General features: G+C 45.5%; 2 protein-coding genes across 5 annotated transcripts; one reads left to right on the top strand and one right to left on the bottom strand.

Moving 5' to 3' along the window:
- Positions 1-5,138: 5,138 nt before the first annotated feature.
- On the bottom strand, positions 5,139-147,399 carry dnai3 (dynein axonemal intermediate chain 3). 2 transcript variants are annotated; one of them, XM_063065070.1, is made up of 22 exons: positions 147,333-147,399; positions 120,260-120,392; positions 106,509-106,693; positions 103,228-103,332; positions 97,673-97,801; positions 96,072-96,271; positions 89,038-89,154; positions 77,694-77,884; positions 73,421-73,545; positions 66,497-66,586; positions 64,932-65,021; positions 59,937-60,059; positions 54,345-54,418; positions 47,164-47,311; positions 44,055-44,139; positions 41,856-41,983; positions 26,208-26,271; positions 22,822-22,952; positions 17,236-17,440; positions 13,080-13,171; positions 11,781-11,891; positions 5,139-5,269 (listed from the first exon to the last, which is right to left on the bottom strand). In XM_063065070.1, exons 2-22 carry the CDS (start codon positions 120,336-120,338, stop codon positions 5,150-5,152), a joined length of 2,592 nt encoding a protein of 863 aa, XP_062921140.1. In that variant the 5' UTR covers positions 120,339-120,392; positions 147,333-147,399; the 3' UTR covers positions 5,139-5,149. The 2 variants fall into 2 exon arrangements, with proteins under 2 accessions (XP_062921140.1, XP_062921139.1); XM_063065069.1 differs by lacking the exon at positions 147,333-147,399 and adding an exon at positions 133,429-133,475.
- A 19,988-nt stretch (positions 147,400-167,387) lies between these two features.
- LOC134355271 (mucolipin-3-like) lies at positions 167,388-219,834 on the top strand. Of its 3 annotated transcripts, XM_063065066.1 has the most exons (14): positions 167,388-167,491; positions 168,154-168,380; positions 172,783-172,950; positions 181,903-182,056; positions 187,620-187,704; positions 187,784-187,880; positions 190,940-191,039; positions 194,186-194,295; positions 198,982-199,131; positions 208,678-208,779; positions 212,583-212,705; positions 215,349-215,555; positions 216,318-216,448; positions 219,007-219,834. In XM_063065066.1, the coding sequence occupies exons 1-14, from the start codon at positions 167,455-167,457 to the stop codon at positions 219,023-219,025; spliced, it is 1,710 nt and encodes a 569-aa protein (XP_062921136.1). In that variant the 5' UTR covers positions 167,388-167,454; the 3' UTR covers positions 219,026-219,834. The 3 variants fall into 3 exon arrangements, with proteins under 3 accessions (XP_062921136.1, XP_062921137.1, XP_062921138.1); XM_063065067.1 differs by lacking the exon at positions 219,007-219,834 and having other exon boundaries at positions 216,318-216,452; XM_063065068.1 differs by lacking the exons at positions 190,940-191,039; positions 194,186-194,295; positions 198,982-199,131.
- The last annotated feature ends 13,479 nt before the right edge of the window (positions 219,835-233,313 follow it).

Below are 233,313 nucleotides of genomic sequence, written 5' to 3'. Positions count from 1 at the left end.
GATAGAAAGGTTTGAGAGTTAATACCCCCAAGCTGAAGGATGAAACGATTTGTATAGATGGCACATCAAGGGCTCCCAGCCTGGGACACATGGACCTCTCAGTTCATGGTAAAAGAAAAGGTCCGGAACCCTTGTGGTCCATGGATGAAATAAAAATGGAGGGTTAAGAGTGAAGGGTTAGGTTGACAATGGAGTAGGTTTATATAGGTCAGCACAATATTGTGGGCTGAAGGGCCTGTACAGTGTTGTACTGTTCTATGTTCTACTAAACAAAAGATTCACAGAATTTCAGCCCGAACTCTGTACTCTTCTCCATAGATGCTGCCTGGCCTCCAGCGTTTTGTGTGCGTTGCTGGGATTTCCAGCATCTGCAGATTTTCTCGTTTGTGAAAAGATTTTTCACTGCAGCTTGATAAATATCTGATCCACTGGTGAGAAGTCTGCCATGCATCCCGCTTCCTCACACGGTTTGAAAGGGTGGAGAGGGTGCAGATAATGCCGCTTGGATTAGATGCTATCTACCGTAAGGAGAGTTCAGACAAACAAAATATCATAAACACAGGAAAATCTGCAGATGCTGGAAATCCAGAGCAACACACACAAAATGCTGGAGGAACTCAGCAGGTCAAGCAGCATCCACGGACAATAATAAACAGTCTATGTTTCGGGCCGAGATCCTTCTTGAACAAAGTTGGGTTGCTTTCTCTGGAGCATCAGAGGCTGACGGGAGACTTGTTAGCAGTTTATAAGATTATTAAGATCCAGAAATACAATAGACGGAGTTTTTAGCTCAGGTTGGAATGTCTAATACCAGAGGGTATGCAGTTATGGCGAGAGAGGGTAATTTCAAGGGGGATGTGAGGGGGCAAGTTTATTTTACATGGAGAGTGATGGGTCTCTGGAATGCACTGCATGGAGTGATGGTAAAGACAGAAAAGATACAGGTGTTCAGGACAGGTACATGGAATACAGAGAATGGAGGGATAGGGATATTGTGTAGGCAGAGCAATTAGTTTACTTATTTGTTTAATTAGTTTGGTACAACTCTGTGGGCCTTGGAGAGGGACAGGAGCCGACGACATGGAAAATGATTCAATTTGGGGGAGGGTGAATCCTGATGCTATTAGGCAGGAATTTGGAAGCATAAATGTATTCAGGGAAATGCACAGTGGAAATGTGGAGGTTGTTCATGGGGGTTCTGGAAAGGCTTTTCCCCATTGAGGCAGGGAAAGGATGGTAGGGTGAAGGAACCATGGTTGACAACAGACGTGGAACATCTAGTCAAGAGGAAGAAAGAAGGTTACTTAAGGTTTACTTTATACTTTATTGTCGCCAGATAATTGATACTAGAACGTACAATCATCACAGCGATATTTGATTCTGCGCTTCCTGCTCCCTGGATTACAAATATTAAATATTAAAGATATTAAAAATAGTAAAAATTAGTAAATAGAAAAATTTTAATTATACATCATAAATAGAAAATAGAAAAATGGAAAGCAAGGCAGTGCAAAAAAACTGAGAGTCAAGTCCAGATATATGGAGGGTACGGCCCAGATCCGGGTCAGGATCCGTTCAGTAGTCTTATCACAGTTGGAAAGAAGCTGTTCCCAAATCTGGTCGTACAAGTCTTCAAGCTCCTGAGCCTTCTCTCGGAGAGAAGAGGGACAAAAAGTGTGTTGGCTGGGTGGGTCGTGTCCTTGATTATCCTGGCAGCACTGCTCCGACAGAGTGTGGTGTAAAGTGAGTCCAAGGATGGAAGATTGGTTTGTGTGATGTGCTGGGCTGTGTTCACAATCTTCTGCAGTTTCTTTCGGTCTTGGACAGGACAACTTCCATACCAGGTTGTGATGCACTCTAGAAGAAGGCTTTCTACGGTGCATCTATAAAAATTAGTGAGGGTTTTAGGAGACAGGCCAAATTTCTTTAGTTTTCTCTGGAAGTAAAGGTGCTGGTGGGCCTTCTTGGCAGTGAACTCTGCTTGGTTGGACCAAGTCAGGTCATTTGTGATATTGACCCCGAGGAACTTAAAGCTTTTGACCTGTTCCACTTGCACACCACCGATATAAATTGGGTCGTGCGGTCCGCTACTCCTTCTGAAGTCAACAACCAATTCCTTCATCTTGCTGACGTTGAGGGATAGGTTATTGTCTTCGCACCATGCCACCAGGTTCTTAATTTCCTCTCTGTACTCAAACTCATCATTACCCGAGATACGGCCTACAATTGTTGTGTCAGCAAACTTATATATAGAGTTCGATGGAAACTTGGCTACACAATCATGGGTGTACAGTGAGTACAGCGGGGGCTGAGTACACAGCCTTGTGGGGCACCGGTACTCAGAGTGATTGTAGAGGAGAGCTTGTCCCCTATTTTTACAGCCTGGGTCCTGTCTGTGAGGAAGTTGAAGATCCAGCTGCAGATCTGAGTGCTAAGGCCCAGGTTCCAGAGCTTAGGAATCAGTTTATTTGGAATGATGGTATTAAAGGCAGAGCTGTAGTCAATGAAAAGGAGGCTTACGTATGCGTCTTTATTCTCCAGGTGTTCTAAGGAGGAACGTAGGGCCAGAGAGATGGCATCTGCCGTTGACCTGTTGCTCCGGTAGGCGAATTGCAAAGCGTCGAGGTTGACCGGTAGGCTGTGGTTGATGTGTGCCATAGCCAATCTCTCGAAGCACTTCATAGCAATTGATGTCAGAGCCACAGGTCGATAGTCATTCAGGCATGCCACCTGGCTCTTCTTCGGCACCTGGATTATCATTGCCTTCTTAAAACACGAGGGGATCTTAGACTGAAGCAAGGAGCAGTTGAAGATGTCAGCAAACACTCCAGCTAGCTCGCTTGCACAGGCCCGGAGAACCCGTCCCGGGACACCATCTTTAGGAAGCAAGGATCAGACGGGGTCTAGAGTGTTACAAGGAAGCCAGGAAGGAGCTTAAGAAAGAATTTAGGAGAGTTTGAAGGGGGCATAAGAAGGCCTTGGCAAGTGGGATTAAGGAAAACCCCAAGGTGCTGTACACATACATGAGGAACAGGAGGAGAAATAGAGTCAGGGTGGGACCCGGGGTGGTGGTAGAAGCAGATACTGTACATCAGAGACATCTAAGAAACTCTTAGACAAATGAATGAAAAAAAAGGAAGGCTATGTGGGAGGGATGGGTCAGATCGATCTTGGAGCAGGTTAAAAGGCTGGCACAACATTGTGAGCTGAAAAGCCTGTACTGTGCTGTATTGTCCTGTCTTCTGTGAAAGTCCCGTCAGTGAAACACTGAACTTGAGAAAGGTAGTTTGTCTTTAACATACCACTCCCTCCTCCTTCACTCACGGATTTCCTCTGAGCAGATAAGCACCTGGATGGGAGGGGGACGGAGGGCCACGATCCAGGTGCGGTTTGATGGGATTGAGCAATTTGGCTTGGACTAGATGGGCCAAGGGGGTGGTTTCTATGCTGTAGTGGTTGATGACTCTATGGACACTTTCAAGATCTTTTCCCCTCGTGTTCTTAATATTTATTGCTTATCCAATATTCAAAGTATATTTATTATCAAAGTATGCATGCAGTATACAACCCTGAGATTCCCTTTTCCCACAGACAGCCATGAAACAAAGAAAACTATGAAATCTGCTCAAAGAAAATCACAACCACTCCCCCATGTGCAAAAAAAAAGCAAACTACATCAACAGCAACAAAAATTGAGCAAAAAATACAGGATATAAAAACACAAGATAGAAAGAGTTCAGCTCAGTGTTCATTATAGCGAACTGCCCCAATTCAAAATCACCCAAAACAGCAACAAAAAAAGGAGTAACCAGAAACCAGGAACATATTATAACATGAACGACAGAGTCCAGTCCACAAACCGCGTCAATTAAACCTTGCCCAAGACCCAGTACTCTGGCATCATCCTCTGACTCGGGGGGGGGGGGGCAGAGATAGAGAGAGAGGGGGAGGGGGAGGGGAGAGAGAGAGAGCGAGAGAGAGAGAAAGTGACCATTTGAACACGCAGGGACAGTCTGTTGGGAGTAGTGAGCGAGAGGAGAGAGAGAGACACCATCACATCAGACACCTTCCCCTGGCAGCAGCAAGTGGGAGACTGGTAGATGGTGCTGAACACCCACTCACTGTCCACAGTAGGCTTGATGATTTCAATCTTCCTTGGCACTCTAACAGATGAGATTGGTGAGAAGTGTAGTCAATCTTTGGCTGGTGCCCATTTTCAGGTTTCTTGGCCTCGAGGTTGCACACTTTGCTCGAAGCCGAACGGAAGACCCTCAGAGACAGCAGAGCCCCAGATTGCTCAATCAGCCCAAAAACACACTAGCAAAATGCACATGATCCAACAGTAACAGAACCGTATTTGAAAGGGAAAGACATAAAAGAAGTGAAAAGTAATTTCATGAAACATCTGGAGGATGTTGCCCTTGGTTCTGTTGTTCACTGTGCCATCTTCTTAATATTTTTTCTCTTTTTGTATTTAGAGTTTGTTGTCTTTTGCACATTGGTTGTCTGTCCATCCCGTTGGGTGTGATCTTCCATTGATTCTATTGTTTCTTTGTATTTGCTGTGAATGTCCATATTAAGATGAATCTCAGGGCTGTGTATGGTGACTCATTTGCTGAGGTTTCTTACATACCTAGAACCAACAGTCTTTTATCTTACCAAGTTGTATTTTTCAATAATAAATTTGCTTTGAACTTTGTCTATGAGTCTGCGGAGACGAGGAGGTATTTCTTTAGCCAGAGAGTGGTGAATCTATGGAATTCATTGCCACAGGTGGCTGTGGAGGCCAAGTCTTTGGAGTATATTTAAGGCAAAGGTTGAAACATTCTTGACTGGTCAGGGTGTGAAGAGATACAGGGAGAAGGCAGGAGATTGGGGCTGGGAGGGAAAATGGATCGGGCGTGATGAAATGGTGGAAATGATGGACTAAATGGTCTAATTTTGCTCCTGCATCTTATGGTCTACTCGTGTACACGCGGTCTCTCTAAGGGCTCTATGGGAAGTCAAATATAGGTCTATGAGTCTATAAATGCACAGGTCTGTCGATGCTGATAACAGGTGGACTCAGTTGCTGAGGTTTCTTAAGTACCTAGATCCAACATTACCAAATTTTATTTTTTAATCACAAAATATAGAGGTTCAAAGATTATCAGGTCTTTCCAAGTTGGGCAAAGATGGCTTTCTTCTCCTCAATTAGATACATGGAATATTCCTTCTTCATTTCTTCCTCAATTTGTTCTTTTGTCTTTGCCTCGACAACCGGGGAAGCCTAAAATACAACAGAGTGTTGTTAAAGCCTTTTATATTCCATTTCAATGACAAAACATTCAAAAACTTGATGCCAACTCAAAGGTTTCTTCCCCCAGGCAGTTAATCTGATCAGCGTAGGGCGCCACGGTGGCGTAGCAGTTAGCACGCTGCTGTTACAGCTCAGGGCGTCGGTGTTCGGAGTTCAATTCCAGTGTCCTTGGTAAGAAGGTTTCTATGCATCTTCCTGTGTACACGTGGGTTTCCTCTGGGTGCACCGGTTTCCATAAGACAGAGGAATGGTTTTGTGTTATTCGGTCTGCTCCACCATTTCATCATGGCCGATCCATTTCTCTCTCAACTCCAATCTCTGCCATCTCCCCGTAACTTTTCATGCCCTGACTGATCAAAAACCTGTCAACCTCCACCTTAACAACATCTAATGACCTTGCATCTACAGCCGTCTGTGGCAACAAATTCCACAGATTAACCACCCTCTGGCTAAAGAAATTCCTCCACATCTCTATTATAAATTGGCATCCCTCTATTTCGGAGGCTGTGCCCTCTGGTCCTAGACTCCCCCAGCACAGGAAATATCCTCTCCACATGTACTCTATCTAGGCCTTTCAGCATTTGACAGATTTCAATGAGATCCCCCTTCATTCTTCCAAATTCCAGTGTGTAAAGGCCACAGTCATCAATCATTCCTCATACAATAAGCCTTTCATTCCTGGAATCAATCTTGTGAACTTCTTCTGAAGACTTTCCATGTCCTTTCTTAAATAAGGGGCCCAGAACTGCTCACAATACTCCAAGTGAGGTCTCACCAGTGCCTTATAAAGCCTCAGCATTATATCTTTGCTTTTACATTCTAGTGCACTTGAAATTAATGTTAATATTGTATTTGCCTTCTTCAGCGACTCAACCTGCATGAGGACTCCCAAGTCCCTTTTCAACACAGTTTTTTGAGTTTTAGAAATATAGAAAACCTACAGCACAATACAGGCCCTTCGGCCCACAAGCTGTGCTGAACATGTCACTACCTTAGAACTACCTAGGCTTTACCCATGGCCCTCTATTTTTCTAAGCTCCATGTCGCCATCCAGTAGTCTCTTAAAAGACCCTATCGTATCCGCCTCCACCACCACCATCAACAGCCCATTCCACACACTCACCACTCTCCGTGTAAAAACTTACCCCTGCCATCTCCTCTGTACCTACTTCCAAGACCCTTAAAACTATGCCTTCTCGTGCTAGCCATTTCAGCCCTGGGGAAAAGCCTCTGACTGTCCACACGATCAATGCCTCTCATTATCTTATACACCTCTATCAGGTCACCTCTCATCCTCCGTCTCTCCAAGGAGAAAAGGCTGAGTTCACTCAACCTATTCTCATAAGGCATGTTCCCTAATCCAGGCAACATCCTTGTAAATCTCCTCTGCACCCTTTCTATGGTTTCCACGTCCTTCCTGTAGTGAGGCAATCAGAACTGATCACAGTACTCCAAGTGGGGTCTGACCAGGATCCTATTTAGCTGCAACATTACCTCTCAGCTCTTAAACTCAATCCCACAATTGATGAAGGCCAATGCACCGTATGCTTTCTTAACCACAGAGTCAACCTGCGCAGCAGCTTTGAGTGTCCTGTGCATCTCTCTGATCCTCCACACTGCCAAGAGTCTATATTCTGCCATCATATTTGACCTACCAAAATAAATCACCTCACACTTATCTGGGTTGAACTCCATCTGCCACTTCTCAGCCCAGTTTTGCATCCTATCAATGTCCCACTGTAACCTCTTCCCGTTTTCTTCCCATTTAGAAAATAGCCTGTGCTTCCTTTGGGGCTACCAAACTGCACGGCCATTCACTTCATGACACAGTATTTCATTTTCCACTTCTTTGCCCATTCTCCTAATCCAGCGGTCCCCAACAACCGGGCCGCGGAGTATGCGCTACCGGGCCGCGAGGAAACGATATGATTGGTCAGCTGCACCTTTCCTTCATTCTCTGTCACGCCCACTGATCAGCCATTACGCATGCGAGGTCATGACCCGCGCGTCATCCGTGTCAGGGCGGGAAGATCAACTCCTCGAGCTTGCAAATGTCGACGGGCTGAAAAGTATGTTTGACATAACATCTCTGTCGGCATTTTGGATCAAAGTCAAGGCTAAATATCCTGAGATAGCCACGAAAGCACTCAAAGCGTTGCTTTCATTCCCAACATTTTTCTGCAATGAATGCAACGGAAACTAAACTGCGGAATAGACTGGACGTCAGGAACCCCTTCGAGTATCGCTGTCTCCCGTCACCCCTCGATGGGACCGTCTTGTTGCAGGGAAACAAGCCCAGGGCTCCCACTGATTCAGCGATATTGGTGTGTTGCAATGATTTTATATATTCATACGGGGAAAATATGTGCTGTGTGTTTAATATCCAAACGTTACTTAAAATGTTATGATGCTATTGACTTATAAGTGACCTATATAACCATATAACAATTACAGCACGGAAACAGCCATCTCGGCCCTTCTAGTCCGTGCCGAACGCTACTCTCACCTAGTCCCACCGACCTGCACTCAGCCCATACCCCTCCATTCCTTTCCTGCCCAGATACCTGTCCAATATTTCTTTAAATGATCATATCGAACCTGCTTCTGCCACTTCTACTGGAAGTTCGTTCAACACTTCACGCTCCCCTGATAATTGACTTACCATTATATCCATGCGAGGAAAAGATGCGCTGTGTGTTTAATATTAAATTCGTTAGATAAACCCGTTTAGAAACAAAATTGAGTGTATTACCCACTTATCGCCTATATTCCGGTAGTGATTAACACCAACCCCACGAACAGAATAAGCGGCAGGTCACAACACGCTTGCGCATTGGTGCCCACGCAAGGCCTCATGGTCATTGTAGTCTTTAGGGTAAAAAACGCATTTGACTGCTACTCCTGTTCGTTGGCAACCCGACCTCCCCCCCCCCCCGTCGGCCGGTCCGCAGTGCAAAAAAGGTTGGGGACCCCTGTCCTAATCTGTCCAAGTTCTTCTGCAGCCTCCCTGCTTCCACAACACTACCTGCCCTTCCCCCAATTTTTGTATTGTCCGCAAACTTTGTTACAGATGCTTGAATTCCACCATCAAAATAATTGATGTATAAAGTAAGAAGAAGCAGTCCCAACTCTAACGTCTGTAGAACATCAGTCACTGTCAGCCAATCAAAAATGGCTCCTTTTATTCCCACTCTTTGCCTCCCGCCAATCAGCAAATGCTCTATCCTTGTTAGCATCTTTCCTGTAATATCACGGGCAGCCATGTGTGGCATCTTGTCAAAGACCTTCTGAAAATCCAAGCACCAAACATCCACCAACCCTCCTTTGTCTATCCTGCTGGTTATTTCTTCAGAAAATTCCAAGAGATTTGTTAGGGAAGGATTTCCCATGAGGAAACCATGCTGACTACAGCCTTTTTTATCAAGTACCTCCAAGTACCCAGAAACCTCATCCTTAATAATTGACTGCAATACCTTCCCAACCACCGAAGTCGGTTAACTGGCCTTTGATTTTCTTTCTTCTGCCTCCCTCCCTTCCTTAAGAGTGGAGAAGCATTTGCAATTTTCCTGTCCTCCAGAACCATTCCAAGATCTAGCGATTCCTGAATGATTATTACTAATCCCTCCATGACCTCTTCAGCTACCTCTTTTAGAACACTGGGGTACAGTCCATCTGGTTCAAGTGACTTATCTACCTTCAGGACTGTCAGCTTCTCAAGCACCTTTTCCCAAGTAATAGCAACTACACTCATTTCTGCCCTCTGACACTGTTGAAATTCTAGCATACTGCTAGTGTCTTCCATAGTGAAGATCGATGCAAAATACTTATTTAGCGAATTAGCGATTTCCTTGTTCCCCATTTCTGCCTCTCCAGTGTCATTTTCCAACAGTCCAATATCTACTCTCGCTTTGACTTCCCTTGTCAGCCACAGTGTGTCATCTTGCCTTTAAAATTCAATTTCTTTGTTGGAATGAATCTATCCTGCCCCTTCTGAATTGCTCCCAGAAACTCCAGCCATTGCTGCTCTGCTGTCACCTCTGCTAGTATCCCCTTTCAATCAACCTTGGCCAGCTCCTTCCTGATGCCTCTATAATTCTCTTTACTCCTGTGTCCTGATCATTTGACTGTAGCTTCTCTTTCTCAAAGGGTATGTGAATTCTGTCATATTCCTTTAACTTAAGCTTTCTAATCAATTCTGTTTTATTGCACAAGACCTAATCCAGAATGGTTTATCCTCTAGAATACTCAACCACAAACTGCTCTCAAAAGCCACCTCACAGGCATTCTATAAAATCTCTGGCTTGGGATCTAGCTGCAATCTGATTTTCTCAATCTACCTGCATGTTGAAATTCCCATGACTATCACAACATTGCCCTTTTTACGTGCCTTTTTATATCCTTTTGTAATATGCAGCCCACATCCTGGCTACTGTTTGTAGTCCTGTATATAACTCCCATAACGCCAGTCAGGGTATTTTTACCCTGCTGTTTCTTAAACTCTACCCACGAGGATTCTACATCTTCCAATCCTATGTCACCTCTTTTTAAAGATCTGCTTTCCTCCCACAGTTCAAAGACGTATTGGTTGGTAGGTCATTGTAAATTGCCCTGTGATGAAGTAGGTGGGTGTTGGAAGCACATGATAAAATAGGCCAAAGTCAGCACTGTGTTCTTAATGGGAAACCTTGCCTGACAAACATGTTGGAATTCTTTAAGAACGTAACAGACCGGATAGACTAAGGGGAGTCAGTGGATGTTGTGTGCTTGGGTTTTCAGAAGGCCTTTGACAAGGTGACACACGTGCTTAACAAGATAAGATCCCATGGTATTACAGGACCATACTAGCATGGATAGAAGATCACTGACTGGCAGGAGCCAAAGAATGAAAATAAAGCCTTCCCCACCATTGAGCATATCTCTACCAAGCCCTATCATGGGACATCCATCATCAGGGACCTCCACCATCTCGGTCATGCTCTCTTCTCTTGTATATGATGACATATATCTACTTCAATAATACATTTAGTTTGAACTATACTGGCCATTGAAAACAACACACATCAAAGTTGCTGGTGAACGCAGCAGGCCAGGCAGCATCTCTAGGAAGAGGTACAGTTGACGTTTCGGGCTGAGACCCTTCGTCAGGACAAGGTCATTGAAGAGTAGGGTTCCTCGGGTATCAGAATTGGGACTGCTTCTTTCCATGTTACACGTGGATGACGGAATTGATGCTTTGTGGCCAGGTTTGCGAATGATACAAAGATAGATGGAGGGGCAGGTAGTGTTGAGAAAACAGGGAGTCTGCAGAATGACTTAGAGATGGGAGAGTGGACAAAATATATCAAATGGAATACAATGTTACAATGTAGAGAAGTGTATGGTCATGTACTTTAGTAGAAGGAATAAAGACATGGATTGTTTTCTGAGCAGGAAGCAAATTCAAAAATCAAAGCGACTTGGGAGTCCTCATGAAGAATTTCCTAAAGGTTAATTTGCAGGTTGAGTCAGTGGTGAGGAAGGCAAATGCAATGTTAGAATTCATTTCAAGAGGACTAGAATATTAGAGCAAGGATGTAATGTTGAGGCATTATAAGGTATTGGGCAGACTGCACTTAGAGTATTGTGGGCAGTTTTGGGCCTCTTATCTAAGAAAGGATGTGCTGGCATTGGAGTGAGTTCAGAGGAGTTCACGAGAATGATCCCGGGAATGTCTGGTTTCATGTATGAGGAGCGTTTAATGACTTCGGCCCTGTAATCACTGGAGTTTACAAAAATGATGTTATTGAAACATATTGAATATTGAAAGGCCTAAATAGAGAGGACACGAACAGGATGTTTCCTACAGTGGGTGGGTTTAGCACCAGAGGGCACAGCATCAAAATAGAGTGACATCCCTTCAGAACAGGGTTAAGGAGGAATTTCTTTAGCCAGGGGGTAGTGAATCTGTGGAATTCATTGTCACAGACACCTGTGGAGGCCAAGTCATTGAGTATATTTAAAGCAGAGATTGACAGAATGTCAAAGGTTACAGCGAGAAGGCAGCAGAACGCGGCTGAGAGGGATAATAAACCAGCTGTGATATCCTCACTCTCCCCTCCTCCACCTGACTATCACCCTCCTCACCTCCCAGCCTCTGTCACTATCCCCGCTCTCCTTTCCTCCATCTGTCCATCACCCTCCTCACCTGGAGCCACCCATCACCTCCCAGTCTCTGTCATTATCCCCACTCCCCCTCCTCCATCTGACTATCACCCCTCCTCACCTGATCCACCCATCACTTGGCAGCTTTTTCCACCCTTTCTCCTAAACTCTTAAAAATGGCTATTTCCGCTCTATATTTCAGTCCTGATGAAAGGTCTCAACTCAAAACGTTAAGTGTCCTGCCCTCGCCCACAGCTGCCGAGACACCCCAGTGTTGTTGATGCAGACCCCAGCACCTCTGCTCTCTTGTGTCTCCAGAGGAACAAGTCTCCTCACTCACCTGCTTCTTTTCATCTTCCTTTTCAATTTTTTCTGTTCTTTGTAGTTTTCTTGTCCCAAAGTAACTGAGTCGCTTCACCTCTTTCTCAAAGTAACCTTCCACAATGGACTTCTGCAAAAGGCAGTGAGCATCAGTCTGAGCGACTGTCATTCTTGTTAATTCACCGCTGCAAACACCATCGTTTATCAGGTGGCGTTTAGTGCAACATTTAATAGCACCAATTCCCACTGCTGTCCGTAAGGAGTTAGTGCATCCTCGCCTGTGACCGTGTGACTTCCCTCCCACATTCCAACGGCATATGGGTTAGGGTGAGTAAGTTGTGCATGGACACTGGCAGGCTTCCCCAGCACTTCCTCGGACTGAGCTGGTCATTGTGCAAACAATGCATGTTTCGACGTATATGTGACAAATACAGGTAATCTTACTTCTCTATCTTTAGTCATGCTCCTGACCATAGAACAGAGAACAGTACAGCACACTACCGGCCCTTCAGCCCACTATGTTGTGCCGACCTTAAGATCAATCTAACCCTTCCCTCCCAATTACTTACTGCCCATTACGCCGCTGGTCTTGAGGGCAGCTACGAAGGTCCTCCATCCCTGGCAGAGTTCCAGGCTTCCTTCATCATGTCGGTAGCTTCCCCTCAGTTTTCACCACTGTCACTCATGCAAGTCTGGGTGGAGGTTCAGGAACATCATCACACTCAGACGTAGAAGGATTCTTCATTGCTGTTTCTGTAACTATTTTGTTTGACCAGTTAGGGTTGTTATCTCTCCTGAACCTGGAGGACCAGCGGACCACTCTTAGTCTGCCCTCTACCCTTTGATCTTTTTGGCATGAGTGCCCCTACCAAGCGCCAGTGCATCAAGCCCTGACTCCAGCCAGCAAAGTTCTCTGGGTCATTGAAGCACGCAAGCCTCCAAACCCAATGACAAGCTTGCGGTCACCTTGGAGGTTCCTTCCCAAATAACGCTCCATTTCTCTTACCTCCAGGTGCCTTAAATGTCCCTAACATATCTGCCTCTACCACCACACCTGGGTACTTCCTAAGTACTTTTTCTCTGTGAATAGAAACAGACAATGTGAGGCGATGAATTTGGTGTAAAGTGGAGCTACAATGGTGGATTGCACAGAATGATGGAGGAGTATTGACACGTCAGATGGTCCACTCCTTGCCGGACTGTTCAGCATATGGGGTGCTTCTCTCCACTGAATTTGTCTGCCAAACATAAGTTCTGATGGGACAGAGTTGGGGAAGATCTGCCGGAGATGAGGCGGAGAAACGATCCCATTCCTCACCTCCTGGTTAAGTGGATGTTTCAGAGACCAGGGCACCTCCAGAATGTGCAGGGTTCCAAAGTCATCAGACACTGCCAGGAGATGCTGCTTCTCTGTTGAGATAAACACAGAACAGGGACACTGGAGATACTGGAAATCCGGAGCAACACACTCAAAATACTGGAGGAACCCAACAGCTCAGGCAGAATTAATGGAAATGAATAAACAGTCAACGCTTCGGGCTGAGACCTATCTTCAGGATTGGAAAGGAAGAGGGCAGGAAGCAGAGTAAGAAGGCGGGAGGAGGAGAAGTAGGACAAGCTAGAAATTGATGGGTGAAGCCAGATAGGTGGGAAAGGCGGATGAAGCTGAGAGGTGGTGGGTGGAAAGGGTAAAGGAATTCATAACCAATCAGAAACTGAGCTCTTAACAAGAGATTCTGGGACGGTCCAATGGTTGTGAGTTGTCGTTGGCGTTTTCTTACAAGCGATTCTGCAGATGCTGGAAATCCAGAGCAACACACATAAAATAATGGAGAAACTCAGCAGGTCAGACAGCATCTATGGAAATTAGTAAAAAGTCGACATTTCATATCGAGACCCTTCATCAGGATGGGGAAGGAAGAGGGAAGAAGTCAGAATAAGAAGGTCGAGGGAGAGGGAGGAGTACAAGCTGGTAGGAGGTGATAGCAGAGAGGTTGAGGGGGAAGGTAGGTAGGTGGGAGAGGGGTGGATGAAGTGAAAAGCTGGGTGGTGATAGGTGGAAGAGATAAAGAGGGAATCTGATAGAAGAGGAGAGTGGAACATGGGAGAAAGGGAAGGAGGAGGGACACCAGAAGGAGATAAGACTCTCCTTCTGTGGGAAGGGAAGGGATAATGTTGCTTCATTTAGCTGCATTCAGGTATGGTTGAACGACAATTAAATTTGAACTTGAACTTGAGGGGAGCCAGAATGGAGAATGGGAAAAAAGAGAAGGGGGAGGGAGAAGAAATTACCAGAAGATGGAGAAATTGATGTCCCAGATGAAATATGAGAATTTGCTCCTCCAACCTGAACGTGGCCTCATTGTGGCAGTAGAGGAGGCCGTGGAACATGAACAAGAGAGCACAGGTCGAGGCTCTTCGGTCCACCCTGTCTGTGCTGACCATGATGCCTCATCCCTTCTGACTATACACAGTTCACGCCCCTCCATTCTCTGTCTGTTCGTGTACCTGTCTAAACGCCTGTTAGACATTCCCATCAGACGTGTCTCCACCACCTCTGGCAACCTGTTCCAGGCATCCATCACCTTCTGTGTAAAAAACACTTCCCTCATAAATCCCCTTTAAATTTTCCCCTCTCACCTTAGACCCCTGCCCTTTAGTCTTTGACATTTGTTCCTTGGGAAAAAGGCTCTGACCCTATGCCTCTCATAATGGTATGCTGGTATTTATAGCGAGAGGATTCGAGTACAGGAGCAGGGAGGTACTACTGCAGTTGTACAAGGCCTTGGTGAGACCACACCTGGAGTATTGTGTGCAGTTTTGGTCCCCTAATCTGAGGAAAGACATCTTTGCCATAGAGGGAGTACAAAGAAGGTTCACCAGATTGATTCCTGGGATGGCAGGACTTTCATATGAAGAAAGACTGGATGAACTGGGCTTGTACTCGTTGGAATTTAGAAGATTGAGGGGGGATCTGATTGAAACGTATAAGATCCTAAAGGGATTGGACAGGCTAGATGCAGGAAGATTGTTCCCGATGTTGGGGAAGTCCAGAACGAGGGGTCACAGTTTGAGGATAGAGGGGAAGCCTTTTCGGACCGAGATTAGGAAAAACTTCTTCACACAGAGAGTGGTGAATCTGTGGAATTCTCTGCCACAGCAAACTGTTGAGGCCAGTTCATTGGCTATGTTTAAGAGGGAGTTAGATATGGCCCTTGTGGCTACGGGGGTCAGGGGGTATGGAGGGAAGGCTGGGGCGGGGTTCTGAGTTGGATGATCAGCCATGATCATAATAAATGGCGGTGCAGGCTCGAAGGGCCGAATGGCCTACTCCTGCACCTATTTTCTATGTTTCTATGTTTCTATAATCTATAAACCTGGATCAGATCTGCTGGCAGCCTCCGGCACTCCAGGGGTAATAAATCAGACAGGACAGTGGAGCAGACTCGATGAGCCAAATGCCTCTGCTCCTACGTTTTATGGTCTTAAGACAAGCCTTTCACTGTACCTTTCAATTTATCTCGGTACCTGTGACGATAATAAACCAATGCCAATACGTACTCTCGGTCATTGGTCACAGAGGAGGCCGTTCAGTCCCTCTCATGTCTGAGGCAGAATCTTGATAAAGCAAAAGAATGGTCAATGGAAATGGGAGAGGAGGAGGCCAATTGGCCCCTTCAGTCTGTTCTCTCTACCAATGAAATTGTACCATCAGTAGAACTAGAATGTCCTCTCCAGTCGATGGACATTCTCTACAAGGACAGAAGACCCTTTCCCCTGCAGTCCCAGTCACTTCAAAGAAGGCCCCTTGGCCCATCAAGTCCATGCCAACAAACACCCACCCATTGACCCCAATCCCATTCCTCCCCACCCCTCACCCACATGCCAGGGCAATTGACAGTGGCTGATTAACCCACCAACCTTTTTGGGCTGTGGAAGGAAATCAGAGCACCTGAGGGAAAACCCACGCTGTCTCAGATAGAACATGCAAACTCCACACAGAGAGGGCCGAAGGAAAGTGTATGGAGCAGCATATCACAAACATGGGAGATTCTGCAGATGCTGGAAATCCTGAGCAACACACACAAAATGCTGGAGTGACTCAGCGAGTCAGGCAGCATCTATGAAGGGGGATAAACAATTGATGTTACAGGCTGAGACCCTTCATCAGAACGGGAAAGGACGGGGGAAGATGCCAGAAAAAAGGTGGGGGGGGGCGGGGAAGGAGGATAGCTAGAAGGTGACAGGTGAAGCCAGGTGGGTGGGGAAGGTAAAGGAAGGTAGACCATAGGAGAAAAGGAAAGAAGAGGGGATCAGGAGGAAGTGATAGGCAGGTGAGGAGAGTTGAGAGGCCAAAGCAGAAGGAAGGGGGAGGGAAAATTTATTTAACTAGAAGCAGAAATTGATATTCATGCTATCAGGTTGGAGTCTACCCAGACGGAATGACAGGTGTTGCTCCTCCACCCTCAGCATAGCCACAAGAGGAGATCATGGATCAACATGTCGGAATGGGGGGGGGGGGTTGAGAGGAGGAGGAGGAGGAAGAAGAAGAGGAGGAAGGCGGCCCTTAACTCCGAGTGGAGTCATTGGGATGCTGTCATGACGGCGTTTTTTTTTAGCAGGCTTTAATTTTACGAAGTCGAGTTGCTAGCTCGATGCTCAATCCAGCGCGGATGGAAAGCGTGCAAGGGAGCCGGCTGGATTCAAACTCGGGATCCTTCGCTCCGAAGTCCGGCACTGATGCCTCTACGCCACCAGTTGACTATGGGAATGGGAATTGGAATTAAAATGTTTGGCCATGGGGAAGTCACGTTTGTGGCGGATGGTGCATAGGTACTGGATGAAGAGATTCCCCAATTTACAATGGGTCTCACCAATGTAGATGAGGCCACATTGGGAGCACTGGGGACCAGACACAATAGATGACCCCAGCAGATTCACAGGTGAAGTGCTGCCTCACCTGGAAGGACTGTATGGGGCCTTGAATGCAGGTGGAGTACTTGGAGTAAGAGTTAGTGTGACAAGGTTGAAATCTGTTCAATTTAGTTATAAATAATAGTTCAAAATATATTTTTAAAAAGAATTAAAATAATTTATTTAATGTGAATATCATTTCAAGGTGAGGATAAAAACTTTGAAAACGTGCAACCGTATTTAGTTAGAATTCTGAGAATCTGTGGGCAGGGTATTCTGTAATACTGTAGTATTGAGCACAGACTCCACCACTGACCTGTAAGGGCTGGCATTCAACCTTCAGCATGTGATTGCCTGCCAGAGTGCCTGGGGAGGGGCAGTGCACACGGTACTCATTCACCATAAAATGACTGATGCATGAACATTACAGAGTGTATGTTTCATTTGTCTCCCCTTTTCAGGGGCACCACATTAGCACCGAATTGGTGGGCTAAAGCACCCATTTCCATACCTTGTCTCTGTGACAGTGTACCGGCCAGTTTTCCACCCCACATACTCACGTGACACAATGCAAGGCTTCATACAACTGATTGGGACAGATGAAATGTTCTGTGTCTGCAAAGGCTCATGTGTCTTTTCCAGTAAATCCCAGATATCGATGTTGCCGTCTTCTTTCCCAATGACAAAGACGCCAGGTCTGGAGAGGGACCAGTGCCCCGTGGTGCAGCGTCTGTCCCTGCAGGCTGAGTGCAGGAGAGGTCCGACCTGTGATGCGTAAGAGGTGAGTCTGATTTATTGTCGGGATCTGAGATCATGTATCTCCCGTCAGCATCTGACGCTCCAGAGAAAACGATCCATGTTTGTCCAACCTCGCCTTACCGCTCATGCTCTCAAGTCCAGGTGGCACCCTGGTGAAACTTCTTGTACCCTCACCAAATCCTTCCCATAATGGGGTGACCAAAAATAAATTCAATCCCCCAAGTGTGACCTAATCGAGATTTACACAGTTGAATTCCTGAGTCTAATACTCAGTGCCCTGACCAATAAAAGCAAACACACCACATGCCTTCTTCATTACACAACCTGGATGCTGCCTGGATTAGAGAGCATGGCTTATGAGGATAGGTTGAGTGAGCTTGGGCTTTTCTCTTTGGAGGGAAGGAGGATGAGAGATGGCTTGATAGAGGTGTACAAGATGAGATGAGACATAGATCGACTGGACAGCAAGAGACTTTTTTCCCCAGGGTGGAAATGGCTAATGTGAGGGGGTTGTAATTTTAAGGTGATCTCACTTCTCGGGGTCTCCCTCCCCCCATTTGTGACATTTAATGAGAATGCTGTATACAAAGGACCTGAAGCATTGTTGAGGATCCCTACCACACATCACACAATCTCTCTGACCCACGACCATCAGGAAGGAGGTACAGGAGCATCAGGACTAGGACTGTCAGACTGGGTAACAGCTTCTTTCCTCAGGCTGTGAGACTAATGGATACCCTGCGCACTACATGAGTTTTAATTATATTTTATTGATGGTAACATTTTGGTTTATGTGCTGTGTGTGATATATGTTTCATGGGTGCACCATTGTCTGGAGGAACGTTGTTTTGTTTAGTTGTTTATGTGTACAGTCAGATGACAATGAATTTAGTCATAGTCATACTTTATTGATCCCGAGGGAAATTGTTTTTTGTTACAGTTGCACCATAAATAATTAAATAGTAATAAAACCATAAATAATTAAATAGTAATATGTAAATTATGCCAGGAAATAAGTCCAGGACCAGTCTCTTAGCTCAGGGTGTCTGACCCTCCAAGGGAGGAGTTGTAAAGTTTAATGGCCACAGGCAGGAATGACTTGATTTTGAATGAAAGGAATTTGAACTTGATTTGAGGAAAGTACAGGGGGAGTTCAGAGGTAATTTTTTTTACACAGAGATAGAGAGGTGCATGAAACACAGTGCCAGGGGTGGTGGTAGAAGCAGATACATTAGAGCAATTTAAGAACAAAGAGACTCTGCAGATGCTGGAAATCCAGAGCAACACACACATAATGGCAGGTAAGGCAGTGTCTATGGAGGGGAACAAACAGTCGAAGTTTTTGGCTGAGACCCTTCATAAGGACACAAGAGACTCTCAGATAGGCGCACGGATGATAGAAAAATGGAGGGCTATGTGGGAGGGAAGGGAAGGTGGGCATAGCATTGTGGGCTGAAGGGCCTGTACTTTACTATACACTGTGTGGTCACTTTCAGCAAACAGTGAACTTGGACCTGGAGTTCCCTCTGTGCGTCAGTGCTGTTAAGGGTCCATAAGACCATAAAACATAGCAGCAGAATTAGGCCATTCAGCCCATCGAGTCTGCTCTGCCATTCCATGATGGTTGATCCCAGATCCCACTCAACCCCATACACCTGCCTTCTCACCATATCCTTTGATGCCCTGACCAATCAGGAAACTATCAACTTCTGCTTAAGTATACCCATGGACTTCACCTTCACCAGAGTCTGTGGCAGAGCATTCCACAGATTCACAACTCTCTGGTTAAAAAAAAGTCCTCCTTACCTCTGTTCTAAAAAGTCACCCATAAGTTTTGAGGCTGTGCACTCTAGTTTTGTATATCTCCACTCCGGGAAACATCCTCTCCACATCCACCCTATCTAGTCATTTCAACATTTGGTAGGTTTCAATGAGATCCCCCGCATTCTTCTAAATTCCAGTGAGTACAGGCCCAAAGCTGCCAAACACTCCTCATATGTTAACTCCTTCATTCCCGGAATCATCCTTGTGAACCTCCTGTGGACTCTCTCCATTGAAAACAAAGTATTTTTGAGATATGGGGCCAAAACTGTTGACTCCAAGTATGGCCTAATTAGTGTCTTATAAAGCCTCAGCATTATCTCCTTGCTTTTATATTCTATTCTCCTTGAAATAAATGCCAACATTCCATTTGCCTTCTTTACCACAGATTCAACCTGTAAGTTAACCTTCTGGGAGTCTTGCATGAGGACTCCTAAAGGCTGATTTATACTTGTGCATACTAGCTTGCGCTGTAGCCTACGCAAGTGGGCAACGCTGTTGTGAGCATTTATACTTGTGCATTGGTGTATCTGCATCGCTCTGCAATTCACGCACGTAACACATGTGCACACACCTGCCCGTGCAAGGCTTCATGGTCATGGTAGTCTTTCTCGGGGTAAACAAGCTTAAAGTGAGCATCTTTTTTTTGTAAAAGTGAAATGTGTCCTCCATAATTTCGGAGGTCTGTAAAGCTTTATGGAAAACATTGCAGTCAGAGTTCCTTCCCTGCCCTTCAGTCGCCCAATGGGAAGCTATTGCAACGTAGGAGGAAATGCGATGCTACCAAGCAGACCAATCACAGCTGTTGCGGTCTGCGTTGCCGCAATGCGTAGTTACATTTTGGGAGAGGTGCGCGTCAGGCTACGGTGTAGGGATTCGCGTAGGCACTGCATAGGGTTCGCGGCTGCGCAGTACCTACGGCGTCGATTTGACGCACAAGTATAAATCAGCCTTGAGTCTCTCTACACCTCTGATTTTTGAACATTCTCCCCATTTAGATAATAGTCCGCACTACTGTTCCTTTTACCAAAATACATTTCCCAACAATGTATTCCATCTGCCACTTCTTTGTCCATTCTTCCAATTTGTCGAAGTCCTGCTGCAAACATAGAAACATAGAAAATAGGTGCAGGAGTAGGCCATTCGGCCCTTCGAGCCTGCACCGCCATTTATTATGATCATGGCTGATCATCCAACTCAGAACCCCGCCCCAGCCTTCCCTCCATACCCCCTGACCCCCGTAGCCACAAGGGCCATATCTAACTCCCTCTTAAATATAGCCAATGAACTGGCCTCAACAGTTTCCTGTGGCAGAGAATTCCACAGATTCACCACTCTCTGTGTGAAGAAGTTTTTCCTCATCTCGGTCCGAAAAGGCTTCCCCTCTATCCTCAAACTGTGACCCCTCGTTCTGGACTTCCCCAACATCGGGAACAATCTTCCTGCATCCAGCCTGTCCAATCCCTTTAGGATCTTATACGTTTCAATCAGATCCCCCCTCAATCTTCTAAATTCCAACGAGTACAAGCCCAATTCATCCAGTCTTTCTTCATATGAAAGTCCCGCCATCCCAGGAATCAATCTGGTGAACCTTCTTTGTACTCCCTCTATGGCAAAGATGTCTTTCCTCAGATTAGGGGACCAAAACTGCACACAATACTCCAGGTGTGGTCTCATCAAGGCCTTGTACAACTGCAGTAGTACCTCCCTGCTCCTGTACTCGAATCCTCTCGCTATAAATGCCAGCATACCATTCGCCTTTTTCACCGCCTGCTGTACTTGCATGCCCACTTTCAATGACTGGTGTATAATGACACCCAGGTCTCGTTGCACCTCCCCTTTTCCTAATCGGCCACCATTCAGATAATAATCTGTTTTCCTATTTTTGCCACCAAAGTGGATAACTTCACATTTATCCACATTAAATTGCATCTGCCATGAATTTGCCCACTCACCCAACCTATCCAAGTCACCCTGCATCCTCTTAGCATCCTCCTCACTGCTAACACTGCCACCCAGCTTCGTGTCATCCGCAAACTTGGAGATGCTGCATTTAATTCCCTCATCCAAGTCATTAATATATATTGTAAACAACTGGGGTCCCAGCACTGAGCCTTGCGGTACCCCACTAGTCACCGCCTGCCATTCTGAAAAGGTCCTGTTTATTCCTCAGCACTACCTACCCCTCCACCTATCTTCGTATCGTCCACAAACTTTGCCACAAAGCCATCAATTCCATTTTCTAAATCATTGACAAACAATATGAAAAGTAGCGGTTCCAATACTGACCCTTGAAGAACATCACTAGTCACTGGCAGTAAACCAGAAAAGGCCCCTTTTATTCCCACTGACAACCTCCTGCCTGTCAGCCATCGTTTTATCCATGTCAGTATCTGCCAATAATGGTATGCATTCCCCTTACACTTGACCTCGTGTAAAGACCCTACAGAGACACTGATACATGACACGTGTACAGGAATAGAATCATAAAGTACTGCAGCACAGTAACATACCAAACTATTTTTCCGCTTAGTCCTATTGAACTGCAACTGGACCAGAGCTGCCCATTTCCCTCCCATCCATGTACCTGTCCCAACTGCTCTTAAATGCTAAAATCAAACCTGCATTCACCACCTCCATTGGCAGCTTGTTCCACACTCAAACCACCCTCAGAGTGAAGAAATTCCCCCTTAAGTTCCTCTTCAAGTATTTCACCTCTCACCTTTGACCTATGATCTCTAGTTCTGGCCTCACCCAACCTCACTGGAAAAAGATTTTCTGCATTTACCCTATCAAATATATACTGTATAAGCTCAGAACACCATAACCCACAGGAGCAGAATTAGGCCAATCAGCCTATTGAACCTGATCCACCATTCCATCATGGCTGAGTTGTAATCCCTTTCAACCCCATTGTTCTGCCATCTCCCTGTAACCATTGACGTCCTGACTAATCAAAAACCTATTAACCTCCGCTTTAAATACTCAGTGAGATGGACTTCACAGCCATCTGTGGCAATGGCTTTCATGGATTCACCGCCCTCTGGCTAAAGAAATTCCTCCTTATCTCTGTTCTGAAGGGACGCTCTCCAGAACTATTCCATAATCTAGTGTATACACTTCTATCAGATCTTCCCTCATTCTCCTACACTCTAGGGAATAAATGTCCTAACCTATTCAACCTTTTCCTACAACTGAGGTTCTTAAGTTCTGGCAACATCCTTGTAAATTTTCTCTGCTGTCTTACATCTTTCCTGTCGACCAGAACTGTACACAATTCTCACCAATGTCTTATACAACTTTATCATAACATCCCAACTCCTGTACTCATTACATTGATTTACGAAGGCCAACATGCCAAAAGCTCTCTTTATGGCCCTATCTACCTGTGATGCCACTTCAAAGAATTATGGATCTGCGTTCACAGAAAAAAAATCTTAATACATACTGGCTGAGCCTTGAAAGGAAGTCACAATGGTGAGGAGTTGTGGCGTTGAGAAGTGAGAAGCATTTGGATGTGCAGAAAACATTTGCGATTGACTTTGAGTCAGCCAGCAGATACTCACGGTGGCCCCTTCCTTCCAAACTGCAACTGTCCATCCTCCGACAGTTAGGATGATATCCCTGAAGAAGGGCGATCTTTGCACGGTGTTCACAGGCCCGTCGTGAACAGCGTAGCAGTGGGTGGGTTTTGGGGCTGTCATGGGAACATATACCAGAAGCTATGTCAGACACCAAGAAACCGGAACAGGAGCAGTCTGTCACACCGGTCAATATATACATGGAAAGGTTTACATTAATTCTTCAGCTGCCCAGAGAGATGTGGACACAGCCCGGTCCAGCACATAAACCAGCTCCTCTCCCATTGATTGTCTTCATATCCTGCTGCCTCAGAAATGCAGGACTCCCTCCCAGGCTGATCATTTTCCACTCTCACCTTTCCTTTCAGTCTATGTACTCCCACTGAGTACAGAAGTTCGAAGGTTGTGGTGTGGTTGTACAGGACACCTGTGGGCTGCACTTGGAGTATTATGTTCAGTTTTGGTCACCCTACTATAGGGAAGATGTGATTAACTGGAAAGAATGCAGAAAAGAACTTGCTGGTACCCGTGTTGAAGCTGGCTGAGTTTACAATCCTCTGCAGCTTTTTCTGATCCAGGCAGTGACACAAACAGTTAGAATTCAGCACCGCCAAGTTCATGCAGCAAGCCTGCATCAGACATCTCAGAGTTGGTACAGGTCCGACCCTGTACGTTGGACACTTGTGAAAGCAACTAGGGTCAGAATTAGATAAAAATCTCCAAATTCCAGCCTGAACTGAATTGCCATCCCTTTACTGTGGAGGGGGATATTGTCAAATGGAATTTCAACACTTCCAGACAAGGAGAATTGCAGCACAATTTTGTTTTCAGGTGAGAATTTTCTGGAATTGGGGCTCCAATGCACAGGATCACAAGAAGTTGCAGAGAGTTGCAAACTCAGCCAACTTCTTGTGAGAGGCATTGATCGCGTGGATAGTCAGAGGCTTCTCCCCAGGGCTGGAATGGCTAGCACGAGAGGGCACAGTTTTAAGGTGCTTGGAAGTAGGTACAGAAAAGAAGTCAGGGGTAAGTTTTTTTACACAGAGAGTGGTGAGTGCATGGAATGGGTTGCCGGCGACAGTGGTGGAGGCAGGTACGATAGGGTATTTTAAGAGACTCCTGGACAGGTACATGGAGCTCAGAAAAATAGAGGGCTATGGGTAACCCTAGGTAATTTCTAAGGTAAGGACATGTTCGGCACAGCTTTGTGGGCCGAAGGGCCTGTACTGTGCTGTAGGTTTTCAGTGTTACTATGTTAACTCCATCACAGTCACAACTCTCCCCCAGCACTGAGGACACCTTCAGAAGGCAAGGCCCCAAGAGGGTGGCATCTATCATCCAAGACCCCCAACACCCAGGACATGCCCTCTTCTCATTGCTACCATCAGGGAGGAGGTCCAGGAAACTGAAGACACACACTCAATATTTCAGAAACAGCTTCTTCCCCTCTGCCATCTGATTTCTGAACAATGAACCCATGTACACAACCTCACAACATCTTTTTGTCAACATTATTCATTTAGATTGTGAATTGTAGTAATTTTTACGTATTGCAGTAGACTGCTGCCGCAATACACCAAGTTTTATGACATATGGCAGTGATAATCAACCTCATTCTGATTTAGATTACAATTCTGATTCTACCTCTGATATTTTGGGTCAACATCCACGGTCCATATTAAACATCTAATAAATAAAATGAAAAAATGTGGATTTCAGTTGCATCTTTCACAGCCTCAGGCCGTCTTTCAGGTGCTTCAGAGCAGCCAAAGTCCTTTCCAGGACACAGTTGTTACCTTGTGTGGATCTGCAGAGGACTTTTGACCTCAGCTGATGTTAAATACAAGAGATTCTGCAGATGCTGGAAATCCAGAACAACACACACAAAATGCTGAAGGAACTCAGCAGGACAGGCACCGTCAACAAATCAGGCATCATACCCTTCGTCAGGACTGGAAAAGAAGGGTGAATAAGGCAGAATAAAAAGGTGGGGGAGGGGAAGGAGGACAACTAGAAGGTGATAGGAGAAGCCAGATGGATGAGAAAGGTTAAGGGCTGGAGAAGAAGGAATCTGGTAGGGGAGGAGAGTTGACCGGGGAGAAAGGCAAGGAGGAGTGACATCAGGGGAGAGGGAACGGACAGATGAGGAGGAAAGGTAAGAGGCCAGAGTGGGAATAGAAGAAAAGAGAAGGGGGAGAGAAAAAATTACTGGAAAAAATTGATGTTCATGCCATCAGATTGGAGGATACCCAGATGGAATATGAGGTGTTGCTCCTCCACCCTGAGAGTGGCCTCATCTTGGCAGAAGAAGCCATGAACCGACATGTTGGAAGGGGAATGGGGAGAGGAATTAAAATGGTTGGCTACCGGGAAATACTGCTTTTGACAGATCGAGTGCAGGTGCCCCAAGTTACGTCAGGTTTCACCAATGTAGTGGAGGCCGCATTGGGAACATCGGGTACAATAGATGACACCATCAGATTCACAGGTGAAGTGCTGCCTCACCTGGAAGAACTGTTTGGGGCTCTGAATGGAGGTGATGGAAGAGGTAAATGGGCAGATGTCACTTGCAGGGATATATGCCAGGAAGGAAATTAGCGGGGAGGGACAAGCGGATTATGGAGGGAGCAATCCTGTGGAAAACAGAGAGTGAGGAGGGCTGGAGATAAAGATGTGTTTGGCAGTAGGATCCCACTGAAGGTGGTAGAAGTAGCACAGAATGATGTGTGGATGTGTTAAGACGGCAGGAAGACTCCTCCAGCTTTTTGTGTGTGTTGCTCTGGATTTCCGGCATCTGTAGAATCCCTTATGTTTATTGCGTTACCAACATTATTCACTGGACAACCACTGTGCAGGACACAAAAAAATCACTTCCCATTATCCTGCTTCTAGAGGTACAACTCATCTTGTATAAACATCACTTCCTATACACAAGCTGTTTTTTTATATCATTTCCTGCATGGGTTAGATTTATTTAATTTGCAGTGAACAGTGGAAAGACACGTCTTGAAATAGCAATATCTGTGAGTCTAAAGTTACTGGCAAACATTGAATTGATATGTTACATTGCACCACAAGTTTACTCAGCATAGTTATGGAGTGTTGCGTATGTGTGAGAATGGTTGTATCAACAGCAGTTGTGAGAATTATCAATAGTATTAGTGTATTGAGGTGTGCAATAATTCTGTATTGAATTTAATATATATTTTACTTAACTGTCTGCAGTTTAACAGAAAAGAGAACTCATAAAAACCCTGAAGAAAGCTTCCATCTCAGGTGATTTTTCAGTTGTTTAGCTCACTGCATAGCTGTGTACATATGCATAGTGAGAGCATTAGACCAGTGATTTCACGAGAAAGTGGTTCACTTACTGGTCATTTTTCCAGTGTCCATGTCCCTCTCCACTTGCCAGTCTACATAAGTAACTTCTCCATCCTGGAGAAAAAGCACAAAACAATGCCATCAAGGACATATATCTATGTATACGTAATGTGCTGTAAGGTTTCACTGCTAATGTAATGGTTTCTCTGTAGCAGCAATGTTTGGGTTATGACAAGAGATAACAGGGCTTTGGAATGTGGAGCTATCCAATGAGAGAGATGTTGTTCTCTCTTGTGGGTCTGGGAGCAGGGATTTCGTGGTCTTTTGCCGGGGAGAGATGAGGAGAGAAGACGGGAATGGAGAGAGTTGGGAGACCACCAGACGGGATGGACTTGGAGCGAGGGTCCGAGGTCAGCGACGATCGGAGGAGGTCAATGGTGGACGAACGGCTTATCAGCGAGCTCCAACTTTGTGCAACAGACTGTTTCATGAGAATGGGCCCTTTTCTTTCTTTTCTGTTTCTTTACTAACGATATAGTCAAATTAAGAATTATGAAGCTCAATCATTTAATTGTATATTGAGTACTGTTTGTTATTTCACGGTACTGATTTATAACAGAGGACACATCGCACAGCATCCACCTAAACAAGATTTCTTAAGTTTGGCCGGGCCAGGGGCTATCATCCCTTAGATTAAGCCGCTAGCTGAACCGAGGGTTACATATATATAAACTGCCAGCAAAGAGCCAGTAACATCATGAGCGACCTCACTCACCTCACTCCCGGACTGTTTGTCCCACTCCCATCGGGGAGGAGGCTACGTGGCATCCATACCAGGAACACCAGACTCAAACACAGTTACTCTCCCCAAGCAGTGAGGCTGATCAACACCCCCACCCACTAACCCACCCCTCCACACCCCCAACCACCACTACTTTATCATTTCCTGTCAGAGTCACCTTATGTATAGACACTCATGTGCCTAACGTCACCTTACGGACAGACAATGAATTTATGTATATAAGCTATCATATGTACACCCACATTCAACAGTCACTAGTACATTGTGTTTAATAGGATTGCTTTTGAATTTATATTTGTGGTGTTTTTATGCTTACTGTGTTTTTTACGTTCTGTTGGATCCAAAGTAACAAGCATTTTGTTCTCAGCTCAAATGCCATCTATAAATTTGCTGACAACTCAAGTATCATTGGCAGAAGTTCAGATGCTGATGAGAGGGCATACAGGAGTGAGATAGATCTGCTAGTGGAGTGGTGTTGCAAAACCAACCTTGCACTCAACATCAGTAAGACTAAAGAATTGATTGCAGACTTTAGGAAGGGCAAGACGAGCGAACACACACCAGGAGAATCAGAATCAGGTTTATTGTCACCGGCATGTGATGTGAAATTTGTTAACTTAGCAGCTGCAGTTCAATGCAATACATAATATAAAAGAAAAATATAAATAAGTAAATCAATTACAGTATATGTATATTGAATAGATTAAAAATCATGCAAAAACAGAAATTATATATATTTAAAAAGTGAGGTAGTGTTCACAGGTTCAATGTCCATTTAGAAATCGGATGGCAGAGGGGAAGAAACTGTTCCTGAATCGCTGTGTGTGTGCCTTCTGGCTTCTGTATCTCCTGCCTGATGGTAACAGTGAGAAAAGGGCATGCCCTGGGTGCTGGAGGTCCTTAATAATGGATGCTGCCTTTCTGAGACACCGCTCCTTGAAGATGTCCTGGGTACTTTGTAGGCTTGTAGGCAAGAATTTACAACCCTCTGCAGCTTCTTTCAGTCCTGTGCAGTAGCCCCTCCATACCAGCCAGTGATGCAGCCTGTCAGAATGCTCTCCACGGTACATCTATAGAAATTTTTAAGTGTTTTTGTTGACATACCAAATCTCAAACTTTTAATGTAGTTGCTATCTTGTCTTTTTAGTTGCATCGATATGTTGGGACTAGGTTAGGTCCTCAGAGATCTTGACACCCAGGAGCTTGAAGCTGCTCACTCTCTCCACTTCTGATCCCTCTATGAGGATTGGTATGTGTTCCTTCGTCTTATCCTTCCTGAATCCACAATCAGCTCTTTCGTCTTACTGACGTTGAGTGCCAGGTTGTTGCTGCAGCACCACTCCACTAGTTGGCATATCTCACTCCTGTACGCCCACTCGTCACCACCTGAGATTCTATGAACAATGGTTGTATCGTCAGCAAATTTGTAGATGGTATTTGAGCTATGCCTAGTCACACAGTCATGGGTATATAGAGAGAGTAGAGCAGTAGGCTAAGCACACACCCCTGAGGTGTGCCAGTGTTGATTGTCAGTGAGGAGGAGATATTATCACCAATCTGCACAGATTGTGGTCTTCCGGTTAGGAAGTTGAGGATCCAATTGCAGAGGGAGGTACAGAGGCCCGGGTTCTGTAACTTCTCAATCAGGATTGTGGGACTGATGGTGTTAAATGCTGAGCTATAGTCGATGAACAGCATCCTGACATAGGTGTTTGTATTGTCCAGGTGGTCTAAGGCCGTGTGAAGAACCATTGAGATTGCATCTGCCGTTGATCTATTGTGATGATAGGCAAATTGCAATGGGTCCAGGTCCTTGCTGAGGCAGGAGTTCAGTCTAGTCATGACCAACCTCTCAAAGCACTTCATCACTGGCGATTGTCACTAAGGCAGTTCACATTATTCTTCTTAAGCCCTGGTATAATTGTTGCCTTTTTGAAGGAAGTGGGAACTTGCGCCCGTAGCAGTGAGAGGTTGAAAATGTCTCTGAATACTCCCGCTAGTTGGTTGGCACCAGTTTTCAGAACCTTACCAGGTACTCCATCGGGACCTTCCGCCTTGCTAGGGTTCAATCTCTTTAAAGACAGCCAAACATTGACCTCCGAGACAGAGATCACAGGGTTACTGGGTGCAGCAGGGATCTTCACAGCTGTAGTTATATTTTCCCTTTCAAAGTGGGCATAGAAGGCGTTGAGTTCATCTGGTAGTGAAACATCACCACTGCCATTCATGCTATTGGGTTTTGGTTTGTAGGAAGTAATCTCTTGCAAACCCTGCCAGAGTTGCCGTGCATCCGATGTCACCTCCAACTTCATTCGAAATTGTCTCTTCACCCTTGAAATAGCCCTCCGCAAGTCATACCTGGTTTTCTAGTGCAGCCCTGGGTTGCCAGACTTGAGTGCTACCAGTCCTCAAAGGTGGATCAGAAGTGAAAAGGGTGAGCATTTTCAAATCCCTGTGTGTCAATATCTCTGAGAACGTAATGTGGGCCCAACATATTGATGCAGTTACAAAGAAGGCACACAGTGGCTATATTTCGTAACTGACCTCATTAGCTCCGGTGAACTCCCAATCACTGCTGCCAAACTCATAGTTCCCTTACCCTTACCCCATACTGCTCGCTTCTCCCTCCTACACAGAATCCACAAATCAGACTGTCCGGGAAGGCCTGTTGCTTTTGCAAACTCCTGCCTGACTGAACTCGTGTCCTCATATTTTGATTCCATTCCATTCCATCCCCCTTGGTTCAGTCCCTTCCCACCAGGGCCCGAACTTTAGGCAGGGCTAGGCTGGGCTGCAGCCCAGGGGCCAGAGATGCAGAGGGGCCCAAAATAGGTAGCTATCAGCATGGCAGACAAAAAAAAACCGAGAATGAATCAGAAAAGAAAAAAGAAACAAGAAAAAGAGGACTGTGAAAAAGAAGTATTAAAAAAGATGTTGAAGTTGACAGCAACACACACAAAAACTGCTGGTGAACGCAGCAGGCCAAACAGCATCTAAAGGAAGAGGTACAGTCGACGTTTCGGGCCGGGACCCTTTGTCAGGACCAACTGAAAGAAGAGATAGTAAGAGATTTGAAAGTCGGAAGGGGAGGGGGAAATTGACAGAACTTTTTAAACCTTTTCTTGATAATGGAGCAGTACCATTGCTCTTGTCACAGTCTGAGACCGGTGGACAAATGGAGACTTGTTCAACAGCTAGCGCTAGCACCAACGTTAGCACGGGACCACCGTCCTTGCCACAGTCAGCAGCTAACGTTGAAGAGGCAGAGGGCATGACTTTGGGATTCCCGACTACAGAAGCCTCACAACCACCGGGCCGCCATTAATGCTAATGTTACCGCTACTGAGGATCCTTACGGCACTGATCCTGCTCGCAGGGGAAACGTTAGATGATTCATTCCCAGCATACTGGGCTAAGAAAGGGCCAGAGTCCTGCCAGAATAAGAATGTGGATATCAAAGCTTCGGAACGAGTATACAAACAGCAGAGATGTTTTTTTTCTCCAAATTTCACTTCAAATGCAAGCTCGTAAATGGTGAGTACATATCAAGGCAATGGCTCTTTATACTCCCCTTCCACCGGCTGTGTGTTTTGTTTTGCATGCTGCATCTTCAGTGATGGTAACTGTCAGTCCATCTTCGAAACTGGCTTTAGCGACTGGAAACATGCCGCTGAGCGCATAGGAGAGCATGAAAATAGCGAACACCACAGGAAAACGATACTGACCTACGTTACACTAGCGTCTGACAGCAGAAGAATAGATACAGAACTGCAAAAACAGCTCAAGTCAGAGTGTGTTTTCTAATAAGTGGTCTTTACTCTGCATGCCACACAGCACAGCAATAGGTTAGTATGTGCTAGATCTCATTTTTCAAGAAGATTGTTGGAGTATTGTCAAGTTTCCTAATTTGCCATAGTGCCATCTCTCTTGGTCTTTTTGTCTCTCATTTCCATTTTACTTCCTCAGAACACACGGTTGAGAAAAGTACCTAGATAAAAATGCTTTGGCATTGTTTGAGAATTAAGGCCTATGGTATGTGCAGCAATAGCTAACTAAAGATTTAAGATTGGGTACAATCATACTTCGTCTCCCTTATAACTTTACTGAGCCAACTAAGCCCACGTCAATTTTTGAGTGCTTTAGATGCTTTCCTTCAAACTAAGAATCTGCATTACTTTCTGTCCTCCCTCTTAAGGCCTGTAAGTTTATAGCCTATTGTACTAAACCAATGTCTTGGTCCACAGCTTTGATATTTAGACCAGTACAACCTTTGCTCTTGCTCTTGCCTTTTTTTGCTTGGTGCCGCAGCATTACGGTGTCGGCAGGGGCCCATCAGGGCCTCCAGCCCCACTAAATCGGCCCTGCTTCCCACCTATACGCATAACACTTCTCATGGCCTCGATCTCCTCAGTAACTTTTAATTCCCTGGCCCTGGCCCTGACCACCTCACCTTCACCATGGATATTCAGTCCCTATACACTTCAATCACTCATCTGGAAGGACTCAAACCCCTCCTCTTCTTTCTTAGTAAGAGAACCAACCAATCCCCCTTCACCACCACCCTCCTCCATCTGGCAGAGCTGGTCCTCACCCTGAACCATTTTTCCTTCTGCTCTTCCCATTTTCTCCAAACTCGAGGGGTAGCCGTGGGCACTCGCATGGGCCCTAGCTATGCCTGCCTCTTCACTGGCAATGTAGAACAGTGTATGTTTGAAGCCTACCCCAGTTACACTCTCCAACTCTTCCTCCGTGCCACTGATGACTGTATTGGTGCTGCTTCATGCATCCATGCTGAGTTCACCAATTTTATCAACCTTGCCTCTGACTTCCAGCCTGCCCTTAAATTCACTTCGTCCATCACTAACAAGTTCTAAATCTCTCTGTCTCCGTCTCTGGAGACAAACTGTCAACTGACATTATTTATAAACCTACAGATTGCCACAGTTTCCTCAACTAAAAACCCTCACTAGTAGAGAGCACACTTCTAGGGTGCATCACAACCTGGTACGGAAGTTGTCCTGTCCAAGACCGGAAGAAGCTGCAGAAGATCGTGAACATGACGCAGCACATCACACAAACCAATCTTCCATCCTTGGACTCACTTCACACCGCACGCTGTCGGAGGAGTGCTGCCAGGATAATCAAGGACACGACCCACCCAGCCAACACACTTTTTGTCCCTCTTCCCTCTGGGTGAAGGTTCAGGAGCTTGAAGACTCATACGGTCAGGTTTGGGAACAGCTTCTTTCCAACTGTGATAAGACTGCTGAACGGATCCTGACCTGGATCTGGGCTGTACCCTCCAAATATCCGGACCTGCCTCTCGGTCATTTTGCACTACCTTACTTTCCATTTTCTATTTTCTATTTACGATTTATAATTTAAATTTTTAGTATTTACTATCGATTTGTACTCCAGGGAGTGGGAAGCACAGAATCAAGCATGGCTGTGATGATTGTACGTTCTTGTATCAATTGTTTAGCGACAATAAAGTATAAAGTATTAACTATACCTCTTCCCACACCTTCTCCTGTAAAAATGCTATTCCCTTTTCTCAGCTTCTTCGCCTCCACCATATCTGTTCTCAGGATGCGGTTTCCATTGCAGGACATCAGAGATGTTCCCCTTCTTTAGAGAGTGGGGTTTCCCTCCCTCTACTACAGACACCACCCTCACCTGCACCTCTTCCATTTCACATCCACTCATGCTCACTTCATCATCCTGCCGCCTTAATAGTCATAGAGTACTTCTTGTCCTTACCTACCACGCCCCCATCAGCCTCCACATCCAACACGTTATCCTCCGCAACTTCCACCATCTCCAAAGGGATCCCACCACTAAACATATCCTTACCTCTCTCCCTCCGCTTTCCACATCCGCAGGGATCGCTCCCTCCGTGATTCCCTAGTCCATTCATTCCTCCCCACTAATCTCTCTCCTGGCACTTATCCATGCAAGCAGCCCAAGTGCTCCACCTGCCCACTCACCTCCTCCCTCACCTCCATTCCGGAGCCCAAATAGTCCCTCCAGGTGAGACAACACTTCACCTGCAAACCTGCTGGGGTTGTCTATCACATCCAGTGCTCCTGATGCTGCCTCCTCTACATTGGTGAGATCCATCGTAAATTGAGGGACGGTTTTGTCCAGCACCTCTGCACTCTCCGCCAGAGGCAGCACTTCCCGGCAGCCAAGCACTTTAATTCCAATTCCTATTCCCATTCCAATGTGTTGATACATGGCCTCCTCATGTGTCACAAAGAGGCCACCCTCAGGGTGGAGAAACAACACCTTATATTCCATCTGGGTAGCTCCCAACCTGATAGCATGAATATCGATTTCTACCTCCGTAAGCAACCCCCTCCTCGATTCCGCCCTCTGACCTTTTACTTCTCACCTGACCATTACTTTCTCCTTTCTCCCATGGGCCCTTCTCCTCTCCTATCAGGTTCTTTCTTCTCCGGCCCTTGACCTTTTCCAGCAACCTATCACCTCCTTCCCTCCCTCCCACACCTTTTTATTCTGGCAACTTCCCCCTTCCTTTCCAGTCCTGAAAGATGGAATGTTTATTCATTTCTATAGATGCTATCTGACCAGCTGAGTTCCTCCAGTGTTTTGTGTGTGTTGCTTCTGATATTTCATTAGGAGTTTGAGGAGATTTGGTATGTCACCAAAGACTGTAGCAAATTTCTACAGATGTCCCATGGAGTGCATCACCATCTGGTATGGGGTGGGGGCACTGCGTAGGATTGAAATAAGCTGCAGAGAGATGCAAACTCAGTCGGCATCTAGGACAGCTTCAAGGAGCGATGCCTCAAAAGGGCTGTGTCAGTCAATAAGGACCCCCATCACCCAGATCACGCCTTGTTCTCAGGAGGTGGCATCATTGGAGAGAGTCCACAGGAGGTTCACGAGGATGATTCTGGGAATGAAGGGGTTAACATATGAGGAGTATCCAGCAGCTTTGGGCCTGTACTCACCAGAATTTAGAAGAATTGGCGTGGGGGGGGGGGGGAAATCTCATTGAAACCTAAGGAATGTAGAAAGGACTAGATAGGGTGGATGTGGAGAGGATGTTCCCTCTCGTGGGGGTATCCAGAACTAAAGGGCACAGCCTCAAACCTGAGGGGTGACCCATTTAGAACAGAGGTAAGGAGGAATTTTTTTTAGCCAGGGAGTAGTAAATCTGTGGAATGCTCTGCCACAGACTGTAGTGGAGGCCAAGTCTGTGTGTATATTTAAGACGGAACCTGATCATTGCCTGATCGGTCTGGGCTTCAAAGGATATGGCGGGAAGGCAGGTGTATGGGGTTGAGTGAGATCCAGGATCAGCCATGATGGAATGGCAGAGTAGACTTGATGGGCTGAATGGCCTAATTCTGCTCCTATGTCATATGGTCTTGTGGAGGTACAGAAGTGTGAAGGCACACACTCAGTGATTCAGGAACAGCTTCTTCCCCTCTGCCATCAGATTTTGGAATGGACATTGAACATTTCTCTCTTTGTGAATTACTTATTAACACTGAGCTCCACAGTTTCAGACAACCACTGCAGACATTGTATGATCCTTCACCTGATGATTGTATTACCCTACTGCCATCCTGAACCAATGTGGATAACTTCCCTCACCCCAACACTGACCTGATTCAACAAGCAACAGACTCACTTTCAAGGACCCTACAACTCATGTTCTCAGCATTATTTATTTATTTGCAATTTGTCTTTTGTACATTGGTTGTTTGTCAGTCTTTATTTATGTATAGTTTTTCATAAATTTTACTGTATTACTTTACTTTCCTGTGAATACCTGCAAAAACAAACAAATCTTTAGGAAATATATGGTGACAAATACGTACTGCGCTCTTCAGTCTCCGAGAGGATTCTGAGTGGCAGAGGCAGCGTGCACGCACCTCGTAGTGGGCAGGCTGAGGATGGGGCACAAACAATGTTTGGCTCCATTTCACCAGTTAAAGCTCCATTGATCGTCGATTAAAGCGATGAGGGAGACTGAAACATCAGAGCAAGTGCAGAGGGTAAGCGCTGGCTGCCTATCTTTTGATCATTTACTCTGTACGTACCGGAGAGGGGAGAGCCTGCCACTTCACCCAGAGAGTGCTGCCCAGGTTTCTTCTGCATTTTAGACGTGAACTTTGGACTGTAGACTCTTTTGTTCAGTCTTATAGTTTTTATATTTTGTGTTTTTTTAACCCATACCCAATCTCTTTTTTTTTTGCGTAGGGTGGGTGATATCGGGGTTAATGTGCCGTTTTGTTCGATCTTCTGTGTGAGAAGAGGGATTTGGGGGCTGATGTGCCTGTTCTGTTCTTATTAATTATTTTTTGCAGGGAGGTGTGATTTAGGGGTTGATGATCATGCTGCCTTTCTTTTCTTTCTTGGTTTCATGGCTACCCAGAGAACTGAAGAATTTCAGAGTTGTGTACTTTGATAATAAATGAACTTTTGAAACTTTGATAATAGATTTAATTTGAAGTAGGGATTGCTGCTGCATCCGTTGTTTTTGTCATCTATATCAATTATCTGGATGAGAATGTGGTTAACTGGATCACCAAATTTGCAGATGACACCAAGATTGGGGGTGTAGTGGGCAGTGAGGAAGGCTATCATGGGCTGAAAAATGGCTGATGGAATTTAATGCAGACAAGTGTAAAGTGTTGCACTTCAGTAAAACCAACAAGGTTAGGACTTACACAGTGAATGGTAGGGCATTGAGAAGTGTGGTAGAACAAAGGGTTCTGGGAATACAGGTCTGATAACTTGTTGAAAAGGGTGTCACAGGTAGATAGGGCTGTCACAGGTAAAGGGAGCTTTTGGCACACTGGCCTTCATAAATCAAATTATTGAGTACAGGAGATGGATGTTATGTTAAAGTTGTATAAGATGTTAGTGAGGCCTAAATTAGAGTATTGTGTGTAGTTTTGGTCACCTACCTACAGGAAAGATGTAAATAAGGTTGAGAGAGTACAGAGAAAATTTACAAGGATGTTGCCAGGTCTTGAGGACCTGAATTATAAGGAAAGATTGAATGGATTAGAACTTTATTCCCTTGAACGTAGAAGATTGAGAGGAGATTTGACAGAGATATACAAAATTATGAGGGGTGTAGTTACGGAAAATGCAAGCTTTTTCCACTGAGTTCGGGTGGGACAACAACGAGAGGTCATGGGTTAAGGGTAAAGGTAGAAAGTTTAAGTGGAACATGAGGGGAAACTTTTTTCACTCAGAGGGTTGTTAGGGTGTGGAGCAAGCTGCCAGCACGAGTGGTCCATGCGAGCTTGGTTTCTACATTGAAGAGAAGTTTGGATGGTAGGGGTGAGGAGGGCTACGGTCCCGGTGCAGGTCAGTGGGAGCTGGCAGTTTAAATAGTTTGGCACAGAATAGATTGGCCTGTTACTGTGCTGTAATATTCTATGAGTCTCTGACAGATTTTGAGAGGTCCCTCTTATCAGCCACCATCATCCCTTTTGTCATTCATCTGTCAAAGTTCAAAGTAAACCAGTGAGGTTAGGAATAGGATGATCTGGCAGATGAATTGGAAGTGAATAAATGGCTGGGATTTGTAGTTAAGTGTCTTTTCAATTCTGCTGGAGCCATTGCTGCATATGTAAGTTATTTGCCACAGACTAGGCACGATGGAATAGGGGGTAATATAATATAAAAAAGAACGGCGTAGTAAATAACTAAACAAGAAAACTGCAAAAAATATAAACACTTCACAATACTATTCACTTCTAACCTACACAATCCACCTTTTACAACATTTACAACCGCCAGCAGCAGGCCAGCAGCTGAGTCACAGCATGTAAAAATTCCTTCTTTAGAATGAAATTGTTGAGTATAAGAGCTGGAATTATGGAGTATAAGAGCTGGAATGTTATGATGAGGTTGTATAAGGCATTGGTGAGGCCAAATCTGGAGTATTGTGTTCAGTTTTGGTCACCAAATTACAGGAAGGATATAAATAAGCTTGAAAGAGTGCAGAGAAGGTTTACAAGGATGTTGCCGGGACTTGAGAAACTCAGTTACAGAGAAAGGTTGAATAGGTTGGGACTTTATTCCCTGGAGCGTAGAAGAATGAGGGGAGATTTGATAGAGGTATATAAAATTATGATGGGTATAGATAGAGTGAATGCAAGCAGGCTTTTTCCACTGAGGCAAGGGGAGAAAAAAACCAGAGGACATGGGTTAAGGGTGAGGGGGGAAAAGTTTAAAGGGAACATTAGGGGGGGCTTCTTCACACAGAGAGTGGTGGGAGTATGGAATGAACTGCCAGACGAGGTGGTAAATGCGGGTTCTTTTTTAACATTTAAGAATAAATTGGACAGATACATGGATGGGAGGTGTATGGAGGGATATGGTCCGTGTGCAGGTCAGTGGGACTAGGCAGAAAATGGTTCGGCACAGCCAAGAAGGGCCAAAGGGCCTGTTTCTGTGCTGTAGTTTTTCTATGGTTTCTATGGGTTTGTATGGAAAATTTCCCTCCAATTTTCTACTACACTAGTAGAGTTTCTTCGCTCCCATAAGTCAGTCGGCAGAGATTAAGGGGAAGTTGGGAGAGGTAATTCATGAGGGAGACACTGATGTCACAGCCCAAGTTGGGCAAGCCTATTCAATGCTCAGAAAACGCACTTCACGTTCCTCATCAGCCTACCATCCTCCCCTCCTCCCCTCCGTGCAATACAACACTCACCAATGATCAGCCTGCTGTGTTCCCCTCCATGCAATACAACGCTCACCAATTATCAACAGCCTTCCCTATCTCGTGTCAAAAACTGTGAGAATAAGCACGGTCCTACTGCACACTGCCACACTAATCTGAGAGAGACTGCTGATGGGGCGGCTCAGTCACTGCGAGCACTAGCACCCTGCGTTGCACAAAGTTCAAAAAACTATGCTAATTTTTTTTTCAATCACGATCTCTCACAGAAACCCGACTGACCTCTCACGGTGCCCTGGTTTAAATTAATTTGGCAGGGGAATGAGAACCAGAATGATGGGGCAGAGGATGGAGCAGTTTGTATACAAGTCGAATCAGTGTGTAGTGAGACTGTGAGGAAGACAGACAGCTGATGGGGCAAAGTTGCAGTCAGTGGGATGCATTGCAGTGTAACAGAGACAAAATCAAAAAGGCTGATGAATACAGGGCTGAAGGCGTTATACTTGAATGCACACTGTGTATGGAATAAGGTAGATGATCTTGTAGGGTAGGTAGAGATTGTCAGGTATGAGGTTGTGGGCATCACTGAATCATGGCTGAAAGAAGATCATAGTTGGGAGCTTAACATCCAAGGATACATTATATTGAAAGGACAGGCAGGTAGGCATGGCTCTATTGGTAAAAAATAAAATCAAATCCTTAGAAAGAAGTGACTTAGGACTGGAAGATGTAGAATTGTTGTGGGTAGAGTTAAAGAACTGCAAGGGTAAAAAGACCCCGATGGGAGTTATATACAGGCCTTCAAACATTATCCAGGATGTGGGCTGCAAATTACAACACAAGATAGAAAATGCACTTCAAAAGAGTGATGTTACAATATTCATGGGGGATTTCAATATGCAGGTAGATTGGGAAAATCAGGTCAGTGCTAATTTTGGATCACAAGAAAGAGAATTTGTAGAAAGCCTATGAGATGGCTTTTTAGAACAGCTTATGGTTGAGACCACTAGGGGATCAGCTATTCTGGATTGGGTGTTGTGTAATGAACCGGGTTTGATTAGGGAGCTTAAGGTAAAGGAACCTTAAGGAAACAGTGATCATAATATGATAGAATTCACCCTGAAATTTGAGAGGGAGAAGTTAAAGTCAAATGTGGAGTAATGGAAATTACAGAAGCATGAGAAAGGAGCTAGCCAAAATTGATTGGAAGGGAACGCTAGCAGGGATTACACAGAGCAGCAAAGACAGGAGTTTCTGGGAGGAATTTCGAAGGCACAGGATAGATATGTCCCAAAGAAGAAGATTTTGAAAGGAAGGAATGTGTAACTGTGGCTGACAAGGGAAATCAACATAAAAACATAAGTGAGGGCATATAATAGAGCAAAAATCAGTGGGAAGTTAAAGAGGTTTGGGAAGTTTATAAAAACCAACACAAGGCAACTAAAAAAGCCATAAGGAGGGGCAAAATGAAATATGAAGGTAAGCTAGCCAATAATATCAAAGAGGATACCTAAGGTTTTTTCAGACATATGAAAAGTAAAAGAGAGGTGAAAGTAGATATTAGACCACTGGAAAATGACACTGAAGAGGCAGTAATCGGGGACAAGGAAATGGCAGATGAAGAGAACAGGTATTTTGTGTCAGTCTTCACTGCGGAAGACATGAGCAGTATGCTGAAAGTTCAAGAGTGACAAGGGGCAGAAGTGAGGGCAGTTGCTATTTCTAGGGAAAGGTGCTCGGGAAGCTGAAAGGTCTGAAGGTGGACTGGAAGGACTACACCCTGGGGCTCTGAAGGAGGTAGCTGAAGAGAGTGTGGAGGTATTAATACTGATCTTTCAACAATTACTGGATTCTGGCGTGATTCTGGAGGGCTGGAATATTGCAAATGACACTCTGCACTTCAAGAACAGTAGGAGGCAGAAAGGAGGCAGACCGCACTTGGAACAGTAGAAAGGAAATTGCAGGGCAGTTAGCCTGACCAGTGTTTGGGAAGATGTAGGAGTTCACTGTTAAGGATGTGGTTTCAGGGTACTCGAGGCACATGGTAAAATAGGCTGAAGGCCCTGTGATTTCCTCAAGGGGAAATCTTGTCTGACAAATTTGTTGGAATTCTTTGAGGAAATAACAAGCAAGATAGGCAAAGGAGAATCAGTGGATGTTGTGTACTTTGACAAGGTGCCTCACATGAGGCTGCTTAGCAAGGTAAGAGCCCATGGAATTATAGGAAAAATACTAGTATGGATAGAGCATTTGCTGATTGCCAGGAGGCAAAGAGTGGGAAGAATTTTCTGATTGGCTGCCAGTGACGAACGGCGTCCCGCAGGACTCGATATTGGGACCACTTCTTTGTCAATGATTTGTATGATGGAATTGGTGGCTTTGTGAGCAAGTTTGAGGATACAGTAATATGAAGGTAGGTGGAAGGGCAGGTAGCATTGTGGAAGCAGGGAGGCTGCTGAAGGACTTACGCAGATTTGGCAAAGAGGTAACAGCTGGAATACAGTGTCAGGAAATGTAAGGTCATGCACTTTGGTAGAATGAATAAAAGTGTAGACTATTTCCTAAATGGAGGGAAAATTCAAAAATCTGCAGTGCAAAGGGACTTGGGAGTCCTTGTGTAGGATTCCCCAAAGGTTAACTTGCAGGTTGAGTCTGTGGGGAGGAAGGGAAGACAAATCCAATGTTAGCATTCATTTCAAGAGGACTAGAATATAAAAGCTAGGATGTAATGCTGAGGCTTCATAAGGCATTGGGCAGACCGCACTTGGAACATTGTCAGCAGTTTTGGACCACTCACCTAAGAAACGATGTACTGACATTGGACAAGGTTCAAAAGAATGATTCCTTGAATGAAAAGAGTGTTTGACTGCTCTGGGCCTCTATTCACTGGAATTTAGAAAAAAGTGAGTTGGAGATCTCATTGAAACCTATCAAATGTTGAAAGGCCTCCATAAAGGGGATTTGGAGAGGATGTTTCCTATACTGGGGAGTCTAGACCAGGGCAACAATCTCAAAACAGAGGGGCATCCATTTAGAATGGAGATGAGGGGGAATTTCTTTAGCCATAGGCAGCTGTGGAGGCAAGGTCATTGGGTGTATTTAAGGTGGAGGTTGATAGATTCGTGATAAGTCAGGGCATGAAAGGATACGGGGAGAAGGGAGGAGAATGGGGTTGGGAGGGGCATGGATCAGCAATGATCAAATGGTGGAGCAGACTTGATGGGCCAAATGGCCTAATTCTGCTTGCATGTCTTATGGTCTTATGAAATGTCAGGGACTGACAAACACCAATGTGCAATGTGCAGAAAGCAGGACGTACAAAGTTCTTACAAACAATATTGGAGTTGAACTTAGAACTCTGACACCCTGAGCTGTAATAGCATCACGTTAACTAGTACAATATCGTGGTGCCGACGGTAGCATAGCAGTTATACCATTATTAATACAGATATTACTAATAGTGGGGAGGTACGTGCCCGTGATGTATTGGGCTGAGTACACATTCCATGTTTTTTGTGACGTCTCTCTTCTTTCTTCTCCAGGTTACACTACAGGCAGTGGGGAATACAGCCCGATACGAGTAAGCATGAGAGAGAAATGCACTGACAGGATAAACGGTATGGTTTTGTCTCCACCATTCTGATGGGGAATCTTGGCCTGAAACGTTGACTGTCTGTACATGCTTGCCGACCTGCTGAGTTCCTTCAGCATTTTGTGTTTGTTGCCTGACGAAACATATCTGTCCTGTACTAACTACTCTGCATTGGCTTTCAGAATTGATTTTAAAGTTATCTTACTTATTTTTGAACTTTTTAATTGTTTGGGACTGGGATCGTTTTTGTTTTATAATCCTGCTCGAGCTCTCAGGTCTTCTTCCACCAGCCTCTTAAGTTTAAACTACCTCCCTCAGGAGGTAATTGGCAGGTCAGCTATTTTGGACTACACTTTTAAACAGTGGAGCTCAATACCTAAAATATAAGGAATGCAGGTTCACATGACACTTTTAAATGCCAGCTTAAAACCTATTTATTTAACCTTGCTGTTAACTAACATCATTTTGTCTTTTATTTTCTTGTTTATCCTTCACCCCATTGTAAAGCACCTTGAATTACAGTGTCTAAATGAAAAGTGCTCCATAAACAAGTTATGATGATTATTATTATTACAAAAATGATTACTTGGCCCAACTTGTGTCCAATAGCAACAAAGATCAGATTGACTTACCTCGGTACCGATGAAGAGGAAGGTGTTGATGTCTGTCAGGGTGGTCAGATCTCTGGCTGAAGGAACGTCCTTGCTGCTGTACTCTTCGTTTTCCCCTTTGTCTTTTAGGAGGTGTAGTTGGGACTGCTCTATAGGGAGGACAACCATCCATCACTGTCGACATCACAGAATTTTCATTGAAAACACAAGTGATTAAAATGTGGTTTTTAGAATGAGAAATGCTAAAACCCAAAATTCCAAATTCTACACAATCCGACTTGCCACCACTGTGACAACAGGAGTTATTCGGTCTTGCAGCTGGCTGTGGATTGATTGTGCAGTGGTTTGGGACAAGTCCTGATCTGTAGACATTTCAGAACGTCTCCTGGATACAGTCAGTAAATATATTTACATGGAATCGCTCAGTACCACAGATAGTTTTGGAATTGGAAATGGTTTATTATTGTCACCTGTACCGAGGTAGAGTGAAAAGCCCGTCTTGCATACTGTTGATACAGAGTGCACTGAGGCACAACAAGGGAAAACAATAGCAGAATGCAGAACAAAGTGCAGCAGTTACTGGGAAAGAGCAATGCAGACAGACAATAAGATGCAAGATCATATCTAGATAGATTCTGAGGTCAAGAGTGCATCATACTAGAGTTCATACTAAAGGTCCATTCAAGAGTCCTTCAGCCTGGTGGTATGTGCTTTCAGGCTTTTGTATCTTCTGCCTGATGGGAGAGGGGAGAAGAGAGAATGTCCGGGGTGGGTGCGATCTTTGATTATCCTGTGTGCTTTACTGAGGCAGCGAGAAGTCCATGGAGGGGAGGCTGGTTTCTGTGATATGCTGAGCTGTGTCCACAATTCTCCGCAGTTTCTTGCAATCACGTATTGACAGAGCGCAAATGAAGCTCTTCAGTGCATCTTTGGCTAGAAACTGAGGAGTATTGTGGACTATGGCCATGGACCAAACATGACAGATGGGATTAGCTTGCTGAGCAACAGAGTCAGTATGGATCAGTTGGGCTGAAGGGCCTTTTTCTGTGCTGTATGACTCTATGATTGTAACATTACAGCACAGGAACAGACTCGTCAGCCCACAATGTCTGTACCGAACACGATGCCACAGAAAAACTAAATCTCTTATGACTCATATAATCCATATCCCTCCATTTCCTGAATACTCTGCTTCTACCACCATCCCGTGTGGTCTCTCCCAGGCAATCACCTCTCTGTGTTTGAGAAAAACATGGTCAATGCTCTTACTTGGACTATTGAGTTCGGATCTAGTCGCCTCATCATAGGAAGGATGTGGAAGCTTTAGAGAGGGTGCAGAGGAGATTTACCAGGATGCTGCCTGGATTGGAGAGCGTGTCTTATGAGGAGAGGTTGAGCGAGCTAGGGCTTTTTTCTCTGGAGCGAAGAAGAATGAGAGATGACTTGATAGAGGTGTACAAGATGATCAGAGGCATAGTTCGAGTGGACAGCCAGAGACTCTTCCCCCAGGAAATGGCTAATAAAAGGGGACATAATTTTAAGGTAATTAGGAGACAGTATGGGGAGGATGCCAGAGGCACACAGAGTGGTGGGTGTGTGGGGCACGCTACCAGGGGTGGTGGTAGATTAGGGAGATTTAAGAGTTTCTTAGACTGGCACATGGATGAAAGAAGATGGGCTACTTGGAAGGGAAGGGTTAGAACTGTGCTGTAAAGTTCTATGATGTGTATATGGAGTCTTTACCCCTCAGGCTGGGTGAGACTAGAACTGGAGCTCACAGGTTTAGGTGAGAGGTGAAGTATTTAAGGGGAATCTGACGGGGATCTTCTTCGGGGTTTGGTTCCTGAGCTTTGTATGTTATCTCCGTGACATGGTGGGTTTTCTCCGGATGCTCCGGATTCCTCCCACAATACCAAAGAAGTCCCGGTCAGTCGGTTAATTGGTGACATGGGTGTGATTGGGCGGTGGGGGCTCCAAGGGCCAGAAGGGCCTGTATCTCTAAATTCAATAAAAGTAGAAGAAAACATAAGATAAGTAGCATGCTAGGATAATAATTGGTTGAGATGGTTTGTACAGAGAGGATTTACATTCCAGAAACAATTTCTTCCCCTCCACCATTTCTGAATGGTCATGAACCCACGAACACATTCCTTTAGATAAAATACCCTTGTCACACACAGACCTTATTTTGAACTCGCGAGGTGGGAGACAAAACCATACCATTTATCCTGTCAGTGCATTTCTCTCTCATGCTTATTCGTACCGGGCTGTATTCCCCATTGCCTTCGATCCGAGGTAGTGTCACCTGTGGAGAGGCAGGAAGAGAGAGATGTCAGACAATCATGGAATGTGTACTCAGCCCAAAACATCACGGGCACGTACTCTCCAACATTGGTAATATCTGTATTGGTATTAATTAATATTGGTATAACCGTGGACGCCACGATACCGCAGTGATTAGTGCGATGTTTTTACAGATCAGGGCAGCAGAGTTCAGAGTTCAATTCCAACACTGTAAGTAGTTTGTATGTCCTCTCCATAAACCCATGCTCCTCCCGGGGCTTGAGTTTCCTCCCACATTCCAAAGACGTACCGGTTAGTAGACTAATTGTAACTTTCCTGTGATTAGACTAGGGTTAAATAGCTGGTTTGCTGGGTGGTAAGGCTTATGGTTCTGAAGCGCTTGTTCCCTGCTGTACCTCTAAATAAACAAATAACTAAATAAATAATAAAAAATAAACATCGCAGGCACATCCCTCCCCACCGTCGGTTGTATCTACAGAGGCACTGCCTCAAGAAGGCAACATTCATCATCAAAGATCCACACGATCTGCTCCACGCCATCCAACATTGGGCAGGAGGTACAGAGGCCTGAAATCCCACAGCACCATGTTCAGGAACAGCTACTTCCATTCAACCATTTGGTTTTTGAACCTGCCAGCACAACTCTAATCGCTAGAGTTTAGCGACACCATGCACATGGTAGTGTAGCACTGAGCGTAACACTATTACAGCACCAACCCATGTTCAGTTCATTCTGCTGTCTCTAGGAAAATTGCACATTCTCCATAATCAATCTTAGAATTTTTCAAGGAATTTACCAGGAAAGTTGGTAAGGACAAGCCAGTGGATGTTACCTACATGGATCTTAGCAAAGCCGTTGAAAAGGTCCTGAATCAGAGGCTGGTCAAGAATATAGAACAGTACAGCGCAGGAACAGGCCATTCGGCCCACAATAATGTGCTGAACCAGCTAAAGAGCAAATCAAAAACACCCAAACACTAATCCCTCCTGCCTATGCCATGTCCATATCCCTCCATCTTCCTTACATCCATGAGCCTATCCAAACAGCTCTTAAAAGTTACTAGTGTATTTGCCTGTACCACCACACCAGGCAGTGTATTCCAGGCATCCACCACTCTCTGAGTAAAAAAACTTGCCCCTCTCATCTCCTTGGAACCTACCCCTTCGCACCTTCAATGCATGCCCTCTGGTATTAGACATTTCAGCCCTGGGAAACGGATACTCTCTGTCCACTCTATGATCTAGTAAACCTCCATCAGATTTCTCCTCAGCATCCGATGCTCCAGAGAAGACAAACCAAGTTTATCTAACCTCTCATGATACCACATTTCCTCTAAACCAGGCAGCATCCTGGTAAATTTCTTCTGCATCCTCTCCAAAGCCTCAAATTCCTTCCTATAGTGGGGTGACCAGAACTGTATACAATACTCCAGATGTGGCCTTAAGCAGAGTTTTATAAAGTTGGATCATAACCTCATGGGTTTTGAACTCAATGCCTCGACTAGTTTAAAAAAGAAAATTCCATAAGCCTTCTTAACCACCTTATCGACCTATGTAGCCACATTCACGGACCTATCAATTTGGATCCCATGATCTCTCTGCTCAGCAAAGCTGGTAAGAATCTACCATCTCTCTGCTCATATCTGCAACTTGTCTACATCGTGCTATGTTCTTTGCCAGTCTTCTGCACTAACCACAACTCCACCAATCTTGGTATCATCTGCAAACTTACTGACCCACCCATCTATGTTTTAATTTACATCATTTATTTGCATCACAAACAGCAGACGTTCCAGCACAGATTCCTGAAGAACTCCACTAGTTACAGACATCCAGCTCGAATAAGTCCCTTCAACCACGACCCTCTGTATTCGATGCGCAAGTCAGTTCTGAATCCAAACAGCCAATTTGCCCTCGATCCCATGCATCCTAATATTCTGGATTACTCTCCCATGAAGGACTCTGTCAAATGCCTTACTAAAGTCCACAAATACACCATCCACGGTCCTATCCTCATCAAGAAGTTTCAGCCACTCGGCACTCAAGACGAGATAGTAAATTGGATTGGACACTGGCTTTGTAAAAGTAGCCAGAGTGTGGCGGTAGATTGACTGGAGGTCTACGACTAGTGGTGTGCCATATGGATCAGTGTTGGGCCTGTGCTGTTTGTCGTCTCTATTTCCTGAGGAGACTGAGGTCCTTTAACATCTGCCGGACGATGCTGAGGATGTTCTACGAGTCTGTGGTGGCCAGTGCTATCATGTTTGCTGTTGTGTGCTGGGGCAGCAGGCTGAGGGTGGCAGACACCAACAGAATCAACAAACTCATTCGTAAGGCTAGTGATGTTGTGGGGATGGAACTGGACTCTCTGACGGTGGTGTCTGAAAAGAGGATGCTGTCTAAGTTGCATGCCATCTTGGACAATGTCTCCCATCCACTACATAATGTACTGGTTGGGCACAGGAGTACATTCAGCCAGAGACTCATTCCACCGAGATGCAACACAGAGCGTCATAGGAAGTCATTCCTGCCTGTGGCCATCAAACTTTACAACTCCTCCCTTGGAGGGTCAGACACCCTGAGCCAATAGGGTGGTCCTGGACTTATTTCATAATTTACTGGCATAATTTACATATTACTATTTAACTATTTATGGTTCTATTACTATTTATTATTTATGGTGCAACTGTAACGAAAACCAATTTCTCCCGGGATCAATAAAGTATGACTATGACTATGACTATGAGTGTGGTAGAACAGAGGGATCTGGGAATACAGATCTATAATTCCTTGAAAATAGCACCAGAAGTAGATCGCATGGTAGAGAAAACTTCTGACACCTTGGCCTTCATAATTCAATGTACTGAGTACAGGAGTTAGGATGTAATGTTGGTGAGGCCTACTCTGGAGCATTGTGTGCAGTTTTGGTTACCTACCTACAGGAAATGTCAATTGCCTACAGTAAAAACCAGAGCTACCTCCAGAGATCTTGCCCTTCCCTCCAGATGGGACATGTTGACCTTACCTTATGCATCGGCTTCCAGTGGAGATCCAGATGTTTGAAGGTGTTGGGAACTCCCTTGGGATTCTGGAGTTCCTTCCCGATTTTCCGTTTCTCTTTCATTGACTGGACAGTAGATTTTGTATGTCGTATATCCCAGAACAGGATGGCGCTGCAGAGAGGGAATAGGGATTCCAACTATACAGTCAGGCTGCTTCTCAGAGAGGTCATGATAGTGATAGATTAGAATTCCCACTGGTGGAATTCTGGGAATGGCAGAGAGAGAGAGTTTATCTTTTGATCCAACCAGCAGATTCCTGACATTTACAGAAAGGTCTTTCAACTCATTCTGAAGTGAGTAAGATCCAACACGGTCATACAGTGAGAAAGAATAGAAACAGGCCATTCAGTCCAACTGGTCCATGCTGATTGTGCTGCCCAGCAAGCGAGTCCCATCTTCCCACGCTTGACCCATAGCCCTCCAAACTTATCCTAGCTCTGTGATTCTCTAAATGGCTTTTAAGTGGTGTTAATGTGTCCAGTATTCCTGGCAGCTCATTCTAAATATGTGCCACCCCTTGTGTGAAGAAGCTGCCCCTGATGTCCTCATCTTAAACCTCTGCCCTCTTGTTGTTAGTACCCCCTCCTTGGGGAGAAAGGACTACATGCTTTCATGCTCTCTAAGCCTCTCATAGTCTGATATACTGTATCTCCATCGAGACACTCCTTAATCCACATTCCACGGAATAAAGTCCTAGCCTACACAATCACTCCTTGTAGCTCAGGCCCCCAATTCTAGGGAACATCCTGCTTAATCTTTTCTGCACAATTTCTAGTGTATAAATATCTTTTCTGCAACTGGCTGCCTGGGGAGATGGCAGAGGCAGATATATTAGAGATTTTTAGAGACAGACGCACGAATGTGAGGAAAATGGAAGGATATGGACAGTGTGTAGGCAGAAGTGATTAATTTAGTTGGCCATTTGAGTACTAATTTAGCTGGTTCAGCACAACATTGTGGGACAAAAGGCTTGTTCCTGTACTGTATTGTTCCAATCAGGATGGTGGAATTAGGAGAAGGTCCTAGAGAAAGCTAGGCAGAGAGGTTTTTGGGATGGACACTGAGGTGGGGGTCAAGGCACTTTTGGTGGTGGCTGGGAGAAAACAAGAGGGAAGATGGCTGAGGATGCCGTCCCTGTTGCACAAGGTGCTTTGTGCAGGTGAATGGCTTCAAGGAGGAAGGACCAATAACCCCACTGGGGAGCCCATTTGTTCGAGATGAATTTCGAATGACATTCAGAAGGTGGGTCCAGCGCGTGAGTTAAAGACAACTTCAAGATGAGCGACTTATGTGCACATTTGGACTGGGTTAACTGTAATGGGCCCTTTTTAATTTTTTTCTTTTCTTTTTTCTTACTAACTGTTCGATAAAGCTGAAATTTTTAAACATACTTTCTTTAAAATTGTATGCAGTGTACGATCCGTTATTTCTTGCCGATGGGTAATTGCAAGTGGACAGCGTTTACACAGTATTCACTCAGATTGTGGTGTGGGTGGTCAAAACATCCCAGCTCTCCCGGTCTGATGGGACCCAAGTCATATCCACCCTAGACGTATGGAGCTCGAGAAAGGTGGTTTTCCATGGACTTGCTAGTGAGGGCTAACCAGCCACGTTTCCAGAGGCATGGTTCACTGTGGGAACTCGTCTTCGATCTGATTCACTAATATTGTGTATTTGCTGAGGAAACGATGAAGTGGTTGGTGTGCTTAAGCCTGTGTTTAAATTAGTGCCGGGAAAGTGATTAAGATACTTGATTACGGACACCGCAGAGATTAAGCTTTGGTGCTATTCAAAGAGATTACCCGCAAGAAATCACAAACAAGACAAAATCTGCAGATGTTGGAAATCCGAGCAACGCCCACAAGAATTGAATAGGGTGGATATCCGCAGCCCAGATGAATTGTTGATTAGCGTTTTAAGTACAGTTAAAGTATTAGGGAAATTTGCGATCATAGAACAGCAGTTTGACTAAACAGCGGGCAAAGATGTCCCTTTAGTTCAGACTTGCAAGGACATGACTGGAGTGGGTCTGCCTGGTACGATTGGGGTGCCTGGACAAGGAGGGCTATCGTTTTAGAGAAGGGGGAAGTGCAGGAGAGGGGGAAGAACTGGGAGACGAGTTTCCCATAGCTGCGAGCGGAGACATTAAAGACAATTTACTCTCGTTTGTGCGGAGTGAGGGTAAGGAGCTGTCTGTCTAATGAGTCCTTCAGTGGTTGATTTAAATTCTGAGCTCGTTGACCTCGGTGACATTATACACCAGTCATTGAAAGTGGGCATGCAGGTACAGCAGGCGGTGAAAAAGGCGAATGGTATGCTGGCATTCATAGCAAGAGGATTCAAGTACAGGAGCAGGGAGGTACTACTGCAGTTGTACAAGGCCTTGGTGAGACCACACCTGGAGTATTGTGTGCAGTTTTGGTCCCCTAATCTGAGGAAAGACATTCTTGCCATTGAGGGAGTACAAAGAAGGTTCACCAGATTGATTCCTGGGATGGCAGGACTTTCATATGATGAAAGACTGGATCGACTAGGCTTATATTCATTGGAATTTAGAAGATTGAGGGGGGATCTTATTGAAATGTATAAAATTCTAAAGGGTTTGGACAGGCTAGATGCAGGAAGATTGTTCCCGATGTTGGGGAAGTCCAGAACGAGGGGTCACAGTTTGAGGATAAAGGGGAAGCCATTTAGGACCGAGATGAAGAAAAACTTCTTCACACAGAGAGTGGTGAATCTGTGGAATTCTCTGCCACAGGAACCAGTTGAGGCCAGTTCACTGGCTATATTTAAGAGGGAGTTAGATATGGCCCTTCTGGCTAAAGGGATCAGGGGGTATGGAGGGAAGGCTGGTACAGGGTTCTGAGTTGGATGATCAGCCATGATCATACTGAATGGCGGTGCAGGCTCGAAGGGCCGAATGACCTACTCCTGCACCTATTTTCTATGTTTCTATATTACATCACTGGTTGATAAATTCAGATGTATATCTGCAGAGAGCCAAAGTTACTGTAGGGTGGGAGTGTTCTCTGGGGTCAAGCCCACACCTGATGGGGAAGACGAATGTGAGGTTTGGCCTGAGCAGACATCTCAGTCACTGGATGAATGGCAGGGCTCAGATAACATGTGGAGAGTTTAAAGGGGCCGACAGCTGGCATAGTGAGGTTCCTAAAAGCAGAAAATCTATTAGCCACGTCAGCTAATTACCTACAAGCTCTGGAAGATATTTTTGGCACTGCTAGAAGTGCAGCCGATCTTAGGAAGAAGTTTAGGCACTCATTCCAGGAGGAAGGAGAGAAGTTGTCTGCCGACATCTTCAGGTTGCAGAAACTGCTACTGTTTGTGCCACAAAGGGGGCATTCAACCGTCTGAGAGAAATTGCTTGAGGACGGAGCAAGTTGTGAAGGGCACGTTGTCACATGATGTGATGGCTCTACGTATTCCAATGACCCACAAGATGCATCGGCTTCCACCTTTTACTGCGTTACTCAGAGAAGTTAGAGAGGAGGAAAACGCGATGGAGGAGTGGGAGGCCTCCGTCAGCAGGGTACAGTCCTTGGTAGCAGCCTCTATTGCTAAAGCGACCCCTGATGTCACACAAGCAGTTTTGCAGGATGTTGTGAAAGATCTGAGGGCCAAGGTATTTTGGATGATATCGGTTGGTGCTGCCACCAGGCATGGCAAGGCCGATAGGAAGCTGGACCCACTGGTGGGACGTACCAAGGTGAGATCTGCTACTGAGCGGGGTCCCTTGACCAGGGTAGTGACCGGTATTTTCTGTTACAACTGTGGAGAAGATGGACATTTCAAACAGGAGTGTGAAGGACAGGAAAATCTTCGGAAAGTAAATCGGCGGTTTATCAAACAGAGAAGAAAATTGGTAAAACTACCGAGGATCCAGTAAATCCAGAGAGGCATTCCAGAGAGGATACAATTCCTATTAGTGTACCAAGGGAAATACGCAACACTATTCCTGAAGGTTTAGTGGGACCAAGCTAAGATGTATCCATACGGACTGGAGGTGTTCATGCTGGATCCGTACTTGACACAGGTTCTCAAGTTACTTTACTTTGTCGATCCATTTGCAACTGGTATTTAACGCATTTACCATTGATGCCACTCGGTGCCCTTGAGATTCAGGAGCTTAGTACTGATGGATATCCACACAAAGGTTACTTGTCATTGAAGCTGGAGTTTTCAGAAGCAGATGTTGGAGTAACTGAGACTATTGACACACCAGTGCTGGTCTGCCCAGATCCAGCTGTAAAGGGCGAAGCTTCCATTACAGTATTATGAGAACAAATACTGCCATTGTGAGAAGGCTCCTGGAAGCATGCAAGGAGAGGAATGGAAAGAACTTTTTGAAAACCTTCTCCATTCACCGTGTTCAAAGCTGCTTTTGAGAAGGTGCAAGTTCCTCCTAAGCAGGATGATCAGCAGAAACGAGGAACTGTGTGGTACACACAGTCTAAACCTGTCGTGTTACATCCTGGAGGAGTAACTAGAGTGACAGGAACACTCAAATTTACCGGAATGTCTGAGGAATGGAAAAGGAGATTAACTGAGAATATGTTGGGATGTGAAGATGAGTTTCCTACTGATGAGTTTGATGTTGGTTACTCCAGGAGTACTTGCCACACTATTAGAGTGACTGAGGATACCTTTTCCAAGAGAGGTCTCACCAGTTAGCACCAGCTGAGGTTGAAGATATATGGCAACTCTTGCTTAAACTGAAGGAAGTTAAATTCAGTCATGGAGCAGGGGTACCTGAGCCACCAAAGACTCAAGTGATAGATGGGGGAGCCACCCTCTAGTAGACAGGAAGGGTCACAAGAGGTGGTTGAAGCTGGAAGGGTTAAAGATGGGATAAGCACGTCTCAAAGAGTCAGGAAACCCCAGATAGGCCGGCCTGTGACACACCAGGAGAACGGAGTGTTGTGTCTATCCCCCTAGTGAGATATTCAGATTCACATTCACAAATGCATTGGAGATCCTGACATCACATTTGAAAACTGTGTTATTAATAATGGGTTGATAAAGTTCAAAGTCATGAGGACATGACTATTTTTGGTGGGGCAAGGATGTAATGCCCTGGCTAAGATTTTTACTGCTATGCTGCAGACATTTCATTTTAACAGCTCTGTAAGAGCAGTCTGTTCTGCTTTTAGCATGTTTGGATTTGAGCTAAAGATAAGGGGCTATGTTGTTCAACTTAGGAATGTTGTGTCAGTGAATCAGGATGGTGGAATTGGGAGAAGATTCTAGAAGAAACTGGCGGAGAGGTTTTTGATAATGGACACTGGTGTGGGTCGAGGACTTTTTGGTGGAGGCTAGGAGAAGACAGGAGGGAAGATGGCTGAGGATGCATAGCTTGTTACACAAGGTGTTGGTGCAGGTGAATAGCTGCAAGGAAGAAGGACCAATACTCCCGTGGGGGAGCCCGATCGTTCGAGATGGATTTCGAGTGACATTCAGAAGGTGGTGTGTGCTTTCACACAGACCGGGGTCCAGCGCGTGAGTTAAAGACAACTTCAACATGAGCTCCAGCTTATGTACACATTTGGACTGGTTTAACTGTGATAGGCCCTTTTTATTTTTTCTTTTCTTTTTCCTACTAACTGTTCGATAAAGCTGAAATTTGTAAATATACTTCCCTTATAATTGTATGCAGTGTACGATCGCAAGCAAAGGAAAATCTGCAGATGCTGGAAATCCAAGCAACACACACAAAATGCTGGAGGAACTCAGTAGGCCAGGCAGCATCTATGGAAAAGAGTACAATCGGCATTTTGGGCTGAGACCCTTCATCAGGACTGGAAAAAAGAGGTGAGGAGTCACTGTTAGAAGGTGGGGGTAGGGGAGGAAGACAAGGTGATAGGTGAAACCAGGAGGGGGAGGGGTGAAGTAAAGAGCTGGGAATTTGATTGCTGAAAGAGATACAGGGCTGGAGAAGTGGGAGTCTGATAGGAGAGGACAGAAGGCCATGAAGGAAAGAAAAGGGAGGTAGATAAATTCTTGATTGGTCAGGGTTATGGAGAGAAGGCAGGATATTAAAGCAGAGAGGAAAATTGGATCAGCCATGATGAAATGACGGAGCAGAGTCAATGGGCCAGCTGGCCTAATTCTGCTCCTATATATTATGGTCTTATGGTATCCCTTCATGTCCTGACCAATCAAGAATCTATCAACCTCTGCCTTAAATATATATAAAGGCTTGGCCTCCACAGCTGAATTCCACAGATTCACCACTCTCTGGCTAAAGAAATGGCCCACTTCCTGTTCTTCCATGATCTTCTGTCCTCTCCTATAAGATTTCCCCTTCTCCAGCCCTGTATCTTTTTTACCAATCAACTTCCCAGCTCTGTACTTCACTCATTCCCCTCTCCCGGTTTCACCTATCACCTACCACCTTGTACTTCTTCCTCCCCTCCCCCCACCTTCTTATTCTGACTTCTCTTCCTCTCCAGTCCTTTCTCAGCCCAACCATCAACTGTTTACTCTTTCTGATAGATGCTGTCTGGCCCAATGAGTTCCTCCAGCACTTTGTGTGTGTTGCTTCGGATTTCCAGCAAATGTAGATTTTCTCTTGTTTGGGGTCCTGGACTTCACATGTGCTTTGCCACTAAGCCCAGTGGAACCGTTTCTACTGGCAGGAGAAGGGGCAAAGGTGGGTTACTGGTGCCCTAAAACCAGTCGCTCTGGGCAGATGGGGCTCGTCAGCCGTGGTTGCAACTCATCAAGGAGAAAGAAAACTCAGATCTCAAACCTCCGCTGCCTTGTAGCTATACCAGTGCGGGGGGGAAAGCTCCAGAGCTGGAGTCCCTAAGGCAGTCTTACGTTGAGTTCAATATTGACTGGCATCTCCTGTAACACCACCGGTGCCAAACTGTATCAGTCTCTGCCATTCCTTTGGATCGATCAGCTGCGTGGAGAGGGGGCAGCCTGTCACATGGGCAACAGCTTGCCCTCCATATTGTACTGCACTAGCCTGTGTATTGACCAACAGTGCTCCACCGACAACATAGTCAGGTAGGACGCATCTTCCATGGTTGACCGCGATCCAGAGAGGATCTCTATACTACTCAAGATGAATGGTTGATGGATATCTGTGTGTGATAAATAAGAACACACAGTATATACCTACCAGTCTGGAGAGCAGGTGATAAGTTGGACACACAGCCCATCTGTGTTCTCATATGGGACCCCATGCTTTGTTAGCTGGAAATAAACATAAATTTAATTTAAGTAATGCCAGATAAAACATAGAAATATAGAAAATGGGAGCAGAATGAAGGCATTTGGTCCTTCCATTTCAAATTCAAGAGAATCGTGTCTGATCATCCAACTCGCCTGTTCCCACTGTGACGAAAGTACACATAGACTAAGATATTGACTGTCCTGTGCTATCACCAATGGGATCAACAATTGATCTGCCACCTGTCTTCAGGAGAGAGAGATAAGTAAAGACAATGGAGCAGCATTTGGAAATGTTGATGAAGAGACGAGAGAGCTTAACGGAAGGAGACAGCAGTCTGGGAATTGTCAAGACTGGCTCCTCTTTGAACCCTGAACTGTTTGAAGTGATGGACAGGCGATACCCCAGCAGGGGGATAAAAAGGGACAGGTTCGCTAAGGCAAGACACACACGACACCCCGAGGTAACGAGACCCTGGAAGCAGTGCGTCTCCCACAAGTCGGTGGGAGTTTTTGGAGGGCTGGTCGCGAGACCAAGCCGTAGACGCACAGGGTGGAAAGGAACGATCGGCGGGAACCTGGTGTGTGTCCGCCCTTGCCTGGGTGCCAGGTTCGCTGTAGAGGAACGGAGGGGTCACAGTCGGTGACCTCAGAAGACATTACAAAGGGCTCGCCCAAAAGCTAACTGCGAGGAATATCGAAGGTCTGTGTGGAAGCCGTTTTTGAATATTCATTTGCTTTCTCTCTCTCTCCCCCACGGCAGTGATTACTGTGAACTGAACTGAACTCAATTGAACTGAACTTTGCATCACTTTGAAACTGGTCATTTACCCCTAGACGACGATAGAGCTTGATTGATCCTATTATCCTAGTTTCTGTGTACATGTGTGTTTATCATTGCTGAACTGTTGTATTCATTATCCTTTTGATTAGAGTACTGTGTTGCTTGTTTCTTTAATAAAACTTTCTTAGTTCCAGTAATCCAGACTCCAACTGAGTGATCCATTTCTGCTGGTTTGGCAACCCAGTTACGGGGTAAGTAACACCACTTTCTCCCCATATCGCTTCATCCCTTTGGCATCAAATAATGTATCCTGTTCATTCCTGAATATACCCATGATTCCGGTTAATTGGCATAGCCTTTTATTTGGGACAACTCTTAAAGAACAAAAACTAATCGAGGAAAATAGCTTGGAGTCCCCTCATTTATTTGGGACATTTTGCCACTTAATTGGGGCAGGAGCCTGTTGCCGAACAATTTCTAACTAGTGTCTGTCACTTGCGCTTGTGTTGCAGTTGGACACTACGCTGTGCACAGAGGGAACAGTTTTTAAATAGCATCAATTACGTGTGCTTGTGTTATTCATTTGGGCCGATGGATGCCGGTTCTAAAAGCAGTGATTTTTGATAATGTGCCAGGAAACTTATTGTTGGATTGCAACACCACTTCATGCAGGAAAGCAACAAAGGCATTCTGTTATCTGCACTAAGTGTCTGCACTGATTTTGTTTATTTACAGTCAACCAAAAGAACTCGGTATGAATTCCCCTGTTAATAACTATAAGGAACTCATGCACGGTTTTATAGTACTGTAGTCATATTGTTAGTATTCTAATTTGTTCTATATTTCATACACACACACACATATATATATATATAAATAATATGTTACTCAGTTGAACAGTAACAGTCTTTTTAACTATTTCCATTAAACTTGGGCTAATTGAGGCAGCCACTTAATTGGCCCTAAATGTACTGGCCCCGATGTGTCCCAGTTAACCAGAATCCATTATATATGCAAACAAGAGGAATTTTGCAGATGCTGGAAATTCAAGCAACACACATCAAAGTTGCTGGTGAACGCAGCAGGCCAGGCAACATCTCTAAGAAGAGTCCTGATGAAGGGTCTCGGCCTGAAACGTCGACTGTACCTCTTCCTAGAGATGCTGCCTGGCCTGCTGTGTTCCCCAGCAACTTTGATGTGTGTTGCATCCATTGCATATAATGACTTGGTCTCCACTGCTTTCTGTGGGAGAGAATTCCATACAGTCACCACCCTCTGAGATATTTTCAAGAGGTGATGTCTCAAGAAGAGGGCCCTTACCATCTGGGACATGCCTGCTTTTCATTATCACCATCAGGGAAGAGGTACATAAGTCTGAAGACCCACATTCAATGATTCAAGAAGAATTCCTTCCCTCCTGCCACAAGATTTCTGAGCATTCTGTGTATAAACCTTGTTATTTCTCTCTGTCTTTGCGGAGTACTGTTGCCACAAAAGAACAAATTTCACAACAACACGCGCAAAATGCTGGAGGACCTCAGCAGGTTAGGCAGCATCTGTGGAAATGAATAAACTGTCAACGTTTCAGGCTGAGACCCTTCATCAAGTCTGGGAAGAAAAGGGGAGAATGCCAGAATAAGGTTGGTGGGGGGGAGAGGACAAGCTCGAAGGTGGAAGGTCAAGCCGGGTGGGTGGGAGAGAAGTTGAAGGAAGAAGCTGGGAGGTGATAGGTGGAAAAGATAAAGGGCTGGAGAAGGAGGAATCTGATAGGAGAGGAGAGTGAACCAGGTGAGAAAAGGGGAAGAGGAAGAGCACCGGGGAGAGGTGATAGGTGAAGAGAAGAGGTAAGAGACCAGGGAGGGAAATTGAAGAAAAGAGAAGAGGGAGGGGAAAGAAATGACGGAGAGAAATCGAAGTTCGTGCTATCAGGTTGGAGGCTAACCAGACGGAATATAAAGTGTTGCTCCTCCAACCTGAGAGTGGCCTCATTGTAGCAGAAGAGGAGGCCATGAACTGACATGTCGAAACAGACTGGAGATAATTTCACAACATCTATGACAGGGTTAATAAACCTGATTGAGATTCAATCATTTCTCCTGATTTTGGTTCTGCATCCGGTTACCTGAACCATTGAATGGTAGGTCAAAACTCCTCAGCGCAGGAACAGCTTTCCCATATCTGGTCTGTCCAGTCCTTAAAAACGCTGCTTTGAGATCCCCCTCCCCCTCTTTCTTTGAAACTCCAGTGAACACAAGCCCAACAGACCCAGTCTCTCCTGCTACATCATGAGGTGTTTATAGATCAAGTGGGCAACCAGAGACATTTTACGAGACTGAAAATGGCTCACCCCACCTTCACAGTGACAAGGAGAGCAGGGCATAAATCTAAGGAGATTGGAGAAAGGTATAGGGGGCGATATCAGAGGTAAGTTTTTATTTTGACACAGAAAGTGGTAGATGCCTGGGTGGGTGGTGGAGGTTGATACATCAGGGATATTTGGGCGCCACATTAGCGTAGTGCTTAGCACATTACAGCTTAGGGCATCAGAGTTCAGAGTTCAATCCTGGTGTCCTCTGTGAGGAGTTTGTACACACTCCTCGAGGAATATGCGGGTTTTCTCTCAGTGCTTCGGTTTCCTCCCACAGTCCAAAGATGGACCGGCTAGGCCAGTAAATGGCCCCATGATTGAGCTAGGGTTAAATAGGTGGGCTGCTGGTGGCCCAGCTTGTTGGGCCGGAAGGTTCTGGTCTGTGCTGCATCTTTGAATAAAATAAAAATAAAAGTTTAAGGGGTTCTTTGGTAGGCACATAGATGATAGAAAAATGGAGGTTATGTGGGAGTAAAGGATTTGATTAACCGTAGGGTAGGTTAGAAGTTTCGTACAACATTGTGGACTGAAGAGCCTGTACTGAACTGTGCTGTAATGTTCTATGTGTTAAGTTTATTGGTATGGGGGTACAGACCAAGATTTCTTGAAAGGTAACACACACAAAATGTTGGATGAACTCAGCAAGTCAGGCAGTATCTATGGAAATGAATGAACAGTTGACTTTTTATGCCGAGATCCTTCATCAGGATTGGAAAGGAATGCAGAAGATATCAGAATAAGTCAGTGGGAGGGAAAAGAAGGAGGAAGAGCTAGAAGGTGAAGCCAGATGGGTGGGGGAGTTGGGGGGGGGGGTGAAGTAAGAAGCTGGGAGGTGATAGGTGAAAAAGGTAAAGGGTTTTAGAAGAAGAAATCTGACAGGAGAAGGATGTATAGGAGAAAGTGAAGGAGGAGGAACTCCCAAGGGAGGTAGTGGATTTGGCCCAGTACATAACAAGTAAAGCCAGCCAAACCACTCCGCACATCTATATGAAACACGGCTGTAGAAAAGCAGCATCCATCATCAAAAATCCTTACTATTCAGGCCATGCTTCTTTCTCGCTGCTGCTTTCAGTTAGAAGGTACGGGAGCCCCAGGACTCACACCACCAGGTTCAAGAACAGTTACTACCCCTCAACCATCAGACTCTTGAACAACAGGGGATAATTACACTCATCCATTGAGATGTTCCCACAATCAATGATCTCACTTTAAGGACTCTTTATCTTGTTATTTCATGCTCTTGTTATTTAATCCTATTTATTTATATTTGCATTTACACAGTTTGTTTTCTATGCTCTTGCTCTTTCTCTGATCCTGCTTACAGTTACTATTCTATAAACTTGCAGGAGAAAGAATGTCTGGGTTGTAAGTACTCTGACAATAAATTTTACTTTGAACTTTAAGGTGATAGGCATGGGAGGAGAAGAGATAAGAGGCCAGAGTGTGGAATTGAAGAAGGGGGGAGGAGGAGAGGGAAAACTTACTGGAAGTTGGAGAAACCAATGTTCATGTTCTTGAAAATAACCTTTTTGCAACAACAGCAGCACAATACATTGTTGACTAGACAAACATGAATTACATCAACTAAAATCAACATGACAGTCCTATCGGAATGAGGCATAATGCATTAGTGTAAGTCGAGGGAAATAACAACGAGTCAGAATGAAGGATTTTCAGATTGGTTCAAGAACCTGATGACAGTGGGGACGAAGCTGTTGTCGAACTTTGAGGTGTGAGTCTTCAGGCCCCTGTACCTCCTGATTCCTTCTCAGAACCATGACCTTGAGCATCAAGGAGGGCAGAGGTTCCTGCGGGTTCCCCACTGAATTGTAATCCCATGTAACATGGAAGTTTATATCTAAATGCTGGAACTCCCTCCCTGACAGCGGTAAGGGAGCTCCTTCACCCCAAGGACTGCAGTGGATCGAGAAGGCGGCTCTCCCCCAACTGAAGAAAAAGAATTTCCGGATGTATATTGTGTACATTTCTCTGACATTATATGTACCTATTGAACTTCTCAGAGACCAGGAGGCCAGGGGTGATAAATGGTGACCTTCCCAGTTGATGACCACAACCAATAGAACACCACAGAACAGAAGCAAGCCCTTTGGCCGACTTAGTCCATGCGGAACTGTTAGTATGTCTAGTACCGTTGACCTGCACCCAGACCATATCCCTCCATATCCCTCTGATCCATGTATCCGAACTTCTCTTAAATGTTGAGATCAAGCCCAGCACCACCACATCTTCTGACAGCTCGTTCCACACTCTGACCATTCTGTGATTGAAGAAGTACCCCTCAGGTTCCACTTAAACATTTCACCTTTCATCTTTAACCCATGACCTCCAGTTCTCATCTCACTAAACATTTGGACGAGAATTTTTCTTACCTGAAAGTGATCGGGCAGCCAGCACAGGTCAGTGATGAGGGACTTGTGGCCATTGTCTATGGATGACACTGCACAGTGACGAGCAATAGGGACTTCACAAGGAGATGCCGGATCCAACTCAGGCTGGGAATTGAAACATCAGGAACAACTTTACCTTAACATATCTCGTAAGCAGCATTCCAAACAAACACAGAAATCACTGAAGGAACTCAGCAGGGCAGGCAGGATCCGTGGAGAGGAATAGGCAGCTGACGTTTTGGGCTGAGATCCTTCATCAGGATTGCAAAGGAAGGGCGGAGATGCTAAAATAAGAAGGTGGGTGGGGGAGGGGAGATGAAGTAAGAGGCTGGGAGGTGATGGGTGGAAAAGGTAAACCGCTGGAGGGAAAGGAATCTGATAGGAGAGGAGAGTGGACCATGGGAGAAAAGGAAGGTGGAGGGGCACCAGGAGGAGGTGATAGGCTGGTGAGGAGAAGAGGTAAGGGGTGATGGGGAAGGGAAAAAAATTAAAGGAAGTTAAAGAATTCAGTGTACATGCCATCAGGTTTGTTGGAAGCCACTGTTTTTTTTAAATAATATCTTTTATAACATTTGTACTTTTAACAAATTTTTCACAGTCAGTGGTGGTTCATCCCCACTCACTGGCAGAAAGTTGTATAGTAGCTAAACTAACAGTTTATCACCTTAATAATCAGAAATAAAAGAAGCAGATGCTAGAAATCCAAAGCAACACACGTAAAATGCAGCGGGCCAGGCAACAACCATGGAAAAGAGGAAACAGTCAACATTTTGGGCTAAGAACCTTCATTAAGACGGGAAAAAAGAGATGAGAAGTGGAGTGAGAAAGTGGGGGGGGGAGGAAGAAGTACAAGGTAGTAGGTGATAGGTGAAACTGGGAGAGAGAGAGAGGTGAAGTAAAGATCTGGGAAGTTGTTTGGTGAAAGAGATAAAGGGCTGGAGAAGGGGGAATGTTATAGGAGAGGATAGAGGTCCTGGAAGGAAGGGAAGGGCAAAGAGCGCCGGAGGGAGGTGATGGGCAGGTAAGGACGTGAGGGAAAAGGGGGTGGGGAAACAATTACCAGATGTTTCAGAAATTAAAGCTCACGCCATCGGGTTGGAGGCTACCCAGACAGAATATAAGTGCTGCTTTTCCAACCCCTTAGCATTGTTTCTCAGCTCTTTATTTAGTTTGCTTAGCATTTGTTTGTACTCTAAGATAAACTGAAATATTGGAATTAAGACAGATCGTCTTTCCTGACTCCTGGAAGAACTGTAAGGATCAGAAAATAAACAGAGATCCATCAGGTTGCAGGCTACTAGATGAAATATTAGGGATTGCTCTCCCAACCTCATCATGGCAGAGAGGAGATCATGGGTCGACATGTCATAATGGGAATGGGAATTAGAATTGAAATGGTTGTCCACTGGGAAATCCTGCTTTTTTTCAGATGGAGGGGAGGTGCTCGACTGCTTTGCTCAATCCTTAGGGTTGAAGATGATCATCCGGACTTAAGGGGGTTAGAATATAGAACCTTACAGCATTGTACAAGGAAGTCCATGGGTTGTGGGATCTGCTCAGTGCTGGGGCAGATGAAATTGAGTGAAGTTATCCCACTGGTCAGGGTGTGATGCAAATGACACATTTCTCTCTATGTTATGATGTATGTGAGATAAATAGTTCTGAATCTGAATCTGAAGAAAGGGTTAGATTGATCGTAGAGTAGGTTATAAGGTTGGCACCACATTGTGGGTCAAAGGGCCTGTACTGTTCTATGTTCTAACCAACACTGGTAGACACGTCAACTCCTGAAGTATTTCTGAAGTTTGGCTGCTGCTTTGGCTGTGCAGTGATTCCAGCCCAGAATCCTCATTCCATTTACTGTCCATGGCTTTTGGGGAATCAGTGGGATCTGCTGGGGACTTCACTATTGTCTGCCTTTACTAACATCTGCCCAGCTCATTTCTTGAAGAGAAACAGCCCAAGGTTTACGAGAAAGTCCCTGAAGCACATTTGGAATTTGGGCCAACATACTCTGGGAAAGCGAAGGGAGAATCTAGTCTGGTTAACTGGATGGAGAAGAGCTTGGTAGAGACAGGATGAGAGTCCTGACAGGTTACATCACGACCTGGTATGGAAACACCCATGCCCAGGAATGGAAAAATCTACAGAAAGTAGTGGAAAAGGCCCAGTACATCACAGGAACTTACCAACCTCCGTTTTAATTATAGAACATAGAACACAGAATAGTACAGCATAGTACAGGCCCTTCGGCCCACAATGTTGTGCCGACCCTCAAACCCTGCCTCCCATATAACCCCCCCCACCTTAAATTCCTCTATATACCATACCTGTCTAGTAGTCTCTTAAATTTCACTAGTGTATCTGCCTCCACCACTGTCTCAGGCAGTGCATTCCACGCACCAACCACTCTCTGAGTAAAAAACCTTCCTCTAATATCCCCCTTGAACTTTCCACCCCTTACCTTAAAGCCATGTCCTCTTGTATTGAGCAGTGGTGCCCTGGGGAAGAGGCGCTGGCTATCCACTCTGTCTGTTCCTCTTATTATCTTGTACACCTCTATCATGTCTCCTCTCATCCTCCTTCTCTCCAAAGAGTAAAGCCCTAGCTCCCCTAATCCCTGATCATAATGCATACTCTCTAAACTAGGCAGCATCCCGGTAAATCTCCTCTGTACCCTTTCCAATGCTTCCACATCCTTCCTATAATGAGGCAACCAGAACTGGACACAGTACTCCAAGTGTGGCCTAATCAGAGTTTTATGGAGCTGCATCATTACATCGCGACTCTTAAACTCTATCCCTCGACTTATGAAAGCTAACACCCCATAAGCTTTCTGAACTACCCTATCCACCTGTGAGGCAACTTTCAGGGATCTGTGGACATGTACCCCGAGATCCCTCTGCTCCTCCACACTACCAAGCACCCTGACATTTACTTTGTACTCTGCCTTGGAGTTTGTCCTTCCAACGTGTACCACCTCACACTTCTCCGGGTTGAACTCCATCTGCCACTTCTCAGCCCACTTCTGCATCCTATCAATGTCTCTCTGCAATCTTTGACAATCCTCTACGCTATCTACACCACCACCAACCTTTGTGTCATCTGCAAACTTGCTAACCCACCCTTCTACCCCCACATCCAGGTCATTAATAAAAATCACGAAAAGTAGAGGTCCCAGAACAGATCCTTGTGGGACACCACGAGTCACAATCCTCCAATCTGAATGTACTCCCTCCACCACGACCCTCTGCCTTCTGCAGGCAAGCCAATTCTAAATCCACCTGGCCAAACTTCCCTGGATCCCATGCCTTCTGACTTTCTGAATAAGCCTACCGTGTGGAACCTTGTCAAATGCCTTAATAAAATCCATATAGATCACATCCACTGCACTACCCTCATCTCTATGCTTGGTCACCTCCACAAAGAACTCTATCAGGCTTGTTAGACATGATCTGCCCTTCACAAAGCCATGCTGACTGTCCCTGATCAGACCATGATTCTCTAAATGCCCATAGATCGTATCTCTAAGAATCTTTTCCAACAGCTTTCCCACCACAGACGTAAGGCTTACTGGTCTATAATTACCCGGACTATCCCTACTACCTTTTTTGAACAAGGGGACAACATTCGCCTCCCTCCAATCCTCCGGTACCATTCCCGTGGACAACGAGGACATAAAGATCCTAGCCAGAGGCTCAGCAATCTCTTCCCTCGCCTCGTGGAGCAGCCTGGGGAATATTCCGTCAGGCCCCGGGGACTTATCCGTCCTAATGTATTTTAACAACTCCAACACCTCCTCTCCCTTAATATCAACATGCTCCAGAACATCAACCTCACTCATATTGTCCTCACCATCATCAAGTTCCCTCTCATTGGTGAATACCAAAGAGAAGTATTCATTGAGGACCTCGCTCACTTCCACAGCCTCCAGGCACATCTTCCCACCTTTATCTCTAATCGGTCCTACCTTCACTCCTGTCATCCTTTTTTTCTTCACATAATTGAAGAATGCCGTGGGGTTTTCCTTTACCTTGGTTTTCCTCACCAAGGCCTTCTCATGTCCCCTTCTTGCTCTTCTCAGCCCCTTCTTAAGCTCCTTTCTTGCTTCCCTATATTCCTCAATAGACCCATCTGATCCTTGCTTCCTAAACCTCATGTATGCTGCCTTCTTCCACCTGACTAGATTTTCCACCTCACTTGTCACCCATGGTTCCTTCACCCTACCATTCTTTATCTTCCTCACCGGGACAAATTTATCCCTAACATCCTGCAAGAGATCTCTAAACATCGACCACATGTCCATAGTACATTTCCCTGCAAAAACATCATCCCAATTTACACCCGCAAGTTCTAGCCTTATAGCCTCATAATTTGCCCTTCTCCAATTAAAAATTTTCTTGTCCTCTCTGATTCTGTCCTTTTCCATGATAATGCTAAAGGCCAGGGAGCGGTGGTCACTGTCCCCCAGATGCTCACCCACTGAGAGATCTGTGTATACTTAATGACTTGGCCTCCACAGCTGTCTGCGGTGAGGAATTCCACAGATTCACTACTCCTGGCTAAAGAAATCCCTCCTTATCTCTGTTCTAAATGGACATCCCTCTAATATAAACTGTGCCCTGTGGTCCTATCTTCCCCCACTATAGGAAAGATCCTCTCCACGTCCATTCTGTCGAGGTCTTTCAATATACGATAGATTTTTGTGAACCTCCTCTGGGCCCTCAATAGTGTTTACTGAAGCCATCAACAAACATTTCAGTTGTTTTAAATTATATTTTAATTTAAGAACAACTTTATTAAACCCTCGTTGTGATCCTGCACTTCTTCGTTTACCTGCACTGTATAATGATTTGATCTGTATGAACAGTATGACAAGACAAGCTTTTCATTGTATCTCAGTACATGTTACAATGATAATCTAATTCCAATTCCCTCCCTCTCACAAAATTTCATTTTGTGTCTTCCTGTACTCACCAGCAGGTTTGATTTGTGGGTTTCGGGCTTTGCGTTTGGAAGGTAGCCCTGCAATCTCTCTGCAAACTCACTGATGTCCCACAGCACAACCTGCTCAGGGGTTAGAGAGCAAACATCATTAACTGTGACAACCTTCTTTTATATACACCCTCTCCACTTGTGTACGACGACCCAGGGCAGTTCACAGGAGTATCACAAAACCAAATGCGACACCCCACCACAAGCATTACAGCCGCACAGTAGGGTAGTGGTCAAGGGATTGTGCTGGGCAGCTCGCAAGCGTTGCCATGCTTCTGATGCCAACCAGCACGCCCACGACTTCCTAACCTAACCCGTACGTCCTTGCAACGTGGCAGGAAAACAAAGCACCTAGAGTGAGTTTGCTGATGATACGAAGGTTGGGGGTGTTGTGGATAGTGTGGAGGGCTGTCAAAGGTTACAGCGGGACAGTGATAGGATGCAAAAATGGGCTGAGAAGTGGCAGATGGAGTTCAACCCAGATAACTGTGAGGTGGTTCATTTTGGTAGGTCAAATATGATGGCAGAATATAGCATTAATGGTAAGACTCTTGGCAGTGTGGAGGATCAGAGGGATCTTGGGGTCTGAGTCCATAGGACACTCAAAGCTGCTACACAGGTTGACTCTGTGGTTAAGAAGGCATACGGTGCATTGGCCTTCATCAATCATGAGACTGAGTTCAAGAGCTGAAAGGTAATATTGCAGCTATATAGGACCCTGGTCAGACCCCACTTGGAGTACTGTGCTCAGTTCTGGTCACCTCACTACAGGAAGGATGTGGAAACTATAGAAAGGGTGCAGAGGAGATTTACAAGGATGTTGCCTGGATTGGGGAGCATGCCTTATGAGAATAGGTTGAATGAACTCGGCCTTTTCTCCTTAGAGTGACGGAGGATGAGAGGTGACCTGATAGAGGTGTATAAGATGATGAGCAGCATTGATCATGTGGATAGTCAGAGGCTTTTTCCCAGGGCTGAAATGGCTAGCACAAGAGGGCACAGTTTTAAGTGCTTGGAAGTAGGTACATAGGAGATGTCAGGGGTAAGCTTTTTTACGCAGAGAGTGGTGAGTGCGTGGAATTAGCTGCCGGCGGCGGTGGAGGCGGAAACGATAGGGTCTTTTAAGAGACTCCTGGACAGGTACATGGAGCTTAGAAAAGTAGAGGGCTATAGACAACCCGAGGTAATTTTTAAAGTATGTACATGTTCAGCACAGCATTGTGGGCTGAATGGCCTGTATTGTGCTGCAGGTTTTCTATGTTTCTAACTTGTTTTTATTTAGAGATATGGCACAGTACCCGGCCCAGCGAGCTCACGCCCCCCAATAACTCGCATGTGATCAGTTAACCTACTAACCCATAAGTTTTGGAATGTGGGAGGAAAGAGCACTCGGAGGAAAGCTATATGGTCACAGAGAGAACGTGCGAACTCCTTACAGACAGCGGTGGGAATTGAACCCTGATCACTGGCACTGTGAAGCGTTACGCTACCGTGCTGCCGCTAACTACCGATGAGCTCCTGTAACTCACTCACGGGTCAGTCCATACCTGGCCATTCGTGCAGCCGCCCGCCACAATGTTGGTGTCTGTGGGACAAAACTGGAAACAGTAAATTTCATCTGGAGCCTCCAGCATGATCTGGAAAACAGTGGGAGGTGAGCGTTAGAGAGAGGGTAGGGGTCCATCCAGTCACACTGCCTGCACACATTCAGAGTGGGGTAGGGGCTAGCGCTGGGGTTGAACTGCAGTCATGATCTGCGATGGGGGGTGGGTCCTGAGTTGGGGCTTCAGACTGGGATGAACGATGCTGTTGGGAAGGAATAAGGGTTTGGGATCGGATTGAGGGATTGGAATGTGGGTTGGGTCTCCGGACGTTCTTTAAGGTTGTTATAGCCGGGAGAGGCAATAGGGACAAGCTCCCACTGCCTTTTAAGTGCTCCCAATGGTGTGCACATCAAATAGACTCTGACAACCAAGTCCACCTCCTGAACTTCACGTGTGGCTTAGATACTAAGACTGGTGGAACCATTTCTTCTGACAGGAGAAGGGGCAAAGTTGGGTTACTGGTGCTTTAAAACTAGTTGTGTCAGGCCGATGGAGCTTGTCAGCCGTAGTTGGCAGCTCATTTTGGAGAAGGAAAACTCTGATCCCAAACCTCCACTGCTTTGCGGCTATGGGGAAGGCTTCGAGAGTAAACTGCGAGGGAAAATCTGGAGCTGGGGTCCCTAAGGCAGTCCTACATTGAGTTTAACGCTGACTGGCAACTCCTGCAATACCATGATTCCAAATTGTATCAGTCTCTGCCGTTCCTTTGGATTCATCAGGTGCTTGGAGAAGGGGAGCCTGCTGTATGTGCAACAGCTCGCTCTCCATATTGAACGGCCCTGGCTTCTACACTGACTTGTGTATTGACAGGAGGCAGCTAGAATGTAACATCCTTGGTAGATCTCGACCAATGGAAAGCCTCTCTCTAGGGTCAGGCTTGTGATGGGGCCAGGGTTGCGATTGCGGTTGGGGTTGTGATAGGGGGTGGGTTTGCGGTTCGGGTAAGGGATTGAATTGCGGTTGTAATAGGGTCAGGGTTGTGATGGAGGTCAGGGCTAGTTTTCCCCTTATTCTCAGAGTCTCAGAGCACTACAGCACAGAAACAGGCCCTACGGCCCATCTACTTCATGTCGGCCTGCTCCTCAGCCTCGTCCCCATCGACCTGCACCTGGACCATGGTCCTCCATTGGTCTCTCATTGAGTAAGTTTATAATCCCAGGCGTTGTCTGGATTTGACAATGGGATGCATATTAGTTCTGTTCTTTGCGTACCCGTGTTTGGACAGTAGGTTAATTGCCCCTTTTACACTCCAGAATCACTTACTTGGGTTAATTATTTACCAGTGATCTTTCAGTGAGAGCCTTCGAGTTAGGATGAACTAGGTCAAGGGAGTTGAATGTCTTTCAGATACAGGCCCCATGCTGTGTTCTAAACAGCAGGCGGCGCTGGAGCCAGCAGACACAGTTCTGATGTCATCACGTCCCTCCCTCGAGGCGCGGCAGACGGGAGCTGCACTGAGCAATGGAGAATGAGGGGCTATGAAACCTGATTTCAGTGGCAGGGTAAAGTTGGTAAGTTGGTTTATTATCGTCACATGTCCTGAGATACAGTAAAAAATTTTGTTTTACATGCCATCCATACAGATATTTTCATTACACAGTGCATTGAGGTAGAACAATGTACGAAAATAACAAACACAGAATAAAGTGTCACAGTTACGGAGAAAGTGCAGTGCAGGCAGGCAATAAGTCACGGCAAGACGGACTGTAAAGTTAAGTGTCCTTTTATTGTAGGAGGGGACTGCTCAATAATCTTATAACGGTGGGGTAGAAGCTGTGCTGGAGTCTGGTGGTACGTGCTTTTAGGTTTTTGTATCTTCTGCCCGATGGGGAGAAGAGAGAATGTCCGGGTTGAGTTGGGTATTTCATAAAGCTGGCTGCTTTCCTCAGGCAATGAGAAGTGTAAACAGAGTCCGTGGAGAGGAGGCTAGTTTCCGTAATGTGTTCACAATTCTCTGGGGCCACGGCCAGAGCAGCTGCCGTACCAAGCTGAGATGTATCCAGCAAGGATGCATCGGTAATGAGTGGTGAGGGTCAACAAGGAAATGCTGGAAGTGAAGTCGTCACTGTCACTGCTGGTTTGCACATGAAACTGAGCCACTGGGCTTGGCCCTGGACTTCCCCTGTAAGAATATATTGAAATACATTGGGAGGGAAGGGTTAGATTGATCATGCTGCACAACACTGTGTACAGAGCGGCCTGTACTGTGTCATATTGTTCTATGTACTGCACTCATGGTCTATGTATTCTGCTTTGCAAATGCTTTGAACCCCATCTAGTGGCGCAACATATAATCTGCGGGAGGAATTAACAGGCTGAGCAGCAACCTTGGGGGAGGGGGGCAGAGAAAGAAATAATTGACACTTTGGGTTGAAACCTTGAATCAGGTCACTTGTGTCCCCGTCTGGTGGTTTAACTGGGAAAGATCAACAAACCTAAAACGTAAAAAAAAAGTCCCGATGAAGGGTCTCAACCCGAAACGTTGGCTGCTTACTTCCCTCCCTAGACGCTGCCCGACCTGCTCAGTTCCTCTGGCATCTTGTGGATGCTGCTCTGGATTTCCAGCATCAATTCCAAAGAAGTAGCATACAAATTAGCCAGAAAAAGTGGCTCACCTGAGGACTGGGAGAAATTCAGAGTTCAGCAGAGGAGGACAAAGGGCTTAATTAGGAAGGGGAAAAAGATTATGAGAGAAAACTGGCAGGGAACATAAAAACTGACTGTAAAAGCTTTTATAGATATGTAAAAAGGAAAAGACTGGTAAAGACAAATGTAGGTCCCCTACAAACAGAAACAGGTGAATTGATTATGGGGATCAAGGACATGGCAGACCAACTGAATAACTACTTTTGTTCTGTCTTCACTAAGGAGGACATAAATAATCTTCCAGAAATAGTAGGGGACAGAGGGTCCAGTGAGATGGAGGAACTGAGCGAAATACATGTTAGTAGGGAAGTGGTGTTAGGTAAATTGAAGGGATTAAAGGCAGATAAATCCCCAGGGCCAGATGGTCTGCATCCCAGAGTGCTTAAGGAAGTAGCCCAAGAAATAGTGGATGCATTAGTGATAATTTTTCAAAACTCGTTAGATTCTGGACTAGTTCCTGAGGATTGGAGGGTGGCTAATGTAACCCCACTTTTTAAAAAAGGAGGGAGAGAAACCGGGGAATTATAGACCGGTTAGCCTAACGTCGGTGGTGGGGAAACTGCTGGAGTCAGTTATCAAAGATGTGATAACAGCACATTTGGAAAGCAGTGAAATCATCGGACAAAGTCAGCATGGATTTGTGAAAGGAAAATCATGTCTGACGAATCTCATAGAATTTTTTGAGGATGTAACTAGTAGAGTGGATAGAGGAGAACCAGTGGATGTGGTATATTTGGATTTTCAAAAGGCTTTTGACAAGGTCCCACACAGGAGATTAGTGTGCAAACTTAAAGCACACGGTATTGGGGGTAAAGTATTGATGTGGATAGAGAATTGGTTGGCAGACAGGAAGCAAAGAGTGGGAATAAACGGGACCTTTTCAGAATGGCAGGCAGTGACTAGTGGGGTACCGCAAGGCTCAGTGCTGGGACCCCAGTTGTTTACAATATATATTAATGACTTGGATGAGGGAATTAAATGCAGCATCTCCAAGTTTGCGGATGACACGAAGCTGGGCGGCAGTGTTAGCTGTGAGGAGGATGCTAAGAGGATGCAGGGTGACTTGGATAGGTTGGGTGAGTGGGCAAACTCATGGCAGATGCAATTTAATGTGGATAAATGTGAAGTTATCCACTTTGGTGGCAAAAATAGGAAAACAGATTATTATCTGAATGGTGGCCAATTAGGAAAAGGGGAGATGCAATGAGACCTGGGTGTCATTATACACCAGTCATTGAAAGTGGGCATGCAGGTACAGCAGGCAGTGAAAAAGGCGAATGGTATGCTGGCATTTATAGCGAGAGGTTTCGAGTACAGGAGCAGGGAGGTACTACTGCAGTTGTACAAGGCCTTGGTGAGACCACACCTGGAGTATTGTGTGCAGTTTTGGTCCCCTAATCTGAGGAAAGACATCCTTGCCATAGAGGGAGTACAAAGAAGGTTCACCAGATTGATTCCTGGGATGGCAGGACTTTCATATGAAGAAAGTCTGGATGAACTAGGCTTGTACTCGTTGGAATTTAGAAGATTGAGGGGGGATCTGATTGAAACGTATAAAATCTTAAAGGGATTGGACAGGCTAGATGCAGGAAAATTGTTCCCGATGTTGGGGAAGTCCAGAACGAGGGGTCACAGTTTGAGGATAAAGGGGAAGCCTTTTAGGACCGAGATTAGGAAAAACTTCTTCACACAGAGAGTGGTGAATCTGTGGAATTCTCTTTCACAGGAAACAGTTGAGGCCAGTTCACTGGCTATATTTAAGAGGGAGTTAGATATGGCCCTCGTGGCTAAAGGGATCGGGGGTATGGAGGGAAGGCTGGTACAGGGTTCTGAGTTGGATGATCAGCCATGATCATAATAAATGGCGGTGCAGGCTTGAAGGGCTGAATGGCCTACTCCTGCACCTATTTTCTATGTTTCTATGCAGAATCTCTTGTGTTTAAAAAAATTGCTGGTGGGAATCTGAAACAAGACCAGCAGGTTAAGTGGAGAAACAGAGATAATGATTCTGGTCACTCACCTGCAGGAAAGATGTAAACAAGATTGAAAGAGGACAGAGAAAATTGACAAGGACATTGCCAGGACTTGAGGACCTGAGTTATAGGGAAAGGTTGAGTAGGTTAGGACTTCTTTTTCCCTGAAGCGTAGGAGAACAAGGGGAAATTTAATAGAGGTTTACAAAATTATGAGGGGTATAGACAGGGTAAATGCAAGCAGGCTTTTTCCACTGAGGTTGGGTGAGACTAGAACTAGAGGTCATGGGTTAAGGGTGAAAGGTGAAATATTTACAGGAAACCTGAAGGGGACACGGGCACATGGTGGCAGGAAATTCAGAGGATTACAGACTGCTAGTCTACCCTGTGTATCAGTGACCAGGATGCTTCACTCCCTGAGAGGCTGAGTGTCTTCGATACCCGGTTTGATGCACAGAACAAAGAGCTGGTGAGGAAGGCACCCCTCCGCCCAGGGGAGCAGACACTTCAGAAAGCTGGTCAGGTTCTGAAAGACCGCTCAGCCCAGCCGACGATGGTGCTGACCGATTCATTCAAAATCTCTCTGGAACAATCTATTGTCCACTCAGTCTTCATGGTGGCAACAATTATTCCACTGCCAAAGAAGGCAACAGTAACCTGCTTGATTGAGTATTGCTGGTGGCATTAGCGTCAACCATTATGAAATGCTTTCAGCGACTGACCATGGAGCACATTAAAGCCTTTCTCCTGGGATTGGACCCTTTCCAGTTCACTTATCACTCAAGTCAATCCACTGATGATACAACAGCCTCTGCCCTCCACTCTCTCCTGTCCAACCTTGAAAGTGAGGTCTCATGTCCCAGACTGCTGATTATAGGCTTCAGTTTGGTGTTCACCACATCTCAGAAACTGGTGGGGAAACTGTCCTCGGTGCAATTGGATACGGGCCACAGTCAGTCAGTGTGGGCAGCAATGTCTCTAGTCCCATTACGCTGAGCACTGTGCTGTGTGCTCAGTCCGTTGTAGTTCACACTGCTGACATGTGACTGTGTTCAGGACTCAGCTCAAACCCTGTCATCTCCTTAGTGGATGACCCAACAGCAGCTGGTCTTATCAGGAACGACGACACGACAGAGTGTAGAGAGGAAGTGGAGTGGCTGGCGGATGGGTGTGAGAAGAGCAACCTAAGCCTGAACATGGAGAAAACAAAGGAAATCATTGTGGACGTCAGCAAGATGCAGACAAACCAACCCCCTCTGCGAATACATGGCTCCTGAGTTAAATGCACTAAGTTCCTGGGAGTTCAAATCATGGACGACCTCACCTGGTCTCTTAGCATCACCTCCCTGAACAATCACAGCAATGCCTCCACTGCCAAAGACTGAGGCAGGCATGGTCCCCCCAGCCCATCCTGCATTTTACAGCAGCACCACTGAGAGCACCCTGACAAGTTACATCCCCATCTGGTCTGGGAGCAGTCGGCCATCGGACCGGAAGTCCCTACGGAAGACTGTGAGAACAGCTGAGAGGATCACAGGAGTCTCCCTACCATCCACCGGGGACATTTATCAGGAGTGCTACATACGCAGAGCCCTTAATAGTATTAAGGATCCCACCCATCCATCCAGCATCCTCTTTGACTTTCTACCATCAGGCGGGAGACTATGAAGCATAAAGACAAGAACAGTCGGGATGGGAAACAGTTTTGTCCCCCAGGCCGTTAGGATTCTGAACTCCCTGCCGCATCATATTCGAAGTGTCACTGGTTAATCTGTTCCACACCTTACAATATTTAATTTTAATACACTTTAGTTTGTTATTTATGTGCAATTAATCTGTAGATTTTATCCTTACCTTCATAAATTATCATGTTGTGTGTTCTGTGCAACCTGGTTTGTAGAAATGTCTCATTTCTATGTACATTATATGGTTATATATGTTGTATATATGTACATAGTTAAATGACAATAAACTTGACTGGACTTAAACTTCTTCACTCAGGCTGGTGAGTGTGTGCCAGTGGAAGTGGTGGATATGGGTTTGATTTTGTTTAAGAGAAATTTGGACAGTTACATGGATGGGAGAGGTATGGAGGGCTATGGTCCAGGTTCAGGTCGATGGGACTAGACAGAATAATAGTTTGGCAAGGACTAGATGGGCCGAAGGGCTGCTCCTGTGCTGCAGTGCTTTATGACCATTGGCTCTGGACTGGTGTTTGACGGGTGTTGTACTGAAGACCTTCGGGTACCTGTGGGTGAATTGGGTCGCTGAAGTTCCAGAAGAGGATGTACGAGTGACTACGGACTGTTCTGTTGATCGACTTTATTCTGTCCTCCAATGTTATGATATCCACCACGGACACAGCCACCAACCCTGGAAAACAAAGGTGGGGTTTTCCAAATTTAGCTGAAAAGTCACCGACAAAAACATTGAAAATATCTCCATAAAAATGATTTCACTGTTTCAAAATGAGAAACCCTTGGTCTGTCTTAATTTAATCCCTGGACCTGGCTTGGTTTTGTACAGACATTCCAGCTCGTGCGACCACACGGGTTCCCACCGGGTGCTGCGGTCTCCTCCCACAGCACAAAGACGTACCGGTTGGTAGGTTAATTGGTCATTGTAAATTGTCCTGAGATTAGGCCAGGGTTAAATTGGGGGACTGCTGGCCAGCGTGGCTTGAAGAGCCAAAAGGGCCTGTTCTCTGTTGTGTCTATAATTAAATAAATGAATAAGGTAGGAGAAACGTTCAGTCCTGTCCCGGACCTGGCTCATTGCAATGGCACGAGAGAGGTCAATATGGCACTACTAAAGATGAGCAACAGCTTACTGGTGGTTCAAAAGGCAATAAATTCGACTGAAAACATTATTAATAACACCTTCTCTTAATTAAGTTGTGGTAACCTAGAACTGTAAACCATGAAGAGGCAAGTGAATACGAAGTGAATTCAAGGGATGAGCCATGTTGTAAATGGAATTGGAGTAAGCGATTCAGAGAGGAGGCGTTTCAATTTCCATCCAACTAACCCCGGTGTGAGGTTGGATTGCTCTCAGTGCCAAGCTGATTTGGAGAGATCAAGATGCTTATACTTTATACTTTATTGTCGCCAAACAATTGATACTAGAACATACAGGCATCACAGCGATATTTGATTCTGCGCTTCGCGCTCCCTGGAGTACAAAATCGATAGTAAATATTAGAAATTTAAATTATTAATCATAAATAGAAAAGGGAAAGTAAGGTAGCGCAAAAAAAAAACCAAGAGGCAGGTCCGGATATTTGGAGGGTACGGCCCAGATCTGGGTCAGGATCCGTTCAGCAGTCTTATCACAGTCGGAAAGAAGCTGTTCCCAAATCTGGCCGTACGAGTCTTCAAGCTCCTGAGCCTTCTCCCAGGGGGAAGAGGGACGAAAAATGTGTTGGCTGGGTGGGTTGTGTCCTTGATTATCCTGGCAGCACTGCTCCGACAGCGTGCGGTGTAAAGTGAGTCCAAGGACGGAAGATTGGCTTGTGTGATGTGCTGGGCCGTGTTCACGATCTTCTGCAGCTTCTTCCGGTCTTGGACAGGACAACTTCTGTACCAGGTTGTGATGCATCTTAGAAGAATGCTTTCTACGGTGCATTTATAAAAATTAGTGAGGGTTTTAGGGGACAGACCAAATTTCTTTAGCTTTCTCGGGAAGTAAAGGCACTGGTGGGCCTTCTTGGCAGTGGACTCTGCTTGGTGGGACCAAGTCAGGTCATTTGTGATATTGACCCCAAGGAACTTAGCTTTTGACCTGTTCCACTTGCGCACCACCGATGCAAATGGGGTTGTGCGGTCCGCTACTCCTTCTGAAGTCAACAACCAATTCCTTCGTCTTGCTGACGTTGAGGGATAGGTTATTGTCTTCGCACCATGCCACCAGGTTCTTAATTTCTTCTCTGTACACAAACTTATCATTACCCGAGATACGGCCTACAATTGTGTCATCAGCAAACTTATATATAGAGTTCGATGGAAACTTGGCTACACAATCATGAATGTACAGTGAGTACAGCAGGGGGCTGAGTACACAGCCTTGTGGGGCACCAGTGCTCAGAGTGATTGTAGAGGAGAGCTTGTCCCCTATTTTTACAGCCTGGGTCCTGTCTGTGAGGAAGTTGAAAATCCAGCTGCAGATTTGAGTGTTAAGGCCCAGGTTCTGGAGCTTAGGAATCAGTTTATTTGGAATGATTGTATTGAAGGCAGTAGTCAATTATTGTAGTCAATGAAAAGGAGCCTTACGTATGCGTCTTTACTCTCCAGGTGTTCTAAGGAGGAATGTAGGGCCAGAGAGATGGCATCTGCCGTTGACCTGTTGCTCCGGTAGGCGAATTGCAAAGCATCGAGGTTGACTGGTAGGCTGTGGTTGATGTGTGCCATAACCAATCTCTCGAAGCACTTCATAGCAATTGATGTCAGAGCCACAGGTCGATAGTCATTCAGGCATGCCACCTTGCTCTTCTTCGGCACTGGGATTATCGTTGCCTTCTTAAAACACGAGGGGATCTTAGGCTGAAGCAAGGAGCAGTTGGAGATGTCAGCAAACACTCCAGCTAGCTCACTTGCACAAGCCCGGAGAACCCGTCCTGGGACGCCATCTGGGCCCGTCGCCTTCCTTGGGTTTATGTTCAGGAAGGCCCTTCTAATGTCCTCCTCGGTGACGATGAATCTCAATGCCACCAGGTCCGGTTCATCCGGAGGGAGCGGGAATACGTTAAGTTCGTCAGGAAGAGAAGTGCCACAGTTACTGATATTCCCAGCCTTTTCTTTGTGCCCAGTGATCTCATTTAGACCCTGCCGTAGTCTACTGGCATCCCTTTGGTTAGCCTGGGCTTCCAACTTGGCTCGATATTGCCTCTTGTCGCCCTTAATGGCTTTCCGGAGTTCACGCCTGGATTCCGTGTAGCGACTGGTATCCCCGGACCTAAAAGCCGCAGCTCTAGCCTTTAAAAGGGACTTGACCTCATAATTCATCCAAGGTTTCCGGTTAGGGAATACCCGGATCGTCTTGCGAGACACACAGTCCTCTGTGCATTTCCAAATGAAGTCCGTGACAGCTGAGGCATACTCAGAGGTTAGCTGCCCAGTCCTTGAATACTAACCAGTCCACCGATTCAAAGCAGTCACGGAGGACCTCATCCGTTTCCTCCGTCCAACGTGACACCACTTTTGACACCGTGACCTCCCGCTTCAGTTTCTGTTTGTAAGCCGGGAGGAGGAGTACGGCCTGATGGTCCGATTTTCCGAAGTGAGGTCGTGGGACGGAACGGTAGGCATCCTTGACTGCTGTGTAGCAGTGGTCAAGTATATTCGGGCCTCTAGTGGGGCACGAGACACGTTGGTATAACTTTGGCAGTGCCTTTCTGAGGTTGGCCTGGTTAAAGTCCCCGGCTATAATGAGCAAAGCATCTGGATATCTGGTCTCAAGTTCACTGATGTTGGCATACAGTATGTTCAGAGCACACTCCACGTTCACCTGGGGGGGGATGTAGACCGCTGTCAGTATGACCGAGGTGAATTCCCGTGGCAGATAGTAGGGACGACACTTCACTGACAGGTGTCCCAGGTCTGAGCTTGTCAGTGCCACTGTGTCCGAGCACCACGCAGTGTTGATCAGTAGGCAGACACCACCTGCCCTCGTCTTGCCCGATTACATCGCCTCTGATCTGGGCCGACATTTACATGCTGGGCGGCACCTAATTAATTAGCTTGTTTATTTTCGCTTTTTTCATAAAGATGTGCTGGGTGCGTCCAGGCTACTGCTGCACCCCGCATGCTTCGTGGATCGGTATTGGTCCACGGCCCGGAGGTTGGGGACCACTGGTTTGGGGGATGGGGTGAGGGTTTAGAAGGGATCTGGGGAAAAGTTTTCCACACAAAGGGAGCCTGGAACCTGGAACTCGCTGCCTGAAGGAGTGGTAGGGGCAGAGACCCTCACAACATTGAACAAGTATGTGGATGAGCAGTTGAATCACCAAGGCAGAGAGGGTGCTGGGGAGTGGGTCTCTTTAGGACAGAGATCAGGAGGAATCTCTTTGGCAAGAGAGTGGTGAACCTGTGGAATTCACTGCCATGGACTGCTCAGGAGACTCAGCCGTTGGGTATGTTTAAAATGGAGGCTGGTAGGTTCTTGATTAGTCAGATTACTGGGAGAAGGCAGGAGAATGGGGTTAAGAGGGATAATAAATCAGCCATGATGAAATGGTAGAGCAGAGCTGATGGGCTGAATGGCCTAATTCTCCTCCAATGTTTTATGGTCTTATCTACCTTGTTAAGATCTTGTGTTTTATTGTTTACCTGAGCTGCACTTTCCCTGTAGCTGTTACACTTTATCCTGCACTGTTACTGTTTTACCCTGTTCTACCTCAATGCACTGTGTGATGATCTGAACTGTATGAACAGTGTGTGAGACAGGTTTTCACTATCTCCGTACATGTGACAGGAATAAACCAGTCACTCCCTTGTGTACGCTACATCCCGTGGGGCTGACCTCACCGAGGATCGCGGGGTGCCATTCGATGTTGCTGATTCTTCTGCCCTGGCTCTTCTGCAGGTCTGTGAACGACTGGTACTCCTTCAAGTGGCCGTCGGCCTTCCCTCCAAAGGTGCTGTCCTCCTCCGAGAGCCCATTCCAGTCATCGTAGAACACGTCCATGATCTCATTTTGCTGGAGTGCCAACTCAAACCTGTTACCAACACACAGCAAAACATTCATTAATAACCTATACTGGAATTGCAGGACCCTCAGTAATACACCCAACTCAAACCTGACACCAACACACAGCACAGCTCACATCAATAACCTGTCTCGGGATCTCAGGACTCTATAATAGACCCAACTCAAACCTGACACCAACACACAGCACAGCTCGCATCAATAACCTGTCTCGGGATCTCAGGACTCTATAATAAACCCAACTCAAACCTGACACCAACACACAGCACAGCTCGCATCAATAACCTGTCTCGGGATCTCAGGACTCTATAATAGACCCAACTCAAACCTGACACCAACACACAGCACAGCTCGCATCAATAACCTGTCTCGGGATCTCAGGACTCTATAATAGACCCAACTCAAACCTGACACCAACACACAGCACAGCTCGCATCAATAACCTGTCTCGGGATCTCAGGACTCTATAATACACCCAACTCAAACCTGACACCAACACACAGCACAGCTCACATCAATAACCTGTCTCGGGATCTCAGGACTCTATAATACACCCAACTCAAACCTGACACCAACACACAGCACAGCTCGCATCAATAACCTGTCTCGGGATCTCAGGACTCTATAATACACCCAACTCAAACCTGACACCAACACACAGCACAGCTCGCATCAATAACCTGTCTCGGGATCTCAGGACTCTATAATACACCCAACTCAAACCTGACACCAACACACAGCACAGCTCACATCAATAACCTGTCTCGGGATCTCAGGACTCTATAATACACCCAACTCAAACCTGACACCAACACACAACGAACTGCGTATCAATAATCCATACTTCTCAGATTCCCTTTACATCTTCCCCCTCTCACCCTAAACCCATGTCTTCCAAAAATAGTGTAGAGCTTTCTAAAGCTATGGACTCGGAGCACTACAAGCTTAAACAGATCCTTCAGCCCAACTAGTCTGTGCTAATCCATTATTCTGGCAAATCCAATCATAAAAACTTAGAAAACCTACAGCACAATACAGGCCCTTCGTCCCACAATGCTGTGCCGAACATGTACTTTCTTTAGAGATTACCTAGGGTTACCCATAGCCCTCTATTTTTCTAAGCTCCACGTACCTATCCAGGAGTCGCTTAAAAGACCCTGTCATACCCACCTCCACCACCATCGCCGGCAGCCCATTCCACGCACTCACCACTCTCTGCATAAAAAACTTACCCCTGACATCTCCTCTCTACCTACTTCCAAGCACCTTAAACCTGTGCCCTCCCTTGTTAGCCATTTCAGCCCTGGGAAAAAGCCTCTGACTATCCACACGATCAATGCCTCTCATCATCTTATACACCTCTATCAGGTCACCTCTCATCCTCCACCACTCCAAGGAGAAAAGGCCAAGTTCACTCAACCTATTCTCGTAAGGCATGCTCCCCAATCCAGGCAACATCCTTGTAAATCTCCTCTGCACCCTTTCTATGGTTTCCACATCCTTCCTGTAGTGAAGTGACCAGAACTGAGCACAGTACTCCATGTGGGGTCTGACCAGGATCCTATACAGCTGCAACATTACCTCTCGGCTCTTAAACTCAATCCCACGGTTGATGAAGGCCAATGCACCATATGCCTTCTTAATCACACAGTTAATCTGCACTCGGACCCCAAGATCCCTCTGATCCTCCACACTGCCAAGAGTCTTACCATTAATACTATATTCTGCCATCATATTTGACCTACCGAAATGAACTACCTCACAGTTATCTGGGTTGAACTCCATCTGTCACTTCTCAGCCCAGTTTTGCATCCTATCAATGTCCCGCTGTAACCTCTGACAGCCCTCCACACTATCCACAATACCCCCAACCTTTGTGTCATCAGCAAACTTACTAACCCATCCCTGCTTATCCAGGTCATTTATAAAAATCACGAAGAGAAGGGGTCCCAGAACAGATCCCTGATGCACACCACTGGTCACTAACCTCCATGCAGAATATGACCCATCTACATTCTTTGCCTTCTGTGGGCAAACCAGTTCTGGATCCCCAAAGCAAGGTCACCTTGGATCCCTAAAGCAAGGTCACCTTGGATCCCATGCCTCCTCACTTTCTCAATAAGCCTCGCATGGGGTACCTTATCAAATGCCTTGCTGAAATCCATGTACACTACATCTACTGCTCTACCTTCATCAATCCACCCGCACCTGTGCCATAGCCCTCCATGCCCCTTCCATCCCAATACCTATCACTCCTGTCACTCTACCTTTCCTATGCCCCTCATGACTTTATAAATCTTTAATCTCCTTTACTCCAGGATTCTATCAAATCCCCCCTCATCACGCAAACCCTCCAGTCGAGGAGACATTCCTGTGAATCTCCTCTGCACACTCTGTAGCTTAATCACATCCTTCCTACAGCCTGGAGACAGAACTGTTCACAATGGACTGCATGTGACAAGCAGAACTATGCTCCACCACCCTGGGCTACCCCTCCAGTCAGAATCAGAATCAGATTTTCTGTCACTGACACAGATCATGAAATTTGTCATTTCATAGCAGCAGTACAGTACCACACAAAAAATAATATAAATTACAGTACAATACATCAAGAATTAAAAATAGTGTAGAAAGTGAGGTGGTGTTCATGGACTATCCAGAAAGAGAACCAAGAACATAGAACAGCACAGCACAGCACAGGAACAGGCCCTCAGCCCACAACAGTGAGAAAGTCTGCAGATGCTGGAAATCCACAGCAACATACACAAAACTGTGAGAAATAGTGAGAAACAGTGAAAAACAGTGAGAAAATCTGCAGATGCTAGCAATCCAAAGCAACACACACTAAATGCTGGAGGAACTCAGCAGGTTGGGCAGCATGTACGGACAGGAATAAACAGTCGATGTTTTGGACTGAGACCCTTCATCGGGACTGGGTAATTAGTAATCAAATGGCCAACTGAACTGATCCATTATTCTTACACAATGTCCCATGTCCCTCGATTTTCTTCATATTCATGTGCCTATCTACAAACCCCACTTCCAGAAAAGGTGGGATATTTTCCAAAATGCAATAAAAACAAAAATCTGTGATATGTTAATTCACGTGAACCTTTATTTAACTGACAAAAGTACAAAGAAAAGATTTTCAATAGTTTTACTGACCAATTTAATTGTATTTTGTAAATATACACAAATTTAGAATTTGATGGCTGCAACACACTCAATAAAAGTTGGGACAGAGTTAAAATAAGATTGAAAAGTGCACAGAATATTCAAGTAACACCAGTTTGGAAGACTCCATATTAAGCAGGCTAATTGGTAGTAGGTGAGCTATCATGACTGGGTATAAAAGTAGCGTCCATCAAAGGCTCAGTCTTTGCAAGCAAGGATGGGTCGTGGCTCACCCCTTTGTGCCAAAATTTGTGAGAGAATTGTTAGTCAGTTTAAAAGGAACATTTCTCAACGCAAGATTGCGGAGAATTTACGTTTTTCAACATCTACAGTACATAATATTGTGAAAAGATTCAGAGACATCTCAGTGCGTAAAGGGCAAGGTCGGAAACCACAGTTGAATGCGCGTGATCTTCGAGCCCTCAGGTGGCACTGCCTAAGAAACCATCATACTACTGTGACAATTATAGCCACCTGGGCTCCGGGGTACTTCAGAAAACCATTGCCACTCAACACAGTCTGTCGCTGCATCCAGAAATGCAACTTGAAACTGTATTATGCAAGGAGGAAGCCATACATCAACTCTATGCAGAAACGCCAGTGAGTTCTCTGGGCCCGAGCTCATCTCAGATGGACCGAAAGACTGTGGAACTGTGTGCTATGGTCAGATGAGTCCACATTTCAGCTAGCTTTTGGAAAAAACGGGCGTTGAGTTCTCCGTGCCAAAGATGAAAACGACCATCCAGATTGTTATCAGCGAAAGGTGCAAAAGCCAGCATCTGTGATGGTATGGGGGTGCATCAGTGCCCACGGCATGGGTGAGTTGCATGTATGTGAAGGTACCGTTGACTCTGAGGTGTATATTAGGATTTTAGAGAGACATATGTTGCCATCAAGGCGACGTCTCTTCCTGGGACGTCCATGCTTATTTCAGCAGGACAATGCCAGACCACATTCTGCACGGGCTACAACAGTGTGGCTTTGTAGGCACAGTGTGTGTGTGCTTGACTGGCCTGCTGCCAGTCCAGATCTATCTCCTATTGAAAATGTATGGCGCATCATGAAGAGGAGAATCAGACAACGGAGACCACGGACTGTTGAGCAGCTGAAGTCTTATATCAAGCAAGAATGGACAAAATTTCCAATTGCAAATCTACTACAATTAGTATCCTCAGTTCCAAAACGATTAAAAAGTATTATAAGGAAAGGTGACGTAACACAATGGTAAACATGCCTCTGTCCCAACTTTTGTTGACTATGTTGCAGCCATCAAATTCTAAATTTGTGTATATTTACAAAATACAATTAAGTTGGTCAGTACAACTACTGCAAATCTTTTCTTTGTACTTTTGTCAGTTAAATAAAGGTTCACGTGAATTAACATATCACAGATTTTTGTTTTTATTGCATTTTGGAAAATATCCCAAATTTTCTGGAAATGGGGTTTGTAAATGTATCTAATGTATCTGCCTCTACCACCACCCTCTGTGTAAGTAACTTACCCCTCACATTGAATGCGTACCCTCTGAATGGTGGGGTTTGTTCCTGGTGTGTCTTTAAGTTCTTGTATCTCCTCCTTGATGGCAGCAATGACAGTGGAACAATCACCTCTCTATACACTTTAAGAATTCTTGAAATTCTCAACATCTTAATCAAACTTTCCTGGTTACCCTAATGAACACAAGTCTGGCTTCAGAGTCTAACCGAGTGTCCCCAACCTTTTTTCAGCCCAAAGCCTCCCTAAAGCACTCTCGTACTTGCCAATGCCCCTTTTGGGCACAATATACTTTACAGTGTAAAAACATGTCTACCATATGATAACATGAGGAAAATGATTATGCCTTAAATATTTATTTGTCTTCAAACCTAGCTTACATAGTACCTGTGCACTATACAGCTGTTTCAATATCAATGTGAGCCTTGAGCTTGATGGTTTTTAGCAAGAGTTGAAATATCTGGTTCAAGTTGTGACAGCAAAAGCCTTAATTCCCCACACATAACAATGTCCAGGCAGTTTCTGTTTTTGTGAGTATGTGATTCACTGCAGTGAAGCCTGTTTCAGCAAAGTAGGAAGACGGAAATGCAATGAAGAGCAGTTTGGCTCGTCTCCAAAGATGGGGAAACTTTGTATGACAGTGTAGCCAAACCACAAAAGCCAACATTTTTGAAAAGCATTTTTGCTTCATCATTCTGAATTTTGATAATTTCTTCCTGCAAGCTCTCTTCCTGTTTTTCCACCTTGCAAAGAAATGGTTCAATTACACAGTCCAGAATTTCCAGATTGTTCAAATCATTGAATCGATTCTGAAAATCCTTCTTCAGTGACTGCAGGTGTAAGCAGTACTCCTGAAAATCACTGTTTGTGAAAGAGAGTGCTGTACTTCCCATGCAGAAAAACTGTGAGAACATTCGTCTCCCAATGTTTTGCTTATGGTATATATTTACAATCTTCCGATAAAAGGGGACACTACACTTTTTGCCTGGATTAAATTGAAATTCTCACCATGCAGTTTCATATTTAGAATGATCATTTTGTCATACAGACTGGCTAAGCATGCCACATCTCCACATAGAAATTCAATCTTGCTTCCTAAGCTCTTGTCAACTTTGAGCAAAAAAAATCAACCACAGCATCAAAAAGATCAATGAAATTTTTTAAGCAGCAGCCTTTTGACAGCCAACGCACTTCAGTGTGAAGTAAGCAAGCGTAAAAAATTATCACAACCTGGGAATGCCTATCAGATGCTGATGACGGCAGCGAGCTGACACGGATGAAACGATGGTAGTGGCACGGAAATAGAACAGTGAGGCGAAGATGAAGACGATCACAACAGCAAAACTTATGTTGACAAACATTCAGATTAGTCGGGATAGAGCAGGTGTTCAGCAAGCCACCTTTATTCCAGTAACAACAATTGATCAATCACATCAGGTCTTATAATCCCAAAGATAGTTCTTGATCACACATATGAAGCCAAGGTCACTATTTCACTGTTTAGTTCTGGCCAAGGCTGTATCATTGCATGACATGTCTGTAGGTCTGTAGAGAAAGTTGAGAGGATATACTTGACTTACCAACTGTTAAATTGCATGAACTCGTTCTATGCCACAAGTCAAGGGGAAATGTTGGACACCCTGTTTGCTAATTTATGCATCACCAATAATGTCTGTCTGGTTGGTAAGGTGGGATGAGATTGCCGAGTTTCAGACACATTGTGATGATAAGTGCTCACCACCTGCAGAGCTATGGTTCTTCCTGGGTTCCAGTGCCTCACCCTTTTTTTGGAAGTACCTGCTCCAGTACCGGTTGGTCAGGTATCGTGCCTCAAATCAGGGTGCTCCTCACTGCGTTCCCCCCCCCCAAGAATCTTGTATGCCCCTTGATGACTTTTATTTCCCCTCATGCCCCCTTAGGACACATTCCCCCTTAGGACACATTCCCCCTTAGGACACATTCCCATTCCCCATTGAGAATCACTGGTCTAACCGTTGGAATTGTGGTTAAGCTCGGGGTTGTTTTTTGCTGATCACGGAATTTACTCAGTGGCTGCCATTCATCACTCCTGGATCATGTTGGGGACTCTACGGTTCGATGTTTAATACTCTGAGTTATTTGCTTGCTCTTTGCTGTTTGCGTAATTTGTTCTTCTTTTTGCGCTTTGGGTGTTCTATGATTTCTTTGAGCGGGCTCCGTGGTGTTTCTTCGTCTGTGGAAAGACGAATCCCAGGGTGTATACTGCATACATACTTTGATAATAAATGTACCTTGAAACTTAGAAGTCAAATTTACCCTCTACATTCTACCAAGAGGATGCCAAATATCCGGTGATCTCTAGGATGAAATATTATTGCTCCAGGGACAATTGAAATAAACAATCAAGAGATAACCACAGAAATTTGTATTTGCTTGTTTTCTCATCTCTCCACTCCCACAGGCAGAAGACACAAAAGCCTGAAAGCACGTACCACCAGGCTCGAAGACAGCTTCCATCCCGCTGTATTAAGACTATTGAACAGTCCCCTTGTACAATAAGGACTCCTGGCCTCATAATCTACTTTGTTGTGACCTTGTACCTTATTGTGTGACTGCATTGTCCTATCTCTGTAACCGTTACACTTTATTCTGCACTCTGTTATTGTTTTATCTTGTTCTACCTGAGCACTGTGTAATAATTTGCTTTGTATGAACAGTATGCCAGGCAAGCTTTTCACTCTACATCATCATCATGTGCCATGCCATGACATGGATGATCTTGGTCTCCTGACCAAGACTGTTTCTTGACAAATGTTTCTACAGAAGTGATTTGCCATTGCCTTCTTCTGCGCAGTGTCTTTACAAGACAGGTGACCACACCCATTATGAATACTCTTCAGAGATGGTCTGCCTGGTGTCAGTGGTCGCATAACTGGGACTTGTGATATGCACCAACTGCTCATACGACCATCCACCACCTGCTCTCATGGCTTCACATGACCCTGATCGGGGGGCTAAGCAGGTGCTACACCTTGCCCAAGGCTAGCAGAGGGAGGGAGAGCCTTATACCTCCTTTCGTAGAGATATATCTCCACCTTACCCACCACATGTGACAATAAACCAATTCCTATAGGACAGGTCGTGTGGAAGACAGAGAGACAGCTGCTGTTAGTAGTGACTGGAGGTGGAATCTCCAACAAGACACCTGACCTAATTCTGAGCCGAATACAAAACGTCTATCAATGGGAAACAGCAATGCAGTAGTTATTACTGCACTAGTACCTTGAGCAAATAGCAGATCACTTCCAATCTCAGCAACAGGGGAATTTATGTTAATTTAATTAAATCCTCGCGTGGCCCTCCATTGTTCGAGGTCGACCATGGATATTGTGTCCTTAGCTATCTACAATACGTTACTGATGCAGATCAGTCTGTGGCTGACGAGACCAATGTGAGAGGGGCAGTGTCTGTTACAAATGTCACATCTACAAGTAGTCTCAGCTGGAGATGCATCTTTCCTTTCTATTGGCCCATTTGTTTTTCTTTGTCTGATTTAAGGTGTTGTTTCAAGATACTTCTCCATCTGGTGTGGTCGACTGCAAGCTCCTCCCAGGACTCAACGCTGATTTCCAGCTTGCAGACGTCCTTGTAGTGTGTGGGCAGCCAGTGGTTCTCTAACCTGAAGGTCACTGTACAGGATGCGACCATCCTGCATGCGGCAGACATGGTCCAGCCTACACTACCTGAGCAGGGTGTAGACACAGGGCAGACGTGGTCCAGCCTACACTGCCTGAGCAGGGTGTGGACACACGGCAGACATGGTCCAGCCTACACTACCTGAGCAGGGTGTAGACACAGGGCAGACGTGGTCCAGCCTACACTACCTGAGCAGGGTGTGGACACTGGGGAGACCGACTCCAGAGAGAACCTCAGCACTGGGTTCCCTGACTCTGCAGGAGATGTCCCAGGGGTGACAAAGCCTCCTTAATTGGAAGGTTTGGGCCTTCTCTGCTGTTTAGTGCATGTTGTCCAGGTCTCGCTGTTGATCAGCAGCATGCAGGTGACACAAGTGTTGTACACTGCCATCTTTGTTTTGACTGGGAGTTTGCAGTTCTCCCAGACTCCTGTGGTGAGGCAGGCAAGAGCTGTTGCAGCCTTGTCGATTTCTGCATCTGAGGAGAGTTTGTCACTGACGTTGGACCCCAGGTATGAGAACTGATGAACAACATCCAGTTTGTAGTTATCAGTGGTAATAACTGGGGGTGCCTCCACGGCTTGTCCCAAGACGTTCGTCTTTTTCTGGCTGATAGTCTGACCAAATTCCTTGCAGACCTTGGAGAGGCGATACATCAAGCTCTGGAAGTGCTGCGGAGCGTGGGTTGATCACAGCCTCGCGCACTTTCGTTTTGGCTCTTAGGTGGCAAGGGTAAAAAGCCTGCCATCTGATCTAGTGTGGAGGCCGATCCCCTCTGTCACCGTGTCAAATGCTGCCTCGGGAGAAAGGCAAAGAGGATCCTGAACAGCGCTGGGGTGAGAACGGCCTCGCTTAGCACCACTACTCATGGTAAAGAGCTCCGAAGAGCTGCTGCGGGACTGCACTGACCCCTTCATGTTGTTGTGGGAGGATTTGATCGTGCTCTATAGTCTCAGCAGGCAGCCCACTTTACAGAGGATCTGAAAAGCCCATCTCTGCTGACCAAGTCAAATGCCTCGGTGAGATCAATAAATGCAACATAGAGAGGGTTTTTATGTTCCCCGCACTTCTCCGGGAGTTGGCAGAGAGAGAAGATCATGTTGACAGTTGACCTTCCGGCACAGAAGCCTCTCTGTGACTCCAGGTAGACACGGTCATCAACTTCTGTAGACTTGGAAGACTCGAGAAAAGAGCTTGTGAATTTAATTAATTAATTTAACTTAACACAACTCTAATTAAAAAATAGTTTGTAATGTCAACTATGATTGTCATTAAAACCCCCCACTCTTCGCCAATGTCATTACTTGGTCTGGTTTATCCGGTTTATACTCTGTCTGCACTTTACGGTGCCTCAGTGAAGCAGCCAACATAATCAAGGCCAGCACTCACCCCAGACATTCTCCCTTCTCCCCTCTCCCCTCTCCCCTCTCCCACCGGGCAGAAGATACAAAAGCCTGAAAGCACGCATCACCAGGCGTTATAAAACTATTGAATTTTTCTCCAGTACAATAAGACGTAGGATGGTGGGGTCAAGATACTCCCAAAGGAGGTATGAGGTGCCTGGTTATGTGACCACTGATGCCAGACAGACAATCTCTGAAGAGTATTGATAATGGCTGGGGTCACCCGTCTTGTAAAGACACTGTCCAGAAGACAACAGCAAACCACTTCTGGCAAAAAATTTGCCAAGAACGACCATGATCATGGAAAGACCATAATCACCCATGCCATGGCATGGCCCATAATGGCGATGACATTAAGATGAGCTCTTGACCTCACAATCTACCTCGTTATGATCTTGCTCCTATTGTCTATCTGCACTGCATTTTCTCTGTACAGTAACACTTTATTCTGCATTCTCTGTTGTTTAACCCACCTCGTGTACGGATGTGATGAAATGATTTGTGTGGATGACATGGCAAAAGAAAGCTTTTACACTCTACCTCGGTACACATGATAATAATAAACTGATCTTATATGTGATTTCAAACCCTGTGGTCAGCATTAAACTACCCCCTGACAGGCCCCAGTCGGTCTTCCATGAGCAGAGGAATCTTGGGCTCCAAGTTCACAGCTTCCTGACAGGAGCTACACAGGTTGATCGGGTGGTTAAGAAGGACTATGGCTTGCTTGTCTTTATCAGTCGAGGCACTGAGTTCCAAAGTAGTATTGCAAACAGTTCTGGTTGCCCATTATAGGAAGGAGGTCGAGGCTTTGGACAGGGTGCAGAAGAGGTGTACTAGGATGCTGCCTGGAGGGTATGTGTTATAAGAAGAGGAGAAGTTGGATAAACCTGCGTTCTTTTCTCTGGAGCGGTGGGGAGGCTGAGGGGAGATCTGATAGAGGTTTATAAAGCTATGAGAGCCATAGATAGAGTAGACAGTGAGTATTTTTCCCAGGGTTGAAATGTCTGATACCAGAGGGCATGCATTAAAGGTAAGAGAGGTGATTTCAAAGGAGATATGAAGGGCAAGTTGTTGTTATTGTTGTCTTACGCAGTTAAATGAAAAGAGTTGTGGGTGCTTGGAACGCGCTGCCTGGGATGGTGGTGGAGGCCGATACATCAGAGGCTTTTCAGGGATATTTAGATAGGCTCATGAATGTGAGGAAGATGATGGAACATGGACATTGTGAAGGCAGAAGGGATTAGTTTAGCTGGCCATTTGATTACTAATTTAATTGGTTCAGCACAGCACTGTAGGCTGAAGGGCCTTTCCTGTGCTGTGCTGTTCTATGTCCGAAGTCAGGTTTGGGGCTGTTAGGGGTGGCAATGAATGCTGGTGATTTCTATGTCCTATGAACAAAGATAAAAGAAAGGAACCTCGAGGCCACGGAGTTGATGAAGTTGGTGAGGGCTTCGGATTTCAGGAGCTGCTCCTTCTCCTCTGCGGTGAATTCTCTGGGTGTGTACTGGGTACAGGCATTCCTTGGGTAGGTCCTGGAAAAGTAATGGATAATAGTTTGTACGAGAAGAAAACACAAATACAATCCTTTGCATCACCTACTGCTCTGTCTCAGAGTCATAGAGACATAGAATACTGCTGCACAAAGGCCCTTTGGCCCATCTAGTCCATGCCAAACTATTAATCTAATCCCATTGACCTACACCCGGACCATACCATCCATACCCCTCTCATCTTTGTACGGACCTATCCAAATTTCTATTAAATGTTGAGAGAGAAATGTCTTGTGGAATGATTGAACAGGAGAAGGTTTCAGCTCATCGTGCCTGAGCTACCTTTATCAAACGGTGAACAATGAGTCACCTTCTGAAAGGAGCTGGAACTGAAACCCCGAGAGGTGAGGCTTTTAGTGAGGTGGTCACACCCCGAGTGCAGGTTTCAGATGGTAGATGGGTAACTCTGCTCCTGCGTCTAACGCTGCATCCTCTCCACCGTCTGGAATGCATTTTTATCCATTTTCCAGCGAGTCCGATGGATCGTGCAGCAGCTTCCTGGGTTAAACCTCCTACCTACTAGTTCCTGTATCTGTTATCCTCTAGCTGCTTCAGGTTGCCTTGGCTAGACATTAAAACGTAGTAGAATTAGGCCATTCAGCCCATCGAGTCTGCTCTGTCATTCCATCATGTCTGATTTACCATCACTCTCGACCCCATTCTCCTGCCTTCTCCCTGTAACTTTTGACACCCTGACCAATCAAGAACCTATCAACATCCACTTTAAATGCACCCAATATCTTAGTCTCCACAACTGTCTGTGGCAATGAATTCACCCAATGAATTCCTCCTCATCTCCACTCTAAAGGGATGTTCTTCTATTCTGAGGCTGTGCCCTCTGGTCCGAGGCTGTGCCCTCTGGTCCTAGGCTGCCCCACCATATCCAGTCTACCATGGCCTTTCAATATTCAAAGTAAGTTTATTCTCAATCTTCATATACATCCCTGAGATTCATTTCCTTGTGGCCATTCACAGTAAATACAAGAAACACAGTAGAATTAATGAAAGATTGCACCCCATAGGACAAGTAAACATGTATGTACAAATACAAAATGAGAAAATAAAACAAAAAATAAGCAATAAATATCAAATACATGAGATACAGTCCTTGAAAACGAATCCCTAGGTTGTGGGAACAGTTCAGTGATGGGGTGAGTGAAGTTATCACCTCTGGTTTAAGAGCCTGGTGGTTGAATGGTGATAACTATTCCTGAATCTGGTGGTTAGGGTCCTGACAAACCTCTGCCTGTCCTGACAAACCCATTGTTTGTGCTTGTCGCTGCCCCACCAAACTTATGTCTGTATGACTCAACTCTGTTTTACCTCCCCAGTGACACCTCACATGCTCCTGATTTTTTCTATGGCAGTGTTCCCTGGCCCCGATTGTCTCATTTTCACTGAGGATGTCCAGACTCTATAAACATCCAGCCTCCATCAGTAGGGCCTTAAAGCTCTCCACTCCTTTGGACAACAGACCCAGCCTTTTCCCCTCCACCACCTCTCTCCTCTGTCTGGCGGAACTAGTCCTCACGCTCAATAACTTCTCCTTTGGCTCCTCCCAGTTCCTTCAAACCAAAGGTGTAGCCACGGGCACCTGCATGGGTGCCAGCTATTACTGCCTTTTTGCAGGCGACATGGAACTGTCTACATTCCAAGCCTACACCGGCATCGCTCCCCAACTCTTCCTATGCTACATCGACAACTGTATTGGTGTTGCTTCCTGTATCTATGCTGAGCCCATCCACTTCATCAATTTTGCTTCCAAATTCCACCCTGCCCTCAAATTTACTTGATCCATTTTCAGCACCTCCCTCCCATTTCTTAATCTCTCTGTCTCCATCTCTGAAGACAATCTATCTACTGATATATTTTTTTTTATAAACCCACTGTCTCTCACAGCTATCTGGACTATACCTCTTCACACCTTGTCGCTTGTAAAAATGGCATCCTCTTCGTTCAGTTCCTCCATCTCCGTTGCATCTACTCTCAGGATGAGGCTTTCAATTCCAGAACTACTGAGATGTCCTTCTTCAAAGAAAGGGGCTTCCTTTCCTCCACCATCAACGCTGCCCTCACCCCGGGGATAGGGTTCATCTTGTCCTCACCTATCACCCACTAGCCTCCATTCCCAGCACATAATTCTCTGCAACTTCCACCATATCCATTGAATGAATGGACACCCTTGTCCATTCACCCTTCCCACTGGTCTCCCTCCTGGCACTTACCACTGCAAGCGAAACAAGTGCTACACCTGCTCCTAAACCTCCTCCCTCATTCAGGACCCCAAGCAGTCCTTCCAGGTGAGGTGATACTTCACCTGTGAGTCCGATGGGGTCATCTACTGTGTCTGTTGTTCCTGGTGTGGCCTCCTCTATATCGGTGAGAACCGACGTGGGCTGGGAGACTGCATTGCTGAGCAGTCCGCCAGAAAAAGCAGGATCTCTGTGTGGCCACTCATTTCAATTCTACTTCCCATTCCTGTTCTGGCATGTCAGTCCACGCCCTCCTCTACTGCTGCAATGAGGCTGCACTCAGGTTGGAGGAACAACACTTGTATTCAGTCTGGGTAGCCTCCAACCTGATGGCATGAACTTCTCCAACTTCCAGTAACAAGGATGTTGCCGGGTCTTGAGAAACTCAGTTACAGAGAAAAGTTGAATAGGTTAGGACTTTATTCCCTGGAGCGTAGAAGAATGAGGGGAGATTTGATAGAGGTATATAAAATTATGATGGGTATAGACAGAGTGAATGCAAGCAGGCTTCTTCCACTGAGGCAAGGGGAGAAAAAAACCAGAGGACATGGGTTTAGGGTGAAGGGGGGAAGAGTTTAAAGGGAACATTGGGGGGGGCTTCTTCACACCGATAGTGGTGGGAGTGTGGAATGAGCTGCCAGACGAGGTGGTAAATGCGCAACCACCAACTGCGACTCCAGCCTTGAACTCCGGGCCAGGTCTTTATGTGCTGCTGTTGTGACTCCCGTCTCCCCTTCCCCCACCACCACTCCGCAGCCCCGTCTTCCTCAGATCCCACCGTCAACCCTGGGCCCTCAGAGGCTCCATCTTCCTCTCACCCCAACCCTCCCCTCTCCATTGACACCCCCAGCCTCCCCCCTCCCCCCTCCCCCCTCTGATCCCAGCTCACATCCGTGCCGGGTCTTTACCATCCCCTCCGACCTTCAACTGTCAGAGGCAGAGCGCTCTGTCCTCAGTAAGGGCCTCACGTTTGTTCCCCTTCGCCCACACCTCAGTGAATTCCGTGTTCGCCACGATGTGGAACTTTTCTTCCGCCGTCTCCATCTCCGAGCCTTCTTCTTCGGCAAGGACTCTTCCACCCCCACCGATGACCCCTTCTCCCGTCTTCAACCCTCCTCTTCTTCATGGACACCCCGCTCTGGTCTTCTGCCTGCTCTGGATCTCTTTATCGCTAATTGCCGACGGGACATCAACCGTCTCGACTTCACCGCACCTTATCCCCATTCCAACCTCACTCCTTCGGAACGCTCTGCTCTCCACTCCCTCCGCACTAATCCTAACCGTATTATTAAACCCGCCGATAAGGGGGGTGCTGTTGTAGTCTGGCGTACTGACCTCTACCTTGCCGAGGCACAGCGACAACTCGCGGATACCTCTTCTTATTTACCCCTCGATCATGACCCCACTAAGGAGCACCAGGCCATTGTCTCCCACACCATCACCGACTTTATCCGCGCAGGGGATCTCCCATCCACTGCTACCAACCTTATAGTTCCCACACCTCGCACTTCCCGTTTCTACCTCCTACCCAAGATCCACAAACCTACCTGTCCTGGCCGACCTATTGTCTCAGCTTGCTCCTGCCCCACTGAACTCGTTTCTGCATACCTCGACACTGTTTTATCACCCCTTGTTCAATCCCTTCCGACCTATGTTCGTGACACTTCTCACGCTCTTAAACTTTTCGATGATTTTAAGTTCCCTGGCCCCCACTGCTTTATTTTCACCATGGATGTCCAGTCCTTATATACTTCCATCCCCCATCAGGAAGGTCTCAAAGCTCTCCGCTTCTTTTTGGATTCCAGACCTAATCAGTTCCCCTCTACCACCACTCTGCTCCGTCTAGCGGAATTAGTCCTTACTCTTAATAATTTCTCCTTTGGCTCCTCCCACTTCCTCCAAACTAAAGGTGTAGCTATGGGCACCCGTATGGGTCCTAGCTATGCCTGCCTTTTTGTTGGCTTTGTGGAACAATCTATGTTCTGTGCCTATTCTGGTATCTGTCCCCCACTTTTCCTTCGCTACATTGACGACTGCATTGGCACTGCTTCCTGCACGCATGCAGAACTCGTTGACTTTATTAACTTTGCCTCCAACTTTCACCCTGCCCTCAAGTTTACCTGGTCCATTTCCGACACCTCCCTCCTCTTTCTAGATCTTTCTGTCTCTGTCTCTGGAGACAGCTATTCCACTGATGTCTACTATAAGCCTACTGACTCTCACAGCTATCCGGACTATTCCTCTTCTCACCCTGTCTCTTGCAAAAACGCCATCCCCTTCTCGCAATTCCTCCGTCTCCGCCGCATCTGCTCTCAGGATGAGGCTTTTCATTCTAGCACGAGGGAGATGTCTTCCTTTTTTAAAGAAAGGGGCTTCCCTTCCTCCACTATCAACTCTGCTCTTAAACGCATCTCCCCCATTTCACGTACATCTGCTCTCACTCCATCCTCCCGCCACCCCACTAGGAATAGGGTTCCCCTGGTCCTCACCTACCACCCCACCAGCCTCCGGGTCCAACATATTATTCTCCGTAACTTCCGCCACCTCCAACGGGATCCCACCACTAAGCACATCTTTCCCTCCCCCCCTCTCTCTGCATTCCGCAGGAATCGCTCCCTACACAACTCCCTTGTCCATTCGTCCCCCCCATCCCTCCCCACTGATCTCCCTCCTGGCACTTATCCGTGTAAACGGAACAAGTGCTACACATGCCCTTACACTTTCTGTAGGAAGAGGTGCAGTCGACGTTTCAGGCCGAGACCCTTTGTCAGGACTAACTGAAGGAAGAGTGAGTAAGAGGTTTTAAAGTTGGAGGGGGAGTGGGAGATCCAAAATGATAGGAGAAGACAGGAGGGGGAGGGATGGAGCCAAGAGCTGGATAGGTGATTGGCAAAAGGGATATGAGAGGATCATGGGACAGGAGGTCCGGGAAGAAAGACAGGGGGGGGGAACCCAGAGGATGGGCAAGGGGTATATTCAGAGGGACAGAGGGAGAAAAAGGAGAGTGAGAGAAAGAATGTGTGCGTAAAAATAAGTAACAGATGGGGTACGAGGGGAGGTGAGGCCTAGCGGAAGTTAGAGAAGTCGATGTTCATGCCATCAGGTTGGAGGCTACCCAGACGGAATATAAGGTGTTGTTCCTCCAGCCTGAGTGTGGCTTCATCTTTACAGTAGAGGAGGCCGTGGATAGACATGTCAGAATGGGAATGGGATGTGGAATTAAAATGTGGAATTAAATGTTTCTGTGCTGTTGTTTTTCTATGGTTTCTATTTTCTAACTGCCCCTTACAACACCTCATATACCGTCTAGGTAGTCTCCAGCTCCTTGGTATGAACATAGAATTCTCCAACTTCCGGTAATTCCCTCCCCCTCCCTTCCCCTATCCCTATGTCACTCTGCCCCTCCCCTAGCTGCCTATCACCTCCCTCGTGGTCCCGCCTTCTTCTACTACCCATTGTGTTTTCCCCTATTCCTTCTTCACCTTTCCTGCCTATCACCTCCCTGCTCCCCTCCCCTACCCCTTTATCTTTCCCCTTACTGGTTTTTCACCTGGAACCTACCAGCCTTCTCCGTCCCACCCTCTCCCCACCTTCTTTATAGGGCCTCTGCCCCTTCCCTCTTCAGTCCTGACGAAAGGTTCCGGCCCGAAACGTCGACCGATCGTTTCCACGGATGCTGCCCGACCTGCTGAGTTCCTCCAGCGTGTTGTGAGTGTTGCTTTGACCCCAGCATCTGCAGAGTAATTTGTGTCCAGAAACTGCCCCCCTTTCACCAGCCCTCCTGGATGAGGCTTGGAGGGGGGACCTGATAGGAGAGGACAGAAGGCCATGGAAGAAGGGGAAGAGGGAGGTGATGGGCAGGTAAGGAGATGAAGTGAGAGAGGGAAATAGGAACGGTATCATCAGCAGCCTTGAGTGTGGCACTGGAGCTGTGCTGGTTCACCCAGTCACAAGTGTACAGGGTTAGATCGGTGGGAGGGGGCTACACACACAGCCTTGGCAGGTTTCAATGAGAACCCCCCTCCCCGTTCTTCTAAACTGTGCGAGTACAGGGCTAGAGTCATCAAACGCCCCTCATACATTAACCCTTTCATTCCCTGGATCATTCGCGTGAACCTCCTCAGGACTCTCCCCAATGCCAGCACATCCTTTCTTCGAAAAGGGGCCCAAAGCTGTTCATGATGCTCGAAATGCCCTCTGGTCCTGGACTACCCTTCTCTGGGAAATATCGACTCTATACTTTCAATATTTGATAGGTTTCCATGAAATTACACCCCCCCCCCACCAATTCTCCTAAACTCCAGCGAGTGCAGGCCCAGGGCCATCAAACGCACCTCGCCTATTAACCCTTTCATTCCCGGGAACATTCTTGTGAACCACTTCTGGACTCTCTCCATTGTCAGCTCATCTTTTTGTAGATATGAGACTCAGAACGGCTCTCAATAATCTACTGAGTCATTGACCTTGTAGCTACCCAAGGTTACCTCGGTTATTGTGTTAGTTTGCCCGTATCTGTCCCAGGTTACCTGGGCTACTGACTGTCCAATCAGAAAAACACACAACTCCGCTACAGCTTAGATGCTCCGCACTCCACCATGTGAGAGTCATGGCTAGCGATGTGTTCGTGAACAGCCCGTAACCACTCACCATTTAGTCTGTGTGCTGCTTTCCCACAATTTCGGCACCGCCTGAATCCCAATGTCCCGCTCCAGCTTTCTGATGCTGAAGCTCTTGTCCTGATAGGACGTGCACTCCACATAGCTGTCCCTGGCATCAGCAACGTTCCAGTCAGACAAGGTCACTGGAGCCCCAAACTGCCGACGGACACGTGACACCACGAATTTCAGCTGTAATGACATGAATGGATTTCGGAGACAGCATGAATATCATCATAGGCACGACCTTTCCCACCATTGAGAATTTCTTCAGTCGGTGATGTCTCAATAAGGCGGCACCCATCACAAAGAGCTCTTACCATCTGGAACATGCCTTCTTCTCATTACTACCATCAGGGAAGAGGAAGATCCACACGCAACGTTTTAGGAACAGCTCATTCACCACCATCATTAGATTTCTGAATGGTCCATGAATCCATGAACACCACCTCATTATCCCATTTTTCCACAATTTACCTGTTCTCGTAACTCAACGCCTTCGTGATGTACTTCTACCACAAAATGACAAATTTCACACCATCTAGGTCAGTGATGATAAATCTGATCTGATTTATATTGCTGCTTCTCTATCTAGATGCAGATCTGACATTTATAATCCAGCCTCAGGCAGCATAATCAAAGACCCTACCCATCCTAGCCATTCTCTCTTCCCCCATCTCCCGTGAGCAGAAGGTACGAAAGCTTGAGATCACGTGCCAGCAGGCCCAAGATTAGCCTCCATTCTACTGTCATGAGACTCTTGAACAAGCCTCTCTTACACCAAAGATGAACTCTTGATTTCCTGATCTACTTCATCACGGCCCTTGCAGTTATTTGGGAAACAGCTTCTTCTCCTCCACCATCAGATTTTGATTCAGGGACTCTTGGATTCTTGAACTCACATCCTGCATGATTATAAATTTGCATTTTACTGCATTGTACTGTCTGTAGCTGCAGATTTATTGGGAATCCTGTTGTTTCACCTTGTTCTGCTGTGTAATGATCTGATCTACGTAAACTGTATACAAGAGAAGCTTTTCACTGTACCTCAATACATATAACAAAATAGACTACTTCCTACATCACAAGAGTTGCCAGTCAGCGTTAAACTCAACATGGGACTGCCTTAGGGAGTCCAGCTCCGCATCCTCCCCTTGGGGCTTCCTCCCAAAACCTTCCTCATGAGTGGGTATAGCTGAAAGGCAGCAGAGGTTTGAGATCAAAGTTTTCCTTCTCCTAGATGACCTGCCAACCACGGCTGACGAGCTCCATCTGCCTGAAGCGACTGGTTTTGAGGCGCCGGTAACCCACCTTTGCCCCTTCTCCTGTCGGTAGAAATGGATCCACTGGACTTGGTAGCTAGGCCACACATAAAGGCCAGGAGCTGAACTTGGTTGTCAGGGGCTATTTGAGGAGCTCATCCCCATCATCACCCCCCCAAACCCCCTCCTCCCCCTACCCAGCTGTGACAACCTTAGGGAACCAGCTTGCACTGGTGCAGATAATGAGGTTGGCCAAGATAACAAAAGCCCAGACATTTTAGATTGGCCGTTCTCCATCCCAGTAAATATGCACGTAGATATCAGCTGTGACCTTAGTTGGAGATTCTTCAAACTTTTCCTCTTCGATTTCAATGCCGCTGCCCAGGTCAATCCACGGCCTTCTTTTAGTTTCAATCACCACCTCAAAGTCTGGATTTTGATTCTCAGTGGCCTCGAAAGACTGCAAGAGAGAGACCAAGATCTGGAATCAGTTCCTTTCAGGTGATGTATTTTTTTGCATACTTTTTATGATTAGCTTTGTGCTTCGAAGCAGCGAAATGCATCACTTTGCGTCAGTGACCAACATGGTCCAAGGATTGTGGTGGCACAGGTGTTGCCACACTTCCCGCGTCACCGTGACACACCCACAACTCGCTGACTCTAACTATACATCTCTGGGATGTGGGAGGAAACCCACACAGTCACTTGGAGAACATAAGCTCCTGATGGAAACCAGTGGTAACCGAGCCTCAGTCGCTGGTGCTGTAAAATGTAGCACTAAACACCAGACTACCATGCCACCCGGTAAACACTGGTGTTTCCAGCAGTGAACAAAATTCACTCAGACTGATTGTCAATTATGGAAGGTTACTTTGAGAAAGAGGTGAAGCAACTCGATTACTTTGAAACAAGATAACTAACTGGTCCATCTTTGGACTGTGAGAGGAAACCAGAGAACCTGTCACTAAGAAAACATACAAACCCCTTATTGACAGCAGCGGGAACTGAATTCCAATCAGTCATCATGGATGCTGTAAAGTGGTTGTGCTAACTGCTAACCGTTTTTGGTTTTTGTTTGTGGTTTTTGTATTGCTATATTTATGCTCTATTCTTAGTTGGTGCGGCTGTAATGAAACCCAATTTCCCTCGGGATCAATAAAGTATATCTATCTACACTACTGTGCTGCCCTACCCATGCCATTTTGAAAGGTAAGGAGATTGAGTCAGAGAGATACAGCTTAGAAACAGGCCCTTCAGCCCACTGCGTGTCCTGACTGGTGTTGGGTGACTGTTTAATTGTCATCATTTTTGCAGTTTAACAATTCTTGCCTGTTAATATTTTTTATAACTGCTTATATACATGTGACTGTATAGTATATTTTCTGTGGTCACAGTATGCACACATAAGAGTTGCTGGTGAACGCAGCAGGCCAACTGAATGGAAAGCATCAAGTGTGGTACCAGCACCCAAGAAGGGCCAACCGAAAGACTTGAATGACTACTGTCCAGTGGCCCTGACCTCAAACATCATGAAGACCCTAAAAGGCTGGGCCTGGCTCACCTCCTATCCCTGGTCATATCAGCCTTCAATCCCCTGACGTTTGCCTACGAAGAGCACACTGGAGTGGTAATGCTGTCATCTATCCACTGAACAGAGCCTACTCCCATTTGGATAAGCAGGTCAGCACTGTGAAAATCATGTTTTGATTTCTCAAGTGCCTTCAATACCATGCAGTCCTCATTGCTGGGGGAAAAGCTCCATTCAATGCAGATTGGCACTTCCAATGTATCCTGGATAATGGACTTCCTGTCTGGCAGACCACAGTTCGTGCAGCTTCAGAGTTGTGTGTCACATGGCTATAAACAGCACTGGGGCCCCACAGGGGATTGTATTGGCTCCCATTCTGTAAACCCTGTATACCTTGGACTTCAGACACAACACTGGCAACACGCTGGAGGAACTCAGCAGGTCGAGCAGCATCCGTGGAAAAGATCAGTCGACGTTTCAGGCTGGAACCCTTCGTCAGGACTGTAGAGGGAAGGGGCAGAGGCCCTATAAAGAAGGTGGGGGGAGGTTGGGAAGGAGAAGGCTGGTACACTGGCTCAGGTCATCTACAGAAATTCTCTGATGACAGCAATAGTTGGGTGTATGAAGGAAGGATGGAAGAATGAATACAGGGCCCTGGTGGAGGACTTTGTCGAATGGTGCAAGCTGCAGCTCAACATCAGTAAGACAAAGGAGATGGTGATGGACTTTAGGAAGACTCAGCCTGCACAGCTCCTTGTTACTATAGATGGTGAGGACGTGGATGAAGTGAGGACCTACAAGTACCTGGGGGTGCACCTGGATGACAGGCTTGAGTGGATCACCAACACAGAGACTGTGTACAAGAAGGGCCAGAGTCTCCTCTACTTCCTGAGGAGAATGAGGTCCTTTGGAGTATGCAGGCCTCTCCTTCACATGTTCTACCAGACCGTTGTTGCCAGTACAATCTTCTATATGGTGATGTACTGGAGCAATGGCATCAACACAGGTGATGCCAACAGGCTCAGTAAACTGATTAGAAAGACTGGCTCTGTTATAGGAGTCAATCTAGACACACTGGAGGCTGTGGTAGAACAAAGGACTCTACGGAAGATCCTGGCAGTTCTGGACAATGTTTCTCACCCTCTGCATACCACCTTGGCTGAACAGAGAAACACTTTTAGTAATAGACAACTGTGCTGTTCCAAAGAGTGCTATATGAGGTCATTCTAACCCTCAGCCATTAGGCTCTATAATGAGTCAACCTAGCTGGGGAAATGACGACCCTCTCCTGTTTGAGGTAACTTATTTTTTTATTCTTTCTTACGTCTCTTCTAATCTTTCTATATTTGTAAATCTGTGCACTTGTAATGCTACTGTGACACTGTAGTTTCTTTGGGATCAATAAAAGAGGGAGGAGAAGATGACGGCGCGATGCAGTGCACGCGGCTGTTCCGAATGAATATCAATAGGTGTATCTAGGGGTGCCGTGCACAATCCGGATTTGATGGAGACAGCTGTGAGAAGCGCAGAGGAACATCTGGAGAAACTTCTGAAATGCCTGCTTCGCTGCCACTGCTACTGTACGATCGAGAATCTCCAGAGGGGAAGGCCCCGAATCCTGGGCTTTGCCTATTGCCTGTTGCCGGGGCCAGGGTCGAAGTGCTCAGCAGAGATGGTGCTCGGTGCTCGGTGTCGGAGAGCTGGTCGGAGGCTCAGACTTTTCGGACGGACTCGGAGTCGGACTGTGGTCGGATGCTTCCAGGATGCTGAATCGGCAAGTTTGCGGCGCTGGAGGTTCACCGTCTGCATGAGATGATGGGACTTTCGAGGGACTTTGAGACTCTTACTGTGCCATGGCCTGTTCTTATCAAATTACAGTTTTGCTTTGCACTGTTGTAACTATATGTTATAATTATGTGGTTTTTGTTAGTTTTTAAATTCGGTTTGTCATGTGTTTTCGTGATATCATTCTGGAAAAACATTGTATCATTTCTTAATGCATGCATTACTAAATGACAATAAAAGGGGACTCCGTGTCCTCATAATCATAAGTATCTATCTATGAATTTGAATGGAACGTTTCTTATCTATGGGGTATAAAAATCTGACCACGAGAACCTGCCATCTTTTGTTTCTTCTCTCCCTTTCACTACTGGCCTCTGTTATTCTTAAGGTCCATTTCCAATTTTCTCTGTTCTATTGGCGCTTAATAAAATGATCAGGAAACAGCAAGTTTTGTGCCTTTTTTCTGACTTCCGAAAGAACCTTGGATTAAAACCATCAAAATCCAACACTGGTCCCATCGTGGTCTGGTATCCTGGAGAAGGGAATGACTGAGGGACAGCACTGAGACCAATAGGCTACTGGGAATCCTGGCAATGGGAATGACTCCGGGATAGCGATAAGAGCGATGGGCTACTGGGAATCCCGGCAATGGGAATGACTCCGGGATAGCGATGAGAGCGATGGGCTACTGGGAATCCTGGCAATGGGAATGACTAAGGGACAGCACTGAGACCAATGGGCTACTGGGAATCCGGGCAATGGGAATGACTCCAGGATAGCGATGAGAGGAATGGGCTACTGGATATCCGGAGATGGGAATGTCTCAGTGATAGGGCTGATAGCAATAGGCTACTGAGAATCCTGGCAATGGGAATGACATGGGTAGGAATGAGACCAAGAGGCGACTGGGTATCCAGGAGATGGGGATCACTGGGATAGGGATGAGAGTGATATGTTACTAGCATTGGGAGTAAATTAGGAAACACACACAGTCAGCAATTCAGGACAGCTTCTTCCTGTCCACAATCCAATTTCTGGATGTATATTGAAACCACGAACACAACCTCACTACTTTTATTTCTCTTTTTGCTCTACTTATTTAATTTAACTTTTTAAAAATATATATACTTCTTACTGTAATTTAGTTTTTTTTATTATTATTACAATGTAGTGCTGCCACAAAACAAGAAATCTGAGGACACGAGCTGGTGATTCTGATCCTGATTTATTTGCCATGTGCACATTGAAACAGTGAGATGCCTTGTTTGAGTTAACGACCAACACAACCTGAGGATGTACTGAGGGCACACATCCCGGCGCCAACATTGCGTGCCCACGAACAACACAAACAACAACAGCAACGGCAAAACAAGGCAAGACGACAACAACAGAGCCACACACAAAATGCTGGAGGAGCTCAGCAGGTCAGGCAGCATCGATGGCAATGAATAAACAGAACATGTTTCTGGTGGAGCCCGTTCATCGAGACTGGAAGGGAAGGAGGAAGAAGCCGGGATAAGCAGGTAGGGGACGGGAGAGAGTAGAAGCTGGGGGGTGACTGGTGAAGCCAGCTGGGTGAGGGAGGAAGTGAGAAACCGGGAGGAGTTAGGCGGAAAGGTTAAAGGTCTGGAGAGGAAGGAATCTGATAGAAGAGGGTAGACCATGGGAGGAGGGGCACCAAGGGGAGATTATTGGCAAATGAGGAGAAGAGGTAAGAGGTTGGAATGGGGAATAGAAGAGGGAGGGGGGAAAATACAGTAAATTGGATAAACCATGAAACTGGCTTAGGTAGGTGCCGTGGTCACTATGGATGAGTGGGACCAGAAAGCCTGTTTTCTCTTTCTCTCTAGTCCTGACGAAGGGTCTCGGCCTGAAACGTCGACTGCGCCTCTTCCTATAGATGCTGCCTGGCCTGCTGCGTTCACCAGCAACTTTGATGTGTGTTGCTTGAATTTCCAGCATCTGCAGAATTCCTGTTGTTTTCTCTTTCTCTGTCTCCCACCGAGTCTCTCTCTGTCTCTCCACCCGCCGAGACTCTCTCACTCTGTCTCTCTCTCTCCCTCTCTCTCTCATCCCTCCCTGAGTTTTTCTTTCTCTCTCTCTCCCTTCCCAGGCCTTACTCTCCCTCTCCCTCCTCGAGTCTCTCCCTCTCCGAGTCGCTCTCCTCCCTCCCTCTCCCTCCCAAGTCTTTCTCTCTCTCTCTGAGTCTGTCTTTGTCTCTATCTCATGCTTAGTGTCTCTCTCTCTCTCTGAGTTTCTCTCTCTTTGTGTGTGTGTGTGTCTCTCTCTCTCTCTCTGTCTCTCTCTCTCACTCTCTCTCTCTCCCTCGCTCTGAGTGTCTCTCCCTCTCTATCTATCTTGAGAAGCAACTCAATACAGGAATTACACAACTATTTTTATCCACTGCCCCTTTTGAGCCTCCTTGCTGATTAATAATTTAAACTCAATAATCCTTTCCTAGTTACAGTTACCAAGCCAGATGGAACAAGGATATCTGGAGTGTGTTGTCACAGATCACACGTAATTGTATTGAATGAGTCCTCCTTTTGTTTCTTCGGAATAAAATTACTCACATTCAGGATTATCCCCTTCATCATTTCATTGAGTGCAAGGTAGAAATTTTGTCCGTACATGGAATCGATATCATAGACTACCAGAAGTTCATTGCCTTGGTAATCCTGTGTTGAAGGAATAATTTATTAAAAGCATTCTTAAAACTTCAGTAAAAATCCCAGAAAGATATATGGGGGTGTGTACAGCTACAGGTAAATACATTCAGGCTTCTGTGTTATGCTATTCAATGCTCAGTCATCTGCTAAATTTACGTTATGTAGTCAGGCTTTGACAAATTTATTAGAACGTAGAACTGAGAACAGTACAGCACCTTCAGTTAAATTAGTAATCCAATGGCCAACCTAACTAATCTCTTCGACCTACTCAATGTCCATATCCTTTCATTTTTCTCACATTCATGTGCCTATTTAAACGTCTTTTAAAAGTCCCTACTGTATCGGGCTTTACCATCACCCCAGCCAGCACATTCTAGGCACCCTCCACTCTCTGTGTAAACACCATGCCCCTCGGCAATCGGCACTGATCTGGGCCGACAATTACGTGTCGGGCGGCATTAATTTCAGCTTTTTTCTTAAAGATGTGCTGTGTGCCTCCCGGCTACCGCTGGACCCCTGCATGCTTCGCGGCAATGTATCGGTCGGCGGCCTGGACGGTGGGGGCCATTGCACCACCCCAGCCTCTGACGACTCAGCCTAACACACCATCATCAGTGTGCTTTGTCTTGTCTTCCCGATTCCAGTAAGTGATACTACACTGTACATACATTATTTCTACCTTATATCGGCTGTGTATTTTTACGTGTTATTTGGTATGATTTGGCAGCTTCATAGCTTAAAGGTTACTGGAGAGCGCTTGCGCGGTGTTTTTGCCAACAGCGCTTGCGTGAGATTTTCTGCCGAGAGCGCTTGCGTGAGATTTTCGCTTTGGTGAACAGCTCAGTAACGATTGTGGAAAAGTATTTCTACTTTATATAGGCTGTGTATTTATCATATTATTCCTGCTTTTACTATATGTGACTGTTATTTTAGGCTTTATGTGTTATTTGGCATGATTTGGTAGGTTTTTTTTGGGCCTGCGAACGCTCACAAAATTTTCCCATATAATTAAATGGTAATTGCTTTTTCGCTTTACGACATTTCGGCTTACAAACCGTTTCACAGGAACGCTCTACCTTTGGATGGCGGGGGAAACCTGTATTCCATTATCCAGACCCTTGCCCACTCACTTAACCTATCTATATCCCTCTGCAGACTCTCTGTATCTTCTGTACAATTTACTTTTCCACTCAATTCAGTGCCACAGGCAAAATCAGATACACTACACTCTGTCCCCTCTTCCAGATCATTAATGTATATTGTGAACAGTTGTGGGGCCAGCATCACCCCTGTGGCACACTGCTCACCACTGATTGCCAACCAGAGTAACACCCATGTATTCCAAATCTCTGCTTTATATTGGTCCACTATTCCTCTGTCCATGCTAATACATCACCCAAAACTCTATGCATCTTTATCTTATGGATAACTCTTTACATGGCACCTTATGGAACGCCTTCTGGAAATCCAAGTAAATTATGTCCATCTGATCCCCTCTATCCACTACACTCATTAAATCCTCAAAGAACTCCAGTCAAACAGCACTTGTCTTTTCTGAATTCATGTTGCGTCTGCCTGATGGATCCATTTCTTTCCAGATGCCTTGCTATTTCTTCTTTAATGATAGCTTCAAGCATTTTCCCCAACTACAGATGTTAAACTGACTGGCCTATAGTTACCTGCCTTTTGCCTACATACTGTTTTAAACAGTGGTGTGACATTCACCGTCTTCCAATCCACTGGGACCTGCCCAGAGTCCGGAGAATTTTGGTAAATTATCACCAAAGCCTCGACTATAACGTCTGCCATTTCTTTCAGCACCCTGGGATGCATTCCATCAGGACGAGGGGACTTGTCTATCTTCAGGCCCACAAGTTTGCTCAGCACTGCCTCTTCAGTGATAGCTATTGTATCGAGGTCCTTACTTCCTATTGCATATATAACATCTCTCTTTGGCATGTTAGCTACGTCCTCCACCTTGAAGACTGACACAAAATAGTCATTCAAAGTCTCCGCCAATTCCTCATTACCCAATATCAATTCCAGCTTCTCGTTCTCCAAGGAACCTACATTCACTTTAGCCACCCTTTTCCGATTTATATAATTATAAAAAATTTACTACCTGTTTTTATATTTGTGGTAGTTTATTTTCATAATCTGTCTTCTCTTTCTTTATTGCTCACTTAGTGGTTCTTTGTTGCTTTTAAAGTTTTCCCAATCTTCCAGTTTCCCACTACTCTTGGTGACTTTGTATGCACGAGCTTTTAGTTTGATGACTTCTTTTATTTCCTTAGTTATCCAAGGCTGGCTCTCCCCACCCTCACTGTCCTTGCTTTTAACTGGAATATACTTTTGTTGAGTACCATGAAAAATCTCTTTGAAAGTCTTCCACTTTTCCTCAACTGTCCCACCATATAGCCCATATTCCCACTCTACACTTGCCAAATCCTCCCTCATCCCATTGTAGTCTCCATTGTTTAGGCATAATACACTGGTTTTAGGTCAAACTATTTCACCCTTCATTTGTACAAGAACTTCAATCATACTGTGATCACTCTTTCCAAGAGGATCCCTAACTACAAGATCACTAATTTTCCCTGTCTCATTGCACAAGACCAGATCTAAGATAGCACGTTCCCTTGTAGGTTCAGTAACATGCTGTTCAAGAAAGCCATCACAGATGCATTCTATGAAGTCCTCAAGGAATGCGAGAACCTCTGACAGGATCGTTGGGGTTCTCTCTTCAACTTACTCGAGATATCTATAATGAGCACTGCACGCGCAGGCCCCTTAGCATTGTCAATGATCCCTCCCATCTGTCCAACAATCTCTTTGACCCCCTACCATCAGGCAGGAGGTAACATGGCATTAGGTCAATAACTGTTTGGGTGGGAAACAGCTACTTCTCCCGGGACATAATATGACTGAATCCCTGCCACCACGAATGACTCTCATCATAGACCTCATCACACATGAAGCACCAGTAGTGTTATACAGTGTACTTTTTAAACTTGTATCGTATATGCACCTTATTATTTGTTAGTTTACTTGGGGTAATATTACTTTATGTGTTGTGTGTGAGTTATATGTACTGTGTTGTGCACCTTGGTCCAGAGGAACATTGTTTTGTTTGGGGGTATACTATACATGGGTATGGTTGAATTTGAACTTAACTCAGTACCAACCATGATTGGGTGCTTGTAGGGATGGAAATCAGACACAGCTGCCCTTGTCTTCATGTCATCGATGATGAACTCCTTTTTGATTAACTTGTATGGCTTCTCCTGGGTGACGTCCCGGTCAATTACACATTGAAAGATTTCCTGAGTCTTGGAGGTGAGATAGAGAGGGGCCACGGCTTCAGTGAACACTGTAAAGAAAGACATGGATTTCTAATCTCACATACTGCTTAGCAGCAGAAAATCAAAGTTCAAAGTAAATTTATCACCCAAGTACAGATATGTTACTATCTATGACCCTGAGAATCATTTTCTTGCGGGCTTCACTGTAGATGAAAAGAAACATAATAGAATCACCCAAAGTCCACACACAACAAGTTGGATAACCAGTGTGCAAAAGACAACAATCTGGGCAAATACAAAAATTTTAAATAATAATAAATAAATAAACAATAAATATCGAGGGCATGCGATGAAGAGACCTTGAAAATGAGTCCACAGGTTATGGGGACAGTTCAGTGTTGGGGTGAGTGAAGCTCTCCCCTCTGACTGTTTGTTCCTGAGCCTGGTGGTGTGAGTCCTGAGGCTCCCGTAGCTTCTTCCTGATGACAGCAGGGAGAAGAGAGCATGATCTGGGTGGTGGCTGCCCTAGGTAATGAACGGGTTCAATTTTCACAGATGCCCTTAAATCCAGTTTGCCCGTAAGTCAGAAAATACACTTCCTGTGATAACAATCCCTTCAGGGATATAACTAGAGACTACTTATGGCAATTGCTCTGTGCATGACCACAAGAAACCGCAGTGCTCGGCACATCCCAGAAAGCAACCTCCCCTCCAAGGGCTCTGTCCACACTTCTCTCTGCCTCAGTAATGCATCCAGCATAATCAAATTCCCCCCCACCCCCATCATTCTCTCTGGACAGTGAACGATGGAACCAAGGGAAAGAGGAGGGGGATCAATTAGTGGAAGATGACTTCTCCTATAGAATGAATAACATCAAAATCACAGAGCAACACATACAAAGAGCTGCAGATATACAGAGATCTATGCAGTATCTCTGCAAAGATGCTCTGCGTAAGTGATCAGCATTTATGGGCAGTATCTCTGGCTTCTTCCTCCTTTCTTCCCAGTCCTGATGAAGGGGTTTGGGCCAAAACGTCAACTGTTTATCATTTCCATAGATACTGCCTGACCTGCTGAGTTCCTGTAGTATTTTGAGTGTGTTGCTCTGGATTTCCAGCACCTGCAGAATCTCTTAAGTTTATGATTTGCTGCCTTGTTATTCCTCATTTATGTACACCATTTATTTTGTAATTTAGCAGAATTCTACATCTTTGCACAGTACTACAGCATCTGTTAGTCTTGCGAGACCATGGATCTGCGCCTGGAAAGTCTTCACTCTCCAGGGCGCAGGCCTGGGCAAGGTTGTATGGAAGACCAGCGGTTGCCCATGCTGCAAGTCTCCCCTCTCCATGACATCGATGTTGTCCAAGGGAAGGGCAAGGGCCGATACAGCTTGGCACCAGTGTCATCGCAGAGCAATGTGTGGTTAAGTGTCTTGCTCAAGGACACAGCACGCTGCCTCAGCTGGGACTCGAACCCACAACCTTCAGATCGCTAGTCGAATGCCTTAACCACTTGGCCACGTGCCCACCACAAAATAACAAATTTCACATCATATAAGACAGTGATTATAAAACTGATTCTGAATTACTGGAGCCCAAATTTCCTTGAGTAAAGTGCCACCAAACTGCACGAGTGTTGATGATTGAGGTTTGTCCCCAGGTTGGGAATGTCAGATACAACAGTATACTGTTTGTTGTCTTTCTGGTCCTTCCAGGGAATTAGAATATCAAAGAAAGGATGTAATATTGATACTTCATAAAGCGTTGGCGAAGCCTCACTTGGAGTATTGTGAGCAGTTTTAAGACCATAAGAGCAGAATTAGGCCATTCAGCTCATCAAGTCTGCTCTGCCATCCCATCATGGCAAATCCCGGATCCCACTAAACCCCATAACCTTCTTGCCCTATCTTTTGATGCCTTACCTCTGTTCTATAAGGTCACCCCTTAATTTTGAGGCCGTGCCCTCCAGCTCTGAATATCCCCACCATAGGAAACATCCTGTCTACATCCACCTTACAGGTTTCAATGAGATCCCCACGCATTCTTCTAAATTCCAGTGAGTACAGGCCCAAAGATGCCAAATGCTCCTCAGACATTAACCCCTTCATTCCCAGCATCATCTTTGTGAACCTCATCTGGACTCTCTGAGATATGGGGTCCAAAACTATTGCCAATACTCCAAGTGCGGCCTGACTAGTGTCTTCTAAAGGCTCAACATTATCTCATTGCCTTTATATTCTATTCCCCTTGAAATAAATGCCAACATTGCATTTGCCTTCTTTAACACAGGCTCAACCTGTAAATTAACTTTCTGGGAGTCTTGCATAAGGACTCCCAAGTTCCTTTGTACCTCTGATGTTTGAACCTTCTCCTCATTTAGATAATAGTCCGCACTATTGTTTCTTTTACCAAAATGCATTATCGTACATTTCCCAACATTGAATTCCATCTGCCACCTTTTTGCCCATTCTTCCAATTTGTCTAAGTCCTGCTGCAATCACATTGCTTCCTCAGCACTACCTACCCCTCCACCTATCTTCGTATCATCGCAAACTTTGCCACAAAACCATCATTTCCATTATACACAAACAACAGGAATTCTGCAGATGCTGGAAATTCAAGCGACACACATCAAAGTTGCTGGTGAACGCAGCAGGCCAGGCAGCAGCTGTGGGAAGAGGTACAGTCGACGTTTCAGGCCGAGACCATTCGTCAGGACTAACTGAAGGAAGAGTGAGTAAGGGATTTGAAAGTTGGAGGGGGAGGGGGAGATCCAAAATGATAGGAGAAGACAGGAGGGGGAGGGATGGAGCCAAGAGCTGGACAGGTGATAGGCAAAAGGGGATACGAGAGGATCATGGGACAGGAGGTCCGGGAAGAAAGACAAGGGGGGGGGACCCAGAGGATGGGCAAGAGGTATATTCAGAGGGATAGAGGGAGAAAAAGGAGAGTGAGAGAAAGAATGTGTGCATAAAAATAAGTAACAGATGGGGTACGAGGAGGAGGTGGGGCCTTAGCGGAAGTTAGAGAAGTCGATGTTCATGCCATCAGGTTGGAGGCTACCCAGACGGAATATAAGGTGTTGTTCCTCCAACCTGAGTGTGGCTTCATCTTTACAGTAGAGGAGACTGTAGATAGACATGTCAGAATGGGAAAGGGACGTGGAATTAAAATGTGTGGCCACTGGGAGATCCTGCTTTCTCTGGTGGACAGAGCGTAGGTGTTCAGCAAAGCGGTCTCCCAGTCTGCATCGGGTCTCGCCAATATATAAAAGGCCACATCGGGAGCACCAGACGCAGTATATCACCCCAGTCGACTCACGGGTGAAGTGTTGCCTCACCTGGAAGGACTGTTTGGGGCCCTGAATGGTGGTAAGGGAGGAAGTGTAAGGGCATGTGTAGCACTTGTTCCGCTTACACGGATAAGTGCCAGGAGGGAGATCAGTGGGGAGGGATGGGGGGCACGTATGGACAAGGGAGTTGCGTAGGGAGCGATCCCTGCGGAATGCGGGGGGGGGGAGGGAAAGATGTGCTTAGTGGTGGGATCCCATTGGAGGTGGCGGAAGTTACGGAGAATAATATGTTGGACCCGGAGGCTGGTGGGGTGGTAGGTGAGGACCAGGGGAACCCTATTCCAAGTGGGGTGATGGGAGGATGGAGTGAGAGCAGATGTACGTGAAATGGGGGAGATGCGTTTAAGAGCAGAGTTGATAGTGGAGGAAGGGAAGCCCCTTTCTTTAAAAAAGGAAGACATCTCCCTCGTCCTAGAATGAAAAGTCTCATCCTGAGAGCAGATGCGGCAGAGACGGAGGAATTGCGAGAAGGGGATGGCGTTTTTGCAAGAGACAGGGTGAGAAGAGGAATAGTCCAGATAGCTGTGAGAGTCAGTAGGCTTATGGTAGACATCAGTGGATAAGCTGTCTCCAGAGACAGAGACAGAAAGATCTAGAAAGGGGAGGGAGGTGTCGGAAATGGACCAGGTAAACTTGAGGGCAGGGTGAAAGTTGGAGGCAAAGTTAATAAAGTCAACGAGTTCTGCATGTGTGCAGGAAGCAGCGCCAATGCAGTTGTCGATGTAGTGAAGGAAAAGTGGGGGACAGATACCAGAATAGGCACGGAACATAGATTGTTCCACAAACCCAACAAAAAGGCAGGCATAGCTAGGACCCATACGGGTGCCCATAGCTACACCTTTAGTTTGGAGGAAGTGGCAGGAGCCAAAGGAGAAATTATTAAGTGTAAGGACTAATTCCGCTAGACGGAGCAGAGTGGTGGTAGAGGGGAACTGATTAGGTCTGGAATCCAAAAAGAAGCGGAGAGCTTTGAGACCTTCCTGATGGGGGATGGAAGTATATAGGGACTGGACATCCATGGTGAAAATAAAGTGGTGGGGGCCAGGGAACTTAAAATCATCGAAAAGTTTAAGAGCGTGAGAAGTATCACGAACATAGGTCGGAAGGGATTGAACAAGGGGTGATAAAACCGTGTCGAGGTATGCAGAAATTAGTTCGGTGGGGCAGGAGCAAGTTGAGACAATAGGTCGGCCAGGACAGGCAGGTTTGTGGATCTTGGGTAGGAGGTAGAAACGGGAAGTGCGAGGTGTGGGAACTATAAGGTTGGTAGCAGTGGATGGGAGATCCCCTGAGCGGATAAAGTCGGTGATGGTGTGGGAGACAATGGCCTGGTGCTCCTTAGTGGGGTCACGATCGAGGGGTAAATAAGAGGAGGTATCCGCGAGTTGTCGCTGTGCCTCGGCAAGGTAGAGGTCAGTACGCCAGACTACAACAGCACCCCTCTTATCGGCGGGTTTAATAATAAGGTTAGGATTAGTGCGGAGGGAGTGGAGAGCAGAGCGTTCCGAAGGAGTGAGGTTGGAATGGGGACAAGGTGCGGTGAAGTCGAGACGGTTGATGTCCCGTCAGCAATTAGCGATAAAGAGATCCAGAGCAGGCAGAAGACCAGAGCGGGGTGTCCATGAAGAAGAGGAGGGTTGAAGATGGGAGAAGGGGTCATCGGTGGGGGTGGAAGAGTCCTTGCCGAAGACGTAGGCTCGGAGACGGAGACGGCGACGGCGGAAGAAAAGTTCTGCATCATGGCGAATGCAGAACTCGCTGAGGTGTGGGCGAAGGGGGACAAAGGTGAGGCCCTTACTGAGGACAGAGCGATCTGCCTCCGACAGCTGAAGGTCGGAGGGGATGGTAAAGACCCAGCACGGATGAGAGCTGGGATCAGAGGGGGGAGGGGGGAAGCTGGGGGTGTCAGTGGAGAGGGGAGGGTTGGGGTGAGAGGAAGATGGAGCCTCTGAGGGCCCAGGAGTTGACGGTGGGATCTAAGGGAGATGAGGTTGCAGAGTATTGGTGGGGGAAGGGGAGACGGGAGTCACAATAGCAGCAATAAAGACCCGGCCTGGAGTTCAAGGCTGGAGTCGCAGTTGGTGGTTGCGCAATCACTTTGAATGTGTCCATGGTCGTTGCTGGAGTCCGGGTTTTGAATATGCCCTGAGGTGTTGGAGCCGGCGAGATCAATGGCAGGGGCCGCAATCTGAAGTTCATGCCTGCTAGTTTCAGGGCCAGCAGGTTCTGGAGACCGTAGATGTAGGATCTTGCGATCTTTGCCTAACATGACAAAGTCAAAAAAACGGCGATTGCAGGCGTGAATCCGACGGAGGATGAAATAACGGGTAGAACCATTACAGACGGCGAAGAAAGTGTCCCGAAGGTGTGGAAGGGTCTGGGATAGGGACACCAAGTACCTCCTCATGGCGGAGAGAGTCGCCTTCAGAGCTTGACGGGAGAAGCGGCGAGAGGCAGAGTCAATAAAATGTGAGTACCTGGGATCCTCAGAAGGTCCAAATTGAGAGGCTTGGAAACGAATCCTAAAGCCAACTGGAGTAAGTTGGTAACATATTATTCTCCGTAACTTCTGCCACCTGCAACGGGATCCCACCACTAAGCACATCTTTCCCTCCCCCCCTCTCTCTGCATTCCGCAGGGATCGCTCCCTACGCAACTCCCTTGTCCATTCGTCCCCCCCATCCCTCCCCACTGATCTCCCTCCTGGCACTTATCCATGTAAGCGGAACAAGTGCTACACATGCCCTTACACTTCCTCCCTTACCACCATTCAGGGCCCCAAACAGTCCTTCCAGGTGAGGCAACACTTCACCTGTGAGTCGACTGGGGTGATATACTGCGTCCGGTGCTCCCGATGTGGCCTTCTATATATTGGCGAACCCGAAGCAGACTGGGAGACCGCTTTGCTGATCACCTACGCTCTGTCCGCCAGAGAAAGCAGGATCTCCCAGTGGCCACACATTTTAATTCCACATCCCATTCCCATTCTGACATGTCTATCCACGGCCTCCTCTACTGTAAAGATGAAGCCACACTCAGGTTGGAGGAACAACACCTTATATTCCGTCTGGGTAGCCTCCAACCTGATGGAATGAACATCGACTTCTCTAACTTCCGCTAAGGCCCCACCTCCCCCTCGTACCCCATCTGTTACTTATTTTTATGCACACATTCTTTCTCTCACTCTCCTTTTTCTCCCTCTGTCCCTCTGAATATACCTCTTGCCCATCCTCTGGGTCCCCCCCCTCCTTGTCTTTCTTCCCGGACCTCCTGTCCCATGATCCTCTCGTATCCCCTTTTGCCAATCACCTGTCCAGCTCTCGGCTCCATCCCTCCCCCTCCTGTCTTCTCCTATCATTTTGGATCTCCCCCTCCCCCTCCAACTTTCAAATCCCTTACTCACTCTTCCTTCAGTTAGTCCTGACGAAGGGTCTCGGCCTGAAACGTCGACTGCACCTCTTCCTACAGATTTCCATTATCCAAATCATTGACAAACAATGTGAAAAGTAGCAGTCCCAATACTGACCCCTGAGGAACACCACTAGTTACTGGCAGCCAACCAGAAAAGGCCCCTTTGATTCCCACTCGCTACCTCCTGCTTGTCAGGCATTCTGCTATCCATGCCAGTATCTTTCCTGTAACGTCATAGGAATTTATCTTGTTAAGCAGCCTCATGTGTGGCACCTTATCAAACGCCTTTTGAAAATCCAAGTAAATGACATCCACTGCCTCTCCTTTGTCCACCCTGCTTGTTACTTCCTCAAAGAACTCTAACAGATTTGTCAGGCAAGATTTCTCTTTACAGAAACCGTGCTGACTTTCACTTATTTTATCATTAGTCTCCAAGTACCCCGAAACCTCATCCTTAATAATAGACTCCAACACTTTTGCAACCACTGACGTTAGGCTAACTGGCCTATAATTTCCTTTCTTTTGCCTTCCTCCCTTCTTAAAGAGTGGAGTGACATTTGCAATCTTCCAGTCCTCCGACCATGCCGGAATCAAGTGATTCTTGAAAAATAATGATCAATTACCACTTCAGCAACCTCTCTCAGGACTCCGGGATGTAGTCCATCTGGTCCAGGTGACTTATCCACCTTAAGACCCTTGAGTTTGCCTCACACTTTTTTCCTTTGTGATAGCAATGGCACTCACCCCTGCTCCCTGACACCTACAGACCTGCAGCACACTGCTAGTGTCTTCCACAGTGAAGACAGACACAAAGTACTCATTAACTTCGTCTGTCATTTCTTTGTCTCCCATTACTACCTCACCAGCATCATTTTCCAGTGGTCCAGCATCAACTCTCACCTCCCTTTTACTCTTTACATAACTGAAAAACTTTTGGTATCCCATTTTACATTATTGGCTAGTTTACCCTTATATTTCATCTTTTCCCTTCTGATAGCTTTTTTAGTTGCCTTTTGTTGGATATTAAAAGCTTCTCAATCATTCAACTTCCCACTCATTGCCATTTGAGAACTTCTTCTGTGGGACATATCTATCCAGCGCCTTGTGAACTACTCCCAGAAACCTCAGCCATCTCTGCTCTGCAATCATCCCTGCCAGTATCCTCCTCCAATCCACCTGGACAAGCTCCTCTCTCATGTCTCTGTAATCCCCTTTATTCCATTGTGATACAGATATATGTGTCTTATGCTTCTGCCTCTCAAACTGCAGTACGAATTCAGTCATATTATGATCACAGTCTCCTAAGGGTTCCTTTACATTAAGCTGACTAATTAGACTGGGGTTATTACACAACGCCCAATCTAAAATAGCCTTTCCCCGAGTAGGCTCAAGCACAAGCTGCTCTAAAAAGCCATCTCATAGGCATTCAACAAATTCTTCCTCTTGCAGTCCGAGACCAACTTTATTTTCCCAATCCTCTTGCAGACTGAAGTCCCCCATTACGATTGTGACATTACCCTTATTACATGCCTTTTCCAGCTCCCTTTGTAATCTCAACCCCATACCTTGGCTACTATTTGGAGAACTATATATGATTCCCATAATGTTTGTTTACCCTTCTTAACTCCACCTTCAAAGAGTTAGCAGTCTCTGACCCTATGTCACCTCTTTCTAAAGATGGAATTCCATCTCTTACCAACAGAGCCACACCACCACCTATGCCTTCCTGCCTGACCTTTCAACTTAAAGCATACCCTTTAATATTAAGCTCCTAACTCTAGCATTCTTTCAGCCACGACTCAGTGATGCCCACAACGTCATACTGACCAACCTCTAATTGCACGACGAGTTCACCCACCTTATTCTAAATGCTGTACACATTTAAATACAGCACCTGCATTTTTCACCCCTTTGAATTTTGCCTCTTTGGTACAATCTCTTTGCTCTAAATGCATTTGTACCCAATCATTGGTTCGTCCTTCTTTATATTCATGTTACACCCATCATCTACTTGTAAACCTGTTGGCTCATCCTCAGCTCCATCATTCTGGTTCCCATCTTCCTGCCATATTAGTTTAAAACACTCCCAACAGCTCAGGTAAACCTGCCCGCAACAATATTGGTCCCCCTCGGATTCAAGGGCAACCCATCCCTTTTGTACAGGTCCCACCTGCCCTAGAAGAGGTCCCAATTGTCCAGAAATCTGAATCCCTGCCACCTACTCCAATTCTTCAGCCACACATTTATCTGTCACCTCATTCTATTCCTATCCTCACTGTCGCGTGGCACAGTCAGCAATCCTGAGATTCCTTCCTAACTCTCTGTATTCTGTTTTCAGGACCTCCTCCCTTTTTCTAAATATGTCATTGGTGCCAATGTGTATCACAACTTCTTGATGCTCACACTCCTTTTTCAGGATATTGAGGACATGTTCAGAAACGTAGCAGATTCTGGCACCTGGGAGGCAAACTACCATCCATGTTTCCTTTTTGCATCCACAGAATCACCTTTCTGACCCCGAGGACAGAGACCACTATTACTGCTGCCATGCTCTTCAGTAACATGTCTGAACGACTGGCATCCTGGCACACTCACATCAATAATGAGCAAACGCTTTGAGAGGCTGGTCAAGGACTCCATCTTCAGCATGCTACCACCCAAACTGGACCCCTACAATTCGCCTACTGATACAATCAACAGATGACACAATAGCCACAGCTCTACCCACTGTCCTTACACCTCTGGAGAATAAGGATATTTATGTGAGAATGCTGTCCTTGGATTACAGTTCAGCATTCAACACCATAATTCCCTCCAGGCTTGACAAGAAGCTCAGAGACCTCGGCCTTGACCCTCCCTTGTGCAGCTGGATCCTGGACTTCCTGTCAGATCACCAGTAGGTGGTAAGAGTGGGCTCCCTCACCTCCACCCCTCTGACTCTCAACACAGGAGCCCCTCAGGGCTGTGTCCTAAACCCCTTCCTTTACTCTCTATATACCCATGACTGGTCGCCACCCACAGCTCCAGTCTGCTAATTAAATTTGCTGATGATATTATATTGATTGGCCTAATCTCAAATAATAATGAGGCAGCGTACAGAGAGGAAGTCATCACCCTGATACAGTGGTGTCAAGAAAACAACCTCTCCCTCAACATCGCAGAAACATTGGAGCTGGTTGTGGATTACAGGAGGAATGGAGACAGGCTAATCCCTATTGACATCAATGGAGCTGGGGTTGAGAGGGTAAACAGCTTTAAATTCCTCGGCATACTCAACACCGAGGACCTCACGTGGTCTGTACACAACAGCTGTGTGGTGAAAAAAACACAACAGCGTCTCTTGCACCTCAAGACAGTTGAAGAAGTTTGGCATGAGTCCCCAAATCCTAAGGACTTTCTACAGGGGCACAATTGAGAGCCCCTTTATGTGCTCTGGTATGGGAACTGTACTTCCCTCAATCACAGGACTCTGCAGAGAGTGGTGCGGACAGCCCAGTGCATCTGGTTGTGAACTTCACACTATACAGGACATTGTCAGAGACAGGTGTGTAAAAAAGGCTCAAAGGAACTGAGTCACCCCAACCACAATCTATTCCAGCTGCTACCATCTGGGAAATGGTACCGCAGCATAAAAGCCAGGACCAACAGGCTCCGGGACAGCTTCTTCCACCAGGCCATCAGACTGATCAATTCACACTGATACAATTGTATTTCTATGTTATATTGACTGTCCTTTTGTACACACTATTTATTACAAATTAGTATAAATTACACATTCAGACGGAGACGTAACATAAAGATTTTTGCTCCTCATGTACGTAAAGGATGTAAGAAATAAGGTCAATTCCATTCAAATCCCTACCCTTCTGAGCTACAAGGCCAATCTCATTGCCAGAGGCACAGCTACTGTTGCTTCTCCCATGTAGGTTGTCTCCCCCCACCAACAGTACTTAAAATGTACTTATTTTTGAGAGGGGACGGCCATAGGGGTGTTCTCCACTATCTGACATTCTCCCTTCCCCCTCTTGACAGTCTTCCATTTATCTGTTTCCTGTAGCCCTGGGGTGACTACCTTCCTGTAGTTCCCGTCTATCACTGCCTCACTTTCCCTAACAAGCCGAAGGTCATCGATCCACAGCTCCAGTTCCCTAACACGGTCTCTAAGGAACCGTATCTCGATGCACCTGGTACAGATGTGGCCACCGGGGAGGCTGGAAGTCTCCTGGAAATCCCATATCTGATACCCAGAACAGAACACTGGCTCTGTAGACATACAATTATCCTCTCAAGATTTAAATAAGAAATAAGGAATTAACCTGCCTCCCTACCTTGCCTCCGCCCAATCTCACTGAAGCCTTGTTGAGCCGAAGCCTCACTACTCTGCCTCAGACCACTCCGACGACGACCGCTCCCACAGTGACCACTCCACTAGACGGTACCTCTGTTTTATAGAGACTGGGTTCTTAAAGCTCTTCACTGGACCCACACGGGAATGCTTCTGTTGCATCAGTGCAGTACTCCAATCAACGACTGTTGGGCCCCTTATCTAAGAAAGGACGTGCTGATATTGGAGAGGGTTCAAGGGAGGTTTGCGAGAATGATTCAGGGAAGGAAATGCTTATTGTATGAGCAGCATTTGATGGGTCTCGGTCTGTACTCACAGGAATTCAGAAGAATGAGGCGGGAAACTCATTGGAATCTATTGAATGTTGAAAGGTTCAATAGAGTGGCTGTGGAGAGGATGTTTCCTATGGGGGAGAGTCTAAGGCCAGAGGACACAGCTTCAGAATAGAGCGACATCTATTTAGAACGGAGATGAGGAGGAATTGCTTTAGCCAGAGAGTGGTGAATCTGTGGAATTTTTTGTCACAGGCAGCTGTAGAGGCCAAGTCTTTATGTATACTTAGGGCAGAGATTGATAGATTCTTGATCGGTCAGAGCATGAAGGGATAGGGGAGAAGACAGGAGATTGGGGCTGAGAAGGAAAATGGATTAGCTGTAATGAAATGGCGGAGCAGACTCGATGGGCCAAATGGATGTTCCTATATCTTGCGGTCTTATGACACAAGAGAGACCACAGATGCTGGAAATCTGGAGGAATTCAGGAGTCAGGAAGCATCTACAGAGGGAAATGAGCAATTTATTATTGTCATGTGCACCAAGCTACAGTGAAAAGCCAGTGACAGCCAACGTTTTGGGTCGAGACTCTTTGTGAGAATGGCACCCTAGTGTAGCAGTTCTGTAAGGAGTTTGCACATTCTCCCCGTGACTGCTCTGGTTTCTCCCCAGGTTTCAAAGATGTACAGTTTAGACTTAGTGAGTTGTGGCCATCCTACGCTGGCCGCAGAAGTGCAGTGAGACTCGCTGGCTGCCCCAGCACATCTTCGGACTGTGCTTCAATGTTTTGCTGTACATGGGACAAATAAAGCTAATGATTTTTGTAAACTGTCAGTGAGGAGGAGATGTTATCAGCTCAGGTAGGCAGGGTCGACATGGACAGGTTGGGCAGAATGGACGGTTTCCATCTCAGGTGGCACAGTGGCACAGCAGCTGGCATAATACTTTACAGCAGGGCTCCCCAACCTGTTTTGCACTGCAGACCGGTTTAATATTGACAATATTCTTGCGGACCGGCCGACCGGGTGGGGTGGGTGGTGTTCAAGTAGGGTTAAACTCACCTAAACATGTTTTACAGTTAGGATAGCCAACTTTCTCACTCCCAAATAAGGGACAAAAGTAGCAGTCAAATCCCGGGACACTTGTGCTTACCCCAGGAAAGACTACCATGACCAGGAAGCCTTCCACGGGCACCTGCGTGCGCATGCGTGTACGTGCCGATTTTTTTCCCACAAATCGGTTTTGCCTTAATCTTCCCGACTATACTGTACATACACTATTTCTACTTTATATAGGCTGTGTATTTATCATATCATTCCTGCTTTTACTATATGTTAGTGTTATTTTCGGTTTTATGTGTTATTTGGTATGATTTGGTAGGTTATTTTTTGGGTCTGGAAACGCTCAAAAGTTTTTCCCATATAAATTAATGGTAATTGCTTCTTCGCTTCACGCCATTTCGGCATGAAAGGTTTCATAGGAACGCTCTACCTTAGCGGGGGAAATACGGGACAAGTGCGGTCCCGTATGGGACAAACCAATTTTGCCCAATATACAGGATGTCCCAGCAAATACGAGACAGTTGGTAACCCTATGTTCAAGTTGAACAGTGCGTGACAGGGAATGAGGAAAGGTGCAGCTGACTCATATCGTTTCCTCGCGGCCTGGTAGCACACGCTTTGCGGCCCGGTGGTTGGGCACCGCTGCTTTACAGGACCAGCGCTCAGCATTCAATTCCTGCCACTGTCCGTAAGGAATCCATACAACCTCCCTGTAATTATGTGCTTTCCCTCCAGATGCTCTGGTTTCCTCTCACATTGCAAAGATGTACCAGTTAGGGTTTGTTGGTTGTGGGCACGCTGTGTTGGTGCCAGAAGCAAGGTGACACTTGTGAAGCACCTTCAATAACGCCAAAAGATTGAGGTTGGGTAAAATACTGAAAGGCTTTTATTCGCTGTACAGTACGACCTCCACAGTGAGTGTCTGCCCCCGGACTGAGGGGGAGGGGCAAGGCGAAACACCTTTATACAGGAGTGTGGGAGGAGCCACAGGGGCAGTCAGCAGAGGGGCGTGCCAGGCAGTTAACCTAGTTACAACATATATATGGTTTACCATAACTCGCAACAAGCTCCCGGAACATTTTTGTACTGTGCTGGTTGTTGACACAAATGATGCATTTCACTATGTTTTGATGTTTCGATGTACATGTGACAAATAAAGCTCATCTTTAATCTTTTTATCTTCAACTCACCAGCAGATTTGGCTTTCCTTGCTGATTTTAATGGCGTCTTGGACTTCCGTCTCTCTGAGTGTTTCGGGAATACTTTCATATCTTTGGACGTTGAAGGCCTTGAAGTTTGGGAGTCATCTTTCTTGTCCTCAGACTGCAGAAACAGACACAGTGCAAGTTAGACACCCTATATGCAGGGCAGGGTTAAAGGTCACAGTGCTCATAACTGCAGTAATAAGGAAAAAAATATCATGTAGTGACTCTTCAGTCTATCAAATTGAAGACCTTATGTCTGAGAGTCCCAGGCCAAAGACTGGTCCAGGAGGCCATGAGGTGGAGTTGGAGGCTTGTCAGTGAGAGTGAATAAGGGGGGTGCGGGTAAGTGAGGGAGAGGGTGCGAATAGGCCTTGTTTTCTGTTATTTTGCTCGTGGTTCGAGTGGTGCCTCTTTCAATGACGTCGGAGGATGCTATCGAGATTCTGCATTTTTGGATTGGACTATTGCGCTTATGGACCGTGGAGTGTTTTTCACTTATATGGTTTTTATATTCTGTGTTTTCGCCCATTCTTTCATGTTTTGGTGTGTGGGGGAGAGGGTTTAGGGGTTAACATTCTTGTTGAGGTTTGTTTTTTTTTGTGTGGGAGACTGGAGTTCGGTGGTCGATATTCTGTCTTGTGTGGGGAAACGAGGTTTGGAGGGGGGGGGTCAATGTTCTGTTTTGTGTGGAGGACCAGGGTTTGGTAGTCGATAAGCGGTTGAGACCGGTAAACATAAAGGAGTTGGGTGCTTACTGTTCTGGCTAACAACGGATGGTGCAATCCGGGGTATATTACCATCGAGGAATGTGTTCGCAGACTGGATATTGAACTTTTTACTGTTGGACTTTGGCCACATTCCACCGTGATACAACACTTGGCGGCACGGGAGGCCGTTCCTGCCTTTGGCCATCGAACGTGCAGCTCCTCCCATGGAGGGTCAGACACCCTGAGCCAATAGACTGGTCCTGGACTTATTTTCCATCTGGCATAGTTTGCATTTTGGTGTTTGATTGCTGGGATTTTTTGTATTGCTATATTTATACTCTATTCTTGGTTGGTGCGGCTGTAACAAAACCAAATTTCCCTCAGGATTAATAAAGTATATCTATCTATCTATATTCTGTTTTGTGTGGGGGACCGGGGTTTGGTGGTCAATATTCTGTTTTGTGTGGGGGACCGGGGTTTGGTGGTCGATATTCTGTTTTGTGTGGGGGAATGGGGTTTGGTGGTCAATATTCTGTTTTGTGTGGGGGAATGGGGTATAGGGGGGGTCGATATTCTGTTTTGTGTGGGGGAATGGGGTTTGGTGGTCAATATTCTGTTTTGTGTGGGGGAATGGGGTATAGGGGGGGTCGATATTCTGTTTTGTGTGGGGAACCGGGGTTTGGTGGTCGATATTCTGTTTTGTGTGGGGGAATGGGGTTGGGGGGGTCGATGTCCTGTTCTGTGTGGGGGAACGGGGTTTGGGGGGGGTCAATGTTCTTATTGCGTTTTGTGGAGGGGAGGGGGTTGATGCTCGTATTGCTTTCCTTCTTTTGTGTGGGGGTAGATTTGACGTTTCTCTTTGAATGACCTCCATAGCTTTTCTTTGTTTTATGCTACCCGGAGAAGATGAATCTCAGAGTTGTGTACTGCATTTCTTCTTTGATAATAAATGGGCCTTTGAATCACAAGATCACAAGACAAAGGAGCAGAAGTAGGCCATTCGGCCCATCGAGTCTGCTCCGCCACTCCACCATGAGCTAAACAATTCTCCCATCTAGTTCCAATTTCCAGCTTTTCCCCCATATCCCTTGATACCCTGACTAATTAGATACCTATCAATCTCCTCTTTAAACACCCTCAATGATCAGGCTCCCACAGCTGCATGTGGCAACGAATTTCATAAATCCATGACCCTCTGGCTAAAAAATTTTCTCCACATCTCTGTTTTAAATGGGTACCCTCTAATTCTAAGACTGTGGTCTCTTGTCCTGGACTCACCCACCAAGGGAAACAGTCTTTCCACATCTACTCTGTCCAACCCTTTCAACATTCGAAATGTTTCTATGAGATCCCCTCTCGTTCTTCTATATTCTAATGAATACAGTCCAAGAGCTGACAAACGCTCCTCATATGTTAGCCCCTGCATTCCAGGAATCATCCTCGTAAATCTTCTCTGAACCCTCTCCAACATCAGTACATCCCTTTTAAGATAGGGGGCCCAAAACAGCACACAATATTCCAAATGAGGTCTCACCAGTGCCCCATAGAGCCTCATCAACACCTCCTTACTCTTATACACTATTCTTCTTGAAATGAATGCCAACATAGCATTCGCTTTCCTTACTACCGATCCAACCTGGTGGTTAACTTTAAGGGTATCCTGCACGAGGACCCCCAAGTCCCTTTGCACTTCCGATTTTTGAATTTTCTCCCCATCTAAATAATAATCTGCCCGATTATTTCTTCTTCCAAAACGTACAACCGTACATTTCTCAACATTGTATCTCATCTGCCATTTCTTTGCCCACTCTCCTAAACTGAGCAATCTTTTGAGTTGTTCGGCAGAGCACTGTGGGCACGTTATGTTGGAGCTGGATTGTGTTGCAGCGCTCGCGGGCTGCCCCGGCACACCCTTGCATGTGTTGGTTGTTAATGCAAACCACACAGTTCACTGATGTACACATGATAAGCAAATGAATCTGAATCTGACACAAGGTGCTAGAATTTGGAGTGAAAGAGAAGATCCTGGAGTGTAGCAGGGGTGGGAAAAGAGACTGGTAACAAAGGACGTACTTGTGCTGATGATGAAACAGGGAGCCACTGATAAAGTTCGATAGTGGAGAGATGGGATCAATGCAGCCTTAACTTCTCCAAAGTCCAGAGATTTGATGGACCACTGCTGTTTTGCTGTTGTTGTGGTTGAAATTTAGAGAGTGTTGTAAGCATACCAGGCGAATTTCAGGGAGTATTTTTATTTTATTTGGAGACACGGAACAGTAACAGGCATATAAGTTAGCAAAAGTGAGTAGAAGTTGGATGATTGGGAAGCTTTTAAAATCCAACAAAAGGCAACTAAAAAAGTCTATAAGAAGGGAAAAGATGAAATATGAGGGCAGACTAGCCAATAATGTAAAGCAGGATACTAGAAGTTTTTTCAGTTATATAAAGAGTAAAAGTGAGGTGAGAGTTGATATTGGACCACTGGAAAATGATGCTGGTGAGGTAGTAATGGGGGACAAAGAAATGGCAGATGAACTCAATGGGTACTTTGCATCTGTCCTCACTGTGGAAGACACTAGCAGTGTGTCAGAGGTCTGTGAGTGTCAGGGAGCAGGAGTGAGTGTCATTGCTATGACAAATGAAAAAGTGCGAGGCAAACTCAAAAGTCTTAAGGTGGATAAGTCACCTGGACCAGATGGACAACATCCCCGAGTCTTGAAAGAATTTGCTGAAGAGATAACAAATGCATTGGTCATGATCTTTCAAGAATCACTTGATTCTGGCATGGTCCCGGAGGACTGGAAGATTGCAAATGTCGCTCCACTCCATAAAGAAGGGAGGAAGGCAAATGAAAGGAAATTATAGGCCACTTAGCCTAACCTCAGCGACTGGGAAAGTATTGGAGTCTATTATTAAGGATGAGGTTTCGAGGGAATTGGAGACTAATGATAAAATAAGTCAAAATCAACATGATTTCTGTACAGGGAAATGTAACCTGATAAATCTTTTAGAGATCTTCGAGGAAGTAACAAGCAGGGTGGACAAAGGAGAGGCAGTGGACGTCATTTACTTGGATTTTCAGAAGGCATTTGATAAGGTGCCACACACGAGGCTGCTTAACAAGATAAGATCCTACGGGATAGATACTGGCAGGGATGCTTTATACTTTATTGTCGCCAAACAATTGATACTAGAACGTACAATCATCACAGCGATATTTGATTCTGCGCTTCCCTCTCCCTGAAGTACAAATCGATAGTAAATATTAAAAATTTAAATTTTAAATCATAAATAGAGAATAGAAAATGGAAAGTAAGGTAGTGCAAAAAAACCAAGAGGCAGGTCCGGATATTTGGAGGGTACGGCCCGGATCCGGGTCAGGATCCATTCAGCAGTCTTATCACAGTTGGAAAGAAGCTGTTCCCAAATCTGGCCATATGAGTCCAAGCTCCTGAGCCTTCTCCCGAAGGGAAGAGGGACGAAAAGTGTGTTGGCTGGGTGGGTCATGTCCTTGATTATCCTGGCAGCACTGCTCCGACAGCGTGCGGTGTAAAGTGAGTCCAAGGATGGATGATTGGTTTGTGTGATGTGCTGGGCCATGATCATGATCTTCTGCAGCTTCTTCCGGTCCTGGACAGGACAACTTCCATACCAGGCTGTGATGCACCCTAGAAGAATGCTTTCTACGGTGCACTTATAAAAATTAGTGAGGGTTTTAGGGGACAGGCCAAATTTCTTTAGCTTTCTCAGGAAGTAAGGTCACTAGTGGGCCTTCTTGGCAGTGGACTCTGCTTGGTTGGACTAAGTCAGGTCATTTGTGATATTGACCCCGAGGAACTTGAAGCTTTTGACCTGTTCCACTTGCGCACTTGTAAATTGGGTCGTACGGTCCGCTACTCCTTCTGAAGTCAATAACCAATTCCTTCGTCTTGCTGACATTGAGGGATAGGTTATTGTCTTCGCACCATGCCACCATAGATAGTGGAATGGCTGACAGGCAGGAGGCAGCGAGTGGGAATAAAAGGGCTTTTTTCTGATTGCCTGTCAGTGACTAATGATGTTCCTCAGGGGCAAGTATACGGACACTGTTTTCACATTGTTTGTTAATGATTTGGATAATGGAATTGATGGCTTTGTGGCAAAGTTTGTAGATGATACGAAGATAGGTGGAGGGGTAGGTAGTAATGAGGAAGCAATGCGATTGTAGTAGGATATAGACAAATTGGAAAAATGGCAGACGGAAACTAGCATTGGGAAATGTATGATAATGCATTTTGGTAAAAGGAACAATAGTGTGAACTATTATCTAAATGGGGAGAAGGTTCAAACATCAGAGGTGCAGAGGGACTTAGGAGTCCTCGTGCAAGACTCCCAGAAAGTTAATTTACAGGTTGAGTCTGTGGTAAAGAAGGCAAATGCAATGTTAGCATTTATTTCAAGGGGAATAGAATATAAAAATAAGGAGATAATGCTGAGTCTTGTTAAGACACTAGTCAGGCTGCACTTACGAGTATTGTCAACTGCTTTGGGCTCCATATCTCAGAAACAATGTGTTGTCATTGGAGAGAATTCAGAAGAGGTTCATGAGGATAATTCCAGGAATGAATGGGTTAATGCATGAGGAGTGTTTGGCAGCTTTGGGCCTGTACTCACTGGAATGTAGAAGAATATTGGGTATCTCATTGAAACCTACTGAATGTTGTAAGGACTAGATAGGGTGGATATGGAGAGGATGTTTCCTATGGTGGGGGTATCCAGAACTAGAGGACACAGCCTCAGAATTGAGCGGTGGCCCTTTAGAACAGAGGCAAGGAAGAATTTTTTAGCCAGAGTGTAGTGAATTTGCAGAATGCTCTGCCACAGACTGTGATGGAGGCCAAGTCCATCGGTATATTTAAGGTTGAAGTTGATTGTTTTCTGATCAGTCATGGCAAAGAATATGGTGAGAAGGCAGGTGTACAGGGTTGAGTGGGATCCGGGATCAGCCATGATGGAACGGCAGAGCAGACTCGATGGGCTGAATGGCCTAATTCTGCTCCTATGTCTTATGGTCTTCTGGTCTAAATTTTTCCAGATTTACCATGGAGGACATTCTAACTGGTTGCATCAACATCTAGCCCGGAGGGGCCACTGCACAGGATCGGAAAACGCTGCAGAAAGTTGAAAACTCAGCCAACTCCATCACAGGCACCAGCCTCCCCAGCATCCAGGACACCTTCAAAAGGCAATGTCTCAAAACCTGGCATCCATTGTTAAAACCATAAAACCTAGCAGCAGAATTAGGTCATTCAGCCCATCGAGTCTGTTCCACCATTCCATCATGACGGATTTATTATTCCTCTCAACCCTATTCTCCTGCCTTCTTCCTATAAACTTTGGTAGAAACATAGAAACATAGAAAATAGGTGCAGGAGTAGGCCATTCGGCCCTTCGAGCCTGCACCGCCATTTATTATGATCATGGCTGATCATCCCACTTAGAACCCCGCCCCAGCCTTCCCTCCATACCCCCTGACCCCCGTAGCCACAAGGGCCATATCTAACTCCCTCTTAAACATAGCCAATGAACTGGCCTCAACAGTTTCCTGTGGCAGAGAATTCCACAGATTCACCACTCTCTGTGTGAAGAAGTTTTTCCTAATCTCGGTCCTAAAAGGCTTCCCCTCTATCCTCAAACTGTGACCCCTCGTTCTGGACTTCCCCAACATCGGGAACAATCTTCCTGCATCTAGCCTGTCCAATCCCTTTAGGATCTTATACGTTTCAATCAGATCCCCCCTCAATCTTCTAAATTCCAACGAGTACAAGCCCAGTTCATCCAGTCTTTCTTCATATGAAAGTCCTGCCATCCCAGGAATCAATCTGGTGAACCTTCTTTGTACTCCCTCTATTGCAAGGATGTCTTTCCTCAGATTAGGGGACCAAAACTGCACACAATACTCCAGGTGTGGTCTCACCAAGGCCTTGTACAACTGCAGTAGTACCTCCCTGCTCCTGTACTCGAATCCTCTCGCTATAAATGCCAGCATACCATTCGCCTTTTTCACCGCCTGCTGTACCTGCATGCCCACTTTCAATGACTGGTGTATAATGACACCCAGGTCTCGTTGCACCTCCCCTTTTCCTAATCGGCCACCATTCAGATAATAATCTGTTTTCCTATTTTTGCCACCAAAGTGGATAACTTCACATTTATCCACATTAAATTGCATCTGCCATGAATTTGCCCACTCACCCAACCTATCCAAGTCACCCTGCATCCTCTTAGCATCCTCCTCACAGCTAACACTGCCGCCCAGCTTCGTGTCATCCGCAAACTTGGAGATGCTGCATTTAATTCCCTCATCCAAGTCATTAATATATATTGTAAACAACTGGGGTCCCAGCACTGAGCCTTGCGGTACCCCACAAGTCACTGCCTGCCATTCTGAAAAGGTCCCGTTTATTCCGACTCTTTGCTTCCTGTCTGCTAACCAATTCTCTATCCACATCAATACCACACCCCCAATACCGTGTGCTTTAAGTTTGCACACTAATCTCCTGTGTGGGACCTTGTCAAAAGCCTTTTGAAAATCCAAATATACCACATCCACTGGTTCTCCCCTATCCACTCTACTAGTTACATCCTCAAAAAATTCTATGAGATTCGTCAGACATGATTTTCCTTTCACAAATCCATGCTGACTTTGTCCGATCATTTCACCGCTTTCCAAATGTGCTGTTATCACATCTTTGATAACTGACTCCAGCAGTTTCCCCACCACCAACGTTAGGCTAACCGATCTATAATTCCCCGGTTTCTCTCTCCCTCCTTTTTTAAAAAGTGGGGTTACATTAGCCACCCTCCAATCCTCGAGAACTAGTCCAGAATCTAATGAGTTTTGAAAAATTATCACTAATGCATCCATTATTTCTTGGGCTACTTCCTTAAGCACTCTGGGATGCAGACCATCTGGCCCTGGGGATTTATCTACCTTCAATCCCTTCAATTTACCTAACACCACTTCCCTACTAACATGTATTTCACTCAGTTCTTCCATCTCACTGGACCCTCTGTCCCCTACTATTTCTGGAAGATTATTTATGTCCTCCTTAGTGAAGACAGAACCAAAGTAATTATTCAATTGGTCTGCCATGTCCTTGCTCCCCATAATCAATTCACCTGTTTCTGTCTGTAGGGGACCTACATTTGTCTTTACCAGTCTTTTCCTTTTTACATATCTATAAAAGCTTTTACAGTCAGTTTTTATGTTCCCTGCCAGTTTTCTCTCATAATCTTTTTCCTCCTTCCTAATTAAGCCCTTTGTCCTCCTCTGCTGAACTCTGAATTTCTCCCAATCCTCAGGTGAGCCACTTTTTCTGGTTAATTTGTATGCTTCTTCTTTGGAATTGATACTATCTCTAATTTCTCGTCAGCCACGGGTGCACTACCTTCCTTGATTTATTCTTTTGCCAAACTGGGATGAACAATTGTTGTAGTTCATCCCTGCAATCTTTAAATGCTTGCCATTGCATATCCACTGTCAATCCTTTAAGTGTCATTTGCCAGTCTATCTTAGCTAATTCACGTCTCATACCTTGAAAGTTACCCCTCTTTAAGTTCAGAACCTTTGTTTCTGAATTAACTATGTCACTCTCCATCTTAATGAAGAATTCCACCATATTATGGTCACTCTTACTCAAGGGGCCTCTCACGACAAGATTGCTAATTAACCCTTCCTCATTGCTCAAAACCCAGTCCAGAATAGCCTGCTCTCTAGTTGGTTCCTCGACATGTTGGTTCAAAAAACCATCCCGCATACATTCCAAGAAATCCTCTTCCTCAGCACCTTTACCAATTTGGTTCACCCAATCTACATGTAGATTGAAGTCACCCATTATAACTGCTGTTCCTTTATTGCACACATTTCTAATTTCCTGTTTAATACCATCTCCGACCTCACTACTACTGTTAGGTGGCCTGTACACAACTCCCACCAGCGTTTTCTGCCCCTTAGTGTTATGCAGCTCTACCCATATCGATTCCACATCTTCCCGGCTCATGTCCTTCCTTTCTATTGCGTTAATTTCATCTTTAACCAGCAACGCCACCCCACCTCCTTTTCTTTCATGTCCATCCCTCCTGAATATTGAATATCCCTGAACGTTGAGCTCCCATCCTTGGTCACCCTGGAGCCATGTCTCTGTGATCCCAACTATATCATAATCATTAATAACAATCTGCACTTTCAATTCATCCACCTTGTTACGAATGCTCCTTGCATTGACACATAAAGCCTTCAGGCGCTCTTTTTCAACTCTCTTAGCCCTTATACAATTATGTTGAAAAGTGGGCCTTTTTGATGCTTGCCCTGGATTTGTCGGCCTGCCACTTTTACTTTTCTCCTTACTACTTTTTGCTTCTACCCTCACTTTACACCCCTCTGTCTCTCTGCACTGGTTCCCAGCCCCCTGTTGTGAACTAACCTCCTCACGCCTAGCCTCTTTAATTTGATTCCCACCCCCCAACCATTCTAGTTTAACATCACCTCAGTAGCCCTTGCTAATCTCCCTGCCAGGATATTGGTCCCCCTAGGATTCAAGTGTAACCCGTCCTTTTCGTACAGGTCACGCCTGCGCCAAGAGGTCCCAATGATCCAAAAACTTGAATCCCTGCCCCCTGCTCCAATCCCTCAGCCACGCATTTATCCTCCACCTCATCGCATTCCTACTCTCACTGTCGTGTGGCACAGGCAGTAATCCCGAGATTACTACCTTTGCAGTCCTTTTTCTCAACTCCCTTCCTAGCTCCCTATATTCTCCTTTCAGGACCTCTTCCCTTTTCGTACCTATGTCATTGGTACCTATATGTACCACGACCTCTGGCTCCTCACCCTCCCACTTCAGGATATCTTGAACACGATCAGAAATATCCCGGACCCTGGCACCAGGGAGGCAAACTACCATCCGGGTCTCTGGACTGCGTCCACAGAATCGCCTATCTGACCCCCTTACTATCGAGTCCCCTATCACAACTGCCCTCCTCTTCCTTTCCCTACTCTTCTGAGCTACAGGGCCGGACTCTGTGCCGGAGGCACGGCCACTGTCGCTTCCCCCGGGTAAGCTGTCCCCCCCAACAGTACTCAAACAGGAGTACCTATTGTCAAGGGGCACAGCCACCGGGGTACTCTCTATTACCTGACTCTTCCCCTTCCCCCTCCTAACCGTGACCCACTTGTCTTCCTCCCGTGGTCCCAGTGTGACCACCTGCCTGTAACTCCTCTCTATCAGCTCCTCGCTCTCCCTGACCAGACGAAGGTCATCGAGCTGCAGCTCCAGTTCCGTAACGCGGTCCCTTAGGAGCTGCATCTCGATGCACTTGGCGCAGATGTAGACGTCCGGGAGGCTTGGAGACTCCAGGGCCTCCCACATCCGACACCGAGAACAACAAACTGCCCTCACACTCATACTGCCCCTCTCCTCAAATAACAACAGAAAATGATGCTGTGATTAATCAGGAACATATCAAACTCCATCTTAAATATAACCAGTGACTTTGCCTACACAACCATCTGCAGGAAAGAATTCCACAGATTCACCACCCTCTGGCGAAAGAAATTTTTCCTCATCTCTGTTCTAAATGGGTGTCCCTCAATTCTGAGCCTGTGTAGAGTTGGGAAGTTGATTGGTGAAATAGATAAAGGGCTGGAGAAAGGGGAAATCAGATAGCAGAGGGTAGAGGGTCCATCCATGCTCATGCCTTTCACATAATACTATGGGCTCTTACCTTGTTAAGCATCCTCCTGTGTGGCACCTTGTCAAACGCCATTTGAAAATCCAAATAAACAAAAGCCACCGACTCTTCTTTGTCTATCCTGCTTATAACTTCTTCAAAGAATTCCAACAGATTTGTCAGACAAGATTTTCCCCTAAGGAAACCATGCTGACCAAGGCTTATTTTATCATGTGGATCCAAGGACCCAAAACCACGTCCTTAGCAATCAACTCCACCATCTTCTCGACCACTGAGCTAACTGGGCGTAGCATCCTTTCTCCTACCTCTCTTCCTTCTTAAAGAGCGGAGTGACATTTGTAATTAACCTGTTCAGAGGAACTTTTCCAGAATCCAGTGATTCTTGAAAGATCATTACTGATGCCTCTGCGATCTCTTCAGCCACCTCTTTCAGAACTCTGGGGTGTACACCATCTGATCCAGGTGACTTTTTACCTTCAGACTTTTCAGCTTTCCAAGCACCTTCTCCTTAGTAATAGCAACAACTCTCACTTCTATCCACTGACCCTCACACATTTTTGGCATTCCGTTAGTGTCTTCCACAGTGGACTGGTGCAAAATACTTACTAAGGTCCTCTGCCATTTCTTTGTCCCCCATTTCTATCTCTCCAGCCGTCTGATATCCATTCTCATCTCTCTTTTACTCTTTATATAGCCAAAAAAATGCTTGGTACCCACTTTTGTATTATTGGCTAGCTTAGTTTTCTACTTCATCTCTTCTCATGGCATGGCATTTTAGTTGCCTTCCGTTGGTTTTTAAAAGCTTCCCAACCCTCTAACTTTCCACTAATTTTTGCTCTATTATATGCCCTCTCCTTTGCTTTTATCCTGTGTTTGGCTTCCATTGTCAGCCACAGTTGCCTCATCCTCCCTTTAGAATGCTTCTTCATCTTTGGGTTGTGTCTTTCCTGCACCTTCTAATGTTCCCCCAGAAATACCAGCCATTGCTGTTCTGCTGTCATCCTTGGTGGTGTCCCCTTCCAGTCAATTTTGGCCAGCTTCTCCCTCGTGCTCTGCGATTCCCTTTACTCCACTGTAATACTGATACATCTGACTTTAGCTCCTCCTCATATTTCAGGGTGAATTCGATCATATTATGATCACTTACCCCCTAGGGTTCTTTTACCTTAAGCTCCCTAATCAATTCCAGTTCATTGCACAACACCCAAACCAGAACAGCCTTTCCCCGAGTGGGCTCAGGCACGAGCTGCTCTAAAATACCATCTCAAAGGCATTCTACAAATTCCCTCTCTTGGGATTTTCAATTTTCAATTTCCAATTTCCAAATCAATCGGATTTTCCCAATCTACATGCACATTGAAATCTCCCATGACTATCATGACATGGTCCTTCTGAGATGCTGTTTCTATCTACCATTGTAATTTGTAGCCCACATCCTGGCTTCTGTTTGGAGGTCTGTATGTCACTTTCATCAGGTTATTTTTAGCTGAAAATCCACGAGGATTTTACATCTTCCAATCTATGTCACCTCTTTCTAGGGATTTGATTTTGGTATTTACCAACAAAGCCACTCCACTCCCTCTGCCTATCTCCCTGACCTTTCAATACAATGTATATGCTTGGATGCTCCCAACTATAACCTTTCAGCCACAATTTGGTGATTCCCATGATATCATATCTGCTCATCTCTAACTGCACCACAAGATCATCTATCTTAATCCATATACTGTGTGCATTCAAATATAACACCTTCAGTCCTGTATTCATCACTATTTTCGATTCTGGCCCCTGTTACACTTCAACTCGTCCCACTGATTGCAATTTTGCCCCATCATCAGTCTCTCCTTCCTCACAGTCTCACTACCTACTGCACCTACTTGTATACCAATTGCCCCATCTTCAGTCCTATCACTCAGTTTCCCAAAGCCCCTGCCAATTTAGTTTAAACCATCCTCTGCAGCTCTAGAAAAACCAGCCTGCAAGAATATTGGTCCCCTCTCCGGTCCAGGGGTAACGCGTCCCTTTTGACCTCCACATTTTCCCCATTAAGGATTAAGGACTGCCCGATAACCCAGGACATGCCCTCTTCTCTTTGCTACCATCAAGGAGGTGGTACTGGAGCCCAAACACACACACACACACACACACACACACACACAACGTTTCAGCAACATCTTCTTCCCTCCACCATTAGCTTTCTGAAAAGATCTTGAACCCACAAACCTTCCTCAATAATTCCCCCTCTTTTTGCATTACGTATTTAATTTATATATACTTATTACAATTTAGTTTTATTACAATGAATTGCAATGCACTGCTGTCGTAAAACAGCAATTTTCATGACATACGTAGGTGTTGTGAAACCCGCTTCTGACATATACCGAGGTACAGTGAAAAACCTGTTCATACAGATCAGAGCATTGTATTATTCAATGAGGTAGAAGAGGGTAAAACAATAACAGAATGCAAAGAGTAACTAAAAACAAACTGCAGTGCAGGCAGACGATAAGGTGCAAGGTAGATTGTCCTACAGTTGTGTGGAGGGAAGGAGAGGGGCACTGCAGATCAGAGCCAGTGTCGGCCACTCGTCTGGCCTTCGATCTGGTCCTGAAGTGCGGGGAGACCCGGCCAAGCGTCATCGGGGTCGCTGAAACGCTCGGAGTAAAGCCCATCCAACTCCCGGCTGCTGTGGCTAAGTGGCCCCGGGGCACTTACATTCATCCTGGCCGCCACAGCCGTTGTCGGCCTCCAGCTCCAAATTGACCACCGCTCCCTTCCGGCGTCCTTGGTCTCCAGGGGCGTTGCTAGGTGTCGGCGACGAGCGCTGCTGATTGGCTGCCACGGCTAGTGTACGCATGTGCCATCCACGGAATTCCCGGGATATTGGGGGTTTCGGGTTGAATGTTTAAAATAGTTTTTAACAGACTTAAAATTATCTTTACAGCTGATATATCATTACGCAGGTTAATCTGGTCATATTTCCATTCCCACACCGCAGTGGATTCCTCATTGCAAATCGTTCTATTACTGTGACATGTACAGTGAAAAACTTGTATACTGTTCATACAGATCAAATTATTACACCGTGCATTGACGGAGACAAAGATAAACAATCATGCAGAATAAAGTGTTACAGTTACAGATTGCACTTTTAATCAGGTACAACGGCACAACGAGACGCTCTGCGTTTAACATACATGATTGACTCGTTTATTTTGTTTTCTATATTTATCACGTATTGCATAGCACCGGCATGTGTCGTGAAATGTGTTGATTTACCGACAGCGGTACGATGCAATACGTGATAAATATAGAAAACAAAATAAACGAGTCAATCATGTATGTTAAATAGTTAAAATAGTGCAAAAACAGAAATACTAGAAGTGAGGTAGTGTTCACGGGTTCAATGTCGGATGGCAGAGGGAAAGCTGTTCCTGAATCGCTGAGTGTGTAGCTTCAGGCTTCTGTACCTCCTTCCTGATGGTAACAGTGAGAAGAGGGTCTGTCCTGGGTGGGTGGGGGGGGGGGTCTTAATGTGGACGCCGCCTTTCTGAGACACCGTTCCTTGAAGATGTCTTGAATACTATGGAGGCTAGTGCCCACGATGGAGATGTCTAACTTTACAACTTACTGTAACTTCTGTCGATCCTGTGCAGAACCCCCTCCCATGCCAGACAGTGGCGCAGCCTCTCGGAACTGTCTCCACCTGTAGAAGTTTTCGAGTGTTTTAGGTGACAAGCCAAACCTCCTCAAACTCCTAATGAAATGCAGCCAGACTCCTAATGAAATAATGCAAGATAGTCTGCAGACTCTCTTGTGTTTAAAGTCATAATGAGGTAATCTGAAGATCAAGAGTCAATCTCATTGGACAAGGGAAACACAGTTTAATAAAAGCATCTCTCCATAGATGCTGCCTGGCTGGCTAAGCCGGCCAAAGTTTTGTGTGTTTCTCTACATTCCAGCATCTGCAATATCCTGACTCCAGTTTGAATCGACAATCTGAATAAGATTTTAACCTGGCGTCTCCCCCCTTCCTTCCCAGTGCCGAAGAAGGCACCATAAGACATAGGAGTAGAATTAGGCCATTTGGCCCATCGGGTCTGCTGCCATTTCATCATGGCTGATCCATTTTTTCTCTCAGCCCCAGTCTCCTGCCTTCTACTCATATCTGTTCATGCCCTGACCAATCAAGAATCTTCCAACCTCTGCCGTAAATATACATAAACAGTACAAAGTAAATGTCAGGATACTTGGTAGTGTGGAGGAGCAGAGGGATCTCGGGGTACATGTCCACAGATCCCTGAAAGTTGCCTCACAGGTGGATAGGGTAGTTAAGAAAGCTTATGGGGTGTTAGCTTTCATAAGTCGAGGGATAGAGTTTAAGAGTTACGATGTAATGATGCAGCTCTATAAAACTCTGGTTAGGCCACACTTGGAGTATTGTGTCCAGTTCTGGTCACCTCACTATAGGAAGGATATGGAAGCATTGGAAAGGAGATTTACCAGGATGCTGCCTGGTTTAGAAAGTATGGATTATGATCAGAGATTAAGGGAGCTAGGGCTTTACTCTTTGGAGAGGAGGAGGATGAGAGGAGACATGATAGAGGTGTACAAGATAATAAGAGGAATAGATAGAGTGGATAGCCAGTGCCTCTTCCCCAGGGCACCACTGCTCAATACAAGAGGACATGGCTTTAAGGTAAGGGGTGGGAAGTTCAAGGGGGATATTAGAGGAAGGTTTTTTACTCAGAGAGTGGTTGGTGCGTGGAATGCACTGCCTGAGTCAGTGGTGGAGGCAGATACACTAGTGAAGTTTAAGAGACTACTAGACAGGTATATGGAGGAATTTAAGGTGGGTGCTTATATGAGAGGCAGGGTTTGAGGGTCGGCACAACAATGTGGGCCAAAGGGCCTGTACTGTGCTGTACTATTCTATGTTCTATAAACACTTGGCCTCCACAGCTGCAAAGAATTCCACAGATTCGCCACTTTTTGGCTAAAGAATTCCTCCTCATATCCATTCTTCTATCTATCTATCTAGCTTTCTTCTAAAAGGACAGCCCTCTATTTTGAGGTTGTGTCCTCTCATTTTCTATCAAGGCCTTTCACCATTCAATGATTCCCTAGTGGGCTCAACCATGAGCTGCTCTAAAAAGCCATTTTGTATGCATTCCAGAAATTACCCCTCTTGGAATCCTGCACCAACCTGATTTTCCAAATCTACCCACATTTTGAAGTCCCCCATGACTATTGTGACATTGCCCTTTTGGCATGCATTTTCTGTCTCCCATTATAACTTGAAGACCACATCGTTCTAACTGTTTGGGGGTCTGTATACAACTCCCACCAGTGTATTTTTACCCTTAGCTCTATCCACAATGCTTCAACATCTTCTAAAACTAGTTAGATCGAAAACTAGTGTATTATGCTTGAACAAGGGGGACTACAACAGGATGAAGGAGGAGTTGGCTAATGTGGATTGGGAGCACAGGATATTTGGTAGGACAGTTGAGGAACACTGGAATACTTTCAAAGAGATTTTTCACAGTGCTCAACAAAAGAATATTCCAGTCAAAAGTAAGGACAGTAAATGTGGGGAGAGCCAGCCTTGGATAACTAAGGAAATAAAAGATAGTATCAAATTAAAAGCTCGTGTACAAAGTCAGAAAGAGTAGTGGGAAACTGGAGGATTGGGAAAACTTTAAAAAGCAACAAAGAACAACTAAACAAGAAATAAGGAAAGGGAAGATAGAGTATGAAAGTAAATTAGCACAAAATATACAAACAGATAGCAAAATTTTTAATAAATATATAAAGCAGAAGAGGGTGGCTAAAGTCAATGTAGATCCCTTGGAGGACAAGAAGGAATAATTGATATTGGGTGATAAGGAAATGGCTGAGGCATTGGACGACTATTTTGTGTTGGTCTTCACGGTGGAGCACGTGTCTAATATGCCAAAGAATGATGTTATGGACGAAATGGGAGGTGAGGACCTCGATATAATCACTGTCACTAAAGAGATAGTGATAGGTAAACTAGAGGGCCTAAAGGTAGACAAGTACCCTTGTCCTGATGGGATGCATCCCAGGGTGCTGAGGGAATTGGCGGAGGTGATAGTAGATGGGTTGGCAATCATTTACCAAAATTCTCTAGACTCTGGGCAGGTCCCGGCAGATTGGAGGACAGCAAATGTCACGCCACTTTCTTTTAAAAAGGATGTAGGCAGAAGATGGACAACTATCGGCCAATTAACTTAACATCTGTAGTCAGGAAAATGCTTGAAGCTGTCACTAAGGAAGAAATAGTGAAACATTTAGAAAGGAGTGGTTCCATTAGACAGACGCAGCATGGATTCAGAAAGGGCAGGTCCTGTTTGACAAATTTACTGGAGTTCTTTGAGGAGATAATGAGTGCAGTGGATAGAGGTGGATGTTGTATACTTGGATTTCCAGAAGGCATTCGATAAGGTGCTGCACAAGAGACTTATAAATAAGATATGGATGCATGGAGTTGGAGGAAGTGTATTGGCATGGATAGTGGATTGGTTAACCAGTAGAAGGCAGAGAGTTGGTATAAATGGGTGTTTCTCTGGTTGGCAGTCAGTGGTGAGTGGGGTGCTGCAGGGGTCGGTGCTGGGCCTGCAGGTGTTTACCATTTACATTGATGATTTGGAAGAGGGGACTGAGTGTAGCGTAGTAAAATTTGCTGATGACACTAAACTGAGTGGAAAAGCAAATTGTACAGAGGATGTGGAGAATCTGCAGAGGGATATAGATAGGTTAAGTGAGTGGGCCAAGGTCTGGCAGATGGAATACAACATTGGTAAATGTGAGATCATCCACTTTGGAAGGAATAATAGAAGATCAGATTATTATTTAAATGATGAAAGATTGCAGCATGCTGTTGTACAGAGGGACTTGGGAGTGCTTATGCATGAATATCAAACAGTTGGCTTGCAAGTACACAGGTTATTAAGAAGACAAACAGAATGTTGGCCTTCATTGCTAGAGGGATTGAATTCAAAAGCAGGGAGGTCATGCTGCAACTATACAGGGTACTGGTGAGGCTGCACCTGGAGTACTGTGTGCAGTTCTGGTCTCCTTACTTGAGGAAGGATATACTGGCTTTGGAGGCAGTGCAGAGGAGGTTCACCAGGTTGATTCCAGGGATGAAGGGGTTAACCTATGAGGAGAGATTGAGTCGCCTGGGACTATACTCTCTGGAATTCAGAAGAATGAGAGGGGATCTTATAGAAACATACAAAATTTTGAAAGGGATAGATAAGAAAGAAGTAGGAAAGTTGTTTCCATTGGTAAGTGAGACTAGAACTAGGGGACATTGCCTCAAGATTCAGGGGAGAAGATTTAGGATGGAGATGAGGAGAAACTGTTTTTCCCAGAGAGTGGTGAATCTACGGAATTCTCTGCCCAAGGAAGCAGTTGAGGCTTCTTCACTAAATATATTTAAGATACAATTAGATAGATTTTTACATAGTAAGGGGAATTAAGGGTTATGGGGAAAAGGCAGGTAGATGGAGCTGAGTTTACGGACAGATCAGCCAAGATCTTGTTGAATGGCGGGGCAGGCTCGATGGACTGGATGGCCTTCTTCTGCTCCTGTTTCTTATGTTCTTATGTTCCGACCTTATGTCACCTCTTTCTAATGACTTAATTTCATTTTTACCAACTGAGCCAAGCACCCCCCTCTGCCTTCCTGTCAGTCTTTTCAATACAATATGTAAACTTGGACATTAAGCTTCCAGTTATAATCTTCTTTCTGCCATGACTCAGTGATGCCTACAACATCATACTGGCCAATCTGTAACTGTGCTACAAGTTCATTGAATTTATTCCGTATATTGCGTGCATTCAAATATAACACCGACATTCGATTTTGTCTGCCTGTTATGTTGCAGCTCACCCTGTTGACTGTAATTTTGCCCTGTCATTAGTCTCTCCTTGCTAGGAGTCTCACTACACATTGCCTCTGTTTGTAAACCAACTACCTCATTTTCAGCATGATCACTCCAACTCCCATCCCCACGCCAAATTAGCTTAACCCTCCCAAACAACTCTAGCCAACCAGCCTGCAAGGATATTGGACACCCTTGAATTCAGATTTAAACTGTTCTATTTAAGAATATAAGAAATAGGAGCAGGAGTCGGCCATTTGGCCCGTCAGACCTGCTCCGCCATTCAATAAGATCACGGCTGATCTGGCCATGGACTCACCTTCACCCACCTGCCTTTTCCCCACAACCCTTAATTCCCCTACGATGCAAAAATCTATCCAACCTTGTCTTAAATATATTTACTGAGGTAGCCTCCACTGCTTCATTGGGCAGAGAATTCCACAGATCCACCACTCTCTGGGAAAAGCAGTTCCTCCTCATCTCCGTCCAAATTTTACTCCCCGAATCCTGAGGCCATATCCCTTAGTTCTAGTCTCACCTACCAGTGGAAACAACTTTCATAGAAACATAGAAACATAGAAAATAGGTGCAGGAGTAGGCCATTCGGCCCTTCGAGCCTGCACCGCCATTTATTATGATCATGGCTGATCATCCAACTCAGAACCCAGCCTTCCCTCCATACCCCGTGACCCCTGTAGCCACAAGGGCCATATCTAACTTCCTTTTAAACATAGCTAATGAACTGGCCTCAACAGTTTGCTGTGGCAGAGAATTCCACAGATTCACCACTCTCTGTGTGAAGAAGTTTTTCCTAACCTCGGTCCTAAAAGGCTTCCCCTCTATCCTCAAACTGTGACCCCTCGTTCTAGACCTCCCCAACATCGGGAACAATCTTCCCGCATCTAGCCTGTCCAATCCCTTTAGGATCTTATACGTTTCAATCAGATCCCCCCTCAATCTTCTAAATTCCAACGAGTACAAGCCCAGTTCATCCAGTCTTTCTTCATATGAAAGACCTGCCATCCCAGGAATTTCCTGCCTCTATCTTATATATCCCTTTCATAATTTTATTTGTTTCTATAAGATCCCCTCTCATTCTTCTGAATTCCAGTGAGTACAGTCCCAGGTGACTCAATCTCTCCTCATAGTCTAACCCCCTCATCTCTGGAATCAACCTGGTGAACCTCCTCTGCACCACCTCCGAAGCCAGTATATCCTTTTTCAGGTTAGGAGACTAGAACTGCATGCAGTACTCCATGTGCAGCCTCACCAGTACCCTGTATAGTTGCAATATAATGTCCCTGCTTTTAACTTCAATTACTCTAGCAATGAAGGCCAACATTCCATATGGCTTCTTGATAGCCTGCTGCACCTGCAAACCAACCTTTTGTGATTCATGCACAAGCACTCCCAAATCTATCTGCATAGCAGCATGCTGCAAAATTTTACCATTTAAATAATAACCTGCTCTTTCATTTCCTTTCCAAAGTGGATGGTCTTGCATTTACCAACATTGTACTCCATCTGCCAGACCCTTGCTTAACCTATTGATATCTTTCTGCAGTCTCTCCATATCTTCTGCACAATTTGTTTTTCCACTCAATTTAGTGCCATCAGCAAACTTAGATACACTACACACAGCCCCTCTTCCAGATCGTTAATTTATATTGGGATAGTTATGGGCCCAGTACTGACCCCTGTGGCACACCACTCACCACCAACACCCATGTATCCCAACTCCCTGCTTTCTATTGATTAATCAATCCTCTTTCCATGCTAATACATTAGCCCCAACTCTATGCATCCTTATCTTATGGATAAGTCTTTTATGTGACACCTTATCAACTGCCTTCTGGAAATCCAAGTAATGCCCATCTGTTCCCCTCTATCCTCTGCACTCATTATATCCTCAAAGAACTCCAGTAAGTCTGTCAAATAGGACCTGCCTTTTCTGAATCCATGCTGCGTCTGCCTGATGGATCAATTTCTTTCCAGATGCTTCGCTATTTCTTCTTTAATGATAGCTTCAAGCATTTTCCCAACTACAGATGTTAAATTAACTGGCCTATAGTTACCTGCCTTTTGCCGACAAACTGTTTTGAACAGTGGTGTGACATTCACCGTCTTCCAATCCGTTGGGACCTACTCCGAGTCCAAAGAACTTTGGTAAATTATCACCAAAGCCTATACTATAACCTCTGCCATTTCTTTCAGCACCCAGGGATGCATTCCATCAGGACAAGGGGATTGTCTACCTTTAGCTGCCCTTTTCCACTTTATATACGAAGGGTGATTGATAAGTTCATGCCCTAAGGTAGGAGTCAATTTTAGAAAACCTAGCACATTTATTTTTCCTACATTTACACATTTAATCTAATGGTGGTGGAGCATATGGATCCCTTCTTTGTAGAAGTCGGCGTCTGGGACCTCCAGAAGTGGTCTACAGCAGGGGTGATTTATAAGTACGTTGTCTAAGGTAGAAGGAGATGAGGAGAAACTTCAAACTTCCTGCATTTTCACTCAGAGTTGAACTGCACGTGTGTGTAACGAGAGCTGTACAACTCATTTCCTTCTACCTTAGGCCACAAACTTAACAATCACCCCTGCCGTGGACCACTTCTACAAAGAAGGGATCCGTATGCTCCACGACCGCTGGACTAAGTGTGTAAATGTAGGAGGGGACTATGTTGAAAAATAAATGTGCTAGGTTTTCTAAAATTGACTCCTTCTACCTTAGGTCACAATCTTATCAATCACCCCTTGTAACCGTAAAATCTTTTATCATCTGTTTTTATATTTTGTGCTAGTCTATTTTCATAATCTACTTCCCTTTCTTTATTAGAGATCATTTCGCTGAAGACCCGACGCAGACTGGGAGATCGTTTTGCTGAAAGACCCAACGCAGACTGGGAGATTGTTTCACTGAACACATCTTTCCCTCCCCGCCCCTCTCTGCTTTCCGCAGGGATTGCTTCCTAAGTGTCTCCCTTGTCCATTCGTACCCCCCATCCCTCCCCACCAATCTCCCTCCTGGCACTTATCATTGTAAGCGGAACAAGTGCTACACCTGCCCTTACACTTCCTCCCTTACCACTATTCAGGGCCCCAAACAGTCCTTCCAGGTGAGGCGACACTTCACCTGTGAGTCGGCTGGGGTGATATACTGCATCCGGTGCTCCCGATGCGGCCTTCTATATATTGGCGAGACCTGCCTGATGCAGACTGGGAGATCGTTTTGCTGAACACCTACGCTCTGTCCGCCAGAGAAATCAGGATCTCCCAGTGGCCGCTCATTTTAATTCCACGTCCCATTCCCAATCTGATATGTCTATCCACGGCCTCCTCTACTTTAAAGATGAAGCCACACTCAGGTTGGAGGAACAACTCCTTATATTCCGTCTGGGTAGCCTCCAACCTGATGGCATGAACATTGACTTCTCAAACTTCTGCTAATGCCCCACCTCCCCCTCGTACCCCATTCGTTATTTATTTATTTATATTCACACATCCATTTTCTCCCTCTGTCCCTCTCACTATACCCCTTGCCCATCCTCTGGGTTTCCCCCCCTCCCCCTTGTCTTTCTCCCTGGGCCTCTTGTCCCATGATCCTCTCATATCCCTTTTGCCAATCACCCATCCAGCTCTTGGCTCCATCCCTCCCCCTCCTGTCTTCTCCTATCATTTCAAATCTCCCCCTCCCCCTCCCACATTGAAATCTCTTACTATCTCTTCTTTCAGTTAGTCCTGACGAAGTGTCTCGGCCTGAAACGTCGACTGTACCTCTTCCTAGAGATGCTGCCTGGCCTGCTGCGTTCACCAGCAACTTTGATGTGTGTTGCTTGAAATTCCAGCATCTGCAGAATTCCTCGTGTTTGCCTTTCTTTATTGCTCGCTTAGTGGTTCTTTGTTGCTTTTTAATGTTTTCCCAATCTTCCAGTTTCCCACTACTCTTGGTGATTTTGTACACACCAGCTTTTAGTTTGATGCCTTCTTTTATTTTCTAAGGCTGGCTCTCCCCACCCTTACTGTCTTTGCTTTTACCTGGAATATAATTCTGGTGAACACCATGAAAAATCTCTTTGAAAGTCTTGTACTGTTCTTCAACCATTCAACCACCTAGCCTGTGTTCCCAGTCTGCTCCAGCCAAATCCTCCCTCATCCCATTGCAGTCTCCATTGTTTAGGCATAATACACAGGTTTTGGATCGAACTATTGCATCCTCCATTTGTTTGAGAAACTCAATCACACTGTGATCACTCTTTCCAAGAGGATCCCTAACTACAAGATCATTAATTTTACCCGTCTTATTGCATGGGACCAGATCCAATATAACACGTTCTCTTGTAGGTTCAGTAACATACTGTTCAAGAAAGCAATTACGAGTGTATCCTATGAAGTCTCCCTCAAGACTACCTCAACCAGCATGATTCACCCAATCTATGTGCAAGTTAAAATCCCCCATGATAACTGCTGCTCCATTCTTACACACCTCAGGTATTTCTCTGTTTATTGCCTGTGCCACTGTAATGTTATTATTCGGTGGCCGATAGACAACTCCCAGAAGTGATTTATTTCCCTTTACTATTTCTAATCTCTATCCAGATGGATTCAGCATTCTGTTCCTTAGATTTTATATCATCTCTCACTATCGCCCTGATCTCATCTTTAACTAAGAGTGTTACTCCACCTCCCTTACCTTCCTGCTTATCCTTCCGTATTACCTGATATCTTTGGATATTTAATTCCCAGTCCTCTCCACCCTGCAACCATGTTTCTGTAATGGCCTCTAAATCATACCCCTTTGTACTGATTTGTGCCACAAGTTCACTGATCTTGTTTCAAGTACTGAGGGTATTCAGATAAAAAGCCCTTACACTCATTGTGCTTTTAAAATCTGGACTTTTGCATTTGAGTTTTCTTTTTTAACTTTTGCTTTTACTTTATCTTTATCCACACTTTTTTCTTTTACCTTATCCATACTTCTCCAATCTGTTGTACCCACCTCCTACTATATAGTTTAAAGCCCTATCCACAGCCCGTGTTATGCAATTTGCTAGGATCCAGGTCCCATCACGGTTCAGGTGGACCCCATCCCTTTGGTACAGCTCCCTCCTTCCCCAATACTGGTGTCAGTTTCCCATGCATTCAATCCCACTTCTCCCACACCAATCCTTGGGCCAAGCATTTAACTCTCTAATCTTCTTGGCCCTGTGCCAATTTGCAGGTGGCTCAGGTAGTAATCCACATTACCACCTTTAATCCAGAGATTACCACCTTTCTACAGGTCATACCTTCCCCAGAAGAGATCCCAATGATCGAGCAATCTGAACCCCTGCCCCTGCACCAGTGTCATCAGCCGCACACTCACCTGCCAAATCATCCTATTCTTGCCCTCACTGGCACGTGGCACAGGCAGCAATCCAGAGATTACTACCCTGGTGGTTTCTCAGTGATTTACCTAGCTCCCTAAAATCTCTCTTCAGGACCTCCTCACCTATATCATTGGTGTCAATATGTACCAAGACTTCTGGCTGCTCACCGCACCCTGGAGAATGTTTTGGACCCAATCCGAGACGTCCCTGATCCTGGCACCAGGGAAGCAACATGCCATCTGGGTGTCTGTATCGCGCCCACAGAACCTAGTCTCTGTTGCTCTGACTAAGGAATGAGAGATAGAGATAGAGATAGAGATAGAGAGATAGAGAGAGAGATAGAGAGAGAGAGAGATAGAGAGAGAGAGAGAGAGATAGAAAGAAAGAAAGAAAATAGTTTAAAGCCCTATCCACAGCCCGTGTTATGCAATTTGCTAGGATCCAGGTCCCATCACGGTTCAGGTGGACCCCATCCCTTTGGTACAGCTCCCTCCTTCCCCAATACTGGTGTCAGTTTCCCATGCATTCAAACCCACTTCTCCCACACCAATCCTTGGGCCAAGCATTTAACTCTCTAATCTTCTTGGCCCTGTGCCAAGGCAATCTACCTCACCCCAGCCTGATGAGCCAAAGCCACTCTACAGACCGGCACAACCCAAATGAATGGCCACTTCTTGCACTTGAATTATTATTATTTGCCCTTTCTAATGAATCCCTCTTGCTGATTGGTTCAGATCAGAAAAACTGCCAGGAAAATCTGCCTTTAAAATCTTGATCATTGCCCTGAATAAAAATTAGTTCTTTGCACACACCCCAAATGTGGATTGTCCAAATCCCCCCCTTTCCTTTCCAGTCCTGAAGAAGGGCCTCATGAGCTGACGTCCTCTGTGTATTCATTTCCAAACATGCCGCGTGACCTGCTGAGCTCCCCCAGCGTTCTGTGCGTGCGCCTCTCGATTTCCAGCATCTGCAGAATTCCATGTGCATGCAACTGGATAAGAGTTCAGATCCCACGTGGGAATCAAGCACCCTAAATTCAGTTAATTCCAGTTATCTGATGTTAATGTTGATCTTTAAATTAGTAGGTTGTGAAAATGTCCCAAGCTTAATTATCCTGCTTACACCCATACTGCAAGTACTGACCTCTTCAAAGCTGCGGAGACACACTCAGTACATCACAGACACCAGGCTCCCCTCCATGGACTCTGTCAACACTTCTTGCTGCCTCATTAAAGCAGCCTGCATAATCAAAGACGTCATCCAACCTGAACACTCTCTCTTCTCATCTCTTCCACTGAGCAGAAGCCACAAGAACGTGATAACATTTACCACCAGACCCAAGGACAATATATGTTAATGATTTAGACGAGGGAATTAAAAGTAAAATTACCAAATTTGCCAATGACACAAAGCTGGGTGGCAGTGTGAAATGTGAGGAGGATGTTATGAGAATGCAGGGTGACTTGGACAGGCTGGGTGAGTGGGCAGATGCATGGCAGATGCAGTTTAATGTGGATAAATGTGAGGTTATCCACTTTGGTGGTAAGAACAGGAAGGCAGATTATTATCCTAATGGAGTCAAGTTAGGAAAGGGGGAAGCACAACGTGATCTAGGTGTTCTTGTACATCAGTCACTGAAAACAAGTATGCAAGTACAGCAGGCAGTGAAGAAAGCTAATGGCATGCTGGCCTTCATAACAAGGGGAATTGAGTATAAGAGCAAAGAGGTCCTTCTGCAGCTGTACAGGGCCCTGGTGAGACCACACCTGGAGTACTGTGTGCAGTTTTGGTCTCCAAATTTGAGGAAGGACATTCTTGCCATTGAAGGAGTGCAGCGTAGGTTCACAAGGTTAATTCCCGGGATGGCGGGACTGTCATATGTCGAAAGATTGGAGCGACTGGGCTTGTATACTCTGGAATTTAGAAGGCTGAGAGGGGATCTTATTGAAACATATAAGATTATTAAGGGATTGGACACGTTGGAGGCAGGAAGCATGTTCCTGCTGATGGGTGAGTCCAGAACCAGAGGCCACAGTTTAAGAATAAGGGGTAGGCCATTTAGAACGGAGTTGAGGAAAAACTTTTTCACCCGGAGAGTGGTGGATATATGGAATGCTCTGGTCCAGAAGGCTGTGGAGGCCAAGTCTCTGGATGCTTTCAAGAAAGAGATGGATAGAGCTCTTAAAGATAGCGGAATCAAAGGTTATGGGGATAAGGCAGGAACTGGATATTGATTGTGGATGATCAGCCGTGATCACAGTGAATGGCGGTGCTGGCTCGAAGGGCCGAATGGCCTACTCCTGCACCTATTGTCTATTGACAGCTTTACCTCTGTTACGTACCCCATAATGGGTTAAAGAACCAGCAGAAATGGAAAACAGCTGGAGTCTGGTATTGCTGTTATCATAAGTTATTTTGATTAGTAACTACACAATACAGTAATATATAACCAGATAAATCAAACAGGTTAGCGGAACTTATGCATATACAGGTGTGTAAATATAAAACCCAAACTTCTTCAAGCTTAGGTGGTAAGGGGTACAGTCTTAGAATGATAGGTAAGAAAAGTTCAGTTCAATGCTCAGGTTAATTAATGAGAGATATTTGTAATCCAAAAGACGAATGTTGTGAGAAGGCAATTACATTGATATTCCACAGATTCCATGACAGCAATACAGATAACAATAGTAGTAGGTTTTATCTCCGAAGTTGTTCCACTCCACACATGAAATATCACCAACAGTAATATTCAACGAATATCCTTTCAACACAAGTGGTACCACACCCGAATTCAGCTACAGGACATCTCAAAGTGGTGACCACAGGATACTCAAACAGAATCCACATATGGATTATCACCAACAGTAGCTTATCACTAAGGGGACCCGTTTCAAGGGAACCACCATCCAGGCAAGGGTCGACACAGCGGAATATTCCACAAGGTTACCCCAAACACACAACGTGATTTGATTAACACCACTTATCCAGTTTCACGACATACAAAATAACTCCAACAGTGATTTCCCACGGGGTGCCTTTCTTCAGTGAACTACCACCCTCAAACAAGGGTAAAACACAAGTGGTATTCACAGAGGTACTCCCCTCACCAGAAAACCCACTCCTGTGGATTAACTACGTGACAGTCACACCTTCGTATTCGAATGGAACTCAAACTCACGCTCACGGGCTACAGAGGAGACAGTCTGAACAGTGACCTCTTTGTCACAAGGTTTCTTCCGTTTCAAACCTTCCTCTCCCCTCTGCAAACTTGTTCTAGTTGCAGAAAACTTGTGAGAGTCTTTATTATTAATACTCAGGATCAATCTCAACTCACCCCTTTTGGGCTACTGAAAGTTTAAACCAGCAACCGACTCACTGGTGTCTTCCATTGACTGAATCCATCTTGACTCTAACTGTGTGTGTGTCTGTGTGTCCGTAACTGTCCTTGAAAAAAGTAAACACGCTGCAGAGAAACCATAACATCGATTGTCCATCAAATAACTCCACCTCTCTCTCTCTTTTTCCATGGCAACCCAGAAGCTGACAGCAGTAGTCAGTGTCCTTGTAAAAGTGTAAACACCAGCTGAAAGGCAGACTCTGCCCCTCTCCCTCTCTCAGCAGAAGTCCAAAAATTAGACTCAGTTCTCTCTAGTGCCTTAAAGTGACAGTCCACAGGGAAAGGAGCCCTAGGGGTACATAACACCTCACTGTTATAGGATTATTAAATGTCCCCTGGTATGATAAGTGGACTTTAGACCTCACTATTTACCTGCTCATGACCTTGCACCTTATTGTCTTCCTGCACTGCCCTTTCTCTGTAACTGCAACACTTTATTCTGCTCACAAACAGGAGCAAATCTGCAGATGCTGGAAATCCAAGCAACACACACGAAATGCCGGAGGAACTCAGCAGGCCAGGCAGCATCCATGGAAAACAGTACTGCCTGCATTCTGTTATTGTTTTGCCTTGTACTACCTTTAAAACTGTCAAGGACATATGATGCTGGATAAGGGTCAGTAACATCATGAAGGGTCCCACACACCCTGCTCACGGACTGTTTGGCCCACTCCCATCAGGGAGGAGGCTATGTAGGACCGCCTGACTCAAAAACAGCTACTTTCCCCAAGCAGTGAGGCTGTGATCACCTCCACCCTCTAACCCACCCCTCCACACCCCCAGCTACCATTTTATCATTTCCTGTCAGCCACTTGAATCTTGAACCTTACAGCTGTTGAATTGTTTCTATTACCGCCCCAGGCTGGGGCTTTAAATTAACGACGCCTGCTCTGAAGCCCGACCTGGCCTCAAACGTGTATGTGAAACTTCGCTTTCAAGTTTGGCGACATTTAAAACTTCGCGCGGAGGGTCGAACCTGTGCGCGGGTCGCCGGCGGTGCCTGGGAGCGCGGATTGACGGGCGGCCGCCGTGACGTGACCTCGGGGCGGTCTCGCGTGTCCGTCCATCAAGTCTCTTTAACACCTTTCCACTGCGCTCCAGCCCAGTAGGTGAGTTCCTTGTTACAACCGTCAAATAATGGCTCGTTTTGAATGCACTGGCGTTGATGAGGACTCGACGTCTTTTGTTGACGCCACAGCGAGCAAGAGCTGTATAAAGCCTAACCGGTGTAGTTTAATTTTGCTGCATAGAGATCAAGTGCTATGGAAAGTTTCGTGAGTGGTCTCACGGAGTGTGAGATGCAGGTTCTCTCTCTGCATTCAGCGTGCCCTGATGTAAAGCAAGGTTTGTTTTGAGTGAATCATAGATACCGGGTCCCCCATGGCAAAACGCTCGAAATCGGGTAAAACCTGCAGTTATTTAAGCCTTTGAAGGAGTTAAACACCGTCCATCGTTTACTTCCAACCGCTCCTACCACCAGTTCTGAACGACAAGAGATTGCTTGTTAACTGCAAACTATTTGCCTATCTAACTATATGGAGTTCTGCTATTCAGTTGGAGTTTGAAGCTTAATTATTGCTTTTTATGAATAACTGTGTGTGTGTGTGTGTGTGTGTGTGTTGGGCAATCTGATTTTATTTTGCGAGTTGATTGTTAGATGGTCCGTAAACTCACAAACGTCGGGTACCTGTCCTGTAAGTCTAGGGTTCATGACTACCAAGTCTACAGTCATGTCATGTGGGGACATGGGTTATATTTTTCTTTGTGACTGGTTAAGTAAAAATATACATTGTGCTGTTGGTACTGTGATTTGCACTTTAGCCCTGGAGAAACACTGTTTGCTCTGTACATGGATGATTGATGACAAGCTGGAATGTGTCTGTGTGGAATAGTGCAGATAGAGATGTGATGCAGTGAATGGGTGAGTGGCCCAAGTGGAATAAAATGTGCTGTTTTCTGTGCCCTGTGGCTATACATACAGACTTTATACTATCAGTCGTTCTGGGAAAGTACTGCTGGGATTAGGCAGGACTACAATTGGGCTTGAACTAGATGGGTTAAAGGGCCTATATGTGCTGTAATGGTCTGATTTTATTTGTTTTAAGAGAAAAATCTCTCCTTGAATATGGTGGAGGAGCAGAATGGAAAACAAGTTTGGTTTGCAGGTGCAGCAGGCTATCAAAGAAGGCAAATGTGTCAGAAGGGCACAGCTGGGAACAGACCCAAGTGCAAGACACAGACACTGAAGTACTAGGGACAGGACTAGGATACAGGGCGATGGCAAGGACATGGACAGGAAAATCAGGAACCTGGAACAGGACCAGACAAAAGAGCTAGGAGCCCCTGCTTAGACTCTGAGCCAGAGACTGGACAAGGATCTAGTACCTGGGTCTTGCCTCTGGCTCGGACCCCAGAACTAGGCAAGGACGAGGCTTGGCAGGCAGGCAGGACGAGGCAGAAATCTACGGGCTTAAGGCTGGAGACTTGACTTGGCAGGAGGCTGGCGGCTTGGGGCAGGGCGCGGATCACCTGGGCAGGGTGTGGATTACCACCCGACAGAGGCAAGGGACAGGAAGGAACAGAACCAACCCCAGGTAACAGCAAGACAGCCTAGCTTACCTGGGCAGAGGCAAGGGACAGGAAAGGAGCTAGGTACAGGGTGGCTCCAGGACAAGACAGCAAGGCAAGACAAGACAAAGCTTCAGGCAAAGCAAGGCAAGACAGAACTTCAGGCGAGGCGAGAGTGACCGGCAAGGCAAGGCAGGGCTTCAGGTGAGGAAACAGAAGGCAGAGGAAGGGATACAAGGAGTAAGGACAGGAACAATCCAGTAGCCACACCCTGGTCTCTGGAGGTATTTATGCAGCCAGCCCCAATGAGCATCAGCTGTCTCAATTACAGCTCAACAAGACAGAAACAGGGTAGATAAGAAAACCTGGAGCAAGGGTCGATGGACTGGACCGTGAACCGGAATATGGACTTTACGGACCGGACTATGACAAAATGGAATAAGTCCATAAGACATAGGAGCAGAATTGGGCCATCTGGCCCATCGCATCTGCTCTGCCATTCAATCATGGCTGATCCTTTTTTCCTCCTCAATCCCAGTTCCTGTCCTTCTCCCCATAACCTTTGATACCATGTCCATTCAAGAACCTATCAATCTCTGCCTTAAATACAACCAATGACCTGGACTCCACAGCTGCATGTGGCAACAAATTCCACAATATAATCCTTTGGCTAAAGAAATTTCTCCACACCTCTGCTTTGAAAGGGTGTCCCTCTATCCTGAGGCTGTGCCCTCTTGTCCTAGACTCTCCCATGATGTGGAAATGTCCTGCAAGTTAATCTTCAGGGTGATCTACACAAGGGCACCCAAGTCCCTTTGCATCTCAAATTCCTGGATTTTCTCCTCGTTTAGAAAGTGGTCTGCACATTTATTTCTACTACCAAAGTACATGACCATGCATTTCCCAACACTGTATTTCACTTGTCACTTTCTTGCCCATTCTCCTAATCTGTGTTAAATCCTTCTGCATCCTGCCTGTTTCCTCAACACGACCTGCCCCTCCACCAATCTTTATGATCTGCAAACTTGGTGGCAAAGCCATCTATTCCACCTTCTAACTCATTTATATACAGCATAAAAAGAAGTGGTCACAACACTGGCCCCTGTGGAACACCACTGGCAGCCAACCAGAAAAGGATCCTTTTATTCCTACTTGCTGCCTCCTGCCAGCCAATGCTCTAAATTTTAGTAATTTTCCTGTAATACCAAGGGCTCTTAACTTGTTAAGCAGCCTCATGTGTGGCACCTTGTCAAAGGCCTTCTGAAAGTCCAATACAACATCTGCATCTCCTTTATCTATCCTACCTGTAATCTCATCAAAGAATTTAAACAGGTTCGTTAGGCAGGACTTTCCCTGAAGGAAACCATGCTGACTTTGTACTATCTTGTCCTGTGTCACCAAGTACTTCATCACCTCATCCTTAACTATTGACTCTAATATCTTCCCAACCACTGAGGTCAGGCTAACTGGTTTGTAACTTTCTGCTGCCTTCCTCCTTTCTTAGAGTGGAGTGACATTTGCAATTTTCCGGTCCTCTGGCACCATGCCAGAGTCCAATGACTTCTGAAAGATCATTTCTAATGTTGCCTCTTTCAGAACCATAGGATGCAGTTCCTCTGGTCTGGGTGACTTGTGTACCTTTAGTTGTTTCAACATTTTGAGCACCACCTCTCTTGTATAGTAACTGCACCTACTTGTCTTCCTTCACACTCTACATTGGGAGTGTTGGCCTTTGTTGCTGGAGGGATTGAATTTAAGAAGGAAGGTTATGCTGCAGCTGTACAGGGTACTGGTGAGGCTGCATCTGGAGTACTGCATGCAGTTATGGTCTCCTTGCTTGAAGGATATACTGGCTTTGGAGGTGGTGCAAAGGAGGTTCATCAGATTGATTCCAGAGATGAGAGGGTTAGACTGAGGAGAGAGTGGGTCACCCGGGACTGTACTCGTTGGAATTTTATCATTCCAAGTGTTAAAAGGCCTGACAGATTAGATATGGCAAAGTTATTTCCCATGGTAGGGGAGTCTAGGACAAGAGGGCATGACTTCAGGATTGAAGGATGTCCATTTTGAACAGAGATGCGGAGAAATTACTTTAGTCAGGATGGTAAATCTGTGGAATTTGTAGCCACAAATGGCTGTGGAGGCCGTCATTGGGTGCATTTAAAGCAGAGATAGATGGGCTTCTGATTAGCCAGGGTATCAAAGGGGAGAAGGCAGGGGAGTGGGCATGACTGGAAGAATTGGATCAGCCCATGATTGAATGACAGAATGGACTCGATGGGCTGAATGGCCTACTTCTATTCCTATATCTTGTGGTCTTATGGAATTCAGAAGAATGAGAATTTAAGGCATCTGTTAGTCTTGCCAGATCAGGATCTGTGCCTGGAAAGTCTTCACTCTCCAGGGCGCAGGCCTGGGCAAGGTTGTATGGAAGACCAGCAGTTGCCCATGCTGCAAGTCTCCCTTCTCCACGAGACCAGTGTTGTCCAAGAGAAGGGCGTTAGGACCCATACAGCTTGGCACTGGAAGAATGAGAAGATCTTGTAGAAATGTATAAATTATGAAAAGGATAGATAGGCAAATTGTTTCCACTAGTAGGTGAGACTAGAATTGGGGGACTATTATCAAGATTTGGGGGAGTAGATTTAGGATGGCGATGAGGAAGAACTGCTTTACCTGGAGAGTGGTGAATCTGTGGAATTCTCTGCCCAATGAAGCAGTGGAGGCTACCTCAGTAAACGTATTTAAGACAAGTTTGGATAGATTTTTGCATAGTAGGGAATTAAGGTTTATCGGGAAAAGGCAGGTAGGTGGAGATGAGTCATGGCCAGGTCAGCCATGATCTTATTGAATGGCAGAGCAGGCTCGACGGGCCAGATAGCCAACTCCTGCTGTTATTTCTTATGGAAATAAGATTGATCTGAGGCAAGGACAGTGGATATAAACCCATCCAACATGGATGGAATAATACAGGCCCTTCAGCCCACAATACTGTGCTGACCTTTTAATCTGTTTCACAATCAATTTAATGCTGCTCTCATTCCACAATTTTTCTTACATCCGTGTACTTGTATGTCTCTTAAATGTCCCTAATGTATCTGCCTTTACTGCCACCCCAGAACAACATTCCACTCACCCAGCACTGTGTAGACTTTCCCTATACTTTATTCCAATCCCCTTAAGATTATGCCCCCTTGTATTAGCCATTTTCATCCTGTGGAAAAACCTCTTGCTATCCACTCAATCTGTCTCTTAACATGTACCTTTGTATCAAGCCTGAAGGGACTGAGCCCCTGTGTCAGGGAGAACACGTGCTACTGACTCAATGCTCAGTTGATGTTATACCCCTGCCGATGATTTGAGTGTCCAGCTACAGAACAGAAATTGGTTTTGTAAATGTCAGGTTGGATGTATTGAAGACTGCACAATATTTCTGATCTAAGTTCAACCTGTTATCAGACTCCTCATACACTAAAGATGAACTCACTTTATGTTGCATACCTGCACAGCATTTGCTCTGTAGCTGCAACACTATATTCTGTAACTTGTTGTAATTGTGTATGAAGTGATCTGTAGGATTGCATGCCGAAGCTCTTCATTGTACCTCATACATGTGACTATAATATAACACGGAACACTACAGCACAGTAAGGCTCATCGGCACAATAACCTGCTCCAAGATCAACCTAACCCTTCTACCCCCTCACCCCCCCCCACATACCCTCCGTTGTTCTGGCATTCATGTTGCAAGCTAAGGGTTTTTTAAAATCTCCCTGGTGTATCTGTCTCTATCACCACCCCAGCAGCATATTCTATGCACGCACACTCTGTAAATCTCCTCTGCCCCCTCTAAAGCTTCCACATCCTTGCTATAATGAAATGACCAGAACTGAACACAATACTCTAAGTGTGGTCTGACTGGAGTTTGAAGCTGCAGCATTTCCTCGTGGCTCATGAACTCAATCCCTCAATGAATAAAGGCCTCAACACTGTATTAACCACCCTATCACTTTGGATGGCAACTTTCTGTGGACAAGTTCCTCGGCACTGCTATGAATTCTGCCATTAACCCTGCATTTGGCCTTCAAGTTTGACCCTCCAAAGTGAAGCAAAGTGCTTTACAATTTGTTAACCCAGCACCCAAAAATGCCTTCATCCCACTGGCTTGCCCGTGGCGGTGGGAAGTCTGTTGGTATGATTAGACTGTAGTTGGGTGCCAGGACTAGTCACCCATCTGTCAATGCACCATCAATTTCAAACTGTTTTGCATGTGTTAATATCGAATCTAGCTCGGTGCATAAATTATTTAAAACCCGTTCTTTGAATCCTATCTGTTGGCTGTTCTTTATTTGACTGTTCTTTCAACACCTGTTTTCACTTATCAATATCCCTTGGGAAAGGGAGTAAGGAAGTCAAAAGTCTCTGTGATTAATAAGGGGCACACGCAAAAATTGCTGGTGAACGCAGCAGGCCAGGCAGCATCTATGGGAAGAGGTACCGTCGACGTTTCAGGCCAAGACCCTTCGTCAGGACTAACTGAAAGAAGAGATGGTAAGAGATTTGAAAGTGGGAGGGGGAGATCTGAAATGATGGGAGAAGACAGGAGGGGGAGGGATGAGCTAAGAGCTGGAAAGTTGATTGGCAAAAGGGGTATGAGAGGATCATGGGACTAGGGAGAAAGAAAGGAGCGGGGGGAAGCCCAGAGGATGGGCAAGGAGTATAGTGAGAGGGACAGAGGGAGAAAAAAGAAAGAAAAAAATTAATAATTATAAAAAAATTCCTTTCCGCTGAACACCTATGCTCTGTCCGCCAGAGAAAGCAGGATCTCCCAGTGGCTACACATTTTAATTCCACATCCCATTCCCACTTTGATATGTCTATCCATGGTCTCCTCTACTGTCAAGATGAAGCCACACTCAGGTTGGAGGAACAACACTTTGTATTCCATCTGGGTAGCCTCCAACCTGATGGCATGAACATTGACTTCTCTAACTTCTGTCAATGCCCCACCTCCCCTTTGTACCCCATCTGTTATTTATTTTTTATTATTAATTTTTTTCTCTCTCCTTTTTCTCCTTCTGTCCCTCTCACTATACTCCTTGCCCATCCTCTGGGCTTCCCCCCCTCCTTTCTTTCTCCCTAGTCCCATGATCCTCTCATACCCCCTTTGCCAATCAACTTTCCAGCTCTTAGCTCCATCCCTCCCCCTCCTGTCTTCGATCATTTCGGATCTCCCCCTCCCCCTCCCCCTCCCACTTTCAAATCTCTTACTAGCTCTTCCTTCAGTTAGTCCTGACGAAGGGTCTCGGCCTGAAACGTCGACTGTACCTCTTCCTAGAGATACTGCCTGGCCTGCTGCGTTCACCAGCAACTTTGATGTGTGTTGCTTGAAATTCCAGCATCTGCAGAATTCCTCGTGTTGGCATGTTTAATAAGGGGTTGAGTTTGGTAGGATTGCTTTCAGAGAGCAAAGGTTGAGTTTTTTATATAATTTTTTCTCAGCATAACAAAACTTCCATCTTCCAGATACACTTACATTTACATTTCTTCCCCTCAGATATCAGGCATCAGAACACTTCCATCAAAATATAGACATCACCACAACATGCAATGCAAGAGCTCTTATTAGTATAGCAGACAAGTTTATAATCTATGTACTGCAGAAAAGGTTGCCATGTTTTATGAAAACCATTTGTTTTTGAGTGTACCATACATGTCAAAGTCCAAAGGAATGTATTCCATGATTAATTTACGCCAACCAAAAAGTCCAGGGGTCTTTTTGGATATCCAACCAAGTAAAATGTTCTTCCTCGCACAAAAAGTCAGGATGTTAAAAAGTTTTTTCTGATGTGCATTAATAATATGACTGCTGGGTAAGCCTAAGAGAAAAGACACTGGGTCCAGTTCAGAATCTTTTCCATTTCACCCAAAATATCACTCCAGTATGCCTGAAGTTTATGACAAATCCAAAAACAGTGGGTGAAAAGTTCCAGTATTTACATTACATTTAGAACACATTGGAGAAACCCCCATCTTAAATTTCGAGAGACGATCTGGAGTCAGAGGGGCTCTATGCAGAATTTTGAGTTGCAATGCTTTAGTTCTATTACAAACTGAAATCATCTTTGCATTATCACAGATGTTTTCCCATGTATCAGCTGTAATTTCTACTCCCAGCTCTTCCTCCCAGACCCTTCCCAGCTGCTTAGCCTCTCCACAAGAACATTCCCTCAGGATGCTGTAAAAAGTACTAATAGAGACTTTGCGCTTAGAATGAAACACCCTCTTTTCTATGTCAGAACTACAGAAATCAGTTAATGTTTTTTCTGTGTATAATCTCTTATCTGAAAGAAATTTAAAAAAATCCTTGTTGGGTATGTTAAATTTCTGTGCAATTTGACTAAAAAAACATCATCGTTCCTTCATCAAACAAATTTAGATGGAAAATACCCTTAGAAATCCAAAGTTTAAATCGAGAATCCATTATACCAGGCTGAAAATCTGGACTGCCGGTTACTGGAGTGAAGGGTGATATTTTCTCTGCGTTGCCCTCAATTTGTCACACCACCCTCCGAGCCCTGACTGTATTAATTGTTATTGGATTGTGACAGTATTCCTTAACTAGTTTCATCTTATTGAGGAAAAGCAAATTAATAAGAGGACATTTTGCTTGAGAAGCTTTAATGTCTAGCCAAATTGAGGAGGGGTCCCTGTAAACCCAGTCAACCACACAAGATAAAATGGAACTTAATTGATATCTTGTGTCTGGAAAATCCAGACCCCCTAGACTACTGGGAAACTGTAACTTGGACATTTTAATACAGGGTCTTGTTACAGATGAAAGAAACAAACCAGCCATTTGAATATTTGTTGGGTAAAAATGACTGGAATCATTTGTATTGGGTAGAGCGGACGAGGAAAAATGTTCATTTTGAGCAAGGATATTCGGCCAAGCCAAGAAATGGGAAGAGTGCTCCATCGCTCAAGATCCTGTTTGATTTTGTGAAATAACTGTAAAGTTAGCTTTGAACAATTGATCAAATGTAGGTGTGATAAGTATGCCTAAGTAAACAAAACTGTCTGTGGCCATTTAAAGGGGAAAACACCCTGAGTGTCGGGCTCCTGCTGCAGATTCCCCAGAGGCATAGCCTCTGATATAGTAAAGTTGATTTTATAACCTGAAAAGGCACTAAATGAATTGAGGCATTGCATAAGGTGGTGCACTGATATAGCGGGGTTTGATTAGAAAATTAGAACATCATCTGCATACAATGTAATTTTACGTGACTTTAGTCCTATGTCTGGAGCAGATATTTTGGGGTCTTGCCGAATAGCCTCAGCCAATGGCTCGATCACTAGAGTGAAAGGTAGTGGTGAAAAAAGGGCAGAATACTAAAATTATCCGACCTAATACCATTAGAGAGAATCGCAGCCAAAGGGTCATTATAAAGAACTTTCACCCACTTAATAAAATTATTGCCCAAACCAAATCGTTCTAAAGTGAAAAAAGATATGGCCATTCGACACGATCAAAGGCCTTTTCTGCATCTAAGGAAACCACCAAGCTGTCCACCGCCTGTTGCTGACATGCCTGAATCATATTAAGTAATCTTATATTGTCAGATGATCTACGGCCTTTTACAAAACCCATTTGATCCTCTTTTATGATAAAAGGTAACAGTTTCTGATTGCAATGCTAAGGTTTTAGATAAGATTTTAAAGTCAACATTTAACAATGAAATAGGCCTGTAGGAGGCACAATCTTCAGGGCTCTTTCTTTTCTTAAGAATTAGGGAGATATTAGCTTCTCTCAATGATGGTGGGAAGAGACCGCAATTAAATGCATGATTGAACATGTTTAGCATAGGCTCTGATAATAACCCTGTGAGCGCTTTATAGAATTCACTAGTGAGTCCATCAGGACCAGGGGCCGTCCCACTTTGGAGCTGTCTCACACCTTCCTGTATCTCATGTATAGATAACGGAGCATTGAGGAGGGACACTTGTTCAGAAGGAATACCTAGGAAATCTAAATTCCTGAAAAAGGACTCCATCCTAGATTGTCCATCATTACATTGCTCAGATTGATACAGTTTAGAATAAAAATTCTTAACCACAACATTAATCATTATAGAATTACTAGTGAGGGCTCCTGTCCCATCCCTAATTGAAGCAATAGTCTGAGAGGCATTCTTCTTTCTAGCTAAATAAGCCAAATACCTACCTGGTTTCTCACCATGTTCAGAGAATCGTTGTTTAGCAAATGTCAATTTTCTTTAGGCTGCTTGTGTAAGTAAAGAGTTTAGTGTACAGCGTAGGGCTGTGATATTCTGTAACTTGACTGCAGAAGGCTTATTAATATAATCCTTTTCAGCTGCCGCAAGCCTTGCTTCCACTAGGCCCTGCTGTTCTGCTGCTTGTCGCTTCCTACTAGCAGAGTAGGAGATAATTAATCCCCTTGCATAGGCCTTAGCAGTTTCCCAGAGTATCGATGGACTACTAGTTGTTTTGGAATTAATAGATGGGAAAGTTTTGAATTCGGAAGTAAAGTAGTGGATAAACTTATTATCTTTTAGAATAAAAGGATTCAGCCTCTAATGTCTAGATCATGCTGAAGCAAAGGCTGAGTTAATGTGCACAATCTGTGACCATAGTACCTGTAATGGAACGGGGGTTGAAATCACCATCTCAGTAGCAGGATGCTAGTCCTCCACTATCATTTCCTGCAACACACAAAGTTGCTGGTGAACGCAGCAGGCCAGGCAGCATCAGGACTAACGAAGGGTCTCGGCCTGAAACGTCGACTGTACCTCTTCCTAGAGATGCTGCCTGGCCTGCTGCGTTCACCAGCAACTTTGATGTGTGTTGCTTGAATTTCCAGCATCTGCAGAATTCCTGTTGTTTGCTATCATTTCTTGTCACTCGCCTTGCATAGTCTCCTGTGCCTCGTGTCACCTTATGGACATGCTATCAATCAGGCTTAATATCACTGGCATAAGTATTGAAATTAGTTTTGCGCAGCTGTACGTTGCAATAAGAAACGTAGATTAAAAAATCAAGTGGTGCGGAAAGAGCAAACTAGTGAGGTGGTGTACGTGGGATTCATTTTCCATTCAGAAATCTGGAGGAGAAGCTGTTCCTGGAATGTTGACTATGGGTCTTCAGGCTCGTGATGGGAGCAAATGAGAAGAGAACATGTGATGGGGGTCCTTCGTAATGGATGCCACTTTGTTTTTCTTTTTGAGGCATTGGCTTTTGAAGGTGTTCTCTACAAGAGACTACTGTCCATGATAGAGCTGGCTGAGTTTGCAATTTTCTACAGCTTTTTCCCGATCCTGTGCAGTGGCCTCTCCTTACCAGAACAAGATTGCTTGGTGGGCTAGTAGGCTTGCTGTGTTGAGTGGCCTTGTGCTGTAAGAAAAGATGTGGCAGGATGCTGATGTGGAAACTTGAGGATGCTGCTTGGATTAGAGAGCATGTTTTGTGGATAGGTTGAGCAAGCAAGGGCTTTTTTCCCTCTGGAGTGAATGAGGATGACAGGTGATGTGATATAGGTGTATAAGAGCATATTGTGGACAGCCAGAGACTTTTCCCAGGATGACAGAGGCTAACACCAGAGGACATCTCTTTAAGGTGACTGGAGATCTCAGAGTTGGGTTCTTAGTGCTCTGTGCTGCCATGGGTGGTGATAGATGCCAATACAGTGGGGACATTTAAGTCTTGGAGACACATGGGTGAAAGAAAACTGGAGGGTGATGTAGGAAGGGTTAGATTGGTGGTGGAGTAGGCTTGTATAGGTTAGCACAATATTGTAGGCTGAAGGGCCTGTGCTGTACTGTTCTATGTTCTGAAACAAAAGTGCTGTGGCTTTGGAAATTGAAGTGGAAGGAGGGAGAGATTTGGAAATCAGTCACCAAATTCTCTGCTCAAAATAGATCACAGAAGTCTATACAAGGTCAATGAGATGGCAAATGGATTGTGGCTTTTCTAGCAAAAGGGTTTGGTTTATTGGTTATTCATGTACAGAGGTACAGTGTAAAGTGTTTTGCATAGGGATCACTTCATTGCATCAGGACACTGATGTAGTACTGGAGAAGAGAATAACAATGTAGAAGAGAGAATGTCTGCGGTAAGAATGCAGTATGGTATCTCAGCTGCAGAGTACAGCACGGGCAAATAAATTGCAAGTCATGAGGTAGGCTGAAGACGATTTTGATAACAGTGAGATAGAAACAGTCCTTGTATTCTGCCCTGTGGGCGGGGGGAGGGGGATAAAAGAGAATGTCTGGGTGGGTGAGGGTCTTTAATCATGCTTCCGGCTTTAGTGAGCAGTATAGGTGGTCCATAGAGGGGAGGCTAGTTTGTGATGTGCTGAGGTGTGTCACAACTCTAGTTTTGTGTTTTTTTTGTTTTTTTTAAGCCCCATACTGCCTCCCCTCTCGCCACTTCTCATCTGCTCACAGTCCAAACAGCACACTTTCATTCAGTGATTGGGATTTTCAAGCTTGTCACTTTGAAAATGTATTAATGAAAAGTATTTATTATTGTCACATTACCAAGTTGCAGTGGAAAAAGCTTGTGTTGCCTGCTGTTCACAAGTTCAGATCGAACTTGGTGCATTGAGGTAGAACAGCAGTAATGCAGACGAATAAACAAGTGATTCTGCAAATGCCCACAATGCTGGAAGAGCTCGGGTGTTGGGCAGCATCTGTAGAAAGAGCGGATGGTTCTGGCCGAGACCCTTGCGCCTCAGCCTGAAACGTTGACTGTTTATTCACTTCCGTAGATGCTGCCTGACCTGCCGAGTTCCTCTGGTGTTTTGTGTGTGCTTACAATGCTCTGGTTACAGAGAATGTTCAGATAACAGTAAGGTGCAAACTCGCAATGAGATGTATCGTTAATGCCATATTAGAAACATAGAAAATAGGTGCAGGAGTAGGCCATTCGGCCCTTCGAGCCTGCACCGCCATTTATTATGATCATGGCTGATCATCCAACTCAGAACCCCGCCCCAGCCTTCCCTCCATACCCCCTGATCCCCGTAGCCACAAGGGCCATATCTAACTCCCTCTTAAGTATAGCCAATGAACTGGCCTCAACAGTTTCCTGTGGCAGAGAATTCCACAGATTAGCAGAATTAGTTAGCAGACAGGAAGCAAAGAGTGGGAATAAACGGGACCTTTTCAGAATGGCAGGCGGTGACTAGTGGGGTACCGCAAGGCTCAGTGCTGGGACCCCAGTTGTTTACAATATATATTAATGACTTGGATGAGGGAATTAAATGCAGCATCTCCAAGTTTGCGGATGACACGAAGCTGGGTGGCAGTGTTAGCAGTGAGGAGGATGCTAAGAGGATGCAGGGTGACTTGGATAGGTTGGGTGAGTGGGCAAATTCATGGCAGATGCAATTTAATGTGGATAAATGTGAAGTTATCCACTTTGGTGGCAAAAATAGGAAAACAGATTATTATCTGAATGGTGGCCGATTAGGAAAAGGGGAGGTGCAACGAGACCTGCACACAATACTCCAGGTGTGGTCTCACCAAGGCCTTGTACAACTGCAGTAGTACCTCCCTGCTCCTGTACTCGAATCCTCTCGCTATAAATGCCAGCATACCATTTGCCTTTTTCACCGCCTGCTGTACCTGCATGCCCACTTTCAATGACTGGTGTATAATTCTGCTAATATTGATAATGAAACGCTTATGCAAATGGAGTGATAGCCCATTGTGCAAGGGTGAGGTATGAAATTTATCAGTTTGCAAATTGTGTGATTAGGGTATATTTCTGAAAGGAGAAGAAAGATATGATCGGCCAAACTTGAATCACCCTTTCCCAGCAAGACAAAACTAGAGGGTGGGAAGTTAATATTTAAGAGGCACCTGCTGGACAACTTCAGAGGTGGATGTATGGAATGAGCTGCTGGTGAAAGCAGTTGAGGTAGGTACAATGTTGAAGAAAAACTATTCAGACAAATGTGTGGAGGAGAAGGGTTTAAATTAGTCTGCTGCTATCAGGGAGGAGGTACTTTTGTATACTTAATTTATAGTAATTTTTATGCTATACAAATTTCATAGCCTACTGTATATTACTGATAATAACTTCGCATTTGTATGAGATTTATGTAATATGAATGTAAGGAAGGATAAGTCAATGATTGGGTACAAATGCAGACAGAGCAAAGAATTAAGTTGCACCTCAGAGGTAAAATTCAAAAGGGCGAAGAATGCAGGTCGGAAGATGCGGTATTTAAACGCAGGTAACATTTGGAATGCGGTGGATGAACTCGTGGCACATTTAGAGATTAGTTGGTAAGACATTGTGGGTGTCAGTCATAGCTGAAAGAGGGCATAGTTGGGAATTCAACTTCAAAAGATATACTTTGTACCAAAAAGAACAGGCAGAAGCCATAGGCAGTGATGTGGCTCTGTTGTTAAGAGCTGGAATTGCATCTTTAGAAAGGGGTGACATAGGGTCAGAAAACGTTGATCTTTGTGGGTGGAGTTAAGAAACTGTTACGGCTTTTTGTTACGTACCCCGTAACTGGGTTGCCAAACCAGCAGAAATGGATCACTCAGTTGGAGTCTGGATTACTAGAACTAAGAAAGTTTTATTAAAGAAGCAAGCAACACAGTAATTGAAAGGATAATAAATGCAACAGTTCAGCAATGATAACCACACATGTGCACAGAATTAAGATAACAGGATCAATCAAGCTCTATCGTTGTCTGGGGGTAAATGACCAATTTCAAAGTGACACAAAGTCCAGTTCAATCTAGTTCAGTTCGCAGTAATCGTTGCCATGGCGATGGACAATGTGGGGGGAGGGAGAGAGAGAACGACTGATCATTCAAAACGGCTTCCACACACAGACCTGCGATATTGCTCACAAGCAGCTTTCAGGCGAGTCCTTTGTGATGTCACCTGGGGTCACCGACTGTGACCCCTCCTCCAGATGCGGTCGATCCTCTGCAGTGAACCTGGCACCCAAGCAAGGGCGGACACACACTGGGTTCCCGCTGATCGTACCTTTCCACCCTGTGCGTCTAAGGCTGATCCCGCAATCAGCCGTCCAAGAGCTTCCCACTGACTTGTGAGAGGCGCACCGCTTCCAGGGTCTCGTTACCTTGGGGTGTCGTGTGTCCTGCCTTAGCGAACCTGTCCCTTTTTATTCCCCTGCTGGGGTATCGCCTGTCCATCACCTCAGACAGTTCAGGGTTCAAAGGGGGAGCCGCTCTAGACAGCTCTCTCTCCCGTCCCTTCATTACACATCTCCAAATCGCCTGTCCATCACTTCAAACAGTTCAGGGTTCAAAGGGGGAGCTGATCTTGACAATACCCAGACTGATGGCTCCTTCATTAACATCTCCAAATGCTGTTTCATTGTGTTCCTTATCTCTCCCTCCCCTGAGGACAGGTGGCAGACCAACTGCTGATGCCACTGGTGCTAGCCCAGGCCAGCAAACATCTTAATTTATGTGTATTCTCGTCACATTTTAAAAAAAACACATTATGGGAATTGTACATAGGCCTCCAAGTAGTAGCCAAGATGTGGGGCTGGAGTTGCAGAGAGCTGGAAAGGGCCTGTAATGAGGGTAATATCATAACTATAACACTAGATGACAATTTTTTTCAGAAGTGTTGCTTCCTCAGATTTTTTTTGTTTGATAGACTGCTTGAAGATCAACACAAATATAATTTCAGACTACTTGTATCACATAGGAATTTGGAGAAACAACAAATTAACTTTTATTGAATATAATATGTTTAATTGCATAATGGTGCTGATGCTTTGCAATAGTTCAACTAAGTTTAAAAATATTGTTCATGATTTTCATTTGTACTCAGTGCCTGAGGCTTCTTGCTTAAGTGTCCAACAATAATTCACCAGCACTGATGGATTCCAGTTGCCCTGGTATCTTTTCTCTATGACCGCAATGTCCTGGTGAAACCTTTCACCATGCTCATCACTAACAGCACCAAGATTTGCAGGGATGAAGTCTAAATGGGAACGCAGAAAATGAATCTTTAGTGGCACGTTGCATTTCATGGTTTTATATGATTGAAGCATGCTTTCAACCAGCTGCATGTAGTTTGGTGCTCTGTAGATGCCAAGGAAAAATTTCAACAACCTCCTTGAATGCCTTCCATGTGATTTTCTCCAGTCCCACTATAAATTCTTCAAATTTCCTGTTGTTGATGACCTGTTTGATTTGTGGACCAACAAAAGTTCTTTCCTTAATCTTGGCGTCAGTTATTCTGGGAAGCATCTGTCTCAAGTATCAAAATCCTTCATAGAAATGTTTGTGCCTGGTGATAGCAAATTCCATCCTTACAGTCCTGAACCCAATAATTATTACTAAAACCTGTCCTGCCAGGCAGCAGCCACACTGCCTGAGCATTCCCAAGCATGCCTGGACAAGATAGGAAACTTTCCAGCTTGCATTGTAGGCAACATTTTAATTGATTTGAATTATGAATTGAAATAGTAAACACCTTTATTTTTAAAAAAAAGTGTGTGATAGGGAAGTTTCATGGTGATTTTCGTGATCAGTAGCCCAAAATTCACAAGATACACCTAAAGGTATTCAGGAAGCAAAATCTTTGTTGTCCAGTGTAATAAGTGACTTCAATATGCCAGGGTATGGGGAAAATTGGGTTGGTGTTGGATCGCAAAAGGGAATCTGTTGAATGCCTGAGATGGCCTTTCCCTGAGTAGGCTCAAGAACAAGCTGCTCTTAAAAGCTGTTAGATTTGGTGTTGTGTAATAACCCAGATCTTATAAAGGAGCTTAATGTAAAGGAACCATTAAAAAGCAGTGATCATAATATGATTGAATTTGTTCTGTAATTTGAGAGGGAGAAGCACAAGAAACACTTATCAGTATTGCAATGGAATAAAGGGAATTACAAAGGCATGAGAAAGGAGCTTTCCCAAGTGAATTGGAGGGGGAGGCTTTATAAGACACTGCAGTTGGAGTTTTGGGGCCCCATTTCTCAAAGGATGTGTTTTCATTTGAGAGTCCAGAAGAGGTTCATGAGGATGATTCTGGGAATGATGGGTTAACGTATGAAGAGTATAGCCTCAAGCCCTTTAGAATAGAAGTAAGGAGGAATTGTTTTGTTTTTAAAGACAGAATGGTGAATCTGTGGAATGCTCTGCCACAGACTGCACTGGAGGTCAAGTCTGTGGGTACATTTATAGCGAAAGTTGATAGATTCCTGATTGGTCAGGGCATCTAAGGAAATGGCTATAAGGCAGGTGTCTGGAGTTGAACGGGATCTAGGATTAGCCATGATGGAACCGTGGAATGGACTTGATGGGCAGAATGGCCTAATTCTTCTCTTGCGTCTTGTACCTCGTGGTCTAAGTAAAGACATCTTGGTTAGCATTTTGAAGTAAAATGTGTTATCAGAGTACTTGCATGTCACCATGTATTCAGATTCTTTTTCTGCAGTCGTCCTTGGCAAATCTATAGAATAACTGTAAACAGGATCAATGAACAACAAACGATGCAGATGTAAATAACGAGCATGAAATAACATTAGCAGAGTCTTCAATGAGTGTAGCTATCCCTTTTTGGTTCAAGAGTCTGATGGCTGAGGGGTAGTAACTGTTCTTGAACCTGGTGGTGTGAGTCCTGAGGCTCCTGTACCACCTTCCTGATGGCGGCAGTGAGAAGAGAGCCTGGCCTGGGTGGTGAGGATCTTTTGATGATGGATGCTGCTTTTCTATGGCAACATTTCACATAGATGTGCTCAATGGTTGGGAGGGTTTTACCTGTGATGTACTGGCTGAATCCACTATCTTTTGTAGGATTTTCCATTTGAAGGCATTGGTGTACCCATACCAGGCCACAATGAAGCCAGTCATCACACTTTTCACCACACATCTATCAAAATTTGCCAAGGTTTTTGACATTCTGAACCTCCTCAGACTCCAGAGGAAGTAGAGGTGCTGTTTGTTCTTCATAATATTATGGGTACTGAACAAATGCTCTGACATGGTAACAGCCAGGAATTTAAAGTTACTGATTCCCTCCATCTGATTACTGGCTCATGGACTCTGGTTTCCCTCACCTGAAGTGTACAATCAGTTCCTTGGTCTTGTTGACATTGAGTGGGAGGTTGTTGTTGTGCACCACTCAGCAAAATTTTCAATCTCCTGTATGCAGCCCACAACAGTGGTGTCATCAGCAAACTTGTATATGGTGTTGGATCCGTACTTGCCACACAGTCATAGGCACAAAGCAAATAGAGCAGGCTCTACTTTTTGTTGTTCGTAAGGTCGTCATAGATGGTGGGGAAGGGGCATAGTGGGTTTGAGCCCCCACTGCCTATTTAAACACTCCCAATGACGTGCATCTCAAATAGCCGCTGACTACCAATTCCAGGTCCTAGCCTTCACGTGTGGCTTAGCGACCAAGCACGCAGAACTGAGAAGGGGCAAAGGTGGGTTACTGGAGCCTTGAAACCCATCACCTCGGGTAGATGGGGTTCACCAGCCATGATTGGCGCTAATCTAGGAGAAGAAAACCTCTGATCTCAACTCTCCGCTACCTTGCAGTTATACCCACTCATGAGGAAGGCTTTGGGAGTAAACCCCAAGGGAAAGATCTGCAGTTGGAGTCCCTAAGGCAATTCTACATTGAATTCAACACTGACCAGGCAACTCCTGCAACGCTACTGGTGCCAAACTGCATCAGTCTGCTGTTCCTTTAGATTCATCAGTTGCGTGCAGAGGGGAGGCCTGCATGGCTAACAGCTTGCTCTCCATATCGTACTGCCCTGGCTTCCATGTGACAACGAGGATTCACCTTTCATGGTCGACCCTGACCATTGGGAGGCTTCGTGGCTTCAGGTTCTGTGCTCTTGACATTCCCTCCCTGGATCGAACCCAGGTCTCTGGAACTGTGAGGTAGCAACTCTGTTTGCTGCCCAGTAGCAGTGTCTTTTCCCCAAAACAGGGGGAAGAGAGGAAAGGAGGTAAGCATATGGAACAAGCTGTCGGAGGAAGTGGTTGAAACAGGTATAAAAATACCATTGAAGGAGCACTGGGAAAGGTGCCTGGATGAACAGGTCAGGAGCTTATTCGGTCACATGGGTGTAATTGGGTGGTGTGGCCTTGCTGGGCCTGTTTATGGTGGTGATCTCTAAATTTGTAGCAGTCTTGATGGGCTGAATGGACTACTTCTGCTCCTGTTTTATGGAGGAATGGGGTTTGGGGGATTATGGAATAAACACAGGAAATTGGGACCAGCTGGGTGGCACTGGTCAGCATTGACTAGTTGGGCTGAAGAGCCTTCATTAATGCTATTTACCCTGACTCTCTAACAGACAAGATTGGGATGTTACTGTATGTTGAACTTGAAGATGTAGGTGAGGCCAAATTTGTAATGTGTGCCATTCTGGTCACCTACCACACAGGAAAGGCATCGATAAAATTGAAAATGAAGAGAAAGTGAAGCAAGGATGTCAAACAGATTCTGCAGATGCTGAAAACCCAGAGGACCACAAAAAGCTTAGCAGGTCAGGCAGCATCTATGGAGGAGAATAAAGAGACAACATTTTGCACCAAAACCCTTCATTGTGATGTTGCTAGGTCTTGAGTACCTGAGTTATAAGGAAAATCTGAATAGGTGAGGATGTTATTTCCTACAGCTTAGGAGAATGATGGGAGATTGGATAGAGGGATACAAAATTGAGGGGTGTAGATAAGGTAAATACAAGCAAACCTTTTCCTGCTGAGGTTGGGTGAGACAACTAGAGGTCATGGGTTGAGGGTGAAGAGTGAATTATTTAAGGGGAAATAGGGAACTTCACTCAGTGTGGGTGGAATGAGCTACTATCAGAAGTGGTGAATACAAGAATCTTATTTGATTCTTGATTAGTCAGGGTTACAAAGAAGGCAGGAGATTGGTGCTGAGAGGGAAATCGATCAGCCATGATGGAATAGTAGAGCAGAATCAATGAGCCAAATGGCCTAATTCTGCTCCTATTTCTTATGGTCTTGTTATGCGGGTTCAATTGCAGCATTTAAGAAATTTAGAGGTACATAGATGGGAGGGGGTATGGATCCAAGGGACTAATTGTTTGCATGGACTAGATGGGTCAAAGGGCCTATTACTGTGCTGTAGTGCAGACCCTGAAGGGTTGGTGATGTGGAATCACTATTGTTCTTGTTCCATTAGATATGACAGGTCCTGGCCTGGCCACCAATGGCGGTGGTGGAGCTGTGGAGGGCTCGATACCGCAGAGAAGGGACGAAGGGTCAGTCATCAATCCACCCTCGGCCGACCACGTCCGGCGGAAGCTCAAATTCTTCTTCATGAACCCATGCGAGAAATTCCAGGCTCGTGGCCGCAAACCCTGGAAGCTAGGTGTGCAGATCCTGAAGATAGCGATGGTTACTCTACAGGTACCAGTTCCCTGGCTGTTCGCTGGAGTTGAGGGTGGTGGCTTGGGTTCCGCTTCTGTCTCCAGTCAGACGGTCATTCCAACTGCAATTATTGAAATAAATCCAGTACAGAATTCCCTCCCCAAAGATGTTCCCGTCAAGTTCAAAGTAAACTTATTAAAGTACATGTGTCACTATATACAAACCTGAGATTAATTTTATTGCAGGCATTCACAATAAATACAAAGATTCTGAATAGAATCAATGAAAGACCACACAGAAAGATGGACAAACAACCAATGTACACAAGATGGCAAACTGTAAATACAAAAGACAAAGGTGATAATATCGAGACCATAAGATGTAGCAGCAGAATTGGGCTATTATTGGGCTGTTGAGTCTGCTGTCATTTCATCATGGCTGATTTATTTTCTTAGCCCCAATCTCTTGCCTTCTCCACATATCCCATCATGTCCTGACCAATTAAGAATCTATCAGCCTCTGCCTTAAATGTACGTAAAGACTTGGCCTCTACAGCTGCCTGAGGCAAGGAATTCCATGGATTTATCACTCCAGTTAAAGAAGTTCCTCTTCATCTCTACTCTAAAAGGACACCTCTATTCTGAGGCTGTGTCCTCTGGTCTTAGACTCTCCCACCATAGCAAACATCCACTCTATCACCATTTGATAAGTTTCAAAGAGGTCACCCCTCATTCTTCTGAATTCCAGCAAGTACAGGTGCTCTTCATAGGACAAGCCATTCAATACCAGAATAATTTTCATGAACCTCCTTTGAACCCTCTCCAGTTTCAGCACACCTTTTCTAAGATAAAGGGCCTGAAACTGTTCACAATACTTCAAGTGACGCCTCACCAGTGCTTTATAAAGTCCCAACATTATATAACCATAAATATAAAGGCATCCATTAGTCTTGTGAGACCATGGATCTGTGCCTGGAAAGTCTTCACTCTCCAGGGTGCAGGCCTGGGCAAGGTTGTATGGAAGACTGGCAGTTGCCCATGCTGCAAGTCTCCCCTCTCCATGACACCAATGTTGCCCAAGGGAAGGGCATTAGGACCCATACAGCTCGGCACCAGTGTCGTCGCAGAGCAATGTGTGATTAAGTGCCTTGCTCAAGGTCACAACACGTTCCCTCAGCCTTCAGGTCACTAGTCCAATGCCTTAACCACTTGGCCACGTGCCCACACTTGTATAACCATATAACAATTACAGCACGGAAACAGACCATCTCGGCTCTTCTAGTCCATGCTGAACTCTTGCTCTCACCTAGTCCCACCGACCTGCACTCAGCCCATAACCCTCCATTCCTTTCCTGTCCATATATCCATCCTATTTAACTTTAAATGACAACATTGAACCTGCCTCTACCACTTCTGCTGGAAGCTCGTTCCACATAGCTACCACTCTGAGTAAAGAAGTTCCCCCTCATGTTATCCCTAACCTTTTGCCCTTTAACTCTCAACTCATGTCCTCTTGTTTGAATCTCCCCCACTCTCAATGGAAAAAGTCTATCCACGTCAACTCTATCTATCCCCCTCATAATTTTAAATACCTCTATCAAGTCCCCCCTCAACCTTCTACGCTCCAAAGAATAAAGACCCAACTTGTTCAACCTTTCTCTTTAAATTAGGAGATGAAACCCAGGTAACATTCTAGTAAATCTTATCTGTACTCTCTCTATTTTGTTGACATTTTTCCTATAATTCGGTGACCAGAACTGTACACAATACTCCAAATTTGGCCTTACCAATGCCTTGTACAATTTCAAAATTACATCCCAACTGCTATACTCAATGCTCTGATTTATAAAGGCCAGCATACCAAAAGCTTTCTTCACCACCCTATCCACATGAGATTCCACCTTCAGAGAACTATGCACTATTATTCCTAGATCCCTCTGTACTGCATTCTTCAATGCCCTACCATTTACCATGTATATCCTATTTTGATTAGTCCTACCAAAATGTAGCACCTCACATTTATCAGCATTAAACTCCATCTGCCATCTTTCAGCCCACTCTGCTAACTGGCCTAAATCTCTCTGCAAGCTTTGAAAACCTACTTTATTATCCTCAACTCCACCTATCTAAGTACACTATCATCTGCATACTTACTAATCCAATTTACCACCCCATCATTCAGATTATTTATACATATGACAAACAACATTGTACCCAGCACAGATCCCTGCTTTTATATTCTAGTCATCTTAAAATGAATGCTAACATTGCATTTGCCTTTCTCACCACAGACTCAACCCGCAAATTAAACTTTAGGGAATCCTGCACAAGGACTCCAAGTCCCTTTGCCTTTTTTGTATTAGAAAGGCATCTACTTAGAAAATGGTCTACCCTATTTATTTCTTCTACCAAGGTGCATGACCATACACTTCCCACCACTATTCTATCTGCCATTTCTCTGCTCATTCTTCTAATCCAAGTCCTTCTATAGCTTCTACTTCCCAAATCTATCTGCTCCTCCACTTATCTTCATATCATCAGCAAACATTACGAAGCCATCAATTCCATCATCCAAATCATTGACATTTAATGTAAAAAAGAATCTGTCCCACCACCACTGGTCACCAGCAGCCAACTAAAAGGCTCCCTTTATTTCCATGCTTTGCCTCCTGCCAATCTGCCTCTGCTTTATCCATGCTAGAATCTTTCCTGTAATACCATGGGCTTGTAATTTGTTAAGGACCCTTGTGTGTAGTACCTTGTCAAAGGCCTTCTGAAAATCCAAGTACACAACATCAATTGATTCTATCCTGCTTGCTGTTTTTTCAAAGAATTCCAACACATTTGTCAGGCAAGATTTTCCCTTGAGGAAGCCATGCTGACCACAGCTTATTTTATTATGTGCCTACAAGTATCCCAAAACCATATCTTTAACAATTGACTCCAACATCATCTTCTCAACCACTAAGGTCAGACTAACTGGCCTATAGCTTCCTTACTTCTGCCTCCCACCCTCACTTGAAGTGTGGAGTAACACTGGCAATTTTTCAGTCTTCTGGAACCATTCCAGAATCTAGTGGTGCTTGCAAGAACATTACTAATGCCTCCATTATCTCTTCATCCACCTAGTTCAGGATCTTGGGGTGTACAATCTGTTCCAGGTGACTTATCTACCTTTAGACCTTTCAGTTTTGCCAAGAGCCTTCTCTCTAGTTATGGTAACTTCACACACTTCATGACCATTCACACCTGGAACTCTCACCATACTGCTAGTGTCTTCCACAGTGAAATGGAACACAGTAAACTAGTAGAATAAGTATCTGACTGATGCCAAATGCTTGTTCAGCGTGTCTGTCGTTTTCTTGTTCCCCATTACTATTTTATAACTCTGAGTTGTCGACCCTTAAAAGTGAATCCATAAGTTGTGGAAATGGGTCAGAGTTGGGGTGAGTATGGTTCTCTCCTCTGGTTCAAGAGCCTGATGGTTGAGGGGTAATAACTGTTCCTGAGGCTCCTGTACCTCATTTCTGATGGCAGTAAGTATGGTCTGGGTGGTGGTCCTTAAAGGGTGCTGCTTTTTCTGACAGTGCTTCTCGTAAAGGTGCTTAATGGGGCACATTTCTTCTAACATTTCACTGTTTCAATGTACATGTGAAACGTAAATCTGAATTTGGGCACAAATCCACTGAGTTAGAATGAGGATGCCAATTAACATGCTCACAAATTAGAATCAGTTTATTTATTATCATTCTTGTCATGAGAATTGCTGTTTTGCTGCAGCAATACAGTACAAAGCAAGACAGAAGCAGAATTGGGCCATTCATCCTGTCAAGTCTGCCCTGCCATTCCATGGCTGATTTATTATCCCATTCTCTTGCCTTCTCCCTGTAACATTTGATACCCCAACTAATCAACAACCTATCAGCCTCTGCTTTAAATATACCCAGTTCTTGGCTTCCACAGCTGTCGCCACCCTCTGGCTAAACAAATTCCTCACCTGTTTTAAAGGGACATTCTTCTATTCTAAGGCTGAATCTTCTGGTCTGATTTTCTTCACACACACCCCTCCCCCACCACTGTAGAAACATCCTCTTCACATCCACTGTAAGCCTTTCAATATTGAATATGTTTTGAGATCCCTACCCCCTTATCCTCTAATTCCAGTGAGTACAGGTCCAGGCCTATCAAACTCATAATTTTTTTTCATTCCCAGCATCATCCTCATAAACCACCTAGCTCCTCAAGGCCAGCAAATCCTTTTTCGATCAGGGGCCCAAAACTGCTCACACACCCAGCTAGGCATGCTGAACTAAACTGGTAGGGGACGCTGACTTGGGAAATGTTTCTCGACCACTTGAAGCTTGAGAAATGGGACTGTGAGTAACAGCCACTTGTGTTATCCTCGGTGTCAGTCGCGCAATCAGCTTTCTCTTCTCTTGCAGTTGGTTCTCTTTGGGCTCAGCAATCAGATGGTTGTTCTCTTCAAAGAGGAGAATACTGTGGCTTTTAAGAACCTCTTCATTAAGAACTACGTGGATGGTACCAGCAGTGACTTTGCAATCTATACCCAAAGTGAAGTGTACGAGTATCTTTCCTTCATATTCAGTCAGGTGAGTTACTGTGTTCCATTTCTCTAGCTCTTCTATTTCATCTTCATCAGGTTTTAATGAAATGTGTAGTGTCTATTTTAAGATTTCCTTCAAATGTTTAAAATGTGAAAGTGGGTGGAGTTCATTTTAGAAGGTCAATCTTGAAGGAAGAGTAGTCAGTGGCAGGATTCTTAGCAGTGTGGAGGAACACCTCCATAGATCCCTCAAAATTGCTGCACAAGTTGACAGGCTGGTTAAGAAGGTGTGCTTTTTTTCAGTCTTTAAGATAATGTCTTTTTTGAGACATTGTAAGTGTTGTTACTTCAATGTACTCGTGTTATTTCTTTGTATAATATAACAATAAAAAGATTTGAAAAGGTGTAGGGCATTGGCCCTCATTAGTTTAGGTAATAAAATGGTCCTTGAATTGGGGTCATTGTGCTGTTCCCACAACCAATGATCTCACTTTAATGACTCGGTGTCTCATCTCGTGTTCTTGTTATTTATTGCTGCTTATTTATACTTGCAGTTTGTTGTCTGTACTCTGGTCTTTCATTGATCTGTTAGTTCCTGTTCTATGGATTTGCTGAGTATGCCTGCAGGAAAATGAATCTCGGTTGTATATGTACTTTGATTATAAAATCAACTTTGGGGGACTGAGTTCAAGAGCCACGAGGTAAGGTTGCAGCTCTATAAAACCCCAGTCAGACCACACTTGGAATATTGTGTTCAGTTCTGGTTGCCTCATTGGAGGAGGTTTGCCAGAATGCTACGTGGATTAGAGAGCATGTCTTGTGAGGAGGGGTTGGGTGAGCTCAGGCTTTTCTCTCTGGAGAGGAGGATGACGTGAATTTATGGAGGTGTTCAAGCAAATCCGCTTATAGAAAGGTTGTGATTGGTGGTAAAAATCTTGAGGTGTATATATTTCAATGCTAGGAATATTGCGGGGAAGGCAGATGAGTTGAGGGCGTGGATTGACACGTGGAATTATGATGTTGTAGCAATTAGTGAAACTTGGCTACAGGAGGGGCAGGACTGGCAGCTTAATATTCCAGGGTTCCGATGTTTCAGATGTGATCGAGGCAGAGGAATGAAAGGTGGGGGGGGGGGGTAGCATTGCTTGTTAGGGAAAATATTACAGCAGTGCTCATGCCGGACAGATTAGAGGACTTGTCTACTGAGTCCTTATGGGTGGAACTGAGAAACAGGAAAGGTATGGCCACATTAGTGGGATTGTATTACAGACCACCCAATAGTCAACGAGAATTGGAAGAGCAAATCTGCAGAGAGATAGCAGGCAACTGCAGGAAACATAAAGTTGTGGTGGTAGGGGATTTTAATTTTCCATATATTGATTGGGTCTCCCATACTCTTAGGGTCGAGATGGTTTAGAGTTTGTAAAATGTGTTCAGGAAAGTTTTCTAAATCAATATATAGAGGGACCAACTAGAGGGGATGCAATATTGGATCTCCTGTTAGGAAATGAGTTAGGACAAGTGACAGAAGTCTGTGTAGGGGAGCACTTTGGTTCCATTGATCAGAGCACCATTAGTTTCAACTTGATCATGGACAAGGATAGATCTGGTCCTAGGGTTGAGGTTCTGAACTGGAAGAAGGCCAAATTTGAAGAAATGAGAAAGGATCTAAAAAGCGTGGATTGGGACAGGTTGTTCTCTGGCAAGGATGTGATTGGTAGGTGGGAAGCCTTCAAAGGAGAAATTTTGAGAGTGCAGAATTTGTATGTTCCTGTCAGGATTAAAGGCAAAGTGAATAGGAATAAGGAACCTTGGTTCTCAAGGGATATTGCAACTCTGATAAAGAAGAAGAGGGAGTTGTATGACATGTATAAGAAGCAGGAAGTAAATAAGGTGCTTGAGGAGTATAAGAAGTGCAAGAAAATACTTAAAGAAATCAGGAGGGCTAAAAGAAGACATGAGGTTGCCTTGGCAGTCAAAGTGAAGGATAATCCAAAGAGCTTTTACAGGTATATTAAGAGCAAAAAGATTGTAAGGGATAAAATTGGTCCTCTTGAAGATCAGAGTGGTCGGCTATGTGCGGAACCAAAGGAAATGGGGGAGATCTTAAATAGGTTTTTTGCGTCTGTATTTACTAAGGAAACTGGCATGAAGTCTATGGAATTAAGGGAAACAAGTAGTGAGATCATGGAAACTGTACAAATCGAAAAGGAGGAGGTCCTTGCTGTCTTGAGGAAAATTAAAGTGGATAAATCCCCGGGACCTGACAGGGTGTTCCCTCGGACCTTGAAGGAGACTAGTGTTGAAATTGCAGGGGCCCTGGCAGAAATATTTAAAATGTCGCTGTCTACAGGTGAGGTGCCGGAGGATTGGAGAGTGGCTCATGTTGTTCCGTTGTTTAAAAAAGGATCGAAAAGTATTCTGGGAAATTATAGGCCAGTAAGTTTAACGTCGGTAGTAGGTAAGTTATTGGAGGGAGTACTAAGAGACAGAATCTACAAGCATTTGGATAGACAGGGACTTATTATGGAGAGTCAACATGGCTTTGTGCGTGGTAGGTCATGTTTGACCAATCTATTGGAGTTGTTCGAGGAGGTTACCAGGAAAGTGGATGAAGGGAAGGCAGTGGATATTGTCTACATGGACTTCAGTAAGGCCTTTGACAAGGTCCCGCTTGGGAGGTTAGTTAGGAAAATTCAGTTGCTAGGTATACATGGAGAGGTGGTAAATTGGATTAGACATTGGCTCAATGGAAGAAGCCAAAGAGTGGTAGTAGAGAATTGCTTCTCCGAATGGAGGCCTGTGACTAGTGGTGTGCCACAGGGATCAGTGCTGGGTTCATTGTTATTTGTCATCTATATCAATGATCTGGATGATAATGTGGTAAATTGGATCAGCAAATTTGCTGATGATACAAAGATTGGAGGTGTAGTAGACAGTGAGGAAGGTTTTCAGAGCCTGCAGAGGGACTTGGACCAGCTGGAAAAATGGGCTGAAAAATGGCAGATGAGTTTAATACAGACAAGTGTGAGGTATTGCATGTTGGAAGGACAAACCAAGGTAGAACATACAGGGTTAATGGTAAGGCACTGAGGAGTGCAGTGGAACAGAGGGATCTGGGAATACAGATACAAAATTCCCTAAAAGTGGCGTCACAGGTAGATAGGGTCATAAAGAGAGCTTTTGGTACATTGGCCATTATTAATCAAAGTATTGAGTATAAGAGCTGGAATGTTATGATGAGGTTGTATAAGGTATTGGTGAGGCCGAATCTGGAGTATTGTGTTCAGTTTTGGAAGGATATAAATAAGGTTGAAAGAGTGCTGAGAAGGTTTACAAGGATGTTGCCGGGACTTGAGAAACTCAGTTACAGAGAAAGGTTGAATAGGTTAGGACTTTATTCCCTGGAGCGTAGAAGAATGAGGGGAGATTTGACAGAGGTATATAAAATTATGATGGGTATAGATAGAATGAATGCAAGCAGGCTTTTTCCACTGAGGCAAGGGGAGAAAAAAACCAGAGGACATGGGTTAAGGGTGAGGGGGGAAAAGTTTAAAGGGAACATTAGTGGGGGCTTCTTCACACAGAGAGTGGTGGGAGTATGGAATAAGCTGCCAGATGAGGTGGTAAATGCGGGTTCTTTTTTAACATTTAAGAATAAATTGGACAGATACATGGATGGGAGGTGTATGGAGGGATATGGTCCGTGTGCAGGTCAGTGGGACTAGGCAGAAAATGGTTCGGCACAGCCAAGAAGGGCCAAAAGGCCTGTTTCTGTGCTATAGTTTCTATGGTTTCTATGGTGTGTAAGAGGCATAGATCAAGTAGATAGACCTTTTTTCAGGGTGGAAGTGGCTAATACAAGAGGTCATAATTTTAAGGTGATTGAAGGGAAGGTATAGAGGATGTCTAATGTTTTGTGTGGTAGATATTAGGGACATTTAAGAGAATCTTAGATTGGCACGTGGATGAAGAAAAAATTGAGGGTTATGTTGGAGGGAAGGATTAGACTGATCTTGGAGTGGGTAAGTAGTCAGCTATAACATGGTGGGCTGCAGGGCTTGTACCTGTGCTGAACTGTTCTATAGTCACTTCACATGAAGGTGTGTACTGCAGGAGTCCTGAGGCATGTAATGTCTGGAATTCTCCACTTGAGGGTAGTGGAGTCCGAGTCATGAATCTGTGGAAACGAATGAGCCAAAGAACTGAGAAATACGGGGGAATTGGCAGAGCTGATGGTGGCTCAGTAAGGAGTGGATGGCATGGTAGTGTAGTGGTTAGCATAATGCTATTACAGTGCCAGTGATCACAAATTGGGGTCTGCAAGGAGATTGTTCTCCCCGTGACTGCATGGGTTTCCTCCCACCTTCCAAAGATTCGGGTTAGTGCTTAGTGTGCGCTGTTTTGGTGCTGGAAGAGATTGCCTTCATTACTGATTTGATATGATGTGTCACTGTTTTGACGTGTGTGACAAATCAAATTAGTCTTAAAGTCTGGCATAGATCAGACATTGTACTGAATGGTAGGATAGTCTTGATGGGCCAAGTGAACTGCTCCCATTTCTATTTTACTTTTATTTGAGATTTCTCTGAGCTGGTTGTCATGTTTCTCTAACTCTGACTGAATTTTGAACACTTTCATCTTTTTTTGGAAGACTGTCTAGTTCCCACCACAGTTTCAAGAATATTTCTTACCCCTGAAACGTCAGGGTCCTGAACCAGCATGGGTAACTTCACTCACCTCAACACTGAACTGATTCTGTAACCTGTGCACTTGTTTTGAAGGATTCGACAACTCGTGTTCCTCAGTATTTATTTACTTTTTATTGCGCACTTTATACTTGGAGATGCAGAACAGGCCTTTCTGGCCCTTTAAGCTGTGCCACACGCAACCCATCAATTTAACCTCGCCTAATCACAGGGCAACTACAATGACAATTCACCAACTAACTGGTACGTCTCTGGTCTGAAAGGAAGCCAGAGAACTTGGAGGAAACCCATGCATTCTAGGGGGAGGGTGTACAATCTCATAGAGGATGCTGGGATTGAACTCTGAACTCTGACATCCTGAGCGCTAATAGTGTCATGGTAACCACTACTTTGAGTATTGTGAGTAGCTTGGAAGCCCCTTATTTAGAAAGGATGTGCTGACTTTGGAGGGTGGGGGGCAGTTCAGAGGAGGTTCACGAGAATGATTCCAGGAATGAAAGGCATTGTATGAGGAGTGTTTGATGGCTCCGGGCCTATACTTGGTGGAATGTAGAATAATGGGAGGTATGTCATTGAAATCTATCAAATATTGAAAGGCCTAGATTGGATGTGGAGAGGATGTTTCCTGTAGTGGAGGAGACTAGGATCAGAGGGCACAGCCTCAGAATATAGGGATGTCCTTCAGTACAAAGATGAAGAGGAATTTCTTTAGCCAGAGGGTGGTGAATCTGTGAAATTCATTGCCACAGCAGCTGTGGGGGGCCAAGACATCAGGTGTATCTAAAGTGGGCGTTGATTAGTCAGGGCGTGAATGGTTACAGGAAGAATGGGCTGAGAGGGAAATGGATCAGCCATGTTGTAATGGTGTCACAGACTCAGTGGTCTGAGTGACCTAATTCTGGTTTTGTGGTGCTGTGTTACCTTGACATGCACTTGGCCTTTTGCACATTGTTTATTAGTCTTTGAGCTTTCATAACACCTATAACTTTTTCTATGTATGTCCACAAGAAAAAATCTCAGGGTTGTATATGGTGACGTGTGTACTTTGATTTATTTTGAACATTGCTGCACGTTTTGTTCTTTTGCGTAAGATCCTGTTCTTTTTGATCTAAATCTGAGATTGATAGACTGCTGTTAGGAGCAGGTTTATAAATTTACAAATCCAAGGCAGGCAGGGGAAGTAAGAGTACAAGTGATTCCATGAGCGGGGTGAAGTTCTTGACGGGCTAAAGGATGTGAACTTGCTCCTGGGCTCTGGGAGATGGTGAATCAGGTTTCTATCACTGTATGCCATGAAGTGTTATGCTGCCTTCTGGTGTTCAGTGAAACAACAAGCTGGACACTCGGACTTGAACTATATTTTCTTTTTGACTTTGTTTTTCTGAAATCGTAACAATATATGCTATTTGTAGTGTCTGCTGCTGGTAATGTTTTGCATCTTGGCCCCAGAGGAATGCTGCTTCATGCAGCTGTACTTGTGTATGGTTGAATGATAATCAAACATGAACTTGTATCAGCATGAACACTACAGCACAGAAACAGGCCCTTCTAGTCCATGTTCAAGTGCTTTGATAAATTTATTTTGAAACTTTGATCTTTCTGTTTACTCTTTGGACTGTAGGGTCAGCAACCAGCCTGACCCAGGTTTGTCAAATTCTAATGTTTACTGTGGGTCAGTTTAATTGTAAATGAGCTACATTTATTAAAAACCTAAACTAGACTTTTAAGTGCTTATAAATGAGAGATTCTACAGATGCTGGTAATCCAGAGCAATGCAGAAAATGCTGAGGGAACACAGCAGGTCAGACAGCATCTATGGAGGGAAATAAATACTTGACATTTCATGCTGAGTTTCTCCAGCATGTTGTTTACATGCTCCCTGTGTTTCTCCCTTTATAACAGGGGCTTCCAACCTGGGATCCACACAGCCTTTGCTTAATGGCAGTTGTCCATGGCATAATATTGGGAAGCCTGCTTTATAGGCAGATTTTGTCTGGAGTCTATTGACTTTACTGAACTGTCAATATTCAGTTTAATTTCTAGATTTAAAAAAAAAAGGGCCTCCAGTACTGTTGTCTTGTAACGTAACCCATTATTGTGGGAAATCCCTCTCCTTAGAGACATGTAAGAATAACCTGAATCCAGATGTGTCTGTAACTTTACCACTTTAAGGCGAAGCTGCTTAGAAATTCTTTACTGTCCATGGTGCTGATTCACGGCCTAGGCAACACTTTCAGTACACTGCATGAACTCGGGTCAGGCAGCATCAGTTAGAAACAATGAGTCGACGTTTTGGGCCGGAACCCTTCGTCAGGACCGAAACATCGACTCATCGTTTCTAACTGATGCTGCCCCACCTGCTGAGTTCATCCAGCGTACTGAAAGTGTTGCTTTGATCACAGCATCTGCAGATTATTTTGTGCTTATGATTCACGGCCTGTTTGTATTTTTATTCTGTGCTTAGACCCATTCTGGGTGGATTGTAGGGTTTTGCTCTCTTCTCTCCCTCTCCCATCAGGCAGACAAAGCAAAAGCCTGAAGGCATGTACTTCCAGGGTCAAAGACAGCTTCTATCTCTCAAATTGTTCAATGTTTCTTACCCTCACAATCTATCTTGTGATGGCCTTGCACTTTCTTGCCCTCCTGCACTGTAGCACGTTATTCTGTATTCTCCAATTGTTTTCCCTTGTACTACCTTGATGTCACAATGAAATGATCAGTAGGCAAGACAAGTTTGTCCTCTAGACCTTATCAAGAGCTTCTGGCTTTTGCTCCTCCCTGTGGGCCTCCCTTTGGGTTCACTGGAAACTTAATATTATATTACTTGTGTACTGCTTTTTTTGTAGTGAATTCAGTTTTGCAGTATTAATTAGGGAAAGATGTGCAGATCAATGCTGGAATTTCATGAGTTGTTAGAGCCATTTTGAACCACTTGGGCCGCCTTTAGATACTTGCAATATGCCAGACTACATAACCTTCTGGAGTACGGAATTTCCAGAGATTCACCAGCCTCGAAAAGAAATTCCTATGTCTATTGATTTTTAAATAATTGCCCCTTCTCAAAGTTCAATTTATTTTCACAGTACGTGTTACTATATAGTACCCTGAATAATTTCCTTGCAGACATTCAGTGCAACAAAAATATAAAATAATCAGTGAAAAACTACAGACTGACAAACAACCAATGTACAAAAGACAAACTGCAAATGCATGAAAAGCAGTAGTAATAATAAATAATTAAATACTGGGAACATAAATTGTAGAGCTCTTGAAAATGAGTCCATAGGCTGTGAATTCAGTTCAGTGAGTGAAGTTCGCCTGATAGTTGAAGGGTAATAACCGTTCCTGAACATGGTGGTATGAGACCCAAGGCATCTCCACCTCCTGCCAGTGAGAAGAGGGCACGCCTGGCTCCTGGTGGTCCTTACTGGATGCAGCTTTGCTGCGACAGTGCTCTTTGTAGATGTGCTCAGTGTTTGGGTGGGCTTTACCTGAATCTGAAATTTCTCAGAATCTGAATTGAAAACCACTTTAGTATCAGTGTCTTCCATGCAAAATGTTTTGCGGATGCAGTACTGCGCAAAGACAAAATTACCATCCAATAGTCATTGAACACAGGCCCCTCAGCCCATCTAGTCCATGCTGAACTGTTATTCTGCCTGGAACCTTGTCCTCCCCCTGCATGCTTGCCCTCCAAACTTCTCCATGTACAAATAAATGTCTTCCTAGATAGAGGTGGTGAAGATTTAATTTAGTTTGGTCACTGATTTTCCTTTATTGTAGAATTGTAAATTTACAATAAACTTTCCAATTAAAAATTGAGGCATAAGGGAAAAGAATGTCAATTGGCACTTGGACAGGTGCATGGATAGGAAAGGTTAGATACAGGATTCCAACCTGGTGTACATGACCCTCTCAGTTAATGGTTAGGGTCCATGGGGAGCCCTAGCGTAGAGGGATATGAGCCAAGCACAAGCAAATGGGACCAGTTTGGAAGGGATTCTTGGCTGGCATGCCCAAGATGGGCCAAAGGGCCTGCTTCCATGCTGTTTAACTTTTATTTGATGGAAAGTTGAGGGGCAACCTTTCGCACCCAGGGCAGGGGTTCCTAACCTTTTCATGCCATGGGCTCCTACCATTAACCAAGAGGTCCACGTTCCCCAGGATGGGAACCCCTGATACAGAGGGTGGGCATCTAGAACAAGCTGCTAGAGGAGGTGGCTGAGGCAAGTTTTATTTTTAAAGTGTTTAAAAAGACATTTGGACAGATCTCTCTTGCTCTCTCCTAGTATGTCAAACTGCATAAGATTTCTGTTGGTAACCATGCTTACGAAAGGCGAGGGAGTGACCTGATGCCGTTGACGGTGTGTCAGTATTTCTACAAGCGGGGGAGTGTCAGTCCTGGCAACGAATCATTCAACATTGACCCAATGGTGGAGAAAGGTGAGTGTGCGCATCAGAGCGGCGCGCACAGTGCTGGAGGAACTCAGCAGGTCAGGCAGCAATGCATGGAAACGAATAAACAGTCAGCGTTCCGGGCCACGATCTTTTCAGGTCTGGGAAGGAAGGGAAAAGATGCCGAAATAGGAGTGGGGGGGGGGGCACAGAAGGAAGATAAGCTGGTAGGTGATGGGTGAAGCCACGTGTGTGGGGGAGGGGAGGAAGTGAGAAGCTGGGAGGTGATTCATGGAAAAAGTCAAGGGCTGGAGAAGGACTCGGAGAGGAGAGTGGACCATTGGAGAAAGAGGAGGAGGAGCACTGGGAGGTGGATAGGCAGGAGAAGAGGTAAGAGGCCAGAGTGGGGAATAGAAGGGGGGGGGGGAGTCGACTGTTTATCACTTTCAAAGATGTTGCCTGACCTGAGTCCCTCCAACATTTTGTAAGTTGCTGTGTTTCTAGCATCTGCAGGATCTCTTCCTTCTGATGTGCATCAGATATTCTTGCTTGGAGACCACATCCATTTGCCTGCACCTCCTGCGATGGAGGTGGAATGAACTCTATTTGTAAATGTCTGCTCAAACTCTTTGCCCTCAGAAACGCAGCACAGGATCAGGCTCTTTGGCCCACAGTCAGTGCCAGCATTAATGCCAATTAAACTCCATCTCATTTGCCTGCATGTAATCCATATCCTTCCCTTCCCCTGCATTTCAGATTTGTGTATCACGTACATTAAAATATAAATTTTAATTTGCATTAACAACCAACTCAACTTAAGGGTGGGCTGTCCTCAGCGCACCAAATGTCATCACACATTCCAGCACCAACTTGGCGTTCCCACAATGTTTTGCAGAACACCATGAGCAGCAATAATGGAACAAAAAGCCTCTTTCCTACCTACCCCCTCTCAACACACAGGCCTCTGCTGGGCCTCCAGTCCTTGGCCCTGGGCTCTCAGACACGCATGTTTATTCAAAATCCCTCAAGTGCCACAATTATCTGTTTCTGCCCTACTCTCGCATCCTGTCGTAGGCACCTACCACTATGTGCTTTTGTATTTAAAACAAAAATGTCCCCATATAATCTTTCAGCTTTCTTCCCCCTCATTAAATGGAGCTCCTTTATTTCTTGCTAAGAACATCATGAAGGATCCCTTGCCCTGCTCATAGACTGTTTGTCCCACTCCTATCAAGGAAAAGGCTACATAGCATCCTTGCCAGGACCATCAGACTTGAGCTAAGAAATGGCAGGGGTAAAAGGACCCTGATGGCAGTTATTTATAGGCCTCCAAACAACTGCAGGGATGTGGACTACAAATTACAGCTGGAAATAGAAAAGGCTTGTCAGAAGGGCAGTGTTGTGATTGTGGGGGATTTTAACATACGAGTGGATTGGGAAAATCAGGTCGGCACTGGATCTCGAGAGAGAGAATTTGCAGAATGTCTGCGAGATGGCTTTTTAGAACAGCTTGTTGTTGAGCCCACTAGGGGATCGGCTGTACTGGATTGGGTATTGTGTAATGAACCGGAGGTGATTAGAGAGATTGAGGTGAAGGAACCCTTAGGAGGCAGTGATCATAACATGATTGAGTTCACTGTGAAATTAGAAAAAGAGAAGCCGAAATCTGATGCGTCGGTATTTCAGTGGAGTAAAGGAAATTACAGTGGCATGAGAGAGGAACTGGCCAAAGTTGACTGGAAAGAGACACTGGCGGGAAAGACAGCAGAGCAGCAGTGGCTAGAGTTTATGCGAGAAATGAGGAATGTGCAAGACAGGTATATTCCAAAAAAGAAGAAATTTTTGAGTGGAAAAAGGATGCAACCGTGGTTGACAAGAGAAGTCAAAGCCAAAGTTAGAGCAAAGGAGAGGGCATACAAGGAAGCAAAAATTAGTGGGAAGACAGAGGATTGGGAAGTTTTTAAAACCTTACAAAAGGAAACCAAGAAGGTCATTAAGAGAGAAAAGATTAACTATGAAAGGAAACTAGCAAATAATATCGAAGAGGATACTAAAAGCTTTTTCAAGTATATAAAGAGTAAAAGACAGGTGAGAGTAGATATAGGACCGATAGAAAATGATGCTGGAGAAATTGTAATGGGAGATGAGGATATGGCAGAGGAACTGAACAAGTATTTTGCATCAGTCTTCACTGAGGAAGACATCAGCAGGATACCGGACACTCAAGAGTAGCAGGGAAGAGAAGTGTGCGCAGTCACAATTACGACAGAGAAAGTACTCAGGAAGCTGAATAGGCTAAAGGTCGATAAATCTCCTGGACCAGATGGAATGCACCCTCGTGTTCTGAAGGAAGTAGCTGTGGAGATTGCGGAGGCATTAGCGATGATCTTTCAAAAGTCGATAGATTCTGGCATGGTTCCGGAGGACTGGAAGATTGCAAATGTCACTCTGCTATTTAAGAAGGGGGCAAGGAAGCAAAAAGGAAATTATATATCTGTTAGCTTGACATCGGTGGTTGGGAAGTTGTTGGAGTCGATTGTGAAGGATGAGGTTACAGAGTACCTGGAGGCATATGACAAAATAAGCAGAACTCAGCATGGATTCCTTAAAGGAAAATCCTGCCTGACAAACCTATTACAATTTTTTGAGGAAATTACCAGTAGGCTAGACAAGGGAGATGCAGTGGATGTTGTATACTTGGATTTTCAGAAGGCCTTTGACAAGGTGCCACACATGAGGCTACTTAACAAGATGAGAGCCCATGGAATTACGTGGAAGTTACTTATGTGGATAGAGCATTGGCTGATTGGCAGGAAACAGAGGGTGGGAATAAAGGGATCCTATTCTGGTTGGCTGCCAGTTACCAGTGGTATTCCACAGGGGTCCGTGTTGGGGCCGCTTCTTTTTATGTCGTACATCAATGATTTGGATTATGGAATAGATGGCTTTGTGGCTAAGTTTGCTGACGATATGAAGATAGGTGGAGGGGCCGGTAGTGCTGAGGAAACGGAGAGTCTGCAGAGAGACTTGGATAGATTGGAAGAATGGGCAGAGAAGTGGCAAATGAAGTACAATGTTGGAAAGTGTATGGTTATGCACTTTGGCAGAAAAAATAAATGGGCAGACTATTATTTAAATGGGGAAAGAATTCAAAGTTCTGAGATGCAACAGGACTTGGGAGTCCCCGTACAGGATACCCTTAAAGTTAACCTCCAGGTTGAGTCAGTAGTGAAGAAGGCGAATGCAATGTTGGCATTCATTTCTAAAGGAATAGAGTATAGAAGCAGGGATGTGATGTTGAGGCTCTATAAGGCACTGGTGAGACCTCACTTGGAGTACTGTGGGCAGTTTTGGTCTCCTTATTTAAGAAAGGATGTGCTGACATTGGAGAGGGTACAGAGAAGATTCACTAGAATGATTCCAGGAATGAGAGGGTTAACATATGAGGAACGTTTGTCTGCTCTTGGACTGTATTCCTTGGAGTTTAGAAGAATGAGGGGAGACCTCATGGAAACATTTCGAATGTTGAAAGGCATGGACAGAGTGGATGTGGCAAAGTTGTTTCCCATGATGGGGGAGTCTAGTACGAGAGGGCATGACTTAGGGATTGAAGAGCGCCCATTCAGAACAGAAATGCGAAGAAATTTTTTTAGTCAGGGTGGTGAATCAATGGAACTTGTTGCCACGGGTAGCAGTGGAGGCCAAGTCATTGGGTGTATTTAAGGCAGAGATTGATAGGTATCTGAGTAGCCAGGGCATCAAAGGTTATGGTGAGAAGGCCGGGGAGTGGGACTAAATGGGAGAATGGATCAGCTCATGATAAAATGGTGGAGCAGACTCGATGGGCCGAATGGCTGACTTCCGGTCCTTTGTTTTATGGTCTTGTGGTCTAAACAGTTACTTTCCCCAAACAGGCTGATCACCACCTCCACCCACTAACCCACCCCTCCACACCCCAACCACCACTACTTTATCATTTCCTCTCTTTATGGACACAATCTGTGGAGATGATCTAACTTGTGCATTTTCTGTTATTGTGTTCTTTATCTTGTGCATTTTTGTCAGCATCAGATCCGGAGTCACAATTATTTCATTTGCCTTTAAACTTGTGTCCTGGGAATGACATTAAGCAATCTTGAATCTAGTGTCAGACTCTCTTGACCAGGGACTGACCACCTTATCAGCTCCTCATGATTTTCTAAACCTATATAATGCCACCCTTCAATCACCTTTGCTCAGGAAAATGTGGCCTGTCTCTCCTTGTAACTCAAACCCCCAATGCCTGATTCCTGCATCTGTCAGGCCACTAGTCAGAGGATTGAGTTCAAGAGCTGGGAGGTAATGTTGCAGCTCTACAAAACCCTGATTAACCACACTTAGAATATTGCGTTCAGTTCTGGTCATCTCAATACAGAAAGGATGTGGAAGCTTTAGAGAGGGTGCAGAGGTGATTTACCGGATGTCTAGATTGGAGAGCATGTCTTGAGGATGGGTTGAGTGTGCTAGGGTTTTTCTCTTTGGGGCAAAGGAGGATGAGGGGTGACTTGATAAAGGTGTGCAAGATGAGAAGTATTGATAGTGGACAGCAAGAGACTTTTCCCAGGATGGAAATAGTGAATATGGGGGGGGGGGCATAATTTTAAGGTGATTGGAGGAAAGTATATTGGGGAATGTCAGAAGTAGGGTTTTTTGTTAGTGGTGGGTGCATGGAATGTACTGCTAGTGGAGGTGATGGAGGCAGATGGGTTGAGGCCATTTCGGATATTCACATGAATGATAGGATAAATGGAGGAACAGTTACATTAAAAACATAGAAAATAGGTGCAGGAGTAGGCCATTCGGCCCTTTGAGCCTGCACTGCCATTCAGTATGATCATGGCTGATCATCCAACTCAGAACCCTGTACCTGCCTTCTCTCCATACCCCCGATCCCTTTAGCCACAAGGGCCATATCTAACTCCCTCTTAAATATAGCCAATGAACTGGCCTCAACTGTTTCCTGTGGCAGAGAATTCCACAGATTCACCACTCTCTGTGAAGAAGTTTTCTTCATTTCGGTCCTAAAAGGCTTCCCCTTTATCCTCAGACTGTGACCCCTCATTCTGGACTTCCCCAACAACAGGAACAATCTTCCTGCATCTAGCCTGTCCAATCCCTTTAGGATTTTACGCGTTTCAATAAGATCCCCCCGCAATCTTCTAAATTCCAACGAGTATAAGCCTAGTTCATCCAGTCTTTCATCATATGAAAGTCCTGCCATCCCAAGAATCAATCTGGTGAACCTTCTTTGTACTCCCTCTATGGCAAGAATGCCTTTCCTCAAATTAGGGGACCAAGTTAGATTAATCTTGGAGAGGGTTTATGTGTGGCCCAACATTATGGGCCCAAGGGCCTGTACTGTGCTGTAGCATCCATTGAGTTCATGGCCCTACGAACCACTGGTTTGCACCCAGCCCAATGTGGCTGTTCTAAGCTTGGTGTGACCTTGTCTATGTTCAACATGATTGGCCACACAGCCACATTGGGCTGGGGTGCAAGCCAGAGGTTGGTAGGGCTGTGAACTCGATAGAGATACCACCAGTATAATGTCTTTCTGTATGTTCTGTGCCAGAGTGCCTGGACATCAAACCAACGAGCCAAAGCCTCCGTGCTCTGCTGGTGGACGGGAAGCTGAATTTGACTCTGCATTTCCACAGGTAAGGCTTGCGGATTATTTTCTGATCTGAAATGGAGTGAGCCTCACTTTATTTAATTGTGTTGCCGTGTCTCTTGCAGACTATTAATGATTCAAGTCCAGTTTAAACTGAAAACCATCAACCTTCAAACCATCCGGCGTCATGAGCTACCCGATTGCTACGATTTCCTTGTCACTGTAAGTAGCTTCCCTCTGCCTTGTCTTCGTGAGGTTGGTGTTGCCACTGCTGGATTAAACTGTAGGTTTTAGACTATTTAATAACTGTTTTTGCAATTTAACAATTAACTGTCCACTTGTATTTTATATACAGTAATTGCTTACCATGCTTCCTAGTGATCACAGTATGTAGTTGTTCAGTGTGTCCCTTAGTGATTACACTGAGATTCTGGAAGCTTCTCTTGGTGCAGCGTTATTTAACTAGACTTTGAGGTGGCTGATTTTCGGATTCCACTCAAAATTGCAGCTATCTTGGCTGTGGAGTATAAAGATCTGACCACAAGGTGGCATCGTCTTAGCCTCAGTCTCTGCTCTGGGCTATTAGCTTCTGCTCCTGTTGCTGCATGTTTCCAACTTTTCTTTGTTCTATTAACACTTAATAAAATGATTGAAGAAATGAGCGTTGTGCCTCTGTCCTGACTTCTAAAACGAACCTGGATTAAAAACTTCAGAATCCAACCCTACTGCATCAGAATCAGGCTTACTATCACTGGCGTTTGTTTGTTTATTTATTGTGGTAGCAGTAAAGTGCAAGACATGAGTTGTTACTTGACATGTTCTTAATGCAACTTACAACAAGTCAGGCCAGGAACAGAAGGTTGGAGGCCCAGTGTTTGAGTGTCCAGGGCCAAGGACTGGAGGCCGGAACCTGTGTATGTGAGAGGGTGGGGAAGGGGCTTGTTTGTTCTTGTGTATGTTGTGTTGAATGCTGTGTGGCGACACTGGCGGGCTACCCCCAGCACATCCTTAGGAGTGTTGGTTGTAATCACAAAATACATTTTGTGTGTCTGTGTACATGTGACCTCAATGTGATGAAATGCAATAAGGGAGCAAAGTAGAGGTAGAGCTCAGACTGTTAAGATGTCTGGGGGAGGGCAAGCCTCTTCCTGAAACATTGTGTGGGTCTCCAGGCTCCTGTATCTCCTCCCAAAAGCAGTAAAGAGAAGATGGCACATCCTGAATGGTAAGGGTTCTTTCATGGTTGCTGCCTCCTTGAGGCATTGTCTTTTGAAGATGTCCTCTAGTGGGAAAATTTGTGCCCATCATGGAGCCTGTTGTGTCTGCAACGCTCTGCAGTTATTTCTGATCCCCTGGAGCTCCCCAAGTTTCCATGTATCAAAAGCTATTTGGAGTTCTACCTTGTCAACTGTGCACCTGCTCTGGGACCAAGCTCTTGGCCTCTGTGCTCTGACAGGTGGTTGGCCTCAGCCACTGAGCATGGTAAGATCCCACAGGGCCCATATCCATGTTGTCTGACTACAAATATCACTCGTCTGTATGCAGAGACTTGCAGGAGCTGGTCACTTCACTCCCACGCCCAATGGGAAGAGCTCTCCAGTAATTTAGTTTTCTGTAGAACAGTATAGTACAGGCCCTTGGCCCACAATGTTGTGCTGACCTTTTAACCTCTTAAGAACAATTTAACTTTCCCTCCCATGTTAACCCTTCATTCCTCTATCATCCATATGCCCCTCTAAGAGTCTCTTAAACCAGGGGTCCCCAACCTTTTTTGCACTGCGGACCGGTTTAATATTGACAATATTCTTCTGACCGGCAGACTGGGGGGGAGGGGGGGGCGGGGTGTGTAGGGCTGCCAACGGACAAGAGTAGCAGTTAAATACGTTGTTTACCCCAAGAAAGACTACAATGACCGTGAAGCCTTGCGCGGGCACTAGTGCGTATGAGTGTATGTGCTGATCTTTTTTTCTACAAATTGTTTTGGTGATTCTCTTTTGGGAGGGGGTGGGGGCGGTTAATCATGACCGAAATATAGGTGATAAGTGGCTAATATACTCAATTTTGTTTCTAAAAGGGTTTATCTAACGAATTTAATATTAAACACACAGCGCATATTTTCCTCGCATGAATATAGTGATGTCAATTATCAGGGAAGGACAGGGGAGCTTGAAGTAAGTATTGAATGAACTTCCAGTAGAAGTGGTAGAGGCAGGTTCGATATTATCATTTAAAGAAAAATTGGATAGGTATATGGACAGGAAAGGAATTGAGGGTTATGGGCTGAGTGCAGGTCGGTGGGACTAGGTGAGAGTAGCGTTCAGCACGGACTAGAAGGGCAGAGACTGCCTGTTTCTGTGCTGTAATTGTTATATGGTTATATAAGTCACTTATAAGTCAATAGCATCATAACATTTTAAGTAATGTCTGGATATTAAACATACAGCACATATTCCCCGTATGAACATACAAAATCATTGCAACACACCAATATCGCTGAATCAGTGGAAGCCCTGGGCTGAATACTTGTTCCCTGCAACAAGACGGACCCATCGAGGGACAGCGATACTCGAAAGGGGTTCCTGATGTCCAGTCTATTCTGCAATTTAGTTTTCGTTGCATTCATTGCAGGGATCTGATGTTGGAAATGGAAGCAAAGTTTTCAGTGCTTTCGTGGCTATCTCAGGATATTCAGCCCTGACTTTGATCCAGAATGCCGGCAGAGATGTTACGTCAAACATACTTTTCAGCCCACTGTCATTTGCAAGCTCGAGGAGTTGATCTCCTTCCCGCGTGGACATGAATGACGCATGCGTAATGACTGCGCGTGCGTTCAAGTTCCAACAGCCTGTGACAGGGAATGAGGAAAGGCGCAGCTGACGCGTATTGCCAAAACATACCGTTTCGTCGTGGCCTGGTACCAGTCCGTGGCCCGGTGGTTGGAGACCGCTGTCTTAAATGCCCCTAATGCACCTGTTCCTACCACCATCTAGCAGGGTGTTCCACACACTAAGATGAAAAAATGCTTGCCTCAGCATCCCACCTATTCTTTCCTCCTATCATCTTAAAATGATTACCTCTGGTATTAACTATTTCTGCCTTGAGAAAGTCTGTGGCTGTCCATGCTCTGTGTGCCTCTTGGTATATACATGTTTATCAAGTTGCCTCGTCCTCCTTTCTCCAAAGAGAAGCCCAAGCTTGTTTGACCTATCCTCACAAGATGTGCTCTCTAATATGAGCAACATCCTGGTAAATCTTTTTTCCTCTAATTGTTTTGTTTTTAGATAACCTTTGACAATAAAGCTCACAGTGGAAGAATTCAGATTAATCTGGACAACGATATTTCCATTAGGAAATGCAAAGGCCGACATGTAACGGGAGAGGGTGAGTGTTCTGTGGAGAAAGTGGAAGATCTGTTTTTCTGTTCTAATGAGAGGCTGGACAATCTCCCAGTGGCCACACATTTTAATTCCACATCCCATTCCCATTCTGATATGTCTATCCACTGCCTCCTCTACTGTAAAGATGAAGCCACACTCAGGTTGGAGGAACAACACCTTATATTCCATCTGGGTAGCCTTCAACCTGATGGCATGAACGTTGACTTCTCTAACTTCCGCTAATGCCCCACCTCCCCCTCGTACCCCATCCGTTATTTATCTATATACACACATTCTTTCTCTCACTCTCCTTTTTCTCCCTCTGTCCCTCTGACTATACCCCTTGCCCATCCTCTGGGTTCCCCCCACCCCCGTCTTTCTCCCTGGGCCTCCTGTCCCATGATCCTCTCATATCCCTTTTGCCAATCACCTGTCCAGCTCTTGGCTCCATCCCTCCCCCTCCTGTCTTCTCCTATCATTTTGGATCTCCCCCTCCCCCTCCCACTTTCAAATCTCTTACTAGCTCTTTCAGTTAGTCCTGACAAAGGGTCTCGGCCCGAAACATCGACTGTACCTCTTCCTAGAGATGCTGCCTGGCCTGCTGCGTTCACCAGCAACTTTGATGTGTGTTGCTTGTACAAACTTGGGTTTGTTTTCACTGGACTGGTAGAAGCGGAGGGGAAGTCTGATAGAGATTTGTGAGATTGAGATATTGTATATGGACAATATGACAGTATCTTTTCCCAGGACTGAAATGTTTAATACCAGAGGGTATACATTTATGATTTGCGGGGGGGTGGAGGGGTTAATTTTAAAACAGATGTGAGGGGCAAGTTTTTCCCCAGGGCTGGGTGCCCGGTGTGTGGGTAGAGGAGAAACACTAAACTTTTAAGAGGTGTTTGGATAAGCACGTGAATGTGAGGAAAATGGACACTGTGTAGGGAGAGGGAATTAGTTTAGTTGGCCATTGATTACAAATTTAACAGATTTAGCACAACATTGTGGCCAGAAGGGCCTGTTCCTGTACTGTACTATCCTGTTTCAGCTAATCCACAGGCTCCTTGCTAATTTTAAATCTCCTTTGCCTCTCCTTCCCCACAATTTCTTCATTCCCTGGGCTTCGAAGTCAGTAACCCTTCCACTTGTTGCCCTGAGTGTCTGAGATGCCTCTGTGGTTCAGGGATTCTGGTCTTGCATCACCTTGGGTGCTTGGTGATGGGATCTTCCCTCAGTGAAAGCAAAACAGTCACATCTATTTGCGGTCATTGTTAGCTGATTTTTTTAAAATAGCAGAAGGCATTGATTATGAATGAGGATACCAAAAGGTGAAAGACCTGAATTCCAAGGTGAAGAACAATGGAGTTTAAAATCAAATCATAAATATGAGATTCTGCAGATACTGGAAATCCAGAGCAGCAACACAATGCTGGAGGAGCTCGGCAGGTCAGGCAGCATCCGTGGAGGTGAATAAACAGTCAACGTTTCAGGCAGAAACCCTTCATCGGGGCTGGAAAAGAAGGGTGGGGGGGGGAGCCAGAATAAGGTGAGGCAGGGGGAGGAGTACAAATTGGCAGGTGATGGGTGAGACCAAGTGAGGGGGTGAGAAGCTGAGGGGTAAGGGGAAAGGTGGCAGAGGGGAGATGAAGTGAAGAGCTGGAAGGGGAATGGTGGAAGACAAGAAGGCTGAAAAAGGAACCTGATAGAAGAGAGCGGGCCATGGGAGGGGAGTGCACTGGGGAGGTGATGGGCCTGTGAAGAGAAGGGGTGGGGGTGGGGAAACAAAATGATGAGGAGGAAGGGGAATAAATTGCCCAAATCTGGAGAAATTGAGGGTCTTGTTGTCAGGTTAGAGACTACTGAGACAAAATGAGGTACTCTTCCTCCAACCTGAGTTTGGCTCGTTAAGGGGCAGACATAGAATTAGAATGGGAACCTGCCAGCTTGTGTACCCCCCTTCCCCGTCCTCTATTCAAGCTTCTACCTCCTCCCTTTCCAGTTCTGATGAAGGGTCTTAAGCCAAATGGTTGACTGTTTATTCCCCTCATTGATGCTGCCTGGTCTGCTGGGTTCCTCCGGTGTTTTTGTGTGTATTTAAGTAGCTGTGGAACAGATGAACTGTAAAATTCTACTTCTCCATGAGATGGCGATATGTTCCCTGACAAACTACGGTCTGCTTTGCTCCTGGGCCTGGCCAATCCAGCCATTCATGGGTCCGGACATGGGTCCGGACAGTGAATAGACAGGGGCTGTGTCTGAGCAAACTGCATGCCCCATGTCTGGGGTCGCACCTGTGCCTGGGTGTCCCTGGAGAAAGGGCATGCAATCTCTATGGGCACACTGGGGGATTTCCGGAGGCTTGAATTCTATAGAACATGGAACAGTACAGGAATAGGCCTTTTGGCCCACAATGTGCAGAACCAATTAAATTAGAAATCAAATGGCCAACTAAATTGGTCTCTTTTGCCTATACAATGCACATATTTCTCCATTTTTCTCACATTCACACACCTATATAAATATCTCTTAAAAATCCCTGATATATTTGCCTCAAGCACCACCCCAGGTAGCATGTTTTAATTTGAAATTGTAAGTAGTTTTGTGAACCTCTGATTGTATATATTTGTTAGTGAATACACTTTGGGAGCTTTTTTTTTAAAAAAAGGCATTAGTGAGCAGTGGCTTTTGTTTAATTTAAACCACCAAAAGAAATGTTTAAGAGACGTATGGATAGGTTACAAGGATGGGAGGGGTGTGGATGACTATAGTCCAGGTGCAGGACAATGGGACTAGGCAGTTTAAATGGGGCAGTGTAGTAGCATAGCGGTTAGCACAATGTTTTACAGTATAGAAGACCCGGGCTTAATTCTCGTTCCTTGGAGCTTAAGTCTTCCCCATGAATGTATAGGTTTCCTGCGGGTGCTCCACATTCCAGGCATATGGGGATTAGTAGGTTAATTGGTCACTAAATTGTCCCATGATTAGGCCTGGATTAAACTGGGAGTGCTGGGCAGCGTGGCTCGAAGTGCCTATTCTGCGCTGTATCTCAAATTAATAAATGGCTTGGTACAGACTAGATGGGCCGAGGGGCATGCCTCTGTGCTGTACTTTTCTAGAGGACTCTTGACGCCAAACTGGATTTCTTTCTCCCAGCACAAAGGATGACCCACTCCATGATCTTTGACATCTTTATTGTTGGAATTTGTGTGATCTCGCTGATCCTGTGTACACGGTCTGTGGTGAATGGGATACGGCTGCAACACGTATGTATCCGGTCATGTTTAATCATCCTTGTTAACTATTTGTGCGTCATCAGTGGCTAGCATAAACGGTGAGTCAGCAGAAGTCTTTGGATTTCCAGATGACTTAAAATATCTCTCCACTTGAATGGAAGTTTCAGGACATGGATGGGGGTGGTGGTTGGGTGGAAAGTTGAAGATTTACTACTAATTTGGGGATTTTCTTGTAGAGAAAGGCTGAGTAGGTTAGATCTTTATTCCCTGGAGTGTAGGAGATTTTTGATTATGAAGACATGCAGTCCCCTTTTATTGTCATTTAGTAATGCATGCATTAAGAAATGATACAATATTTCCTCCAGTGTGATATCACAAAACACAGGACAGACCAAGACTGAAAAAACTGACAAAACCACATAATTATAACATATAGTTACAACAGTGCAACAATACCATAACTTGATGAAGAAGTCCATGAGCACAGTAAAGTTCAAAGTTTCTCAAATGTCCCACATCTCACGCAGACGGGAGAGGGAAGAAAAACTCTCCCTGCCATGCCGACCACAATCCGACTCTGAGTCATCCGAAACTTCGAGCTCTGGTCAGCTCACCGACACAGAGTACTGAGCACCATCTGTGTCCGAGCGATTTGACCTCTTTCTCAGTCGCCAAAAGCAGGCAAGGCCGGGGATTTTGAGGCCTACCCTCTGAAAGATTCCCGACCACACAGTAACAACAGCAGCGGACAGGCGTTTCAGAAATTTCTCCAGATGTTCCTCTGTGATTTCATATCCATTCTCCATCAAATCAGAATTGTCCACGGCCCCTATTTATCAGATACGACATCATTTTTCACCAGAGAGCTGCGGTGAGAGATTTGATGGAGGTAACAAAATTAGAGGGGTATGGACAGGGTAAATGCAAGCAGGCTTTTTCCACTGATGTTAAGTGAGACTAGAGCTAGAGGTCATGGGTTAAGGGTGAAAGGTGAAATATCTTAAAGGGAACATAAGTGAGATCTTCACTCGGTGAGTGTAGAACAAGCTTCTGGCAGAAGTGTTGGATATGGGTTTGATTTAAAACACTTAAGTTTGGATGTGTACATGGATAGGAGGGGAATGAAGAGCTATGGTCCAGAAAGGACTGTGACGGTCCTTAATCTAGGCACCTGATGGTTTTATAAGATCACCCCTCAGCCTCCTTTGCCCAGGGTAAACGGGGTCTCCTTGTAACTCAAACCCTCCATTCCTGGTACCATCCTTGTGCAGCTAGACAGCTTGAAAGAGCAGGGGATAGACAGATGTGGAATTATTGCAGGCAGGGGGATAGGTAGTCATCAGCATAGGTTTAATGGGCTGAAGGGCCTGGTTCTGATCTGACCTTGTGGTTCTGTGAATGCTGTAATGTGTCAAGTTACCAGGGGAGGGTGGAAGAATGGTGTTGAGACCTAGGATCAAGATGATCAGCAGGGGTCCTGGATGGTGTTGTAGAATAGTGTACATCTACTTTACTGGTAGTCAGGGTGCTGGAGGCTTTCAGTAGACTGGCCGTCATCCATCAGGGCACTGAGTGTGGAAATTGCAGAGGGGGTGGGTTGTAGAGGCTGCACTTGGAGTATTGTGTTCCGGTTTGGTCGCCTTGCTATGGAGAGGATATTTGTTTATTGAGATATATCAAGGAATAGGCCATTCCAGTCTTTTGCACTGCACTACCCCGCAATCCCCTGAATTTAATCCTAGCCTAGCCTTGGGATAGTTTACAATGTCCAATTAACCTACCAACTAGTACTTTTTTGGACTGTGAGGAAACTGGGGTACCCAGATAAAACAGATGCGATCACAGGGAGAACGTACAGTGAGAATGTACAATCCTTAGACTGCAGTGGGAACTGAACCTGCGCTGGTACTATAAAGCATTGAACTAACCACTATGCTACCGTGCTGCCCTATCCTGAGAACTGGCCCTATCCCCTCCCCTTGCCGGCAATGATTCCACATCTGTCTTTGCCCTGAGCTTTCACGCTGTCTAGATCACAAGGATGCTGCCAAACAGCATACAATAGGGCAAAAATTAGTGGGAAGTTGGAGGATTGGGAAGGTTTTAAAAAGCAACAGAAGGCAACTGAAATCATTAAGAAAGTGAGGATGGAATAAAGTAAGCTAGCCAGTATTAAAGAGGATACCAAAAGTTTCTTCAGATATAAGAGGCAAGAGTGGATATTGGACTGCTGGAGAATTAGTAATGGAGGTAAGGAAATGGCAGACAAACAGAATATCTGTTTTGCATTAGTCTTCACTGCGGAAGACACTAGGTTTATGGTGGAAGTTTCGGATGTCGGGGGCATGAAGTTACCAGAATTTGAGAGAAGGTTCTTGGGGAAACAAAGATCTGAAGGTGGATAAGTCACCTGGATCAGAGTGTACATTCCAGAGGTAGCTGAAGAGATCATGGAGGCGTTAGTAATAATCGTTCAATAATCACCAGATTCTGGAATGGTTCCAAAGACTGGAAAATTGCAAATGTCACTCCACTTCAAAAAGGGAGGGAGAAAGGCAGAAGAAAGCAAACCATAGGCCATTTAGTCTGATTTCAGTGGTTGGGAAGATGTTGGAGTGGATTAAGGATGGGGTCTCAGGGGTATTTGGAGGCTCATGACAAAATAGGCTGTCCAGCATATTTTTCTAAAGGGAAAATTTTGCCTGATGAATCTGTTGGAATTCTTTGAGGAAGTAATAGGTAGGATAGACAAAGGAGAATCAGTTGATGTTGTGTACTTGGATTTTCAGAAGGCCTTTTGACAAGGTGCTAGATGAGGCTGCTCCACAAGCTATGAGCCCATGGTATTACAAAGGATTCTAGCATTGATGAAACAGTGGCTGATCGCCAGGAGGCAGAGTGCAAATAAAGGAGCCTTTTCTGACTGGCTCCCAGTAACTAGTGGTGTTCCACAAGGGTCTGTGAGACTGTATTTTGTTTTTACATTATGTCAATGATTCAGATGATGGAATTGATGGTTTTGTTGCAAAGTTTGCAGACATTGTGAAGCTAGATGGAGCAGGTAGTTTTGAAGTAGAGGTTACAAAAGGACTTAAACAGATTAGGAGAATAGGCAAAGAAATGGCAGATGGAATAGTGTTGGGGAAGTGTTTGGTCATGCACTTTGATAGAAATGAAAAGGTTGACTATTTCTAATTGAGAGAAAATACAAAAATCTGAGGGGCAAAGAAACTTGGGAGTCTTTGTGCAGTGTCCCCTAAAGGTTGATTTGCAGATTGAGCCTGTTGTGAGGAAGACAAATGCAATGTTGGCATTCATTTCAAGGGGACTAGAATACAAAAGCAAGGATGTATCGTTGAGAATTTGTAAAGCACCGCGGTGTGAGGCCTCACTTGGAGCATTGTGAGCAGGTTTGGGACCCTTAGCAAAGATGTGCTAAAACTCGAGGGTTCAAAGGAGGGTCACAAAAAGGTCGCAGAATTGAAAGGCTTGTCACATGAAAAGAATTTGACTCTGGGCCTGTATTCACTAAAATCCAGAAGCATGAGGGGTGACCTCATTGAAACCTATCGAATGGTGAGAGCCTTTGATAGAGTGGATGTGGAGAGGATGCTTCCTGTGGTAGGAGATTATGAGACCAGAGGACGCTGCCTCAGAGTAGAGGAGTGTCCTTTCAGAATGGAGATTAGGAGGTATTTCTTTAGCTAGAGAGTGGTGAATCTGAAATTCATTGCCACAGGCAGCTATGGAGGCCAAGCTTTTGGGTATATTTAAGCCAAAGGTTGGTAGATTCTTGACTGGTCAGGGTATGAAGGGATGCAGGGAGAAGGCAGAAAAATTTGAGGATGTCACGACTTGAAGGAGAGGTTGGACAGGATGGGACTTTATTCCATAGTAGGTAGAAGACTGAGATGATCTTATGGAGGTGTATTGATCATGAAGGGCATAGGGTGAATGCACACAATTCCTCCCACCTCCCAGGGTTGGGGAATTTAAAACTATAGGACAAAGGTTTAAGAAGATGGGGAAAGATTTAATATTAAGGCTCTGTGCTCACTCAGGGTGATAGAAGTGTGGAGCAGGCTGGAAGAGGCAGAGTCAGGCAGACATAGTAAAATGATAAAGACCATTGGATAGGTACTTGGATATGGAGCTTTTCCCAGTTACCAGCCTTTAAAGGTTGGTGACTGGGTTAGGAAAGGTTTGCAAACTTTTTATGCCATGGACCCCTGCCATTAACAGAAAGGTCTGTGGATCCCAGGTTGTGAGGCCCCTGCTTCCGAAGGTTGCAAACCAAAGGATTGTAACTGGGAACAGCTTGGATTGGGCATCTTTGCAAGGGACACAATTTTAATGTGATTGGAAGAAAGTTTGGTGGGGGGGGGAATGTTGGGTAGGATTTTAAGTTGCGGATGTGTGGAATGTGCTGCCAGGGATGGTGGTACAGGAAAATATATTAAGGACATTTAATACTCTAACCTCCACTTTACTACTGTCTATATGCCTGTGTGAGAGGGAAGGGTTGGATTGATTTGGAGTAGGTTAAAAGGTAGGCACAATGGCTGAAAGACCTGTGCCTTTCTATGTTCTGTTTCTGTCAGCATGGACTAGTTGGGCTGAAGGACCTGTCCGCTGCTGGAATGTTCTGTTTCATCTTGGTTGGCGCGGTCCAGTTGGGTCCAGGGCCAATGATTTGTCTCTGCTGCATCCTTCCAGGAGTTTGCCCAGTTTTTCTCGCTGCACTACAATAAGCAGGTGACGTGGAGCGACCGCTTGGAGTTCCTGAATGGTTGGTACCTTCTGATCATTGTGAGCGACCTCCTGACCATTACTGGATCTATTCTGAAAATGGAGATCGAAGCCAAGGTGAGGGGGGGGGGGTGCATGGGTAGGGGTCAGCCTAATGGTGTGGTGATGGAAAGCCACTTAGTGTCTAGAGTACTTTTCTCTTTGGAAGATGAGGGGTGACTTGATAGAGGTGTGCAAGATGAGAGGCATGGATCGAGTGGACAACCAGAGACACTTTCCCATGGTGGAAAGGTTAATATGAAGGGACATAAGATTATTAGAGGAAACTAGCAGTAATGCAGTTACTCGAGTCTAGTATGATGCTCTCCTGGAGGGGTTGTCAATTGGTGGGTCCTTGGGTGGCTGTAGAGGCTGGTCCGGGATTCACGTGTTCTGGTGCAGCGTGGGCGAGAGGAAGTGTTGTCTGTGGTTGGGTCTTTTGGTTGTTTGGTCTCTCCTTTCACAGCTGCCGCTTGTTCTCTGTGGCATAGTGGAAGTCAGTCTCAAGTAGCACGGCTCCCTCTGGAACAGATTCCTCCAGGTGTATCTGAGTGTGATGTCTTCCCTGTTTTCAGATGTAATGTAGAATTTCTTCAGGCTGATTTTGATGTCATCTTTGAAGTGTTTCCTTTGCCCACCAGGGACTCACTGACTGACCTTCAACTGGGAGTAAAGAATCTGCTTGGGGAGACGTGAGTTAGGCATCCAGGTGACGTGACTTGTCCATCGGAGTTGGTGTTGTATATGAGATGCTGTTCTTGTCGGCTCCTCCAGTTGCTGCTGTTGGGCCATCTGTCCTTTCAGATGATGCTCAATCCTTCATAAGGATCTTTGGTGTTGCACCTCCAACCTGAGAAGGATCTTGTGACAGTAGAGGAGGCCATGGACTAATGTTGGGATGGGAATTAAAATGAATGGCCACTGGGAAGTCCTGTATTTTGTGGATGGAGCAGAGATGCTCAACTGATTTTTTTTTCTCCTGTGTGTGTGTGTGTCTGTCTGTCTGTCTGTCTGTCTGTCTCTCTCTCTCTCTCTCTCCCCCTTTTTTCCTCCCCATCTACATCCCTCTCTCCCTCCTTTTTTTTCTCCCCCCCATCTACATCCCTCCCTCTCTCCATCCCCTTTTTTTTCTCCCCCCCCCCCCCCCATCTACATCTGGTTTCACCAAGGCAGAGGAAACTGCATCCGGAGCACCGACTACAATAGATTCAGTCCCAACATCAACCCCTTTGGAACACCACTAGTCACTGGCAGCCAACCACAAAATACTTCCTTTTATTCCCACTCTGCCGCCTGCCAATCAGCCACCGCTTTATCCATGCTAGAATCTTTCCTGTAATACCATGGGCTCGTAGCTTGTTAAGTAGCCTCATGTGTAGCGCCTTGTCAAAGGCCTTCTGAAAATCCATGTGCACAACATCAGCCTATTCTCAATTAATTATCCTACTTGCTATTTTAAAGAATTCCAACAATTTGTCAGGCAAGATTTTCCCTTGAGGACACCATGCTGACTATGGCTTATTTTATCATGTACCCTAAAACCACATTCTTAATAATCAACTCTAACATCTTCCCAACCACTGAGGTCAGATAAATGGAATATAGTTTCCTTTCTTCTGCCTCTCTCCCTTGAGTGGAGTGTCATTTGCAATTTTCCAATCTTCCAGAATCTAATGATTCTTGAAAGATCATTACTAATGCCTCCATGATCTTTTTGGCCATCATTTTCAGAACTCTGGAGTGTACAGCATCTGGTCCAGATGACTTGACTACCTTCAGACCTTTCAATTTCCCAAGAACTTTCTCTCTAGTAATGGTAACTTCACACACTTCATAACCCCTGACACCTGGAACTTCCACCATACTGCTAGTGTCTTCCGCAGTGAAGACTAATGCAAAATACTTGGTTCATCTGCCACTTCATTGTCTCCCATTACTACCTTTCTAACATAGTTTTCCAGTGGTCCAATATTCACACTTGCCTCTTTTACACTTTGTATCTGAAGAAACTTTTGGTATCCTCTTTAATATTGGCAAGCTTGTATTCATATTCCATCTTGTATGGATGACTTTTTAGTTTCCTTCTGTTGGTTTTTTAAAAGCTTCCCAATCCTCTAACTTCCCACTAAGTTTTGTTCTATTATATGCCCTCTTTGGCTTTTATGTTGGCTTTGAATTCTCTTGATTCTGACTTTAGCTTCTCAAATTTCAGGGTGAATTTGATATTCTGATCACTTTCTCTAAGAGTTCTTTTACCTTAAAATCTCTAATCAATTCTGGTACACGCATTCCAGAGTAGCTGATCCCCTTGTGGGCTCAACCATGAGCTGCTTTAAAAAGCATCTCATTGGCACTCTAGAGGGCCTCTGCCCCTTCCCTCTTCAGTCTTGAAGAAGGGTTCCGGCCCGAAACGTTGACTGATCGTTTCCATGGATGTTGCCTGATCTGATGAGTTCCTCCAGCGTGTTGTGAGTGTTGCCTAGAAATTCCCTCTCCTGTAATCTAGCACCAACCTGATTTTTCCCAATCTGCCTTCATATTGAAGTCCCCCTTTGACTATTGTAACATTGCCCTTTTGGGGTGCATTCTCTGTCAATTGTAATATGTAGACCACATCCTTGCTACTGGTTGGTTGTCTGTGTACAACTCCGAACAGGGTCTTTTTACCTTTGTGGTACCTTGCCTCTATCCACAATCCAGTACCTTCTGAACCTATGTCACCTCTTTCTAATTTGATTTTATTTTTACCAAAAGAGAATACTGCCCCCTATCCTTTTGATCCTTTCTATCCTTTTGATACAATATACCTCCTTGGACATTAAGCTCCAAGCTATAACCTACTTTCAGCCATCTCCAATAATGCCTACAACATCATGCCTGCCAATCTGTAATTGTGCAACAAGTTCATCTACCTTATTCCATATACTGCGCACATTCAAATATATCACCTTCAGTCCTGCATTCACCCTTTTCAGTTTTTTCCAGCTTTTATGTGTAACTCATCCTGTTGACTACAATTCTGTCCCATCATCAGCTTCTCCTTGCTATGAGTCTCACTTGTTACGTACCCCGTAACTGGGTTGCCAAACCAGCAGAAATGGATCACTCAGTTGGAGTCTGGATTACTAGAACTAAGGAAGTTTTATTAAAGAAACAAGCAACACAGTACTCTAAGCAAAAGGATAATAAATGCAACAGTTCAGCAATGATAAACACACATGTACACAGAATTAGGATAACAGGATCAATCAAGCTCTATTGTCGTCTAGGGGTAAATGACCAGTTTCAAAGTGACGCAAAGTTCAGTTCAGTTCACAGTAATCACTGCCGTGGGAGATGGACAGTGGGGGGAAGGAGAGAGAGAGCAAAAACGAATGAATATTCAAACGGCTTCCACACAGACCTTCGATATTCTTCGCAGTCAGCTTTCGGGTGAGCCCTTTGTGATGTCTTCTGAGGTCACCGACCGTGACCCCTCCGTTTCCAGATACGATCGTTTCTCTGCGGTGAACCTGGCACCCAGGCAAGGGCGGACATACACCAGGTTCCCGCCGATCGTGCCTTTCCACCCCGTGGGTTTATGGCTTGGTCGCGACCAGCCCTCCAAAACTTCCCACCGACTTGTGGGAGAGGCACCGCTTCCAGGGTCTTGTTACCTCGGGGTGTCGTGTGTGTCTTGCCTTAGTGAACCTGTCCCTTTTTATCCCCCTGCTGGAGTATCGCCTGTCCATCACTTCAAACAGTTCAGGGTTCAAAGGGGGGGCCGCTCTTGACAGCTCTCCTTCCGTTAAACTCTCCCGTCCCTTCATTAACATCTCCAAATGCTGCTCCATTGTTTTCCTTATCTCTCTTTCTCCTGAAGACAGGTGGCAGACCAACTGCTGATCCCGCTGGTGCCAGCACAGGACAGCTAACATCTTAATCTATGTGTATTCTTGTCACACCTCTCACCTTTAAGGATTTTTACCGGGGTAAAAATTACAAACATGAATACATTATTTGATACACACAAATATACATCTTTATCAGCTATTTGGCTAATACAGCGAGTTTGAAGTTGTCAACACCTGACAGACAGTCAGCCATCACATTTTCTGTTCCTTTTATATGTGTTATTAATAATCCCTCAACCCAGGCTCCAATTTAGCAAACTTCATAGTGGCCAAAAACACTGATGAACTGCGATCAATGTAACCTCTCATTGGGTTTCATCCCGGACCACAATAACAAGGGTCGTTCCATTCCGACTTAGTTTTCTCTCGCAAGGGCTTAGCAGGAGGGGGAGGGGTAGTAACCGCAGAGTTATTGCAAAACTTCCTACAGTACCCCACCATCTCCAAGAGCCTTCTGAGGGCCCTCTTGTCTGTCGGGGTTGGGATGTCAGCGATAGCCTGCACTGTAGCTTGCATCGCTGCCAGCTGCCCGTGTCACCACAATTCCCAGGTAAGTGACCTTCGCATGGCCGAACTCATTTTTTTCAAGGTTCACTATCAAGCTGGCTTCAGACAGCTGTATTACATCGCCAATACACACCTCTGTGTTCATTAGCCCTTTCGTCACTGAATTACTCATTCTATAGGGATTTGCTCACTAGGCTGACCTAGCGTAACAAACACCACCCAACGTCCCAGTTCTTTGCATCGCCTCGGGACAATCAAACACACGTGTGCGAGTCGTTTAATTACTTCTCCTAAAGAGTCGCTTTGTTCGGGGATTAAGGGAGAGACCTTATCAGCAGAGCTGGCCAAAACAATAGCCTTCTCCCATCTGGTCGATACCATACTCATCTTTTCAAAATGTTTTTTTTCTTATCGGGGGACCTTAGCTTCATTGATTTCTGCGCTAACACCGACTAGGTTTGTTAGCATATCAAAAGCCTGTGACCGTCTCAGTTCGCGTCTGCCATAATCAATAACATCCTTCCTCCTGTGCAGCCGGTAAACCTCTTTCATGATTCCACCAACTGTTTCCTCCAGCACCTCAAAATGTCCACCGAGGGGTACCTTGTGGGCCAGGTTAAAAATCTCATCCCCATAACTCTTTTGCACCACCCCCTATTCCTCATCTGCGGGTACGGTACTTGGTCTCCCTTTCCTCCTTAGCACTTCCTCCTCCACACAATAGCCTACTGGCTCCCTTCTTAATTCTGCGTCAGAGAGAGCTGTCTCCGCCAAAACCATCAGCCCCTCCTCTCGCTCCTGCGCCTGCACAAATTCCTTCCTGGCTAATGCTAAGTCTGTCTCAGCTCCCTCACTACCTCTTGTCTCACTACACTCCTTTTCACTTTCTACCTCCTCCTGGTACGTCTCAGCTAAACTTACTTCGGCAGTCCCGGGATGAACCTGTGAGTCCATGGGCAGGGCCTCAATGCTGGCAGGCTGACCTGTCAATCTCACGGCTGGGAACACGATTCCCCCGGCGAGGTCATTACCGAGCAAGACCTCCACGCCTTTCATTGGTAATTCGGGCCTCACCCCGATCGTGACTAGTCCGGAGACCAGGTTGTTTTGTAGGTGTATCTGGTGCAAAGGGACTGCCTCTGTCCCTTCCCCAATACCTTTGACCTTGACCTCCCCAGTCTGGGTCTCTGAGCTAAACTCTAATACACTCTTCAATATCAATGACTGACACGCTCCCGTGTCTCTCCAGATCCGCACTGGAACTGGGTTTAATCCCTCCTTCACTGACACCAATCCGGCCGAGATAAACCTCTCGCGCCCTTCCTAAACTTTGGCAGACCTTTCCTCTCCTAGCGGTTCGTTTACCAGCTCGATACAGCCAGTCAAAATCGCCATTTTTCCTTTTCCCGTCTCCTTCTTTGGGGCAAAGCACCTGGACGCAAAGTGTCCGACTTTCCCACAATTATAACAGACGACCCCAGGAGACTTCCTACCAGACTGCTCCCGGTCTACCTTATCCTTTTCACTAGTCCCCGGCTTACTTTCTGACTTTTCTGGCGGACTCTCCCCGCCGTCCTGACTACCCTTCTGGTAGCCTTTACTCGGGGCAAACTTCATTTTATGCGTCAACGCATACTCATCCGCTAATTTAGCAGTTGCGGCTAACGTGGCTGCCTCTTTCTCATCGAGGTAGGGTCTCATACCCTCAGGGACACAACCTTTAAACTGCTCAATCAGGATCAGCTGTAGCAGTCTGTCATAATCCCCATCTACCCCCTTCGAGGCGCACCAACGCTCACAATATGTCTGCATCTCATGGACAAACTCTAAATACGTGCGGTCCCACCGCTTCCTCGCATTCCGGAACCTCTGCCGGTATGCCTCCGGGACCAACTCATAAATCCTGAGGATGGCCTCTTTCACCACCTCATACCTCTGGGCATCTTCCGCGGAGAAAGCTGAGTAAGCTTGTTGGGCTTTCCCTTTCAGTACACTCTGAAGCAAAACAGCCCACTTATCCCTCGGCCAGTCCTGACTTGTAGCAACTTTTTTGAAATGGAGTAAGTACCGATCCACGTCGGTATCGTCAAATGGGGGAACCAGCCTAACCTCCTGGGTCGCCCGGAACCCTCCACCTTGGTCCGGCACGGGCCCCTGCTCGGCCCTTATCTTTAACTTCTCCAGCTCAAATTCCCTTTCCCTTTGCCTCTCTCTTTCTCTTCTTGCTCCCATTGCCTCTCTTTCTCTTCGTGTTCTAACTGCCGTACCCGGAACTCGTGCTCGAGTCTCAGTTTTTCAAGCTGCACCTGTACCGCGTCTCCAGCAGGTTTTTCAATAGACACCACCTCCAGCTCCCCTTGGGGAAACACACCTTTAGATACATAGTGCTCTACGATAGCTCTGTGTATCTCCTCTCTCCTCATTGTCGGCTTCCCCTTAACAAGATTCAACCGTTTGGCCACATCTGCCAATTCGCTTCCTTGGCATCCTCTAATGCCTCCAAGGTCGGCGCCTTTATAAACTCCTCAATCTCCATTTCTGCTGTTTGTCTTTTCTTTCTTTCGGGAATTTTAACCCAATCAATTTACTACGTCCCAAATTTAGCGTTCAAAATCGCGGACGAGAACCCCACTTATGTTACGTACCCCGTAACTGGGTTGCCAAACCAGCAGAAATAGATCACTCAGTTGGAGTCTGGATTACTAGAACTAAGAAAGTTTTATTAAAGAAACAATCAACACAGTACTCTAAGCAAAAGGATAATAAATGCAACAATTCAGCAATTATAATCACACATGTACACAGAATTAGGGTAACAGGATCAATCAAGCTCTATCGTCGTCTAGGGGTAAATGACCAGTTTCAAAGTGACGCAAAGTTCAGTTCAGTTCACAGTAATCACTGCCGTGGGAGATGGACAGTGGGGGGAAGGAGAGAGAGAGCAAAAACGAATGAATATTCAAACGACTTCCACACAGACCTTCGATATTCTTCGCAGTCAGCTTTCAGGCGAGCCCTTTGTGATGTCTTCTGAGGTCACCGACCGTGACCCCTCCATTTCCAGATACGATCGTTTCTCTGTGGTGAACCTGGCACCCAGGCAAGGGCGGACACACACCAGGTTCCCGCTGATCGTGCCTTTCCACCCTGTGGGTCTATGGCTTGGTCGCGACCAGCCCTCCAAAACTTCCCACCGACTTGTGGGAGAGGCACCGCTTCCAGGGTCTTGTTACCTCGGGGTGTCGTGTGTGTCTTGCCTTAGTGAACCTGTCCCTTTTTATCCCCCTGCTGGGGTATCGCCTGTCCATCACTTCAAACAGTTCAGGGTTCAAAGGGGGGGGGCGCACTTGACAGCTCTCCTTCTGTTAAACTCTCCCGTCCCTTTATTAACATCTCCAAATGCTGCTCCATTGTTTTCCTTCTCTCTTTCTCCTGAAGACAGGTGGCAGACCAACTGCTGATCCCACTGGTGCCAGCACAGGACAGCTAACATCTTAATCTATGTGTATTCTCGTCACACACTACACATTGCCTCTTTGTAAACTAGCTACCTCATCTTCAGCACTCACTCCAGTTCCCATCCCCCTGCCAAATTAGATTAAACCCACCCAAACAATTCTAGCCAACCTGCCCACAAGGATATTGGACCCCCTCAAATTCAGGTGTAACCCGTCCTTTTTGTACAGGTCATACCTTTCCTAGGAGAGATTCCAATGATCCATAAATCTGAACCCCTGCAGCCTGCACCAGTTCCTCAGCCACGCATTCACCTGCAACATCATCCTATTCTTGCCCTCACTGGCACATAGCACAGGCAGCAATCCAGAGATTACTACCCTGGAGGCCCCGTTTCTCGACTTTCTACCTGGCTCTCCAAAAACCTCTCTTCAGGATTTCCTCACTTTGTCTAACTGTTATTGGTGCCAGTATGTACCAAGACTTCTGGCTGCTCACCTCACCCTTGAGAATGCCATGGACCCAATCCAAGGTATCCCTGATCCTGGCACCAGGGAGGCAACATGCCATCTGGATATCTCTATTGTGCCCACAAAACCTCACCTTTCTGAGTAAGGAATCGCTATCAACACGAGGCCTCTTGACCCCACTGCTCTTCTGAGCCACAGCACTAAACTCAGTGCCAGCTCCAGTCACGGACCAAGTAGTGTCAACCCCCTCAATAGTATCCAAAGTTGTATCATTATTGAGGGGTGGCCACCGGTGTACTCTGCACCGGCTGTGCATTTTCCCCATCTCCTGTAATCTTGGGGTGACTACCTTCCTGTAGCTCCTATCTATCACCACCTCATTCTCCAGTATGAGTTGAAAATGGAGCTTCAGCTCCAGGTCCTTAACAAGTTCTCTAAGGAGCTTTATGTAGCTCGCTGCACCTGGTGCAGATGTGGGTTTTTTTCCCCTGAGAGACTGGATGTCTCCCAGACTTCTGATATCCCTTCTGTCTCATCACAAGAGTAACTTGCAAGTTACTTTACCTCACACAAGCCTGAAGAGCCAAAGCCCCTGGCACCCTGTAATCAATGCTGCTCCGCATGTGCCTGTGGCTACTTTCATTGGCCTCGCTAGTGAATCCCTCTTGATGTTCGGTTGCTTCTCAGCTCAAATTGCCACAAAGCTCTTTCAACTCTTGACCACCATTCTGATTGAAAGCTAGCTGTTTACACACTCCCTGATCTCAATTGTTCAACTCACGGATAACTGGCACAAAGCTCCGATTAAATTGTAAATGATGACCTGACTTAAAAGTCTAAGCTGGCAGCAACTAGATGGCTGAAGGGACTGTTTCTGTGCTGCAGTGCTCTAACAGGCAGATAGAAAACTGGTTCAAATTGGCATCATGGTCAACACACGATGGGCTGAAGGGCCTGTTGCTGTTCAGTGTTGCAAACTTTAATATATTTGTCTTGTACAAGTTGAATCTAACGAATCTCTTGATTTGTGGAACAGGCAGTTCCACATTGAGTGGGCATATGACCTGTATTTTAGAAACCTGATTGAGCAGACAAAGGGCAAGTCCTTTTTGCCTTGTACCTGGTGCGACCCTCACCTCGCTTGGTATTCAGGGCTGGCCGTGATGGGAACTGCCTTGCCGCATGCGCAGAGGCGTCCCATGTGAGGTGAATACAAGCCCGGTCTGTGCTCAGGTCACTGCCCCTCCAGCCATTGTCATTCAGCACCAAACACCAACTTCTGTCCTTTTGTCTTGCAGAATTTTGCATTGTATGATGTCTGCAGCATTCTGCTGGGAACCTCCACCTTGCTTGTTTGGACTGGTGTGATTCGATACCTGGGCTTCTTCCAGGAGTACAATGTAAGCATCGCTGAGTGTCTGGAGTCTGTTTTAACATAAAACATAGGAGACCCAGGTCATTCAGCCAAATGAATTGTTGTGATAAAGCTAGGATTAAACAGGGGATTGCTGGGTGTTGTGGTAGAAAGGGCCTAATGTTAAATGTATACAATGTACATGAAGCATGAAATGCTTTTTCCTCAAACCATACACAGAAACAGGAGCACTTCCCAAAGAATGAATGACAGGTTAGAACCCCAAAAGTCTCCCCCCCAGCTCCCTTCCCTCTCTCCCGCATGTAAGTGGCAGCAAGCAACAATTCTTCCACCCCACACCAACCAAAAAAAAAGCATCGACACCCGCCACCAAACACTCAAGCGTGAGCAAGACAACAACAAAGCCAAACTTGCAGTTACCCCAAAGACTACTCGTTCACCCGGTATTTGACATACCACAGGCTCTCCCCCTAATATGGGAGAAAGGCGTGTCTCTGTTTCACAGCGAGAGGGGAGACATAACAAACAACTCACTGGCTTACAATGTTAAAAGTCCGCCGTTAAATTGCTTTTTCCGAGCTCTGTGCCCAAAGATCTTGGGTCCCTAGGCGCACAGCTGTAGATATTCTGACTTTTACCCTTTATATATTTAAAGTCGAGGGTAGATATAGGACCAGTACAAAATGATGCTGGAGATATTGTAATGAGACAGAGATGGCAGAGGAACTGAATTACGTATTTTGCATCAGTCTTCACTGTAGAAGATGTCTGCAGTATACTGGACATCTGAGGGTGTCAGGGAAGTGAAGTTTGTGCATTGAAAATTACGACTGAGAAGGTGCTCAGGAAGCTTAATGGTCTGAGGGTGGATAAATCTCCTGGACCTGATGGAATGCACTCAGGTTCTGAAGGAAGTAGCTGGAAAGATTGCAGAGGCATTAACGATGAACTTTCAAGAATTGATAGATTCTGGCATTGTAACAGATGACTGTAAAATTGCAAATGTTACTCTGCTATTTAAGAAGGGTAGGAGGCAGCAGAAAGGAAACTATAGATCTGTTAGCCTGATATCAGTGGTAAGAAAGTTGTTGGAATCGACTGTTAGGGATGAGATTATGGAGTATCTGGAGGCACATGACAGGATAGGAAACCATGCTGGCTTTGGCCTGAAAGGAAAATCCTGCCTGACAAACCTTCTTTAATTCTTTGAGGAAATTACAAGCACGGTAGACAAAGGAGATGCAGTGGACGTGGTGTACTTGGATTTTCAGAGGGCCTTTAACAAGGTGCCGCACATGAGGCTGCTTAGCAAGGTAAGAGCCGATGGAATTACAGGGAAGTTACTAGCATGGGTGGAGCATTGGCTTGTCGGCAGAAAACAGAAAGTGGGAATAAAGGATGGCTGGCTGCTGGTTACCAGTGGAGTTCCACGGGGGTCGGTGCTGGGACCGCTGCTTTTTACGATGTACGTCAATGATTTGGACTATGGTATTAATGGATTTGTGGCTAAATTTGCCGGTGATACAAAGATAGGTGGAGGAGCGGGTAGCGTTGAGGAAACAGCCTGCAGAGTGACTTGGATAGTTTAGGGAAATGGACAAAGTGGCAAATGAAATACAATGTTGGAAAGTGTATGGTCATGAACTTTGGTGGAAGAAATAAACGGGCAGACTATTATTTAGATGGGGAGAAAATTCAAAATGCAGAGATGCAAACGGACTTGGGGGTCCTTGTGCAGGATACCCTACCCTAAAGGTTAACCTCCAGGTTGAGTCAGTGGTGAAGAAGGCGAATGCAATGTTGGCATTCATTTCTAGAGGTATGGAATATAAGAGCAGGGATGTATTGAGGCTCTATAAGACACTCGTGAGACCACACTTGGAGTATTGTGGGCAGTTTTGGACTCCTTATTTTAGAAAGGATATACTGACTTTGGAGAGGGTTCAGAGAAGATTCACGAGAATGATTCCAGGAATGAAGGGGTTACCATATGAGGAACGTCTGGCAGTTCTTGGGCTGTATTCCCTGGAGTTCAGGAGAATGAGAGGGGATCTCATAGAAACATTCCAAATGTTAAAAGGCCTGAACAGATTAGATACGACAAAGTTATTTCCCATGGTAGGGGAGTCCAGGACAAGAGGACATGACTTCAGGATTGAAGGATGTCCATTTGGAACGGAGATGCGGAGAAATTACTTTAGTCATGGTGGTAAATCTGTGGAATTTGTTGCATTGAGTAGCTGTGGAGGCCAAGTCATTGGGTGTATTTAAGGCAGAGATAGGTTCTTGATTAGCCAGGGCATCAAAGGGTATGGGGTGAAAGCAGGGGAGTGGGGATGACTGGAAGAATTGAATCAGCCCATGATTGAATGGCAGAGCAGACTCAATGGGCAGAATAGCCTACTTCTGCTCCTATATCTTGTGGTCTTGTGGACTCCCCCGACAACGCACCGATTTCCTGCAGGGACACCAATCTTCAATTCGCCTGTCTCCAGAGCCATGAGATCTCAGTCCTCCAAAGGCAATCTGAGCTCTTTGGCCAAGCCCTTGGCATGCTGAACAACAGCCAGTTATGAAACCCTGACAGCGGGTCCCATTCCCATAAAGAACCGTAGTCAGCATGTAACTCCAGGTCAGGATCTTCAAAAGAACTTTGAAAGGGAAAATAGAGAGATTAAAGATGGAAATAGAGCTGTTTCTGAAGATTCAAGTAAAGGAGTTGCTGTTAGGCACCAATAAACCTCCTAAGCTCCTCCTTGTGTCAGTAAATAAATAAACACACTTCAGTGAGTACAGACTGAGCCATCAAACTCCTCATACATTAACCCTTTCATTCCCACAATAATTCTCGTGAACCTCCTCTGGACCCTCTCCAATGTCAGCACATCCTTTCTTAAGGCTCAACACTGTTCACAATTCTCCAGCTGCAGTCTGACCACTGCCTTATAAAGCCTCAGCGATACATCCCTGTTTTTGTATTCTAATCCTCTCAAAATTAATTCTAACATTGCATTTGTTTGAGTAGCCATAATCTTGAATGGTGGAAAATTCTTAAGGGGCAGGAGGGGTGATGCCTGCTATTTCCTGTACTTTGTGTATAGTGTGATCTATGGTCATAAGGTGTAGGAGCAGAATTTAGGCTATTTGGCCCATTAAGTCCACCCAACCATTCCATAATGGCTGACTTATTATCCCTGTCATCCCCATTCTCCTGCCTATCATAACCTTTGATGCCCTGACTAATCAAGAACCTATCAGCCTCTGCTTTTAATGCACCCAATGACGTAGCCTCAACAGATGTATGTGGCAATGAATTCCACAGATTCACCATCGTCTGGCTAAATAAATTCCTCTTCTAAAGCAATATCCCTCTATTCTCAGGTTGTGCCCTCTGGTTCTGGACTCCCTCACTCCAGGAAACTTCCCCTCCACCTCCACGCCATCTTGGCCTTTCAATGATAGGTTTCCTCCCTCATTTTACTCATGTTAACCCCTTCATTCCTGGAATCATTCTAGTGAACCTCCTCCAATATCAGCACATCTATTCTTAGCTAAGGGGCCCAGAGCTGCTTGCAGCCCACCAAGTGGGGTCTGATCAATGTCTATAAAGTCTCAGCATTAAATCCTTGTTTTTAATATATTAGTCCTCACAAAATGAATATTAACATTGCATTTGTCTTCTTCACCACCAACTCAACTTGCAAGTTAACTTTCAATCAGATTTCACCCCCCACCCCCCACCCCTGCCTGGAACTCCAGTGAGTACAGGCCCAGGGCCTTCAAATGCTGCTTGTCTGTCTCCTTTAACTGTCCCTATTTTGGTTGCAGGTCCTGATTTTGACCCTCCGGGCAGCGTTTCCTAACGTGATCCGTTTCTGCTGCTGTGCCTCCATGATCTACCTGGGCTACTGCTTCTGTGGCTGGATCGTGCTGGGACCTTATCACAAGAAGGTGTGGGGACACAAGCAAGGGTGATGCAGCCCCTGGCGGACCAAGTTTGGGGAGACTGCAGAGCAGATAGTTCCATAGCGTCCTGGTTACTCAGGATTAGCTTTAGTAAAGATTAGCTTGATTTGCCACATGTACGGAGGGAATATAGGAAATGTGTCATTTGTGTTAATGACCAACACAGCCCAAGGGTTGTGTGGAGGCATGCTCCTGGTGCCAACATTGCATGCCCACAACTCACTAACCCCAACTACTGTATACGTATTTGGAATGCGGGAGAAAAAGTTCTCCCCATGACTGCATGGGTTTCCTCCAGATACTCTGGTTCCTTCCCACATTTCAAAGACACTAGTGTTTGTGAATTGTGGCCATGCTGCTGTCTGCAGGCACCAGAAGCCTGGGAGGATGCTTGTGGGCTGTCCCCAGCACATCCTTGGACTATTGGTCTTTGACAGAAACATTGAAACATCCAGTGAAATGCAATGTACATGTAACAAAGCTGATGCCTTTTAACCCCCCCCCCCCCACCACCATCACCACCACCACCCTGAGGCCAGCTGCCCCCTCTGGCCAGATTAGTCCCTCAGACATGAGGTTTTCCAATGCTAGAAATCCAGAACAACATACAGATTGCTGGTGGAACTCAGTAGGTCGGGCACATTCATGGAAAAGGGTAAACAGTTGACATTTTGGGCCAAGACCCTTAATTATTCCATGTTTGAGGTCCCTTCTTCAGCCCTTTACCTCTTCCACCTATCACTTCCATCTTCTCACTTAATTCCCATCACTTAGCCTGTCATCCTTCCCTCTTCTCCCCACCAGCCCCCTCCCACCACCTTATTCTGAGCTCTTTCCCCCTTCCTTTCCAGACCTGATGAAGTGTCCTGGCCTGAAATGTCGACTGTTTATTCATCTCCATAGAAGCCTGTTGAGTTCTTCCATTTTGTGTGTTACTCGGGATTTCCAGCATGGTGTCTGAGTATCACAGCCTTCAGCACATCTAGTCCATGTTGATTCCCATTGATTTGCACCCAGACCATAACCTGCCATAATCTCCATGCAAACAATACGTGGTAAAGGCAGAGTCACTGAAAGAGAGTCTGCAGGCTGTGGAGTTGGTCAGTGAGGCAAGCGAAGCCACCCATGTCACTCCAGGAGCCCAGTGGTTGTAAAGCAAGAACTCTTCCTGAACCTGGCAGCAGGGGAGATAAGACCACCTGTTTCCCCTTAAGTGTTTCAACTTTTACCTTTAACCCATGACCTCTAGTTCTAGTCACATCCAACCTCAGTTTAAAAAGCTTGCTTTCATTTACCCCAACTTGTTCATTTGGCTATGTGCCATGTCATGACATGAGTGATCATTGTCTTTGAACAAACAAGAAAATCTGCAGATGCTGGAAATCCAAGCAACACACAATACTGGAGGAATTTGGCAGGCCAGGCAGCACCTAGGAAAAGAGTACAGTGGATGTTTCGGGCTGAGACCCTGCAGTAGAACTGGAGGGGAAAATGCTGAGGAGTAGATTTAAAAGGTGGGGAGAGGGAGAAACACCAGGTGATGGGTGGGGAAATCTGGAGGGGGAGGGATGAAGTGAAAACTGGGAAGTTGATTGGTAAAAGAGACAAGGCCATGGAAGAAAGAAAAGGAGGAGGAGCACCAGAGGAAGGTGATTGGATGGGCAAGGGGATAGGTGAGAGGGAAAAGGATGAGAAATGAGGGAGGGTGGAGGGGCATTACTGGAAGTTGAGATGTTCCTGCCATCAGGTTGGAGGCTAACGGACGGAATATAAGGTATTTTTCCTTCAACGTAAGTGTGGCTTCATCACGGCAGTGGAGGCAGCCATGGATAAGCATATCGGAATGGGACTGGGAAGTGGAATTAAAATGGGTGGTCACTGGGAGGTCCTGCTTTTTCTGGTGGAGGGGGCATGGGTGCTCAGTGAAGTGGTCTCCCAATCTTCGTTGGGTCTCGCCAATAAACAGGAGGCCACATTGGACACGGTAAATGACCCCAGCAGACTCTCAAGTGAAAGGTTGCCTCAACTGGAAGGACTGTTTGGGGCCCTGAATGTTAGTGAGGGAGGAGGGTTAGGGGCAGATTGTTCTGCTTGGGAGGATAAGTGCTAGGAAAGAGATCAGTGGGGAGGGACAAATGGACAAGGGAGTCACGAAGACAGTGATCCTTGTGGAACGTAAAGTGGGGGGGGAATGGTGTGCTTGGTGGTGGGATCCTGTTGCAGATGGCAGAAATTTCAGAATTGTGCTGGACATGGAGGTGAGTGACCTTGGCAAATTGCTAGACATATCTCCATCCATTACCCTATCTACATCCTTCATAGTTTTATATACCTCTATCGAATCTCCCCTCATTCTCCTGTGCTCTTTGGAATAAAGTCCAAACGTATTCGTTATTTCCCTGTAACTTGTGTCTTCCAGTTCTGGCAACATCCTTGCAAATTTTCTCTACCCTCTTTCAGTCTAGTCTTTCCAGTAGTGACATCTGCACAATCTCATGTTCATGATCCAACAGCTCAGTTTTTTTGTTTTATTCCTCATGTTGATGAACAATTTGAAAATGTGTCAGTTATGTTTAATGATCTGCTTGGACAATTTGGGAATGATTCTATGCCTGTTTCTTTCTCCAGTTTCGATCGTTGAACATGGTGTTGGAGTGCCTCTTCTGTCTCATGAATGGCGACGACATGTTCTCGACCTTCGCTTCAATGCCGGACAAGAGCTACCTGGTCTGGCTGTTCAGCCAGCTTTATTTGTACTCCTTTATCAGCCTCTTCATTTACATGGTGCTGAGTCTCTTCATCGCCCTCATCACTGACACCTACGAAACCATTAAAGTGAGGAGCTGGGGCCACCTGCCCACAGATGGGATTTGTGGTTGTCTGACAAATGCTCCCAGATGAGAGAGTCCAGAGGAGGTTCAGGAGAATAATCCCAGAAATGAAAGGGTTAACCAGAGCATTTGATGACTCTGGGCCTGTACTTGCTGGAGTGTAGAAGAACGAAGGGGTGGGGGATCTCATTGAATGGCCTAGATAGAGTGGGCTTGGAGAGGATGTTTCCTATAGTGGGGCTGTCTAGGACCAGAGGGCACAGCCTCAGTAGAAGAACAGGAGAAATTTCATTAGCCAGAGTGGTGAATCTGTGGGATTCATTACTATAAACAGCTGTGGAGGCAGTCATCGGGTATATTTACTGATAGGTTGTTGATTAATCAGGGTGTCAGAGGTTAAGGGGAGAATGCAGAATGGGGTTGAGTATAATATTCCACGATGGGGAGGCAGAGCAGACTTGATGGGCTGAATGGCCTAATCCTGCTCCTATGTCTTGTGGTCAAGCTCCTTGCATATAGCTGCAGGAGGAGAGCACTGATCGGTGGCACCGTACGTGGATGGCCACACTACTAGCCCCTGTGCTCAAGTGGCAAAATCAGCATTTCAAGCAACATCTGTGCTGGGAAGGAATTGATATTTCACATTGGGACCCTTCAGAGGATTCCCTCTGGTTTTGGGGAAAGGGGTGGGGTGGGGTGAAGAGGCCACTGCTTTGTTCGGTACATACCCAGGTGCACAACGTTTCTGTTCTGCTCTTTGCTTCAGCTGTACCAGCAGAACGGGTTTCCACAGACAGACCTGCACATGTTCGTAGCAGAGTGTAAGGACTTGCCGGAGTCTGGGAGGTACCGGGTGGAAGAGGAGGTTCCTTTCTCCCTCTACTGCTGTTGCAACAGGTGAGTGCGGGAAAGGTGGCCGTCGGGTCCAAATGCTAGCCTGTGAAAGGTGAAACTGAAACGGTAAATGTTAGAAACACTCATAATGAGACAGAATCAGGATTGGCTTTAAAGTCACCAGTAGGGTTGTAATGGCAGTAGTTCAATGCCATAGATTTAAAAACTATAGATTACAATCAGATATCCCTTTCCAATCCTGTGCAGTGGACCCTTCTTACCAGGTGGTGATGCAGCTAGTTAGAATGCTCTCCATTTTTAAAATTTGCAAGTGTCTTTGGTGTGACATACCAAGTCTCCCAAACTCTTAATGAAATATAGCTGCTGTCGTGCCGCTGTTGTAGTTGCGTTGATGTGTTGGGCCCAGGACAGATCCTCAGATGTTGACTGTCGACTGGTGACACCCTGATGAGGAGAGGGCTGGACTGCCAGCACCTTTCTCCCAGGGCGGAGGAGGTTAACAGAGGGTGTAACTTGGAACATTACAGCACAGGCCCTTTGGCCCAAATGTTGTACTGACCTTTTTAATCTACTCCAAGATCAATCTACCCTTCCCTCCAATGTAACTATCATTCATGTGCCTCTCGTCTCTTAAATGGCCCTAATATTCAAAGTACATGCGTCGCCATCTACAACCCTGAGATGCATTTTCTTGCAGGCATTCACAGTAATATTTTAAATAAATAAATTGTGCCTGCCTCTACTACAATTGCCCCTGGCAGCATGTCCCGGGCACGTACATACTTCTAACAACCCCTATACTTCCCTCCAATCATAAAATTGTGGTTCCTCGTATTAGCTGTTTCCACCTTTTTGTGGGGGATGGGTGTGGGGAGATTCTATGGGTGTCCACTTAATCTATGCCTCCTGTACACCTCTATCAAGTGACTTCTCATCCACCTTCCCTCTAAAGAGAAAAGCTCTAGCTCTCTGAACCTATCCTCGGAGACGTGCTCTGTAATCCAGGCAGCATCTTGGTAATTCTCCTCTGTGCCCTCTCTAAAGCTGCCACATCCTTCCTATGAGGGGACCAGAACTGAACACAATATGCAGATTAAGGTGATTGGCTTTTCTGTTCTGATATTCCTGGTTGACCTTTCTAGACCTAATGCATTAGAAAGGTCAATGGATGTCAAATATTAACTAAATGCAAGTACTTGCTCCCATGCTCCTACACCCATTCCAGCCTGAGTCAATTGATCTGTTAGGGCACAGTTACAGGGATGGGGACAACTGCCCACAGAAGCTGTTGGTTCAAGTTGCTGATACTTTCAGAGACGTCACTGGAATTCTGAGAGTTGTAGATTAGACTAGTTCATATTGGACCCTCAGTTAGTCATAGTCATACTTTATTGATCCCGAGGGAAATTGGTTTTCGTTACAGTTGCACCAACCAAGAATGGAGTATAAATATAGCAATATAAAACCATAAATAATTAGTAATATGTAAATTATGCCGGGAAATAAGTCCAGGACCAGCCTATTGGCTCAGGGTGTCTGACCCTCCAAGGGAGGAGTTGTAAAGTTTGATGGCCACAGGCAGGAATGACTTCCTATGACGCTCTGTGCTGCACCTCGGTGGAATGAGTCTCTGGCTGAATGTACTCCTGTGCCCACCCAGTACGTTATGTAGTGGACGGGAGACATTGTCCAAGATGGCATGCAACTTGGACAGCATCCTCTTTTCAGACACCACCGTGAGAGAGTCCAGTTCCTTTGTGTTTTCACCCAGTCTTGCTGGTTGGTGGGTTTGGGGTTTGTTCTTGTTGCTGTTCTCTTCATGTGGGTGATCTGTTGACTTTTGTGCAAGTTGTTGGGGGGGGGGTTCGGTGTTTATTTTGCAGGGAGATTGGTGTCTTTCAATTACTTCTATGGCTATCTGGAGAAGACATCTCAGTTGTATTTTGCATACATTGATAAAATGAACCTTTAGGAAGGAAATGGCGGGGGGGGGTGGGGTGGTGTGGAGAGCAGCTACTTGCTACTGAATAAATTTGATTGCAGATTTGGGTGCCACAGTAGCATAGTGGTTAGCACAGCTTGGGGTGTTGAGTTCCATTCTCGCTGCTATCTTTAAGGAGTTTGTATATCCTCCCTGTGAACACGTGTGTTTCCTCTGGCTAATGTTTGAGATCAGTTTTTCCCCCTCCTACATGAGCTGATGAGTCCCATCTGCCCAAAATGACTGGTTTTAAGGTACCAGTAATCTGCCTTTGCAACTTCTCCTGTCAGTAGAAACAGTTCTGTTGGGCTTGGATACTAAGCCACATGTGAAGGAGAGGAGTTGTACTTGGTTGTCAGAGGCTATTTGAGATGAATGCCATTGAGAGCATTTAATAAGTAGTAGGCGTTTATCCCCACTATTGCCCACACTTGCCTCCCTTCCCCACTGGCTATGACGACTTTAAGGAACCCCTGGTACACCTAGGCCTGGGAAATAGGCTGCTTCTGCCTGCTGCTCTCTCAGACCCACTGGTAAATGATGTCTACCTGTTCAATGTTAGTTTGACAACTTGTGGTGTATCACGGGGCTTGTATCCTTTTCCCTTTTTGTTTTACAGGTTGAAGTTAAAGACATAGAAACCTGACATTCTGAATCTGTGCAGGAGAGAAACTCTGACACTGGGTGAAGTGAATGGTGGGTGGGGGGGGGAATAAATTATCTGTTTTTATATTCACTTTGGTCGGATATGTGACTTGTTTCTAAGCTGTAAAAGGCCCTTGGACTAAGGTGCACGTCCCCCTCTGTTCTGAAGGAATTGGCCATGCCGTTAACCAGTCCAGACCAGGACAGGTAGTGTACATATCCAGGACTGTGACTTCAACTGAAGTTGTCTCAAGGTCACTTGGCCTTGTGTCATCTTTAACCTCGAGCCTTTGGACCAGAATCCTTTAACTTTATGGCACTGGAGAATAAAACAGAAGTCTGGATGAGGGGCTTTTGAGCTTGCTGAATGGGCTGAAGGGGAATGTACACTGTGACCATGAGGAAAAACACTTTGTAACTAGAATAAACCACTGTACGTTTGAGTTTGAAAACCTTAGTCCTTGTGTAAACCACAATAAACGCTGGAAATTGCCGGTATTGGGGTCGGTCTCCGCTAACTCCGTTGCGTATTTCTGCTCACTGTCTGTGTTCCTTTCTGTTGGCACTGGGGACTGAAGGGCACACAAGCTGAACGTCACTTTAGTTGGTTGAATTACTCAAAGATATCCCTGAATTCTGGTGATAAGGAAATACTCCACTGGACTGGATATTTGTCTCTGAATTGTAAAATGGTCTATAATTCAAGTATTTGTTTTTAATTAAAGAACCATGTATAATTGAGAATTAATCTGTACTGAAAAATTTGACAACAGACCAGGGATGTTGTAAATTAAGCCTGAGAGGCTTGTCTTTTGGAAGAAAAATAAATCTCTCGCCATTTGGTCTAAACTGTCTCCCTCATTCATTCTATAGGGTGGTTAATACAGCATATGGTGTGTTGGCCTCCTTTAGTTGGGGAATTGCGTGGAAGAGCAATGAGGTAATGTTGCATCTCAATAAACCCTGTTGGACCACATCTGTCTGCCTGGATTAGAGCACGTCTTGAGGATGGGTTGAGCGAGCTAGGGCTTCACTCTGCGGGGATGTCACACCTTTTTCGAAGAACTATTCTTTTACCCTGAGGTTGCTCTGTTCTACAACACTCCCCAGGGCCCTGCCATTTACCATTTCCTGGTCTGGTATTAAAGGGTTTAGGCAGAAGTCAGACCATACACCAGCATGGGTGAGTGGGCTAGTCTTTGTTGACCATACAATCTACGTTTGTAGGAACAGGCTGATCTTTGTGCATGGCCGGGTATGTACAAGAACAATGGACAGAGTGCAGATTCTTGGGGAAAGCTCCCTCCGTCAGGCTGGCCTGGGTCTCCATTTGCTGCTGTTCCTGGTCTTTGGCCTGATGGGTTCGAGCCAGCAGAGATGTTTATTAAAAGTCTCCATTCTTTGAGCGATTTAAATTTGCATTTATAAGTCCCCACTAAAGACTGCTAGCAAACAGAATAATTAACCCCTAACACACAATCTCAGTTCAAGAGAATGAACGAAAACTGATTTCATGCATATTTCATCTTTGCTTTGCAATGATTATTCTGACAGATATTAGAATTCCAAACATTTCAGGCCAACAATATGTGTTTATGCCTCCGATGTTAATCTCATGATATGAATGAACTCATGCCAGCCTGCTCTTGCTGATCCATGTTAATGTTAACATTTGGAGCTCCCGTCTTTGGTTCTGAATGTAAAGGGAGCATTCAGAGTCTGGAGGTCCTGTACTCATCTACAAACATACCCACTGTCTGCAGCCCAAGAAAATATTTGGTCGCTGTCAATATACAAAGGAAAATGAAGACTGAGACTGGCTTTTAATGGAAATGAGAAATCAGCCTTTAGCTCCTGAGGAGGAAAAAAAATTTGAAGGCTTCTTTGTTCAAAGATAAATATGCCTGAAGAGGCTCTGTTCTCCAGTAAGTCATTTTGAGCATTTGAAATATATGATTGTTTTGCCTACTTTAATTTGGCCATTGTCGGTGATTCGGCTGCCCACATCCAAAAAGTTTCCTTTCAGGCAGTTTCTCGGGATGTGGGATTCACTGGGTTGTCATGTAAACCCTTCTAGGAATTGATATACTGCAGATGCTGAAAATCTGAAATAAAGTTCAGAGTATTTATAGATAGATAGATGTACTTTATTGATCCCGAGGGAAATTTGGTTTTGTAACAGCCGCACCAACCAAGAATAGAGCGTAAATATAGCAATACAAAAACCACAAACAATCAAACAACAAAATGCAAACTATGCCAGATGGAAAATAAGTCTAGGACCAGCCTATTGTCTCAGGGTGTCTGACCCTCCATGGGAGGAGCTGCAAAGTTCGATGGCCACAGGCATTTATTATCTAAATATATATTTGGCAGCATTTACAATACTGAGATTCATTTTCTAGTGGGCATTCACAGTAGAACAAAGAAATAGAATCAATGAAAAATTACACACACAAAAACTGATACTTGGTGTGCAAAAGTCAAACTCTGCAAATATGTGAAAACAATAATTAATAATGCTGAGAACATAAGTTGTGGAGTCCTTGAAAGTGAGTCCATAGGTTGTGAAATCAGTTCAGCGTTGAGATGAGTGAAATTATCCACACTGGTTCAGGAGCCTGATCATTGAGGGATAATGACTGTTCCAGAGCCTGGTGGTATAGGACCCAAGTATCCTGTACCTCCTCCCTGATGGGGATGGTGGGGGACCTTGATGGTGCATGCTGCTTTCCAGTGACACTGCTCCATCTAGCTGTGCTCAATGGTTGGGAGGGTTTTGCCTCTGGACTGAGCTGTGCAGATTTTTCCATTCCAGGGCATTGGTGTTCAGGACCTTCACTGAGGGTGCTGACCTGGGCACTGGCCAGGGAGAAGATGACCATTCAAAAAAAAGGCTAGGTTTGTCAGTCAAGCTTAGCCTACGAGGACTCTCATTTCACATCGCTGGCCTTGGTTTGAGAGATGGTATTTTTAACAAGTCAGCTGTTGGCTGATTTACGTAACTAGAGAGCCTCAAACCTGTTATTAGATTATCGCCACATCCTGACTCCGCCTCTCCGTCCTGGGCTCAGCCCTGAGTAATCTACCCTGAAATAAAACCTGGGACTGCCAGCTGGACACAGTATGTCATATCCAGATTTGCTGGTTGTCTGTCGTATCCAACGATGACAGGAGGGTTTTAAAGTGGAAAAGCCCTTGCCCTGGGGGTAGTTCCGCTAGTCGTGGAACATTGGAGCACAGAAAGGAGCCCTTTAGCCCACCTAGTCTGTGCTGAGCCAGTAACTGCCGAGTCACATCAACCTGTATCCGGATCATAGCCCTCCATGTGCCTCCCGCCCATATACCTACCCAAACTTCTCTGAAATGTTGAAATCGACCCCACATCCATCGCTTCTGGCAGCTCATTTCACACCGTCACCACACTCTGAAGAAATTCTCCCTCATGTTCCCCTTAAAAAATTCTACCTTTCACCCTTAACCCATGACCTCTAGGTGTATTCTCACCCAACCTCAGTGGAAAAAGCCTATCTCTATCTCTCATAATTTTGTATATCTCTATCAAATCTCCTTCAGTCCTCTACGTTCCAGGGAATAAAGTCCTAACCTGTTCAATCTTTCCCTATAACTCAGGTCCTCAAGCCCAAGCAACATCCTTGTGAATTTTCCCTGCGCTCTTTCGATTTTATTTACCTCTTTCCTGTAGGTAGGTGACCAAAAACTGGGCACAATACTCCAAATTAAGCCTCACCAACATCGTATACACCTTCAACAGAACATCCCATCTCCTGTACTGAAAACATTGATTTATGAAGGCTAATGAGTCAAAAGAGGAGAGTAGATATGAAAGGATGTTTTCCATGGTGGGAGTGTCTAGGACAAGAGGGCATAGCCTCAGGATAGAAGGGCGCCCTTTCAAAACAGAAATGCAGTGAAATTTCTTTAGCCAAAGGGTGGTGAATTTGTGGAATTTGTTGCCACATGCAGCTGTGGAGGCCAGGTCATTGGGTGTATTTAAGGCAGAGATTTATAGGATCTTGATTGGACATGGCATCAAAGGTTACGGGGAGAAGGCCAGGAACTGGGGTTGAGGAGCAGAAGAAAAAAAGGATCAGCCATGATTGAATGGTGGAGCAGACTCAATGGGCCAGATGGCCTAATTCTGCTCCAATGTTTTATGGACTTCTATCTCTTCCACCAATCAACTTCATAGCTCTTTGCTTCATCCCTCCCCCTCCAAGTTTCACCTATTGCCTGGCGTTTCTCTCTCCCCTCCCCCCACCTTTCAAATCTACTCCTCAGCTTTTTTTCCTCTAGTCCGGCTGAAGGGTTTTGGCGCAAAATGTCGACTGTGCTTTTTTCCATAGATGCTGTCTGGCCTGCTGAATTCCTCCAGCATTTTGTGTGTATTACAGCCTTACCTTTCTTGCAATTGTCTTTACAAATTTGCTCCCCTAAATCCCACAGACTATTGGTTGACCTGTAATATAACCCCATTAACCTGATTATATCTTTCTTATTCCTCACTTATACCCATAAAGCCTCACTGGATGAGCTCTCCAGTTTGTCTTGACTGAGGATTGCCGTGACATTTTCCCTGACTAGTAATACCACCCCACTCCCTCTAGACCTCGAAAATTCCTCCCCTAGTATCACCTTTCCCATTGTGTGACCCTCCCCTGGTGTTGCCCCCCAACAATGAGATTCTCCCTCAGTACCGCCTCTCCCACAGTGCAACACATCCTCAGTATCACCTCTCCCATAGTGTGATCCACTTTTAGTACCAACTATCCCTCCGCCAGTACCACCCCTCCCCCTGTGTGACCCTCCCTCAGTACCATCCCTCCCACAGTGTGACCCTCCCTCAGTACCAACCCTCCCACAGTGTGACTCTCCCTCAGTACCACCCCTCCCAGTCTGACCCTCCCTCAGTTCCACCCCTCCCACAGTGTGACCCTCCCTCAGTACCATCCCTCCCAGTCTGACCCTCCCTCAGTACCACCCTCCCACAGTGTGACCCTCCCTCAGTATCACCCCTCCCTCAGTACCACCCCTCCCAGTGTGACCCTCCCTCAGTACCACCCCTCCCACAGTGTGACTCTCCCTCTGTTCCACCCCTCCCACAGTGTGACCTTTCCTCAGTACCACCCCTCCCACAGTGTGACTCTCCCTCAGTACCACCCCTCCCTCAGTATCACCCCTCCCTCAGTACCACCCCTCCCACAGTGTGACCCTCCCTCAGTATCACCCCTCCCACAGTGAGACCCCACTCAGTCCCACCCCTCCCACAGAGTGACCCTCCCTCAGTACCACCCCTCCCACAGTGTGACCCTCCCTCAGTACCACCCCTCCCACAGTGTGACTCTCCCTCAGTACCACCCCTCCCTCAGTACCACCCCTCCCACAGTGTGACCCTCCCTCAGTACCACCCCTCCCACAGTGAGACCCCACTCAGTCCCACCCCTCCCACAGTGTGACCCTCCCTCAGTACCACCCCCCCACAGTGTGACCCTCCCTCAGTACCACCCTGCCCACAGTGTGACTCTCTCTCAATAACACCTCTCCCACAGTGTGACCCTCCCTCAGTATCACCCCTCCCTCAGTACCACCCCTCCCTCAGTACCACCCCTCCCACAGTGTGACCCTCCCTCAGTACCACCCCTCCCACAGTGAGACCCCACTCAGTCCCACCCCTCCCACAGAGTGACCCTCCCTCAGTACCACCCCTCCCACAGTGTGACCCTCCCTCAGTACCACCCCTCCCACAGTGTGACTCTCCCTCAGTACCACCCCTCCCTCAGTATTACCCCTCCCTCAGTACCATCCCTCCCACAGTGTGACCCTCCCTCAGTACCACCCCTCCCACAGTGAGACCCCACTCAGTCCCACCCCTCCCACAGTGTGATCCTCCCTCAGTACCACCCCTCCCACAGTGTGACCCTCCCTCAGTACCACCTGTCCCATTGTGTGACCCTCCCCTGGTGTTGTTCCCCCTCCCACCCCACAGTGAAATCCTCCCTCAGTACTGCCTCTCCCACAGTGTGACACTCCATCAGTATCACCTCTCCCATCGTGTGACCCTCCCTCAGTACCAACCATGACAACAGCCTTCCTCTATCCTACATGTGCTGTTATAGGAACACCCTCTAATTTTTTTTTTCAAACTGGCAAACAAATTATTGAATTCAAGGGCCGTGAGATAACGTTGCAGCTCTATGAAACCCTGGTTAGACCACACTTGGAACGTTGTGCTCAGTTCTGGTCACCTCATTATAGGACAGATGTGGCAGCGTTAGAGATGGTGTAGAGGAGATTTACCTGGGTAATGCCTGGATTAAAGGGCACGATTTATGAATATATGTTGAGGGAGCCAGAGCTTTTCTCTTTTGGGGACGAAAAGTGATTAGATAGAGGTGTACAAGATGATAAGAGGCATCGATTGAGTGGACAGCCAGAGACTTTTTCCCCAGGGTGGAAATGGTTAATATGAGGGAGCATAATTTGAAGGTGATTGAGTAAAAATATGGGGTGGATGTTAGTGGTAGGTTTTATTTATACAGAGAGTGGTGGGCGTGTGGACCATTCTGTCAGGGTGGTGGTAGAGGCAGATACATGAGGGATATTTTAAAAACTCTTAGATAGGCACATGGACGATAGAAAGGTGGAGGCTATGTAGGAGGGAAGGATTAGATTGACCTTAGAGTAGGTTAAAGGTTGGCTGAAGGGCCTGTACTGTGATGTAATGTTCTATTTTCTAGGACTCTGATGTCAGAATGCGGTTTCTGGATTTCAGTTCAGTGTCCAACACTATTGTCCCACAGACCTTGGTGAAGAAACTCCTACTCCTCGGTCTAAATACACCACTGTGCAACTGGGTGTTAGACTTCCTAACAAACAGCTCTCAGATGGTCAGGAGGCACAACCACTTCTCCTTCCCTGTAATCCTCAACATCTCGACACGGGTGCCCCCCAGGACTGTGTGCCGAGCCCATTGCTGTACACTCTGCTCACACATGACTGCATGGCCAAACACCCAAGTAATCCCATAGTCATGTTGGCCAATGGCATGATAGTGGAGGGACTAACCAACAATGACAATGAGATGAGGTGGAAGGCCTTGAGGCCTGGTGCCAGGCAAAGGGCCCTTTCCCAAACACAAGAGATTCTGCAGATGCTGGAAATCCAGAGCAAAGCACACAAACTGTTGGCGGACTCAGCAGGTCAGGCAGCATCTATGGAAATGAACAAAGAATTGACATACCGGGCCAAGATCTTTCTTCAGGACTGGAAAGGAAGGGGGAAGATGCCAGAATAAAAAGCTGGGAGGAGGAGGAGGAGGACGAGGATAGATAGAAAGTGATAGGTGAAGTCAGCTGGGTTGGGAAAGGTAAAGGGCTGGAGAAGAAGGAATCTGATAGAAGATGAGAGTGGACCGTGGGAGAAAGGGAAGGAGGAGTGGCACTGGGGAGAGATGATGGACATGTAGGCAAAATTGTCAGAAGGCGAAATCGATGTTCATACCATCAGGTTGGAAGCAACCATGTTGTAATATGAGATGTTGATCCTCCAACCTGAGAGTTGCGTCATCGTGGCAAAAGAGGAAGTCATGGACTGATATGTCTGGATTAACAATTATTTTATTCTCCTTTACAATGTGTACTGGAAATGACATTAAATAATCTTGAACATTTCTATGTTCTATGAACCAAAGATCAGTAAGTACTGGAACTGTTTCACAGATGTGTATTTTGCACCGGTAGGATCCAATCCTGGTTTGGGAAATGAACACATTATTTACTGAATCTGGTTGGCTATCCTTGGGATAAGCAAGGTGCAGTCGAAAGTGATTCCCGTGTCGGATATCTGCAGTGTGTTGCAAGCCGAGCTTCAGTTACATGACTTGCTGTGCTGTGCACCGTTCCATCCCACTGGGGAACAGCTCCGGTCTCACAGCTGGGGAACGTCACTGGAGGTTCAGCTGCTCGGGAGATGGGTGTGTGTGGCTAATTGCACCATTTGCCAGTCAGAAGAACACACGTGCCTGTCAGTGACTTCTGTCCACGGGGATCACACTGGCCATGTTGTCTCGATTTCAAACCACATTCTTCCTCGTATTTTGGAACGTCGAACACAGTACAGCTCAGGAACCGTGCATTTTTTATATTCACAATGCTTCACACCAAAAACCTACAAACAATACTTAAGAATATATAAAAAACATGATTTAGAATTTCAAATTAAAATATTGTTATTACAATCTCAGAATAAGAATCAGGTTTAATATCATATGTCCTAAAAATTGTTGCGTTTTATATAGCTTTTATCGACCCTGTGCAGACGGCCCTCCAAACCAGACTCATTCAAGTCCCTGAGGGGTCTAAGGAACAGGCCCTTCAGCCCATCATGTCTGTGATGATCATGATATCATATTGGACTGCACATGTACATGGTCCATGTCCCTCCATTCCCTACCTGTTGATGTGACTGTCTTAAAAACCTCTTGAATATTGCTATTATATCTTCTTTCACCACTTCACACCTTGGCCCCAACTATACTGTACGTTCTAGGCACCTACACTCCTTGTGAAAGTGAATGGCCTTGTTAAATCCCTATAAACTTCCACCCCACCTCTCACCTTAAACCCATGCCCTCTCATATTTGACACCTCTACCCTGCAATAAAATACTACCTATCTACCACCTATAAAAGTTGCTGGTGAACGCAGCAGGCCAGGCAGCATCTCTAGGAAGAGGTACAGTCGACGTTTCAGGCCGAGACCCTTCGTCAGGACTAACTGAAGGGAGAGTGAGTAAGGGATTTGAAAGTTGGAGGAGGAGGGGGAGATCCAAAATGATAGGAGAAGACAGGAGGGGGAGGGATGGAGCCAAGAGCTGGACAGGTGATTGGCAAAAGGAATATGAGAGGATCATGGGACAAGAGGTCCGGGAAGAAAGACAAGGGGGGGAACCCAGAGGATGGGCAAGGGGTATATTCAGAGGGACAGAGGGAGAAAAAGGAGAGAGAGAGAGAAAGAATGTGTGTATAAAAATAAGTAACAGATGAGGTACAAGGGGGAGGTGGGGCATTAGCGGAAGTTAGAGAAGTCGATGTTGCTTGAATTTCCAGCATCTGCAGAATTCCTGTTGTTTACCTATCTACCACCAGCAGGTTCAGGAAGAGTTATTACCCCTCAATCATCAGGTTCTTGGACTAGTGTGATAACTTTTCTCAGCTTCACTTGCCCCAACACTGAACCGTTCCCACAACCCACGACCTCAATTTCAAGGACTCTTCATTTCACGTTCTCAACTTTTATCCTCTATTCCCCAACTAATGAAAGCAAGCACACGCTGTGCCTTCTTTACCATGCTGTACACACTACATGTGTGGCCACTTACAGGGAGCTGTGGACTTGCAGCCCAAGATCCTCCTGTGCATGAATACTTGTAAGGGCCCTACCATTTACTGCCTACTTTGCCCTTGCAGTCGACCTCCAACAATGCAACACCTCTGCCAATGTCTATGTTGTCTGCAGTTGAACCTCTGTACTAGACTGCTGCACCTTGAGGGTTCAGCAGTCTCCTTTGTCTAAAATGAAGGAGTACCCCGCTTATTGTCATCCCACTGTACATATATACAACTAAACAAAACAATATTCCTCCAGACCACAGTGCAGCCACAAAGAATATATCACACTGCACATAAAACCAAAATATTACCACAAATAAGTTAAAATATAATTAAAATTGCATGTAAACAGTAACCCAAACAGTACTTTTTTTTGAGAAATTTTTCCCCATTTAGAAAGTAGTCCACGTCTTTATGCCTTCTTCCAAAGTCCATCACCGTACACTTCTCTATACAATACTCCATTTGCCACTTCTTTACCCATTTTCCCAATCTGTCCAAGACCTTCTGTAAACTGCCTGCTTCCTCAATGCTACCTGCCCCTCTACCCATCTCCATATCATCTGCAAACTTGTCCACAAAACCATTAATTCTGCCATCCAAAGTATTGATATATAATGTGAAAAGAAGTAGTCCCAACACCAACCACTGAGGATTAATAAATAATAATAATAATAATACTAATAAAAAAACCTGCTTTATACCCATTCTTCAACCAGACTTCTATCCATGCTAGTATCTTTTCTGTAATGCCATGGGCTCTTATCTTGTTAAGCAACCTCATGTGTAGCATATTTGGGACTTCATCTTTGGAGACAGGAAGGTATAATAACAACTTTTAAAAGGCAGTTGGGTAGGTAAATGTATTGGAAATGCTTAGAGCCAAGTTTCCCAACCATTTTTATGCCATGGACCCCGAGAGTAGGGGTTAGTATGGGCTTCTAACAATCTCTTTGACCCCCAACCATCAGGTAAGAGGTACTATAGCATTCGGACAAAGACTGTTAGGGTGGGAAACTGCATCTCCCCCCGGGCAATGGGACTACCGAATTCCCTGCCACCACCCAGGTCTTATCACGTTTGAAGTGCCAGTAACATATACTGTTTATTTTTTGACTCGTATTGTAAAAGCTCATTATCTGTTAATTTATTTGTGGTAGTATTACCTTATGTGTTGTGTGTGAGTTATATGTATTGTGTTATGCACCTTGGTCCAGAGGAACATTGTTTCATTTGGCAGTATACATGTGTACAGTTGAATGACAATAAACTTGAAATTGAACTTCACTTGGATGGGCAATTTAGTCAGCATGGATTAGTTGGGCCGAAGGGCCTGTTTCCGTGCATTATGACTCCAGGACTTCAGTGATGGATATGACTCTGGCCTGTCAGTGACAGTTGCATTCTGTGAATGAATAAAGAGGTAATTAGGATTTGTTTAGATTGAGGTCACATGTTTAGAGAATTGAATTGAATTGAATTGACTTTATTTCTTACATCCTTCACATACATGAGGAGTAAAAATCTTTATGTTACATCTCCGTCTAAATGTCAAGTCAAGTCAAGTCAAGTCACTTCTTATTGTCATTTTGACCATGACTGCTGGAACAATACACAATAAAAACGAGACGACGTTTTTCAGGACCATGGTGCTGCATGAACAATACAAAAACTACACTGAACTACATAAAACAACACAAAGCTACACTAACAACAGGAATTCTGCAGATGCTGGAAATTCAAGCAACACACATTAAAGTTGCTGGTGAACGCAGCAGGCCAGGCAGCATCTCTAGGAAGAGGTACAGTTGACGTTTCAGGCCGAGACCCTTCGTCAGTCCTGACGAAGGGTCTCGGCCTGAAACGTCGACTGTACCTCTTCCTAGAGATGCTGCCTGGCCTGTTGCGTTCACCAGCAACTTTGATGTGTGTTGGCAAAACTACACTAGACTACAGACCTACCCAGGACTGCATAAAGTGCACAAAACAGTGCAGGAATTACAATAAATAATAAACAAGACAATAGGCACAGTAGAGGGCAGTAGGTTGGCATCAGTCCAGGCTCTGGGTATTGAGGAGTCTGATGGCTTGGGGGAAGAAACTGTTACATAGTCTGGTCGTGAGAGCCCGAATGCTTCGTTGCCTTTTGCCAGATGGCAGGAGGGAGAAGAGTTTGTATGAGGGGTGTGTTGGGTCCTTCATAATGCTATTTGCTTTACGGATACAGCGTGTGGTGTAAATCTCTGTAATGGCGGGAAGAGAGACCCCAATGAGCTTCTCAGCTGACCTCACTATCCGCTGCAGGGTCTTGTGATCCGAGATGGTGGAATTTCCGAACCAGGCAGTGATGCAGCTGTTCAGGATTCTCTCAATACAACCTCTGTAGAATGTGTTGAGGATGGGGGGTGGGAGATGGACTTTTCTCAGCCTTCGCAGAAAGTAGAGACACTGCTGGGCTTTCTTTGCTATGGAGCTGGTGTTGAGGGACCAGGTGAGATTCTCTGCCAGGTGAACACCAAGAAATTTGGTGCTCTTAACGATCTGTACGGAGGAGTCGTTGATGTTCAGTGGAGACTGGTCGCTTCGTGTCCTCCTGAAGTAAACAACCATCTCTTTTGTTTTGTTCACATTCAGAGATAGGTTGTTGGCTCTGCACCAGTCCGTTAGCCGCTGTACCTCCTCTCTGTATGCTGACTCGTCGTTCTTGCTGATGAGACCCACCACGGTCGTGTCATCGGCGAACTTGATGATGTGGTTCGAGCTGTGTGTTGCAGCACAGTCGTGGGTCAGCAGAGTGAACAGCAGTGGACTTTATGGTAATTTGTAATAAATAGTATGTACAACAGGACATTCAATATAACGTAGAAATATAATTGTATCAGCATGAATTAGTCAGTCTGACGGCCTGGTGGAAGAAGCTGTCCCGGAGCCCGTTGGCCCTGGCTTTTACACTGCAGTACCGTTTCCCGAATGGTAGCAGCTGGAACAGTTTGTGGTTGGGGTGACTTGGGTCTCCGATGATCCTTCAGGCCCTTTTTACGAACCTATCTCTGTAAATGTCCTGAATACTGGGAAGTTCACATCCACAGATGCGCTGGGCTGTCCGTACCACTCCACAGAGTTCTGGCGATTGAGGGAAGTACAGTTCCCAGACCAGGCAGTGAAGCAGCCAGTCAGAATGCTTTTGATTGTTCCCCTGTAGAAAGTCCTTAGGATTTGGGGACTTATGCCAAATTTCTTCAACCACCTGAGACCATAAGACCATGAGACCATAAGACATAGGAGCAGAATTAGGCCACTCAGCTGATCAAGTCTGTTCCGCCATTCCATCATGGCTGATCCAGGACCCCATACACCTGCCTCCTCACATATCCTTTGATGCCCTGAGTGATCAGGAAACTATCAACTTCCACTTTAAATATACCCATTGGCTTGGCCTCCACTGCAGTCTGTGGCAGAGTATTCCACAGATTCACTACTCCCTGGCTGGAAAAATTCCTCCCTACCTCTGTTCTAAAAGGTCACTGCTCAATTCTGAGGCTGTGCCCTCTAGTTCTGGATACCCCCACAATAGGAAACATCCTCTCCACATCCACCCTGCCTAGTCCTTTCAACATTTGGTAGCCCCCGTGCATTCTTCCAGTGAGTACAGGCTCAAAGCTGCCAAACACTCCTCATATGTTAACCCCTTCACTCCCAAAACATTCTCGTGAACCTCCTCTAGATTCTCTCCAATGACAACACATCCTTTCTGAGATATGGGGCCCAAAATTGTTGACGATACTCCAAGTGCAGTCTGACTAGTGTCTTATAAAGGCTCAGCATTATATCCTTGTTTTTATATTCTATTCCCTTCGAAATAAATGCCAACATTGCTTTTGCCTTCTTTACCACAGACTCATCCTGTAAATTAACCTTCTGGAGTTTTGCACGAGGACTCCAAGTCCCTCAGCATCTCTGATGTTTGAACCTTCTCTCCACTTAAATAATAACCCACACTATTGTTCCTTTTACAAAAATGCATTACAACAGAAATAGGGTGAAGCTCTCTCAGAAAATTGTGAGTCACCATCACTACAGAGAATTCATCACATTGTAAGGACACCGTGTGACAGATTGTAATGATCAGAATTGTGCTTTGTTTCTTGGTAGGGTCACCCATGCCAAACAGGTCAAAGAGTAGAGGCCAGAACAAGAGTGGTCCACCGGTCCTCCAGGTTTGGAGGTTCAACTCTGGGCTAACAACCCTGCCTGATAAAACAAAACTGTTCCAGAAATAGCAATGAAGAATCCTTCTACATCTCTTTGGCCAAGGATAGACCTTCATTGCTGCCCTAAACACTAGTGGCATAACATGCACTAAGTAAGAAATCCGGGTGGAGGGGAAGAAAGTGTCCCTGAATCATTGAGTGTGGTTGCTCGGGCTCCTGTTTCTCCTCCCCGATGGTAGTAATGAGAAGAGGGCATGACCTGGATAGTGAAGCCCTCAATGATGGATGCCTTCTCCTTGAGGCATTGCCCCTTAAAGGTGTTCTCGATGGTGCGGCAGGTTGTTTTTGGAATGAGTCTACAGATACTAATATGCAGCATGTGTATGTGTGTGTGTGTGTGTGTGTGTACGTGTGTACGTACACTGGTATACAGCAGACAGGGAACTGGCCAGTTTCTGTGTTCACTCTGAAATTCTATGTAACTATTCAATGCTTTTCAACTTGGAAACGTTGGCCATGGTTTAAGGTGAGAGTGGGAAAATTAAAATGATACTTACTAGGCAAATATTTTACAAAGACCATGGTGGCTGCCTGGAAAACTTGACTGGAGAGGTGATAGAAGCAGATAAAATAGCAAGGTATAAGTTGCAGGAATAGACCA

The sequence above is a fragment of the Mobula hypostoma genome, chromosome 12, assembly GCF_963921235.1.
Source record: "Mobula hypostoma chromosome 12, sMobHyp1.1, whole genome shotgun sequence".
NCBI lineage: Eukaryota > Metazoa > Chordata > Chondrichthyes > Myliobatiformes > Myliobatidae > Mobula > Mobula hypostoma.
Note: the sequence above shows the minus strand (reverse complement) of the source record. Positions and strands in the feature narration are given on the sequence as shown.

Coding starts and splice junctions, on each gene's coding strand:
- LOC134355271 (XM_063065066.1), top strand. CDS start 167,455: ATGCTGAAAACCCAGAGGACCACAAAAAGCTTAGCAG. Junction 167,492..168,153: donor GACCACAAAAAGCTTAGCAG/GTCAGGCAGCAT, acceptor TTGTTCCATTAG/ATATGACAGGTCCTGGCCTG. Junction 194,296..198,981: donor ATGGGATACGGCTGCAACAC/GTATGTATCCGG, acceptor GCATCCTTCCAG/GAGTTTGCCCAGTTTTTCTC.
- dnai3 (XM_063065069.1), bottom strand. Junction 26,272..41,855: donor TCCTCTTCATCGGTACCGAG/GTAAGTCAATCT, acceptor CTTTTTCTCCAG/GATGGAGAAGTTACTTATGT. Junction 17,441..22,821: donor TTTGGAAGGAAGGGGCCACC/GTGAGTATCTGC, acceptor TACGCATCACAG/GTCGGACCTCTCCTGCACTC.